This window comes from Macaca thibetana, chromosome 5 (assembly GCF_024542745.1).
Source record: "Macaca thibetana thibetana isolate TM-01 chromosome 5, ASM2454274v1, whole genome shotgun sequence".
Classification (NCBI taxonomy): domain Eukaryota; kingdom Metazoa; phylum Chordata; class Mammalia; order Primates; family Cercopithecidae; genus Macaca; species Macaca thibetana.
This window is the reverse complement of record NC_065582.1, coordinates 16646555-16934912: the sequence shown is the minus strand read 5'-3', so window position 1 is coordinate 16934912 and position 288358 is coordinate 16646555. Positions and strand designations below refer to the sequence as shown.

Here is a 288358-nt window from a genome sequence, read left to right as displayed (position 1 = left end):
GACAGGTTTGTTCTCGGCACAACTTCAGTGACCCAACCATTATAATTCCTTCTGATCTGAAGTATTACATAGAGGAGAAGTGGAGGAAAGCAGATAATATGTCAGGAGTTTTATTCCAGGGCTGGGATTGGTAAACACTGGACAGGTGAGTTGGAATGTCAGTCCATCAGATCCTAGTGAGAGTTAAATGGGAACTTCAAGCTCAGCTGGATTTGGGTTTAGGGACCAACCAAGGTCCCTAAACCAAGGTTCCTGTCAAAAGACAGGAAATAGTGGAAGGTAATGACAAAATTCAAAGTGCTTTTGTGAAGCCTGTGTTGTGATAAGATCAGCTGGGGTCTTAAGATGAGATGCCCGTAGCATATACAGGTGGGGATAACCAGGGTGGTAATGAACAAGAGAGGCTGGCTAAGCAGAAGTCTTTATCCTGCTTTGTTGCTGTTACTATTCCTCTAATTAATTTTTCCCCTCTAGCTTTTCCACTTACATATATTCCTTCAGTAAACAATTACAAAGCAAGGAGGATGTATGGGACAGTGAACCAGGAGACATGCAAATTAGATAAGACAGTGTTCCTATCTTAGGAATAACCCTATTACAGGAGATGATGGTCTAGGCCTATATTTTCTAAACTACATGAAGAGTCATTACTGTCCCCATAAGATCGAAAATGTTTTCTGACATTTTATTTCTGTAGTCAAAGAAGTTTGGGAAATGCTGTATAATATATCACTCTTAGATGATCACTATGTATATTAGCACAGGAAAGGTACTGATATACCCTACAATACAGAAATTGTTTAACTCCTTATTTCGTCAGTGTATTTGACCATAGAACTCCGTTTTTTCTCATAATAATTGACAATATCCTAAATGAAGGGAATTCTTGGAACATGCTTATAATGGGGAGGGCTTAAAGTGTTTGTCTAGTAAGTCCAACATCTGGACTTCCACAAAGACAGTTTCTATCAACTGCTTTTTAATCCTGTTTGTGAGCTACACTGCCTTGCAAATAGGAATCACCACAAAGACAAAGCTTTGAGTCAGGTCAAATAAAGACAGGCCCTGAGAATAGAACTTTTCCATGAGCTTCCAGACAAGCCAAGTAATGACAATTCTCTGGGGATGGGACTTTGGTGTAGCTCCAAACTGTTCTATCCCATCCAGTGGGTGCTAAGCTTCTGGTTTTCACAGCTACTATTGTTATGAATCTGTTGGTTTTCAAGGCTATGACAGACCTTAGGGAGGATTACAGAATTAGGGCAAGTTAAAATGCTACAGGACTTGCTATTTTTTCTGAGATTCTGCAATTTTTCTTGATTATATACTCCATGAATTGTTGTAAGCCTTTAGTTAATTTCTAGAGCTCTGATAAAGTTGATTTTGACTTTTTTATTTTTAATTTTTTTTTTTGCCAGTGTTCTCATTGCTTTTATGATGAGCAGATTTCGGGAGTTCCTACTCCATCCTTCCCTCCATGCATTTTGTTATGTCTCTTTGTCTGTATTTTTGTTATTTCCCATGCTAGGAATGCCCACATTCTCTGTCTATTCTGCTTGGAAAATTACCAATCATGCATCAAATGTCTCATTTTCAGTGTAGCCTTCACCAATTGCCTTTGATTCTTTCCTTCCCATGTAGAACTAATTGTGCTTCATATGACTTTGTTCATATATTTTCTAGTACTAATCATATTGCTATGCTTAGTCATTTCAGGGCTCTACATTTGGTATAAATTTGTGTACTGCACACCCCAGAGCATACTGTCCACAGTAATGTTGAATGTGTCCCCTGTAGTTATATAAAGAACTATCTGAGTGGTCATACCTGGGTATGCTGTGACTATTCCACCAGTTAACATGAAATACTTCAGACAGAAACAAGTTCTGATTCAAATGTGCTTGCCCAAGACTTTTTTCCAGACCAGAACTTCTCCACAGCACATACTCAATTATTTTTTAAATGAATAAATGGAATATATTCTTCTTACTTTTGTTATAGGTCATAGACACATGGCAGGAACTTTCTCAGAAAGACTTTCAATGTAGAATGTGAACAAGAAATCAAAATAACTGAACCTATAGAGATCTCTAACTGCCATATATTAGGAATAAAATTCTGATTATTTCCACTGTGAGGGAGGATGATTACCAAATTCATGAATCAACCTTATTTTATTGTGGAATTTCTACTTAATTCACGCTTTAGGCTTTGATTATACATGTTTCCATATGTCTCACTAAGGAACAGGTTGCAACAAAACAGAAGTTGCTTAGAGACAGCTGAAGCAAAGAGGAATTTTTGTTAAAAATCAGAGATATTTCATAGAAACCAAGTACAGAACTTGAATGGGGCCTCTTAAGAGACTGGAAGTCAGAACTTCAGAATTCATAGCCAAGGTCCCTCCTCCCATCTCTCTTAGGCTAGTCTTGTGGATTAGCATCTCTTCCTCTCTTCACACATCTGCACTCTACTTTATTCTTTTTCTTCTCCCCCAAAATCTGCATGCACAAGGTTACCACAGCCCAGGCTTCAAATACTTTCTCTTTTAAGGCATCTCACAGAAACTAACTAGAATTTCTGAGTCGTTGCTTCAAATTCCCCCTAGAGTGAATCTGTTGGACAAACTTAGATCAAGTGTGAACAGCTGGGATCAATGGCTGTTCTCAGGTCACAAGATTACATTGCTTCCTTGCTACCAACTTAGCCAGATCTATGGGAGCTTGCTCTCTAGAAGGAAGTAGGCAATGAGGACGGGGCTGTTGGTGATAGGGAGTTTAACTGGATAGCCATCTATATTACTGTGCTCAAACTACTGTAACAGAATATCAGAGACTGGGTGGCTTAAACAACAAGTTTATTTTCTCACAGTTCTGGAGACTCAAAGTCCAAGATCAAGGTGCCAGCATGGTTGGTTTCTGATGACAGGTCTCTTCCTGACTTGTAGATGGCTGTCTTCTTGCTGTATCCTCACATGGCCTTTCCTCTGTGTCCACTCCAAAAGAGAGAGCGATTTCTGATGTCTCCTCCTCTTCTTATAGGGACACCAGTCTTATCAAATTAGGGCCCTACCCTTATAACCTCATTTAACCTTAATGGCTTCTTTAAAGACTCAGTCTCCAAATGTATTGACATTGGAGGTTAGAGCTTCAACATATGAATTTAGGGGTGTGGGAGGCACAATTCAGTCCATAACAGCATACTCAAAAGTATCCACAATACCATACAAAATGATGCTTGAGTGTAACTTCTGAGCACAATGGATGCTGCTTTTACTTACTTATTAACGGTCACTTATGTTCTGGAGTTGTTTAAGATGGTAAAGAATAATTCATGACTTAGTTTTTCTTTTTCATTACAGATATTCTCTCTCACACACACACACACAGAGTATATACGGTTGAAGGGGTGGCCTGCCCTTCCACACCTGTGGGCATTTCTCGTTAAGTGGAACGAGAGACTTGAGAAAAGAAATGAGACACAGAGGTAAAGTATAAAGAAAGAAAAAGTGGGCCCAGGGGACTGGCGCTCAGCATACAGAGGACCCACGTCCGCACGGGTCTCTGAGTTCCCTCAGTATTTATTGATCATTATCTTTACCATTTTAGAAAAAGGGAAGTGGCAGGATAATAGGATCTTCGTAGGGAGAAGGTCAGCAGTAAGACATACCAATAAAGATCTCTGTGACATGACTAAGTTTAAGGAAAAGTGCTGTGCCTTGATATGCATATGCAAACATCTCCATAAACCTTTTTAGTGCATAAAGAGCAGCATTGCCGCTAGCAGGTCCCACCTTCAGCCCTAAGGCGGTTTTCTCCTTTCTCAGTAAACAGAACATACAATCGGATTTTACACCGAGATGTTCCATTGCCCAGGGACGGGCAGGAGACAGGTGCTTTTCTCTATCTCGACTGTCAAGAGGCCTTCTTTCCTCTTATACTAGTCCTCCTCAGCACAGACTCTTCACGGGTGTCAGGCTGGGGGACAATCAGGTCTTTCCCTTCCCACGAGGCCATATTTCAGACTATCACATGTGGAGAAACCTTGGACAATACCTAGCTTTTCTAGGCAGAGGTCCCTGCGACCTTTGGCAGTGTACGTGTCCCTGGGTACTTGAGATTAAGAGAATGGTGATGACTTTTCACAAGCATACTGCCTTCAGGCCCTTGTTTAACAAAGCACACCCTGTACAGCCCAAAATCCGTTAAACCTTGAGTCACCACAGCACGTCTCTTGCAAGGACAAGGTTGGGGGTAGGGTCACAGATTAACAGCATCTCAAATACAGAACAAAATGGAGTCTCTTATGTCTTCTTCTTTCTATATAGACACAGTAACAGTCTGATCTCTCTTTCTTTTCCCCACATACGGTCATGTATAATCAAATTTTGACTAGTTTGGAAGTTAGTGAAGCTGTAGAGTAGGTATTCAGATTACCTAGGAATCACAAGTATTGTTGTAACTGTTCTAATAATCAAGTGTTCTGCCGAAGCAGTACAATTCAGATGATACAGGGCATGCCATGCCTTTATATGTAGACATACAAACTTTAAACTTAGTAGGAAAAAGTTGTCTATTAGAGTCATGTAACTATCTCCATCCTATCTCATTTTGTAAGGGAGAGGACTGCAGGGCAAGGAAGCATGAAACCGGAACTCAAAGCAACAGAAGTGAGTAGATGTGGTAGCAAAGCTAAGGGAACTCTACAATATGCACAAATCAAATTAAATACATCATCTTTATCCTACTACTCAGACGACTGTAACGATTTAATGAAGACTGGAAGAATTCCCCTTTCAACAAATGCTGCTCAACTCTGTCACTGAAATTCATTCACTCAAAGCCAATGACTTGTTATTCAAATACTACTTGGGTTCCACTCTGAAAGCAAAAATCCTAATATCTCAGGAGCTTAGGTATATTGTTCTACTGCAAGCAAATACTTCTGAATATTTTGGTTTTCAGAGAGCTAGTAATATGAAAATATTTTCAAACATTGAGCAAATCAAAGACTGCCCAAAGAATGCTACCCTAACTCTGCCATGCCCAGTATAGCTACCAATGAGAGGAAAGGAAACCAACATTGACTGAGCACGTACTATGTAGTAGCACATTATCTTATCTATCCAGAATGTTTTTATTTCTTGTAAAACTACTAGTAATCAGACACCTCCTTCAAATATAGAAGATAAGAAATAAATGAAAATCTACCATATTTGTAAATAAATTAATATTTATAATTTTGTTATATAGCTATAAAGTATATGCAGTGTAACATAGTGTTTAGGGATAAGAACCCTAGAGTAGGAATGTCAAGTGTTAAACTCGACCTCTTATTAGCTATGTGACCCTAAGCAAATTACTTAAGCTCTCTGTGCTTCAGTTCCCTCATTATTGAAACAGATATAATAATAACGCCTACTTCATTGGGTTGTTGGAAGGATTAAGTGAATTTATAAATGTAAATTCTTAGAGAAATGCCTGGCACATAATTAGTACTATGTTAGTTTTTGCTATAATTACAACTTCTATTATTTCCATGTTAACTACTGTGGTAGGCTCACTCTAAAATGGTCTCCAATGATCCCCACTTCCTGGCATTCATACTCTTATATAATCCCTTCCCTTGAAATATAGGTGAAATTTTTGAGTGGCTTCTAACCAACAGAATACAGCAGAGGTGATGAGAGAGGTCACTACCATAATTAGGCGAAACAAAACTAAGACATCTGCCTTAGACTCTCTTGACTTGCATATTTTGATGAAGCAAGCATCCAGATTAGAAAGGTGGCCTGTGTAGGCTGGCTGCAGTGACTCATGCCTATAATCCCAGCACTTTCAGAAGCCGAGGCAGTTGGATCACCTGAGACTGGGAGTTTAAGACCAGCCTGATCAACACGGAAAAACTCCATCTCTACTAAAAATACAAAATTAGCCGGCTGTGATAGTGCATGCCTGTAGTACATACCTGTAATCCAAGCTACTCAGGAAGCTGAGGTAGAAAAATTGCTTGAACCTGGGAGGCAGAGGTTGTGGTAAGCCGAGATCGTACCATTGTACTCCAGCTTGGGCAACAAGAGTAAAACTCTGTCTCAAAAAAGAAAAAAAAAAAAAAAAAAAAAGTGGCCAGTGTGGAAAAAAATTGAGGGCATTTCTAGCCAAGAACCATCTGGGAACTGAAGTTGCAGTCCAACAACTTTCAAGGCATTGAATTCTTCCAACAACTATGTGAGCTTGAAAGTGAATACTTCCCTAGCTGAGCCTTCAGATGAGACTGCCTCCCTGGCCTACATCTTGACTGCAGCCTATGAAAGATCCTGAAGCAAATGACCCATTTAAGACATACTGTGACTCCCGATTCATAAAAATCGTGATATAATAAATGTGTGTTTGGTATGGTTTGAAATGTGTTCCCCAAAAGTTCATGTGTTAGAACTTAATCCCCAGTGCAACAGCGTTGGGAGACAGGGCCTAATATGAAGTGGTTGGGTCATGAGGGTGGTGCCGTCATGAATGGATTAATATAGGTATCTTGGGAACAGGTTAGTTACTGCAAGTCTGGGTTGTTTTAAAGTGAGTCTGGCCTCTCGTGTCTTTCTCTGTCTCATGCTCTCACTTCCATTTTCCACATGGGATGACTCTTGCCAGATGATGGCATTATACTCTTGGACTTCCCAGACTCCAGATCTGTTTTCTTTTCTTTTCATTTCTTTTCTTTATAATTTATCCAGTCTGTGGTATTCTCTTACAGCAGTGTTGTTTTAAGATGCTAAGTTTTGTGGTACTTTGGTTTCAGCACTAGATACCTAATATCCCTACATAGTGCTTAACACAAAGTGATTGCTCAGATGAATATTAATTTTCTCTCCATCCTCAATTGTATTTATTTTTTAATGTGATTTTTGCCTAAAGGCAATTCTTTGAAGCATTGTTTATTATAACACACATGGGTTTGGCTCACACTTGCCTTATGTCTCCTTTGGTCATCATTATTCTGTTGCTTTGATTCAGTTTCTTCAACAATACTAAACACTCCTTATGAAGTCCCTATATGCAGTAAGCAGAGTATGTAGCAAGCACCTTATCCATATTATCACATCTAATCTTCATAAAATCCCTATAAGGTAACACTTATATCCTTCATTTCACAGGTGAAGACACTGCTGTTCTGAGAGATTGAACCTCTTTTCCAGGGCCACAGCTAGGTGCTCTAAACTCTCAAAATACAACAGAAAGCCACTTCCAATCATGCTCAAAGCTTTTCCCAAGATAAACACTATCTTTATACAAATAGTATATAAAGACTTCCAAGCTATTATTTCTCTTCTTTCTCCATTTCTTTCCCCCAGAAAATTCTAATACATCAAATACCATTCAATCTGTCCTTCTCTGTGTATTGATACTGCAATCTAAGCAATGCCCATACTGAAGGGCAGTGAGATCAAGTTGGCATCCTATATGAGGAGATACCTTCATACCCAGCTGTATCTGAAAAAACTTTGACAGCAACTACAATAGACCAGAGTCAGGCCAAATGCTATTGTTACCATATGCAAATAAGCCTCTAAAACATTTTTCCCCCTAAGTTAAAGGCTTAGGTAGAAAAGGGGCTGAGATTTATGCCCACAAATATCAGGTTCAAAATTATGGTTCCCAGACACTCATAACTTACCCTCAAGCATACAGGTAGTATTTTTAGTTGTTAGGTTGTAGCAGCAATGTTGCAGCCTAAAATATATATGTGATACGTTCGGATTACAGCTACTACGAGACTGGTTTATTTAGATTTCCTTTACTCTAAGGTTGTTTATATTTATACATAAGCTGATTCACTTGAATGTGATTTTTGCGCTTAAAGAAATGTGTGCATTTCAAATTCAAGAGGTAATAATTGCTTGCAAATTTAAATTAAAGTACTTAGAGCTTAAAATAGCCAGTGTTTGAGCTCAGTACTCGATGACAAGTAGTGGGAACAAGGTAATCTCAAAGCACATTCAAATATTTAAGTTTAGGAGATGCAGGAAGAAGAAGGGCTGTCTTGCTTATAACGTAGGAGAGAAATCTCACGGATAAAATAAACTAGGCTAATAAATGTGTTTCTTCTTGTTGTATTTTATGTCCTAAGGAGCCTATACATGCATATAAGGAATTCTTGTAAATGCATTCATGCATTTAAAGTCATTCCCAAAAACATACTATAAAGCAGATATGAACATTTAATCTTGAAAACTAGTACATAATCATGTGCCTGGGCCTGAAAATGAATTCTGAAGAAGAAAGGAGAAACAGGATATGAGACTAAGGGAGGCAATATATATTTAGCTTCCCTCATCTGTTTGGATTCCTTAGGTACTAGTGGCTACTTTGGGAAAATCGTGAGTGGATTGGCTTCGGGAGATGATTACATTATCTGAGTCAGTCTCAGACAATGCTGTAGAAATGTACCTGACACACAGCACTTTTAAAAAACTATTGTAGAATTTTCTGAAATAATGTTTATATATCTAAATAATTCTTTGTCTGTAAAGCCACGTATTTATATATATGAAGATATTAAATGTTCTTACACACACTGATTTTTTTTTCTTCATTCGAAATTTGAATGATGTGAAAGCACTGAGTTCCAGAAGACAACAGGGGCTATGAGGAGTGAAATATTTGGAATAATTTTAAATGGGTAAGAAGCGTGGAGGAGGATATTTAGAACTTGAAAGTAACATTGTATTTGGTTTTCCTCTGAGCTTTGACTACTCATTATAAAAATCTTGGATTTTTAAAAATAAAATTTGTTTAAAAGGATTCAAACTCATAAGACTGAATCAATATGGAAAACCAATCACATATGCAGAGTTGTCTTTCCAAACATCCATTAAGTAACAGATATGGTTTTTTAAAGTGACTCTCAAAGTGTGGTTCCCCAGGCCAACAGCATCAGCATTATCTGGAAACACAAAAATGTAAATTTCTTCAGCCTCTCCCCACATCTGCTGAAACATTGTGGGTAGGCTTTAACAAGACCTCCAGGTGATCCTGATGCAGGCTAAAGTTTGAGATTACCTGATTTAAAAAAATAAATTCAGAGAAGCCAGAAATCTAGAGTACCATCATCAGAAAACGTCTTTTGTGTCATTTCTGGAAATAGAAAGCAAACCAAATCCAATTCTCCAAGTAACTATACAAGAAAAAATTCGGCCCGGGCGCGGTGGCTCAAGCCTGTAATCCCAGCACTTTGGGAGGCCGAGACGGGCGGATCACGAGGCCAGGAGATCGAGAGACGATCCCGGCTAACACGGTGAAACCCCGTCTCTACTAAAAAATACAAAAAAACTAGCCGGGCGAGGTGGCGGGCGCCTGTAGTCCCAGCTACTCGGGAGGCTGAGGCAGGAGAATGGCATAAACCCGGGAGGCGGAGCTTACAGTGAGCTGAGATCCGGCCACTGCACTCCAGCCTGGGTGACAGAGCAAAACTCCGTCTCAAAAAAAAAAAAAAAAAAAAAGAAAAAAAAAAGAAAAAATTCGACAAATCTTATTATGTGTAAGAGAAAACATCATTAATGTAATTGCAGTTCATGCAAAGGATTATCTTACCAAGAAAAGTGGTCAGGTGTGTTGGGGAATTTAGTGGCCAGTGGACAGGGTGGGAGGTGTTTAAGAAGCTCTTGGTGATTAATTAGGCAGCTGTGTTGAATGGCTGGCTACTCTCCTCATTTTCTGTGCCCCTTTTCTACCCCAGTAATGGTTGCAATATAGCTGCTAAAGCTCCAGACCACAAAGTAAAAAGTAGAAGACATAAAAATGACTGTATCAACAAACTCAGCTAGAATTATGAATGTGACTATAAATTCCAACACCTAGGACAGAGACAGGCAAGGTTGTGAACCTACAGAGGATCTACCACATAAGCATAATTATTGTATTCAGAGATTTAAGAACATATTGCACTGGTGAAAACTTTTAAATGTAATTGACAAACTAAAAACTCAATTGATGGACTGAACTGCAGAATGGACATAGCTGAGGAGTAGATTAGTGAGTTAGAAAATCAAACTAAGCATTGTTAGAAAATTTCCCAGAGCCAACGTCTTCATGAATTTCTAGTAGGATTTGATATACATCTATGGAGGAATTTCAGAACACCAAAGATAAAGTTTAAAAATCCAAAGAGCTTCCAAAAACACAAAGCAGGTTACCTATTTATATTAGCTGAGAATAAGCCCTGTCTGTGGTCTGTCCCTCCACTCCGCAAGCACTGAGAAGGCAATGCTAATCTCTGAATTTAGGATCATTACAGTTGATTAAAGATTTTCGTCTTCAGGCGGAGAGCTGTAATAATATGTTAGTGGACTATGTCTTAGCATATTAGTCTGCTCTGGCTGCTGCAATACACAGTTTTAAAGGCTGGAAGTCCAAGATCAGGGTGACTTCCATTTACGTTCCCCAGTGAGGACTCTTTCAGCTTGCAGACAGCCACCTTCTTGCTGTGTCCTTACATGGTGAAGAGAAAGCAAGCTCTGGTCTCTCTTCCTCTTCTTCTAAGGACACAGATCCCATCATGGGATCCCATCCTCACGACCTTATCTAAACCTAATTACCTCCCAAAGGCCTCACCTCCAAAGGCCATCACCTCGGGTATTGGAGCTCCAACATATGAATTTTGGGAAGACACAATTTAGTCCAGAGAACATAGGTATTATTTGAGCATTGCATAAAATATAAAATAATGAGTAGGTGGGCTTTTGACTGATCTCTATTATTTCATATTTCTCTTATTGCAGTAAGACAAATAAAATTATGATATGAGCCAGGCAGCTGTAGTGTAGGCAGACCTTAAAGCAAATAAAATTACAAAAACAGGTGAAAAATAAAGTGATATAAAAAGAATGTAACAGACTAATTTTGGCAAAAAGAAAGGAAGTATTGCAATATTAATATTAGACAAAACAATTTAAAGAAAAAAGCATTTATTAGTTTTTAAAAGGCACATTTTACATTTATAAAAGATATAAGCCACAAAATAGTGTAACAGTAGTAAACTTTTATGCATCTGTGAGCACAGCTGAGAAACTATGAAGCAAAAGCTAAAAGAAAAACCAATAAGAAATTGAAACTTTTATAACTATGTGAGAATGTGATACATCTCTTGTAGAAATAGGAAGACCAAATAGATCCAAAAAGGTAGTAAGTGTGTTCTAATTTATATTAGTTCTCTCTTTCTCCCTCCCCTCACCCTTCTTCTTTCTCACAATATAAATAAAAGGTAATACTTTGGAAAGACCAATAAAATAAAGTTTTGACAAGAAAACAAGAGAAAACACACACACACAAAACCACAAACAGCATTAAAAATTAGAATGGAGTATGCCTCAGTTAAAGACAAAAATGTTTTTTAACTATAAGAGAACGTAAAACAATTTTTGCTCCAGTAAATCTAAAAACCTAGATAATATATATTATTTCCAAGGGAAAAAACTGATTCAAAAACTGGTAAAAGCAAAACAAAACAAAACAAAACAAAAAAACCAGGCTGGGCTTTCCCAGCACTTAGGGCGAGGCAGACAGATCACCTGAGGTCAGGAGTTCAAGACCAGCTTGGTCAACATGGTGAAACCTGTCTTTACTAAAAATACGAAAATTAGCTGGCCTTGGTGATGGGCACCTGTAATCCCCTACTCGGGAGGTTGAGGCAGGGAAATTTGCTTAAACCCGGGAGGCAGAGGTTGCAGTGAGCCAAGATCGCACCACTGCACTCCAGCCTAGGCGACAGAGCAAGACTCCGTCTCAAAAAAATAAAAATGAAAATAAAAGCTTAATGTATCAATAACTACAAAATAATTTTTACAGACAAAACAAATGACACCCCTAAAAGTACACCAGGATGTTTTAAGGCAAGCCTACCAAATAAAGAACAGTTCATTTTGTGCCATATAAATAAATCCAGAACATAAAGAATATTTTAAACTTGGCATATAATTTTGATACCAAAACTGAAAACATAATACAAATAAAAAGGTAGGTCTATATCACTTGTAAACATATATATAAATCATAAATATGGTGTTAGCATATAAAATCCATCATTCTATGCCTAAGTGGGGTTTATGCAAGGGATAGAAAGATTCGCTATACAAAAGGAGAATTTGAGAAAAATAATCATTAAACTTGGAACCAGAGGACCTGTATTCTAGTTCTAAATCATGCAGATCACTTGCCCTGTCTGAGGGGTGATAGTGTTTATTTTTAAAAATCTCTTCAAATTTTAAAAACAAATTATTAAAAATAATATTTCAGAGAATGGGGAGAACTTTTTCACAAGGCTCTTGTCAAGGATTATTAAGTTAAATGCCTTAAACACGCATTTCTGTAAACATGAAAGTGTTTCCTGAGTCATAGTTATATGGCCACGCCTAACCATTTAATGAAACACCAGCTCTCTGACGTGAAAGAATAATGAGGATTAAATACTACTTACATTATGCTGATTACTCAAAAGGTAGTTATAGAATGTAAATAACTAGGGTGGACCCGTAAATTAATAAGAGCCACACAAGCACATTTAATTGTCAAGAGTGAATCTACAAAAAAGTCAAAACTGACTCAAAAACTGGTAAAAACAAAACAAAACAAAACAAACAAACCAGGCTGGGCTTTCCCAGCACTTGCGCTGAGGCAGGCGGATCACCTGAGGTCAGGTGTCAAACAACTTAGGTCAAACATTATTTTCTAGGCACAGACAGAATTAACTTTAGATTATTCCTCTGTAGTTAACCTATATGAGACATTAATAATGAAGTGTTGTTATGCAACTTTATGAAGCATCATGACATAATGCAATATCCATGGATAGAATATTATACAACCAATAAAGTTTATGAAAGATAAAAATATAACTTTGGAGAGAATATCTCTAAAATAATGTTCATTTTAAAAAGCATAACATAAAAATTTTTAATATAGTCTGATATTAGTGTATATTAGTGTATTTCAAATAAACACATTTTTTATATATACATGAAATGCATAATATATATAAGCTTTAGGTCCTCAATGTCTACAGGCATTTGGATTCACTCTATCCTTCGAAGTCAATGTAATGCCTTCTTCAATTTTTCTAAACTTTCCAGCCTTTCCTTGCTTATCCATTTCTGCACATAGTTCCATTTCTGGCCCCAGCTTCTTTAATGTGGACACTCCCAATCCCATTAATCCTGAGAGGACCACTAATATAACTATTGGTGTGAAGACCTTTACTAAAAATTGGGGATTACAGAGGGAAATTCCTATAACACATACGGAAACTACCTAACACTAGCTAGAATAAGGGGAGATTTCCTGACTGAGTGTTAAATCTACTGTAAAGTTACAAAATTAAAGCACTGTGGTACTGCATTCAGAATAAATGGATTGAATAAATGCTATATCCAAAATTATATCCAATATATTAAAAAATTTAGAATATAATTTTTTAAGTGTTCCAAAACAGTAGGAAAAGAACAGACCCTTCAGTAGTCAACAAGAAAACTGGAAAACTACTTTTCTAAATTAAGTTAGATTTCCCATCTGATGTTGCACTCCAAAATGAACTTAAGATGGGTTAAAGATTTATATATATAAAATGAAAACATTCAAATTAGACATTAATAAAAGTGAACATTGGGAAAATAACCTTGCAGTAGAGGAAAGAATTTCTGAAACATAAGAGAAAAACCAGAAGTTTTAGAAAGGAACTAGCAAGTATCCTTCCAAAAAGTGGTCCAAAGGAAATACCTAGGTAAGAAGACAAAGGTATAATTAAAATGGTGCTTGAGGGAGTGTTGTTTATACAATCTAAATGTCTGAACTAATTTAAACATCTACCAAGAGAATTCAGCGAAATAAATTATAATACTTCTATGTAATAAGATATTATGCTGCAATTGAAAATAATATATGTTTATATTTATCGATACAAAAAGATGTCCAAAAAACTTAATCAGTGGTATGGAGAAGAAGTTACAAAACAATATGTAGTGTTTGCTTTTTGTTTTAAAACAGCCTGGCTTCCTGCTACTTCCTAAGCTGGAGTGAAGTAGCAATAATCATTGCTCACTATAGCTTTGAACTGCTGGACTCAAGCAACCACCTTAAGTAGCCGGGGTGGGACTACAGGAATGAGCTGCCACAACCAGCTAATTTATTTATTTATTTTTGTTTTATTTATTTATTTTTGAGACAGAGTGTCACTCTGTTGCCCAGGCTGGAGTGCAGTTGTGTGATCTTAGCACAGTGCAATAACCATCTCCCCGGTTCCAGCAATTCTCCTGCCTCAGCCTCCTGAATAACTGGGACTACAGGCACACACCATCATGCCCAGCTAATTTTTGTATTTTTAGTAGAGATGGGATTTTGCCATATTGGTTAGGCTGGTCTTGAACTCCTGACCTTGGGCTATCTACCCACCTCGGCTTCCCAAAGTGCTGGGATTTCCTGACCCTAATTTATTTGTTTTTATTTTTTGTAGAGGCAGGGTCTTGCTATGTTGCCCAGCTGGCCTCTAACTCCTGATGTCAAGCAATCCTCTTGCCCAGGCCTCCCAAAGTGTTGGGATTATAGGTATGAGTAACCACACCATGGCCTTTTTTTTTTTTTTTTTTTTTTTTAAATGTTCAACCATGTAAGCAAAATCGCATCTCCTCCTTCATCACAAAGCTTCCTACGGCTTCCTAATCCCTACAGAACAGTCAGGCTCTTTAGCATGACATTCAAAGTTTGCTACATTGAGCATTCCTTTTCCTCGTGCAAAAGAATAAACTCATTCACACAAATCTATTATCCTGTCCCCAAGAAGTGTGTGCTGTCACATGTTCCTGGTGCTCATGCTGTTCTCTCCACCTGGAAGAAGAAATCTTCCATGTTCCTTCTCAAGGTTCTCCTCACGCTTCAAGTCCACTCCAAAGTCACCTTTTGCTTGAAGCCACTGCTAAACCCGCCCCCACTCCTTCCCTACGTTCTCACAGCACCATAGTTATACCTCTTTCATACATCAAAATTTCTGGCAAAAAATATTGCACGCACAGTACTGAGTTTATCCTCATAGTGAAAGCTCCAATAAGTGTTGCTTAAATATAGCACATAGAAGCTTTTAATATTTTAAAAGTTCTCAAACAAAAGGAAAAAAAAGTAAATCTATGATTTTCTAGCATTTTTATGATTTTTACTAATCAAAGAATAATATAAATAGAAAATAGTGGGGATTTGGGCCAAGATGGCCGACTAGAAGCAGCTGCGGTATGTGGCTCTCACATAGAAAAGGAAAAGGGTGAGTGAATACAGCACCTTCAACTGAAACATCCAGGTACTCACATTGGGACTAATAAAGGAAACAACTTGACCCAAAGGCAAGACAGGACAATGGCCCACTAGGGAGTGACACGGAGCCCAGGGGAACCTCCCCCATCAAGGGAAGCAGTGAGTGAATGTGTGACTTCAGGAAACCACACTTCTCTCATGGATCTTTGCAACTCTCAGGTCAGGAGAGCCCCTCATGAACCCACTCCACCAGGGCCTTCAGTCTGACACAGAGAGCTGCAGTGGAGTCTTGGCAGAGCAGCTGCTCAGACATGTGCAGAGACCCAGGAGCTTACATACTCTAGCTCTGGGCTTCCTGGCAAAGTGACTGCAACTCCAGCATGGCGGGAGGTTGGACCTCCATACACACCCCTAGGAAGGGGGCTGAATCCAGGAAGCTAAGTAGCAATGGTCTGCCAGCCCCACATCCAGGGCGCCTTACAGGATAAGACCCACTGGCTTGGAATTCCAGCCAATCACTGGCAACAGTGTTGTCCCTATCTGGGACGGAGTTTCTGGGGGAGGAGCAGGCCACCATCTTTGTTGTTTAGACAACTCAGTTGTTCCAGCGTTCAGGCTTTGGAGAGTCCAAGCTGGCCCCGGGTAGAAGGGATCCCCCAACACAGCACAGCTGCTCTGCCAAAATGTGGCCAGACTGCTTCCTTAATTGTTCCTAAAACAGTCATTTCCTCCTCACTGGGTGGGACCTCCCAACTGGGGCCTCCAGCCACCCCCACCAGTGTTCCATAGCTGACAGAGATTTGAATTCTCCTTGGGATGGAATTCCCGGGGAAGGAGCAGGCCACCATCTTTGCTGTTTAGGTGAACTTAGAGTTTCTAGCCTGTGGGCTTTGGAGAGCTCAGTTCAACTGGAGCCAGAAGCAGTACCCCAACACAGCACAGTTGTTCCACAAAAGTGTGGCCACACTGCTTCTTTAAGTGGGTCCTCAGTCCTGTTCCTCCTCACTGGGCAGGACCTCCCAAATGGGGCCTCCAGCCACCCCTACCAATGTTCTCTGGTTGCTAGAGATTTGAAAATTTCCTGGGACAAAGCTTCCAGAGAGAGGGGGGAGCTGCCATATTTACTATTTGGGCAACTTAGCCATTCCAGTCTCCAGGCTTTGGAAAGCCCAAGCCAATCACGGCTGGAAGCAGTACCCCAGCACAGCACGGCTGCTCTATGAAAGCAGCCAGACTGCCTCTTTAAGCATGTCTCTAATCCCATTGTTCCCAGCTGGGTGATACCTCCCAACCGGGGTCTCCAGCCACTTCCTACAGGTGTGTTTGGGCCGGCAATAGGTCTGTACCTCCCTGGGAAAGAGTTTCCAGAGGAAGGAGCAGGCTACTATCTTTGCTGTTTTGCAGCCTTCACTGGTGATACCTATAGGTACTAAAAACTCTGAGGTGACTAGGTACTGGAGTGAATCCTCAGCAAACTGCAACAGCCCTACAGTAAAGTGGCTAGACTATTAAAAAAAAAAAAAAATCAGAACGTCAAAAGGTCAGCAATCTCAAAGATTGAAGGTAGATAAGTCCACAAAAGTGAGATAGAATCAGCACAAGAACACTGAAAATTCAAAAAGCCAGAGAGCCTTCTTTCCTCCAAATGACTGCAAGGGTTCAGAGCTGGGTTCATAAGTGGGCTGAGGTTGAGATGGCTAAAATGACAGAAGTAGAATTCAGAATATGGATTAAAAACAAACTTCACTGAGCTAAAGAATCACATTGCAACCCAATGCAAGGAAGCTAAAAATCACGATAAAACATTGCAGGAGTTGACAGATAAAACAGCCAGTATAGAGAAGAATGTAATCAACCTGATAGAGCTGAAAAACATGATATAAGAATTTCATAGTGCAATCACGAGCACTAACAGCAGAATAGACCAAGCAGAGGAAAGAATCTCAGAGCCTGAAGACTGCCTTTCTGAAATAAGAAAGGCAGACAAGAATAGAGAAAAAAGAATGAAAAGGAATGAACAAAGCATCCAAGAAATATGGGATTATGTAAAAAAACTAAATCTATGACAGATTGGTGTACTTGAAAGAGATGGGGAGAATGAAACCAATTTGGAAAACATATTTCAGGATATTATCTATGAGAACTTAAACTAGCTAGACAAGCCAACATTCAAATTCAGGAAATGCAGAGAAGCTCAGTGAGATACTCCACAAGAAGATCACCTCGAAGACACATAATCATCAGGTTCTCCAAGGTCAAAAGAAAGAAAAAATATTAAGGACAGCTACGGAGAAAGGCCAGGTCATCTACAAAGAAAGGCCCATTAGATTAACAGTGCACCCCTCAACAGAAACTCTACAAGCCAGAAGAAACTGGAGGCCAATATTCAACACTCTTAAAGAAAAGAATTTCCAGCCAAGAATTTCATATCCAGCCAAACTAAGCTTCATAAGTGAAGGAGAAATAAAATTCTTTTCAGACAAGCAAATACTGAGGGAATTCATTACCACCAGATCTGCCTTACAAGAAATCCTGAAGGAAGGACTAAATATGGAAAGGAAAGACCATCACCAGCCCCCACAAGAATACCACGAAGTACAAAGGCCAGTGACACTAGAAAGCAACCACATAAAAACTCTGCAAAATAACCATCTAACTTCATAATGAGAAGATCAAATCCACACACAGTAATACAAACCTTAAATGTAAATGGGCTAAATACCCCAATTAAAAGGCACAGACAGCTGGGCATGGTGGCTCATGCCTGTAATCCCAACACTTTGGGAGGCCAAGGCAGGTAGATCACCTGAGGTCAGGAGTTCACGGCCAGCCTGGTCAACATGGCAAAAGCCCATCACTACTAAAAATACAAAAATTCTGTGGACACCTGCAATCCCAGCTACTTGGCAGGCTGAGGCAGTAGAATTGCTTGAGCCTGGGAGGCAGAGGCTGTGGTTAGCAAGATCACACCACTGCACTCCAGCATCACACCACTGCACTCCAGCAAGACTTTGTCTCAAAAGAAGGAAAAAAAAAAAAAAAGGCACAGAGTGGCAAGCTGGATAAAGAACCAAGACCCAATGTCATGCGGTCCTCAAGAGGCCCATCTCACATGCAATGACACACATAGGCTCAAAATATAAGGATGGAGGAAAATCTACCAAGCAAATGGAAAACAGAAAAAAGCAGGGGTTACAATCCTAGTTTCTGAGAAAACAGACTTTAAACCAACAAAGGTTAAAACAAAAAGACAAAGAAGAGCGTTACATAATGATAAAGGATTCAATTCACCAAGAGGAGCTAACTATTCTAAATACATATGTGCTCAATATAGGATCACCCAGATTCATAAAGCAAGTTCTTAGAGACCAACAAAGAGACTTAGACTCCCACACAATAATAGTGGGAGACTTTAAACTACACTGACAATATAAGATCATTGAGACAGAAAATCAACAAAGATACTCAGGAGCTGAACTCAGCCCTAGATCAAATGGACTTGATAGATATCTACAGATCTCTCTACCCCAAAACAACAGTATATATATTCTTCTCAGTGCCACATGACACTTAATCTAAAATTGATCACATAATTGGAGGTAAAACATTCCTGCACAATTGCAAAAGAATTGAAATCATAACAGTCTGTTGAACCACAGAACAATCAAATTAGAACTCAAGACTAAGAAATTCTCTCAAAACCATGCAATTAAGTGGAAATTGAATAAGCCACTCCTGAAGGACTTTTGGGTAAGTAATGAAATTAAGGCAGAAATCTAAAAGTTCTTTGAACTAATAAGAACAAAGATATAACGTACCAGAATCTTGGGGACACAGCTATTGCGGTGTTAAGAGGGAAATGTATAGCACTAAATGCCCACATAAAACATTAGAAAGATCTCAAGTTAACAACCTAACATCACAACTAAAAGAACTAGGGAACCAAAAGCAAACAAATCCTAAGGCTAGCAGAAGACAAGAAATAATGTAAATCAGAGCTAAGTTGAAGGAGATAGAGACACAAAAAACCATTCAAAAGATCAAGAAATCCAGGAGCTGGTTTCTTGAAAAAATTAGTAAAATAGATAAGACTACTAGCTAGACTAATAAAGAAGAAAAGAGAGAAAATTCAAATAAACACAATCAGAAATTATAAGGGGATACTACCACTCAACCCACAGAAATACAAACAACCATCAGAGAATATTATAAATACCTCTATGCACAGAAACTAGAAAATCTGGAAGAAATGGATAAAATCCTGGACACAGACACCCCTCAAGACTGAACTAGGAAGAAATTAAATCCCTGAACAGACCAATAAGAAGTTCTGAAATCGAGGCAGTAATAAATAGCTTACTAACCAAAAAAAAAAAAAAAAAGCTTGGGACCAGATGAATTCACAGTTGAATTCTACCAGCTATACAAAAAAGAACTGTTACCATTCCTACTGAACTTTTTCCAAAAAATTGAAATAAAACTAACTCATCCTATGAGGCCAGTGTCATCCTGATACCAAAACCTGGCAGAGATACAACACAAAAAGAAAACTTCAGGCCAATATCCTTGAAGAACATCAAAGCAAAAATCCTCAACAAAATACTGGCAAACCAAATCTGGCAGCACATCAAAAAGCTTATTCACCACAATCAAATAGGTTTCACCCCTGGGATGCAAGGTTGGTTCAACATACACTACTCAATAATCAATAAATGTAATTCATCATATAAACAGACCTAAAGACAAAAACCACATGATTATTTCAATAGATGCAGAAAAGGCTTTAGATAAAATTCAACATTGCTTCATGTTAAAAACTCTCAATAAAGTAGATATTGAAGAAACATACTTCAAAATAGTAAGAGCTGCATATGACAAACCCACAGCCAACATCATACTGAATGGCCAAAAACTGGAAGCGTTCCCCTTGAAAACTGGCACAAGACAAGGATGTCCTCTCTCACCACTATTCAGCATTTTATTGAAAGTTCTGGTCAAGGCAATCAGGCAAGAGACCAAAATAAAGGACATTCAAATAAGGAGAGAAGAAAAACTGTCCCTGTTTGCAGATGACATAATTTTATATATAGAAAACCCCAGTCTCAGCCCAAAAGCATCTTAAACTGATAAGCAACTTCAGCAAAGTCTCAAGATACAAAATTAATGTGCAAAAATTGCTAGCAATTCTATACATCAACAACAGTCAAACTGACAACCAAATCATAAACAAATCCCCATTCACAATTGCCGCAAAAAGAATAAAATACAGCTAACAAGGGAGGTGAAAGATCTCTACAAGGAGAACTACAATCCATTGCTCAAATAAATCAGAAATGACACAAACAAATGGAAAAACGTTCCATGTTCATAGATAGGAAGAATCAGTATCATTAAAATGGCCATACTACTCAAAGCAATTTGTAGATTCAATGCTGATACAGTTTGGCTGTGTCCCCACCTAAATCTCATCTTGAATTGTAGCTCCCATAATTCCCACGTGTCATGGGAGGGACACAGTGGGAGGTAATTGAATCATGGGGGTGGGACTTTCCCATGCTGTTTTTTTTTTTTTTTTTTTTTTTTTTTTTTCCGAGACGGAGTCTCCCTCTGTCGCCCAGGCTGGAGTGCAGTGGCCGGACCTCAACTCACTGCTGCAAGCTCCGCCTTCCGGGTTTACGCCATTCTCCTGACTCAGCCTCCCGAGTAGCTGGGACTACAGGCACCTGCCACCTCGCCCGGCTAGTTTTTTGTATTTTCTAGTAGAGACGGGGTTTCACCGTGTTAGCCAGGATAGTCTCGATCTCCTGACCTCGTGATCCGCCCGTCTCGGCCTCCCAAAGTGCATGCTGTTCTTGTGATAGTGAAAAGTTTCACAAGATCTGATAGTTTTATTAAGGGGAGTTCCCCCACACAAGCTCTCTTGCCTGCTGCCACGTAACACGTGCCTTTACTTCTCCTTTGCCTTCCACCATGATTGTAGTGCTGTACTCCCCGGTCATGCTGAACTGTGAGTCCATTAAACCTCTTTCCTTTATAAATTACCTAGTCTCAGGTATGTCTTTATTAGCAGCATGAGAATAGACTAATGCAAATGGTATCCCTATTAAACTACCATTGACATTCTTCACAGAACTAGAAAATACTATTTTAAAATTCATATGGAACCAAAAAGAGCCTGAAAAACCAAGGTAATCCTAAGAGAAAAGAACAAAGTTGGAGGCATTACACTACCTGACTTCAAACTATACTATAGGGCTACAGCAACCAAAACAGGTACAAGAACAGACACATAGACCAATGCAACAGAATAGAGGAACTAGAAATAAGGCCGTGCACCCACAACCATCTGATCTTTGACAAAACCAACAGAAACAAGGAAGAGGGAAAGGATTCCCTATTCAATAAATCGTGTGGGGATTACTGGCTAGCCATATGCAGAAGATTAAAACTGGACGCCTCTTTATGCCATATACAAAAATTAACTCAAGATGGATTAAAAACTTAAAAGTAAAACCCAAAATTATGAAAATCCTGGAAGACAACCTAGGCATACCATTCAGGACATAGTCACAGGCAAAGATTTCATGAATGTGCAAAAAGCAATTGCAACAAAAGCAAAAATTGACAAACAGGATCTAATTAAACAAAAGAGCTTCCACATAGCAAAAGAAACTATCAACAGAGTAGACAACAGAATAGAAGAAAATATTTGCAAACTATGCATCTGACAAAGGTCTAATATTCAGCATCTATAAGAAACTTAAATTTACAATTAAAAAAAAACCCATTAACGAGTACGTAAAGGACACGAACAGACACTTCTCAAAAGAAGACATACATGCAGCCAACAATCATATGGAAAAAAGCTCAACATCCCTGATCATTAGAGAAATTCCAATCAAAACCATGATGAGATACCATCTCAAACCAGTCAGAAAGGCTATTATTAAAAAGTCAAAAACAATAGATGCTGGCAAGTTTGCAGAGGAAAAGGAATGCTTTTACACTGTTGGTGGGAGCATAAATTAGTTCAACCATTGTGGAAGACAGTGTGGCAATTCCTCAAAGACCTAAAGACAGAAATACCATTCAGCCCAGCAATACCCAAGGGAATATAAATCATTCTATTATGAAGACACATGCATGTGTATGTTCATTGCAGCACTACTCACAATAGCAAAGACATGGAATCAACCTAAATGTCCATCAATGATAGACTGGATAAAGAAAATGTGATACATATACACCATGGAATACTATGCAGCCACAAAAAAGAATATTGTGTCCCTTGCAGGGACATGGATGCAGCTGGAGGCCATCATCCTTAGCAAACTAGTACAGGGACAGAAAACCAAATACCACACGTTCTCACTTACAAGTGGGAGATAAATGATGAGGACACATGGACACATAGAGGGGAACAACACATACAGGCCTATTGGAGAGTGGAGGGTGGGAGGAGGGAGAAGATCAGGAAAAATAACTAATGAGTACCAGGCTTAATACCTGGGCAATGAAATAATCTGCACAACAAACCCCCATGACAACATTTACCTATGTAACAAACCTGCACATGGACCCCTGAACTTAAAAGTTTAAAAAAAAATAGTCAGCAAAGTACCTAATAATTCTACCCCCAAGACAATCTCTAATAAAAATTTAATAGATATACTGATATGGTTTGGCTCCATGTCCCCATTCAAATCTCATGTTGAATTGTAATCCCCAGTGTTGGAGGTGGGGCCTGGGGAGATGACTGGATCACGGGGTTGGTTTCTAATGGTTTAGTACCATCCCCCTAGCGCTGCTTGTTTAAAAATGTGTAGCACCTCCTCCCCCAACCCCACCCCTTGCCAGTCTGTGAAGATGTGCCTGCTTCCCCTTCACCTTCTGCCACGATTGTAAGTTTCCTTAGGCCTCCTCAGAAGCAGAAGCCTGTACAATCCATAGAACCATGAGCTCATTAAACCTCTTTTCTTTATAAATTACCCAGTATGTCATTACAGTAGTGTGAGAACGAACTAATACACAATTTGTTTTATGTATGTATGATTTTGCTTCAAAAATGGCATCATATCATTAAATTTTTTTTCAGATTAGCAGATTCCTCTCCTTAACCTTCTGGTTAAAAAAATATTGAGTATCAGTTTTCTTCAAGATTCTTCCTGCTTCTTTCACAGATTAGACCAGGCATTTATTTGCTTTTCATTTCATTCAACTCCACCCATAAATCCTCAATTTTTCAGGTCCTTTCATTACAAGGAGGCAATAATTCATGGTCACTTGGCTTGTCTGTCCAGACTTGTGTGTCTGTCTGACTCATGACTTTCACCCAGTCTTAGTTGGGCTGACTTTGAGCCTTCTCATTACTCGGCTTATATGGTCCTAATTACATGTTACTGGGGTACACACAGAAATCACTAATTAGTTTTTGACTTTAAACAGATCACTTACCTCTCTGGGGTAAGTGATTCATGCGATTGTTTTCCAATTGACTTTTGAGTATCTTTTGCACACCTGATACTAACTGTCGAGAATTCTACAATTAATATGACCCAGCCCTACCTTCCAGGAATAATAGGGAAAAGCAGACAGGCAAATAACCACAGATAGGTAAAAGTCCATGGAAATGAAGAGAAAAAGACAGCCTTGAAAGAGTATGACCACAGGTTTGCCAAATCCCTTTTAAACTCTAAAAATATATAGCTCCAATGGAAAGAAAGTAACTTTTCATGATCTGAGGTACTGTATTTAGATTTCCTCCTCAAAAACACTGAAAAATAGGGATGGAACTTGGAAATATGTAATGTGGGTTGACTCGTATATTCCCCAAAATACAGGTCTCCCAAGGTGGTCTGGGATTGCCACCAACATTCGGACAGTAGAGGTGGGGATGTCCCTGTCAGTGTCTGCCACATACGAGAGTTTCATGAACATTTGGCGAATTAACTAGTAAATGCTTAGCAGACATAATAAACCAGAGTAGAGGAAACTGTATAGCCTTTTCTTTTGTTGGTATGGATTTGGCAAAGGCTAAGATATAGGAAATGTGACTCTGGGGACAAGAGTGGAGCATGAATTCCTTGGGACATGAACTTGGGCTGTTATTCATCCTGCTGTGTTTCCAAAGCTGATTTTCCAGCAGAACAATAACAACAACAACAATAATAATAATGACAACAACTTAGCAAGCTTGGAGATAGTTACCAGAAGTCACAGAGTTACAGATTAATGCTTTGGCCTACAACAAAGTGAAACATTTTTCAAACATAGAATATGTCTTTACCATTAAGCAGGCCTACCACAATTCAATGTAGACATTTAAATTTTGGCAAATCATTTACGATGTCTGTAAGTTGCAGACATGTGTAGGAAGGAGCGTTCAGTCTGTCCAGTGACATTCTGGGCTTCCAGGTGTGGCAATCAGGCAGGAAGTATGCTGGGAGGGTCACAGCAGAAGGCAGCTGCCTGGAGAGCAGATTCAAAGCACAGCTGTTTGGCTCAGAGAACAGCAGATAGGAAGAACACTGCTGCCTGCCACAGAAATCAGCTGGCATATCTGCTATTCTTGCAAATTGGTCTATATTAAATATGTAATTCAGAAACTAAAATTAAAAGTAAAACGAAGCCACAATTTCTGGAGCAATCTTCAAACATTACAGTCATAGCAGCACTTCTTTTAATGCAGCCAGCTATCTTTTGAGGCTAAAAAGGAATTTCCTTTAAGCAGAAAAGTCTGAAGAGAGTTCTTCAAAGATCCTTGAGGGGAACTCATTTGATCGCAGGAAAGGAAAGTTCAAGATGCCTCAGAGACTACCTGTATGGAAAAATACTTTACACTGTCAAGGTGAGAGGAGATCATCTTAGATGATACATGAGAATGCAGTATCTAGGTAGAAATCCTGCTCAAAACTAAAAGAAGAAGAGTATATAAAGATATAACCTTGTAAAAGAAGGACTCAAGAATGTGTGTGTGTGTAATACATGATATATATGATATATATGATATATACTATGGTCTTTTGTTCGTGCTGCCAGGCCCCCCAGGCAGAGTAGAAAAGAATCTGAACCTGATGATTTTAGGCACAATAATGAAGACGAGATGTTTCTGCAGGTGTTAACCAGAGTTCTGCTAATAAAATAATTTTTTTTCTTTTGATTAGTCCATGTTGTCTCTGAGATAATAATTAGTATGTGCCCAGGGCTATCATTAGTTAGTAAGGCACCAGCAGACCCATAGCCCTTCCAGGTGGGAAGACAGAACCAGAGCTGAGGGTCCCGTGCCTCCCTCTTTCCATAGGTCCACCAGACTGGCAGAGCCTACTTGAGCCTGCAGGATTCGGGAAAGAACTGAAGACATGCACATTCCTCTCCTCAAGTGATCCACCTGCCTCAGCCTCCCAAAGTGCTGGGATTATAGGCATGAGCCACCACGCCAGGCTCACAGTCAACTTGAGTTTGGCCATGAGCCAGATGAGGCATGGGTGTGAACTGAGGTGGAACCAGGTCAGGAATGGGGAACACCCAAGGGACTGCATCAGTTAGGACTTTGGCAGGAAATAAGTGGCATGCTCATAACAGGAAAATTCAAAGAAATTTTAATAAAAATCCTGTTTGCCAAGGTGTCCACAGGGTGTAGAGAACCCACAAGGGGTTAGTGCAATCTCTGGGGCTGGTACAGCAGGTGTTACCACCTGAGGCCTGAAGTGGAGTAAGGGAGGGAGCGGTTACCAGAACCCAACAACAGGGAGGGCTGCCTGGGAAGGGCACATGACAGGAACTTGACATTATGGGGGCAGGACTCAGCCAGCAGGCCGTGACACGCAGAGGCAGCTATGTGTTAGTAAATGATATACAGTAGGTGCTCAATAAGTGCCTGTATTAATGTTCCTATTATCATTATTACTGCTTTTTTTTTTTTTTTTTTTTTTTTTTTTTGAGACAGAGTCTAGTTCTGTTGCCCAGGCTGGAGTGCAGTGGCGCGATCTCGGCTCACTGCAAGCTCCGCCTCCCGGGTTCACGCCATTCTCCTGCCTCAGCCTCCCGAGTAGCTGGGACTACAGGCGCCCGCCACCGCGCCCGGCTAGTTTTTTGTATTTTTAGTAGAGACGGGGTTTCACCGTAGTCTCGATCTCCTGACCTTGTGATCCGCCCGCCTCGGCCTCCCAAAGTGCTGGGATTACGGGCGTGAGCCACCGCGCCTGGCTATTACTGCTTTTTGATACATATTATATATTCCATGACAGCTGATATTTTCCCATTGAAGAAGCTGAAGTGTCAAGGGAATAAGGGAAAAGTAAAGGAGGGAGGCTTCTTCATTACATTCTCTCCAGCAGCAAGAGAAGAGAGTCTCTGGAGGTGCTAAGAAACAGTTGCTACTGTGGCAGCCAAGAAACCCAGAATGCCAGCGACAGCAGAGGGATATCTGCAGGAGAGATGGTAAGGCCAAACTTCTGAATTGTTTCATGTTGTTTAAAACATCCGCCCCTAGGAAAGGCTTGGGAGGCTCACAAATTCCTGTTATAGTTAAAAGAGGAAATAGACCAGAAAGGTGAAATTGAGTTTATGTAAAACAATGTATGTATTACACAGAGAAATGAAAACTCTTCAGCAGTTCATTGGCGATCTTAGCACACGTCTCAGAAAGCAGAGAAAACTGGTTACCTCCAACAATTGCAAAAAGCCATGGTCTGCATAAACTTTGTCCTGTATAATCGGCCACAGCATAACAGCACTTGCAGAAATTGATGCTGTTCAAGTGTCCCCTATATTTGGGAAGCCAGAATTTTCTCCTCTCTATCCCCCATAAGTATAATCCTTTATAATAAAAATTTGTATTTTGACAACCTGACATAGCTATGTTTAAAATCAAAAATTAGTAATGGCAAGTTAATAGAATTCTGTGGATCCACGAGTCACTAAGTTCGGCATCAAACAAGAGCACAAAAGCAGAGAATGCAGAATACAGTTTCTGCCAGGGGAGTAGGAATGAGTTCAGGGCAAACAAGGGACTAACACTACGAACAGGTAAGATAGAATCCCTTGGCTTAACATTTCAGTCTTGGATTATCTTGCCTGTTTTTATTCAAGAAACTTAAATAGATATTGATAGGTTGTGGAATCCTTTTTTTCTGTCAGTTAGTTTTAGATTTAAAAAAAAAGTTTTATTGAAATATAACTCACACATCATATAATTTTCCCATCTAAAGTGTACAATTAAGTGGATATTAGTATATTCACAGATACATGTAACAATAACCACAGTCAACTTCATTATTTTTATTTATTTATTTATTTATTTATTTGTGTTTTATTTTTTAGACAGAGTCTTGTTCTGTGGCCCAGGCTGGAGTGCAATGGCATGCTCTTGGCTCACTGCAACCTCCACCTCCTGGATTCATGCAATTCTCCTGCCTCAGCTTCTTGAGTAGCTGGGAGTACAGGTGTGCACCACCCTGCCTGGCTAATTTTTTTGTGTTTTTCTTAGAGACAGTGTTTCACTAAGTTGTCAAGACTGATCTTGAACTCCTGACCTCAAGTGATCTGCCTGCCTCGGCCTCCCAAAGTGCTGGGATTGCAGGCGTGAGCCACCATGCCAGGCCCACAGTCAACTTTAGAACATTTGTATCACCTCAGATACAGATACAAAGAAACCCTGTACTCTTTAGATGTTGCCCATCTGTCCCCCATCTTCCCCCACCACCTCCCGTCTGAAGCAACCACTAACCTGTTTTCTGTCTCTATGGGTTTATCTATTCAGGCCATTTCATATAAATGAAATGATATAATGTGAGATCTTTTGTGACTATCTCCTTTTACTTAGCATGATGTTTTCAAGGTTAATCTATGTTGTAACCTGTTATCACTGCTTCATTCCTTTTTATGGCAGAATAACATTCCACTGTGTAAATATACCACATGTTGTTTTACTACTCATCAGTTGATGAAAATTGAGTTGTTTCTATCTATTCTAGGATGAGTTAATGCTGCCATAAACATGCATGCATGCATTTTTGTATGTATATATGTTTTCATTTCTCTTGGATAGAGAGGGGTGGAATTGATGGGTCTTGTAGTAACTCCATGCTTAACTATTTCAGGAGCTCCCAGACTGTTTTCCAAAGTAGCTGCACCATTCTCCATTCCCATGACTCCATTTTTCTTACTTCCCTTAGGACTGTTACAAAGTTAGTCAACCTAATATCCAAGTGAAAGCACAAAATACTGGGGTGGTCTAAACACAGTCACAACCATAAATAATTCTCAGAATAGTTCTGTTTTCACTTTCCTATCCATACCCAAAAGTATACTGATCTTCGACAGCGAGTCACAGCAAATCTTGAGAAGATTCATGTAAGAACTCTGTAGTCCTTTGCAGTAGCCCTGTGAAATGCAATCACCTTATGTATTTTATCCTCAAGAAGGAAGTGAGATAGGAAGGAAAGGCATGACTGTCTCCATGAAGCAGATGGAAAAACAAAAACACAGGCAAATTAACCTCACTTGCCTTAAGACACATCTAAGTGGTGATGTCAGAGAGAGTATCACATATTTCAATCTCTTCCCTCAAGGAAGTTATAATTGAGTAGGAATAATAAGGTCTTACTAAGATCATACATGATAACAGTACAAGCTGCATGTGCTATGAGTCAAATGAATGACAAGCCAAAATGTAATAAGAGCATGGTAAAATGTGAGAGCAGCGGGATAAGCGTGTACTGGGGAGGTTGAAGGAAGATAAAAGGAAGATCTCCTGAAGGAGAAGAAAAGGTGGCACCAGAGCTGAGCTTTAGAGGATGCATAGGAGTTGGAGAGTTTGACTCAGAATAAGTTGAGAGAAGACACTCCTGGCCTACAGAGCAACAAAATCAATGATTTGGAAAATGCAGGCAGAGCCAAGGAACAATGGGTAGTCCAATCTGAGTGAAAAATATTCCCTTAAATTTAGCGGAGTAGTAACAGGTTGTGAGTTTGGTTATAGATGCCAGATTAAAGAATCTGGTCATGGCCGGGCACGGTGGCTCATGCCTGTAATTCTAGCACTTTGGGAGGTGGAAGCAGGCAGATCACCTGAGGTCAGGAGTTCAAGACCAGCCTGGCCAACATGGTGAAACCCCATCTCTACTAAAAATAGAAAGACTAGCTGTGTGTGGTGGCTCATGACTGTAATCCCAGCTGCTTGGGAGGCTGAAGCAGGAGAATAAATTGAACCCAGGAGGCAGAGGTTGCAGTAAGCCGAGATCACAACACTACTCCAACCTGGTGACAGAGTGAGACTCTGTCTCATTAAAAAAAAAAAAAAAAAAAAAAAAAAAGAATCTGGTCTTTATTCAGTAGGCAGTAAAGAAAAATTAGCAGAAATTTTAGTGAAGGATTTTCATAATCAGTGTGGGGTTTTAATGATAGTATTTTGGCTATGTTGTATATAAAAAAAAAGGTTAAAAGGATAGGTCATGAAAGTGGAAACAGTAGATATAAGCCTATCAAAGTAGGTCAGATACGGTGGCTCACACCTGTCATCCCAGCACTTGGGAGGCCGAGATGGGTGAATCACTTGAGGCCAGGAGTTTGAGACCAGCCTGGCTAACATGGCAAAAACCTATCTCTACTAAAAACACAAAAATTAGCTGGGCATGGTAGTACATGCCTGTAATCCCCACTACTCAGGAGATTGAGGCAGGATAATCACTTGAGCCCGGAAGGAAGAGGTTGCAGTGAGCCGAGATTGTGCCACTGAAATTCCTATGCATCTTCTAAAGTCCAGCTCTCATGCCACCTTTTCTTTTCCTGCCATGAACAGAGATCCCTTTGAGACAGAGGGCACTCTGTCTCAAAAATAAAATAATACAATAAAATAAAATGTAAAAGACTGGCAAAGTAGCCCATGTGTAAAATAACAAACGTCTAAATCAGAGATTCTAAGCCAGGAGATTATTTTGCCCCCAGAAGACATTTCGGATATCTGGAGACATTTTAGGCTGTCATGCTAGGGAGAGTGCTTCTGGCATCCATGAAGTAGAGACATCCTACAAAACACAGGAGAATACCTTACCAAAAAGAGTCACCTGACCCACAATGTAAATAGTGCCCAGGTTGAGAAAACCTGGTCTAAATCAAGGTGGTGGCAAGTGAAAATAAAAGCAAATGACAGATACGAGAATTACTTCCAAGGAGAAAGTGATAGGATTTGATGATTGATTGGGTCTGGGGGCAAAACTTGGGGAGTAGACAGTTTATAACTTGCGTGGTTGACAAAATTACGACAGTGAAAACAATTTTTTTTTTGAGATAGGGCCTTGTTCTGTCACCTAGACTGGAGTGCAGTAGCACCAACCCAGCTCACTTCAGCCTCAAATTTCCAGGCTCAAGCAATCCTCCCGCCTCAGCAGATCGACAGGCATGCACCACCATGCCCAGCTATTTATTTATTTATTTATTTATTTATTTATTTATTTATTATTTTTTAAGAGATGGGGTTTCACTTTGTTGCCTAGGCTGACCTCAAACTCCAGGGTCAAGTGATCCTCCTACCTTGGCCTCCCAAATTGCTGGGATTACAGGCATGAGCCAGTGTGCCTGGCCAAAAACCAAAAATTTTAAAAAAGAAATTGGTAGTAGGAAGAAGGAAGAGTGTGGTGAATATGTATTTTTGAATCATCTCAGTATGCCAGTTTTTGGAAACAACCTTCTTCCCAATGTAATGTGATTTGGGTGAGGAAGGTAACACCCCCAACCCCACCCGAAATGGTACTTTCCTTACCTAAGTCTGGCCAAAGAGAATCCACTATAAACTTGACCTTAGGGAATGGTTCTCTAGGTGGGCCTGCGATCCAGGCATCCCAATCAGAGTTCTTGCAGGAATTCTACGCATATCACACATGAAGCTAGCCTGTCTGAGAGCAAAATTAAACAAAGGCAGGCAGAGCACAGTGAGTGAACAAGAGAGAGAGAATGAATTTAAATGATACCGTTTAAGCTCCTGGATTCCGCTATGCCTGAAATACAAGATTTAGATTTAGATTTCCCAGTTAGATTAAGCCAATATGTTTCCTACTTTGCTTATGCTAGTTTGAGTTGGATTTCTATCACTTTTAAATGAAAAAGTCTCAGCTAATAACAAAAGGATGAGATTAGTTTTAGATATGTTTGTAGATGGAAAATATATTGAATAGGTGTAAGTTGGGGAGTGGCTACAATTTAGGAGATTAGATTAAATTAGAAAATATATTTTGGAAATCATTTCTTTATACGTTACATTTGGATGCCAGAATAGTTGCAATCCTTTGAAACAGGCCAAGGATAGACAGAAATACTTTGTATTTTATAATTTTTAATAAAATACAAGGGATTATAAATTATTATTTAAGAAGTCTAAATTATTTATTTGTGATCATTCAGAAATAGTAATCCCAGGAAAGATGTTGGAAACAAGTTACTTACGAGCTATTAAACTATTTGTAGTTTCCACCACATGTAGAATAGCTTTCAATTTGTTCAATTCTGCTCTATCAATGTGTTAATCATTTGCCCATTTACTCTTAGATTTCTTTTTTCTGCTTCCCCTGTTCTGCTCTGTATCACAGAGGGTTGATTTCTGCAAAACACATTACCCGTGCTTCTTTGCTAACTGGCTTCTGTTTAGTTTGGTTAGTAAGTATCACAGGCAGGAGTCTGGAATGTAGGTGGGGAGAAGCCAGTATATGCTTGTCTGAATTTGCTTTGGCCAGTACTTCTGATATTGCTTGTGTCTCCTCCACGGTCCCAGCTTCCTTGGGGAAGCCTTGCCCTTGGTGGCCCCAGCACCCACTGAGCAGCCCCAGCTCCTAAACTGTGGTGAAACTACCTCCTCTAGAAAGGTGATGGTAACTTCCTACTTTTGCAAAGACCTGCCTTCACCATCTGCTGTTTGCCTTTTTAGCACTTCCCACCTCTTTGTTAAGTTCCCCATGTTAAATTCTCTCAGTGAAACCACTTGGTCTGGGTTCTTTTTTCCTGACTGGACTCTGACTGATTCATTTCCCTGGTAGTCTCCAATTCAAACCACTAGAAGTGGAATGATGAACAGGAGAACCAAAGGAGCACAATGACCATTTTTGCCCCTTCAATTAAATTATACAAGATGTATAAAACCGTGTTGCTAGTGGTAGACATAAACATAGAAAATTTAGTTCATAAGGAGCATATCATGTAAAGCCACATATAAACAAAATAAAAATATAAAATAGTATAGCTGTAAGTTTTAGAGTTCAGAGGAAGGAGAGGTTGGTGTTAATAGCAGGTAATGGAGGAGATAAGACCAGAACCGAACTCTAAAGGATGGAAAACCAAGTGGTGAAAAAGAACAGCCAGCAAGATGTTGGGGAGAAGGGTGGGGCACAAGCAAGGAAGCAGGATCGGGCCCAGTGTGTTCATGGATGGAAGACTGGACTGAAGTGAAGGCATGGCGAGGAGGCTGTGTAAATTGTTTCAAATAATCAAGGAAAAGTCACACCACAGAGGTTCTTCAATAGCAGGAAGAAAACCATGAGGTCTCTATTCAGAAAAGCTGAATGGAGAGACTATGTCCTTAGACGATGAGGGCTGTAGCCCCTTCTTCATCTGGTTATGCAACACAGAACAAGGAGTCTGAAAGCCAGATTTTATTCCCATTAACCACTTTGTAAACTTAAAATCCTTAGGGTCTTGGTTGCCTAATTGCAGAGGAGTTCATAATAAGTAAGAGTCACCTAAAAAACGTTCTTCATAGTTGCTAAGTACTTTAAAGATACTTACTACACACCTAATCTTATACTCTAAGAGTAGGAGGTTAGTTTTATTTTTGCCAATGCCCAATGTACTCCTTCATAATAAAGATGACTCTAGGTTGCATAAGAGGAACCAGAAAGAAGGGTATTTTTCCTAGTACCTAGTTCTAGAACATGCTGAATTGAGTGTAACTCTGACATCAAAAAACTAGAGTAGATAAAATGAAGTAATACTTTTCACGTAGTATATTAATTGCTATTAAAAAGTGAAAGCATACGTAACCCCTAGAAAGGGCACGTCATTTGAAATTTGATGAATTTTTTGAGAATGAAAATGAAAAGCAACATTAATGCAAAGGTTAAAAACAACATGAGAATTTCTAAGTGGGTTAGCTTGACAAGTGGCTGATGAAATAAAATTCTACATCCCACTTTATACTAAAGTGAATTTGTTTTGTCAGGTGTATTATAATTCACATTAGAAAAGCTAGTAATCATTTTACTGTTACTTCCACCTTTATTGTGGGAAGAACTTGGAGAAGCAATAGCTTAGCTCTTATCCAGTGCCAGGAATGAATTGCAGTCGGAACAAACAAAAGACTTAATTACAACCTTTAAGTGAAAGCAGGAATAGCACACATGTAACTGACATCTTATCCAAGACAGATTTTTTAAAAAGAATAAGAAAGAGAATAAAAGAAGTGATGCTAACTGGAACTTTAGCATTTGGAAGAAGAAATCAAACTTAACTTCCACCATTGTATAAATTAATATTGGTAAAAATTAGGTTCATTTTGAGTCTTTGAAAGGATTTTCCACTGACTTTGAGTCTGTTTTGTTAACTTCCCCCAAAATGGTGAGAATTTCAGTACTGATAATAAAAAGAATTACAGTAGATATGGTCTACATAATGCTATGAAATGAAGACATATGTGACTTGAGCATAGTTTGCAAAACATGTAACTTCATGTATGGCTTAAGCTGGGGATAAGAGACCTTTAATAGAATGTATGTAAAAATAAACCTCTTAACAGAAGGCGAATCAAAACTTACCAGGGTCCCATAACCATGGCATTCAATAAAATGAGCAGGCTGGGAAATGAAGAAAAATTAATCCAAAGGGCGTTTTCAGTTCTGAATAATGACATGGCAAAGCAAGAGCTTAATTGTTGCTCTTCCACAAGATGATGATGATGCTGAGCAGTCTCCTGAGTTTAACAAGATTTTCAGTGAACCCTTAATTGTTAAGTCATTATAACAACTACTGATGTGTCATCCCTACTATAATTGCTTTAGGCTCTTTCCAGCACCTGTTTTGCATTTAGTGTTAGCATTAAGAGACTTAACACACATGTAAAACGAGACTTTTACTCTATCAGCTGCATGTATACATTTGTCACAAAGCTTTTTTAAAAAACACACAGCCGGGCATGGTGGTTCATGCCTGTAATCCCAGCATTTTGGGAGGCAGAGGCGGGTGGATCAACAGAAGTCAGGAGTTAGAGACCAGCCTGGCTAACATGACGAAACCCTGTCTCTACTAAAAATACAAAACTTAGTCAGGTGTGGTGGTGCATGTCTGTAATTCCAGCTACTCGGGAGACTGAGGCAGGAGAATCACTTGAACCCAGGAGGTGGAGGTTGCATTGAGCCGAGATTGGGCCATTGCACCCCAGCCTGGGTGACAGAGTGAGACTCTGCCTCAAACAAAACAAACACACACACACACACACACACACACACACACAACCACAATGGAATAACCTGCATCTTTTAGTGCCATGCAAATGAGATTGCCTCTTTGAGCTCTGAAGGTCAAAAATTATAAAAGGAAACACAACAACAAAATTCATGTAATCAATCCAAGAGCAATTTTATAAAAACCTTGAAAAAAGAGAAAAGCAATAATTTTCACATGGCCAATATTCTGAGGAAAGAGGATTTATTTACCTTGGTAGCCACCACATCCTCCACACCTCCTAAAATGCCTGTGCCCCAACATCATTTACGTGGCCACAGCTGCTTTCGGCTCAACCTCCTGGCCCATGAAAAAGCTGAGAAGTCATGGAAAATGGAGTCACTGGAAACAGAAGTGGGCCACGACCCTGCCCAGTCTGCTCTTCTCATCGCACCCTTCTGTAACCAGCGAGCAGGCAATTTGTAAAAAGAAAGCCCTTGAAAATCACCTGTTTACATTTCAGTTCTTTCTCTAAAAATGACATTGGTCCTTATCTGAATAGATTGAGACTGAATTTATGCAGATAATTTACATGAATATTTCAATCTCCACTGATGGAAGTAGAGATTTATGGGATCTAACCTCAGAGTCTCATTTGTCAAAACAAAAACAGCCATTATTGGGAGCCTCAAGAGTAATTTATTCCCATCACAGTATTAAAAATATATGTATCAGGATGCAGCTGTGAAATCAAGGTACCTTCAGGTCCCTCTCTTGTCAGTCTCTGGAAGGATAAGAAAATATCCCCACTCTGATCACTGAGTCAGTGTGGAACCACAGTCCCCCAGGTGGGTTCTGTGGGACAGCACTTCTGTGAGAATAACTTAAGTTATACTTTAGCAGGAGTGGCCTGTGGGACCTGCAGCGTTCAGTCAATGGCACGCTGGTCAGCACCTTCATGTTGATGCCCCAGGATGGGGATATAACTCATCCTCCACAGGGGAAAAGTTTTGAAATACTTCTGATATCAAAACTACCCAGTAGCAGGCTGGCCTCCTCAGCCCCAGAGCTGGTTATCTTGTTTTAGAGTTGATGTTTCCATTCTTTCTTTAACATGAAAGCACAGTGGATAGATGGAAGTTTTGAAAACCTGTACCAGAAAGATTTATCAACTAGTCCATTTTATCATCACTTGAGAAGAGTTCAGAAAGTATGCCTTCCAACATGAACAATCTAGAAAAGAAGGGAGTTAAACTGCTCTCTAGAGGTATTACACTAAAGAAAAACATAAAGACCTATAGTGGCTATTCAGGACCTACTATTTTTGGTTTTGGTGACAAAAAATAATTGGAATAATATCAGTAGCTAAAATAGTGGTTATGCAGGGACTGCAAAATGAAACCACAACACAGATACAATCTGAAAGTAAATGAGTTGTGACTCTTAAAAAAATTAAAAATTCTCATACCAAAAAAATGCAATGCTAAGAGAGTTCTCAAATATTTTTTTCTATTCCTACTGTAGTAGATAAAAGGTCATGTATATTTTACAGAAAGAGAAATCCAATTCACAGGACACCCAGAGAGTAAGAGAGTTGTCAAAGATTACATAGCAAGGTCATTCTTGATTTTCTGACTCTAAACACATTGCTCTGACTGCATTACTGCACTGTCATTTCAGAGGTCGTTTTACATGAGAGCATGTTTTCTTTCATTGCCAAAGAAAAAGAAGTAAAAGATTTCACTAGATATTGGAGCAGGTTTAGGTATTAGAGGAAAAACAAAATCACTTGTTTGTTGCAGTTGACTTAATGCCTTAAAGCCTCATTTTCTTAATGCTACAAGCCAATAAAATGTTTTACTTTGCGCTTTCTTGGAAGCCAGTTGAAAGTCGGCAGATGGTTTCACAATGGCCTATCAAGGCACTTTCTCTGATCTCCAACTTTGTGATGGATGTGGTATAGTTTTAAAACCAAAAATTTTATGGCAAACTGTGAGGTTAGAAGAAAGAAACAGGTGTTGAGTGATACAGAGATACATAGGATCAAGTTACTTGAAACACCATTTTCTTTCTTTCTTTTTTTTCCTTGAAAGCCAAGGAAGGGGTTTACTCCTTACAGCGAGGATATTTTGAAGATGAAAATGCAAAGTTGGAGATTTAGGACTAAAGTTGTCTCTTCATCATAGAAAAAGCATGAGTTTTATGGCTTTTGGAGAAGATTAAGGGAGAGATGGGTCTTTGAGAAAGGCCTGTTAAGGACATGAATTGTTAGGATGGTATAGTGCAAATGTGGCAAATTTCTTTACTCTCTGTGAATGGCATGGAAGGAGATATACAATTGTATTTGTGGAATTAAGGGCATTCTAAAGATTTATGACTTTTTACATTCATTTTAAGGCACTCTAAAGATTTAGAACTGAAAATGATTGTAAAATATGAGTCAGGCAATGTCTGCTTTTTGCAGCTACTGCAGGGTTTGATTTGCAAATGCATTGGATTTGGAGAAATGGCACTTTGTAATTTATCCACTGGCATAATAGATGATCCAACATTCATTTAGTCTCTTTCCCCATGCTGCTAACAAAATGCATTATGATTTAGTAAAATTACCTGGTATTTGGGAAGGGAAAGGGCCTGGGGAGATCAGAGGTGAGAAGGGGTTATATTACAGAATGATGTCTTCTAGGAACTAATCTTGCCCTAGGGCGATACAAAATGAGCAACTGGTGAAGGCAGTTACAGAATAGCTCATATTTGTTTTTTTCAGCTGAGTCCAGTAATACTTGATGGTTAGCATTATCAGCACATACACACAACTATATTGCATTTCCCTTGGCTTTGCTTTCATCTTATTTAATATTCCTTCATAACTTTTCACTTAAAACACAGCATAGAGATGTAGGAAGAAAATCATATGGGTACATAAATAATTGATATGCACCTGAAGGCATAAAAATCATGCTAGACAAAAACAAGTAGTAAGAAAGGTGAACAAGAAGTTAAATTTAAATGTTGTTAGAGGGGGAAAAAACACCCCAGTGTAAATCTAACTGAAGGAGTCTGAAATTTAATAAAAAGTGTCATGGCTCTCTCAATGAGAATGTATGTAACCTTAATCTTTGGCCCACATCAGGGCAATTCAACTAATTCATCAGGGATTGTCTTGAGTTTGAATAAGTTTAGTGTCTAGAAGATTGTTAATGTTAAGATACAGAACTATCAGTTCAATATAAAGAGATTTCCAACTCTATTTACAGAGTGTTCTTCTTTACCTTCTAAGATAATTTTCTGAACCGTGCCCATGCTTCTTAGAAGCATGTCAATCCACTTGCAAACTTCAGTGGCAGTAGCATTATGTCTACAGACTTTAGAATTAGAGGTTCCAGCACTGAATAAAATATAGTGACTACTTTTTACAGATAATATGTGTATTTAAAACATAAAACATATTTTCAGGGAAAACAATTTTAATAGCCTTAGGTTTGATGAGGCTTTACAAAGCATTTAACCATGTCGTATATACTACAGAGGGATATTTAATAGATTAACATTCATTAGTTTATTTTCTCAAAGTATTGAAGCAAGTACATCAACAGAAAAACAATGCATAGTAACCTAAAATCTCAAAGAAATGTAAGTGCACAGGTATAAAAGACAGCAAAGCTACCTTTTTTATGTATTAGTGTTATACTTCCTTAGGTATATATTTCCTTTAATTCTATATACTGATAAACTAATGATACTAATAATGGTTGACACTTATTTAATACTATGTCAGGCACTATGCGGAGTATTTTACAAGATCTATCCCATTTAATCCTCCCAACAACCCTATCAGTTACCACCAATGTATAGATGAGAGAATGTAGTACAGATGAGGGAATCTGGATAAGAAACTTGTGCAATGTCATAAAGCTGGTAAGTAATGGAGTTGGATTCCAGCAGTCTGAATCCTGAATATGAACTCAAAATCACTATGCAATTTTCCAGGCTCATTAAAGGAAAAATTTTCACTAGTTCTATTGCTAGTGAAATTAGGTATGTATTGGGTTTGTCTTAGATCCTTACCAATGGATCTACTGAACTGAAAGGACTTTGGTTTTTAAATGGTTTCACCCATCAAGAAGTTGTCTCAAAATATGCATATTAAAGATATCGAAATTATAATTTTCTCTCAATCATGTTATCTTTTTTATCAACAAGAATCTATTGATCACAAAATATGTACCTGGCTTTAAAAAAATAGTAGGAAGGATAGGACAGGAAATAAATTATATATTTTATCTAGGTAGATATCTTTCAGCAAATTTTATCGATATTTATGTGCTCACTTGCATTTGACAAATAATTAATGCCACTAATGACAGAATTATCTGCAATGCAGATCCACTAGATTTTCTCTCTGACTTCATTCTTCTTTATGATGAAAGATACTTGCAGCCAAGGAAAAGGGAGGTCATTTGCAAGTGATTGAAAGGTCACAGTTTTCTTCTTTGTAATGGTTAAGATTTTCTCTCTCTCTCAAGAGACGGTGACTCACTCTGCTGCCCAGGCTGGAGTGCAGTAGTATGATCCTAGCTCACCGTAGCCTGACACTCCTGGGCTCAAGTGATCCTCCCACCTCTGCCTGCCAAGTAGCTGAGACAACAGGCATGGACCACTATGCCTGGCTATTTTTTTTTTTTAGAGATGGGATCTCACTATATTGTCCAGGCTGATCTTGATCCTGGACTCAAGCAATCCTCCTGCCTCAACCTCCCAAAGTGCTGGGATTACAGGTGTGAGCCACCATGCCTGGCCTAGGTTTCTCTCATAATTATCCTTGGTTTGGGGAAGAAAGAATCAAGGAAACAGTCACTGCAAGTCCAAAATCATTTCAGACTCCTCACAGGACTGGAGGTTGAATGGGGCACCAACTGCTTGGCTGGAAGGAAGTAAAGAGGAGAAAGGGAGAGATGGGCCAAAGGCAGAAAAGACAACGGTGGAGGCAGCAGCAGTGATGTTACCTGGCTCTATGAATTCTCTTTACTGATCAGTAGCCAATCCTTTATTTAACTTTCTTGTGCTCTGTCCAGGACAAAAGTGTTCTTTCTAGAAAACCCTTGATTTATAAGAGGAGAGGTATTCTAAAACAAAAATTGAAAGTGTGTCTATGAAAGAGATTGTGGGAAGATGAAAAGGGCATTTCCTCCCCCCAAAAGTAGGAAACACAGGACGAAATCTGAAAATAAATATAATATTTTTCTTACACACACAACAGAATCACATTAAAATTGCCTTAAACCATTGTCTACAGTAGGGTAGTCTAATAATTCTAAGATTTCTTGTTAATTGATGTCCATTCACTTTGAGAAGGATTGAGGAAAGTAATAGAGCCTCTTTGTTTTACTGCAACCCTGCTGATGATAGAGGTTTGGGACTGTATTTTGATTTTTGAGAATCAATGCATTTCTGACCAGGTCTTGGAAGCTCCAAAATAATAGGGCAGACTTCAAAGAAAGGCACTTGTAAACTCTTTGGAGAACTATTGAGCCTTTTATTTTGGACGTCAGTTCTTTATCTACATGCAATTAGTCTAAAATACAAATCCTTCTCGAGAAAGTTCATGTAAAAGTAACAGTATTTCTAACAGATTTGTCTCATGCTTTTTACTTACTATAACATCATACTGGAAGTTGGAAGTAAGGTCAGGGGTCATCCAAATAGAAGTTTCTTCTAAAACTCCCTAAGAAGTAGTCATGTGGTAGAGAATTGTACCTTCATAAGATAGTCGTTTCTTCCTTGTTCTGAAATAGAGTCTGTCCCCCCTTCATTATTCCACTCATAGGTACGAGATCAACATCTGGGAGCGTCAGAAATTTCTAATCTCTCTGCCACCTAGCAGTCCTTTTACATTTGAAGACAGGTGTACATATAGAAGCCCTTTCTGTCTTGCTATTTTGCAGAGAAAATAACATGGGACTTGGGGTCAGTCCTAGATTCAAAACCCAGCTCACCATAAAGCACTTACACAAACCTAGATACAATATTAAATGTCTTTAAGTCTCTGTTTCCTTAATGACAAAGCAGAGAAAATAACACCATCCCATTTTATTGATAAATGGATTGATGGGTTAACATATGCAAAGTGCCTTACATTAGAGGTGCTGGATTAACTGTGACCTGTATAATGACTAATTCTGTGGCTTCTGTTTTCCTCCTCCCATCCCAGTTGGTTTTCTCCTGACACAATAGACTGCAGCTTCTCAAACTGGGTGTTACAAGTGTGCCAACATATTATTTTCTGTGAGTGTCATGGCATTGGGGTGTGCCTGAGAGAAAGCATCATAATCATTTTATGTTCTTTCCTGAGTATTATGATTTTTTAGAATAAAAAGTCTCTCTCCTTTATCATATAAATATTCTCTCATTATCAACATTTAAAAAGCAACTAAAAGAAATTTGTTAGTTCTTGACAGCATCTTAGTTCCCCAGCCTTAAGATGAGCAAAGCCTATTTTACCCATTTGTATCTTACAAATATTACCATTTTCTGGGTTCACCAGGATGGAAAAAAAAGTTAGGGAAACACTGCACTAAAATGTATTAATGTCAGTCTTTCCTGCTGTGTGGTACTATGTTTAACTAAGTGTTATACTCCAAAAAACTAAGAGTAGAATGAATTATGTTCTTCATTTATCCTGGATCTGACACCTCTATTATTGCAGCCTAAAATGGCATTTGGGTTTTAGGAGAGCCACATCAGACCATTAACTCACATTGACCTTGCAGTTAATGAGTGCTTCTAGCAGAAATGCAGATTCATTCATTTAAAAAAATTTGTATTTTTGAGGTACTTACAAAAATGTGCACTATTCTAAGCAGTAAAGATGTAGTTTCTGACAATATCAACAAGATTCCTTCCTTCATAAAAATAAAAATGCAATTTTAAATAAAGTCAAAGGAATCTACAGTATCATTTGAATGTCCTTTTAAAAAGGAATAAAAAGACTCCCAAGTTGCTGCCTTGGCTAATTTCTGATTAGGAGAATAAATACCAGAGCCCAAATGGGATAGGAATAAATTGCTTTAAAAAAATAAACTAGGCTGGGTGCGGTGGCTCACCCCTATAATCCCAGCACTTTTGGAGGCTGAGGTGGGTGGATCACCTGAGGTCAGGAGTTGAAGACCAGCCTGGCCAACATGGTGAAACCCTGTCTCTACCAAAAATACAAAAAATTAGCTGGGTATGGTGGCGGGCGCCTGTAATCCCAGCTACTCGGGAGGCTGAGGCAGGACAATTGCTTGAACCGGGGAGGTGGAGGTTGCAGTGAGCCAAGATCGTGCCACTGCACTGTAGCCTGGGCAACAGGAGTGAAACTCTGTCTCTAAATAAATAGATAAATAAACAAACAAACTAATATTTTTCCTGTTCATTTAGTATAAATAAACGCAGACGGATGCACAATAGGCTGCCTGACATTCTTTCAGCTAGTGTGTATTGTAATATGCAACATCTGTCCTACTTGAGCAGGCACAATTTTGTAGCATTCAAATTAAATGACACAATTTGGGATATCTTTCTCATAGCAACTACTAGTGGTTCTTTTGATAAAGCAAAGCAGAATTGTGACAGAGAACATGTCTTTTCTTTCACTCTTGATTACGATGTCTAAAAATCAGATAGATGCTTGCATACTCTTGCACATGGCATTGTGACAGGACAGACTAGGTTGTGACACAGTGACAAACCCCAAAATCTCAGCAGCTCAAAACACAAATTGTAACTATTTCTTGCTATGCTGTATTTCTTTTGCAAGTTGGAAGCAGGACTCTGCCTTTGGTAATTGTTCAGGGATCTTGGCTGGCCAAGCAACTGCCATCTTAAATGTTATTCATCATAAAGCCAGAGGGGAAAACGGATGCAGTGAAGGAGACGTTGTCTCTTAAAGCTTTCACTGTCTCTAGCCAGAGAAATTAATTGCCACACCTAATTCCAAGTGCACAGCAAAGTATAATCCTACCGTGTGTTGAGAAAGAGAGACAGTCTGGGATTTGTAAACCACCATATGATGACCACAGGAGCACTAATTATATTCTTCCCTCCCAAATTACTATCAGAATTAGAATACTAATTGTATTCTTCCCTCCCAAAATAATACTACTTTAGGGTCTTCTGAATCTTACTTTGACAATTATTCTAATATGACCATTGGTGCAATTTTAATAGTGCATTAAATTTAGGAAGTTCTTATACTATCTGTCAGCTGCCATCATAAATCTGGAGTGTATGTATTCTCTAATTAGATATTTCACTTTCTTAATGTCAAAGAGGTAAATCATTTTATCCTTTTGTAATAGAGTAATATTGATGTAAAGTACTGACTTAGGTCTCTGAGAGGTATAAATAAATCTGGAATGATGTGGGGGCATTTATGATTTTTTAATAAATTAGGATTTAGGAATTTATCAATTGTGGGTGGTTTTGGTTGGCCTGAATGGTGACACTGGCAGAATATTTTCGTAAACTGTTTCGCTTTAGTTTGGATATGGTACTGTTGGAGTCCTTATAAAGTGAACCACTGTCTGGAACTCAGTTTGAAAGAAGTATCTGGCTAATAGTCTATTCGGGCACGTCTTTCTTTTATAAAAATTCTGCTGCAAATAAAATCGTATTTTTTAAATACTGTTCACCTCTAAAGAGTGTGATTTTGAGCTTCCTTTCCTGAATTCCTACAGGCTTTGTGGCTAGTGCCTGTTTTGTTTGTTGATGCTCTATTGCTTGCACATTGGATAGAAGTGAATATTTTTTTCTTATTCTTTGTTTAACACAGAAGGCTGCACTGTGCACTCTCCTCTGTTACTTGAACGCATCTCAAACAGTCTTTCAGAACTCCCACATGAGGATGACAATGAAAGTAGTCAGTAATTGTTGATGAAAGCTTTGTAACTTCTGCATCATGTAACAATATTGAATTGTTAAGAACAAAAGTTGGTCCCTTAACCTCCTTTGTATTCTGAGAGGGTTTACAGGAAATTCAGGTATGGTCAAAGTTATGTTATTCTTCCAACTTAGCAAATGCAATATAAGACAGAACTTGACAAAAATTAACAAGATAATCTGACAAACTGAGTATGTATATGACCAGTAAATATTCTCTGTTACTGATAGGTTTGGTGTTATGTCCCTGAGATATTCTAGAACTGAACTTGTTGAAGAAGATTTACCCATCTTTGCATTTATTACTGCAGTAAAGTCTCCATAAATTATCTGTTGTTTATTATAAAATGTTTACTTTTTTGGAAGGCTTGAGTTATAAACACTTATTTGTTGGGAGCATAAACTGAATTTAATGATTTGTTCAGATTATTTATTTATTACCTAGCCCATCCATTTTGATACAACTTACAAAAATACTACAGTGCAAAAAAAGAGAACAATAATTGAGAAAATTCAGGATATAAGGAAAACATGAATGAGATAAATGAAGCTATGACAGTCATTAACACTGAGAATCAAAAATTGATGTTGGAGCCACATCTCTGATGCTTTGCATTATTAAGTTTGCATCAAAACTTCAAAAATCATGAAGCTTATTAAATCACATTGCTCTCTTCCTTTAATTTCAACAAGAATTAAGAATTCTTGTTAATAATATATTTAAGAGCAAACATGTTTTTGTTCTTGATAAATAATGTAAAATAATTATTATATCTTTATTATCGTCTTTTAAATATTTTAAATATGAGTAATATGTTATCAAGGTAGTACCTGTGTATAAATACCTCTGGAGGCTACTGATAGCAGAGAGCACAGCTGTAGGGAAAGCCTGACCATTAACTTTTGTTCTAAATAGTGAGGGAAGGGGCATGAATAGATTTATATTTTGGTGACTGTGAGGAAGATGAATCCAAGGGGTAAGACCAGTTAGACAGTGATGATAATACTCCAGATTAGAAATGATAAGAACATGGGGTAAAGAACAAATACAAAAGGAGAGTAGGGGCAAGTTCAAGAAATATTTAGGGAGGAAATCAATGATTTAATAGATATAACAATTGTCTTCGTTTTGCAAATTGTATCCAGGCCAACTTCCCAATGTATAGACTCCATACACGTTTCTAAAATATTTTGTCATGAGATATATCACACATGCAAAGGGTTGAGAATATATATATGCACAACTTAAGGAATAACAATAACATGAACAACCTTGCTTCTCTACCATTCAACTTAAGAAAGGGAATATTATGAGAAATGTAGAAGCCCCTCACCAATCAGAGCTGGCTTTCTTCTTCTAGGGCTAGCCATTATGTTGAAACTTGTATTAAGCATTCTTTTGCTGTTCCTCAGGGTTTTACAATTTGTATTATATATAAAAAAGTTATCTCTAAACAACATATCGCTTAATTTTGTCTGCTTTCATGCCATTTGCCTGCTTTTGTATATCTATTGATATACAAAATTGATATACAAATACAACCGTGTTTTGATATGCCAATTAATGATACACCAGCACAACTATATTTTGTGTATTACTGTGATACATTTCTTTTGTTTTGCCTTAGGTTTGTGAGCCATCTGTGTTGACATACGTGATTGTAGTGGAATAATTTTTGTTACTTAATACCTTCCAGTGTATGATTATACAACAGATTATATATCTATCCTCCTGTTGATGATTGCTTCTAACTTTCTGATATTAAGCATAACACCGTATCTACCAGTTAAGACTGGTTGTAACAAAATAAAGAAGAATGCCGCCGGATGCTGTGGTGTGTGCCTGTAGTCCCAGCTACTTGGGAGGCTGAGGCAGGAAGATCTCTTGAGCCCAGGAGTTCTGGGCTGCAGTGCGCTATGCCAATCAGGTGTTCACACTAAGTTCAGCATCAATATGGTGACCTCCAGGGAGTGGAGGACCACCAGGTTGCCTAAGGGGTAGTGAACCCGCCCAGGTTGGAAACAGGGCACGTCAAAACTTCCATGCTGATCAACATTGGGATCACGCCTGTGAATAGCCACAGCACTCCAGCCTGGGTGATATGGTTTGGTCCAAAATGAGCTGTGTCCCCACACAAATCTCATTTTAAATTGTGGTTCCCATAATCCCCATGTGTCACGGAGGGACCCCATGGGAGGTAACTGAATCACAGTGGAGGTTACCTTCATGCTGTTCTTGTGATAGTGAGTTCTCATCAGATCTGATGGTTTTATAAGAAGCTTTCTCCTTATTTGCTCAGCACTTCTCCTTGCTGCTGCAATGTGAAGAAGGCTGTGTTTGCTTCCCCTTCTGTCGTGATTGTAAGTTTCCTGAGGCCTCCCCAGCCATGCTGAACTCTGAGTCAATTAAACCTCTTTCCTTTAAAATTACCCAGTCTCGGGTATGTCTTTATTAGCAGCGTGAGAACAGACTAATTCACTGGACAACAGAGTGAGATCTTGTCTCTAAAAAAAAATTCTTGAGAAGCCGAGGCAGGCAGATCACTTGAGGTCAAGCCTTCTAGATCAGCCAGGAAACATGGCAAAATCCTGTCCCTACTAAAAATACAAAAATTAGCCAGGTGTGTAGGCACAGGCTTGTAATTCTAGCTACTCAGGAGGCTGAGACATGAGAATCACTTGAACCTGGGAGGTGAAGGTTGTAGTGAGCTGAGACCATGCCACTGCACTCCAGCCTGGGTGACAGAGCAACTCTCTGTCTTAAGAAAAAAAAAAAAAAAAAAAAAAAAAAAAGCCCTATTAACATTCTTCAACATGTCTCCTATTCAATTTGTGCAAGATACAGTACACCTAAATGTAAAATTATTGTGTCATGGGTTATGCATATATATTACTTTACTAGGCAATACAAAATTTCTCTACAAAGGGAATGTACTAGCTTCCACTTCTATCAGTAATGAAAATTCCCCTTACTTCACATCCTCAATAACATTTAGTATTATAAGAATTTTCTAGGCCGGGCGCGGTGGCTCATGTCTGTAATCTCAGCACTTTGGGAGGCCGAGGCGGGCGGATTGCCTGAGGTCGGGAGTTCAAGACCAGCCTGGCCAACATGGTGAAACCCCGTCTCTACTAAAAATACAAAAATTAGTTGGGCATGGTGGCAGGCGCCTGTAATCCCAATTACTTGGGAGGCCGAAGCAGGAGAATTGCTTGAACCCGGGAGGCAGAGGGTGCAGTGAGCCAAAGTCGCGCCACTGCACTCTAGCCTGGGTGATAGAGCGAGACTCTGTCTCAAAAAAAAAAAAGAGTTTTCCGTGTTTTTTTTGTTGATGTAATTGTTATATCATTGTCTTTTCTTTGCATCTCACTGATTACTGATGTGGCTCAGTGTTTTTCCTATGTTTATGGCCATTTGTATTACTTCTTTTCCAAAACGTCTATTCATATCTTTTGTCCATTTTTTTTTACTGGGTTACATGTATTTCTGAGAATTCTTTCTATTCCAGGTATTAATCCATTGCCAGTTACATGTGTTACAAATGTCTATTTCTAGTTTATCTTTTCACGTTCATTAAGCTGTATTTTGATGAGAACTTCATAATGTAATCAAATGTTCTAATATTTTTATTTTCATCCATTTCACACAAGAAATAACCCAAATCAACTCCTTCAGTTTTACTTGATGATATTTCTATTTGTTCTTTCACATATAAATATGAATGTATGTATAATATGGAAAACAGCCTTTACATGTTAAGAGGGAAAAAAATGAAATACTATCTGTACCCTTCACAATAACCATGTTATTATACTGACCTCTCATTACATAATTTACCAGAAAAATTATGCCAAAGGTAGCATAAGTCTTTCCAACATTAATGCAAAGTCATCACCACTGATTTTGATTTTGAGATGGGGTCTCAGGTAAAGTAATAACTGTATTAAAACTAATCTTTTTCAAATGTATTCCAAGATCTCAATTTTCTCCCTCAAATATTACCATAAAAATTGCCGTTTTAGCCCACGCAATCCTTTCTATCAAATTCCTCACAACCAGGCTTTGGATAGGGGGAATATCTAAGCCCTGCTGTGGCTGTTTCCACCTGCTCTTGCACACCATTCCTCCTTCTTCCATGCCCACATTTATATCTCTAAGAACCTATCTCATGGATCAATACTGAACCTCTGTTAGCTCAACTCTCCCAGTCATTCTAGTTGAGGAAAAAAGAGTGGGAAAGTAAAATTACCACTGTGGCCAAGATTAAGACAACTTAAACTAGAAGCTGAATTCCAACCAACCTCTGTGAAGCATGAAAAACACTGAGAAACACAGGCTGCTAGGAATTACTGCCTGGACTCTACCTGGAGATTTCAGTCTTTCCAGTTCCCTTATGCCTAGTAAAGCATCATTAATTCGGGGCTTCACTAATTCAAAAATTTTTAGAGTTCACACAGTTACTATGTTGAAGTTTAATTTTACACTAAGAATAATGACAGACTGCAAACAATACTAGTAGTATTAGGAGAATATTCACCAAAAAAAAAAAAAAAAACTTATCGTCATAATACATATAAAGAGGATAGTCACAAAAAATGTACCTTCATAATATATAAGGGGAATAGTCACAAAAAAAGATCTTCAAATACTGCAAAAGAACTTGTTTGTTTACAATATTATGCTTAAAATATATGTTACAGTCCCTCTCAGGAAATTCTACTAAGCAATCATTATGTTATTACACATTGCTAGAAAGAAATGATAGTTTTCAGACTAATTTGAAGTAGCTTTTCTCCCAAAGATTTCAAAAATGTTTTTTAATAAACACAAATAAATTGCAACACTGTTTAGTGCATTTAATAAAATGGGAAATAGTACTGTGATTATACTTTAGTTTCAAGAGATAATTGTTAATATATATGTATATATTTTAGATAGGGTCTCACTCTGTTGCTCAGGCTGGGTTGAAATGGTATGATTTTGACTCACTGCACCCTAGCCTTCCAGGCTCAACTGATCCTCCCACCTCAGCCTCCCAAGTAGCTGGAACAACAGGCACACAAAACCATGCCTGGTTAATTTTTGTATTTTTTGTAGAGACAGGGTTTTGTCATGTTGCCCAGGTTGGCCTCAAACTCCTGCGTTACAGCAATCCAACCGTCTTGGCCTCCCAAACTAATTATTAATTTTAAAATGTCCTGTTGGTAACCACTTTTAACATATTTTCCCGTAGGAAATTATTCTGAGAAAAATAATTAACATAGAAACAGAAATGTCAAAATTTGTCTAATTATCTAATTTACTCATTACAGATCCATACTGGTTTTATTTATTTTATTTATATGCTATGTGTTTTAATTATCTATTATATAATAAATTACCCCCAAACTTGGCAGCTTAAAACAACAAACATGTATTATCTTACATGGTTTCTGAGAGTTAGTTCTCTGGGGGTGGCTAAGCTGGGTGGTGCTGGCTTGGCTGTCATTCCAGCTGTTGTCTCATCTGAAGGCTGAGGGATGGTCCACTTCCAGGCTTGCTCCATGGTTGTTGGCAAGCCTCAGTTACTTGCCTGAGTCCTCAGGCTGGAGTCCTCAGTTCCTTACCAAATGAGACTCCAGAGGCTGTTTGAGTGTCCTCTCATATGACAGTTTGCTTCCCCACAGCAAACGATCCAAGAGAGAAAGAGTGTGACTACCTACGATGGAAGCCATGGTCTTGATGACCTAACAACATACCATGTGACATATCATCACTTCTGCTCAGTTCTACTGCTCGCATAGACCAACCCTGGCACAAAGTGGGAAGGGACTACACAAGCATGTGTATACCAAAATGCGGGCTGTGAATACCAGGAGGCGGAGATCACTGAGATCCATTTTGGGGCTTTGCTAACACACTATGATTTTTTGAAAAGAAGAATACAAAAAAAAGGGAAGAAAACACAATGTGGGGGAAGGAAATGTTCACTCAGAAGGTCCAGAAACACATTCAAATATATATATAAATATTGTAAACAAAAGAATGGTCTCTATATATTTGAGTATGTTTCTGGACCTGATTTTTATGTTTTTATCTTTATTTTTATTTTTGGAAATGGAGTCTCGCTCTGTTGCCCAGACTGGAGTGCAGTGGTGCGATCTTGGCTCACTGCAAGCTCCGCCTCCGGGTTCAAGCAATTCTCCTGCCTCAGCCTCCCAAGCAGCTGGGATCACAGGCGCACGCCACCACGCCTGGCTAATTTTTTGTATTTTAGTAGAGACGGGCTTTCACCGTGTTGCCCAGGCTGGTCTTAAACTCCTGAGCTCAGGCAATCTACCCACCTCAGCCTCCCAAAATGCTAGGATTACAGGCGTAAGCCACCGTGTCCAGGCTTTATTTTTATTTTTTAAGACAGGGTCTCACTCTATCACACAGGCTGTAGTGCAACGGTACAGTCACAAATCGCTATAGCCTTGACCTCCCATACTCAAGTAATCCTCCCACCTCAGCCTCCTGAGTAGCTGGGACTACAGACATGTGCCACCTCACCTGGTGAATTTTTTTTTTTTTTTTTTTGAGACAGTTCCCCTCTGTCACCTGGGCTGGAGTACAATGGCACGATCTCGGCTCACTGCAACCTCCGCCTCCCGGGTTCAAGCAATTCTCTTCCCTCAGCCTGCCAAGTACCTGGGACTACAGGCGTGCACCATCACGCCCAGCTAATATTTGTATTTTTAGTAGAGACGGGGTTTTACCATGTTGGCCAGGCTGGTCTTGAACTCCTGACCTCGTGATTCACCCACCTTGGCCTTACAGGCGTGAGCCACTGCACCTAGCCGCCTGGTGAATTTTTTTAACCTTTTGTAGAGACAAGGTCTCTCTATGTTGCCCAGGCTGGCCTCGAGCAATCCATGTGCTCAGGTGATCAAGTGATCTCACTATGTTGCCCAACTCCTGGTCTCAAATGATCTGCCTTGGCCTCAAAGTGCTGGGATTACAGGTATGAGCCACCATGCCCAACTCACTTCTGGGCTGTTTCAGTCCATTGATCTGGCTATTACAGCATCACCATTACACTGGTTTTGATTATTATATTATTAAAACGTAATATCTGGTCGAAGAAAAAGAGAAGAAAATTTTAATTTTTAACAATAACAAAAGTATAACTTTTTTAAAAAAGCCCTTTATAACAGCTTTTTTGTTTGTTTTTTTGAGATGGGGTCTTGCTCTGTTACCCAGGCTGGAGTGCAATAGTGTGATCTCGGCTCACTGCAACCTCCACCTCCCAGGTTCAAGCGATTCTCCTGCCTCAGCCTCCTGAGTAACTGGGACTACAGGCATGCGCCACCATGCCCGGCTAATTTTTGTACTTTTAGTAGAGATGGGGTTTCACCATGTTGCCAGGCTGTTCTCGAGCTCCTGACCTCAAGTGATCCGCCTGCCTCGGCCTCCCAAAGTGCTGGGGTTACGGGCGTGAGCCACTACACCTGGCCTTTATAACAGTTTTCTGCTCAAATAATCAATTCAGTTCTCCTCTTTTTGCCAAATTCATTAATTTCAAAAAAGTGGTTATTAACAATTTCTGAAAAAAAATCATTTTTTGAAACTTGGAAAGGGAATGCAGGATAATAACACTCAGAAATCAAGGGGAAAATGTTGTGAATGGAATAAATGAACTATTGGATCCCAGGGGCAAGTCAAGAAATATGTCAGGGGAAATGTGATAAAGATATACAGAACTTGCTTGAAGAAAAAAATGGATGGTAGCGAGGTACTCAACCACATTGGATCCCTGACATATTGGTTTGGTAACTTTTTGTTTATGTCTGGCACTTCTATCATGTGGTATTACTATTACCATATTCTCTTCCACCGGGAGTTATATGGAATTAGTGGCAAACTATAAAGCAAAGATATCTGCTTTCTCATTCTCCTACCCACCATCTTCCTTTACCAACTGTATTATTCATCCTGTATTAACTGCAATGACAAAAACTAAACCATCTGGATATAATGCAAAATAGGTTAATTTCTTGCTCAAGTCACAGTCCAATGCAAGTGTAGTGGGAGGAAGAGAGGTAAAACTATTCTGCACATGCCCTCAGCGTGCCTTTCCCATCCCCCTAGACCTCAGCCTTTCCCTGAATTCTGTGCATAGGATGGGCAGATAAGACAGAACTTGGCCAGGCACTCATGCCTGTAATCCCAGCACTTTGGGAGACCAAGGCAGGTGGATCACCTGAGGTCAGGACCAGCCTGGCCAACATGGTGAAACCTCATCTCTACTAAAAATATAAAAACTAGCTGGGCGTGGTGGTGGGTGGCTGTAATCCCAGCTACTTGGGAGGCTGAGGCAGGAGAATTGCGTGAACCCAGGAGACGGAGGTTGCAGTGAGCCCACACGGTGTCACTGCACTGCAGCCTCGGTGACAGAGTGAGACTCCATCTCAAAAAAAAAAAAAAAAAAAAAAAAAAAAAAAAGACAATTTTGTGGACTATGCAAGATGAGTTTTAGGGACCAGGCCTGCAAGTGTTGCACATCATTTCCATTGGTTAGAACTCAGTGACAGGATCCCATCAAGGGCATTTGGGAAATGTACTAAAGCTGTGTGACCAGAAAAAAAAAAAAAAAAAAAGGATGGGAGTTTGGTGAACACGTAGTATCTCTACAGATTGCCCCATTAGTCTACCTGGAGGGTGAGTGTGGGCTCTGATGAGAATGTTAAATCCTAATAACTAGTCCTTCAATGTATACTTTTCTTGTATTTTACGCTTTGAAACAGTTATCCTTCAAATTTATAGAAATAAGAAGAGACTTCACTGAATCTTAAAGCTACCTACTGAGCTGAGCTTAGTGGTAGACAATAGGCTCAGAATGAAGGGAAAGGACTAGTTTGGAGCTTCTGTGAGTTAGTGAGTGAGGTTGTGCTGCTATTAAAATCACTTGTGCTCAAATTCTGGGTGCTCAATAAATGCAAGTTCATGGCAACTCTAAATGGTAAAGTTCTTCTTTTGATGTTCTGATCCAAAAGTATGAGAATGCATATTTCAAATGATGTAGAGTTTTTTAAATTGTCTACTTGCACTAGGCAGGTGTGAATTCTTATTCATAGCACCTTCTCTCTATGCAATTGACATTTTTAAAACCTATCAAGTAAAACAATCTTCTCTTTAAAATTTACATATGTAATTCTATGAATTCAACAAACTGTCACTTGAGACTATTTGAAGAAAAGAGAAATGTAATGAAAAATTCTGATTTCTAATGCTGAGATTTAAAAATTAAAGAAGTGAAATAAGTCTCAAGCCTCAAAACCAACAGATTAGAACTGCTATTTTACCTAACCCTTGATTGATTTGCTTTTGTTATTAAGCATTAAATGACTCATGAAATCAGACATCACTTATTTCTTTGCAATCATTTATCTAATTGACCTATTTCTAGGCAAGAGACATAATTCTAGTCACTTGGTAGGCTTTATATGGGCAATTGGTGGCTGAAATTTTATTTCTTGCTGAATTAAGGAATTGCAATACATTATTTCCTCTTGATAACATATCTAATTTAGGATCTCCTCAATCATTAGGTTATGTAGTAAGATTTCATTTAGATTGCATTAACTATTAACCTTCTGTTTTCCCAACCTTGGTTAAAAATAATTCTGATTTGTTGTACAATTCTACCTATATTTCACTTTTCCTTCTCTCTGTGCTCCCAAATAGCTGCTTCCCAAATTTTCCTTATTTTATTATACATCTTCCATAAAAAAGCTTCAGAGGTAGCTATGTTAATCCTCCCTTCCTTCCTTCCTTCTTTCTTCCTTTCCTTTCCTTTCTTTCCTTCCTTCCTTCCTTCCTTCCTTCCTTCCTTCCTTCCTTCCTTCCTTTTCCTTCCTTCCTTCCTTCCTTCCATCTTTTTTTTTTAAACAGAAAAATTCACCACAGTGAATCATGGCAGTAATCTTCCTTGATAAGTTCATGATGTGAGCCATTGTAGCATCAAATTAAAGATACCTAGCAAAGCAGTGTTTTTAGGCAATTATAATCGATGGGGGTATTTGAAAATACTCATAAAGTATGACCTTCAATTTTTTGTTAAAAGTATTAGTGAGAAGAATGGTCAAGAAAAAGAAATACCTTCTGTAACTATTAATTACTCCATCAGATTCTCCAGGCTGCAAGTGCCCTAAGGGCAGGATTCTGTAACCTCACAGTCTGATACAACTAGTCATTCACTACTTACTGCATACATGTATCAATAACATCTTATGTGAATGGTAACAGTTATGACACATTTGCATATTTCAAATAAAAGCAGAAACCTTTCCATGCTGAGATATGAAAAATTGTGTACAGCATTTACGAAGCAAGCTATACAAATGCTTTTAATACTATGAATGAAGTCTGTTTTATTTAAAAAGCAATGGACATTCTTAGAAAGTTTTTTGGGATCTAGTCTATTGGTTGATTTTCTTTAACCTGTGCTGACAGAAAACTGCCTTATCACACTGAAAATGTCTCCTTTTGATTAAAACAGTTTTATTTTTGGAATGCAGTTTGTTTCCTTTTCTGATTACCAAAAGACTAATTATGCAAAGAAGAAATGGTTCATGACTCTTATAAATTTATTAGACAAATAAATGTTCTATTTAGAACATTTCAGAAGAAAACAGAAATGTGCTGGATTTCAACCATTTTATTTAAAACTGTGTCAATAAAAATGCAGGAAATGGGCTGGGCATGGTGGCTCATGCCTGAAATCCCAGCACTTTGGGAGGCTGAGGCAGGTGGATCACCTGAGGTCAGGAGTTCGAGACCAGGCTAGCCAACATGGCGAAACCCCGTCTCTACTAAAAATAAAAATTAGCTGGGCATGGTGGCGGGCGCCTGTAATCCCAGTGACTCAGGAGGCTGAGGCAGGAGAATCGCTTGAACCCAGGAAGCAGAGGGTGCAGTGAGCCAAGATTGCACCATTGCACTCCAGCCTGGGCAACAAGAGCAGAACTCTGTCTCAAAAAAAAAAAAAAAAAAAAAAAAAAAAAAGCAGGAAATGCATTATTCTCATTTTTTGCAGTATGATGGAATGGAATAAATTCAACAGGTTTACAAAGTTGCCCACATTACTTTAACATCTTCTAACATTTTTATAGCACATCCTACCATAATATATTTATTGTTATAGTTCCCACTTGTTTGCAAGCTTCTCAGAGGCAAGGAACAATGTCCTCAATTTGTATCACTGGTACAATGCCTGGCACATAATATGCACTTATATTTTTGAGCAAAAATTTATTTGGTATCTGTACTATAAAACTGAAATTAGTTCTAAGTCTTTTAAAAATAACATTAACAACCAAAAAATCTCTTATTGTTGGATATAACCCTGAGATCAACTTGGTTGTTTATTAAAACATTAAGCAGTGTGCATAATACCTGTTTGTAGACAGGCCTAGTTGCTTATTTTGCTGTGTCCTACTTCCGATGAGATTACTATAAAGAGGCCTATAACTTCATTTATGATCACCACAACTCTAAGCGTGTAATGGGCGAGCACTCAATAAATATTAACTTATATATTGAATGTTCAATAGTGCTTAGCACAATGTGTACATGCCCTTGAATATACCAGATATTCAGTAAACATACATTAAATAAATTGAAGAATAGCATCCAGTAAGAGAGCACTGGCTTCTCTTTCCCCAGTCTACTTTTAGGAAAACAGATATATGTGCATTCTTAACAGTATCAGATAAGATGAGGCAAGGGACTCTAAACTGAACTCTGTATATTCTGTTGTGTTAAGCTAATCCTGGTGCTCTCTGTAGCTCTCCACACAGTCACTTGATAGTCTGTTTTCCTCCCTTGCCCATTGTCTTTAGGATTGCCTCGAAAACCCTGGGTTTAGCTATTGCCTACTCTGGAATATTCACTCCAGCCATCCGGGTTTCTTCCTATCACTGTAACTCATCTCTGGCATTTTGGACATTCTCCTTTCCACTCCACCCCCTTGCCTGGGTAATATCTATGCATCTGCCAGTGTCCTCTTGAATGGCTCTTGTTCCAGGAAGCCTTTCTGGATCCACTAGAGTAGATTAGACATCACTAGGTGCCTCCAGCATCCAGTGCTGGATCATAAATATATCTTATCATAGCATTCATCATATAAATTAATGTCTGCCTTCTCTGTGGACCTATAAACTTTGTGGAAAGCGGAGAATTCTTCTATCTTGTCTACCATCACATCTCTAGCGCTCATTTTCAATTTATAGTTAACGAAATCCAACAAACTAACCACGTCTTCAACTTGAAATAGGAAGCTCAGTAGAGTAAAGGGAACTCTAGACTGAGAGTCTGCAGAAATGGGTTTAAATCCTATTACTACTATGGTGTGGCTATCTGTTTTGACTCTAGTCCCTTTCTTCCCCTACAAAACAAGTTAAATAGCATAATTTAGTTTGCTCATTCATATCATAGTTTGTGAAGCTAAGAAATACAAACACTATTGTAAATCGAAGAGGGACACTTTGGTACCCTAGAGAAAAACTGCTGTCCACACAATGGGGCTAAAAAGGCCAACAATTGAACAACAGCCTTTTCCATGGAGCCTGTCCTTGGCTGTGCAGTTGGAACTGCTTGCAGCGTAGTTGGCTGGGTCTGCCTCTTTGCTTCGCTCGGATGCATCAACCTGGTGATTCCTCCAGCCTATTCACCGAAGGGGGCCGAGGGGCACATCATCTGTTGTCTCCCTGGCAGTTTATGCAAGACAGAATCATTTATATAATTTTATTTATGAACTCTAGCCATTACACCTTGGCGTCAAAACAATGGAAATGTACATTTGTAGGTCTCAATGATTCCCATTTAAAGTTTAACGAGCTCAGTCAAAACAGGCTAAATTCACGATCTTTTATTTGTAACTTATATCCAATGTCACAAAAGACGAGGCTGTGTAGGGTAAGACACATATGAAACCAGCTCTTTAGATAATATGTGAAGACACTGTTGGAGAGGGAGAATGGCATGCCAGGACATGTGATCACTGCAGCTCGGTAAGGTAGAGGTCGGGGCTCCAGCATGTGCGATGTGGAGCGAACTGAACATTTATTATAGGCCTAAAGCCAGAGTGTCCCATTCCTCTATTTTCTTGTTCTTTCTCTTTATCTTGTAGATGTGCGAATATTTCTTTTTCATAAAAGGGGAAAAATCAATTCATAGTTCCTCACTAATAGGACAATACAGAAGATGGATATTTTTTCTTAGGTATCCTTTCTAATTATTCATTTTCTTGTTCAATAATTCAAATACACCCATAAATTGAATCACATGATGGAATGACTAGGTACAACAGAAAGTCAGTCACAGCTCATTCGTAATAATAATAAATAGCTCAGCCCATGTGTTCATAGCCATCAGTACACAGGGAAGGGCTTATTCCAAGTCTGTACTCCACAAGAATGCTAATGTTAGTTTATCAGTTGTTGTTTTATAAGATCCTGCATGGACTTTGCAGGTGCGGTTTGTGCTGAAGGTTTTAATTTGTTTTAAAAACACAGGAAAAATAAAATTATACAGGTTTTCCACCTTAACCTACCTAGTGTAACTTATTAATTCATTTGGTTTAATAACTACTTGGGTATGAATTGCAATTATTAGATTACTGACTTCACCGAGTATTGCCTTGCTCCCAACCATTTCTTAATACTTAGCGTTAAGAAAATGAGACACTTAATCATAATAACCACAAAGTCAGAAATAACCTAGAAACAACATCCATATTTTCAGACATCCCATAAATCCCAAACAGGTCTCTATTGTAAGGATTTCCCCCAATCAATTCTACAAGTTCCTTTGTACTTTTTAAGTGTCTCAAAACCTAAAGCCTATTCTTTATCATCTAAAACAAACAAACAAACAAAAAACCCTTCATTCAAAGTGTAAAATTAATGATTAACCTTTTTTTATTTTGGTTGCTTATCTTCTCTGAGAAGAGGATTATGATCTCAAGAAATGGTAGTTACCTTTCTATTTTACTCACCTGAGCAAGGTACACATCAAAGCGATCTACTTTTAAAATGTTCCCTAATTAACCAACTTACTAAGTTTTGCCATAGAAACATTTTATGTCAGATCAGTGAACTTCCACTAAAAATGGGGTGGTGGGAGAGAGACAGAGTATTCATTGTTAAAAACAAAAAAAGCCAAAAAAACCTAAAACACTGGCATGCTTAAGAAAAAATCAGCCCATACAGCACCTGTTAAAGCGTTTACTTTTTGGTACCTATATATACATACATATACAAACATAAATGATGAAACTAGATCATAAATCATAAAAACTAGATGCCAGCTGGGCAAAACATATGATGTTCATGGTCCCCAAACACACAGAAGCTTGAACCTAAAACATTAAATAGGGAAGTACAATGTAAGTCAGTTATAAATCCTAAAATGTGGTAAACCTGGGGGTAAAAAGATGATTAAGTAGGTTGGGTGTGGCGGCTCACACCTGTAATCCCAGCACTTTGGGAGGCTGAGGCAGGTTGATCACTGGGGAGGTCAGGAGTTCAAAACCAGCCTGACCAACATGGTGAAACCCCGTCTCTACTAAAAATACAAAAATTAGCTGGGTGTGGTGGTGGGTGCATATAATTCCAGCTACTTGGGAGGCTAAGGCAGGAGTATTGCTTGAACTCAGGAGGCGGAGGTTGCAGTGAGCCAAGATCACACCACTGCACTCCAGCCTGGGTGACACAGCGAGACTCCATCTCAAAAAAAAAAAAAAAAAAAAGAAAAGAAAAGATGATTAAGTAGATAAAACAAAAACATTTAAAATTTTGATAATTACACATTTATATTTTAATCTGTGTAGAAAAAATAAACTGCTGTGATTTTACTGGTATTGCTGTTTAATACAATGCTAAATTTAGGTTTATAAAAAGTAAGAAATTTGAATGAAAAATATGAAAGCAATAGGATATTGCTAGTTTAGGTAGGACTGAAAATAGTATACATAGTACCAATATGAATAAAGTTCAGGAATCACAGGTAACTCACTAGTATTAATGCCACACTTACGGTATAAGTGTTATAAAACTGAAATCAAGGTAATTATATAGAGAAGAAAGTACGGTAATTTGGTTCATCAGTTATCACATTTTATTTGGTGTCACTAGGGAAATAACTTTCCTAACACTTTGTTCTTAGGCTATTTACACTTAATTATTCCATTCAATGGTACAATGATTCAATCAGTGAATATTTATTAAGCATCTACCAGGTGGACAAGGTCCTCTAATGGGTAATTTTAGGGAATACAGAAATATTTTTAAAAACACACCATTGTCTTTAAAAATTTTTTTGGTAATGCTCATTTTGAAAAGTAATAATTTCACTGTCAATAATGTAGGTACAGAAAAACATTAAGAATATTCCCAGCAATCCTACTGTTCAGATATAGATCAAAATGTTAATCGGTTATTTTTTAACAGTTGTTTGAAAAATGAAAATATGTAGATTTCTTTTATTAACAGAGTTAGAACCAGAGTGTGTTTAGCTTTGTATCATGTTTTCTTCTCCACTTAATGGTCTATTGTTTCCTTTACTAAATATTTTTTAAAACATAAAGGAACAGATACACTGTTTAATGATTCATCTACCAATAGGCATGTGGCTGAGTGCTGGTGCATAAAACTTGGGCAGAGGGACATTTCCTGCCTCTAGGCCTGACTCTTTAAAACATCTCCCAGGCTAGGCATGGGGGCTCACGCCTGTAATTCCCAGCACTTTGGGAGGCCGAGGGGGTGGATTGGCTGAGTCCTGGAGTTCAAAACCAGCCTGGGCAATATGGTGAAACCCAGTCTCTACTAAAATACAAAAAATTAGCCAGTCATGGCGGTGTGCGCCTGTAGTTCCAGCTACTTGGGAGGCTGAGGCAGGAGAATTGCTTGAACCCGGGAGGCGGAGGTTGAGCCAAGATTGCGCCATTGCACTCAGCCTGGGCGACAGAGAGAAACTCTGCCTCAAAATAACAACAACAACAACAACAACAACAACAACAACAACACTTCCTAGTGATCCTGCATGTGCTCTTTTTCACCTTCCACTGCCAGGTAGCAGAAAAGCATCAGTGGAGAACTTTGACATCCCAGGAGATAGCTGATCTATCAAATGGAGAGAGTCCCTTCGCACCCCTCAGCAAACCCACAGAGAGAAATGGGCTGTGCTGTGATGAATTTTTATTGCATTAAGCCCCTGAAATTTCGGAGTCATCACAGCAATTATTCATTTATGTTCTTCTTGTAAGTCTTAAAATCTTCCAAACCTCCGTTCCCTTGTTTTGCAGTACTTTTTTTATGGGCCTGATTTTGATTTTTTTTTTCTTTTAATCTCAGATGAAGACGTCTATCTAGTGGTCTCCTCATTGAGTGAATATACTTGATTTCACTTACTACCACTTCTGAAATCCAAGGTAGGAGAGTAGGTTGCCATGTACATCACCTAAGACAATTTTTTATGAAAGATTTATCTAATGTGATCCTACAGAATGTTCTCTTTCTCTGCCATCCATCTAGTTTTCTAACATTCTGCATCAAAAAGTCCATGAAAAGCTATAAGCTTCTTGATGTTCTCCAATCAGGGCACTGACGCTGTACTTTATAGTGCTTTGAGAGGATACTTCCCAGGATGCAATGAATGACTACATCTATGGGTGAACCACTAAAGGCTTTTGCTCCAAGAGTGATATGATTGAACTTATATTTTAGAAAAGTAACTCTGGTAGTGCTAGAAGTTATGGTTTTAAGAAACAGGATCCTAGAAGGTGGGGAAATGATAAAGGACACGGCAAGGGACCCTGAATCACAGCAGTGAGAAGAGATGCAAAAGTAAATACCAATGATAGAATGGTCTTGACTTGATAACAACTAAATCTGGGAGGAAAAAGTGGAGGAAGCTATGGAAGATGTCTCAGAAATGTCTTGTTCAAGTGTCAATGGCTAAATCAGAAGCCTACAAAGAACAGGTGACTCGGTGGGGAAATAAATAAATTCCATTCTGGAAATGCCGACTTTGAAGTGCTAATGGAACATCCATTGAGAAATGTCCTGCAGGTCTAATGCTCAGAAAACAACCTGTGCCAAAAAAGTTTAGGTGTGGGGATTATTAACATAAGTTGAAGCCTTGTGAATGGGTTAGTCCAGGAAGAGATTAAAAACTGAGGAAAAGAAAAAGAACTGGAACGGACTAAATTCTAAATGACGCCTTGTTTCTAGAGATAGTAGAATTAGAGAAAGAGATAGAAAGAATAGATAGAAAGAGAAAGAACCTGGAGTCCAGAAACCAAGAGATGAGATAATTTCAATAATAATTCCAATATGCAATTTAACCCATTCAGAAACTAAAAAAAAATTTTTAATTATATTTTTTATTTCTGGAAATTAGTTCTTTTCTCAATTTTACTCATATTTTCAGGCCTCTTTTTTCACTTCTTGAAATGTATTAAACATACTTATTTTACGTTCTATATCTGAAAACTGCACCTGCTAATTTTTTATGCATCGTATTTTGCAGTTTGTGGTTTTTGCTGGCTCTCCCTTATGGCGTCTTGAGTGTTCAGTGATTGTCAACTGTGAGTAACTCACTGTTTTAGAGACCACATGAACAAAACATTTTTCAAAGCATGAGGTGAAGGGGTTCTTGCAAAAAGGATTTCTATTTGCTTTTCAGATGCCTGTGCCATTATTGGCCTGAAACCACTTTAAACTTATTGTACATTTTAAAATAAATAAGAGTATAATTGAAATGTTTATAACACAAAGAAATGATAAATGCTTGAGGTAATGGATACCCCATTTACCCTGATGTGATTATTACAACATCGTACTCGAGTATCAAAATATCTCATGTATGCGCTCTCTCTCTCTCTCTCTCTATATATATATATGGTGTATATATATGTGGTATATATATGTGGTGTATATATATACTATGTACCTGTGTAAATCGAAAATTAAAAATAAAAGAATAGGCTGGGTACAGTGGCTCACGCCTGTAATCCCAACACTTTGGGAGGCTGAGGCAGGGGAACACCTGAGCTCATGAGTTCAAGACCAGTTTGGGCAACATGGCAAAACCTCATATCTACAAAAAACACAAAAATTAGCCAGGTGTGGTGGTGTGTGCCTGCAGTCCCAGCTACTTGGGAGGCTGAGGCAGGAGGGTTACTTGAGACAGGGAGGTCTAGACTGCAGTGAGCTGTAATTGCACCATTGCACTCCAGCCTGGGTAACAGAGTGAGAACCTCTCAAAAAAAAAAAATAAATAAATTAATTAATAAATAAATAAAATAAAATAAAATAATAGAATAAGAAACAACAATCCCTCCCCAAAAAATCATTGATTTAAAGTTTTTCTAGCCATCCAGATAGTGTGAATTCCTCATAAGGGCCAATTTATGATTATGAATTTCTTAGATGATGGTGTGAATACATGTAGAGGGAGGTTTCTGTTCAAAAGGTGAGGGAATGAGTTAATTTTAGTTCTCTCTCACCTTGGGGTACAGCCCTTTGAGAATCCTGGTTTTGGCAGACCTATCTGGTTTTCCATTTTGGGGAGGGCTCTCAATTTGTTTTTTGTTCCCAAACTCACAAACTGAGAATATATATGATACTCAGGTTCCTCAGTTCTGGCCAAAGGCCTTAAGGTAGGAGCCAGCTTCAGTGCTCAGCTTACCTGCCTTATCAGTCTTTGACCTTAGCATTCTTTATTTTCTTGTTACGAATGGATGCATTTCATTTTTTTTTTTTTTTTTCTGAGACAGAGTCTCACTTGGCCACCCAGGCCGGAGTGCAGTGGCGCGATCTCGGCTCACTGCAACCTCCACCTCCTGGATTCAAGCAATTCTCCTGCTTCAGCCTCCCAAGTAGCTGGGATTACAGGCGTGCACCACCGCCCCTGGCTTATTTTTGTATTCTTAGTAGAGATGGGTTTCACCACGTTGGCCAGGCTGGTCTTGAACTCCTGACCTCGTGATCTGCCTGCCTCGGCCTCCCAAAGTGTTGGGATTACAGGTGTGAGCCGCCACATCCAGCCTACTTAATCATCTTTTAACCCCCAGGTAAAAAGCCTATATTTTCAAATGCAACAACCTGTATTTAGAAATTAAATCTCCTATGCAACAGTGGTAGTTTAGGGGCCAGGACAACTGATCTGACAAAAACAACCAAAAATGCCAGGTAAAATATTTTTAAAATATTTTTAAGGCTGGGCGCAATGGCTCACGCCTATAATCCCAGCACTTTGGGAGGCCGAGGCAGGTGGATCACGAGGTCAGGAGTTTGAGACCAGCCTGGCCAACGTGGTGAAACCCAGTCTCTACTAAAAATACAAAATTAGCCGGCTGTGGTGGTGCATGCCTGTGACCCAGCTACTTGGGAGGCTGAGGCAGGAGAATCGCTTGAACCTGGGAGGCAGAAGTTGCAGTGAGCTGAGATCGCGCCATCGTACTCCAGCCTGGGTGACAAGGGCGAAACTTCATCCCAAAATATATATATATACATATATATATACACACACATATATATACACATATATATATAAAAAAAATTATTTGATACATGAAAATCTAAACAAAGATGTTTAACAAAATGCCAAGTAATTGCTTGCATAGTTTATTTAAATAATGTGTGATGCCGGAGCATTCTGAGTTTGCTTTTGCTTTATTTTTTTAGGTTATTAATTTAACTACTTATAGAGAACCAAAACAGCAAGCCTAATTAGTTGGAACTATAATAGCTTAAGAATAATTAGCATGCATCCCCATTCTGACAAGTAGTCTACCCACCTCTACTGTTACAAACCTACTCTATGCTACCACAATAGCCTCCTAACTGGTCCTTGCTTTTGTCTTTTTCTTTTCTAAACCAAACCCGGAAGCCAGAGGCTGTGATCCTATTTAGATGTAAGTTAGATGATGCCACCTCTGCACCAAACTCTCCGATGTCTTCCCCTGTCACTCTAAATAAGTGCCACTGTCTTTACTATGATCTAATGCTCTCCCTTCGCTTTCTCAGCTACAGTTGTCCTTATGTCCTTGCTTTTCCTCAAACAAGCAGGAACATTCTTGCTTAAGGGCCTCACATTTGCTGCTCCTTGTGCTTGGAGCCATCTCCCTTCAGGTACATATTTGGCTGTGCCCTCATCTCCAGGTCTCGTTCAAATATTATCTTCTCAGACTATGTAAAATGGAAACCTCCCCTCACCCCTCTCCAGCATTCCACATTCCATTTACCTGACTTATTTCTCTCCATTGCATTTATCTTCTAACATGCTATCTAAATGAATGAGTTAACCTTTGTATACTCTTAGAACAAGGCTTGGCACATGGTGATATAGCAGTTTATTCAATAACGACATGTAACAATATACATATTTGGCTTATTGTCTGACTCTATGGGGACAAGGATTTTGGCTTTTACTTTATTGCTATATCTCCAGCATCTAGAACAATGACTAGCACATGACACATGCTCAAAAAGTGTTGAATAGAAATATCTAAAAATACACAAGATTATAGAAAATAATTCCATTTGTTAAAAATCATTTTATATGGTTTGAAACAAGAAGTTATCCCATAAAACCAAGTCCTCAAAGATCACTCTCCAAAAAGAAATGTAATTAAAATTCAAATTTCATAGCTCTTTGCAGTATGCCAAAAGGTACATTTACCTAAATGGCAGTATTTTGAGCTCCCCCGAAGATCAACACTCTTAGCTCACAACTCTCTGTTGTGGCTCTCCAAATAGGTTTTTAATACAGAGTCACACGTTCAAATAAAAGAGAAAATGTACTTGTCATTGTTCAGTTGTTACAAACTAAAGAAAGGGTGAAATTTCTGGACATTAGCAAGATGTCATAGTTGGGAAGTAAAAGTTTTGAAATTAACAGATCTGTAGTCCCTGTCCAGCCTCTTAATTCCTGGAACATTTGGGAAAACCTCTCGCATCATAATCTCTCTGTAGTCTGAACCTCAGTTTCTTTACTTGTGTGTAACTGTTTATCTTGTCTCAAATGCCTAAAAAGGCTTGTAGGCATAGTCCATTACTAATTTTCAATTTTATAAAAATTAATCAAAAAACAGAAGATGGTCAAGCACAGGAATGTCCCCTTCTCCTTGACTTTTTTTCCTGTCCACACATCTTCACACATCTCCAGGGATTCTGCTTATCCAGCTATGCCCAATGTAGTTTAGCCAAACCTCTCATTTTACATATGGCAGCATGGGTTATCTGGCCTTTTCACTGACATAGATTCTTTCTATTTCATTCCTGTTGTGTCAAAGTTATGCTCTAAGAGATAATCAGTATTAACAAGAGAGAGGCTAGTTTGTCTTACAGGTTCCCACAATAAAGAATGTCAGGTTCTAGGCATAGTTAGATAAGCAGGATCTCTGGAAGGATGTGATAACAAATTGATAACTGTCTGAAACTAGTCTGCTTGCTGATGCGGAGGTTTATGTGCACAAACTGTAAGAGGACTTACAGTAATACCTTGACAAATACCAGTTTTGAAGACTTCAGGTCATTTAACTAACCACACTGCTGAGAACCTGAGTCTTTCTTCAGTGCATTTCATACCTTAATTTTAAGAAATTTGAACATTTGAAAGGAAATTAGAAATTTGAGTCTAGCCAAATCTCTTAACTTGCATACAGCAGGGCAAGTTCTGTAGCCCTTTCACTGACAGAGTTCCTTTCCATTCCACCCATTATTTACAAGTTATGCTCTAAGAGATTCTCAATAGTAACAGAGAGAGGCCAGTTTGTCTTGTAGGTACTGGGTTCCCACATAAAAGATGTGAGGTTCTGGGCAATGCATTTTCCCTTCAGTAAGTCGACAGGCAGTTTCAAATAGCTATCAGTTTATTATCTAGGAATTACAGTACTCATTTTGGTCAGGTAAAATGTAGAATACTGTACCCTTCTTTCCCAACACCCAAAATAAAGGCAAAACCATCTACCTATAAAATGCTTCTGCAAATCACTTAGATATCAGCTTTCAAGAGCTATTAAAGAATGCTTCTTAAATCAGAAGAAGACTGCTGAATTACAGAAGTCCAAAAAGAGTACCAAATTATGAAGAGGTGGTGTTCCACACTGTGAAATCTGAGGGCTTTTAAATTCATATTTTTGCTTATGCAACTCCTTTTTCCCCACGCTTAACAGTGAACACAGGAAATATATTTTCACTCATTCAGTCTCTTAATACTGAGCATCTCTTCTTTGCCAAGCATGGTCAACATCTAGAGACACAATGCCAAATTTGAATATGGTCCTTGCCCTTAAGGAACTTGGTCTAGGCTGGGCACGGTGGCTCACACCTGTAATCCCAGGACTTTGGGAGACCGAGGCAGGCGGATCATGAGGTCAAGAGATTGAGACCATCCTGGCCAACATGGTGAAACCCCATCTCTACCAAAAATACAAAAATCAGCTGGGCGTGGTGGCTCACGCCTGTAGTCCCAGGTACTCGGGAGGCTGAGGCAGGAGAACTGCTTGAACCTGGGAGGTAGAGGTTGCAGTGAGCTGAGATGGCACCATTGCACTCCAGCCTGGCAACAGAGCAAGACTCCATCTCAAAAAAAAAAAAAAAAAAAAAAAAAAAAGAAAGAAACTTGGTCTAATGAAGGTGACAACTGAATAAACAATTATAGAGTTCTATATGCTCTGAGGGAGAACTTAACAGGGTGCTTTGAAAGCATGAAGCAGGGTCTTCTAACCTAGCAGTGGGGTGAGAGGCTGAAGACAATTAGAGGTTTCTGAAAGAACTGATGTATAAATTGAAATCTGAAGGATTATCAGGGAGTTCATGGGAGAGGGGTTGGTGTAAGAACTACAGAGGAGAGCGTTCTAAGCAAGAGAATAACACACACAAAGGTCTAAAAGTGAGAGTGAAGTTGGCCTATTTCAGAAATGGAGAGAAAATCAACATGGCTACAGTTTAAGTTGCAAAAGAGGGGATAACTGACCAGCCATGGGGCTGCAGAGGTAAGCAGAGTCAAGCTCACAAAGGCTTTGTAATAAATGGAGGAGTCTGGGCTTAAATCTAAGAGCAATGGGAAGTTCTTGAAGAGGTTTTAAACAAGAGTGGTAAGAGACAAAGTCCGTTTCAATCACCTCTTAAATAAATGGTTAGATCAGAAGAGCACTTCTGAATTATGGGAGTCCAAAAACAGTACCAAATTATGAAGAGGTAGTGTTCTACGATGTGAAATCCGAGGGCTTTTAAATAAGTAGTTTTGCTTTCAAAACACTGTAGGAGACCCTTAACCTCGTCAAATGGAAGCCCTTGACAACAGTCCTTTATTCCAGATGAGCACAACTCAGGAATTATCCATCTCAAGCTTATGATAGAAATAGTACCCCATGTCAGAAAAAAAGTACAAAAGCAGGATTTTACTTCATAGTATTCCACATGAAAGCACAAATTTAAGTCTCAATCACACATCAACATCATAGGAAAATCTCAGAATTTCAGTATTGGAAAGAATGTTAAAGATCATTTGGTCCAACACCTTCATTTTACAGATGAACGCAGTATACAGAGTATTTCTTATACAAGACTGTGGATTCTTTCTTGGGCTCTCTCTCCCTCAGATCTTTCATGAAGGGGGTAAGTCAGCTTGCCTTGTCATGAGTAGCCTATGGAGAAGCCTAGGTGACAAGGAACTGAAGCCTCCCACCGCCTGCCAGTGAGGAACTGAGGCCTGCTTGCTGGCCATGTGGATGAACTTGACAGCAAATTCTCCAGGCCCAGATGGTTATGATGGTAGTCCCAGATGACAGTCTGGCAAGAACCTCATGAGAGACCCTGAGCCAGACCACCTTGTTAAGCCACTCTTAGATTCCTGACTTCAGAAACTGTGTGAAATAAATGTTTGTTGTTTGTAAGTGCTAAACTGGAGTAATTTGTTAAGCAGTAAGAGGTAACTAATGAACAGTACACAAAATTAAAAAATTTTTAACAAACACTATGTTCTCCTTGATATCTAAATAGTAATTATTTTCTAAACAATAAAATGTATCTTCCTTTAAAGATACTACCAATGGTGCTCTTCTTCTTTGAAAAGAGGTGATTAAATGGCTTATAGAATGGTGATAGGATATTTAGTAATTTAGAGGTCATTGACACTAATTTAACCTGAGTTCTTGGCAACCAGACATAATTAATATTTAAATTTGTTTGCAAATAATTCCCTACGGGTACATGTTCCCATTTTAATGCAGCTGTTATTTTTTAAATCTCTGTACATACAAAAATATGAACTTAAATTAAAACTACCCTTTCTTCTTGGTTCTGAGTAGCCTTAGTAGGATGCTGAGTAAGGGGGAAACAACAGCCTATCAGTTGATGACGATAACCATGTATAAAATAATCACTTTTCTAATTTAATAAAACCTCCAAAGTTTTATCCTTGGAAGATAAACCTCCCAGTGAGGAGGAGTAGCAATTGAAGTAAACTTGGTCCCTCTTCTAAGTTTCATCTGCCTTTTATATTTTCAATCCCATTATTCATTCAACATTCCATCAAGAAATACTCACTGAGCCCTTTCCACATACCAGACACGAATAACAATAACGAACTAGATAGACAAGGCTCCACCTTCATGTACATTTTTATCTGGGTGTAGGAAAAAGAAATTAAGCCATTACAATATAGTGGTAATCATTAGGGAAGAAGTAGAGGGTGCAGTGGAAGCACCTAGCAGGATACCTACCCTAGTACATTGGTGGGAAGAGATATAGGGGTGTGGAGTGGGAAATATGAGAGAGTCTAGAAAAAGCTTTTTGTAACTGACATCTAAGCGTAATGTTAAGACGTCAGAAGGTATTTCAGGCAAAAAGAACTCCCTGTACAAAGGCCTGAAGGTAAGTGAGTTACATTTAGAATCTTAGAAGTTCAGCTTGGCTGCAGCATAGCATTGGGGTAGTGTAGCCCCAAAATGGGTACAATTCCTTCTGGTGGGCTTCCCTGTAACCGAGTTGACATGGTGGAGAAATTAAAAAATAACAAAGCTTTAGGCTCTGACCTCTTGCACATTACACTGCCTGAAAACATTTATGTTCCAGACCCAGAAGGCCAGTCAGTCTGGCAAGAATTCTGAGGTTGGAAAAACCTGCTTTGAATCCCAGCTTGAGAGCAGTAATATCCACATCAGGTTGTGTAGAGGTTAGGTGAAATAATAAATGTGAAGCATCTTACACTCACTAGGTGCTCAAATAATTCTCTCCCTTCAGTTACCTTGCTTCTGAGCCCCCAGCTGGACTCTGAGCTGAGGGCACCATGTCACCATCCACCACACATGACCCCATGACTTGGCAGAGGACGATGCTTCTCTTGGCCATCTCTATGTCCATCTCATTCAGTTGTAGTCTCTATCCTCTTCCTTAGTGACTATTATCCCAGGAACTGCAGCATTCATAAAACAAGAATTATAGCCACACACACCTGAGGCTTGTTCCATTACACTAATTGTACTTTATATTTGTATATGTACTTGACCTCAATTATTCCTTTTGAGAACATTGTGAGGTTGAGTATTGTAATCACTATTTGGCAGATAAAAGCCCTAGGTTCAGAGTGGCATGTGATTTATCTTGACCTAAGCTTTGAATGTAGCTCCTCATTTTCTAAACAAGTTCTGTCAACCCTACAAAGGCTGCCTCCCAGCAAATACTGCAATGGGCATATGTTTTAAGGTATATTGCACTTTTTTTAAACTTTTAAGTTCAGGGGTACATGTGCAGGTTTGGTACATAGGTAAACTTGTGTTATGGGGGTTTGTACAGATTATTTCATCACCCAGGTATTAAGCCTAGTACTCACATTAGTTATTTTTCCTGATCCTCTCCCTCCTCCCAACCTCCACCCTTCAATAGGCCCCAGTGTGTGTTGTTCCCCTCTATGTGTCCATGTGTTCTCATCATTTAGCTCCCACTTGTAAGTGAGAACATGCAGTATTTCGTTTTCTGTTCCTGTGTTAATTTACTTGCAGTTTCTTTTAAAAGTTATTAGGACTCAGAGAAACATAAACTTTTACAACTATATATCTATTCATCAATATACAACTGTATAACTATATACTCTTTCACACATATTTTAAGTTCTCTATGTGTAAAACTAAAGGTAGGGGGTGGTAGTGGTGGCAGGATGTTCTCAGAATGCTAGGACCTTCAAAGGACTAACCATTCTCAATACTTTGATGATAGGTATCACTTTCCATTTGCATACTTGCCCAGCTATGGTCATAACAGTAAAAATAAAGCTTCCTGCCTTCTTAAGAATACAAAACTGTCTCCCCTGTGAAAATAACACAAGTGAAAGATTTAATTATTCACATGGACTTCAGCTGCTGATTTCAAATGGAATTATTCTCTTATGATCACAAGATGCCTTGTAAGTTACCTGTTTCAAGCCCAGTCTCTGCCTAGGGAACTGTCTCCTATAAAAAGGAGTCCAGGTGGGCCACAGTGGCTCTGCTTGTAATACCAGCATCTTGGGAGGCCAAAAAGGGAGGATCGCTGGAGGCCGGGAGTTTGAGACGAGCCTTGACAACAGGACCAGACAACAGACCCTGTGTCTACAAAAAATTAAAAAAAAAATTAGCTGGGCATGATGACTCACACTTGTAGTCCTAGCTACTGGGAGGTTGAGGTGGGAAGATCACTTGAGCCCAGGAGTTCCAGACTGCAGTGAGCTATGGATGTGCCACTGCACTCCAGTCTGGGTGATAGAGCAAGACCCCGACTCAAAAATTAAATAAAAAAGAAAAGGAGTCCACCTCACTTCTGAACAGTTCAAGTTGAGTCCATAAATGAGCCTATTCCTGCTTTCCAAAGTTATCTATATAAGACTTTTCCCAAGCTCCCCACCTTGCTTCCTTTCAGTGTTTCTCCAAAGGTGGTACCCAGATTACCTGGGTCAAAAATCACCAGGGTACTGATTAACAGGAGATTCCTGGGTCCCAACGCTGACCTGAATCATCACCAAGAAATGGTTCATTCGCTTTTCATATCACATTACCCAGCAGATTCATACTTCATGAATTACACACTCTAGATCTGTCACACACAAAAAAGTGGTCTTAGGCAAAATCTCTCATCTTTTACTCAAAACAACTGGTTTTAACCTAAGGGGCTGATACAAATGCTAAGTCAAGCAGTGATTTGTGTTTTAAACTTGACAGTCCCTCTACCAGGTACTCTATATAGTGGACTTTTCCACAATACGATGTACAATCATTCAGCCAACCAATAATACACCTAACTACAGTCCATTCTGCATTTCTGGAACCATGCTGTTCATGAGGATATCACTTCAGATATTGTGTGGAAATTCTTAAATTGTGGCATCTACAGAACCCCCCCGATATACTAGCCATTGTAAGCCAAGCCAAAAAGCACATGAAGGTAGTTTGGTACAATTCTTTATCTATCTTGATGACTGAAATAACTGGGTTTTGTTTTAAAGCAAAAAACTTGCAGATATGAGACAGTATGAGAAAAAAGAATCAGCTTTCACCATCTTAAAACTTAGGATAGCCTGGGTGCAGTGGCTCACACCTGTAATCCTAGCACTTTGGGAGGCCGAGACAGGCGGAATGCCTGAGCTCAGGAGTTCGAGACCAGCCTGGGCAACACCGTGAAACCTCATCTCTACTAAAATACAAAAAAAAAAATTAGCCGGGCATGGCGGTGTGCACCTGTAGTCCCAGCTACTCGGGAGGCTGAGGCAGGAGAACTGCTTGAACCCAGGAGGTGGAGGTTGCAGTGAGCCGAGATCGTGCCACTGCACTCTACTCCGGCCTGGGCAACAGAGCGAGAGACTCTATCTCCCCCAAAACAAACAAACAAACAAACAAACAAACAAAAAATCAAAAAAACAAAAAAACTTACGATAAAATCTTAAAACGTTTTGTTCGATTTAAATTAGCAGTTTAGGGTATAGTACACTGATAATGTAATTACATACACTCTGATATAAAGGTATAGACATCTTTATTGGGAGATATGGGCAGAAAAATTATTTCCTCAGGGTGGGGCATTTGGCCAAACATTTGCCAATATCCTTTCCTGTGTAATTTAGGTAACACAGGCAGAAAAGGCGTTTGAAAAGCAGAAATCAAGTGGCAAAAATCAGGTCTGAGGGAGGCAATGAGGGTGGAGCTGAAATGCATGGTCCTTGGATTTGAAACTTACCAGCCCGTGAACAAGGTTGGTATTGCTTTTGGCGTAAGACGACAGCCTTTCTTTTCATTAGCTCAAGAGAAAGAAATACCAGCTTTCCAAGTGAGCTCCTCCAATTCAGTGATATTTGCACATCTCACCTGGGCCTTTCGGTTACAAATTCACCACCTTAAGGAGCCGTGTGAAAAAGCAAGAACAATCAATAAAAAAGGAAAAAAAAAAAAAAAGCCTTCAGCTATAAATCAGCCACGTGGAGCTGCTGCAGCAGCAGCGGTAGTCCTACTTCCTGGTTGGCTTCCTGAAAGCCTCTCGTCAGGGCGCTCAGGGAAGTGGGTCTAAGGGAGAGGTGCAGAGAAGAGCGACCCCAGGTCCAACGGAGGGGGCGGTGGGCCAGGGGATCCCGGGGGGCACAGGCGTTAAGGACGGAGTTATGGTCCATAATTACAATAAAAGTTTGGAATCTGAAAGCTTTAAGGAGCTGAGCTGTAGGGCAAAGGCTAAGGACCAGACCTGGGGAAAGTGCAAGTTACTTGCAAGGTAGCAGGGGACTGTGAAGGGGGCTCGCGCGGAGAGCAGGGGACTGCGGATCTGGAAGGGGGCAGGTAGACAGGAAGGCAGCCTGGAAGAGCGAGGCACACGGGTCAGCCGGAGCTCTGCGGTGGCCGCCGGAGGGGAGGGGGCCGCGGGGAGGGGCGAAGGAAAGAGCCCGGGGAAAGGTATAGCCGAGGGGAGTTCCGGATCTGGAGCTGGAAAGGGCAGGCAGCGGAGAGGGCGGCAGCGGTAGCGGTAGGGGTGGGGGAAAGAGGAGGAGGAGGAGGAGAGCCGGAGGAGGGGGAAGGAGGGAGGGGAGAGCGGTGGCGGCGGCTGCGCCGGGCTGTGAGTCTCTCGCCGCCGGAGGAAGATGAGGCTGAAGATTGGGTTCATCTTACGCAGTTTGCTGGTGGTGGGAAGCTTCCTGGGGCTAGTGGTCCTCTGGTCTTCCCTGACCCCGCGGCCGGACGACCCAAGCCCGCTGAGCAGGATGAGGGTGAGTGACCCGCCCGGCCCCCTCCGGCGGCAGCGACCGGCAACTTGTTTTGTTTGCCCGCGTGTGGAGGGAGCAGGGGGCGGCGGGGTCGCGGCACGGCGTGGGCACCGCAGCTCCGCAGGTGGTGCTGGAGCAGCGCGGGCCGAAGGGGTGCCGAGCCCCGCGCACCCCGACCCCCTGTCCGCCGCCGGCCCGCCCCCTCGCCGCCCCTTCCTCCGCTCTTCCCCGCCCCGGGCTCCGCCGCCGACACCCGCGCTGCGGCGGTAGCGGCTCGGGCGGCCGCTCTCCATGCCGGGACTGCGGGCGGAGCTGGGGAAGAGCCGGGTCCCGGGGGCCGCGGCCGCCGGGCGTCCCACTCTTGGGAGCCGGGACCACAGCACTCACGGCCGGTGTATGCGGGGTTGGTCCAGGCTGCGGCCTGTGGCGCGTGCAGGCCTGAAGGAGGCGAGATGCCGCTGTCGCCACCGCTGGTCCGATGGACCAGGCCCCTCGGTCCAGCCTCCCCTCCCGCCGCCACCGCTCGTTTGGGGGTGTTCGCAGCCCCGGGCTCCCCCGGCCCGCCCGCCGGGGAGTGGGAGGGCGATGGCGCCCCGCCTCCGGCTCTTACGGAGAGCGCGCCTCCCCCTCAACTCCGGCGGCGGGGAGCTGGGGTGCGATGCGCGGCCGAGGCCTCGTCCGGACCGCTGGTCCCCCTCGTGTCCCCAGGCAAGGGAGGGGCGGTTGGCCGGAGATGCCGGAGGGGCGTCCCCGCCCCGCCGGCCGCCCCCCGCCCTCAGCACCTGGGGAAGCCCCAGCTCTGGCAGCGCTCGGGCGCTGTCCGGGGGACAAGGAGCAGTTCCTCTTTCCCGGCTGCGGCAGGGCTGCTCGGGCCGGAAAACTAACTTGTGTCGGCGCCCGGCCACCCCGCCGCTCAGGCGGACGCCGAGGGGAGCCGCGGCGCGGAGCTCGCGGCAGCTCCGCTGGGACGCATTTGTCTGCCGCCCAGGGCGCGAGTGTTAGCGCTGACATTCCTTGGATTTGGAGGGTTTAGTCAGGCGCCTCGGAACATTAGTTACCCGGAGCCGCGCAGCGCGGGGAAGGGATCGAGGCCACTGCGGCTTCCCTGACCGGCAGCGGGCGGCGCGCACCGGCCTCGCCCGGAACCCTGACCTGCTTCCCCCCGGATGAACCGTTGCACCCCCTGCTTCCTCCTCCCTGAGTCTGGGACAGCCTACTGGGCCGGCTGCCAGTGGGGGTAGGAGAGGGTATGAGGGGCTCACGACCGCCGAGGCGGCGGGGCTGCCGGGGGAGTCGAGTCACTCACTCTGTTGTAAAGTGCTTTTTGTAAATGTGACCAGCATCGCTTCTATGTCATGTTTATTAACTTTCCTTCTGGAAAGTTAGCATCAAGAAGTTGGGCGAAAAGGCTTGTGGTGTCCTTTCAAGAGTAAGAATCCTAGGAGGAGATCCCATTATCAGCTCTTTGCCTATATCATGAGATTAGATGTAATCTGTAAATTTTAGTATTTGAAGTCTCTACAGCAGTGGAATCCCTTTGTAATATCTGGGATAGATTCCCATCTAAGTCATCTAAATTGATGATAATAAAAAGTATCAGTTTTCCTTTTCAGTACGTTTGCGGTTTTAAGCTTCTCAGCTCATGGAGTGATGGTGATCTTTTTTATGATTTTGCTCTCAATATGACTTACTGACAAAGGATAACTGAATACTGCAGTTGAAGATATTTGTTTTAAGTCATCAGATGGCTTTTTACATGTAGCTAGAAATGTTTAACCCCCTATTTTCTGGTAGAGAAACTGACAAAACTAGCTAGGTTCAGAATGTCCCGCCCTTCTGATAGTCTTTTAAAGAGGTGGCGGAACATCAGCATCACTTGCCAACTCGTGGAATATTTTATTAGTGCAAATAAAGGATGGGCCATAATGCCCATTTCAATACTATATGGTGATGATAAAGAAGGTGATGATATCTTGATTTTTTTGTTTGTTTCAGTGTACTTGATAAAGTTTCTCAGTGGATCCAGTGTAATTTCTATCATTCGTCAAAGACAAAAGGTAGATTTTAAAGACTTAACATAGTTAACATTAAGAAGAATGCTTAGGTATCAGAAGAGCAAGAAAGACCCTTTTATTGGCTTCCCAGGTAAATAGTAATACAAGCAATTTAAAGTGTAACTTATAAATAAGAGCATAAATAAGGGATTATTACCTTCCTTTAATAAAGACTAACCCAGGAACTTTTAAGATACAGTGCTAGAAGGACAAATCCTGTAGGGAGGATTGTGACTCCTGAATTTCTCCTCCCCCTTGTGGTTCTTTTCCTTCGATGATTATTGCAAATATTCCACCCATTGTGAGATCTCTGCTTCTCTTTAATGCTGATCTACACATGGACTTTTTTGGATCCCTTTAAATGGCCTGAACGATCCAGTTTACCAGGTGTGGGTTCTGCCTCTACTCCAGCAAGCTTGTACTTGTGGCTCCATTCACCCTCTGCCAGTTTTTGTCTTGAACTATGAATATTTAAGACACCAAATTCTGTTACAGCCTTGACGACTCGAGATGGTCCTTCCTCATCTGCACTATTTCCTTGTTTTAGGTCTGTCCACCTGTGGAGTCAAGACAAAAGAAACATGTTTCTTACTTCCTTCCCATCTCTGGGCCGCTTGTCCTTTCTCTGAGGTGAATGATGTGAAAAATGACCTTACCTTTCCGATCATATTCTGTTGTGTGATTTTAAATATTGATTTATTCGAACATTTTTGGAGTGCCTATTATGTACCAGGCATGGTACTAGTTGTTAAGGAAATACTCCTTGTCCTGAATCTCATGGATCTTGTAAAAACCACACAGCAATCAAACCTCCATAAATATATAAATAAAAATTGTGCTACTGCTTTCATAGTGAAACCATAGGGGGCAAGAAAATGGAGGAATTTGGTCATAAAAGCCTTACTTGAAGAAATGACTGTTAGCCGTAGCAAATCCATACAGGTCTGAAGTAACTCGATTCTTACCTCCTTGTGGGAAAGAATTTATTGGAGGGGCATAAGGCAGCGTGAGAGACCGAGGCAAATTTTTGAGCAGGAGCGAGAGTATTACAAAGCTTTAGAGCAGGAACGGAAGGAAGTACACTTTGAAGAGGGCCATGTGGGCGACCTGAGAAATCCAAGTACCTCCTCTCACCTTGGACTTGGGGGTCTTATACATTGGCATGATTCCAGGGTTTGCGTTTCTTCTCCCGTGATTCTTCCCTTGGGGTGGTCTGTCTGCATGGCAGTGGCCTGCCAGCAGCGGGGAGGGGCTGCATGCAGTGTGTTTACTGAAGTTGTACTCATGCTCACCTGAGGCATTTTTCCCTTACCATTTGGGCCTTCCTAGAGGAAGGGCAAGTACGAGTTAAAAGCCGCCATTTTGCCTCTTAGTGCACATGCTGAAGCCCACTGGCCCAACTCCTGAGATCTTAGCGGGAACCTGCTGATAACCAGCGTTAGGTGTTTTCTGTCTATTGGGAGACTGCCTTTCCATGGTGTTGGCTGCGACCAATTATTATTTCAGAGAGACAGTTTAACAACTGCCTGACCATCACCCTTTGGCCACCTGACATTCCTGGTGGTGAGGGGCCTTTCCTGCCCTGCTCATGTCTGCCTAGCTGCCTACTCTGACTTTTGAGGCAAAATCTGAACATTTCAAGAAAAGTAGTTAATCTGGAAGTGGGTGGCAGCATTCTTGAGAAGGAGCAATTGTGCAAAGGTCTAAGGCAGGAGGTAGCATGGGTGAAATAGTGAGAAACTAGGAGATGAATGTTGTTGGAACATGGAGCATGAGAAGTGGAATGATGCCACTCAGGAAAGCATGGGTCTCGTAGTCCACGCTAAGGAGATCTTAAGTGCAGTGAGAAGCCATTGAAGGATTTTAAGTAGGGGAGAGTGGATTTGTGTTTTGAAAAGAGCACTCAGGCTGCCTACAGAAAGTATGTATTTGTCTATAGAACAGGTAGCAGGAGTCCTGGTGGGGGTGGTCATTATTCAGGTGGGACATAATCCTTGCTTAGATTGGCAGGGTGGTGGTAGAGATAGAAAAAAATAAATTGATTCAAGAGCTCCTAAAGATGCAAAGGCATCAGGATTTGGCGATTGGATATGGTAGCGAAGGTGTCAGGAGGCCTAGGATGATAGATTATTTGTTCCATTATGGAAAGTTCTCAAGGCGAAATGTATACTTTCTTGTGTTGTATTATGATTATGGGAAGCCTTTTTTTTTAAGTCTTTGTCCTCTGGATATTTTAAGGACAGCATTTATTAAGATTATCTGTTTAGACTTGCAAATCACAGAAAGCTCCTTTAATTAAATAAATTATAATACGTCTCAGACTAACACGATTTATCCCAGGTTTTAGTCCTGAGTGACTGTCTACAGTTGACTCATAAGCCTCTGAAAATAAAGGTTTTTAAAGGAAATGTTGACAGATCCATTAAAACAGTAGTCCCCTACCTTTTTAGCACCAGGGACCGGTTTTGTTGAAGACAATTATTCCACAGACTGGGGGGATTGGGTTGGGTGGGGGATGGTTTGGTGATGAAACGGTGCCACCTCAGATCATTAGGCATTAGATTCCCATAAGGAGTGCGCAACCTGGATCTCTTGCATGCAGTTCACAATAGGGTTTATGCTCCTGTGAGAATCTAATACCACCACTGATCCGACAGGAGGCAGAGCTCAGGCGGTAATGCTCACTTGCCAGACTGCTACTCACCTCCTGCTGTGCGGCCTGGTTCCTAACAGGCCATGGATAGGTACCTGTTCATGACCCGGGGTTGGGAACCCCTGCATTAAAACATTCAGTGCTGGTGAGAAGCTGTGTGTAAACTAATGACTCTCTGGATATGCAAATGCAACTTTAGTCAAGTCATTAATGCCACTTAGGTTCAGGGTGTACATAGTAGGACTAATTCAGGAACTACTAGGCCAAGAGGTTTATGTGATAGGCAAGCTAACAGGTTTGAAAGGAATATAGCTTAAATGAGGACTAGTGGCTGAATTGATTACCCTGGCAGTCAAGTTCCACCTTACCAAAGCCATTTTATCTCAGTGATGATCAGTTGTAACTTGAAAAATTCTGCCCTTGAACATGAGATTGTATTTCAAATGGAAGCTCTGTTTATACTATTAGGGATGGAGCTATCACTTAGTGAAAGTGTAGTGTCTTAAATGGTCACTGTTCTCTCAGTTTCCCAGGCTACACACCTTAGGATTGGTTTTTGTTTTCTTTGCTGTTTTCAATCACCCATTCACCTTCTCTCCCCACACATAATGATTAAAAATCTCACATCACCAAGTCTGAGAAATCTGGGGTTTATAGACTTCCTGAAGTTAATGTGAACTTTTGCATACATCTGCATTTTTTTCTAGGTTGATAATCAGAAGCTTTCGTGTTTCCTAAAGTGTCCTCTAAACCAAACAAGGCTTCCAACCACTGACCATGTGCCCTTTGAAGGCAGGGTTCATGTTTCCTGTTCATTGAGTATTTCCTCAATATTTGATATGTGCCTTCTATAAAATTAGCACCAGGAAAGATGCTAAAAGAAACTAAAGTAAGGTACATCCATTTATGTCTCCCACATAGGTCTGAACATTTCGGAAATGTTTGGTGAATTCCTAAGAATTGCTGTATTTATCACTTCTGTGGAAATGTTTCCCATCCAGTGGTCTATGTGAGGTCAGGCATCAGCCCTGTTACCATCTGCTTGCCCCTGCCCCCTTCCCCGTCCTCCCCTCCCTAAGACCTCATGAGGAATACTGAGAACACCCGAAGTGGGAGTTCCTGCTCTCACAATCTAGTTGGGGGTGGGGAGAGCTATTCCTTAATCCAGTAGCAATGTAAAGAAATAATATAAGAACTGTCACAAGGATATATTTCGTCAGCAGTCAAACCAGTAGGTGGAGAAGCCTTAAAATGGCCTTTTGGGGAGTGCACAATTATTAGTAAAGAGAGAATGAAAACTGTTGAACAGCAGTCTATTTTGTGACTTAGGCTGGTTGCATGGAATGGGAGATAACGTGTGAGATATGATTTGGGTTTCTGTATAAACTGTGTTAGATCAGACGATAGTAAATTGGAGAAAGAGGAAGAGAGAAAAATAATTCATCATGAATGAAAAGCAAAATTCTGAGCTTGAGCCATCTGTAAACAGAATATGTGGAATTTCTAACTTGAGTTATTAAAAAAGTTGGTCAGCAAGATTTGAGTAGCTATTGAATGCAGGAAAATGATTGTGATTATTCAGCTTCAAACTAGATAATTGTCTTTGTTCATATTTTGAATTTCAATTCTCATTCCTGAAGAATGAATGTACAATCTGAAAAGTAGCTAAATTAAGGATTTCAGTAATAACAGCAACAATAATAGTTTACATATATTGAATCCTTACTTTGGGCCTAATAAATATTCTACATGTATTTGGTCGTTTATTTGTAACAACCACCCTCTATTGCAAGTCTGAGGGAATCCCCGCTTTATAGATGAGGCTGTCGTAGTATAGAGAGGTGAACTCTTTGTCCAAGGTTATTCACTTAATTAATTGTAGAGCCAGGATTCAATCTTAGGTGTTCTAACTTCAGAGCTGTGCTTTCTGATGTTGCACTACAGTTTTTAACAACACAGACAAGTACACATATGGACTTCATTGAAAAGTGGATATATAGATGCTAGCAGGGTAATTTCAGATAAACACTGAAGACAATGTAGATGGTCCCTGACTTACCATGATTCAGCTTATAGTTTTTGACTTTTCAATGGGTTTATCGGTGTGTAACTCTGTCATAAGTCTGAGCACATCTGGACTTAAGATGTCTTATGATTCTTCAAGTTTACAATGGGTTTGTTGCAGGGTGTAACCCCGGTAAGTCGAGGAGCATCTGTACTTGGTAATATGAAAGAGAATGGGAGGCGGTGGTTCATGCTTGTAATCCCAGCACTTTGGGAGGCCTAGGCAGGCGAATCACTTGAGGTCAGGAGTTTGAGACCAGCCTGGCCAACATGGTGAAACCCTGTCTCTACTAAAAATACAAAAATTAGCCAGACATGGTAGCATGCGCCTGTAATCTCAGCTACTCAGGAGGCTGAGGCAGGAGAATTGCTTGAAGCCAGGAGGCAGGCGTTGCAGTAAGTGGAGCTTGCGCCACTGCATTCCCGCGTGGGCAACAGAGCAAGACTCCATCTCAAAAAAAAAAAAAAAAAGTTAAAAAAAAAATAATAATAATAAAAAAAGAGAGAATGGGGTGGAGGGGACCACTCAGGGAACATCAGGGAAGGCGATGGCCAGAGCAGAGACTTCAGGAGTAAGTGTAAGACTATCATGCAAATCTGGGGGAAGAGCGTTCCAGGCAGAGGGAACAGAAGTGCAAAATTCCTGAGGATGGAATGAGACTGGAGTGTTTGAAGCCAGTATAGCTGGAGTTTGTTGAATTTGGAGGGAGTACAGTGCTGGATGAGCTTGAAGATGTAGTCAGGACTCAGATGATGGGCTTGTGTGGCTCCTGTGGTCTGTTATTAGGGTGATTATTTGTTTTAGTTTACATTTGCTGCCCATTAGCCATTATTATCCTTTCACTCTCAGAAATATCCTGGGTTGGATGGTAAATTATATGGGTGTCTTGCTTAAAATGTATGTTCCTAGATAAATAAAATGAATAATAGTCCTTTTTGGCCACAGTTTGCGGGCCAGATGCACAAGTAAACAATTGCGGTGAGTAAGACAAAAACTGTATTAGTTAAGTCCACTGGGTGCTGTGGGATCACAGAGAAAGGAGCATCTAGCGTATGGGGCTGGATGCTGTCAGAGAGCTTGTCTTATAAAAAGACATGCTGGAGAGACGAGGACAGAGGAGACTGTGTGCAACAGCATAAATGACTGTGACCAATCCTGGGGACAACATGGCTGGAAAATTGGGTTGGAGAGGGGTGGAATAGAAGAGAGGACCCTAGAAAGATAAATAGAATCTGAGCCATGAAAGACTTGGAATGGTCAGAGCTGGGCTATAAGGAATAATCTGGAAACAGTGAAAGCTAGATTTCAGTGAGGAAAGAATTATGTCTGAAGGATATAATGAAGCCTAAACTAAGGAGAAGGACCTAGAAACTGAATACAGAGGAAGAGATTATGGAAGTATAATAGAATTGCCCAGTGGGAGGAGGAATCATTCTTGATGGTAAAGGAAAGGATGTTGATGCCTTTAGAAGGAATACAGCTGTCCAAAGCACTGGCTCTCAAACTTCTGTAGGCTTCAGAATCACCTAGAGGGTGTGAGAAAACGGATAACTTGGCCCCATGCCCAGAATTTCTGAGTGAGTAGATTTAGGATAGAGCAGATAATTTGCATTTCTAACTAGTTCTCCAGGGATGCTGATGCTGCTGCTGCTTGTCTAGGGATCATGCTTTTGAGGAGTGCCAGTCTAGAGGTTATATAGATTTGGTGGCTGCAAAATGAAAAATTTGGTTTGGTTTGGCATATAGTATTTTATAGACTACAGGTCAGTTGAGCGAAGGTGTCTAACCAGGTACATGGAGCGCAGCATGGAATCAGAAGTGGATGCATTTCATTGGCCAGAGGGTGGTGTCTGAAGCTCAGGGAGCAGATTGGTAAGTTAAAGGAGCCTGTGTGGATGGAGGAGAAAAATGTGTGTATTAAGAAAGAAACATGGAAAATGCCTTCTTTTAGGCTCTAGGGGGTTGGTGGGGAGAGATGAAAGAAGACATAGACAGAAGTAAAATGACTTAGACAATATTGCCTAACCGAGAGCAAAAATAATTTCTTTAAGGGCAGGGCCATCAACAAATTCGAATGTTACAATATTTGAGAACTGACTAGAATGAAAGCTGAAACAAGTGGCTGTGGAAGCGTTACCTGCCTGCTAAGCTAACCAGTAGTACTTTGGTCTAGAGAGGGCCCACAGCATCATCATCATTGGCATCTCAGTAAATATTGTGGCCCAGGAAAACTGGTTCAGATGATAAAGAAGTTCAGGTCATGAAGAGTCATCTTCACTATGGGAAAAATACAAATAGAGAAAAAATTTTATTAGAGAGCTGTAACTATCGAAGAGGAACTTAACCCATTTTTGGTTATATCTGGACTACTGTAACTTTATGTGCCTTTCCACCTCTCCCTACCCACAACTCTGTGTGTGTGTGTGCAGACACCTATGTATATATATTTTAGTTGTGATCCTATATAATACTATATAAGCTAGATACTGCAACACTTATTAGTCATTTTTTTACTCAAGTCTAAAATCCAGTGATTTGAAAAGCTGTGACTAGAAAAACAATTTAATATTTAAAATTGGAAAATATATTTTATTCTGAGAACATTAGACAATTTTTAGTTTTTAGTACATTAACTTGACTGAAGTGTATTAAAAAAACAGAACAACAAAACTGTGCTATTCTTAGCATAGAGAAAACGTATGCTCAGCATTTCAATATTCTTAGTTTTTAAAAATGAGGTTTATCATTAAATTCTAGTTCAGCCCTGTGATCCTGAAAGCAACACTGAGACAACTTGAACTGCAGTCACCCAGAGTCTACATCTTTTTGGAGAGGGAAGAGCTAACTTTCAGTTGCTTCATTTGCTAAGAATCCTGAATATTTCCAGATGAGAAATGTTCTCATTTCTGCACCATTATAAATTCCCTTCTGGGCTCCCCAGCCTTTGTAGCATTTTCAAGCATTACTCCCAAGAAGCATTTAAACATGTCGACAGGGAGACCTGATTCACTTCACTGCATACAAGAACTGGTACGCTGAAACTTGAGGAAAAAATTAACTTTACATTATCTAATTAGGTTTACAGAATTGGTGCAGAGCAGCCTGGTTTCCCAAATCTAGAAGGTACAATTAGCTGCAGTATTATATCAATACCAACTAGTTTGTGAATAGGCTTCTAAGCAATAGGAATCTGCTACTACCAAGAATATTTTAAACTGGATGAGTTAAAATTAAGTCACATACTATTGGGAACCATTCTGTAACAGAATAGTGTAGATGACCTAGTCTTTTTTTTAATTTTAATTTTTACCAATTCCCTGGGTTTAGGAATACATCTGAGCCTCAAGAGGTATGCTGCCGTCTTCGGTAGTAAACTTAACATGCTTAATGATTATCTGGCTTAATTGTAATTTTAGCATTTGTAGTTACCTTTATGAAATTATTTTTTATGCATAGCTGTTTACTGTGAAAACTATGTATTCACTGGTAAAGCTATGCTTCCTATGAAAGCTGTGTATTCACTGGTGTCTTATAAAAAGAAATGGTATTATTTATTATGTAAGTATTACTGCCTATTAAATAGGCAGTAACTGAGAAACTGCCAAAACTTTTTTGGAGGGAGTTCACTCTTATTAGAAGTTGGGTATGTCAGCATTTTTATTTATTAAACTGTTTGTATTAATAATTCTTCTTTAACTTTTGGTTTTCCTTTTAATAGAAACACCAGCCAGGTGTGGTGGCTCATGCCTATAATCCTAGCATTTTGGCTGCCTGAACCTGGAGGATTGCTTGTGGCTAGAAGCCTGGGCAATATAGCAAGATCTTGTCGCTTAAAAAACAAACCAACCAAACCTGATAAGATACTCTTTAATGTGAGCAAGGTTTGCAAGTAGCTTTTACAACTGTGCAAATGCCTAACTCCTTTTACAAGAACTCTTGATTTAAAACCAACCAGTTGATTCTAGTTATTAGAGTGAAACAATAGTTTCAATTCCTAATGTAGTATGAAGAGACCCCTTTGAACTGTTCCACAGAATTTTAAGAATTAACACTTGTAGAGAAGTGATATCATGACACCATCAATGTAGTATCTTTATGATTCTGTGAGAATTTTTTTTTTTAAAATATATTCCTTAGAAAGCCTAAGTAGAAAGCAAAACAAAAAAGGAACAGTAACGTACAGTTGTACATTGCAAAAAAGAAGTCCTTAAGTCATGATGCATGAAGTTCTCTATAAGTCCTTGTCAGTACTTACTGCTGTACTTCACATTTTTTATTCTGTAGATTTGAAGTAAATATTTTATATACTGTTTATTAACATTTATTATTGCAAAAATAGTTCCTTTACAACCCTAGCATAAAATAAAACTATCAGTATACTTAAGTGAGTCATGCAAGTGTCATTTTGCCAGAATATATCAAAGATATCTGAGTAATGAAAATTAGAAATGGAAAATGTGAAAATAGCATCATTATTAGAAGATTCTAATTCTGTTTAGATTTATAGTTTATGGTCATTTATGTAAACATTTTAAAAATGTCAGGAACAGTCTAATTAGGTTAAGTCAATTAAGTTTTTTTTTTTTTTTTTTGCTTGATTGTTTAATGCTGTTATGAAAAACACATATTTGTGAAGGAAATTATTTGCCTAGAAAAATTTACCATGCAATATATTTCTCCATACTGCAGTTCCTTTTTTTTTTTTGAGATGGAGTTTCACTCTTGTCACTCAGGCTGGAGTGCAATGGCGCGATCTTGACTCACTGCAACTTCTGCCCCCCAGGTTCAAGTGACTCTCCTGCCTCAGCCTCTCTAATAGCTGGGATTACAGGTGCCCACTACCATGCCCTGCTAATTTTTGTATTTTTAGTAGAGATGGGGTTTCACCATGTTGGCCAGGCTGGTCTTGAACTTCTGACCTCAGGTGATCCGCCTGCCTTGGCCTCCCAAAGTGCTGAGATTACAGGTGTGAGCCACTGCACCTGGCCAGTTCTTTGTTAATAAAAGCCCATGTACCTGGAAGTCAAAGGTATACTTTGCATTGCCATTTCAAAACTTGTCTGAGGCATTTTCTAAAATGTTTGTCTCATTGGATATAGGTTTTAATTATGCTTGCTTGAGAAGACTTAAATCTTTACCCTTCTCCTGGTAGTTTTCTTCTGGCAGTTTAGTATTTTGGCATGCAATTTTTATTAGACAATTTGATCATTGTGTTTCTTATTGCCTAACCCAACAGGTTTAATCTTTTAATCTCTAATACAGCAAGGTGTGCTGTGTAAATCTTAGTGTTACCTTTACAATCTGTTTGCAGTTTTACATCATCTTTTGAAAGAAAGTGTCTAAACACCCCTGTTCAAAAATCTGCTAGTTCTTGCCAGGATGATTTAATATGAATTTTAAAAATCCATTAGATTTTTGGCAAATAAGCTCTCAATTATGGTACGGAAAAAATGACTACAAAGTGCTTTTTAGAGTAATGGAATATGACTGAAATTTTATTACTTTACACATGCAGATTTTTCTACTATGGTAGATATTCTTAAACTAAAAGATCACTGTCAAGATTAGAAATTTTTATCACTTAAAATATATAATTATATTTGAACAATTAGCAAAAGATTGGGGAATGGGGATATACAGGCCGGCAGTTTCGTTAACTGTTGCTCCCTGTGTGAAGACCTCAGAGGAAATTCTAGGTCCAGTGTTCGTCAGAGAGGCTGGAGGAGAATGTTTCCATTTTAGTGATCAATGAAAATAAATTTGCTTACAGTCCAGGGAGATCATGGTAGTAGAGGAAAAAAAAAAAACTTCAGTAAATAATTTTCTAAAATTCTCTATTCTAAACATATACTAAGAGAGAATGGTTTTTAAATACCTCAGTATTTTAAAGAAATACATTTTCTGTATGAAATTAAGATTACTCTATTCCTCTTCTTGTAGCTAACATTTAGACTCTAAATCATGGCACATGTAACACTTCTATTTTAAAATAAATGTAGGGTACGTGAAAGCACAGTTGTTAACTTTGAAAATTTTGAAGCGTGGAATCAACCTGCAAACATAATAGAGCTGAAAATACCATGACTTTTCCTAGGTCATGCTGTTTGCTTAACCTGAGAAAGGAACTGCTGGTATCATCCAAGTATTGGTCAAAATATGTATGTACTGTATGGTCATTCTCAGATTATTTTTCCCAGTATCCTATTTGAAAATCCGAGGAAGGTTTTAATGAATGTGGCTTCATCTTACTTTCCATTAATTATGACTGCAGGAAGAGTACAGCCACTCTTGTTTGATCAGCCTATACACTGTGACTAAATGGAAAGCGAATCACAGCCAGAGAGTCTAATAGTTTCACAGTGGTAAAATCATGTTTTGTAAGAAGCAGTTATCATCCTTGAGCACCGCTCTGTTAACTGGTAACAGTAAGGTAAAAGTAAATGTTACAGTCTTATATGTTGGCAAAAATCACTTCCTAAAGATAAATGAATGGCTTGAAACATTTATTCTTATTTGCATCTACTTCTTTAGCTTAAGTGACAGGTACTTATGTTTAAAAGTAACATATTTTGTTTGTAATGTTTTATGATTTCTAAGGGCTGATAAATGCAGAAAGAATAACTAAAAGGAAGTTGTAAGTGTCAGTTAAGGAATAGATGCTTTTTTAAATATAGAAAATTAGAAAACTTAAGGTAACAGCAAAAGTAATGTACATTTGTTCAGTATTTTTGTTTTCTGGTGAATTTAGATACATTTCCTATTATTCCTTTAATTATTTTTAAAAATAACTACAATCTATTTTTTTCTCCCTTGGTACAGTGGATTCCTTTCTCTGATTATGAGGCCTGGAATTTGAGTGATTCATTGGTCAGTTTCTTTTGGATTCCAGTGGGTGCTAAATGTAAGAATGATTCTTTTAAGGTTAAAAAATGTCAGTTGTATATTTTATTGACTGCAGGTAGCTAGAAAAAGTAAACTTGCCATGTGGGTACACAGCGTGTTGTCTCTGAATGATGAGGCTAGCAGGTTACTATAATACACACACACACACACACACACACACACACACACACACACACAGCGTGTTGTCTCTGAATGATGAGGCTAGCAGGTTACTATAACACACACACACACACAGCGTGTTGTCTCTGAATGATGAGGCTAGCAGGTTACTATAATACACACACACACACACACAGCGTGTTGTCTCTGAATGATGAGGCTAGCAGGTTACTATAATACACACACACACACACACAGCGTGTTGTCTCTGAATGATGAGGCTAGCAGGTTACTATAACACACACACACACACACACACACACAGCGTGTTGTCTCTGAATGATGAGGCTAGCAGGTTACTATAATACACACACACACACACACACACACACACACACAGCGTGTTGCCCTTAAATGATGAGGCTAGCAGGTTACTCATAATACACACACACACACACACACACACACACACACACATACACAGAGCATGTTGCCTCTGAATGATGAGGGTAGCAGGTTACTCATAATACACACACATATACGCACACACACAGCATGTTACCCCTGAATGATGAGGCTAGCGGGTTACTCATAATACTCATAAACTCACACTGCTTTTTCTCTATTTACCTGATTCTTTTACATTAAAGATAACCAAACCTTTGAATGGTGAGGCTAGCAGGTTACTCATAATACATACACACACACACACACACACACACACACACATACACATACACACACTGGTTTTTCTCTATGTACCTGATACTTTTAAATTAAAGATAACCAAACCTTTGAATGGTGAGGCTAGCAGGTTACTCATAATTCTCACACACACACACACACACACACACACACATACACACACACTGCTTTTTCTCTATGTACCTGATACTTTTTAATTAAGGATAACTGAACCTTTAACTCTTGAGCCAGTGATAATGAGAAAATAAAATTTCATTTCTCCCACTATTCCTCTCACATGCTGCACTTTTTTTTTTTTTAAGCTGCATTAAGAGGCTGTTATATCCTTTGAAATACCACAGGTCTTGAGAGGGATGAATGATGAAAGTTAAAGACTAGTGATTGAGCAGGAATGGGAGAAAGATTAGGGATTTGATTTTCTGGCACAAGGCTCCTTTCTGTCACAGGACTGCAAATTTTCCTGGGTTGATGTGGGCTTAATTTAAAATTGCCTTATATATGCAGTGATGAAAATCAAATCAAATTTAAATTACTAAATGGAACATCCTCCTGATAATGTAAAAAAACTGTTTTAGAAGAGGGTTTTCGGTACTTTGAAATATTAATGTTAATATTCTGAAAGCTGAACAATGATGTTTCAATCTGCTTCACTCCATCCCCATTACTTGTTGTCAGCTGTCTATGAGCATTGGGCCACTTGCCACAGTTTTACATGATAACCATATTAAGTGGTAAAGAAGATCAGAAAATATACAGTGCCTTCTTCAGTCAGGTTCCTGATTTCTAGTACTTTCCATTTAGATACATATTGATTTACCTAATTTCTTAAATCCATGGACCAGTACTGATATTCCTGTTTGTCATTATTTAGGATTTTACATGGTTAAAAAATACATTGGTAACAGATGACTGACACCCAAAAAAGTAAAAAAGCAAAACAGAAATCACCATGCTTTAACAGATTTGTCATGAAGCAAAATGCATGAGAAATTTGGTCTGTTTCAGTTTGCTTGTTATAAGTCAGAAATCACCTTTGCCTTGCCTAGAGAAGACTCAGATTCGTTGAATTCTCTTCGCCACTCTATGAAAGTGTGTAGCAGCATAGATAGCACATACTAAGTATATGTACAGGTTTAACTTACTACTGGGAGTGAAGAAGATCAATGATTCTCAAAAAAAAAAAAAAAAAAAAAGTGAAAAAATTCGTTTTGGGGAAAAGAAGCTAGTATAATTTAGGGTTTTGATTACTATCATACTTGACTGAGAGAAATCCCTTATTCTTAAAATAATACAGGTACTGCATTTCTGATTTTATACTACTGCTTAAATGCTTCCTGTCCCAGGCAGTATACTGAATTAAAATGTAGTAGATATTTAGCACAAGCAAAAAGGACTTATAGTTTAGGAATACTAAATTCAGAACTTTGTATTGCAACTAGTTACCAGGAAGTAGTGGGGGTTAAACCTGTGCTACTGGGAAAGTTTTTTTTTTTTTTTTTTTTAATTTCCTTGTATACATTTTAGAGTCTACTATTTGTATGAACTGTGTGCTAGTCAAGAAAGAGATAACTAAACATTATTTCGGTTCAAGAGATTTAGCAATCTCATGGTTTTGGGATAAGCTGCTATCCTAGTGATGTTTTCTTGTCACTGTCTCATTGAGATTTTGAAAAACCCAAACACATCCTTAATCAATTCAAAAGATTCCTAGGGAAATTACATTCAACTTGATTATGGTATTCCTTAGGAGAGCTTGGGCGTAGGGCAAGGAGAATGAGCTTTTAAGGTGTAGGAAGAAGATAAGTGTGTTCCACATAAAAGGAGGAGGGGCCTGCTGTATAGTACAAGGTCATGGCTTACGCCAATCATTTGTCTTGGGGTTAGGGAGTAGGAAGGGTGAATGGGTCTAAACCACATACAGACTTTTTTTTTTTTAAATTGAGTCGATAACCATGAATATTAATCCCTATGAATACTGACTTTTCTAGAGAAATTATATTGATATGCAATTTTCCTTACTGTGTAACATGTAGCTCCCCAAGGACAAGGTGGCAGCTGGCAGATTAAAAATGAAAACTGACATCATTATATAGTAAAAGTACACATGGACTCTGACATGGATTAAAATGCTGGTACAATCACTGTTAATAGTTTTAGTGAGCTTGACCGAGTGATTTATTTACTGAGAACTTCCTTTTTCTCATCTGTAAAGTAGACATAAAATCAACTTCATGGCAATGTTCCTGTGTTTCCAGTTTATCAGAGCTTCTATGACAGCGTTTAACTTGCACTTTTATACATACTGTTTTTCCTTCCTTCTGTTCCTTCTTCTTGGATGAGCACAATTTGTACATAGTTTCAAGAGTGCTTTAAAAATGAAAATACTTAAGTTCTGCAAACTTATTATGAATTCATTATTTTGAATTATAAGTGAAGGAGGGCTGAATATTGTCTTTTCTCCTGGACTTTTAGACTTTTGCCTTCAAAGTTATATCCTTCAATGAACCAGTGTTCTCAAATAGGGAGAGAGGCAAATATTATTGTTTACTTACTTTTGTTTTTTGTTTTTTTGAGATGGAGTCTTGCTCTGTCACCAGGCTGAAGTGCTATGGTGCAATCTTGGCTCACTGCAACCTCCAACTCCCTGGTTCAAGTGATTCTCCTGCCTTACCCTCCCGAGTAGCTGGGATTGCAGGTGCGTGCCACCACGCCCAGCTAATTTTTTAATATTTTTAGTAGAGACGGGGTTTCGCCCTGTTGGGCCAGGATGGTCTCAATCTCCTGACCTTGTGATCCACCTGCCTCGGCCTCCCAAAGTGCTGGGATTACAGGTGTGAGCCACCGCGCTGGGCCTACTTACTTTTAAAATACATTTACATTAAGAAAAAAAGAATGTATGTTCATTGTAGAAAATATTAAAAAGTTAAAGCAAGTAAGAAACAAAATTATCTACAACCCATCCTATCCAAAGATAATTATCATTAGCTATTTGGTGTATTTCTTGCCTAAATGTATGTACTATGCATAGACATAGTCCACAGTCTGTGGATTGCTTTTTAATCCACAAACTCTGTGGATTGCTTTTTAAATTTCACTGTAGAAATATTTTAATTGTTTTTAGGATATGTATAGATTTGTAATTTTTTTTTTTAACCATCTGGTCATTTTAGTATTGAGATGGTTTAAGGAAAGAGGACATTAGAAAAAAAAAGAAAAAAAAAACCTGTGTGCTGGGAATTAGAGATCTGAAATTGTCATATACACCACATTTGCAAAATTTTTTCACCTGCCCTTGAAAAAAGCCAAGGCATGATTTTGAATTTTGTAAGATGGTTTATTAAGATTGCTTAAACTTTTAGTCCTTTCTGGAAAGACCAGCAATTAAATGAAGAAAAACAGAAGCCATCACTGGAAGAACAAGTGTTTTATGGATGTTACTTATTTCACGATCTCTTCCCTATTCTTTACCCCAACATAGTTGACAACTTAAAGTTGTGGACTGTAAAGCACTCTAAAGCTTTTAAACTTCTGCCTAGTGAGTTAGTATTAAGCAATTTAAGTCCCTGCCATGGGGTTAAATATGAGGTTTAATAAAAATATTGGTTTCTTGAATTTTGTTTATTAGTCTTACTCCTATAGTGTGTGTGTCGTGAAGTATAATTTCGCTTTTCTTTCTCCTGATGCAACTCAGCCACTCCAGGATTTTCTCATTTTCCTTCATATTAGGAATATTTAAAAATTAAAACAATACCCTTTCTTTTAGTCATTGCATAGTTGGACTACACTTATTACACTATGAGGTGATAGGGCTCTTCTTTTCCATGTGTTTGCATCTTAAATACATACAGACACTATGCATTTATTTATACTTATATACTAATACAATAGGTCAGCACAGTCACTCCCCACCCATGTGGGGAGCCCAATTCTAGTCTGAAAATGGAGCATCAAATACTAATAAGTAACCTATACTGAACTCTTGGGTATGTTTACATCCTTAATTTAATCTGATATTTTGCAGTTGGGGAAATTTGTGGCTTAGAGAAATTAAATACCTTGCCCAAGGTCACTTAGTCTTGTAGGTAACAACTAGAATTCAAATCTAGGCTGACTGCAGAGCCTATCTTTTCAGGTGGGATTCAGTACCACCAAGTAGCACTTCCTGAACTGTGTTCTATAACCCAAGGTGTATTAGCAGGCATTACTTTTAAAAGGGGTTTTGGGCCAGTAAGGTTGATAAGTGTTGCATATTGTATCATCCCCTCAGAGATTTCCCAGCATACATTGGTATGTTAAAAGCTCTGAAAAGTACTATAGAAAGGAAACTTCAGCATTTTAGCACATCTTTCACAAACTGACCTGGTCACTGATCCAGTTTTTAAAGAACATCTAGTTTTCTTTAAAGAACTTTAGTGTCCTGAGAGAAGAGAAAGTACTGTGGACAGATGGACCTGTCTTCAGGGGAGGAATCTGGCTGCCTTGGCTTGCTGAATTCTGCCTTGAGGCCTTCCTTACGTGTTCATGTGCAGCATGCCATCATCCAGCTGTGTAAATCTTAGCATCCTTCAAGATCAGTTCAGGATTACCTGTTCTCTGAAGCTTTTCCTGACCACTTGAGTCCATACCGATATATCTGACCTCATTATGTACAAGGTTCCTCATTATGTACCTGATTATGACTGATGGTAATGCTCTTTTAGCATGTGGCTGTTTCCTAAACTCTTCAACAGCCTACTTTATACTATAGAGTTCCTAAACTCTTCAACACCCTACTTTATACTATACCCCTGTCTGCTGTGGCCTTACTGCCCTGGGGGGAGAGGTTAAAGTGTTCCAGTGGTTTTTGTTTGGTTTACAAGTACTCCTTGTCTCCCTGGTGGTGAATCCTGGTGAGACCTGCACTTCATTCTTAATCCTCAAACTTGAGGGGCTCATGTGATCACCTTATACTCATATCAGCACTTAAGCTCCCCATATTGTTTTCCATTTGAATACATCTCACTGATCTTGCAGTTATTTATCAAAAAAGATTTCTGTTTACAGTGTATTTCACAATTACAGAAAAATTCTACTGATAGTTAAAATAGGTTTCCTAGAACAACCCCAGCTTGGCAGTTACCTCCATCTTGCTACATTGCCACAGAGCCTGATGAATCTGCTAAGTATTTATATTTGGGAATTTCTTTTATGCAGGGAACCCCAAAGTAAGTGGTTCCTTGACTCCAGTTGTGAGTCAAATGGTTTTAAGTATAACCCATATTAGATTTCTATTCATACAGAAATAGATGTCCAGTGTATGAATTATGTTTCAGTTATTGGAAACTCATCATATCATGGAAATATCAAAATATGTCCCCCAAATCAAATATACTTCCAAGAACATTTTGCAAGCACCAGAGCCATATTGTGTCTATTAGTTGGATAAATTTTTCTACATAGGCAAGATTGAATGAAGTGCTTTAAAATATTAGTCTAGTAAAGTGTGCACCGAAAGCACCACCTTTTCTTTTGGCAACTCCCTGCAGTAATCATGGATATTCTTCCCTTGCTCCAAGGGACTTCTGTGTACAAAATTAACATTATCTATCTTGAACATTTTTATTCTCTATTCAGTGTTCACGAATGCCTCTGGAAGTCTTTGAATGGTACCTGCTGGGAAACATTATTTCTACCACTATCCCAACCTTATGGAAACACATGAAAACTGAGCAATAGATTCAACTCTCAGTTGGTTCTGTTGACTGTGTGTGAACTTTACGGGATAGTACATATTTGGAGTTTATGTTAATTAAAATATAGGTTTGGCTACTATAACAGCCGTCCAAAATGTTAGTTTTTTTTTTTCTCTTACATAAATACCCAAACTGATAATGGTAATACTTCATAGTCTTTTATGGTATTGTTAGGGATCCATGCCCCTTCTCTCTTGTTACTCTGTCATTCCTGGAGAGTTGCTTTCATCTACATGGTCTGAGATTTTACTACCGTGTCCACATTGCAGCAGTAGGAAGGAAGGAATCAGAAGGGATTTGCTTCTTCACCTGTATATATCACTTTCAGTATCTTTATTCTAGGTGGCCATGTGCATAGCTAAAAATGGTTTTAGCTGGTGGTAACTAATGAGATAGAAAGGGAGGAACCGTAGTCTTTCCTACAAGGTAATAGCATATAATTTTTTAAATGATAAAGTTGTATAAGCAAGGATCAAAAGTCACTTGTAGCTAACTTTAATTCGTTGCACCTTCTCCTTGCCTAGCACAGTGAGCATGGTCTTGGTATCTAGTGTAAATCTGATCTTATCCAAACATAAATTTCTTACTTTTTGTATTACTTGGTTAACTGTTGATTTCAAGTCTCTTTTCAAACTTGTCTCCCAAGTTCACACGAATAGGGCCAGGCTTTAAGTTTTTTAAATTCATTCATTATTACCAAGCAGTGCTTTTTAACATTAGTGTTCAGTAAGTTTGTTGAACATTGGGTTATGATGACTATTGAAATTCTACATTTATTGCTTTGCTTGGTTGTTAACAGATTCAACGTCTCTTGTCTTTTTTCTGCCAACTGGAATAATCCCTACTCCACGTATCTGAGCTGTATCCTGTATCAGAAATGCAGAGGAGGCATGGAATTGGCAAAGATTTGTTACCAAAAATCACTATCAGACCCCATTGCTGTTGGCAGTCAGGGAACCATGGAAAAGATTATGGGTCATGGAAGGTTATAAGCAAAAGTCTGTGGATTTGCATAGCAGCATTGGTAGGTCTTACAGTGGGCAAGTTATATTGGAGCACTGAAGAAAACAAAATGGAAATATTAAGGAAACACACAGATAGTGACTCCAAGAAGAATTAGCACAGATAGGACTAGGGCAATAAAAGGAAGAGGTTGGGATTATCAAAATTTGGAAGCTCAGAAAAGCACCTGGCAAGTTGGGGTTCAGATCTCTGGGGGTGGGATGGGGAAGTTCTTGGCTGGCTGACTGCCTGTTGTATCTCTTGAAAATAATGGGGCTAATTTGGGGAGTAGGAGTAGGGTTGAATAAATGAATAAATGCTGGGACTACTCCAATTACTATGGTGAGTAAGCAAAAGGATGTAAGTCTCTTCCGCCAGCCTTACTGCTTCTGTGTAGTGTCCCCTGTTTGGTAAAGCCTTATGGGAAGGCTGTTGGCAAGAAATTTTTACAAAGCTCTAGAGCCAGATTCACAAAGCAAAATATAGAAAGGTGGGTTTGGAACTGAAAGATAATAATCACTGGCACAGTAGCAGGTTTAAAGTCTTCCTTTGGAAAGTTCAGCTGGAAGATACTGTGCCAAACAGTACTGTGACAGAAATTAGGTGGATCTGGGCCAGATGGTATGAACAAGATTGAGTAGAAGAGTGGTCTACTCAGTCTTGAGGAGTGTCTTGCACATATACCAAAGTCACTTTTACGTGAGAAAGCATGCTTTCTATCCTTTCATCCTCATAGGTAAGGATGCAGCCTGGAGTTTCCTTTCTTTCCTTGGAAATCTGTTATGAATATATTATTCAAAAGTTTCCATGACCGTTTCTTGAGTTTGTTTTTAGTGTCTGTGACTCATAGAAAAACTACTTAGTGGGTTTTTTTAGGTATCTTTTGTTATACTGGACTTTGAGGAAACAAAGATGACTAAGATATAATCTCTGTTCTCAGGTAAGTCACACCCTGGTTTGTGGTAGAAGGTGAATATGAAGACACTAACATTGTATGTTAAATATTAAAATAAAATGGATCATATCTGGGAAGGGGAAAAAGGCAAGTCTGTGGAGAATTAACTTTGTGCTTGTCTTTCAAAGTAGGACTTTGCCAGGCTGAGGGAGAAGTGTGTGGAGTAGTGTGTAGTGGGTGAGGGCAGCAAGTAGAAACCACAAATTTAAAGGGCATGGAGAAATCATTATTAAGATGACATGTGCTGTATATTTACCAGTTACTGTATAAAGAAGCGTTATTCCTTTGCCCTGAAACCTTTCTTTTTTTGACTTCAAGGGGTCCTCTTTGTTTCAGAATTTTGTATTTGATATATACCCTCCCCCTGTCCATTATGATTTTTCTGTACTTCAGCCATATTGCTGAGATATTCAACTTTATAAGTAACAAATTCCTTTAAAAAAATACCTTTATCTTCAAACTGAAAGCCGTCTCATCCATGTTTTTATATAAGTTGCCCTTTGCAGAACAATTTCTAGTTTCTGTATGTGGGTCCTCCCTACTTCTGAAAGGTAGTCTGGAGAGCCATCAGAATCACCAAACAATGAAAGATGCCCCAGCTGCCATGCCACCGGAAGGCGGCATGTCTCCTTTATATGTACACTCGAGTTCTTGAATTATCATCGTTGCCTTGAAAGGCTATAGAAATAAATTGTTGGGAAACAATCAGAATGCACCTGCCTGAGCCTTTCTCCCTCAGTCTTCCTATTTGTGTTCAGTGGTTAATATTATCCTCTCCATGTATAAAATTTGAATTCAGCAGGACCTTGTAAGACACATGTGTTTCATTTTAAGGTACATCCCATTCTCAGTTCTCTGTCCCCATCCATGGGTGGGAAGGTTCAACCCTGTTCCATGGACATAGCTGATGGGACAGGAGTATTCAAGCTAGGTCAACTATATTATTTGTCCGGGGATTTTTGAATCACGTGGTGTTGTCCACTAGAGATGGCGCAGAGTTGGTCGGTAGGCAGGGTCAGCTCCTTATGCATCAGTCACATACCAGGCAAAGTTATGGGAGAGGAAAACCTAAAAGGTTTGCCAAGGAAGCCGGTCTGTAGAGAAAGGAGTGAAGTAGATTTTCACTTTCTTTCCAGAAAAAGTGATAAAGATGATATGGAGAGGGACAAACAGGCAAAAAGACTCTGCCTCTGCCTCTGTCTGAGGACCTTCTAATACTACCATGAGACCTGCCTGTTCTTCCTGCTGATTCGGTTGTGATACAGGCGTGAAGCCTTATAACAAATACTATTTTATTTAAGCTAGCTTAAATTGGTTTCTGTAACTTGTACATAAGTCATTCTAGAGTAACATATACTCCGTACAGAAATAATCTCCTGCTTTACCCTAAAGGAATTTACTGTTATGGAAAATTCACATGGAAGCCAGAAAGGGAGATTTTTGAGCAGGACCCTCACATCACATACATGAAGTTGCTGCCTAGCCCTGTGTCTTGTCTGTCTTTTCTCTCCCCTCAACCCAACTTTTTTTTTTTTAAAGGGATCGCATTCACAGAAGACAAAGCATGTTTTTGTATAACCATAAAATTACTTTTCTGTAGTTTTTTAAAGTGATACTTAGCTTTTTGTTGATATTTTTGACAATAAAAGAATCATCAACTGTGATATATAGTATGAAATTTGAAGAAATTTCTGTGTAAATAAGGGATAAAGCAGAAGGCAACAAATGAGAAAAAGGCATTTACCAACCTCCCAAATAATGAGTGGTGTGTTTGCTGTGATTACAATCCCAAAACTAGTTTTTTTTGGGTGGTTAAGGTTTTCATTTTTAATTTCCTTTCTAAAGAATGTGAAATTAATGAATTTGAAATCTGTTATTAGGGAGGCATCCGTGTGGCTTATAAAATAGATTATTGTACCAAAAACTATTGTTTTTTTTTAAAAAAGGAGGCTAAATATATTCGGTTGTTGACAATACTAATAATTTATTGCTTTACTTACTATGTAGTTGCTGTAAATTTTGTTCATATGCTATGTAGTTATAGTGAAAGCAATTAGACTTTAGTTTTCAAACTTTCCTATTTGTAAATGGATTTAAAGTCTTTTTGATAGTCTAGGAACCAATTAAATATTTCTTTAATGGCTCAACTAATTGCTTTGTAACTATTACTTTTTAAAAGTGTTTGCTTAGGGTACAGAGAGTTAAAAGCATTAAGAGATAATAGTAGGCTAAGGAGACTAATGATGTAAACTAATTGGGGTTCTTATTGTCAGATTTAATATAACATGTTAACAGACAGCATTTATACAGAGGCATTCTTTGTACATGTCTTAGGTTGTTTAAAGGGGAATTTAAATTTAAAGTAGGCAATTTACTTATCATCTCAGAAATTCTGTCTTATTGCCCTAGGGCTAGTATACACCATATTGCATTTTAAAAAATGTTTGAAAAGCTGTTGGAAGCTTTTTGTCAACACGTCCACATTTGCAGTAATATTCTGTGGCTTTGAATGTAAATTTAGGAATTTATCATGTTCACAAATAAAGGAGAGATGAAGTTTACTAATAATAAAATGAAACTGATAATCAGTTTTGAATCTAAGCAGTTGTTTCAGAGGCGATTTCATATGAGTCTCTGATTAGGATTTTGCCTTATAGGAGATAAATTTAATCTGGTTTTCAGCCATAGTAGCATTCAGACTGAATCCTGAAAATGTCCTCTCCACTTTTTGCTGCTGTTGAAGAGATCAGTGAAGGGTTTTGTAAACCTGAAAACTCTGGCTTAGATTTTCTTAGCTAAATTTCTACTTAGAATCAGTGAGTGAGTGACAGATGTTACTTTTCAGTGCTAGTTTAATAATAACTTGTTCATAAAATTTGGTTTCACACACACGTAAAGTCTTTATAAAGCCATTTGTTTCCTTTAATTTCAAGACCCAAAATATTAATTGGAATTAATATTGAGTGTTTTGCTCCTGATGAAGTGTCCTTAAACAAGTCTGTCATATGTTTGAACTTTTATGTCTACTTCCTCATCTTCATCTGTAAGTATTTGTGACTATTTCTCATGTTGCTAAATTTAGTTATTTCTGAAAAAGTACCAAAATGACCTGTAAACACAAGAAGAACAGTCTTCCAAAGCCTGAAGGGGGCTCTGAGTGACTGACTCTGTGTCTAGGCTACTTTAAAGTGCAATTCACGTTTGAAACAGTTCTTGGAGTCTAATGCCCTTCCATTCAGAAGACCTGTAAATGCTTGAGTTGTTTCTCCATCTTCTCTAAAGAAAACTTGACTGTGTAATTTCTCTAGGATCTTAGGGTCGTCCTGCAAAGGAACAAAGGTGACATTAAAAAACACTGTACTTCCTAGTTGCCAGTAATACCTGAGTGTAACCCCAAAACATATTTCTTCTCTAGGAACACTAGATCCTGAAGGTAATCTCTCAAAGTAAGAGCAGAGTTGTCCTTACCTGGCTAATCTCCTTGGACAATCTGTAATTACTGTCAAGAACTTCTGTTCTTTTCCATGCTTACAGTGAATCAGATAAGATGATGACTTCTATGAGACAGGTAAAGGAATTTACACTTGGTTTACTCAGATGCATAGTCTCTTAGTGAAGACACTAGATCTAGCATGTGGGATTTAATAGTGAGGAAAGAGAGTGCACACACATATCACTATGTGGTTTCTATTAACAATTTAAAACCTAAAACTAAAACATGCCTCTTATTAATATTATACAGTCAAAAGAATAACTGCCTTCAAGTTAACATGGACATGACTAATAACTTCAGCTGCTTACTTTACTTGCTTTCAGATGTGGATGAGATCCTTACTCTCAAATTCCCTAAATTAATAGGGGGAAAAAAATCTAACAATTGGACAATACAAAATTACATAACAATTTTCTAGTTCGTATTTTAATAGAGAAGAGAATTTTAAGTTGGAATTTTTTTTTCTTTTTTGAGACACACTCTCTCTGTCACCTAGGCTGGAGTGCAGTGGCGCAATCTTGGCTCGCTGCAACCTCCACCTCCTGGGTTCAAGCCATTCTCTTGCCTCAGCCTCCCAAGTAGCTGGGATTACAGGCGCCCACCACCATACCCGGCTAATTTTTGTATTTTTAGTAGAGTCGGGGTTTTGCTATGTTGGCCAGGCTGGTCTCAAACTCCTGACCTCTGGTGATCTACCCGCCTCAACCTCCCAAAGTGCTGGGATTACAGGCGTGAGCCACCACGCCCGGCCCAGAATGTATTTTAAGCTGTTTAAAATGGAAGCATTTTATATATTCTAAAAGACCTTCTAAAAAGAACTTGGAATTTGGAGCAGGGATAAGGCACTGTTATTTGGTAACGTGAAGGTTTTTTTTCTTCAACTTTTAAGTTCCAGGGTACATGTGAAGGATGCGTAGGTTTGTTATATAGGTACACGTGTGCCATGGTGGTTTGCTGCACAGATCAACCCATCACCTAGGTATTAAGCCCAGCATTCATTAGCTATTCTTCCTGATGCTTTCCCTGCCCCTACAGACAGGTCCCATTGTGTGTTGTTACCACTGTGTGTCCATGTGTTCTCATCATTCAGCTCCCACTTATAAGTGACAACATGCAGTGTTTGGTTTTCTGGGTAACATGAAGATTATTGTCATGAAAACAGGTTTGATGACTATAGTGCAATAGTGTAATAAGGGCCTAACGTCAGAGACAGTTGCACATTTGGATTTTTCTTTGCGTCCTAAATGTTATCTTTATTCCTGTTGCTTAAGGAGCCAGTTTAATGCATATAAAATTTGGGTTCTTTGCCCAGACACCCAGAGGTACATTTGATAGGTACATGTTTCAGAGAAGGTGAAAATTTTAGACTCTCTCTCTCTTTTTTTTTTTTTTGACAGGTAAACAGAAGGAACTATCATTTGGGATTGTCAGGATGTGGGTAGTAGATATCTAATTCCATGAATGCCTTCTCTGTGCAAGTTCTGGAAAGTAACCTCAGAGTTCCAGACTCATCACTGAGATTATTTTTCTTTCTTAAGCAAAATAGTGATGCTCTGCAGGATTTCTACAACTGAAGTTTTTTAAAAGATAAATTTATATTGCATTAAGAGGGTAGTATTTAGAGCTATGTTCTCTTAAAAAGAGTAAAGAAATTTCATGTATATGAAGGAAAAGAAAGCATGGGGATAAGTTTTATACACCCTAGAGTGGACTTTTATGATAAAAAGTAATTTACTTGTTAATCAACTTAATTCAGCAATGGGAAAAAGATCTTTCTCTTCTTTCTGAAATCCTACACAGTAAAGGGATGAAAATGGTTATACTACTGGTAATCAGAGATGTTCCTGTTTTGTTTTGATGCATAGATTCCATAGTACCTAGTGTTGTTGGATATTAAGAAAAGCTCTAATCGCTGTTCTTGTTTGAATTGCACAGGGAGCAATGTAAACACATGCAGTGGAGGTGGAGATGTGCTGTCGTCTACTTCTGCTCTAACTTAAGCAGCCACATCTCACTCAGGGTCATCCCAAAGCCCAGACCCAGGGATGTCCAGGCTGTGGTTGGAGAGAAGTGGGGGGATAAAGATGTGGGGTTCAGTAATGGGAGGAGGATGGGCTTTGGGACCAGAAGGTTGTGAATTTGAGTTCTGGTCCATCCTCTTGGCAGCTGGGTGGATTAGGGTGGTGAATTAGCTGAGTGAATTACTTCACAGATCACAGCCTCACTTTCCTGGTTTGTAAAATGCAGATTGTGCCCCTCTTCTAGGGCTGCCATGAGGGCAGGTAGGGAGGCCAGGAATTAAAACCTGTAAACCATGCATTACTCTGCATTTAAACCCCTGCAAGGGTGATGCAGCTAGCTTTACTTGATTTTACCTGGATCCCCTCCCCTCCCCTCCCCTCCCCTGCCCTCCGCAGTCTCACTCTGTCGCCCAGGCTGGAGTGCAGTGGCGCGATCTTGGCTCACTGCAAGCTCTGCCTCCTGGGTTCACGCCATTCTCCCGCCTCAGCCTCGCGAGTAGCTGGGACTACAGGCGCCCGCCACTACGCCCGGTTATTTATTTATTTATTTTTTTGTAGTTTTAGTAGAGACACGGTTTCACCGTGTAGGCCAGGATGGTCTCGATCTTCTGACCTCGTGATCTGCCCGCCTCGGCCTCCCAAAGTGCTGAGATTACAGGCGTGAGCCACTGCCCCCGGCCTGGATTGTTTCTTTAGTGAAGAAAAGACTGGGGAGAAGGGCACTTCTTAAATAAAGCAATGTCAACAGCCTCTCATATAGTTAATACATCTCTATGTGGCCCTTCCCAGAGTGTCCTTCTGTGAGGAGATCCATTACAAATACAAAAAATTCCTGTGGCCAGATAAGTTCTATGACCAGATAAGTTTGGCAAAAGCTGTTTGTTATACCTGCCTCTTAAAGATTCACAAGCCTGAAAAGTCCTGAAGGAATTTATTTAGCTTTCTCTAACCCAGAGTTTCACAAACTTATATGAAAACAAAATATTTATTTAGTATGATAACCTATTGGCATCAATTCATGTGTTATTTCAGTAAATGTTTGAGGACTTGCTGTGTGCCACAGACACCATCACGGGCTGTTTCAGGGAGGGCTAGGGGAGGGAGAGAGAGATGAGTAAAAAGATTGAAATAATGGTTCCAGATCATGAGGGATACACTGAATATAATAAATCAGTGTAGGTATTCTGGGTGAGACGTGAGACCTATTTTAGATCAGATGGTCATAAAAGGCCTCTTGAAGAGGTGATGTTTGAGCTGGAATCTGAATAATTCAAGTTAACTGGCCTTGCAAAAATCTTGGAGGGCAGAACCTTCTATGCAGAGATAAAAGCAAGGGAATTAGTGTTCTTGACAGCACACTTTGAGGAAAGCTGTTCCAATAAGAGCAAAGAGCATATATATAAAGTATTTCAGTCAAATTTTTGTGTACAGAATATGTAGTAAATCTTTATGGAGCATTATGTGCTAGATGCTGTGTGCCAGACACAGAGATGACAGTTACATTTAAAGGGTAGAGTAGTTCGGAGAAGAAAGACATCTAGGGGACTGAGTGATAAGTTGCATGGTAAAGTTAGCATGTTGTAGTGGCGAGGTTAGAGCTAGACTGCCCAAGTTCATGTCCGAGATCTACCACTTACTTTATAACCTTGGGCAAGCCACTGACCTCTGCATGTGAATATTAGGGACATTCCTAGTGCCTCTGTCAGCGGATTGTTAGTATATGCAGAGTTGTTAGGACAGTGCCTGGAACATAAGGACCACATGCTAAAATTGAAGATGATGATGTTAGAGGTATTCCTGTCATAAACATCATCATTGTTACAGTTGTCATCACTGTAATCTTTTAGTGCCATGGTCCAGCTCAGATGCCTGAGTCTTCATGCCCTCCTACTGGGCCACAGGTTTACCCATCAGTGTCTTACACATGATCACCCACACCACGTAGGCACTATTCTTACCCAGCAAAGAGATTAAAACTTGCTTCATCTGTTTTCTACCCAATTTAACTTTGTTAACCACCCTCTTAAAAAGAAGTTTCTTGAGGATTTATCTCTGGTTGTCTTTTAGTTTGGGCGGGGGTGGTGGTTGGTGGGTGGTGATAGTTGGTAACGGGGTTGAGGTAGGATGGAACAAATCAGAATCTGCAATGAACCACTTGCTGGATAATTAGGGTAGATGAGAACCACAGTACTGTAATAAAAATAGATTATCATAACGATGACCCTAAGGTGCTAAAAGATGCACCATGTTCCTTCTGAGTCAACAAAAGTTAAAGTCTTCCTGGAATAGTTTTAGTACATTATTGATTTCTAATTCTTAGAAAATTGGCAATCCATGTATAGAATAAGAAAGTCTCCATTGCTGCAAGTATTCATAACCTGAAGAACCCATTCCCTAACCATTTTAGATAAATAAAAGATTTTTATAAAGCTAAAGCAATTATTAAAATTCTGTTTGTGCATGGAAGAAGCCATTTAGCTAACCAATTATATATCTAACTTCTGTAACAGCACTTTGGAATTAATCTAATTGCATCCTATTGAAAGTCAGTCACCTTTTGCAACATGACAATTTTATGCCAAGAGAATGAAAATGTCAGGTCTTTCCATTACAGAGAGTCACATTTTCCCTTGACTGTTTAAGGCAGAAAGAAAGCGACTCAGATTAATCTGTTTAGAACTATTTTCAGTTATCTGTATATGTCATACACGCTGTCATGTTCTAAGACCACTTTGTTCTTGGATACTGCTTTCCAAAATCTATAGGATTCTACTCTTAAAAAAAAAAAAGAATATCTTGCTTGACATATCATTTTATTCTGGGGGAGCCTAATTAGCACACTAATATCAGAGAGCTGACAACCTCCTCCATGTTATTTTAGGATTCCATGTGCAAGACCATATTATTCTAGTTATTTGAATGGCACATATTCTCCACAGCTTGCTAACAGCAGTTTTGTCTTTTAAAATTTATGTGTTTCCAGTGTTTAGGGTATGCTAAGGAGTAGGAGGAGAATGTGTAATCATAAAGAATGTTGCAGCAAATATATTTTGCAAGATACAGCCATTTCCATTTTTTGTAGTACAAAGATCCTATAATCCTGAAATTTTATATTGTAGATTGTGTTATGTGCTGCTTTTTATTTCAGTGAGACGAAAGTAATATTCTGAATGAGAAAAGGATTAGAGTAGCATTTCTCAAATACCAGTTTTGAACCTAAGTTTAAAATAGAGAGATTTATCACTGAAAAGATTAAGAGAAAAGAAAGAAAGAACATTTATGGAATAGCTACTGTGTGCTAGGGATTACACTAGGTATTTTCATAGAGGTATTTAATTCTTACAATAAACCTTCAAGATCTGTGAGATTTATCCATCACAAATAAATTTGTTCAGATTAAGTATGTGGTCTAGCGATTTTGTAAATTACTGTTTTTTACTTTGCATTTAACATTCATGTAATTCCAAGCCAGTATTTTGAACCTACTTTTAACAATTACATAAGACCTTGTAGAATGAATTTTGTATTTATCTTTTTTCTCCTGATTTTCTGGCCTTCATTTTTCTGTGAAATATTTTTAAAATAGTGTTTTACTGTATGTCTTTAGATAAGCCACCTTATGTCATTATCTATATAAGGTGTGGTTATTAAATGAATTTAATAAATCAACTAGTCACACAGGTAAGAAATGGTAGGTCCAAATATATAAACCTAAATATGATAAATATCCAAGCATTTGCAGTTCTCATTGCACCTTGCTGCCTTATGCCTTGCTTCCTTATGGAGGTAAAAATAAAGAAAAAAAATTTAAGTGCTTTGAAAGGGTTCACAGCTATTTGTATAACTAGAATATAATCTATTTTGAGCAAAGAGAATTGGGTTATATGCTATTTCTAGACTGAGCCAAACCAGTAAGTCATTTTCAGTTTACAGGATTCAATTCAACATTGTATTAACATTAATGAAAATGCCAACTCCCATTCAGAGCAGATGAGCAACAGGTGATATCAGAGAGGACATCTTAGAAAAAGCACCTTTTTTTCTAGTCACTGCTGATTGTGTCCTATACTCTACTGTGTTAATTAGCTTGGAGCGCCTCAATAATGCTTTGGCCAGATTGCCCAGAACCCTGCAAACATCTTTTCATCATCCCTCATGTTGTGGGCTTTCCTTAATAGGAAGGCAGATAACTTCAGACCTTTATGTCTCTTAGATTTTAAAGTTTTGAAAAAGTGACAGTCTTTTTGTCAATAGATGCCTGGGTCTTATACTTCTGAAAAGAGGAAAATCTATCCAAAAGAAAACACAATAGATTCTGATTTTATGAACTGTTCATTAGGAAGTCTGGTTTTGCTTAAGACAACTGTACTGGTCTAGAAGTTCATAGTATTTATTGATTTTTCTTCTTTCTGATGATCATTATTGCTATTTTGTAGCAATATTGATATTGTATAAGTTGTTTTCATTTTGCTAAAGGGAAATGCTTCTGTATTCTTAAAAACTGAGAATCAAACAGTATTTAAAGTAATTTTTCTGGTTTATCCCCAGTGCCTGCCATATGGCATAGCTCTAAAGAAGTTTACTCAGGTATCAAGGGTGAATGAAAATTCTCTGAAAGAGATGTACAAATTATTGCGGGTCCAACTCTTTACCATACATTATGAAAGGCAGAGAAACTACGACCACCTAAACTTGTAGGACACTGTAGGGAGAAGAGCCTATGAAGTTGATTTTTAATGTAGGTCTGCAGTGGCCATGGAGCTGAGAAATCATTGAAAAGGGGAGGAGGAGGAAGGATCTGTCTTCCTAACTTTGGTAATACTATTGTCTTTTCTTAGATAACCCTCTTGGATAACCCTCTTCACTCCTTTCTACCTCCTCAATCCTTATCTAGCTGTCAGTCTAGTTCAAATCCTGCCTCCTCTAGGAAGCCTTATCTGCTCACTCCAACTCAAACTGATTTCTGTACCTGGTCGTTGACAGCATTTGTTTGACCATACCACCTGACCCTTAAGACTGCCTGGTGTTTTCTAATAAAAGCTATCATTTTTCTGAATATAGACTATTTGCTTGCTTTTATTTCTCAGCAGCTCCATGAGATACATACTATCATTGTCCCAAATTTATATTGTCTTTCTCTCCCTTCACATGTATTAATATTTGCTTTATGTATTTAGGTGTACTAATGTTAAGTGCATATATATTTACAATTTTTCTGTTGATGAACTGTCTCCTATACCACTATATAATGACCTTCTTTGTCTCATTTTACAGTACTTAACTTACAGTATATTTTATCTGATACAAATATAGCTACCCTGAAAGTATAGCTCTCTTTTGATTTCCATTTGCATGGAATTTTTTTTTTTTTATTTCTTTACTTTCTGTCTATGTGTCCTTACAGGTGAAGCGAACTTTTTGTGGGCAGCAATAGTTAGGTCTTGTTTTTATTTTTTGGAGATGGAGTCTTGCTCTGTCGCCCAGGCTGGAGTGCAGTGGTGTGATCTGGGCTTACTACAAGCTCCTCCTTCCGGGTTTACGCCATTCTCCCGCCTCAGCCTCCCTAGTAGCTGGGACTACAGGCACCCACCACCCTGCCTGGCTAATTTTTTGTATTTTCAGTAGAGACGGAGTTTCACTGTGTTAGCCAGAATGGCCTCGATCTCCTGACCTTGTGATCCGCCCGCCTCGGCCTCCCAAAGTGCTGGGATTACAGGCATGAGCCACCGTGCCCGGCCAGGTCTTGTTTTTTTATCCATTCAACCACTGTATATTTTTTGAGTGGAGAATTTAATCCATTTACATTCAAGGTAATTATTGATAGGTAAGGACTTATTATTGCCATTATGTTCGCTACTTCCTGGTTGCTTTATAAATCCTTCATTCTGTTCTCTCTTGCTGTCTTTTTTATGATTAGGCGATTTTCTCTGCTGCTATGCCTTGATTCCTTATTATTTAAATTTTGAATATCTGCCATAGATTTTCTTTGTGGTTACCATTAGGTTTATATACAACATCATCTAGTTATAACAGGCTATTTTAAGTTGATAACAACTCAGATTGCGTTTAAAAACTACAGTTTTACTCCACTTTCTCCCACATTTTATGCTTTTGATGCCACAATTTATATTTTTATATTGTGTATCAACAAATTACATTGTAGCTATTATTATGTATATAGTTTATACTTTAACCTTCATACTAAAGTATAAGTGATTTATACACCACTATCACAGTATTATTCTGAATTTGACTGTGTACTTTTACCAGTAAGTTTATGCTTTCATATGTTTTCATATTACTAGTTAGCATCCTTTTCTTTCAGCTTGAAGAACACCCTTTACTGTTTTTTATAAGACAAGACTAGTGGTGCTTTTTTTTTTTTTTTTTTTTTTTTTTTTTTTTTTTTTTTTTTTTGAGACGGAGTCTCGCTCTGTCGCCCGGGCTGGAGTGCAGTGGCGCGATCTCGGCTCACTGCAAGCTCCGCCTCCCGGGCTTACGCCATTCTCCTGCCTCAGCCTCCCGAGTAGCTGGGACCACAGGCGCCGCCACCTCGCCCGGCTAGTTTTTTGTATTTTTTTTTTAGTAGAGACGGGGTTTCACCGTGTTCGCCAGGATGGTCTCGATCTCCTGACCACGTGATCCGCTCGTCTCGGCCTCCCAAAGTGCTGGGATTACAGGCTTGAGCCACCGCGCCCGGCCGACTAGTGGTGATTAACTCCCTCAGCTTTTGTTTGTCTGGGCAAGTCTTTTATCTCTCCTTAATTCTGAAGGACAGCTTAGCCAGCTACAGTATTCTTGGTTGGTGACTTTTTTCTCCTTCAGCACTTTGAATGTGTCATCTCACGCTCTCCTAGCCTGTAAGGTTTCTGCTGAGAAGTCTACTGCCAGTCTTTCTGGAACTCCCTTATATGTTATTTGCTTCTTTTCTCCTGCTTTCATGATCCTCTTTTTGTCTTTGATTTTTGACAGTTTGATTATAGTATGTCTTGGTGTAGTCTTGTTTAGATTGAATCTGAGTGTAGACTGTTGGCCTTCCTGTACCTGGATATTTATATCTTTTCCCAGATTTGGAAAGTTTTCTGCTTTTACTTCTTTAAATAAGCTCTCTGGGCCTTTGACTCTCTTCTTCAATTCAGTTCAAATATTTGCTGTTTTGATGCTGTCCCATAAATCCCAGAAACTTCCTTTGTTCCTTTTCTTTCTTTTTTCTCCTCTGTATATTTTCAAATAACCTGCCTTTAATGTTACAGATTTTTACTTCTGCTTTGAGCAGTTCTGCTGCCAATGCTCTCTATTGCGTTCTTCATTTAACTTATTGTATATTTCAGCTTCAGAATATTTGTTTGATTTTTAAAAGATACTTTCATTTTTTCTGTTAAGTTTCTCATTTTGATCATTTATTGTTTTCTTGACTTTACTGAATTATTTCTCTGCATTTAAGTTTCCTTAAAACAATTATTTTGAATTCTTTGTCAGACCGTTCATATATCTCCACTTTGGCAGGGGGCAGCTCCTGGGAGATTATTGTGTTCTTTTGGTGGTATTATGTCTCCTTGGTTTTTCATGTTTTTTGTTGCTTTATGTTAATAATCTGTGCACTTGAAGAAGTAAAGACTTATTCCAGTCTTTGCATACTGGGATTTTCTGGGGAAGCCTTTCACCAGTCAGCTCATCAAAAGATTCTGAGCAGGTCATCTGGTGTGGTCCTCTGGCAGACTTACTACTGGAGCCCTTGGACTTTGTGCCTGGATCAGCAGCTGGGTGGGCCTGGTACCTGGGTCTCTGGGTCTGTGGGGTTGGGCCTGGAGCCTTGGATCCCCATTGTATCTGTATGAGTAGGTCTGGAGCCCCTGTACTCAGGTTGATCTGAAGCCTGGGGCCACAGGGGCTGACTTGGTCCTGGGGTAGGTCTTCAGTGTGAGTCTGCAGAGGCTGACCACGTACTGGGATGGCCTGGTACCTGAGTCTGCAGGGTTGGTCCTGGAGCCTTGGTACATGGGGGCCAGCTTGGCAGCAGGGTCTGCTGGGCTAGGCCTGGACCTTGGGTCTGATGGAGCGTGGGGCAGCAAGGATTTTGTTCTTTGCTCTTGCTGTCTTTTTTTATGATTAGGTGGCTTTGTCTAGTGGTGTGCTTTGATTTTTTACTGCAGGGACCAGATTGGCACTGGGAAATCTTGAAGCCTGTGTCCTGAGGTGCCAGCCTGGTGACTCAGACCCAGTCCCATTGGACAGGTTAGCCAGCTGAATGACAGACCCAGCCCATTGTCATTGGTCTGGGTCTGAAGTCTGGGGCTGTGGTCTGAAGTCTGGGGCTCTGTAGGGCAACCTGGCTCTGGGATGGTCTGAAACCCGGGGTGGAACCTGGGGTCATAGAGGCTGGCCTGGTGCTGGGTGGGTACAGAGCCTATACCTGCAGAGGCAGACCTCATGACTAGGGCTTCAGGGCCAGCTTGGTAGCTTGGGTGGGCTTGAAGTCTGGGGCTAATGGGACTGTTGGGGTTGGCCTGGTGGTGGGGCAGGTCCAGAGACTGAGCCTGCCAGGCTGGCCTAGAGCCTGGGGCTGCGGGATCCTGCCTGGTTCTGGGAAAGACTTGGATGCTCAGTCCACAGGTAGGTACCATCCTGGAACCTGGAATCTGGAACCTCAGGGGCTGGCCTGGCACTGGGTGGGCCTGGAACCTGTATCTGCAGCCCAGAAGCAGGGTCTGCAGGTGCAAGCCTGATGACAGGCTGCAGGGGACAGCCTCATGCTGGCTTTTATTGAGGCAAGTTTCATTTTGCCAGCAGGTCCAAAGCAAAGTCTAGTGCTTATTTCTGTCTCCTTCCCCCATGCTGAGGATACCTCGCTTTAAGCTGTGGCGCCTGGGGTTGGGAGGGGGTGATGCAAGTGATGTGAAACTATCCTTCCTACCTTCTTCAGTGCTACATCCAGGTGCTATAATCTCTCACTTGGTTTCCTTCGTTCTTGTGAAAGGTGTTTTTCTATGTGGATGGTAGTTCAAATTGATATGTCTCTTGGGTGGAGGTGATGTGTACTGGAAAGTCCTGTTCCTCCATTTCTTGGTATCTATCTCATATTGTCCCAGATTTACAGATGAAGAAATTGAAGTTCAGCAAACTTGAATCTCTTGCCAAGGACACAAAACTATTTAGTAGAGCCAAGGTTCAAACTTCAGTCTTTGTGAATTCAGAGGTTACTTGCTTCCACTGTGCAGATGTGGAATCTCAAACTAGTCTTTAGATTCTGTGAGATTTTTCTTTCTCTGTTAAGTTCTAAGAAATGGGAAGTAGAAAAGAACAGTGATGGATGAGGGAGAACTGTCCTTGAGTCTGCACCCTCCACAGGAGTTTTGTTGCTGGGGAAGGTTGGGGAGGGGCTGTGGAGAGAGGGTCCTTAGTGCCCAGCTGAAAGTATTTCTCCCATTGGAGTGGTTCCAGATTCACCAAACTGCTGTGAAACTTGCAACCAAGGTGTGACACTACCCCTGACTGCAACTGTCTACCATTGCCAGGCCTTTGGAAACTGCTGCTTTTGCCACCAGGGCCTTTGTGCAAAAGGGCACTTTGCTTTTTGTCCCTGTGGCCGTCATCAGCTTCCCTTTGATAGCTCCTATCTATAACTGTTGGGGTTTACCATCCAAGAAGCAGACTCTCTATCAGCTGTCTTCACCTATGTTGTCTCATATGTTGCTATGTGTCTGAGGTGTGATAATTTGTCATAGTTTCTTAACTTGTTTTTCATAGCTGTCTAATTTGTATTGTTTTGAGTACCAGGACTATGCAGTGGGCTCTAGAACTTTCTCCAAAGGGCATCTGTTGCCTTTTAACTGGGGCCGTTCTAGTGTGTGCTACCCAAGAATGCCCCTTTATATGCTTGTCAAAAATCTTAATTCAAAAATATATTTTTTGTGAAAAATAAAAAAAAGAATAAAATAATTACCACCCAAAGACAACTTGCTGAATTTGGTATATATTATTCCAACATTTTCTACATTTATGTATATATATTTACATAAAGAAAACATACTTTTTAAATAAAATGGCTTGTTTTGTACCTGTAGCTTAGTGTACTGACTTTCTCTTGAAACTATCTTTCATACCATTAAATATTTTCGTATCGTTTAGTAGTAAAATTGTTCAGCTAATCCTCTATTAAGTTGTTTCTCACCTCTCTGCTGTTGTAAACAGTTCTGTGGTAAGAGTTGATGTAGCTAATTATTTGTGCACATTCTTAAATATTATACTTTCCTCCCCTTTCTGGTTTATTTTTTAAGTAATATGTGTAAATGAGGGAAGTGACTAAGTTGCTCTCCCTACTGATCCACAGTGTCATGATTTCTTTAGGGTACATTTCTAGCATTTTAATTGTTGGATCAAAAAGTATGCAAAATTTTAAGTCATTTGCATTTTAGAAAGGTTATGTAAGTTTACTCTTTTGCCAATAATGGAAAACCTTTGTGAACAATGGATATTTTCATTTCAGATTTTGTCAGCTTCAGAGGTGAAAAATGAATCTCATTGTTTTTGACTTATATTTTTAAATTGCTAGTGAAGTTGAACGTATTTTTTTATTTACAAATTGGTCATGTGGATATTTCTTCTTTTGTAAATTGCCTGTTTGTTTTTTCCTATTTTTTACCATGGATGTGTTTATGTGTTCCTATTGATTTGTAAGAGTTCTCTAGGGGAGGGGACTTGGATTTAAGAATATTAACAATTTGGGTGTCATAAATATTAGTTACTCCCCCCAGTTGTTTTTGTTTTTATTTTATTTGTGATATTTTAAAATATTATTTAAGGTTACAGAAGATGTAAAAGCTAAAAATGAAAAGTATAATCGTGCTGTTTTCATATTTTCTACCTAACAGCATTAGAAAATGTAAAATTCTTTATCTTTTTGTTTTAGCAATAGAAAATTTCTATGCACTTCTTGATAGAAAAGATGTGAATTTGACTTACCCTTTCCCATTTGCCTCTTATCCTATTAATATTTGAGATTTTAAAAATTCTTGTTATTTACCCTTATGACTTGAAGTAACTCACCTAATTCTGTTTTGTATTCCATTATCATTCAGTGGCATCTCTTGACTCACTGCTTTATAAAATGAGAACATTAGCACCGTTATCCCTTCTTACCCCCTCCTCTGCACCCGCAGACTGAGCCCAGACTATTTCTAGGAGTTTCTCCTTCCTCCACAGTCTGCACAGGACAGGCTTTCATCTCCACTGCAGCTCTTTCAGCTGGTTCATCTCCCAGCTGGCTCATCTGCTTCCTGTCGTTCTAGCCCGTCTCTTCCCTGTTACAGGTTTTCCTCATTGTACCTCCGTCTTTTTATTTAAATGGTTCTCTAAAGATGAAAGGCAAATGTGCCTAGCCTGCCATCTTGAGCTGAACATTGTAGTGCTTTGGATGTATAGAAATTTTAAAATATTTATGTGATGAAACCTGCAAGTGATTCCTTTTGGTTTCTACCTTTGGTGCCATGTTTAGAAAGTCCTTCTCTAATTTAAGATTGTTTTCTGCGGTACTTTTGTGAATTACTTCTTACTTTGAAATCTTTGTTCATTTCTAGAATTAATTTTGGTGGGTAGAATGTTTTGGAGATTTATCTTTTGTTCAAATGTTTAGCCAACTACTCAGTATCATTTATTAAATAATACAAAGTTTTGAAGTACTGAATTCTTACATATATTTGTGCCTGTTGCTGAGCTTTGCTTCTTTAACCTGTCTCTGAGGCACACTGGTGCCAAACTTTTAATTATTGCCATTTCAGAATTTTAATATCTGGAAGGCAGAAGTTCACCACCATCCTCCCACATCATCGTTCTTTATCAAAATATTCTTAGCTGATGTTGTATTCTCTCTTCCCTGCTGCAAAAGGAGAAGTTTGCCGTGGTGTACACGTTTGAATGAGGCTGCCTTGGTCAGCCCACGTCTTAGCTCTTCTTCAGTATTTCTTTCCAGCTAGGCAGAGAGAGTAAAACGCCTGTGTAATAACAGTTCCCTGTTCCACCCAGGTTTTGTCTTCACTTGCTTTCAGGTCTAGGACTGGAAAATGCAGTACATGCCAATAATTCTAGTCTTCTCTGATCTGTGAACATATTCCTTCACTGACATTTGTGTAGTTACTTGGAGCCAAAAGGAAAATGGTCACTTAGCCAGATTTCACTCTCAATATTTCACGTCTCCTTCCGCTACCTGATACCTGCTAGTACCTCCCAGTCACCCAATCTGATCTCCCAATCTCTGGCATCTGACCCAGCCTCCATCACTGCCTCCCTCAGGAATGTGTAGATGGCCTTCAGGCCATTTCGTTAGGCTCCCTGTTTCCCACCCTTCCTGTCAGTCTGTGGTTGACCTGCCTGCCTGCCTGCCTTCCTGGGTGCCAGCACAGACAGTTTGTGACCTCAGGTGCCTTTGTGCTCAGGCAGAATTAGGCACCTAGCAATTTAAGAAATACTTATGGCTGGGTGCGGTGGCTGACGCCTCTAATCCCAACACTTTGGGAGGCCAAGGCAGGTGGATCACGAGGTCAGGAGTTCCAGACCAGCCTTACTAACATGGTGAAACCCGGTCTCTACTAAAAATACAAAAATTAGCTGGGCGTGGAGGTGCATGTCTGTAATCCCAGCTACTTAGGAGGCTGAGGCAGGAGAATCGCTTGAACCCGGGAGTCAGAGGTTGCAGTGAGCCTGAGATCGCGCCACTGCACTCCAGCCTGGGCAACAGAGTGACACTGTCTCAAAAAAAGAAAAGAAAAAGAAATACTTATTTAGTTATGCTTACCTCGAAACATTGCAACTTCAGCATAACCGGCTCCAGCCAGAAGAATGAGTACTTGTTTCCTGGAGGGAAGGATGCCAAGAAACCTATGCTTCGGAGTCTCTGTGGGCACGGAGCCTGTGTTTGAGGCAGATGGAATTTCAGCCGTCGGAAACTCACCGTCATTGACTCTTTCCTAAACATACTTAGAGCTAAATGAAAAATAGTCACCTTTGCACCTTTGCACAAATCTCTTATCAAAAGCCAGGGAGAACAGAAAATCCCATTTACTACTTTTTTATTTTCCTTTTTTTTTTTTGGAGACAGGGTCTTGCTCGGTTGCTCGGGCTGAAGTACGATGGCGCCATCTTGGCTCACTGCGCTGCCACCTCCCGAGTTCTAGCGATCCGCCTTCCTTGGCCTCCCAAGCAGCTGGGACTACAGGCTAAATTTTTTGTATTTTTGTAGACACGAGGTTTCACCATGTTGCCCAGGCTGGTCTCGAACTCTGGGCTCAAGCGATCCGCCCACCTCGGCCTCCCAGAGTACTAGGATTGCAGGGATGAGCCACCATGCCCAGCCTACTTTTTCCTTTTACATTTGCTGATTTTTGTCCCATCCTTCTTTTTGATCCTGCAACAAAAAATTAAAATGTTAAATATTAAATATCTTTTGTAGAAGATACTTTATTAAAATTCTATTTCAGTGCTATCCAGTAGAAAAATAAATGCAAGTAACATTTATAATTGTAAATTTTCTAGTAGCCATATTAAAAATAGCTTTAAAAACCCAGGTGAAATTAATTTTAACATTTAAGCTAGTATATTCAAAAGAATGTATCAGCATGTAATCAATATTAAAATATATTGAGACGCCTTACATTCTTTTTTTTTTCATTTGATATCTGGTGTGTATTTTATACTTCTGGTACATCTCAATTTGGGCCAGCCACATCTCAAGTACTCAATAGCTACATATGAAATCACTTTACCTCCAAATTTTGAGTGATTTCACTAGTGTCTTTATATTGGAAATAACCACATCTAGAAGTTCTTAACTGGGGATGCATGTTCAGAATCACCTGGAAGCTTTTTCTAAGTATGCATTCCTGCCTGTACCCTCACTAGATCTGCTAAGGTAAAAATCTCTGCTCCGTGTGAGCCTGGGCATTTGTGTCTTGAGAAAGGTACATAGGTGATATTGACAAGTACATTTAATTAAAAACCACTAAGATGGTCCAGCTTCTCCGTTCTACCTATGACTAAACACGTCCTGTGTGATCAAACAGCGTTCCCACAGAGAGTAATGATACAGACCTCAGTCTTCCATTCGCAAATCTGGTGTCCTTTTTGCCTCATCATTTCTAACGTATAGGATAAGAATGTAGACTAATATACACAGATTTGTTCAATAACAAGAGTCAGCAGCAAAAGGGATTTTCAAGTTACTCTTTAATTGTCAGGAAATTAAATGTAAAATATCCTACCTGCACGTGTGTGCATGAGCACTTGCACATGCACACACACACATTATCAAATAGTCTTGTTAATTGACGTTTCATTGTGATGGGCATGACTGTGTAGATTTTATATGTATTTCCATTTTCTTGATACCTTTTAGACTCACCTCATAGAGTATATGTTTCTGAAACTGCTTTTAAAAATCTGTATCAAAATAGATACCAAGGGCTATTATAATTATTTTAGCATATCTCTGGACATCATGACGAAATACAAAAGTTCTTCAGCCTGTCAGTTTTCAAAGTGTCAACTCTGGATTTTTCAGGTTAAAATTTCATATCTTTAATAACAAGGCTGCCAGATATCAGCAGGCAGTGTGGTTGACTACTCTGTAATTTTATGGGAATTCTTTATAGGTGAGTCACAATGGCTTTCTTCTCTTTCACATAGTGCTGACAAGGACAGCACACGTGCTACACTGAAAGATAGTAAGTCTCAGAAAGGTCATCCAAAGGTAATTCGAGGATTATTTTTGATGAGTTGGAGATATGGAGAAAAATGTTTGCTCTTTAACACTTAATTTTGTATGAAGTGACCAAACTTAGATTATCCAGTTTTATTTCATGCAAGTGAATTTAACCATTAAATATGTTCATAGTTCTTTAATCCGTATCCTTATTAAAAATCAACTTAAGTCTACAAAAGTCACAAGTAATTAACAAGGCCTGTTAAATAAAATAATGGTATCCATAATAGCCTACAAATAACGACTAGAATTTTAAAAAAGCATTTTGAAGGTCCAAAATGTTTAAACAGGTTATTTAACAGTGATCAGGATGGTTATATTACACCCACTTGAAGGAGGCTTCTATTTAGATTATCTAGACTGTCTTTGTACAAATGGAAAATTCAGAGAGATCCAAAAAGATGAAGGGATTAACTCCACTCACATAGAGATTCCCTTCCAGTCTAGTTTGCCACTGTCTTCTGACTCACTTCAGTTGGCTTTTTTTTTTTTTTTAAATCAGCTATGATGACTTTCTTTTGCTAGAATGTAATAGCATGTTAAGGTGTAGTGATTTGCTCATAATAAAATGATTTAAAATATTTTGACATGTCTATTGGACATACCAATACAGCAGAACAAAGACAATAGCAGCATGACTTCAGTGCTTCTGAGTCCCCTGTGTGTTTCCTTCCGCGTGTCTACCACAGGGCATTAAAGAGCATGATCATTTCTTCAAAAATAGGTTCCTTCGAGCTGAGTACAAGATCCAAATTTTAAAAATACCTTTTGTGGAAAATACTAAAACTTGGAACCACAACTTTGTTTCTCTCTTTTAACATAATTGCTCACTTCATGAAAAAAAAAAATTCCCTTTGGACAAGTGGGTGTAATTGTATATGTAACGCACTGGGAAGTATGAGTTACTATTGATTAATTTGTATTAAATATCTGAGAAAAATGTATGTATTTTATTTGTAATTTTAAGTTGACGAGATGATAAATAGAAAACCCCTTATTTGGAGTTCCCTGATGTATTCTTAAGTGTTCAAGACCCTTAAAACAAAAAATAATGATTTCTTGTTTTACATTCTCCTCCTTTCTAGTGTTTTTTTTTTTTTCTTCTTATGTAGAACAGTGATTTTATTGTAGAATTAAAACTGATAAACCTGATCTCTCAGCTCTGTGCTATTTTGTTTACCCCATGAGGAGCTGCTCCACATAAACTTGAGAGTTTGTTAGAAGGTACCTTGTTCAGCACATTATCAGGTTTAAGCAATTGCCATTCAAAAGAGTGAAGAAGTCACTCCGGCAAGAAAAAAAAGAGTTGTTATTTCTATGCCAGTGTTTGTAGAACAATTGCCTGGTTAGGCAATTAGATAGTAGGGTTTAATACAATTGAGCTGTGATGTATAATATGAGTAGTTATACACTGTTTTATAAGAGTCTCAGATTGATATTTTTGTTATACTTTGCAGTCAAATAAAGGAGGCTGTTTGCACATATCCTGAAAACTGTGATTTGATAACTATACAGTGATTATTTCTTAGCAATTTTTGAAGGTCTGCTAACCAAAACACTATAATAAAATTCACTGTTATGAAATTAAAGATTAAATTACAAAAGTACAACTGTTTAGATAAATATTTAAGCACTGACAGGCATACAGCACCTCAGTTCTGTTTGTTTGCTGGCCATTATGTTTTTACCAGCTTTAGTTTTAAAAATTCCATCTTTATCCTTGATTAAATTACATGAACATCCTTTCCTATTACTCCAAAGGATTCCTCATAATTTTTTTTTATGGCACCTTTGATTTTATACTGAGGGCTTTTAGATAGACTTAAATAGATTCTTCTACTGTATGTTTCTGAAATGTTGGCCCTTGTACTTTACTAACCTACGTTTCACTTTATAAAGTTAATGTAAGGGTTTTTCAATGGCTTCTGGCAAACCTAAACAATCTCTGGTTTGCAAAAAGATCAAGATGCCTCTGGAAATAACACACAACCCAATGTTGTTATTATTTTTTGTAAGACCTAAGTAGAGAAGTGATCATTATACTGTGTATTCTTTAATCTTGATGTTTTTAAAGAAGTTTAAGTGTTGTGTCCTTTAAGCAATTAAGTTCAGTTCAAAAGACAGAATAAATACAAAGCTCTTAAAAAAAAAATACCTTTAAGAGACCACATTGTGGTAAGTATTTCAGCCTCTGGATTTTGATAAACTAGAAGCTTTCTTTTGAGGAGTCATTAACTTGCGATTTGGCCCAGATCACTCTGTAAGGTCATGGTAGCTTCAGGCCCCTTATCTCTAACTAGCCTGCCCACTGGGGCAGAAAGTGTGTTCTGAGAGAAAGAGCAAGATCTCTGTGATTAAATTGAGTCCACAGGGGACTGAGAGCCCTAAGAAAACTCCAGATTTTAAGAAATCTGCACAGAGAAAAGGGACTGACAGATCCAGATGAGCCATGGGAACAGTGAGGTGCTTGGTGCATGTATATACTCTATAAGTTCTCAATAGAGCTGTTTCAACCACTAGTCCAAATTCAGCTTCTCAAGCCTGGTAGAATCAAATTTCTGGCACTTGGCAGCAGAGAGTTTACAGAATGTCTTGATGGAATCAAGTAGTAACCTGTCTTCCTTGCCTTCCTTTTGCTTCCAAATTTACGAATTGGATTTTTTTTTTTTTTTTTTTTAAATGCTCCTTCCAGCCCTAGTAGTGACAGCATTTTCCAAAATGTTACTCGAAACCTCTCAAATAGCAGAGGCAGTACCAACACATCCTGGCATCTAGCCTATGGTCGTGCTTCAGGAATACACTGACTGCCTCAGTGATGGCCACATGCCAGTTCTTATAGTCAAGTTGTGGCTTGGACACATGGACCCATTCCCTTCTGTAATCCTATCATGATCCCCTACTTTCTTTCTTCCCTGCCAGAATCTAAGCTCCTAGAAGGTAAGCACAATGACTTTTAGCTCTTGTATTCCCATACCCATGTTGGCTAGAAACGTGGTGGATACACAAAGAAAGTTAGTGGAAAGAACTAATCCAACTATTCAAGAGGTTCTGAATACCCACTGGCCCCACCACCCTCTGCTCCTTTTTTTTTTTTTTTTTTTTTTTTTTTTTGAGATGGAGTCTCGTTCTCTCGCCCAGGTTGGAGTGCAGTGGTATGATCTCAGCTCACTGCAACCTCCGTCTCCTGGATTCAAGTGATTCTCCTGCCTCTGCCTTCCAAGTAGCTGTGATTACAGGCATGTGGCACCATGCCTGGCTAATTTTTGTGTTTTTAGTAGAGACGGGGTTTCACCGTGTTGCCCAAGCTGGTCTTGAACTCCTGACCTCAGGTGATCCGCCCGCCTTGGCCTCCCAAAGTGCTGGGATTACAGGCGTCAGCCACCAAGCCCAGCCTGCTCTTCTTTTAATGCACCCAAGTCCTGGGGAACCCAACTGAGGGTCACAGCGGTGAGCTGGGGGAAGGCCCATTGTTGACCCTAAGACCTGGCCTGACTTGAGAAGTTTTAGGATGTGGAATTTCATCAGGCTCAAGAAATCCTTTCAAGGAGCATTCTGACAACAGAACCATATAAAATCCACGATTCTTTTTGTCAATTATTTTGAAACTGTTATAGTAATTAAGATTGAGCTAGAAAATATGAACTACATTTTTACAAACACTCAGACCTTCAAAACTGGCTTTAAAAGGCCGGATGCAGTGGTTCACGCCCGTAATCCCAGCACCTTGGGAGGCCAAGGCGGCAGATTGCTTGAGCCCAGGAGTTGGAGACCAGCCTGGGCAACATGGCAAAACCCCTTCTCTCTAAAAAAAAAAAAAAAAAAAAAAATATCTGCCGGGTATGGCAGCGTAGGCCTGTGGTCCCAGCTACTTGGGAGGCTGAGGCAGGAGGATGGCTTGAGCCCGGAAAGTGGATGTTGCAGTGAGCTGAGATCACGCCCCTGCACTCCAGCCCGGGTGACATTTTTGTGCATTTTTAAACAATTTTCTACAAAAGAAAACCAAAATTACCTTGCACAGTTTTCTTATTTAAATTGAACTTAATATTTCTAGTTTTTAAGATTCAACTCTTGGAATCTTCTACATTTCTTTGCCTAAGTAATAGGGGGTGGTTTATGTTTTTTGCCATTCATAATTTTTCTTAAACCTTTATACCCACATTTAGCCATGTGCACTTTAAGGCACACAGTGAAGATGAAATTTAATACACATCAAACTTCTGTGCAGACTTGGTGAGAAACAGATATTTTGCAGCCTGCTTTCACTCTGTGAGTCATTAAGGAGTGGGTTGATAAACTTGCATTTCAACTTTGCTTATAGAAGTTTGTGCCTATTGTAAGATACTCCCTCTAAAGCCAAAAGATAAAAAAATGCTAAGGGTACTGACAAGTGTTTATAAAATACAGTCATAAAGACATCAGGCTCCAGAGAGTTCTCTGATTAAATTTCATAATAACTATAATTTCTCTGACTGAATCACTTTGTTAAATTTTGTCTTGGCTTCTGGAGACAGGGTAGGGAGACAGATTAAATTTCAATACCTTATGCTATTCATTGGGCTTGGGAGAGTTTCTTCAGCTAAATGGTAATAAAGATAGATTAGTGATTCTGGTTTATCCTCTAATCTTAGCATAGACAGTTTCTGTAGATTAGAAGTCATTTCATTTGTGAACAAAATACGGCTTCTGATATAAAAAGAAAAATGAATCTTATTAAATTTCCTAAGGCTTAGAAAAGATTGCTGGAATTTAGGAGTTGGGTAAATGGTTTTTCTTTAACTACTACTCTAATTGAATAAATGTGAGAAGATTTTCTGAAAAGCTAAAAAGCTCTTAAAGTAAATTTGAGAGGATTTTTTAAATTATGGAGAACAAGATAGTATCGCCCTTACCTCAAATTCTCCCTCAATATTTTGTTTCCTTTGCTTTGGAAACAGCATCCAAGCAAGGCCACTGAGAAGGGTGTGTGGGGGTGGGTGTTTTATGGACAGTTGTTTGAAGGAAATTATGCACATGTACCTAAAAAGAGCAACTCAAGCAAGTGTCCTAGCCACTTAGATTTCCTGTTTCTTTAAGGTAAGCATTGCTCTTCACATTGTGTTGACTGTATAATGATTGATAGTGTCCAGTACAAATAATAATAGTAAAATAGAATTTCTGCTTAGAGTTTGTGATAAATATCAAAATATCTTAGTGATAAGCACATGTATTCTTTTACATTTTGTCAGTTGCCCAGTGCTTCCATTCATTCATCACTTGTTTATTTTATTCAACCAGCATTTATTGATCCTCTGCTGGTTCTGGGTTTCCTGATCCATACTGTGCTAGATGCTTGGTATGCAAAGATAAATGAGTCATGGTCTCTCCCCCAAAGCAGCCACCAACTACCAAATTCTTGGTCATTTTAGTTGTTTTCTTTTTTCTTTAAATTTTTTTCCAATAGGTTTTTGAGAACAGGTGGTGTTTGTTTATATGAATAAGTTCTTTAGTGGTGATTTCCAAAATTTTGGTTCACCCATTGTCTGAGCAATGTCACTGTACCCAATGTGTAGTCTTTTATCCCTCTCCTCCCTCCCAGTCTTTCCCCTGAGTCCTCAAAGTCCATTATATCATTATTATGGCGCTGTGTCCTCTTAGCTTAGCTCTCACTTATGAGTGAGAACATACGATGTTTGGCTTTCCATTCCTGAGTTACGTCACTTACTTACCCTTCAATTGCATCCAGGTTGCTGCAAATGCCATTATTTCATTCCTTTTTATGGCTGAGTAGTATTCCCTGGTGTGTATACACACACCACGTTTTCTTTATCCACTCGTTGATTGATGGGCATTTGGGCTGGTTCCATGTTTTCACAATTGCGAATTGTGCTGCTATAAACACGTGTGCAGGTATCTTTTTCTATAATGAATTCTTTTCCTCTGAGTACATACCCAGGCATAGAATTGCTAGATCAAATGGTCGATCTACTTTTAGTTCTTTAAGGAATCTCCACACTGTTTTCCATAGTGGTTGTACTAGTTTACATTCCCACCAACAGTGTAAAAGTGTTCCCTTTTCACCACATCCATGTCAATATCTATTATTTTTTGGTTTTTTGATTATGGTAATTCTTGTAAGAATAAGGTGGTATCACATTGTGCTTTTGATTTACATTTCCCTCATAATTAGTGATATTGAGCATTTTTTCATATTTTTTTTGGCCATTTGTATATCTTCTTTTGAGAATTGTCTGTTTGTGTCCTTAGCCTACTTTTTAATGGGATTGTTTGTTTTTTTCTTGCTGATTTGTGTGAGTTCCTTGTAGATTCTGGATATTAGTCCTTTGTTGGATGTATAGATTGTGAAGATTTTCTCCCACTCTGGGTTGTCTGTTTACTCTGATAATTATTTCTTTTGCTATGCAGAAGCTTTTTAGTTCCATTAAGTCCTGTGTATTTATCTTTGTTTTTGTTGCATTTGCTTTTGGGTCCTTAGTCATGAAGTCTTTGCCTAACAAAGCTATTGTCTAGAAAGTTTTCCCAGGGTTATCTTCTAGAATTTTTATGGTTTCGGGTCTTAGATTGAAGTCTTTGATGTATCTTGAGCTGATTTTTGTTTAAGGTGAGAGATGAGAAACCAGCTTCATTCTTCTACATGTGACTTGCCAGTTAGCACCATTTGTTGAATACGGCGCCCTTTCCCCACTTTATGTTTTTGTTTGCTTTGTTGAAGATCAGTTGACTATAAGTATTTGGCTTTATTTCTGGGTTTTCTATTCTGTTCTATTGTTCTGTATGCCTATTTTTATACCAGTACCATGCTGTTTTGGTGACTGTGATCTCATGGTATAGTTTGAAGTTGGGAAATGTAATACCTCCAGATTTGTTCTTTTGCTTAGTCTTGAATTGGCTATGTGGGCTCTTTTTTGGTTTCATTTCTTTTCATAAATATTCTTTCAGGAGATGTACTAGGTGCTGGAGTTACAGCAGAAGAAAGACAGGAATAGTTTCTTCCCTTATGGAGTTATTCTCTAGCCTAGAAATAAAAGTCAACGTGAATAAAATGGAGAAGCAATCAATGCTGAGCTAAATTTTTCAAATAGAGTAGAGCTATTAATCATATTAGGTCAGAGATGTAATTCTTTGGTGAGAGACTAATTAATAAATGAAATAAAATTAGAAGTTTTTTTGAGACTAATTGAAATTATGGAACAACCAATAGAATAAAACTACATTCTAAAATTGTAGTTTCTAGAGTCAGACTTAGAACATTCCTTAATTAGCTTAGCATTTGATTTATAGAGAACTTTAATATTTCAATAGTATTATCTATCAAATATTTAATGAACTATTTTAACTTTCTTTGAGAAAGTTAAAAAGCAGATTATTTCCAGTTTTAACATTTGGCTCTGACTCAAATTTTGGTTAAGTTTTGCTGTCACATCTAGACTTTGTTACATAAGCAAATATTTAAATTAATTACAGTTACTTCAGTGGGATATATAATTCAGATTTATTCCACTTCACCCATTCTTTAATTACTGCTGTTCAGAGATTGTTCTTGTGAGAGATACACTATTTTAGCATGACTCCAAACAGGGACCAGAAACCTTAATAACAAAGTAAACATTTTAAAAGCATACAAAATACAAGTCCGAATTAGATTCAAAAGACATAAAATTAAGCTATTGGATGCTGTAGTTTCTCAGCACTGGTGTGACTGTCTGTCCCTGCTTCATGATAGAACCGGGAACCATAACAGTTCACTGAGTCATGCTAGGCCATGGTATCAGTGCGTGCTTGGCAGACCCTCAGTAAACCTTTGTGTGAGTGGGGGCATTTGTTTCATGGTGATGATCTCTACATTAATAATCTATACCCCATATTTATGCTTGGTATTGGTTTGTTTTAAAATATGATTTTTAATTTTATTTTCATATTATTATTATTTTTTGAGTTGGTGTCTCTCTCTGACCCCCAGGCTGGAGTGCAATGGCGTGATCTCAGCTCACTGCAACCTCTACCTCTTGGGTTCTAGCGATTCTCCTGCCTCAGTCTCCTAAGTAGCTAGGATTACAGGCACCCACCACCATGCCCAGCTAATTTTTGTATTTTCAGTAGAGACAGGGTTTCGCCGTGTTGGCCAGGCTGGTCTCGAGCTCCAAAGTCAGCTATTCTTTAAAAATTATGCTTTTGAAACAATGAAGATTTAGCCATTCTAAACACTTCTTTAGAAACTTTATGCCTGCCCTTCCTTAATCTATTATATTTAGATCGAACTTTTGTATAAAATGCTCTCCCACACATGATCTCATTTGATCTTCTTGACAGCTCTATGACGATATTGGACACTTACTATTATTTTATCAATGAGTTAACTGCTATTTATCTGTGATTATATAGCTAATTAATGGAAGACATTAGCCGTAAACTGGGATTTGTGACTCCCACTTTACAGCTGAGCTCAATCCTTTCTATCATTGATCTGCAGTGATGTTTTAAATAAAATGACTACTAAGGTTAGGGTATCAGACTGCTAGTTTCTGCCAATGGATCATTTTTGCCAATAATAGGATAATTTTTTTTCACAGTAAAAATCATCCTTAAAAAAAAAAAATCCATCCTAGCCTCAGCAGTTCTCTACATCAATTCTAGGAAACACTTGTACTTAGGTGGAGCTTCCTAAAGACCAGCAATCTTTTTAACAAAAGATGAGCCTTTCGAAAGCTGCTTGATAAGTGAATGCAAGAATTATAACCATTGATACGCACTGTAGTCATCAAAAAGTCAAATCACACAGTCTGTTCTGCATACGACTCCATTCATTGCCTTTTAAATGCAATAAACTTCCCCTCCCTTTTTCATACCATATCCTGCCTTTTTCTAACCTGTATTAATTATTTAATACATATGGTGAATAAATTAAGTGATAGTTTTTTTAATTAGCAAGATTTCTCAGCCTGAGTTATATCTGTATTTCACTTTGATCTAAGAGAAGCAAATCATACTAGCTCTTATATGAAAACTCTGTAATGGTAGCATAACTATTCAGTAATAATAATGTTATTAAATGAATGCATTTAATTATACATATTTTTGCATTTTGTTATACATATTTTCTTTAGGAATTCCTTCAGTCTTGGAATAAACTTAACTCCTTTCCATAAATGAGACTGCCCCCCTGCAGTCCAAAATTTGTCAAGCTGAATGATCACTAAAATCACCTAAAGAACATTTTTAATGTTATTTTTCCTTAAGCTTTTTATAACTAAAATTTTCTTCCCATATACAAAAAGCTAAAAGACTAGTACAATGAACATTCATACAAGTACCTCCTAAATTCAATAGTTGTTAATATTTTAACAAATCTGCTGTCTCTCTCTGCCTTTCTCTCCCTCTCTGTGTATATACTTAGACCTATCTGTATAAGTCTTGGCTTGATTTGAGTTTAGGTAAAGGATTATTGTTAAAAATACTCTTCATTGATGTGGGTACTTCATATTGCATTACATCAGGTGGCAAATGACATCAGGTTGTTTCATCGCTGGTAATTGTATTTAATCATTTGTTCATGGTGGTAACTGGCAGATCTCTTTTTTTGTAAATAACAAAAAAAGTTATTTTTTTGAATAACTTTTTTTGTTATTGTGCCTGGGTGGTACTCTGGTACTATGTGAATATCCTGTTGCTAACATTTCACCTAAAGGAAACCATCCTTTTGTCCCTACCAGAACCTGTTGTTCCATCAGACTCTGTTGTTACATCTACACTGATTAGCTGGCCTTCTTCTGTAAAGGTGAGCGTTTCCTTATCAACTGTGGGTGGACTACAGTTTCTTCTAAAAAGTTAGGGTAAATTTGTAATCCTTCCCCTTTACCACATTTCAAGTGGATCTCACCATATCGAATTTTTCCCATTATTTTTTCAGGGCTACTTTTCTTTCTGACACAACTAAATTTGCTCATCTTCCAATTTCCTGCCCCAGACCCCAAATCAGCCATTTCTTCAAGGAACCTCAGTTCTTTTTAGTGAAGGATGGTATTTAGAAATCAAGCTCTATAGTACCAACATGGCACATGTATACATATATGTAACAAACCTGCACGTTGTGCATATGTACCCTAGAACATAAAGTATTAAAAAAAAAAAAAAGAAGAATATATTTAAACAGAAAAAAAAAAAAAAAAAAAACAAGCTCTAAGTGTTAGGCATGCCTATAGTACCTGTATCATTGCCTCTAGACTTTTTCAGTGTACAGTGCAGGGCAATAGGTGTATTTCTCTTAATCATGAGTTCATGTTAATATTTGTAATTTAAATTTAACGTTAATTTTAAAAATTATATTTGTATGTCACATTTACAACTTGCAATATATTTGTTTATTTGATTCATATATACATATATAGTTTTAAGTTATAATAAAATTCCGAACGAACTTTAAGATTTCTTTGCAATTCTTTTTGTCCCTGGGGAGTTTTTAAAAATACAAATATCTGTGCCCACTTCCCCAAGATTTTCTGAATTAGAATCCTGGGGAGAGAGTTTTGTCAGATTGTAGATTTATATTTTTAAAATAACAAATCCATGATCTCCTGCCCTAGTCAGCCTGAGGACTGCTGCAATATGTGAAATCTGTTTTACTTTGGGTCATATCTCTCAATCCTCCCTCCTCTCTTTTTTCCTTCTTAGACATTTTTATAATTTTGTTATAATGTAATGATAAAATTACTGGCACAGGGAGAAATGTTTAAGGAAATGGGAAAAGGGTTGACTGGGAAGTAAAAAGAAAGATCAAGAATTTGCAGGAAGGTGGTATAGGGAGCTTAGAAGCTACTGGCATGAACAGTAACTTTTCATGGGCTATCATTATCCTCAATATCTTCCTTACAGTTCTTCAGAGGATTTTAAACAGTAATCTTGTTTTAAAAAACAGGACTTATTTAATAATGGCCTAGCATTTATTACATATTTAGCGTTGCCAGGCACTCAAAGTATTTTATGCAGTGCCTCATTTAATCATTGCAGGAACCTTATTGTGCTCACATATTAATATTACAATTTTGTAAATGAGGAAACTGACTTAAATATATGTACTCTGCTTAATGAGCTACTTTCTAAGGAAAACACAGGTTTTATCTTTGCCACAGGTTGAGTTACCTAGGAAGTGGACTCTGAGATTGAGATTTGGATACCTTATTTTGTTAGAGATACCTGACAGATCTGACAGAATTGATCCCTGGGGATCAATACTTTTGGAAGGGAGGAGATGCAACTACAACCACTCAGTGAGGCTGAGCTATGAAGTAGTTCTCTACCAAGTCCTGAGCCAACCCCACAGAGAGCTCTGGAACTGGGGTAGTTGTTCAGAGTCTTTCCAATTTGGAGCAGGAGGACTGGCCTTTTTACCTCTGCATTGATCCATCGCTGTATGCAGACTGTCCCTGGAAGGAGGCTTGATCTTGAATGGGCACCCTCTTCTGCTGGCACTCTCTGCAGCCAGGGTAATAAGTGTTTTAATCCTGAAAGGGCTTCTGGGGTAGAAGTGATCACTAATCACAGTGTCCACCACATCGCCAGTAAATTTGCTATAATTTCTTCAGAACAAATTTTCTTGATAAAGACTTTTTCCCTATTGGCTATTCTTTTCTTATTTTTCTCATTGAAGAATATATATTCAGAGATGTTAGCTCTTTTATGTCATTCACCATAAACTGAAAGTCTTTTTTAACCCAGTTGTATCAGCTCTTAACTCCTTGCCTTATATTACATTGGATAAACCAAAATATTTTTATGCAGATAACTTGTTTTTTTAAACATCCAGTGTTTAGCATCTCCAGTCCTCAACATTTTACTCTGCTTGTCTTTACAGCCATTCTTGAGAAGGTTCTCAAAGAGGGCAATGCAGGAGAAAGTCTTCATATTAATCCAGGCTTAGGATCTCCTCAATTTCAACCCCTTCTTTGTTAAAGCATCCTCTTTGACACTCAGCATACATCCTTCATCCCATGATTTTCTGATGAAGAAAATTACTCACTCTCAGCTTGCTGGCTGACTGTCCCAACTGTCTGTCTTCTGTGTGAACTTGGAGGCAGAAGGGTGCATGTCCTATTACCCCCTGGTGTAGAGAAACACGTCCACCTCCTTCTGCTTCCGGTGTACCTGGTCCCTTGTGTATGGGATTATGGTTCTCAGCAAAAGAAATGCCTGATTTTTCCATTTAAATTAGGTGAGGCTATGTTTAAATGTACTACTTGTTCTCTTTTTCCTTTGGGAGTATTTCTGGCCTTCATTTTTATTGGAAGACCTCGTATGTTTATTCTGTAGTTTTTAAAAAATAAATCATTTCTGAGTATATTGAAACTCAGTACCCAGCTACATAATTTTCTTTGGCTAATAATATTTTCTAAACTAGAAATGAAATGCCTTAAAGTTATGCATATGTCAAATATGCTTTAATATGTGGTTAAAAGCCAACCTAATAAGGAAAAATAACCTAAAAATTATTCCAGCCATTCCTTTTAATTGCTTCTTTCCAATTTACCATGTATATCTACCACTTTGAAGAGAAAAACTGTTAATTTAACCTTAATTTTTAATTTAATTTAAAAAATTTAAAATGTAACTCCATTTAAAGAAGTATCTTGAGGAAGATTGAACCTGGGAGCAGATAAGTAGTAGAGATCACTAAAGAGCAAAGTGTAAGGTAGAGCATTTGTTTCCTTCTTTTTTTGTTGTTTTTATTTGTGTTTTTGTTTTGAGACAGAGCCTCACTCTGTTGCTCAGGCTGGAGTGCAGTGACTCTATCTAGGGTCACCGCAAGTTCTGCCTCCTGGGTTCACACCATTCTCCTGCCTCAGCCTCCCAAGTAGCTGGGACTACAGGCACCTGCCACCACACCCGGCTAATTTTTTATATTTTTAGCAGAGACAGGGTTTCATAGTGTTAGCCAAGATGATCTCGATCTCCTGACCTCATGATCTGCCCGCTTCGGCCTCCCAAAGTGTTGGGATTGCAGGCCTGAGCCACCACTCCTGGCCTCCTTCCTTTTTATAAGGATGTGTGCCTCTTCACATAGAGTGCTGTGTAGGACTTGAACTTCTATCTCATGAATGTCTCATGTTGGGGGACGTCATGCAACATGATTCTCATTGCTTTTAAAAGATGGATAATTGAGTGATTAATAATTGATTTCCCTGCATTCTGTGTTTTTTATGCCTTTTTAAAAAAAAATCGCTTAAGCTAAGGTTTTTGTTTTTGTTTTTTAAATGCTACCTCAAGTTTGGTTGTGTTCTCAAGTGAAAAATATTGCTAGCTACGCCATGTGTGAACTTTCAGCCTAGTCATTTTGTGGCCATAAACATTGTTTCTGTGAGCCTCTTTTCAGCTGTGTTAGTCGTGTGTTTTCTGTTTGTTCTTTAAATTATGTAAAATGATCCCTTTGGCCGCCAACAAATTTTATAGCTTACTATGATAAGGCACTTCCTTATGGAAAAAATATTCAAGTTATATAAAATGTTTTCTAACAGGTCGATTTTTTTTTTCTGAATAAATCATTTTAAAAACAAATTTAACAGGAAGCTTAACAATTTTTTGAAAATTTGTACAAGCATGTGCTCAATGTAGGGAATAAGGAGAACCAAGAGATGAGAAAAATTAACACCCAAAGCTCATCACCAGAGAAAACTGCTTTAACTCTCTTTTCCTCTAGTCATTTCTATGCCTCATTATTATTTTTGCATATTCGAGGAGATGTGGTATAAACAGTATGTATATTCAATGTGTATATTTTTAAAACTAATATTATATGTAAGGATTTTCCACAAAAATTATTTTTTGAATGTTTTATAATTATATACTATTCAGTTGTGTTAAGTTCAGTTAGCATAATTTTTCTAACTGTTCTCATTAAGGGCATTCTGTTTCTAGTAGATTGACTGGTATACAGGCTGCAGTGAACATTTCTGCATAATGCCTCTTCTGTAATTAGAATTGTGTCCCTAGAATAATTCACAGGTCTGGAATTTTGTAGTCAGGAGGAATGAATGCTTTTAAAGATTTTAATACTTATAGCCAGATGGCTTTACAAAAAGACTCTACCAACATTAAATTGTTTGTACCTTCCCCCGCCCCCCCCCAGGAGGGTCTAAGATCTTTGTGATCCTAAAAAGGTTAGGAGCCACTGGTGTGTTTTTGAAAAACAGATTTTATGCTTCTTGAGGTCATCACTGCCTTTTAACTTCCTGGAAGCCTACCAGCAAGTATACCCCGAAGTAGATGTGCAAGAAATGTCTTGAAAATAATGATCTTATTGAGATCTGCATGTGACCAAAATTGAGGATGCCTTTCAGGAATACTAACATGCCTTAGGCAGTGGAAAGGGTGGCAACTCCTCCTTGGTGTCAATTTGAAAACCTTATTTTGTTTACTTCATATTGTCAGTGGCAGACAAACAGTAGATTTTTGAAGACCATTCTGTGTTTTTGCGAAATCAGAATAGCAAGCACAGTAGCTCAGTTTAATGGTCCTAGGTGCCAAAGTGACTAGCTGAAAATAAAGTGTTTCTTTTTTCTCTGTAGCAATCAAGTCACGTGAGATGAATATATCATTTCCAGTATATTACAATTTATTACATCTTAGTATTCACCTGTGCTAGGGGGCATCATAGTAAGTTATTACTACTTTTTGAAATACTAATTGGATTTCTACAAATTTACTTCTATTACAGTAGCCTTTCCTGAGCTATTTTATTGTGAATTCTAGTTAGTAGTATTTTATTGGTTTGAAAATAAAGGAAATTTTTATTGAAATAATCGTATTGAAATTACCAGTGATTCTAAGGAATATATTTATGTTTTAGCATTTAAACAATCTACAAAGATAACTATCAATTTATTTAGCTAGAATTTCCCTAGAAATTCTAGTTAAGGATTTGAAAAGCATGGATGCCTCCCTCTACCTAGAGAGAGCACAATAGTTAAGAACATGAAATCTGTAGCCAGAGACCTTGGATTTGAATCCTACCTTTACTGCCTCCTTGGAGCACAGCTTTTATCAAGTTACTTAAACTCTGTGCCTCTGATTTCTCAACTGCAAAATGGGATAATAGTGGTATCTAGCTCAAAGAGTTGTTGCAGGAATTAAAAGAGATATGTATAATGCTGGCAGAATCATGCTTGCTTCATTGTATGGGTTCTTTTGCGTTCTTCTACCTTCTCCTCATCCTATTATCATCATCTTTGTAGTAGTCATCATGATGGAAGTCAGTGTTCAATAAAATACTTTCTCTGATAAATTGATTTACTACTTTTTTTTTTTCATTTTTATCCCTTCCATTTTTCTTGGTAAGCCTTTGGAGGTTCTGTTACAACTTTGGCAATGCTTTGACTGACACATTGGCAGGCTGTCTTAAGTGTGTGCTGTAGTAACAACATGCTTCCTTTTTCATTTATTTGTAGATACCAAGATAAATGTGCTGCTTACCTTCATTTTACCAGGTAAAAGAAGGGAATCTTTTTAATAGAAAACAAAAAACCTGGATGACTTAGGGTCATCAGAAGAGTATGGCAAAATAAAACTGAGGTATTCAGTGAGACTTGCCATTGTAGTCTTCTAATAAATTATTGCTATTATTTGCCAGAGCTTCAACTTTCGTCGCAAAGAGATAGCAAATTTCAGTTGTACCACTTCAGCAGCTTATGTGTGATCAACTGAGGTTGGTTGGAATGTGTCAGATCAGCTAAATTTAAGCATATGTGATTAGCTTCTTTCAGTTAATTGGTAGAGTTGCTTCCTGTTGCTCAACTACTGCTATGTTTCCTTCTCTCAAAGTGCCAAAAAAGTTTTTCGAAATAAAACGGTTACTTGAATTATTTAGTATTGTGACATGGTTATGATAAAATTAGAATATTGCTTCTTTCATCTAAAAGGCGGTAGGTAGCAAGATGAAGAAATGGAAATAGAAAGTAATGGGAAGTTAAAGTTAACTATCATATTTTTAATGTTTTAATATAAGTATAATCTGTTTACTACATAAATCAGAAATTAAATTAGGAAAACATTCCATACTATTCTCTATCAAAGTAGTGTTTTGATATGTCACTCCTAATCCTCACTTGGGTTTCTTGGTGAACATTCTCATGTGTCCTAGAAAACAGACTGTTGGTTGTATTTCTGGATAAGTACTCTGTGAGGGGTTTTCCCCCTTTCTCTCATTGATACCTCTTACATTATGGGAGGGAAAAAATGGAACTCTGGTCTTACATATAATATAGTTAGCATGTCCTGGGAAATATAGTACATTCTTCTGTGATGGTGTAATTATCTTCTGCTGTCTTTATGGAACCAGGCATTTGATAAATTTTTGGTTAGAGTAGAATATCAGCCAAGCTATAGGAATGGGCTCAATCGTGAATAATTTAGTTTTCTTCCATAGCCACAGCACTACTTTTGGTCACAAAAAGGCAAGAGTATTCATTAGCGATAGTTTGAACATCTAAAAATTCTCAGTAATACCTCAGTCAGAACAGTGTGCTTAACATAGGATGAAAAGCACTTTAGTCCTTACTTATGGGACAGACTGACTTAATTCTTTGTATTAAATTTTTAAAAATGTTTTTCCCTTTATTTCACAAGCTGTCAGGGGAAATCATGACCTAACGCGTTGAAGGAACAAAACACTTTTGACAGGCAGATCTCATTGTGTAGTGTCAGAATTTGCTACTTTGGTGTAACTGGTTGCCAAAGATAGCCTTATAACATGATTTTAAAAAGCAGAATAAAGAGACATTAAAGTATACATTGATCGCATGTTTTAAAAGCCTCTCAAGTTAATTGTTTTTGTAAATGTCTGAGTTTCTACAAAGTAGAAGTCATTATCAAGCAGTCTTCTTGAAGTTGTTTAGCACTGTAGCCACCAGCACAGGATCAGGAGTCACAGGCCAGGGTTCAAACCTAGATCAGTGGCTTACTAATTGTGTACTTAATGATATATAATCTCCTTTCTAATCTCTGACTTCCTCAACTATAAAATGTGAGAGTAAAATTACAGGTCCTGTCTCACTAGATAGTTGTGAGGATTAGAGTATGTAACATACTTAACGGTGTCTAGTAGTTTTATTTTTTAAAATCAAAAATTGCACTGATGAGTTGCCCCCAAAATCCATCTAAAAAACATAAGACAGACCCTCCTTTAAGTATATGGAGGCCAGGAAATATGTTTCCTGTTGAATAACTGTTATTATTTTGTATATGGGAGTAGAAATAAGGAAAATAGAAATGGCACAGAATTTAGGAGAAAGGAAGACACATAATAGAAGCTCTTCCTGTGCAAAAAGAGCAAAAGACTAAGACTCTCCTCAATTAGAGCTTTTTAGTCTGGTTGGGGAAGAAAAACTAACATATAGGACAGTTAGAGAATTATAAAAATATTGAGTAGAAATTCATAAGAGGGAAAAATATCACTGGAACTAGAGCAGATGGTGGGGGCTGAGTCTTTATAAATGGAATTGGAACTGAACCTAGAAGGAAGAGAGGAGGAAAGCAGGGCAGTGCTGTAGGCTAAGGCTGATAAGTGAGCAAACCCTAGAGGCAGGACTGAAAATGATTTTTTAAAATCATCTCCTGAAGGGACATGACTGACTAATGAGTACAGGGACAGCTTGAGTGAGTACATAGTGGAGCCTGGTTAGGGAGGCTTTCAGTCTCTTTAAAAAAAAAAAAAATCCCTGACATATACTAGAAAGCAGTGGTTTTTATAAATTTTTGATTGATACCTATGAATTGTACATATTTATGGAGTGCATGGGATATTTTGACACATGCATACAGTGTGTAATGATCAAATCAGGGTAATTAGGATATCTGTTACCTTGAACTTTTTTTTTTTTTTTTAGAGACAGGGTCTTGCTCTATTGCCCGGGCTGGAGGGCAGTGGCACGATCATTGTTCACTGTGGCCTCGAACTCCTGGCCTCAAGCAATCCTCCCACCTCAGCCTTCCAAGTAACTGGGACTACAGACACACACCACCATGCCCTCCTGATTTAAAAAAAAAACATTTGTAAAGATGGGGGTCTCACTATGCTGCCAAGGCTGGTCTCAAATTCCTACCCTCAAGAGATCCTCCTCCCTCAGCCTCCCAAAGTGCTGGGATTACAGGTGTGAGCTTGTAACATTCCTTTTCTTTGTGTTGGAAATGCCTCAGATCTTTTCTTCTAGCTATTTTGAAATGTACAATAAATTGTTTTTCCCTATGGTCACCCTACTGTGGTATTGAACACTAGAACTTATTCCTTCTATCTAAGTATATGTTTGTACCCATTAACCAATCTCTCTTTACCCCTTTCCCCTTCCCAGCCACTGTTAACCATGGTTCTACTCTACCTCAGTGAGATACACTTTTTTAGCTCTCGCATATGAGTGAGAACATGTGGTATTTGTCTTTCTGTGCCTGGCTTATTTCACATAGCATAATGACCTTCACTTCCATCCATGTTGCTGCAAATGACAGGATTTTTTTCTATGGCTGAATAGTACTCCATTGTGTATACATACCACATTTTCTTTATCCGTTCATCCACTGGTGGACACTTAGGTTGGTTCTGTATCTTGGCTATTGTGAATAGTGCTTCAGTCAACATGACAGGGCAGGTATCCTTTGATATACTAATTTCCTTTCCTTTGGATAAATACCCAGTAGTGGGATGGGTGGGTCGTATGGTAGTTCTATTTTTAGGTTTTTGAGAAACCTCCATACTGTTTTCCATAATGGCTGTTGTAACTTACATTCCCACCAACAGTGTGTAAGAGTTCCCTTACTCTGCATCTTTGCCAGCATTGTTATTTTTTGTCTTTTTGGTAATAGCCATTCTGACTCAGATGAGATGATACCTCATTGCAGTTTTGATTTGCATTTCCCTGATTAGCGATGTTGAGTATTTTTTCATATATCCGCAGTGTTTAACAGAGGTAAGTCTAAATGCAATATATAGAATAGGTTAAATGGAAGATACCGTTGGATTAATTCAGACTGCAGTGGTTGAGGATTTGGAATCCAGTATCTGCGCCAATTCCATCCTTCCTATTACAGCAGAGGGGGTATCCTCCTCCCAACCATGCCAGTCACCATGACTGCTTTGGCTCCCATCCCTTCTACATTCTCAATAACTTTCTACACTTGATTATCCCTTCTCTCACATGCTTTTTAATGTCTCACCATTGCCTTTGCTTTTAAAAGTCTTCAAGCTTTTCCTATTAAAAACAAACTAAATTTTCTCATTCCACTTAATATTTCTTCCAGCTGCTTCTTCATCTCTATTCGTCCCTTAACAGGCACATTTTTCAAAAATGTTGTCTATTCTTATTTGTACCGTTTCCACATCTCCCAGCTCCACACTTCCACTCACTCCAGTTGGGCTCTTGACACCATTACCTTACCAAAACAGCTGTCAGTAAAGTTATCAGTCAGCTTCAACTTCACGTTACCAAATGCAATCCTCATCTTACTTGGCATCTTGACATACTTCACCATGCCCTCTGTCTTGAACACACTGTTTTGGTTTTTGTTTTTCTTTCAACATATTGGACTAGTCATCTGTCTCTTCTGTGGTCTCACCCTCTTCCATCAATCACGTAAGGGTTGGATTCCTCACGGCCAGGATCCAAGGTCCTTTCCTTTTCTTACTTTATAATCTCTTCATCATTCATTTTATTAGCTCTTGAGTCAATTATTATCTGCACAAAGATTTCTGCCAAATTATATTCTCCAGTCCAGACCTCTTCACTGAGCTATAAATTCTATGTTTCTGTCTCCTCTTGAATGTTTCAGAAGCACTTCAAATTCAGCATATCTAAAAGAACTCATCATCTTCAATTCTGGTCTATTTCAGTGTTTCCTCTCTCCGTGAACAGTATCCAGTTGAATAAGTTGCAAATCTTAAAGTCATTCTTCATACCTCCCTCTCCTTCATCACACATATCCAATCCATCATCACATTTGCTCATTTTACTTCCTAATTGCTGTAATTTGGATGTCTGTCTCCGCAAACCTCATGTTGAAATTTGATTCCCAATTTTGGAGGTGAGGCCTAATGGGAAGTGATTGGATCATGGAGGCAGATCCCTCGTATTGTTTTAGTGCCATCTTCACTGTAATAAGTGAGTTCTCATTCTGTTAGTTACCAAAAGCACTGATTATAAAAAACAAAACAAAACCTGGCACCTCCTCTCTGTCTCTTGCTCCCTCCCTCCCTCGCCATGTGATCTCTGCACACACCCACTCCCCTTCCCTACTGCCATGCGTGAAGGCAGCCTGAGGCCCCATCAGAAGGAGATGCTGGTACCGTGCTTCTTATACAGCCTGCAGAACTGTGAGCCAAATAAACCTCTTTTCTTTATAAATTACACAGCTTCTGGTATTTCTTTATAGCAATACAAATGGACTAAGACACTAATTTACCCTTGAATCTGTCCACTTTTCACTTTTTTTCTTCCACCACCAAGATTCTCATCCAGACTACTACTGTCTATTCCCGAATCTATCCTTGGTCACTCCGGCCTGTTTCCAGGTCTTATTACTCAGCCAGGGGATTGTTTTCAAAATGCTTCTGTCCCTTCCAAGGTGCATTAAAGCTCTTAACTTGCTTTTTACTGCTCTCAGATGAAGTCTAGATGCATTACCATGGACACCAGGCCTGGCTTGACCTAGCTACTACCTAATCTTCAGCCTCACCTTGCCCCAGGCACGCCTCACTCTGTACTCCAGCCACATCTAGTTCTTCTTGCTTAGCATGGGCTTCCTGCTACAGGCACTTTGCACAACATGTTCTCTACCTGGGATACTCTTCCCTCCTCTCTTTACCTAACTAACTTCTCTTCTTTCAGATCTTTGCTCAGTGATATACTCATTCTCAAGAAAGCCTTTTCTTTTCTTTTCTTTTTTTTTTTTTTTTTTTGAGATGGAGTCTTGCTCTGTCGCCCAGGCTGGAGTGCAGTGATGTGATCTCTGCTGACTGCATGCTCCACCTCCTGGGTTCACGCCATTCTCCTGCCTCAGCCTCCCAAGTAGCGGGGACTACAGGCGCCCGCCACCACGCCCGGCTAATTTTTGTATTTTTAGTAGAGACAGAGTTTCACTGTGTTAGCCAGGATGGTCTCCATCTTCTGACCTCATGATCCGCCTGCCTCAGCCTCTCAAAGTGCTGGGATTATAGGCGTGATCCACCGTGCCTGGTCGCAAGAAAGCCTTTTCTAACTTCCTAAATTGGATCAATTCTCCTTGAAGTTTCTTACAGCACCATGTTTATATGATTATTTATCTGTCTGGCCCACTGGACAGAAAGAGCCACAAAAGCAGGGATGTATTTGCTTACCTTTGTATCTCTGTAACCTGGTACATAGTAGGTACTCAGTACATATTTGTTAAACCATCAGTTAGGCATTTGAAAGGAATGTCTAGGGCACAGCAACAAGGGGATCACAAAAATGCTTTGTGTGCTCTAGAAGGTGGAAAGCGGTATGACAGATCCATCCTCTAGCTGAGTGGGAGAGAGCTGCGAGGAGTCTGGAGGCCTTTACCATGCTCCTGGGGCCTCCACTGTTGTCTATGAGAGAGCTGGCGAGCGGGCCCCACTGCAGCATGGCCATTACTATACTTCCCTGGCCTGTACCTTTGGACTTTGTCATTCTTGTTACTTCGACATCATGACTAGTTTTTAGCCCTGTTGACCACTCCTGTCTTGAAATTCTCTCCCACTTTGCCTTCTGTAGTATTTTATTTTTAAGTTTATTCTTATGTCTCTGACAACATCTTGGCTTCTCTTCCCACTCATTTGCTCTATCCGAGTGCTCATTCCAAAATTCAGCTTTGATCTCATGGCTCCCATGTAAGAGGATAAAGTCTGAACCTCTCGGCAGTTCTTAAGAGGCCCTCTGAGGAACTGCCAGTATCTCGAGTTTCATCTTCTGCCCTTCTGTTATAGCAAATGATTTGGCATTCTCTGAGCACTCCATGTTTTTATGATTTTTGTGCCTCTTCCTCATGCCCCACCTTACATCCCCACCGCCTATGTCCTGGGGAGCCTCTACTATTTTCAAAACACAGATCAGGTCACTGAGGCCTGCTCAGGCATTCCCTTCCTCCAGGCTGTGACTCCCTTAGAGGCAGGGCCTTTTTCTATAACATGGCACTTTTACATAGAGTGTCTGGCATATAGTAGACCTGTAATAAATATTTGGATAACTAAAAGGACAGTTCTTTTATCTTTTAATGATGCATATAAATAGTAACCTGAATGACAAATAACACTCATGATAAACCAGAGTATCACTATGAATAAGCATTCCTTCTTGAGAACAGGCCTGTTGATAGTTAAAAAGTAAAATGTCAAAAAGTTTATTACATAAATAACCTTGATCTACTCTGACTGTATTTTTCTGTCTCACATAATTACGGTACATTGTCACACCCTCCTAAAATGGATTTCTAGTCATAACATGGTAATAAAATGTTGTTCCAGGCTTTAAAATGATACATCTGCCCTGAAAGCTTTGAGGTATTTTTTTCCCTGCGGTGGTTATTTTTTCAGATTTCCGAGAGAAGGTTATCATATACCAATCATAATGTATGTGTTGTAAAGCGACACATTGCAATACTTTTTTTTATGAGCTGTTATGTAAGCCATGCTTCAGAGCAAAGCAGGGATGCAGTGGAGGAAGAGCCGTTTTATGCATTTCCAGCTGCAGAAAGTAGTAACATTTCATGTGGCAGTGCTATATTCATTCTCCAGTTTCTCCCCTAGAGGGATAATAGGACATTGCTTTTTTGCCTTTCAAAAGATATAACAAACATTCTCTCCCAACAAAAATGCCACATTTGACCTCATTCTGCTCTCACTCAGTAAAATATTTTTCTTAGTGTCATAAGAATTATTGATGATTCTGTTGGTGACTTTAATTTCCTATAAGGTTTTTAGGAAGATTTGGAAATCATTATGTGGTTTCACTGGGTTTGCCAGATGTGCAGGAGGATTAAGAATTAAACTGTTTGCCTGGCTTTGGCTGGTATTAGATTATAAAATGCACTTATATTGGAAACAAGAATCAAAGGATAGGTCTAAATAAGTACGTCCCTGGATTAAAAAAAAAAAAAAAAGTGTTAACAGTGTGGTCTCCAGGGATTGATATTGGGAATGCATTTTAAAATATTTTAAAGAGGATCAAGAAAAGAGAGAGTCTTAGCTCTTCTAAGTACTAAAGTAGGGTTGATTGGCACAAAATGAAAGTTCATTCCAAAACATTATGTGAGTGGGCAGAAGAGGAGCAGATGTGACCTCATTTTCAATCAAATCAGCTTTTAAGCAGTTCCCCTTTCTCTACCTGATGAAATGCTGTGGTTGTTCTTTTGAAGGGTCTGTTTTGCAGGGTTAATTTCTTATTTCTTATCCTACTAAGCCATTTGGTTTTTAAATGTATATTTCCTCTCTCCATGTGCATACATAATATATATGCATACATAAGTTATTCATGTGTTTAAAATTTCTCACAAATTTTATTTTAAATCTTTCTTTCGTTACTTTGCTTTCATTTTCTTTTTCTCTTCACTTTCCCAATACCTTTCTTATATTTAGACAGGTCATTTTGTAGGAATAATGTGGTAAGATATTTCTTGTAAAATATTGACTATTTTATTAAAATATTTTGTGTAATTTATGATATCTCATCTTTAGAATAAAAATGCTACTTAGGAGCTTTCTTTTTAAAATTCAGGAATTGCTTAGCTCCTAAACATGAAGAGTTAAAATCTACTAGATCCTTTTATTATTTCTAAAAAGTATTATTATCAGCCTTCTACTACCTGTGGGAGATGGGCTTTTCAGTGGCATTCGTGTGCCTTGTATTTATAGGCCTGTCTTGACACACGGGCTCTTACCACTGAAATGATGGCATAAACTTTGACAAATACAGTTTTATCACCTTTTGAAATATACTACAACACGATATATTGACTATTTAATATTGACGTTTGATTTTTTCAAGTTCAGTTCAAATCAGCTAGAGTTAATGTTAAATATTCACAATAAGAACTATTTTTTTAAACCTGTAATGCATATTTATGATTCAGTTTATGAGCCAAAGCATGAATTTTTATAAGGTCTCTGAAAGATAGAACTTACATAGATTTCATAAATATTTTCAAATTTCATGTATTACATAGACTTCTTAATTGTTTACGATGATAACTTTGATCTGCTCCGGTTAAAGTCTTAAGAATAAAAGTTTTTTTTTGTAAAACGATAATCAATTTGTTGTTTATTTTTCTGTTGCAAAAATTAACCTGTATTTTGGTCCTTTAATTACTTGCTTGTTTTTAAAATTTATTCCCACTTGAGTATTAACTCATGTTTTTCTGACCTGATTTAGCAGGAAACTGTTTGCAAGATAAATTGGCCAAGAGAACTAAGACTAACATCAGCAGATTTACTTTTTCATGTTTAAATAAAGTACTCATTTTCCATGAAGTGCCAACATGATTTATCCAAATCTGAGGAAGAGAAGAAACTAAAAAAAGGATTATTCAAATTTTAGATTTGTAGGGAAATAATGTTTTCACTTATCTCATTTGGATTCCCAAAATGCTAGCTTAAACCAAGCCAGCAGTGGCATAAGATAATAGACCCAAAATCAGTTTATATTCCAGCAGGGTAATAGATGAGCCACACCTCGATGTTCTCCATTTACTCATCCATGAACAAACCATGCACTGAGTACCTGCTGTCTACTAGGTACTCGGGACACACAGATAAATAATACACACTATCTGTCCTCAAAGAGCCCTCAGTCTGATTGGAGAGAAACATACAAACAGATACTAAGGCAATACAGAAGTGCAATGTTAGAAATATTCACAGGTACGAAAGCAGAAAGTGCATCTGTGTAAACAAAACAAAACCAACCAAACAAACAACACAGGACCCAGGACCATGGGAGGAGCGCAGAGTTTCCCAGGAGTTGGTTCCTGAGTTTAAATGTGCTGGTTTGAACTACTGTGTGCTTAATGGTAAATTCACATTTACAAAATAGAACATTAGACGTTATAATGTTAACACAAAGAAGGGTTTTGTATGAAACCTCCTTTTTTCCAGTAATAATTTTAACTTATATGTTGAAAATTGAAAGTTTTTATTTTGTAATTTACCCCGATGCCTTTAAAATATGCAGTACATTGTTATGGTTCTTTAAAAGTAAATTTAGCATAACTTTAGTAAATTTGATCATGTACTTTAGTTTGGATGAACTAAATTTTGTTCAAAATTGTACTATATACTTCTGAGTAAATATAATGGATTTGTTCCCCATATTTACTAATATCACTGCCAAAACCACTTTTAAACTATACCTATCACTGGAATAATCTAGAGTTCCACAAGATCAAACTTAAGACTTAGAAGGTTTTTTATTTCTGAAGTTTTTCTTCTTAATATAGCCTCTTATCTCTGAAACACTTTAAATAAATTTATATCATCTAAAGAAAGTTATGCTTCTCCATTAAGATTGGGTTCTGGTAAAATAAAGATAATATTTCTTGTCAGTTGAAGAGCAATTTTCCTAAAGCCTGAGTGAAGAGGTGCCTCCCCACCAAAAAGTATGTTCACTCACAATGTCCAGTGCTCTGAGATTAAACGTCAAATACTTATTCATGTATCTACTTGAAATAGAGATGACGATGGAAATTGGACACTGGCTAATTTTTAAATTTTTTTTTTGTGATGGAGTTTTGCTCTTGTTGCCCAGGCTGGAGTGCAATGGCGCGATCTCAGCTCACCACAACCTCCACCTCCCGAGTTCAAGAGCTTCTCCTGCCTAGGCCTCCCGAGTAGCTGGGATTACAGGCATGCGCCACCATGCCCGGCTAATTTTGTATTTTTAGTAGAGAGAGGGTTTCTCCATGTTGGTCAGGCTGATCTTGAACTCCTGACCTCAGGTGATCCGCCCGCCTTGGCCTCCCAAAGTGCTGAGATTATAGACATGAGCCACCACGCCCGCGCAACACTAAGACTGGGCATATCATCAGTGCATAATTATCGTCCAAAGACAGAACATATGGGACTAATGTGTCAATATTTTTTGTATACTAAATTGAAATAAGTCTGGTGGGAACAAACCTGTTTAACCCTTGGTTGGCTTCTTCAGTGATTTTAAATGCTTAGAACGGTTCAAAGTTTTTCACATTGAGATCCAGCTCCCCATCTTTCACCTGGAGGAAGAAGCTCTGTGGGGGGTTAGAAACAGGGGGATGGCTGTGCATACTTTGTCTTCTGTTTAAAAAGGGAATTCCATCTCCAGAAGGCAGGGAATTGCACTGGATGCTTGGAGCAGGCATCAGAATGTGTAAATGGTTTTGGATAATATTCATATGAGGTTATCTTCAATAACTCAAAGAGATGACAAAAAATAGTTGATTAGTCACCCCCTGTAATCCTAGCACTTTGGGAGGCCGAGGTAGGAGGATCGCTTGAGCCCAGTACTTCAAGACCAGCCTGGGCAACAAACTGGGACCCAATCTCTATTTAAAAAAAAAATGAAAAGAAATAGTTGGTATTTTTCTGATGAGCATGTAGTGTTTTTGGTACATTTAATTTTCCTGTTAAGTCAAGCAAATCATGAAATTATCCTAATGATGTGGGAGAAATTGCATTAAAACTGGGGGAAAAGAGCACAAGACTTAAAACTTACCTCGTCTAGATGTTGTGTAGTTGATCACAATTACTGTACAGAATGCACAGAGATCTTTAGAAAATTATTGTGTTGATATAGATGGGGACTTCTCTTAAGAATTCCAAATGGTATGCATAAAAATCCTAAGATTAGTTAACAAGTTGCAAAATTGTGAGATTTATTGGGAGGCTCTTATATAATGGAAATCTTCCTTTTATTCAGATGACTAGGTGTTCAAAAAGGTGATATAGGCAACTTTTTAAGAAGATACCTTTGTTTTTTTGTTTGTTTGTTTTTTATTTTTTATTTTATTTTATTTTTAAAATTACTATTATACTTTAAGTTCTAGGGTACATGTGCATAACGTGCAGGTTTGTTACATATGTATACTTGTGCCATGTTGGTGTGCTGCACTCATCAACTCGTCGGCACCCATCAACTCGTCATTTACATCAGGTATAACTCCCAATGCAATCCCTCCCCCCCCCTCCTCCCCATGATAGGCCCCGGTGTGTGATGTTCCCCTTCCCGAGTCCAAGTGATATCATTGTTCAGTTCCCACCTATGAGTGATAACATGCGGTGTTTGGTTTTCTGTTCTTGTGATAGTTTGCTGAGAATGATGGTTTCCAGCTGCATCCATGTCCCTACAATGGACACAAACTCATCCTTTTTTATGGCTGCATAGTATTCCATGGTGTATATGTGCCACATTTTCTTAATCTAGTCTGTCACTGATGGACATTTGGGTTGATTCCAAGTCTTTGCTATTGTGAATAGTGCCACAATAAACGTATGTGTGCATGATACCTTTGTTTTTGAAACAGGGTCACAGCTGTGGTCCCCAGGCTGGAGTGCAGTGGCACAATCATGGATCCCTGTAGCCTAGGAAGATACTTATTTATTTCAGTATTCTTCACTATAATACAGGATAGATCTGTATTATTATATACTGTATTATATATTTTGCTTATTTGGTTAAAGGAGGTGGCATCTAATTGGCTCAAAATGCCCACTTAGAAACCTGATAAAATCTTTCCAGTAGGTGGCTAAAACTGCATCACAGACTTACCCACTTGTAACTGCAGTTGCCATAGTATATCAGAAGTCTTGAGATAAAAATAAAAGATATAACTATTAACTATTACTTAATAGGCTGCACTCCATTGTCAAGAGTACCAGTGTTTCAATCCGTAAAGTAAGTTTGGGACGAACTGGTTTACTGTATAGTACTCAGCCTGGTTACCCTGCTTAAGTTTAATATACAGTATTAGAGTTGCTGACCTGGATTTCTTTTAGTGGAGCATCATGATGTCAACTCTATTATTTTCTCTATTTTGTTGCCTTTTGGTTTATATCTTGGCCTGATACTTAAAGAAAGGAAAAAAAAATAAAAATAAAGACAAGGAATAGGAATTCCTCTAAGCGAGTCTATTTCTTTGAGCAGATAATTTTTACCAGAATGTCATACTTTAAGCCACACCCACAGCTTATGTAGAATTTTTATATTTCCATAAAGTTACCTGAAAGCATACTTTATCCATTTTCAGTTCTGCCTCTGTAGTTGCTAACAGAGGCATTGCCATTGGAAAGTGGCCTTCCATCTCCTTTTAGTTTAGGGATATTAAAATATACTTGGAAATGGGTCCTTTCCTGTATGGATGACATTCTAGATATTCAAGGACTGGTAAGGTCTCTGTTTAATCTTGGGCTTATCCATTTTAAGCCCTGATTAAGCACAGACAAATTCCTTGACCATGCCCAGCAGGGCTACAGCTCCCAATGCAGTCATCGCTCAGTGCTCTGAAAGGAGCAAGACATGGAGGTCTTCAGTCAGCAGGAAATGTCTAGTCCATCCGGCTGTAACTAAGCAGGGACAAAGAAGGGTACTGAGGCTGGTGCACCCCACATTCCCACCCACATCCTGCCACATGTTGGTGAGAGTCTGGGGAGCCCCAGCCTACTAGCACACCTTGTTCCCTCTGAATTTCTAGAGCTTATTTATTTTTACCACCTCCCTCTCTGCTTTCTGTGCCCATTCCTTCTGCTCCTTTTAGGTAAGTGCAGCCAGAGAAAGGATGCTGATAGGATTTTTCTGATGAAAGGTGTTTTTGATCAAGAGAGTTAAAAATCACAGATTGAAGTTTGGCTTGTTATGCCTTTAAATTCTGTGGCTCATGAAGAATGATAACCAAATAGTGTGCATGTCATTCAAGCAGTGGCCCTTTCCTAAAGCTAAGTCATTTCTCAAGAGATCGTGTGACTGCATAAGCTCATCATTAAAAGCTTAGTTTTCTAGGCTTCACCTACGATTTCAAATTCAAGCAAGCCTAAGTTACTGTCATTTGCTCTAAAGACCATTTTTCTAAATCCCTTTGGATTTATATTATCTCTACCAAGGCATGGCCATCTTGGAAAAATATTACGTATAAGCAGGATTTGGAGGTAAGAAGGGGCACTTTGTAAGTTGTAAGGTGGATGGTGACTGCCCCGACCTTACTTCTGGTAATCCATATTACCATCCAGTGATAAGTGATTATATTTTTCAGTCCATTTCCACCTTTATGAACATACTGATCTTGGAAAATTATCTACTCATCCTCTTTTCCATTTCTGTTTAACAGTGATTCATTGGTTTGGACTGTAGAGCGCATCAGCTGGTGTTTACGAAGGTATTATAGTATCAGTGAGTCACAGAGGCATCTACTGATTCTCATTCACTCTTAGACAGAAGGAGTATGTAGCTTTCCTCCTCAGGGGAGTAAAGTATTACACCACTTTATAGCCATTGTTCGAATCATATAATTAAGATTTGATGTGATTATTCTTAGTTGACTTGGGGTTAGACAGACAATTCTTGTATTTGGTTTTGCCTTCAGATTTAATGACATGCAGTCTTTGAGAAGTGAGCAAATTCAATTTTTCTGGTCCTATTATATAGCATTATTAAAAGTACAATGCTGTGGAGGGAATATAGAGTTATGTTCTTGGTGAATTCATAAGGTATTGCCAGTACGGGTCTATCTGATCTAAGCCCTGCTCTCCTATTTTGTATTTTCCATTCTTTATCTCCACTTTTCTTTTCAGAGTCTGTCTTACCTCCAAAGCAGAACTTTTAGGATTCATTTGTTTATTCAGTGAGTATTTATTGAGGAATTATGTGCCAGGATAAGCACTGGAGATGCAGTGGTGTGTACGATGGACATAGCCTGTGCACTCACAGAACTTACAGTCTAGTGCAGGGATTGGGGGGCCAAATCCAGCCCAATACCTGTGTCTGTAAATTCAGGGTTACTGGAACACAGCCGTACCCATTCATTTACATATTGTCTATGGCTGCTCCCACACTACAGAGGCAGACTTGAATAATTACCACAGAGACCCTGTGGTCTGCAAAGCCAAACATGTTTACTACTTAACCCTTTGAAGAAAAAGTTAGCTGACTCCTCTCTCATGGATAGTGATGGAGACATTTCATAAATGCAATCTAGAGCTCCAAAGCCTTGCCAACCCCCTTGAGGAGTGTATATTCTCCAGAGGGCAGTGGGCTACTGCTGGAATATTGTAAGCAGGGAAAGAAACATGTTGATATATGAATTTTAGAAAAGTCCCTGTGGCTGCTGTGTAGGAAGTACATGTGTCAGGGTGAGAAGCACTAGGTCATAGTGGTTAAGAGTATGGACTCTTGAGCCAGACTATTTGGATTGAAATTTTGACTCTACTACATACTGATTCTAATCTTGGGTAACTTTCCTGTCAGATGTCCTGTCTATAAAATAGACGTGGCAATCATAGTACCTAACTCATGGGATTGATTAAGTTAATATATGTGAAGCACTTTAGGACACAGTGTTTACCATCATCACTATTATTCCTATTGTAATCTTGTTCAGAGGTGAGGGTGCCCGAATTAAGGCAGCAGCAGTGAGGATGATAGAAAGAAGTGGCCAGATGGAGGCTCTACGCAGGTGATAGAATTGACAGGAATTTATGATTAATTGGATGTCAGAAGGGTAGATAAAAGAGAATAAGAAGTTGAGGATGATTGCAGGTTTTGGATTTCATCAATTGAGTGAATGGTGGTTTCAGTCCCTGAAGTAAGGAGACAGGCTTGTGATGTGAGGTGAATGATAGGTTCAGTTTTTGATATGTTAAATTTAGCTACTAGAGCTACTAGAGAGAGATGAATAGAAATGTTCAGGAAGCAGTTGCCTATGAGGTTTAGAGTTCAGAAAGGTGATACGGGCTGGGGAAATGGTTGTAGCCGTGATCACTATAAAACTGGTCACTGAGCTTGGAAGAGAATGAAATAACCCAACATGAGGATGGAGTGACAAATAGACTAATAACAGAACCCTGAAGAACACCGACAGTTTAAGATTAGACAAAGAACCATTAAGTCAAAAAAAAAAAAAAAAAAACTTTTGGAGGAAAATAAACATGAATTTTTAATCCATTAAAATTTCCCTCATTGAAATAGTTGAATTTGAAAAATATTTAAATTTGCAATTTTGGTATTAGCATAGGCCAACCTAGACTATAGCATGTATTTCACAATTTGATTTCATGTTATCATATTCTGTATTCTTCTAATATTCAATTTCCTCTGTATGGAACATTAGGTAACTTAGTGGATGCTATGGCTTCTGGATGCTGACATCATATGAGCTGTTCAAACTACTTTTCTGTATTTAGTAACATTTCCTTACCTCCCTGTTTACCAATTCTCTTGAGCCTGTGATAGGAAAAACTAAAGTGGAGGAGAATGTCTTTCTCTTTTTTGTGTTATACTTGTTTCAGCATCAACAACTTGGAACCAGTTTGTTACAACATTTTATAATGATATCGCTATATTAATTTACAGAAGTAAGTATAATTTTGGAAGGAGCCAGGAGATAAATTGGAGAAACAAACACTTTTTCCATCATCAGAATCACCCCTTACCTCTCTCTTACAGTTATGCTTGCCTTATACTTTACTTAGTTAATTCCCAAGAGAATCTTCAGTCCTTCTTGAATATGATTTCCAGCAAAACAGCCTTCTACTCACTTACTCTGACCCTTAGTAGGGCTCACAGGTTAGGCTCAAGCTAAGTCCCTGAGATGTGCCAATCAGAAGGCTGATCCAGAGGCTTTCTCAACCCTGTACCACACATACCTGAACAAAGGCATCACATTTATACAATCAGGCTGTGTTGCCTTTTCTATTTAGGGGAGAACTTGTGAAAAACTTTGAAATGGTCCCAAAAGATGACTGTCTAACTCAGCTTTCCAGCTTATCCCACCCTTTCCTATTTTACAATCCTGGAAATTACAGAAAACTGAGAGTGATGCAAAAGACCCTTGTCCATTGAAATGCAAATTGTTCTGGTGGAATGCAGTTGATTATTGCCCTATGCAGAGTGACCAATTTAACCAGATTTGCATCCATTTGTAAATTCTTTGCAATATCCTTGATATTTGTGTTTGTCCTTTGGATTTCTTTTTGAACCAGTTGTAATATCTTACAGGTTCCTTTTTTAATGAGTTAGTTAAAATCTATGTCCCGTTTCCAAAAAAAATTATCTTGTTATATATACACATGTATGTTTATACATGCATATCACATCTCTAGAAAAATTCACAAGAAGTTGGTAGCTGTAATCACCTCTGCAGAAGGAAAGGCAGAAAAGCTTGATTTTCACTACATGCCCTTTTGGATGTTTTGAATTTTGCATTGCATGCCTATTTTTGAACTTTTGAGAATCAAGTCTTTGCCATCCCTTAACTACTAACTTCACATCTGAAATAACTGACTTTCTATAAAGATTTTTGCCTCTAGATAAACTACTAATAGAGAGCACCTACACATCAACATCATACTTAGAGACTTTCTTTTGTATTTTTTAAGGCAAACTAGTAAACTTTACTTTTCAAGGTAGCTCTAAACCTGTAGAAAGATTTTGGTCGGGTGGTGCTAATTCTATGACTGTAGGGGAATCTATCTGTAGCTAATTCTATCTGTAGGGGAATCACACAGTGTTAGTGTGGAGGAAAGTGGCAGACCCATCAGCCTATTTTGCAGTTGTTCTGTGTGCACCTTGCCTCTTCCCCAGCTGCGTCCTCTATAATCCCCTTGTCTAATTATAATGAGCAGCCCTCCCATTAAGCCAGTGATTCTCCGGCTTAGATGTATATTAAAATCACCAGGAGTGCTTTTAAAAATCGAAATGCTTAGACCAATTAAATCATAATGTCTGAGGGTAAGACACAGACATTGGCATTTTTCAAAGCCATCAAGGTGATGCCAATGTTGAGAAACAGTGTCTTGTGCAAAGAATGGTGCTGGCAGAAGCAAAAGCACTGATCATATCTGACTGGAAGATCTGCATAGGTGATGAAGACGGTCCAAACAGAAAAGAGAGGCACCCTTTACTGTGAATGAATATCCTTGTACAAAGAACCTGTTTTGACCCATGCTGCTTCTGGAATGGGGCAAACTAGGTATGGGGGAGTAGTTTAAAAGCCCAAGCTGACTTAGTTACAGGTATTAGCTTTTTTTATACTTCTGAATTCAGATAAACTCTCAGTGAGTAAAAAATACCAAATTGGGACTCTGCATATCCCCGCCTTGTTCCTCTGCCATTTGGGGCACTGAGCCAGCCTGCTGACAGTGACATCCATCTAATACCACTGCCACCATATGGTTGTGCTACCGACAAAAGGTTATATTTATCACACACAGGCCAACTGGGAAAACCACATACTGTACAAACATGACCTATTAAGCATCTGTTTTAATCAAAGATTCTAGAACTTCTTTGCTCTAACCCTTAAAAACATGCTTTATTAAGGGGCCTTTGATAGAGAGGTAGATTTGTAAAGGGAGAAGTAAAAATGCATCCTTTCATTAATTTTGAAACAGTAAGGTGAGGAGATAGCCTATTTCTTGGTATTTCCTCTCTACTCTGAAAGCTATCTTCTAATGGGAAGTCCTGATTAATGTCCTGCTTGTATTCCAAACTGTTTTATTGTTGCCTCAGCCTTTTTTTAAACCTGAAAATTGGTCTCATGAACTCAACTGTGGTGGTTTGCCTTCATATACTCATTGTATATCCCCTCCCTTTTGTATAGGAAGACAGAGATGTCAATGACCCCATGCCCAACCGAGGCGGCAATGGACTAGCTCCTGGGGAGGACAGATTCAAACCTGTGGTACCATGGCCTCATGTTGAAGGAGTAGAAGTGGACTTAGAGTCTATTAGAAGAAAAAACAAGGCCAAAAATGAACAAGAGCACCATGCTGGAGGAGATTCCCAGAAAGATATCATGCAGAGGCAGTATCTCACATTTAAGCCTCAGACATTCACCTACCGTGATCCTGTGCTTCGCCCAGGGATCCTCGGTAACTTTGAACCCAAAGAACCTGAGCCTCCTGGAGTGGTTGGTGGCCCTGGAGAGAAAGCCAAGCCATTGGTTTTGGGACCAGAATTCAAACATGCAATTCAAGCCAGCATTAAAGAGTTTGGATTTAACATGGTGGCAAGTGACATGATCTCACTGGACCGCAGCGTCAATGACTTACGCCAAGAAGAGTAAGCACACATCCTCTTCTTTCTAACAATGGGGCAGCTGTTGTTTTCATAGGTTGTTAGGTTTAGTTAGATTGTTAGAATGGAGAAATTATTGATGCCTTTATTTCAAGGAAATAAGAGGATCTTTGAACAGCAAAATGGTCAGAAGGAGGCGGTCCCTACATTTACGCCATTGTATTGAAGGCGGGCTGTATAAAATTCCGGGGCCCTCTACATCAGTGCTATTCAAACCGTGGTCCCCAGACTGGCACTGGTCTATGAATTTTTTGTTACCAGTCCACAAGTGAGAAAATGAGCTTGCACCAGGATGTAAGTCAACTACACTATTAAATATGTTGTTTAGTTTAACTGACAATTTTTTAATAGCAAAACTTCCTTGATTTGTTGATTTTCATTCTGGAGCAAGTGCCTTATCTTGTTGTGGAACAATAGCAAACAGTAACAGTGTTCTGGGCATCTCGCATAATGAACTAGATTTATGTTTCCTTGAATTTTTTTCCTCAGTACTGAAACTGGGAATTGAAACACTTGACTCTCAGCAAAAGGAACAGTCAGATAGATAAAACTCTGACCTAAGCTTTCCAATTCTTTTCACGGAGTATGATTTTTAAATGAAAGATTTTCAGCTCTTAACTTTTGATGGATAGTGATTACTGAATGAACTCAAAACTTTTCTCTTTCAGTTTATTCAATAACTCGTTCTACTACTATAGGATCTACATAGCTTTCATGAATGTAGTTGGAAATTTAATTCACTGCTACTAGAAAACACGCAGAATGTATTCCTGATGACATACTGTTAGCATCATCTTAATTTTCAAAAGGTTAATACAGCAGGTGCTCATACCCCCATACCTATTCACATACACGTATCATGTACACACACACTCACACACATATACATACACCTGCTCACCAGCATTCTTTATGACCACTAAGTAAAATCCTGTGTCCGAAACAAAGCCATTCAATGGACTTTGAGTATTCCTGTACCTTTATTGGTAAAAGTGAGAAGAGATTAGTGAAATGTGCAAAGAAAATAGGAGTGGAAGTGCAGCAGGGTGATGGTGAGAGATACAACCTCTTATACAGAGAAGAGTCAGAGCATCTCCATGGGCTGTGAAGGCAGAATCTTGCAGTAATTTATTCCCAGTAGAGACTTGCCTAGTCATAGATAGCATTGTCAGATTTAGCAAACAAAAATACAAGATGCCCAATTAAATTTGAATTTCAGATAAACGGTGAAAAAATTTAGTATATGTTCCAAATATTGCATGGGACATACTTAAAAATTTTTTTTAATTGGATTTCCCAGAAATCCAATTTTAACGGGGTGTTCTGTGTTTTATCTGGCGGTCTTAGGAGATAAAGATGGCTGTTAAAGAGTTAGAGCTGCCATATGAGGCCCCTTTAGGACCCCTAACAGGATGTAGAGCCCCTCATCTAGAGTGCGTCTCAGTTATCTTCAGTGTAGCACTCAGATCCCTCATCTCGGTTACACAGGTGCTTTGCAAAATGACTGGTGGCATTCTCATCACTGTAGTGGGGGAGAAGGGAAGGTCTGCTGCAGGCCGGGACTTAGTATAAGGTACTGAATTCTCACAACCAAACTGTGAGAGAGCTCTTACCTGAGTGTGTGAAGTCTGAGGCTCACACAGAGTTGTGACTTCTTTGCATTTACCCAGAAGAATGGCAAAATGCCGAGTCACCCCTAGTTGGTTTGGTGTGAAAGCCCCTTCATTTCCGTCACTGCACACCTGAGGTGTATATCTCTCTCTGAGTAGTGTACCTCAGTGCAGATGTTACAGTCAGAGGGTTAGCTTAGCAATTTGGAAACAGATTTTAGCACTTGAACTGTTTATTTAAAAATATGTCACTTAAAACACCAATATAAATATAGCTAACTTTTCAATATAAGTAATACATTAAGAAAATTAAACAATGTACAAGGCTTAAAGCAGAGCACGGGATTTAGAGACATCCTCTGCGCCTCCCTCCCTTAACCCCTCACATCCAGTCCATCAGCAAGGCCCCTTGGTTCTACCACCAAAATGTAGCCCAGATCACTTCTGAGGTCCGCTTCTTTCCTCTCATCTGCCTCCACCTGAGGCCATGCAACCATCGTCTCTCCTGGAATCCTGCAGAAGTCTCCTTACTGGTCTTTCCATTTCTACTCTTGCTTCTTACTATCTATTATTGAGACACAAATCAGTGTGGTCTTTTAGAAACCCAAATCTAAAACCATTCTGTGCCTTCCCATTGCACTTAAAACCCAAACTCCTAACGTGCAGCAGCCCCCATGCTGTGGCCCTTACCCACCTTGCAGACCTCTTCTTGCTACTATACTTCTTGCCCACGTAGTCCAGCTGTGCTGGCCTGTCTCAGGTCCTCTGCATATGCTTTTCCGTCCTCCACGAATGCTTGCCTTTCTTCCCACGACTGGCTGGCTTCTTCCCAGCCTTTAGGCTCACTTGCACTTCTCTAACCATGCTGTCTAATTTGCTAAGGCCCTACTTTATTCTCTATTACTTCTATTACTTCTCTTTAGCCATTTTGTTCATGGTATTTATCAAATTTTATAATTAGATATTGGCTTATTAAATTGTTTATTGGCTGTCTTTCTCATTAGATAAGTTCCTAAGAGCAAGAACCATGCCTATTTGTAAGCCTAGTAGCTGACAAGTAGGAACTCAGTAGTAGTACCCAGTTGGTAAATATCTGTCGAGAATGAATGAATGTATGAATGAAATCAGCCAGGGTTCAAACCTTAATGCCATCACTGGATGTGAGATCTCTGACCAGTTACTTACCCTCTCTAACCCTCAGTTACCTAAACCTTAAGACAGATCTAACAATACCAGTCTCTCAGGATTAGCGTTAGAGTTAAATGACATAATTGACTACAAAAAGTCTTTTATTAGCCTGTTGGTTAGAAACCTAAGTATTATTAGCTGTTTTTACTGCTATGGTATTTTCTTCATTACCTTGTTGTCAACATTCAGATGTTTTCAGTTACTATGTAGCTTTGATAGGCTCTGTTGCTTTTTGGAAAATATGAATGTCACACATTGCCTTATCTACATCCTCTTGCTTCCACTAGTACCTTCCATGATGCTAAAGCCTTCATCTCCTTTAAAAATTTCAGACACACTGATTTCCATGGGAACCTCGCATCTCTGAGTCCTCCTTTCACCCCGCGGTTTCCTTCCCGTCTCCTTTCTTTCCTTCTTCCATGCCTTGCATAGCCAGTTGTGTCCCATGTTCTTTCCTCTGGCACAACGGGAGCGGTGCCTAGAAACAGGACATTGCATGTTTTTGTGTATTATTTCTGTAAATATTGTGTCTCCAATAAAATTAAAAGGCCCAAATCTATTTTAGTAAATGCTCCTAAGCCTCTCTTTGAAATCCTATACTAGTGATAAAAGTCATTTTTAATATTTCAAAATGCCCAAATATAATAAATCCCAGAAACTTTTTTAAACTGAATCCAAATTATTTTTTAAACTGGATTCTGTCTCACACTTAAAAAAAAAAATGAGACAGACTTCATTCCTTTTTGAACACTTATAATTCAGTGCAGAGTATAACATAATTTTCTAAGTAAAATTATTTATACTTTAGAATGTGGACAATCTTTGGAATTTTTCTCTAAAATGAAAACCAACCATGAATAAAAATCGCCTAAGTGTTGCATATTACCTAATATGCATATTAGCACTTGTCTGCTTTTACTGGCAACATATTGAAAACATATCGTACATCCATATTGTGCACATGAGGATGCACCCTTCCTCATCCTCATCCCTCATAGGGAATGTGCTTGGAGCGCCTCAGAAGCTGGCTTGCTTGTGGCTGGCTTTTTGCCGCTTCAGAACACAGGCCCTAACAGCCTTGTTCTCCTGCCTCTGTCTGTCATAGAAATGAGGCACCTGCATAGCTTAGAGACCAGGCTCGGGCTGTTTGTCCAGCTGTAACATCTGACACTGTGGTTAGCTTGTTCGTTCTTGTGGCTGTTCTGTAGTCTTTGTAGATGAATGTTCTCTTCCCTAGAAGCAGGAGGGAAGTGTCCAGCTGCTGGCATGACTCACACTTCTGTATGTGATAGCTTTGAATTACATTCACTGACTGAGTAATTTATTGGCTGTTGATTGCTTGTTAAAAGGGTAACAGTCTTTTCAGTGAACTGGAGGCCTACTTCTTTTTTAAAGACTTGAGCCAAGAATGACTTCACCTGCCTTCACACTTTTTTTCTATAAAATACAAATACGATTTTCTTCACAGTTCAACAGATATTGAGTATCTCTAATATGTAATGCACTGTCCCTGCCTTCAAGGGGCTCAGCAGCTACCACTAGGGAGAAAGGAAAGAATGCCATAATGTAAGGCAGAATGTAGAACCATTAGAATGTAGAACCATTAGAATGTAGAACCATTTAATGTAGAATGTAGAACCATTTAATAATGTGGTTCAGAGGAGTGAGAGGTCAAGTTACAGGGCAGTCGGAAAAGGATACTTTGCCAGGCATGGTGGCTCATGCCTGTAATCCCAGCACTTTGGGAGGCCGAGGTGGGCTGATCGCATGAGTCCAGGAGTTCAAGACCAGCCTGGGCAACATGGTAAAACCCCGTCTCTACCAAAAATACAAAAAAACCAGCTGGGCGTGGTGGTGCATCTCTGTGGCCCCATCTACTTGGGAGGCTGACGTGAGAGGATTCCTTGAGCCTAGGAGGCAGAGGTTGCAGTGAGCCGAGATCACGCCACTGCACTCCAGCCTGAGTGATAGAGTAAGAGCCCATCTCAAAAAAAAAAAAAAAAAAAAAAAGAAAAGAAAATGATAGTTGAGGGGAATACTAGGGAAGACCCTGAAGGATGCGTAGGGTGTCTTTAGGAAGGGGGCACATGAACGTGTAGTAGAAGACATGAACACATAGTTCATGGATCCGGTTTCCTTGGATCTGGAGCTATGTGGAGAGAAATACAGCTGGGAAGATAGTAGGGCATTGGAAGACTACATGCCATTCACAGAGCCTACATTGAATCTGGTATTTGGGAAGACCTATTGAAGGTTTATAAAGAGAACTTTGGGGATTTCAAACTAGTAGAGGTGTTAGAGTAGATTAGGGGGTGGAGACTTGTTAGAGGGTTAGTGGCATTCGAGTGGGATCTCCAGTGGAGGTTATAGAACCGAGGATATTCAATGTAAGAGAACAAAAGAGTTAGAAGCAGTAGGCTTTGGGAGGTGATGGAGTGGACGGGGAAATCAAAGATAAATCCAAGGCTTTGAAGCTCAGTAACACAAAGAGGAGTGGTGCCATTAACAGAAAGAGGCTGGTTAGGATAGAACAAGCCACTCTGGGCCGGGCGCGGTGGCTCAAGCCTGTAATCCCAGCACTTTGGGAGGCCGAGGCGGGTGGATCACGAGGTCAGGAGATCGAGACTATCCTGGCTAACATGGTGAAACCCCGTCTCTACTAAAAATACAAAAAACTAGCTGGGCGTGGTGGCGGGCGCCTGTAGTCTCAGCTACTTGGGAGGCTGAGGTGGGAGAATGGCGTGAACCCGGGAGGCGGAGCTTGCAGTGAGCCGAGATCACGCCACTGCACTCCAGCCTGGGAGACACAGCGAGACTCCGTCTCAAAAAAAAAAAAAAAAAAAAAAAAAAAAAAAGAACAAGCCACTCTGCCCAAAACTCATTTACCTGAACTGGTCTGCCCCCTGGTTTAGATGAATTCATGCAGAGCCAGTGAGGATGAGGAGCCTGTTTATGGGAAGAAGTAGAAAGTTCTATTTGTAGATAGGTTAGATTTTCTTCTGATAAAGTTTGGGATTTTACTTCTTTTTACTGTGAACTGCTGACGCAAACACTTGGAAATTATTCTTACCCTTTTTTTCTGCCCAACAAAGCAGACAATCAGAGGTATTTTGATTCAAACAAGTGAATTAAATGTTTTGACTTATTGAATGAGTTCATTAGCTTCTAATATTTAACCTTTTCTCCCACCTACACACCTTTTGCATTTCTGTTTTGTAGAAAGCTATCTTAGTTGCAATTATAAAGTGAGATGATAGATGTAAAAGTGCTTTGAAAATTCTAAGAGCTATGCACATGTTAGTAAGATTGTTAGTATCTTTCTTAAGCTTGTCTATGGGAAATATTTTTTTAAAATACATTTTACATTTACACTCATGCCTTATATGCCAGATAATTCTCCTCTTACCTGAGTCCAAAATACATATTGATTCTTATATTGTAATTTAACCTAACATGAATTGTGTTTGTGAGGTTTTCTTATTCTCTATCCATGTTAAAGGTTCTCTTTAATATCTACCAAGCTATTTAGAACATATTGCTATAATTTATAAAATGGTTGCTATTTTTAAAACATTGATTTAGTTGGAATACTATAGCTTTCCTTTTAATTTGTTTTTACTTATCTTGATCCATAAATTTCAGCTAGAGCTAAAACCTTAAAGCTACTCATAAAACGTTAAGACAAATATTTAGAATATATAGAAATCATATATACACATACATATATGAATCATGTTTATGCAGAGGTATTTGTACTTTGCCCTAGTTTCTGTTTTTGGAATATGTGGTGGCTCTATCTGACCATCCAAACTAATTGATGACAATTTTTCACACACAATCCTTTTTTTACATAGATTGCCCAAAATATATTGCATTTTTCAGACTACAGTTTGGCAACTTTAGGTCTAATGTTAAGAAAGCACATTTGAAAGTGGTTTCAGATGACCCAGGTTGCTTACTGGCCTGAAAATTTTGACTCTTGGAAACTAGAGTACTTTGTGAATTCAGGGGTTTTCCAGATTTACTTTAAAATAAGCCCTTGTGTTCTGATGCCTATTTTTCATCTTCACACACATATAAACACAAAAACATATATACATTGCGTGTTAGAATTTTCTCAAGTTGATTTTTGTTTAAGGTTCTGGCTAACAACAGACGTATTTAGACAAACTGAAATTATTTTAAAAAGCAGGAGTTAACTTACATTACTCCCATTTCCACAGCAGTTTAGGGAGGTACCGTATTTATTTCAGTGAGGCTACAAAAACTGGAAATTGAGGTAATTTGTTTCTCTAAACCTCCGTTAGCAGAGTAGCAGCAGTCTTGAATCCCTTTCTCCCTGAACTGCCTTCTTACCCTTGATAGGTTCTAGATGGCTCCCTTCCCTTGGTGGAAACGTCCTTCTGCTCCTAGACCTCCTTTGGTTGATGAGAGCCTTCCCACTCTCTGATTACTGTCCAGGTTGCTCTATTGACAGAGGATTTATCTTCATTTCCCTCCTTCATCCCTCTATCTCTGCCACCAATGTTACAAATCACAAAGTACCCCTGATAAAAAGTTATAAACTCACATTGCATTTATTGTATTTTCACAGCCCTCTACCCCCAGCTATGAATTTAGAATAAGTTTCCTGGAGACTAGTTTGAAAAATATTTGTGGTGGCACCACTAGATATCCCATAACATCCCACCCCAGTGACAGACAATTTCAGGAAAACCTTGACTCTTTTTTTCTCTTCAGAATAAGTCGTTTGCCCGTGGGAAACACTAACACAGAGATTAAGGGATGTTTTTTGTACCCTTTCCTCCTAGACTATCTCAGTGTTTGAGCTAACAGTCTTTTCAAAGTATTTAGTCATTGTTCTCTGCCAAAAGGTTATCAGTTCCTTCCAAAAGACAGCCTGTGCCAATAGGCCCAGACGTGCTAGAGCGCAGTGTGGATGGCGGAACACACGCCCCTTTACCGCAGTGGGTCAGCATGGTCACCTGTGGTAATTTAGCTCCGACTATTCCAGAACCATTAGATACAGGCTGTCTAATGGTTGTATCAATATGTGTTTCTTTGATGCATATTGACTCCTGTGCGTTTGGTAAATAGGGAAATTATATCAATTCAGTGTGTAAGTCTTTGTGGTTCATAGATTTCCTCTCGCATAGTAATGTTTGGAAGTGATCAGGAATAAGGTTTCTCACAGCTAAAGAGATAGCCATAAAAAATTATTTATGAAGACCTTAAGGGGACAAAAATTGTCTTCTGCAGAAGTGTTTTCCTTTAGTGAAAGAAATGGGAAGTTTACTGGCTTTAAGACCCACTCACTCTACTTGCCGCTATATTTAGCTGTCTGAAGAAGCTGCACGTGCATCCAAAGAAACTGAGAAGGAAACTGATTGATGAAGAAGGCTATCCTTGGATTATACTTTTAATTTTGGTGAAATTGCTCTGTATTAAAAATGAATGTCTCCAAAGACCTACAAAAAGGAAAACACAAGCCTATGGGTGTTAAGTTTGCAAAAGATGAACTGTGATACGAAATGCAAAAATTCGTGGCAATTTTAACTGTGCTGATTGGTTTTGGTTTCCTTAGGGCTCTGGTCCCAAAGGTCCTTAAGTTTTGTGTGGTCTGCTCCTATCCCTATTTTTTTTTTCAGTCTTATTGTCCCTCCCTCCCTCCCTCCCTCCCTCCCTCCCTCCCTTCCTTCCTTCCCTCCCTCCCTCCCTCCTTCCTTCTTTCCTTTCTCTATTTTTTTAAGTCTTATTGCTCTTTCTCTTCCTTCTTTCTTTTCTTTTCTTTTCTCTTTTCTTTTCTTTTCTTTTCTTTTCTTTCTTTCTTTCTCTCTCTCTTTCTCTCTTTCTTTCGCATAATCTTGCAAAACAGAGAGTTTACTAGGACTACATATACAAGGCAGAAATGCCTGTAATTGCACCTAAAAGGCAGGCATAGTCAGACTGCTGGGCTTAGGGCTATGCTATGAGTGCTTTGCATAATATAGCCATAATATAAAAGGAAGAATGGGAGATATTTTCTATATTTGAGATTAATAATTTACATGACACTGTCTAGCTGTTAATCCAAGCATAAACCAACATTTATATAGAAGGAATATCCCCTACCTCTCCATTTATTCTAGAAGCAGAGCAACCATTCTAAAAAAATAGACCACTCTCAACAGACAGCAAGGAGTTACATATGGCCACAATGGGGAGAAACTTGGCCCAGTTTAGAGCCAGGACTCACTTTTGCCATAGTTGGCTATAAAACTCCAGATAACTTCACCCTTTTTACATTTACACATATAGATCTTTACCTCTGGAATATCCGGTAAAAGGACCTGTGCTGGAGAGAAGGCAATCTTTAAAAGTAGTTGAACCAGGTTAGAGGCAATTAGGGGAGGCTTCCTTCCTCTCATTCAGAGTTTAAAATTGACTTCAACTCCTTAATCTATAGGAATCATTAAGACAAGTCATTGGAGAGAGCTGTAAAGCAGGATCATAAACACCAGTTTTTTTTCTTCAGAAAGGATTGTAGAAGTAGTAATATGAATAATGGTTGAATAATTGTTATATAACTTCTTGAATGCAGTTATAAATATGTTAATTATCTTTGTTCATTTTAAGCTGAATATGTAAAAGGTGCACTTGGTGTATCATAAATAGATTTAGTCTTTCATCATTTTTGCAAGATATAAGTTGAAAGTGCTAAGAAGGAAAAATGGCTTAACACCAAAGCCAAGCTAATTACATGAGTTAACATTATATAAATAATATAGTTTAATTACATTCAGTAAACTTTTAGTCTGTCACTGGGAAATGACCTGTAGCTTTGCTTCCCTCTTCACTGAATCCTAGGGGAGATTCCAGTCTTCAAAATGTAGCTATTGTGTAGGAGGAAAATCACATTTTTAATAGCCTGGTGACTTATTTTAGAATGAACACTGCCATTTTAATCAAATGGAAAATATCCGTGCATTCTCCAGAATAGAAAGGCCCAGTGAGCAAACCAAAACCATGATAAGGGCTCTAGAGAACAATTTGAGAATCTAAACTCCGCATTCCTAAGACCCTGGAGATTCACAACTGGCACTTTAAAGGAAAGCATTGTAGTCTTCAGTAGAAGGATGTACTTCATCTTTTGTGAGGTAGGAGCTCCCTCCAGAGTCCACACATGGTAAGCTGCAGGCCTGCTGGAGTAGGTCCCCATCCAAGGAAGATATTTAAGGCTGATTTCTTCTCCCAGTGAGATTGAGTTGGGGAAGGGGCATTAAAGGAGGACAGAGAAACTCTCTTGAAAGCTTCTATTGAAGTCTGTGTAAACACAACTACTTAAGAAAGCAGGCTTGGGTATTCTTATTTAAATCAAATACAAAGAAGAATCTATCCTATCTTCTGGGCAGACAATAATGTTACCTAGACTAGAGTTTGGTTGGTTCTTGACCTCACATCTTCTGTCATTGTGGTACTAGTCTCTGGCTCCAGGGTCATATGCCAGATGTTGAGGCTGATGAGAGGAAGTGTTGGAATTAACAGTGTGCTAAGGGGGTGCACCAACAGACGTAGAGTGGCCCAGAAAAGCAGGATTCACCCCTAGTGTACTTATTTACACTTGTTTATATGGTTTTCAGGAATACTTCTCAGTCACTTCAAATGAGGTCTAAACTGTGTCTTCCACTTCCACATAATTATCTCTGTTGGTGTGACTGCTGCTTTTCTTATCTCTCTGTTGCAGCAGCTGATGGAGATGGGGTTGGGAGAGGAGGACTCAGTCAGTGACAGTAAGGATCAGCAGCATCACTGTCCCTGTGTTACATCTATATGTCCAGCAGTATGCTGGGTTTTTAAATATACTATCTTCTATGCTTATAACCATACCGAGATAGTATATTTTCAATTTCACTATATTTTTGGGTGATGAAAGTGAGGCTCAAAGAAGTAGAACACTTGCAGGTCATATAACTCGAAGATGGATATCCTGGGACTCAAATTCTGGCATATACACCCATTGCCTTGTTAGGGATGCTAACAGCCAAGAGGTTGTGTTCCAGTTTGCTACAGGACATTGATTTTTTTTAGAGGGAGAGTTAGAAAAAGGTAAAAGGCAAAGGTTTATTATCATTATTGCAGGATTTTTTCCTGCCTCCTAAGACAGGGTTTCACAATCTCGGCACTTGATATTTGAGCCAGATAATTCTTTGTTGACAATTCTTTGTCCTGTACATTGTAGGATGTTTAGCAGCATCTGTGGCATCTACCCACTAGATGTCAGGAACACGTACACCCGCTTCCACCTCCCTAGTTGTGACAACCAGTTCTCCAGATGTTGCCACATGCCCCCTGGAGGGCAAAATCACCCCTGATTAAAAATCACTGCTGTAAAGGGTTGATCGAGGTAACGTTGTGGGAGGAGGGAGTGACACAATGAAAATCACAGAGATGCGTTTATAGGATTAAAGGGAAGAATTGGAACAGATTGATGGAATGGGACAAATAGATAGGAGGACTTTGTCCTAAGTAAGATGAAGATAGTTATTAGATTAGTGGAGGGTTACATGAAGGTTCACAGGCTCCATCGTGGCAGATCTGAATATTGTTGCTGGTAGTACAGTAATCATTTACAGATGCATTTATAACTCTTTCTCTCTTCCCCCTCCTCCCGCTTTTCTTTTTTCTTTTTTTTTTTTTAAATAACAAATACCAGGAGTGGAGTGGAGGGAGCCACCCTTTTTGTACTATACAAGAGAAAAGATCCAATCCTGCTATTTCTCTAGTTCTACCTTTCGGCCAGTTGGTAGCCACTGAGGGCATCTCAGAATTTGGTGTATATTTGTCCAAACTTTATTCTAAGTTATTAAACTAATTCTCCTCTTGAATTATCCCCCTTATTTCTTATTTCCATTTCTTGGTTTTGTGTTTTGTTTTGTTTTGTTTTTGAAAGAGTGTGTATCCCTCTGTCGCCCAGGCTGGAATGCAGTGGCATGATCTGAGCTCATTGCAACCTCTGCCTCCTGGGTTCAAGCGATTTTACCACCTCATCCTCTCCAGTAGCTGGGATCCCAGGCGCCCACCACCACGCCCAGCTAATTCTTGTATTTTTAGCAGAGACGGGGTTTTGCCATGTTCACCAGGCTGGTCTCAAACTCTTGACCTCAGGTGATCCGCCCACCTCAGCCTCCCAAAGTGCCTGGGATTACAGGCATGAACCACCATGCCCAGCCCATTTCTTGTATTTTTAATTAGAAGAATTGCTAATACCTGTGGGGGGAAATTACTTGAAGTAACAAGAAAAATATCAATAATGCTTATTTTATTAACCTTTGAAGATAATTTTACAATATACTTACCAGGACTATTATAAGAAATTCACTTATAAATATTGTAGTTACATGCCATCAAGTGCCAGAATGAATTACACAAAGGCAAAGCACGTAACAATACTACGAGTCCTTGCTCAGTGTCTTCTGTAGGTTCAGGGAGAGGACGTACAATGAAGCTAATTTTACCATAGGCAAATTGATATTGTTGACTGAAGGAAAAAAAACTGAAGTTTTTAAACAATTAAAGTCAGTTATATTTGGAAGTCTTACTGAGGACTATAGACTGAGGCTTATAACCCAGAAGCAATTCTGTCAGGCTGTTTTAAGGCAGTATTTTAGTTTATAGTTTACATGTAGGTGGTGAAGATTTAATATGTGTAAAATTATATCTACGTTTCAGTGTAAGAGTATATCTGGTGATAGATTATAGAAGTATAATCATTAATTTTGTCAAATGTTATTTTATGTATAGGAAAAGGCAAGGACTAGGATCATTTAAGAAATGTAGTGACTGAGGCAAGCGTTGTGGTGGGACCATGTGTTTTATTTTTTTTGTCTTTAAAGTATTTTTTACAGAGCTGTATGTCATCACAGAATCCAGAGCTTTGTGAAATTATGTTGGCAAGTAGAAATGAGCATGCCTTTTTATGTTTGTTATTCTGCCTTACAACATAAACAAGAGTCAAGTTCCTGTGGCATATTTCTGGTCACAAAAGTATCACCAAACTTCTAAGTAAGGACCAAAATACTTGTAATATTAAATATTAAAATAAATGTGAAGTATACATACGTTTGAGAAAGATTAATAAAAACAAGTAAGATGATGATTTACTCAATTTTTGGTGAACCCATGAGTGATGGTGGTCATAGTGGTGGTGAATTTAATCAACAAGTAAACATTTACAAAGCAAAAATTGTCAGGAGTACCTTGCACCAATATGCAGTTCAAAAACAAGCAATAACAAATGTGGGGAGCTTGCTGAGTGCCTCTGTCCCACATCACTTATTGTCCTGCATCTGTATAATTGTTGTCTACATTACACATTTTTATTTTATAGTAATTTGTATTTATTCATATAATTTGCTATCCACTCATTCCAGTTTAGGGTGGTGTGTAGCCAGAGCCAATTTTGGCAGCTGAAAACACAATATGGGCACCCTCCCTGGCCAGGACGCCATCCCGTCACAGGTGTACTCACACACACCCATACTCATTCACCCTGGGCTGTGTAGACACAGCATTTCACGTAGTGGGCACAGCTCGGGGATGTATATCCAGAGAAAACCCATGCAGACAAGGGAAGGGTATGCAGACTCTACCCAGGCAGTCGCATCAGGTTTTGTTTTGTTTTTTTTTTTTCTCATCAGCATTAAAACAAAACAAGGTCGAATGAGGCAATGTTATTCAAGGACCTGCGCTACACTTATTTAATATGTTGGCTTGTCAGAGCTTACAGACCACCTTTTAATGTGCTTAAAAAATAGATAGTTGCGGCCAGATGTGGCAGCTCGCATCTGTAATCCCAGCACTTTGGGAGGCCGAGGCGGTTGGATCACCTGAGTCCAGGAGTTCAAGACCAGCCTGGCCAACATGGTGAAACCCCATCTCTACTAAAAATAAAAAAATTAGCCACGTGTGGGGACGTGCACCTGTAATCCCAGCTTCTCAGGAGGCTGAGGGAGCAGAATTGCTTGAACCCGGAAGGTGGAGGCTGCAGTGAGCTGAGACCATGCCACTGCACTTCAGACTGGGTGACACAGCCAGACTCAGCCTCAAAAAAAAAAAAAAAAAAAAAAAAAAAAAATTAGATACCTGCAAATTAGTAGGCTTTTATTTATGTGGGTTAAGTATCAAAATTTATGACATTGAAATTAAAACAAAATTTTAATCGTTAATTCATTTAAGAACAAATTCATTACATATTACATATTTTATGGAAAATAAATTTTTTTTAAGTTAAAAAAAAGAATGTCATTGTCCTAGATTTTTACCATCTTCTGTAATGTCTGGCTTATAGAAGATACCTGAATTCCAACACCTACCTCTGCATTTCAGTCTATGCCCCTGGGTTGTTTTAGTTGAAATATATGAAGAAAATCTGGCCTCACTCAGATATGTAATTGCAAAAGGGGGGAGCATTTTAATAGCTTTTTTCAGGTAATTGTGGATACTCCTTTTTGATACTGTACTAAAACTCAACAAGTGGTAGTTTTTTTAAAAACTAGTTGCAGTAGAGAATTTGAAGGCATAAAAATCAACCTTTAGTACTGTTTCTAGTCTGTCTTGCACTTTAACAGGACATTTTACCATTGTATGATTCTGTAACGTCAGGAGTTGGTCATTCGGAAAATAATGATTTCCCAAGTAATGCAGATCTTTTAAATACTGACGATTTCATTATATAATAATAAGAATAATACATTTGTTAACATCATCATCGGTCTCATTGGAAAAGCCTTAACTTCTGAGAGACTGTCATATTTCCGAATTTCTTAGTTTTGCCTGAAAGCTCAGGTTTTGTCATTGGCAACAAGTGATGTCGGTTGTTTTTGTTGAAGTGACAGGCTCCCTTCATTCATGTTCAAAAAACTGCAGATAACCAGTCTCAGTGACCATAGTTTGTCCTTTGATTCTTTCAAGTGAAAATGGCATTCTATTAAAAAAAAAAAAATCATAGAAACTTATTCAGCATACAGATCAGTCTCAGGTGCTTTTCTTTGACACAACCATCATAGTTGAGTATCTAATAGAAGTCTTTTAAGCATACTTCCCATTTCGTCCCACAGAATATTAAAAAGGTATATTCTAAAGGGATTTAATAAAATTAATAAATCATCAAGGAAGACTTACTGCTTCATCAAGGTCGTTCAGTGTAAGTGGTATGTGTTTTATATTTAGTGTATGCACTGAAGAATACCATAAATATGGGTACCATTTGGTGCCATTGCCTTGATTTATGCTAAGGCACCAGCAGTTTTACCCACTTTGCTTTGGTACCATCAGAGTAAATATCCACACGTGAAAAAATGATAACATCTTTATATGACCAGCAAAACAATTTTGACCTCACTAAACTTCAGAAAGGGCCTTGGGGACCCCACAAATCTGTGGATCATACTTTGAAAAAGCCGCTGCTATAGATTTTAGAATGCAGAAGGTGAATAATAAGTTTCCTCAGAAAAAGTTTGTCATCACCAGTCTTCCAGTTTGATTATTGACAAATACAACATTATTTTATAAAGTAAAATTCAATCTCTTGTACTTGATTTATTGGTAATTTCAGAGATTCTGTGCTTCGTGGTGATTTCGATAATTAAGATGCTCACTTACTCAAAATTGTATTGAGCTCCGTTTTAATTAACTGATACAGAAGAAAAACTTGATTTTATATTGCAAAAGTGCAGTCACATCTGCAAAAGCATAGATGGCCGGATAGTATGAAATGCTATCTCTACACTAATTACTTAGGATTGATGGATAAAATAATAGCAAATTGACCAGCTTTAATATTCATGGGACTAAAATGGTTTTAAATGGTGTAAGGCAACCAGCCTCCAAACTGGAGGGAGTAATTTACCATCATCATATTGATTAAAATTAAAGGAACTCGTGGGAACAAAACCCAGGAGTTCAAGGTTCACCGATTTGTTAGTCGGGTATTTCATTATAATATCCGTATTTTGTAATGATTGTTTTTGGAATGCCAAGAATTCACTGAACAGGGTTCCCAAAAGTTTTCCGTATGTTCTAAAGTCTAGAGATAGTGCTAAGATAAATATAAACACATCATAAAATAAGATGAATGGTATTTACATGATGAAGACCTGTGGTCAGACATTAGTCTGATTACCTAAGTTCCAAACTGCTAGCTCATTGGTTTGGAACATCCGCAAAGCTATTCCATGCAAAGCCTTCCCCCTTTAGCAAGTTACTTTTATCATAAGTAGTGTTTATATAGACAAAATAATTGTTTTAAAGTTATTCTTGGCCAGGCGCGGTGGCTCAAGCCTGTAATCCCAGCACTCTAGGAGGCCGAGACGGGCGGATCACGAGGTCAGGAGATCGAGACCATCCTGGCTAACACGGTGAAACCCCGTCTCTACTAAAAAATACAAAAAACTAGCCAGGCGTGGTGGCGGCGCCTGTAGTCCCAGCTACGTGGGAGGCTGAGGCAGGAGAATGGCGTGAACCCGGGAGGCGGAGCTTGAAGTGAGCTGAGATCTTGCCACTGAACTCCAGCCTGGGCGACAGAGGGAGACTCCATCCCAAAAAAAAAAAAAAAGTTATTCTTAGGACCAAATTTTCAGTAGGAAAATAATATACCAACCTGAGCGCGTATTTCGATTTTTCCAACCCATGCACCCTTCCATTTTCAAAAGAAAAATATCTGCTATATGATAACCTGAGTAGTCAGAAGGAACTTACTGTTTGTATTCTAATGATTGTAAAACTTTAAGCAGATATACAATGGAATCAGAAGAATTCACCCAAAGCCAGAGTAACTAAGATATGAGTGGTTATGATACCAGGCAAAATGTTATAAGGCAAAGCCAACCCTGCAAGATGATAAATTGTCTTATTTTTCCCATCAGTGTCCATTATAAGATACAATGCGTGAGTCTACACACAGTGGTGTTGATTCTTGCATCTCTGTCCTAATACAGTGTGAGTTCTCTGAGCACACACTGGGGTCAGATGGGTATTGCTCTTCCATATTCCCCTCTGAGTCTCAATTTTCTTATCTGAAAAAGAGGGAGTTGTCAATGTTTCTAACTTGTTTTAACCACAAGAAGCCCCAGAATCCTTTTTCAAGTTACTTCCTAGACAACTCTATACTTTTGTTCTTGGCACCTTCTTGAAATTCCTGGGCTCCTCCAACAAGTTTGGAAACCTGAGACCTAGATGTCTTCCTAGGTCTCTCTCATTTTAAAATTAAGTTTTTCTGTGTTTCTACATTCTCCCCTGGGTGTTCCACACTTGTTTCTCTAGGTAAAAAAGCTTAATAGAACCATCCAGCAAGCAGCTGGTATGCAGCTGTTGTCACTCGAGCCTGAGCTTTGTGGCATACTTTCTGTTGTGGTATTGCCTCTTCCTGCATCCTGGAGGGTAGAGTGGCTTGACAGCCCCCGGGCCACGGCCAGGTGTGACAGCTCTTTTTGGAAAGTAACGATAGATGTGGCATCTATTGACTTGGCTACCTAGTGTTGGTGCAGAAGCAAATGCTGCTTTGATCCCAGCACTTTAGCAACTTGTGCTGTTTGGCAAAACTTGTGCTTCATGTACAAGCCACTCAACACTTTGCCCATCCTGGCAAGGAGAGCATCAGACTGGGAGCCAGGATACCAGGCTTGCCCTTCTTCAGTTTCCCCAGGAGCAGGCAAGGGACCAGGTGGATTAGCTAGAGGACAGTCAGCCATTTTATATTGCCAAGCTCAACCCTGCTAGCATTTCCAGGATATAATCCTGTTATGAGAATGTCTCCTTCTATTAGCCTTTGTTTGTGCCAGCTCCAGGGGCAGAGGAAACCCGTTTTGCCTGACATACCAGAAGTGACCTTTCCAGAGCCAGCTACTGTTTGGTGAATTGTTGTCATAGTCTTTCCCCATACCTCTATAGACACATGCATGATTTTTAGAACACAGAAAACTTATTTTTTGTTCTAAAAGCTTATCATCCCCTATATTTCCTTATCCTTTAGCCTCACCAGCCTTCTCTACATGACCTCAGGTTTGTGACATGGTCGGCTCACCACCTAGCACATGGTAGGCAGCAGGTGCCTGCTAACTGTTTATACTAGCAGTGATGGTGGTGTAAGCATCTCTCTCTCTCTCTCTCTCTCTCTCTCTCTGCCTCTGTCTCTCTGCCCCCCAGCCCCCCTCTGTCCCCCAATCTCCCCCACCCTGTCTCTCTCCCTTCTTTCTTCTCTGAAGCAATATGGGATTGTCTTTAATTCCTTCCACATTGCTTTTCAGAGTTTTTACTTTTCACCTCCTTTTTCTGAGTCTAGAGCTTTGCTTTCATCTCACTCCTCAAATGGCCCAGATAAACTGCTTATCAGAATGGATGGGAGCCCAGTGCTTAAGTTTGCACTTTGAGAGTCACGTGGTAGCTTTTAAAGGGAATGGCTTGGACACTTCAAGAACCTTGCTCATAATATATTAAATGTGTCATAGAATTTTAGAACTGGCCAATCTCAGTGGCTCATGCCTGTAATCCCAGCACTTTGGGAGGCTGAGGCAGAGGGATCACTTGAGGCCAGGAGTTTGAGACCAGCCTGGCCAACATGGCAAAACCCCATCTCTACTAGAAACACAAAAAAATTAGCTGGGCCTAGTGGTGTGTGGCCATAATCCCAGCTACTTAGGAGGCTGAGGCATAAGAACTGTTACAACCCAAGAGGCGGAGGTTGCAGTGAGCTGAGATCACACCACTGCACACCAGCTTGGGCGACAGAGCAAGACTCTGTCTCAAAAAATAAGAACAAAAAGAAAAGGAAAGAGTTTTAAAACTATGAGAGGTCCCTCACTTTGTGTATAAGAAATCCCAAGTGTAAACAGTATGTGATCATCCAGGATGAAATTAAGTGACTGACAGGAATGAATCCAGGTCTTCTAGGACCGACCTTTTACTATACGAGACAAAAGAGCAGGAAAGTGTGTTGATCAGAGCAGTAGTTTTAATTGTTGTATTTTTGATACATTTGTGAAACATTTTATAGTAATAAAAATTTTTACTTAGGAGCAAAAGAAGTATGTTATCAATCCCAAGGTAATTCTCTTTAAATGTGGACATATAAAATTCCAACTGTATGTAGAAGGGCCTCTGCTTACATCTAAGTTGTAAGAAGTCATACTATTAATAAAACAGACATAAAAATAATGAAATCCTGCCATTTTCAGCAACATGGATGAGCCTGGAGGACATTATGTTAAAAATCAGCCGGGCACCGAAAGACAAGTATTGCATGTTCTCACTCATGTGGGAGCTAAAAAATTTGATTTCATGGAGGTAGAGAGTATAATGATGGCTACCTGAGGCTGGGAAGGGTGTGTGTGTGTGTGTGTGTGTGTGTGTGCGCGCGCGCGTGTGTGTGTAGGGCTGGGGTGTGGGATAAAGGGGTTGGCTAATAGCTATAAGCATACAGTTAGCTGGAAGGAATAAGTTCTAATGGTCGAAAGGACAGCAGGGTGATTATCGTTAACAACAATGTATTGTGTATTTCAAAAGGGCTAGAAAAGAATATTTGGGATGTTCCCAGCACAAAGAAATGATAAATGTTTGAGGTGGTGCATATCTTAAATACCCTGCTTTGATCATTACCCATTATATGCATGTATCCATATATCACATGTACCCCATAAATAGGTACTATTATCATATATTAATTTTTTAAAAGCCACCTTGGTGTGGCCTAAGAGTAGAGGATCATTGTTGATGGTGTGGGCAAAATTTACCATTGTACCATGCCTGTCACTTAGATCACCCTCCAGCCTGGCCCCTGAAATGCATACCTGAATGCTAGGGAGATACTCTGAAAGAGCGTTCCATTAAAATGCCTGTCAAACTCAAGGATGGCAAATTTCTATACTTGAGGGTTTGTGGACACTCGTAGGCAGATTACCAGCCAGTGGCTTCTGCAGCGACAGGAAACCATGCCTGGGCACAGAACAGCGAACGTCATCAGCAATGGCCATTCCTTAGAATGGGCACAGCAGGGGGACCAGCTTCCCAGGAGCAGGGGCCCCTTTACAGCAGAGTCTTCACCTCAGCAAGCAGAGCTCACGGAAAATGAGGGGTGCTGCATGGTACCCAAGAGTGCCAAGTTCATAAATACATGAGGTTCACTTTGGGAATCCCATACAGAGCTGAAAGAGTTATGAGCATAATATTGAGCATTTAGGGAGCTTTGGTTTCCTCTTCTAGCAATTGTGGATAATAATACTTGACTTGTAAAGTTATTGTGGGGAACAAGTGTGCTAAAGGACATAAAAGGCATATCACACATGAGCCTCACTGGTTGGAGGTCACGGTTGTTGGAGGCCACCTTCATCCCTTGTGTGGCATAGAGAAGCCTCAGAAGCTCTTTTTTTCTATATAGTCCTCTCATCATGCCAGGTGTGTGGTATTCAGCCTTATCTTTAGAATACGGTACCCTCATCATTGTATTTCATCCTGCCATCCTACTACAAAAGAGGAGGCGTCCTAAAGGAAGTGAGTAAATATAAAGAAGTTCTTAACGTCAACCTAAGATAAGGAAATGCTTGCTTGTAAGTGGTGGGTGATTGAATCTATAATTTGCGTCAAGAGAAGTGAAAAAAAAATGTTAGGTTGGTGCAAAAGTGATCACGGCTTTTGCGATTTTTTAATGACAAAAACCGCAATTACTTTTGCACAAACCTAACCTTGTTTTAGGCATGTATCTATTTAAAGACACTTTATTTTACCTATAATGTTGATGGGTTTACATTGAACTCAGGGCCAATAGCACTGTTAACTCGCGCCCAAACAAAGCTTATCTCACGTGGATTTTCTGCACAGGACACAGCACAGCATCTTTGTGCTTAGGAATACCAGGTAGCACACTGACATTATTTCCGGGAGGCTGTTTTAAACAGCAAAATTACCAACTAAAAGTACAAAAATGAGAACATCTGTAGCACCAAACAAACTGCAAATAGGACACTTGTTCTCTTTATGAGCAGAAACAAGAAACAGAGCATCCTCGTGTGCATGCCCATCAGGCATCTCCAATGGCAATCCACATTTGTGGACATAGAATCCACAAATAATAAGGATCCATTGAATTTTTGTATATTTAGTATGGGGCTCAGGGTAATCACAGAAATATTTACTATATAGTTAATGGGCAAAATGCCCAGTACCCCACTATAAAAAACCCAAATCTCAGTAACAGTGAAGATGTTTATCAGAGGGGCATGGCTCCTCTGATGTTTGTCAGATAAGAATGGCTTATTATAGGGGCACTCAGACAACAGAGGCACAGAACAAAACAAAGTATTTTTTACCTGTTAATTTATTTCAAAAATGAAATCTGATAATGGCTTTTAGAAATGTCAAGACCAAAAAGCATCAAATGTTGTTTTTCATTTAAGGAACAGAAATAAATTGGCCTAGTTATTATTATATGTTCCCCCCATAATTCATCTTTCTTTGCTCCTTCCCACCCCTCCCCACTTTATCTTCCACCTCCTTTTATAGCTGGAATAATGCCAAAGTGTACCCAACAGAAGCTGCTGCAGTTGGTGACATGAGCTATGGAACACAGGAGGTCTTCTGCGCTGACTGGAATATTTATTAGATTTAGCGCTGAAATAGTCTCTGCTGATAACCAGACCTAATCTGAATTTCAAAGGTCCTTATGACCATGTAAATGTGATAGTATCATATCCTCAGGCCCCAAGTGCATCACCTTTCCTAAATGGTTGGATGCTGTATTGAATCTGTTTAATGTCCTGGTAACCAGCTTTGACTTTTATCAGGAATACTTATTAATTTTAGATTTAATCTTCCCTCCTCCTCCTCAACAGAAGCAATTTAAATTCTTTCCAAGTAGCCATTGCACCTGTTTCTTACTTCAATCTTGGTCTCAAAGAAACATACAAAAAAGTCCAGTTGTAATCATAGAGGAAAAGAAATGAATAGTTTTTGAGGATCAAAAGTTGCAGTCATGATGCTAGGATGTTTCATATCCTGTAAAACTAGAGACACCCCACCTCGTCAGCTGATTGTGGGAGAAGTCATTTACAAAGGTCCTGTGAAGAAAGAACTAGATGATATCAATGTATGCATATTTCTAGAACCTGAAAAATATAAGAAGATAATCAAGTGTACTTGGATCCATAGCCACTAGTTTTAACCGTTCTGCAGAAGTATAGAGCAACTGTTACTGGCAATATGTGAAGATATGGATGATTTCATGGGGAAATCTTTGAAATTAAAGTGATATAATTTGGAGGTGCAGGGGAAACGTTTTTCCCTTTAAACTGTGGCAATAACCTTATAATTGCATGTGCTCTCTGGAATAAAGATATAGCAGATTGACATCAGCTTCAGAAAATGAGACATTAGGTACCTGAGGGATTCAGTCAGATTGCTCCTATGCAATTGAGTTTTGAAGATTGAAAAAAGAATGCCTGTTTTTGTGACAAGTGTTTTGGGGAGTATTTTAGGGGAAAATTGATGTTCTGTATTCCAATACCTTAGGTAATGAGGAAGCTGCAGAAACAGCCTCCTTTCTTTTATGAAGGCTTTAGTATTCAAGATCACCATAGAGGTCAGTGCTGTGAAGCTAATCTCGGAGCCTATCTCAATTGCTTCAGAGTTTTAGGATTTCTGAGGTTTTTCATGGATTTTTTTTCATCAAAAGATGTAATTTTTCCTCCACATGAAATTTTTTAAAGTGATGATAATTAAACATATTTACTCAGTAATATTTGGAACATTATATGGAATTCAGAAGCTCTGGCTTTCCTCTTTGGATTTATAAACCACCAAAAGTTAGCAACTGGCCCTTGTAAAAGATTTCTTCCAGCAGAGCTCTTATATCTTTGTTTGTGTTTTCCTTTCCTGCTTAAGCACATTTATCTTTGCTTTTAGCTGCTGCAGCCCCCGCAACCAAAACCGCAGTCTTCTTGGCAGCTGCATTCTGTGCAGGCTCCTGCTCTGTCAGTATGACAGCTATCTAGAAAGGACTATATATTAGATGGAATAACCAGCTAATATCAGAAGGGAAAAAACTGGCAGCAGTGAAGCACAAAGTTCCCCTAAGTATAATTTGCAAATCTTTCAATTAACCTATTGAATCAAAATGAGAATGGGTGTAAATAGTAATGATTTTTAAAATATGCCCTTGCTTTTTAGAATAGATGCATTTTCAGCAAAGTCATCTGCAAAGTGAATACCAAAGTTTGGTCTAATTCTGTTAGTAAGGTGACATTGTTGTTCTAGGGAAAGCTTTAATGTGCTATTTTTTATGAGAATGAAGGTATCAGGCTAGATCTTTTGCCCAGGGGTTTGCTGATTATGAAGCTGCCAGAGTAATGTCCTGTTCACTTGTAGTTGTCTTAAGTAGCAATTTTAAATATTTTGAAAAAAGGAAAGAAGTATTTATGTTTAGTAGAATATTTAAAAGAAGAAAGTAAAAGCAATCACCTGTAATCCTACCACCCAAGTAATACATAGATTTACGTTAAACTATTTATTTATTTATTTAGACAGAGTCTTGCTCTGTTGCCCAGACTGGAGTGCAGTGGAGTGATCTTGGCTCACTGAAACCTCCTCTGCCTCCTGGGTTCAAGTGATTCTCCTGCCTCAGACTCCCGAGTAGCTGGGATTTCAGGTGTGCACCATCAGGCGCAGCTAATTTTTGTATTTTTAGTAGAGATGGGTTTTCACCATGTTGGCCAGGCTGATCTCGAACTCCTGACCCCCAGGTGATCCACCCACCTCAGCCTCCCAAAATGCTAGGACTACAGGTGTGAGCCACCGTGCCTGGCCCCAAGTAGTATATTTTTAAAAGATGGGCCAGGCACGGTGGCTCATGCCCAGAATCCCAGCACTGTGGGAGGCCAAGGTGGGCAGATCACGAGGTCAGGAGATCGAGACCATCCTGGCTAACAAGGTGAAACCCTGTCTTTGCTAAAAATACAAAAATCAGCTGGACTTGGTGACAGGCACCTGTAGTCCCAGCTACTCGGTAGGCTGAGGCAGGAGAATCGCTTGAACCTGGGAGGCGGAGCTTGCAGTGAGCCGAGATTGTACCACTGCACTCCAGCCTGGGCAACAGAGCGAGACTCTATCTCAAAAATAAATAAATAAATAAAAATTAAAAAAAAAATAAAAGATGAGGTTAGATGTTATATATTATTTCTAAACTTTTGTTAAAATTTTTTTACACATTTTTATGTATCTTTAAATATTTTTTGCGCAACACCATTTTGCTAGCTATATGATCCACTGCATGGATGACCACAATTTATTTCATCTATATTGGGACATTTGGATTATTTTCAGGTTTTCACTATTGTAAACAATGCTGTGAGGAACCCACTTATGGCTCAATATTTGTGCCCATCATTGATTATTTCAAGAGGACAAATTCCTAGTGGAATCACTCAATCAAAGGATTAATAACTGGTTCCTTTTACTTGGTAGTGTTTTGTCAACTCTGGAGTCTCTCCTCTGCTCTCCACCATCCCTGTCCCTCACTGCTTCCACTTCATACAGAATATATTTGTTTTGCCCTTTTCCATTTTTCTTTTTTTTTTTTTCTCCTTTGGTAATGGTCTCCCCCTGTGTATGGACTATCTGTAGATCGTTAGAAATTGAGGGACTCTCAGGAGAGAATGCAACAAACTGATACTATTTCAAGATGACAGTTGACCATAGCTTACATGCAGTGTTCACATGAGTCAAGTCATTGGGTTCCCTGCCAGATTTTAAGTGAACTAAAATGTTTTCTAAAATTTTGGTTTGAGATTTTCTGGCATCTGCCTCTTTCAGAGTGAGAATTAACATACCCTCACAGTTCTTATAATTCCATCCCATCTTTGAGCCATAAGCCATTTGATAACTAACTTCAACTCACTCTTCGTGACTCACTTGCCTCAGAAAGATTTGATTTTCTGGAAAATTACAATGAAGCAGAGAGGTAAAAAGAGAAGTAAAGATAACTCAATTGATTCCAGAAATGAGATAGACTACTGCAATAATTTTTTGAAATAGTATTACCAAATTTTCTCCTCTACAACATTTTAAAACATCTCATATGTATCAATTATATGCTAAATGAACTACTTGGTTTCCTAATATCTTTAACAAAATAAATTACTAAGTGTAGCCAACATATATTCTTATTAACCCCAGAAAATGTCTGTTCTGTGAGTTAACAAATGTTAACTGTTGTATATTACATATTCTTTTCCATATTTGTTTTACAGTGGAGAGGGTCTTCAAAAAATGATCTAATACATCTCCTCATTTTGCTATAGGGACATTACTATCAATGTTTATGACTTCTGTAAGTATTACAACTTTTCTTGCAACCAATCCTGTAATATCTAACAATTCTCTTTTGAGAAATTATTTACTAACTCCAGCCTAAAGTTATCATGCTGCTACTGTAAGACTATACCTCTTCAGTCATTAACAGTGTTGAAATTTGCTTTTGGAAATGTAAGTCCTCCATATGGTTGATGTCATTTCCTCATTGTAATTAGAGTACATTGAGAAGGCATATAATCACTCACTGAGTGATGAAACATGGATTGGGAGAGATGACTCAATAAACATTTTAAGGAATGTTTGTAAAGTGTGATTTTCAAATCTGTGTTGAACTTAAATTCCCAACTTGTTCTCTGCACAACTGTTTTTACTGACTTGCACCTTGGTACAATGCCATTGGTCTCCATTGAAGTCTTCGTGAAAAACAGCCCCGTGAAGCTCATTACTGCATTTACCATAAGGAGGCCGTTGTTGTTTAAACAACAACGACAAAAAGTCCCTTCTGATCTTCACACCATGAATATTGTACTTCTTCTGAACAACTGGCTTGTTAAACACAGACCTGACTAGGTTTTCTTGCTAGAAAATGCAAGCCAAAATTGTGATTTACCCATAAGAAGTATTTGGTATACCCAGCCCACCATGCTACTCACTTGGGGTGGTGCATTAACAGTGTTCTCATTGTCAGTGGTACCCCAGAATCGTGCACACAGGAGCCCTTGACCCTCTGGTATATACTTCTAAAACCTCATTCTTGATTCGTCCTTCTTTTTCCTCTCATTCTTTCTTCATCCATCTTTTTCCCTCCTTCTATTTTTAACTTTTGTAATCGTTTTTTATTCTGTGTGTCTTTGTAAGCTGCTTAAAGTCCTTGTGGAATAAGGTGTAGCATAAATTAATAACTAAGTCAAAGATGCAGACCTTTATTTGTTCAGACTGTTATGTTATCTATACATCCATGCATGGCGCCCAATGTTGATCCTTACTCCTGTTGTTTCCGCTCAAATATATTGGTGTTTGATAAGCTGGAACTTCTATAACACAGAATATGGCATGTAAGCTCATATTTGAAATGAGAGTCCAATATAGTTATAAACATATGGCTCACACTGTGAAATGTTCTTTTTTTCCTTTCCCTGGGAGTTTTGAAGAAATGTACGAGAACATATGTCCAGTCCTAGGAATCCCTGCCAGATTTTTTTTTCTCTAAATTGTGGTTTGAGATTTCAAATCATTAACTGGATACATCTGTCTGAGTATGTTTTCCTTTTCAAAAAAAGAAAATTTGAAAATAGCTACCCAAAAGACATAGTTCAGTATTCTTAATTTTCCATAACGTATTTAGTATCTTCAACCTTTAAAATTAAGCTGACATTCTCTGAGCTGTGTACAGTCATTTTGTTGGTGGCCATGTATTCCCTGGGTATTGGGTGAAAATAAGGAATTTATTTTCCTGTATGTTGTTTAAGCATATATTTGTGTGTAATTCTTAGTAAACCTGTAGGTTTAAGGAAACAGCCTTCAAGTTAGAGTCAAAGGATCCATTTTTAAATCCTGCTGCTGTCACTAACTGTGTGACTTTGAGCAAATCATATAACCTAACAGAGCCTCAGTTTCTTTATGTATGAAATGAATAATAATAATAGTAATGCTTGCCCTTCCTATTTCACAGGGTTACTGTGAAACTCACATGAGATAACATGTATTAAAGTGCTTTGAAAACTGTAAGAGCTATTAGAACTGCATTGCCTCAGTCTGGGATAAAAGGAGATCACAATAACTAATAGCAAAATCACCATTTATTTGGCCCAAACACTATCTACTCTGCTAGAATTTTAGCTCCCTCAAATTCACAACTAGTTCTGGGAGTCAGCCGGGGATGTTCAACATATGCTTGGGAATGGATCCTGTTGGATTCTTCATGAATGCTCTTGTTCCTTCTCTGTGGCTCACTGCTGTGGTCTCTCCTCTGCTGCTCTTGTAGCCAGTGCTCAGTGACTCCATGGTCATAGCCCCTGATGCCTCTAATGTCCTCACCAAAAGGAAATACAGTCATCCCCGTGCAGCCACTCTTAACACCTGTCAACTGTGAAGTTCTCACCTACATCTTCTTTCATAGTATCTCAACATGGGGAACATAACTTTCTCATTTGTTTGTGTTCATTAGGGCACAAGTGAGGAGGAGCATCGGGGATGGCTGAGACTGAAGTGTTCTCTAAAACTGTATTCGAATGTTTCTGTACCAGAGTTTGTACACATTATTTAAGGTTATAGTAGAGACTGCAAGCTGAATGGTCCAATGATGATGTGACCTTTAGGAAGCCTCTGGCTTCCTTTGTGAATTCTAACCATACTGTTACTGTGTTTAAAGATCATTGGCAGCCGAGCTCTGGGTGGGGAACTGAAATAAGAAAGGTGTTGTCATAATAACGCCTGGACAGCTGCATCCCACAGACTGTGGGAGTGCCAGGAAACTGGCTACCTCAGAGCAGAGTAGAGAAAATGGAAATAAATGCAAATATAAGCTTTTCAGTGAGCTGTGGGTCAGAGAATGCCACAAGTGGTCTGGCAGATCATGGTGCAGCTCTTTGTTTCATGAGCTACATGCAGCAGTGGTTTTTATGACCTCTTTTTGTAGCTTTCCAGCCCCAGGATTCAGCCATGGTAAGGTGGAAAGTTTCTGGTACTAGCTCTGTTCTGCTAACAATGGTCCACTTTCCTCAAAACCCATTGATTATTTAGACATGAAATAAATCTATGCATCTCAACTCTTTGCCTCAGAAAATGAAATCCGTCCCAGGAAAAGTTCAGATGCAGTAACCTGCTTGGAACTAGGAATGCTTGTCTTAAAACCCTGCACACATGGCAAACACTGTTTTATTTAGATTGAGCTGACTGGGGGAGTGGACCTGATAGGGATATGGGCATGATGAGCTAAAGCCACCAACTGGCACTACCTTCAAGAACGGGTCCTACCTTCCAACTATGGCACCATACAGTACACTCCAAAGCAAGGATTGTAGTTAACAGCTATACTTTCTTAATTACCTAGTTTCATCCTGAAAGGTAGACCATCCGTTAATTCCATGTGCATTGATTTTGACTTTCAACTTTAAATAGAGCAGAAAGTAAACATTTTTTTATTCCCCTCTTCATTAATATTTAATTCATTAATGAGGAAAATGGGTAGCGTTTTGTGATATAGTACTCCTGTGACAAAGGAGTAGTCCCAGGAAAATTTTTGGAATCAAATCAACAAGTATGTATTGAGTTTTGACATAATACATGAAAATGCTGTTTTAGCTAAGAGCACAACTTCTGATGATTAGTTTTACTGACATTTTAATCTTGCAGATGATAAGGTAGAATGATGGGGTAGAATTATAGGCTTAATTTTGACCTTCATGGGGATTGATTGATAATAACATTGGAAAAAGGTAACTAGGTTATCTTAGAGTCTCTATTAGCCAAGGAAAAGAAGAGAAGGTCTTCAAGGAGTCGAGGCATCATTTGACAAAATGATTAAATGAAAAGCTATAACCTCAGTTGTATTGTGTCTAGTTAAAATAAAGAATATATAGTATTATCAAGAAAGGAATAGTCTACATGGGGGTTAGAATAAGAGAACCTAAGAAAAGATGTGATTATTGTACCACTAGCTATCCATCAGAGAGGGAGTTGGAGTCAGTCATTATAAATTTAGTCTGTTTAGCACACCCTACTGTGGAGGAGGAAGCAGGGAGCTTCAAAACTGTAAGGCATCAGCCATTAAAACAGATTCTGTGTTTGTCAAGCAACCTTCTCATTGTAACCAGAGTTTGCAGGCAGAGTTTCCAGTGATGATTAGGTTGCATGAAAATTTGTTTTATTTTCTCTGATTTCAAACAATATTTTATATATCAGCTTTTTGTTTGGTAAACATATGTAATTCTCTTAAGTTTAATCCATTTTGCATATTTATAAGAAGTTTTAGGACCTACCAAGTAGTACCATCTCTGTCTCTAGCTTACATTCCTGTAACTTCAACAATGACCATAGAGGAAGATCTCCAATAATCTCTTAATTTAAAGAGAAGATAGATAGATTGATTGATTGATTAAAACTTAGTGAAAAGCTCTCAGTTTAACTCTCAGTTCATTAATACATAATAAACTAAAGTTTACAAAAATATCAAGTGTAGCATGTTAGACATGGATTATTTGCCCATAAACAAATCTGTTCAACTAGTTTAACCTTAAAACAGACAAAAAAATGTGGAGCAGGGTGGTGCGAGCTACTAGTTGAAAGGATATATGAGTATCTCATAGAACCCAAGGCCAGGAAGTACACGATTGCTGTGGGAGACTCGGAAGTACAAATATGAACTCTCATCTCTACTTCTTTCTCTCTGCTTCTCCGTGAAAATAGCTGCCCAGTCCTTGCCTGACAATGCAAGAGCCTAGTAGAAACCAACAAGAGTTTCAGAAGCTCAGAGTTTGCAGAGAAGGACTCTGACTTGCACTTCTCAAACAGGTGTGCACTCTGAGTCCATTTTGATGGTCTAGGGATGACATCACATGGTTGCTTTTTCTTGGGAGCTACTGTTTAAGGAGATTCTTAGAGAAGGGGACTTCAGTAGGGCCAAGTGATGGAGCAGCTTTCAGAAAAACAGGAGACGTTCTAGATATGTATTCCAAGTGTTGTCTGCAACGATTAAAAAATTGCTTTAAAATTTTGTTCAGAGTAAAATAATGAAAAAGCAAAGAGTAGGCAGATTATTAGTGCATGTTATACGATTTTAACCTATAAGAAAAAAGAAAGATGTGCAATACTTTTTTGTTTCCTTCTTAGTTATCTGCAGGAGTGATTTCCATGTTGAAAGTATTATAACTGACATCTTAAGAGTGCACTAGATTTGTTAAAGCCTTTAAAACCTCTTACAGCATGAGTATCAATATAGGAACTTGCCAGATGAGTTTGAGAGGAAGTACTGTCAGTAATCCGCAGGTACTTGAGAGAAGAGGAGAAATTTTAGGAAATTGGAGGTGGGAAAATAGTACCTTATGTTTTTCAAAGGGGAGAGAGAAAATTTGTTCCTGGAAACTTGTCACTGATACACAGTACTTAAAGGAGATCATTTGAACATATTTAAAAAGTAGCCATCACTAGGTACCGGCATGGGGCTATGAAAAAGAGTTAGACCAAAGTTATAGCTATACCTAAAAGAAGATATGTGTTTACCTTAGCAGACCAGAAGACTGTGTGATAGATACCTCATGCAGCGTGAGTTAGCAAGATATTTGAGTAGAGTCTTCAGATCCCCATGGAGAAGAGAAATAAATATAGCCTGAATGACAGTGCAATTAGGTGAAATTGATGAGTGATATCAACCTCTCAGGGAAAACACATAGCTTTAAAACAATATTTGACCTCATAATTCTCCATATAAACAGTAGATAAAGTGGAATCATATTAGTCCAATTTTCAAGATAGAAAACTGGGAGGGATGGTTAGGCACAACAAATGACAAAATCCAAAGAGGGCAGAACCTGCTGGAACATACACCTAAACCAACAATATGAAATGCAATAAATGTAAACATGGTATTTTGTACTAAGTTCAACTGCTAAAATACAAAATGGGAAACATTGGACTTAATAGTAATTCGGGGAGAAAAATTCTAGGGAATTGTGAGATAGCAATATGATATAGTTGCAAAAATACAGTGCCAATATAGTTTTAGATTATACTTGTAAAGTATCCTAAGAGTTGTAGCATTGATCTCGTATGTTGTACAGTTCACATCTGAATTATTATAGCAATCTTTTTTGGGAAAGACGTTGACAAAATGGGGCATTTCCAGAGAGGGATAATGAGGAATTTTAATCTATAAATTTCTTTCGAAGCTTAGATTTTTTATTTTTCTATGTGTAATGCACTGTATGGAATAAAATCTACCATACTGTGTTCCCAAGGAGTGTACTTTGTGTCATTCCAACCAGTGTCCATAGAAACTGAACACTTGGGTAAAATTCACTCCCCTCAGTCTATTGATTTTGAGCAGTTGGGTTTAACAGTAACCTAATAGGCCATTCTTGCATTGCTATAAAGGAATAATAGAGACTGGGTAATTTATAAAGAAAAGAGGTTTAATTGGCTCATGGTTCCGCAGGCTGTACAAGCATGGCACTGGCATATGCTTGGCTTTGGGGGAGGCCTCAGGAAGCTTACAATCATGGCAGAAGGCAAAGGGGGAGCAGGTCTCACATGGTGAGACTGAGAGCAAGAGAGAGTGGAGGGTGAGCTACACATTTTTAAACAACCAGATTTCACCAGAAGTCACTCACTGTTGTGAGGAGAGCACCAAGTGGATGGTGCTGAACATGAGAAGGCCGCCCCCACGATCCAATCACCGCCTAACAGGCCCCACCTCCAACACTGCAGACTACATTTTAATATGAGATTCTGGGGAGCAAACATCCAACCTATATCAAGTGATAAACTCTCCTTCCACTGAAAATGTATATTGATTTCTGAATGCTAAATTAAACTTTGTATTCTACATTAGTAACATATTCAAGTGTCAGCACTGTTTATTATAAATTGTGAGCATTTTTCCACTTTTATGATGAAAATGAGCAAAAGAGGTTTTAGATGAAAGCAGGAGAGGTCCTCAATTTATTTTAAAATAAAAATGGAGGCTGGGCGTGGTGGTAAACACCTGTAATCCCAGCACTTTGGGAGGCTGAGGCGGATGGATCACCTGAGGTCAGGAGTTTGAGACCAGCCTGGCCAACATGGTGAAACCTCGTCTCTACTAAAAATACAATAAAGTTAGCCAGGCGTGGTGGCGCGTGCCTCTAGTCCCAGCTACTTGGGAGGCTGAGGCACAAGAATCACTTGAACCCAGGTGGCAGAGGTTGTAGTGAGGCAGGCTCGTGCCACTGCACTCCAGCTGGGTGACAAAGCGAGACTTCGTCTCAATAAAAAGGAAAAAAAAAAAAAAAAGTATAGTTAAAAAATCAGTGTTTCTCAAACTGAGGATTTGTTTCCTATGCCTAAAGAATCTTCTTGGTTATACTTACTTCAGAATTAAGGGAAGAGAATCAAAAATGACTCTTTTTCTTGAGACTCCTAGTGAATGGTCTAAAAGTAAGAAACAACCTTTAAAAGGAGCAAGAGATGAGTAACTTCCACACACCAAATACACAAAAGCATGCACACACACACATTATTGTAGATTAATGATAACGTATATTGAGTGCAGGGACTCGCAGCCTCAAAATGTTACGTTTTCCATAGTCTGCTGAATTAGATATTGTCTGTTGATGAAATCTAAATATAACAAGGCTTTATATTAAACTACAGATGTTGAAAACATAGCTGATACAGAGAAAATGCAAGTGAGTTTTTCATAGACATTTCATTTTTATTTTTAAAATCCATTTTTTAAGTTATTGGAAAATCACTATGGAAGTTCGTTATTCTCATATTTTCTATGATGTCAAGCACCTGACCCACATAGCTACCCTGGAAATATTTTGTAAAATTACTCTAAGAATAACTCTAATCATTGCAAGCCTGTAATCTGAATGTGAGTGTATGTGATCAGAGCAGTTCTACAATGTAGGTGAACCAGTACTGTCCTTGATGTTAGAGGATTTTAAAGCTCTCTTGGGAAATGAGCTACCCAAGAGGAGAAATTAGTCAAAAATATATATCAAGGCCCATCCATTTAAATGTTGACCTTCCTTCTTATTAGAACTATTACAAATTCTACACCAGTAAACTGAGAGGATGATGCAGAATAGGGGGTTTTACCTCAATACAATGGCATTTCTTTCTTACTAAATCTTAGTATCAAGGCTTTGTGTATTATAAATACTACTTCTGTGTGCTCTACCCAGTGGCTTCATCTCACAATGACAAACCAGAAAAGAGCTAAACTTTAAGATGTTGCCTTCAGGCTGACGGTGGCAAATGAAAGCTTGTAATTTAAGGTAGCTCAATTTGTGTTGGGCTGAAGCTTTCATTTGGGATAAGTGTCCAATCCAGTTGGCCCAAAATTCAGACTCCCTCTCTGGGCTGTTTCTGTGCTCCAGAGGGTCTCTTTTCCTCTCTTCCTTTTCTCTGTAGCACCCAGGTGACAGAAGGATTGTGCACCCTTGAGGAACATGTTGTAGGTGGTTCTGGCCTGCTAACCTCTGTCTCTGCTGCCTCCTCCTGGTTCTGGGTAAGGTGTTCCTGTCTTCCCAGGTACACTGGCACCCTTTCATCTGCTGCTGAAGGAACCCCTGCTGCAGTAACTTCTGTTCAGTTCTCTTGCTGCCTTTGGGACCAGTAGTCCTTTCCACGCCAGCCCCACTCTGGGGACTCATCTGCATTTTGGCTCTCACTGGTACTGTGGATCCTCTGAAGCCCGCTTCTCTACAAGACCCTGTCCTGTCTTAAGCCTTCCCTCCCACAGAGTTGCCACATGTCATCCTATTCCTTGTTACTGTGACCCCTGGCAGACCACTGGCTCTCAACTCTTCGCTACCATCCATGTTCCCCACTGGAAGCGTGTGGAAACTTCTGGGCTCCCTGGCTCCACCCTACAGCCAAGGGAGACTGCACAGCAGATGTGGAAAGGGAAATTGTCTCTAGTTGTCCTGCATAAGTACACTTCAGCATGGTATCTCTTTTACATGGCAACCACCTTTTATTGGATAATCTCCAAAGCTGGGAAATGGAGGCTGCGCACAAAACCGTTCCTTCATCTGCTTTTGTTACCTTCTATCCCCTTGTTCCCTCCAAGTTTTCCACCTCTCCCTAGTAGAAGAGCGTCTACCTCCCTTTTCTGTGGAAGAGGAACATGTCCTCCTCCACAGAATATGGAGCCATGTAGACTTAACTTGTCCTGTTGCAGTTTTGCCATTGCACCTTAAAGTAGCAGTTTCTCATTGTCTGAACAAGTACCCACGGTTCTTTATCCTGCATCCGAAAAAATTAAGGAGCATGGACACAAGCGTGGGGGTGGAGTGAAAGTTTAATAAGCGAAAGAAAACACTTCGCAGCGGAGAGGGGAGTTCGAGTGGATTGCTGAGTTACAGCTGACTCCAAAAGCTTTTATAAGAAACTCTTCTCATCTCTGTAGCTGTTTGAGTAACTTCTCATATCAGTAAAGCTGTCTGTGCAACTCCCCTTATCTTATGCAGCTGTGGGTATGTCTCTAGGCAAGCACGAAGCGCCACTTCTCTTTTTTGTATAACTGGGTTTGTTTTAGGTAAGCCCCCATCCTCCCTGTGCGAGTTTCCGTGGAGCCCACCACGTATATGCCTGAAAAGGAGAGGAAACTTTTTCCTGGGAGCTTGCTAATTATACAAAGAACAAAGGACTTCTGTGCTGGATGCTGTCAGCTTCTCTGTGTGCACGTGCAGCCTGAGTTTTCGTCCCAGGTTGTTTTGTTTTTGCCCATTGCTGTGACTTTTCAGGCAGGCCACTTCTACACTCTTAAGTTTGCCCCAACTGATTTTTCTTTTCCCTCACCCTCATTCCCCACTTCAGAAGTGGGAACTCTAACTGCTGTTAGGGAGGTTGGGCATTGATCTTTCTGGCTCGCTCTTGTTGGAGAGGGGCATTGTGTGAGGAACAGCAGCTAGGATTCCTCCTGAGGCTGGTTTAAGGGTCCTCAGAAAAAAGGTGCGTTTATGTGTGGTTCCATTTGCATTACCATTTGGAGTTTGATAGCCTCTCGATGAAAAAAACCAATTTTGGTTATTAGAGAACATGTATTAAAATGAGACAAGGAAGGAGGTAAGGACGGCTTAAAAATCGTGAGGCTGCTGACATGCCCTGATAACTGGTGGCTATAGTTACATCTGTTAAGATTTGGGTATATGGGGCTTGGCTTTGGTTAGCTTGCTTGCTTTTACCTTCCCAAAAAGGAAACCTCCAGGTTATGGGGGCACTTTATTTACTTTTATTACTTGGCAGACTTTGTAGGATAATTGCCCAGAACTAGAATATTGTTCCAGATTTTGACATTACCCATCCCTTTCTGTCTCCTCTGAGCTGCAGCCAGAGGTCGCTGGTTGGTTTACAGGAATAAGCAGGGTTAGTCTAAAATGTAGGCAAGAACTTAAAAATAACTAATGAGACTAGAAATTAATGACAACTGTATGATAAGTTTGAAACATAATTTCCCTCTCTCCAGTCCTCCTTTTTGTTAAAAACAAATCATGATAGGACTGAGTTGTTTGCAAAATAGACTTTAGTTTTAAACTTGGTCTGATTATTGACATAAGTGCAGCAAGAATCCTTATTTTTACATAGGCCTTTTAGATTGGCTTTGATGGAACTTTGTTGCACAAGGAATCTTAGATAGGACTTTCTAAAGCTGATCCAGGCGTGGTGGCTCATGCCTCTGATCCCAGCACTTTAGGAGCCCAAGACAGGCAGATCACCTGAGGTCAGGAGTTCAAGACCAGTCAGACCAACATGGCAAAACCCCGTGTCTATGGAAAATACAAGAATTAGCTGGGCGTGGTGGCAGGCACCCATAATCCCAGCTACTTGGGAGGCTGAGGCAGGAGAATCCCTTGAGCCTGGAGGTGGAGGTTGTGAGCCACGATCATGCCACTGCACCACTTGGCCTGGGCAACAGAGCGAAACTCTGTCTCGAAAAAAAAAAAGTGACATCCTTTACTCATCACAGGTTAGGAACCCTGTACAGGGGCTGTGTAGACAAGGTATGAGACCAGTTTCCCAGGGGGCTTTTATTGGCTCTGCAAGTCAAGCTTGACTCTTTAAAGGGAAACACACTCTTCCAGTCAAAGCCTTAGTAAAACAACCAGTTTTTCCAATTGTGTACTGTTGCAAAATAAAGTGGATTCTTACTGCACTGATGCAAACGACTATATTGTTATAAGTCAAGAATAACCAGTTTCTGAATTCTAGAGAAACCAGGCAGAGAGAAACAAGCATGTTCCAAATTTTGTTCACAGGAGTATACCTTACTTAGTTGTTAAAAGTTGTAGCTAACTTGAAAGAAAGTTTTCTTGACTCTGAAAAACAAAACAAGAATTAGCAGTGTTCAAAGCAAAAATCAAAAAGTTTCTTTTACTTTTCTATTAGTTTAGTCCATTCCATTAACTCTTGTTCTGCTTAATATTTGTAAACATTTCAGCTTTTCTTGAGTCATATACATTTTTTCTATTATCAGAAACCTACATTCGAGAGTACCTATTAAAGTTCCACAGTGATTATAAACCATTTTTTGAAGAAGATTAAAATAAGACAACAATTGTCTGTAAATGACAGAATGTCTAGGGTGGTTACAGTCAAGAACATGATTGACAAAGTTGGTTATTTCCGTGGCATACAATAACCCAACATAACAACCTTAATTGTGATTGATAGCTCATATTCAGACATTAGAGCCTTAGCTATCCCATACAATTTTGGACATATTTTAATATTATGTCCAAAACATAACATAACCTGAAGAGTATTAGACATCATTTTGGCAATCCCATGTACCTAACATGTTAAATGATCCTGTTTACCTCTCTTCTGCATGCTCCAGGAGCCCTCTGTAGGGCCCAAAAGCAAGGGGTCAGGAAAGACAACCTTGAGACTGAAGTTTAATTTTGGGAAACCTGTGAAATATGTTAGAGGTTTAAAACACTGGATATTATGAAACAAAATTTTACCATAAGTCATTTGTTTTGCCAAAACAATGACTCAAAACTTTGAAAAAACCAAAACTTTTCATTAGCCCTTACTACTACATGAATAGAAAGCCAAATTTCACCCTTGCATTAGTCTACTATTAATGTTAACCCCAATTTTTAATGAAACTATATATATTTATAGACAATCCTATTCAATCTTAACCAGTTTGATCATGAGGTGAGATTTTTACATATTTTTTTATGGTTATTTTATAACCCTTTACAAGTTTTACTAAAGAGTAGGTCAGCATCGCCCAGCGCGGTGGCCCAAGCCTGTAATCCCAGCACTTTGGGAGGGTGAGACGGGCAGATCACAAGGTCAGGAGATCAAGACCATCCTGGCTAACACGGTGAAACCACATCTCTACTAAAAATAGAAAAAAATTAGCCGGGTGTGGTAGTGGGCACCTGTAGTCCCAGCTACTCCGGAGGCTGAGGCAGGAGAATGGCATGAACCCAGGAGGCGGAGCTTGCAGTGAGCCAAGATCATGCCACTGCACTCCAGCCTGGGAGACAGAGTGAGACTCCGTCTCAAAAAAAAAAAAAAAAAAGAGTAGGTCAGCATCATAAGACAACCTTGTTGTGCTTTTATTTCAAAGTTTAATTTACAGAAAAAAAAAATACCCTTTTGAATTTAGTCATATGTTCACACACACAGTTTCCTTTGCAAGATTAATGTTTACAGTCTTTTCACAATTTGCTTAAACCTTCTGCTTTATTTTATCTAATTTAAGACAATCCTAGGCAAAATGGACATTTCCATGCCTTCTTATAATCTTTTAACTAAAAACACATTTTGCTGTTTTTACAAACCTTGCATGCAAATCCGTGTTCAGTAGTCTCAGTTACATGTCATAATGGTAACTCTTAGCAATTTTTAACTTTAATGTAAAGCCTGGTAAGTTGTTTTAATTATGTGCTAGGTGCAGATAAAGTCTGATTCCTTTTAGCATAGTTAGCATGGTCACTTCCATGTGTTCCCAGGCCATACTAATTGGGAAGCAGGCAAGTGGACAGTTTTTAAAAGGCCAAAGAAGCAGTTTGCAACCTTAAAACATTTAGCAAACCTAGCATCTGACCTGCATAATAAATTAGACCACATTTTTACACCTTGAAGACATTTGTATTTTACCAGTAATTCCTAAGTCTGTTTTTATTTTAAATATTAAAGTCACGTGAACTGAAATGTACCACAGCTTTTACTTTTACTGCAAAATATTTTATTTAAGTGCTAATTTTTCTTAGGCCAATTAATTAGAGCTCTTTTTATAGACTTCACATATATATCACATATATGACTGCACAGACAGTCACAAGAAGATCCAGCAGCTCAGGATGGAGCCCTTTTAAGAACAGGGCTAGGAATATAGTTTTCAGGGCCTAATAAGCATAGCCAGAAGACAAAGACAGATTTTGAAAGGGACTTATCCACCTCTAATTCCAGGGGTTCCATGAGGAGAACAGAGATTTCTCCAAAATGGGATTTGTGGCACCTTATCTGTTTTCCCAAGGAATCCCAGGCCACCAGAAGTCATTCTAGGGTCTTTCATGCATGCACCAAGAATGACAAGACACAGTGGAAAAAAGTAATTCAGTCAACTGGAAAAAAAAAAAAAAAAAAAAAAAAAAACTTTTTCCAGAAAAACATATCTATGAAGAGAAAAACATAAAGGCCTTTTACATATACCCATAGCTCAGATATCCACTTTGAAGTAAGCTGAGCATTCTTTAAGAAAATCTTTTTCATTAATTAAAACTTTACAGAGAATGTAAACAGTGATCCTCATCATTCCTTTTACTGGTTTGCACCACTATCTTTTCCCAATCATGTTCAGGTTCTCCAGTTCCCTTTGGGAGAAAGTGGCTCAGCTCAAGCAAGGGCAGGTTTTCCTCTGGACCACAGATCCCTCCAGTGCCAAAGCTTGATATTTGAGGAGGTGATTGTCTGTTAGCCAGGGACTTTCCTTAGAGGACAGCACTCCTGCTATATTGTATGGGGTGTAAACAGTTGTTTCCCATGGTTAACCCAGTGGCCTCTGGCACCAACAAAGCCACCATTGTAACTGCTTAGAGGCAGGCTGACCAGCCTTTAGCCACCAAGTTAAGTTCCTCACTTAGGTAACCCACTGGCTGTTGAGCTGGACCTCGAGCTTCAGCCAGAATTCCCAGGGCCATTTCCTTCTTTTCTGATACATAGAGACTGAATGCTTTTCCTTTGGGAAGACTGGGGGTTGATGCTTTAAGTAAGGCTTGTGTTAGCTGGTTAAAGGCTTTTTGAACCTTAGGTTCCCAGGTTAGTGAGAGAGTTTTAACTGCTTGAGTTTCTTTATGAGGTGGTATAAAGGGCGAGCTATTTCACAGTAATCAGGTACACACAGTCTGCAAAATCCACTAATGCCTAAGAATCCCCTCAACTGGTAAAGGAAGTGGGTATCCTTTCCTCGCCTGATGCTCTGGTCCCTTCTGATAAGACTAGACCTAGGTACTTTACTGAAGTCTGACAGAGCCGAGCTTTAGATTTTGAGACCCTATATCCCTTTTCAGCTAAGAAATTGAGGAGAGCCTCAGTGCCTCCCTGAGACTTCCTTGGTTGGGGGACAGAGGAGAGTGTTATTTATGTACTGCAGAGTTTCAACTCGAGGGTGAGAAAAATTAGAAAGATCTTTGGACACGGCCTGTTTCAGCGACTTCTTTCTCATATTAAGGGCTCTCTGAGTAATAAACTTGTTCTTTAATGAATAAAAAGGTTTAAGGATTTTTATTTAGCTTTTGATCTATTGTGGAAAGCTTGGAGGAGTTAATAGGTTTAGCTCTAATGCCCTGCAAGTTCTCCAATATACACATTTGAAAGATTTTCCTTCCCCATTTTCTGATGCTATCATCATGGTCTCATTTAGAGTCCTCCAAGGGCACTGCTATTTTCCCCTCTGGCTTCTCCATCCCTGGAACATCCAGGAGACTTTAAATACTTGGATTAAATCTTGGAAGGCCTCTGTACAAGAGTGAAGTTGGGGCTTGCCCAGAGTGAACTTTAGGGTCTGAGGGCTAAAGGAGATCCAGGCTGCACTCAAGGGTAGTGCAGGCTTGAAGATGGGGTGTTACCCATGTAGAAGAGACAAGAGAAGAGGCATCCCTCAGTCTCCTTCTCTTCAGAGTGACCCATGATGGAGGGAAAGGCTGGAGGGGCATTCCCCTTCACCCGCTTCCTCCTGTCCTCTGGGTCCCAGTGACTGTCATAGGTACCACCGCATAGTTGCAAGTATGACCTTCACTTATGGTCCTGGAGAAGCTAGTTGGCATAACTAGTCATGCTCATCTGCTTGTGGCCCTGGCCCTTCACCCTTGCTGGTTTCCTAGACCTACTTCGCCGGTAAGGTTCCCAGTGTACCCTAAGGGTCCAGGAGAGATTGTATTTGGGCAAGACACTTTAATGGAATGGAGGAAGTCTTTTAATATTATCTCTGGCTTCCCTTGCTATGGCCCTAGTGAAACACTGAAATCCCAGAGAATGGGACCAATTGACTTCCAAACATAAAATCCCCTTTTTGTTTAAATGTCAATGTAGTTGGATGTAGAAAAGGTGCCTCAAAAAGGAACATAGGAATTGAATGGCTGTCCTCTTGATTGTTAAAGATGGAGCTTTAATATTTACAGATGGGGCATGGAGCCTGGTCCCTAATAGAGGGACATAGGAGGGAGGGGAATCTGGGAACTAGAAGTTTTCGACAAACAGCAGAATCCGGGAACTAGAGGTTTTCGACAAACAGCCAACAAGACTCCCCATGGAGAAAAAAATCCCATCCCACTAGGTGGCACTGTAGGATCTGAGATGTTATGTAAAAACTGACTCTTATCTTTCCAGGCAGAAGTTAGAAAGAAAGGTTTGGGAGTTAATAGGCTGTCCCCATAGTATGCCTCCCAGCAGAAGAAAATTAACTTGGCTTCTTAGGAACTGTTTAAATTCATTGGACAGTGCTGAGCTTTTACATGGAGGGAAGAAACAACCCAAAAGGAGAAGGAAACAATCCAAATGGAGAGGGAAGAGGATTTTTACTTGGGGTGAAATATCCCCTTATATAGTGCCATCAGTGTCTATCACTGAGGACAAAAAGCCCTTACTAGGTGAAAATTTAGACTGATCTTGAATTCCTCGTCTCCAGGAAATCACAAACACAACAACTCTTTGTCTTGGTAACTCCAAGTTACCAAGTTACTCTTGTAACTCCAAGAGTTGTTGTGTTTGTCAGTTGGTGTCTTAGTAATCAGGAATGTAACTCACCAACTGACTCTACCCAGCAAGATTATATCCCTAGGCTGCAAAAACATCTGTAACATTGCATACAAAGAAGGAATAAGAGGCATGATAGCCATGAAAAGAAAGAAGGAAAAATGCAGTAGGAAAAGACTGGAAGTCCTTGTGCCCATGCCCTGATAGCTGTCAGGGACTGGAGATAATACTGAGAGGTAGCCCCAGCGAAAAACCTTCATTTGCCCTAGAACGTCCTTCCAATCTCATGCAATGTCTGGGCCCTTCGTGAAAGGAAACTGGTTTGGAATAGAGAAGAAGCCTCAGAAATGAAAGTAAAAGGTTAAAGGTCTGCTCTTCCTCACTCTTCTGATGGTCCCTTCTTCCTGCACCTAAATATGTTGTAGTTTTGCCATGCACCTTAATGTAGCAGTTTCTTGTTCTCTAAACTAGTACCTGGGTTCTTTGTCCTGCATCCAAGAAAATTGAGCATGGACACAAGGGTGGGGGTGGAGCAAAAGTTTAATAAGCGAAAGAAGAAATGCTCCACAGCAGAGAGGGGAGTCCGAGTAGTTTGCCGAGTTACAGCTAAATCCAAAAGCTTTTATAAGAAACTCTTCTCATTTCTGTAGCAGTTTGAGCAACTTCTCTTATCAGTAAAGCTGTCTGTGCAACTCCCCTTATCTTATGCAGCTGTGGGTATGCCTCTAGGCAAGCACAAAGCGCTGCTTCTCTTGTTTGTTTAACTGTGGGTTTGTTTTAGGTAAGCCCCCATCCTCCTTGTGCCAGTTTCCATGGAGCCCACCATGTATATGCCTGAAAAGGGGAGGAATCTTTTTCCTGAGAGCTCACTGATTAACAAAGGGCTTCTGTACTAGACCATGTCTGCTTATCTGTGTGCAGGTGTAGCCTGAGTTTTTTTCCCAGTTTGTTTTAATTGTACCTGTTGCTGTGACTTTTCAGGCAGACTGTTTCTGCAGTCTGAGTTTGCCCTAACTGATTATTCCTTTCCTTCTCCCTCAGCTCTAGAGGGTGTCTCAAAGTAGAAAGATTATGGGGTGGAGAGTAGACATTACTGAGAACAAAATATAAGAGACATTTCAAAAATATTATCCCCAAAGCAATTCAGGAAAGAATTATGGAGCAGTTGTTATTTGTTATATGCTGGAAATATGGTAGTGAGCAAAATAGCTGAGGCTCCTGTCCTTAATGAGCTTACAGTCTTGAAAATTTTGTAGGAAAGATTTCTATGCAAGGGCATAGAGGTATATACAAAAGGATGATTATTGAAACATTATTATGAAATCAGCAGAAATGCCCATCAATAAGGAAATAATTCAGTAGACTGGAACAGCCATACTATGGAACAGCTGTACTATGGAATATTCAATAATGTATTGAAACATTATTATAATGTTTTCATTCTTATTAAAAGAATTATGTAAGTCTTATACATGCTCACATGGGAGAAAAGTCTATACATACTCATCTGAACATGTGTTCTGTATACATACCAGACATGTCTACATGAGTAGACAAAAATCTTAAAAAATATATTAAGCCAATTATTAACAATGATTTCGTCTAGGAGATGAGATTTGACATCTACTAGGGGACGTCTCTCTTCCTCAGAAAAAGGAAGTGGAAGCTCTTTTAGGGAGAGGTGGAAAATCTGGAGGGAACAACAAAACCTGCTGAAGAGAGGCAGGGAGGGAACTTTCACCTTCATGTCATAAACTTGCATGTTGTTTGAATTTTGTACAACAAACTATGCATTACTTTGTAATTCTTAAGACAAATAATATAAGAAAAAGACATACCAATAGAGTTACTCTGGCACACAACCTGGTTTACGTTTTTTGAATTATTATTTCTAAACTACACATTGGTGAAAGGAGATGGAAAAATATACAACACAAACACAAAATTATGCTCTATTCCAGCTGTGTTGTCCCCTGTCCTCTGTAAGAACGCAAGGCCTGGAGATGTTCCCCAAATTGAGGTCCCTAGGACAGCAAAGGGGTCCCTCACCACCTTCTGCACCTTCACCCCACCCTTTTCCTCCCTCTTCAGCCCCTTTATGTTTCTAACTCTGTCCTGTCTCCCATTCAAAGTTTCTATCTTGCCCTTTTCCCCAAGTTGCTATCTTCTGCCTTAGAAGCAAGTCCCAAATTTCCTTTCATGTTTTACATATTTTCACCAATTCTGGTATCTGTTGTAAATCAAAATTGCTGTCTTTCTCACCCCGTTCTGCTGTTTTAAGCCCAGTAGTTAGACTCAGAGGAAGAAAAACGTTGCCTGAGTCCCTATCTGGGTTATAGTTTGTTTGGGGGTTTATTATCCCTACCCATCTAAAATTAGGCATACCTTGCTCTGCCTGCTTTAGTTTCTCTCCAGAAACATTACATCTTCCTACAAGATCTGTTTTCCCTACTACTGTGTTTTTGAACTTATTCTTAAAGAGTGTTTGGTCCCTCCCAACTTTGGGTTACACTGCAAAGTACTCTTTCAGGATCAAAATGAGTCTTTTTACCAGACCCCATTTGGGGTTTCTTTTATTTAGGAAGAGTCTTCTGGAAACTGTACCCCTGCTACAGTTGTTTCAAATAGTTGTGTAGAACAACTAAGCCCTTCAGCTAATCTAAAAGCTCTAAATAATATTAGCACTTTGTTCATTCCACAGTAAATTTCTGAATGCTTGCTATATGCCTCAGGTCAACCTGTTTAATTTTTTTCTGAATATTTTAGTCAAACATAGTAATATAATGTGTTTAGCTTTCAAATACAGTAATATAATGGTTTATTTATAGCAAGTGAAATAAATCTCTTGTGCCAAAAGCTCATTTCAAAAAGGAAAATAAACTAAGATCCAGGTCATGGGGGAAAAAAAAAAAAAGCCAACCACCTGATAGCTGAAATACTCTCTTAAGCATCCTCAGCATAAATTCACAAATTAGTTCTTTTTATTACAGAATAAGTGCTGGTTATGCAGTAGCTTTATCTAGGAGTAACTTTATCTCATAATAGCTTCTTTCTTTTATCTTGTGTTTCCGTTAAATATTGAAGGCTATATTTCATTCACTTACCGTAGTTAAGTCGATAATATGTAGTCCAACCAGAAAATATAGTCAGCTTGGAGCCAAGCATTGTAGATTACCTGTAAATAAATATGATGAAATTTTCTCTTTACAGATGCAAGTATTGGCATTATGATGAAAACTTGCTCACTTCAAGCGTTGTCATTGTCTTCCATAATGAAGGATGGTCAACCCTCATGAGAACAGTCCACAGTGTAATTAAAAGGACTCCAAGGAAATATTTAGCAGAAATTGTGTTAATTGATGATTTCAGTAATAAAGGTAATGGCTGTAAAACTCACATTTTGTCCATAAAATAAGTTAAGCATGAATAATTGCAAAAATATGATTTTGAAATAATTAGCTTTAAAAAATTAATTGCATCTATTGATAGCATCTATTATCAACAAGCTGACACTGTGCCGAGCATTGCTGTGAGTTATTTTGTTTAATACTAACAGTAATCCTTGCAGTAGATATTATGTCCGTTTTACATGCTCAGAGATGTACAAGTAGTACACAAAACTTTGGTTGTACACAAAAATTTAGTAAAAGTATACCACTGGTTGTAATGTTAGAAGTGAAGATAAACATAGGTAGCATGAAAATATCATTCAGAATGGCTTTATAAAAAAGCTTCCTCCAAAATGTAATTGAGAATTCTTGCAGTCTGGATAAACCTTTGCTGGTTTTGCAAGGCCATGATTACAGTCGTGAAACTGTACACATATGTTAGCATGAATACATAGAAATATGACCTATTTTTCCCTTCGTGTCTGTGCAGCTGATCCTTTTATTAACTAGTCATTTTTAAGTATACTAGAGAATGTATAGCTTTAAAATTTGTAGTCGTATCAAATGCATTTAGAGGCTTTAAGATACATTAAAACTTTTTTCAGTTCTCATGTTAATGTCAAATCTAAAAGCTTTTAGGCACAACGTTTTGTGTATGTCCATTATGTTGCAAATTTCTATGACAGTAATGTTTTCATTAAAATACTATTTCTATCTTAAGACAAATGATATTGTTGATACAATAATAATTTACATGTACAAAAATCTAAATCTATAAAATAACTTTTCAAAATCCCCCAATTTTACTAATTTTAAGAACCTCTGTATTATTAATACCAGTAAAAGTTTATCATATCCTAAAAAAAAAAATGAAAATACACCAAAAGGTATTTAGCATCCTAAAATAACTGCTTTGCCAAAGAAAAGAACACAATTTCAGACCTCAGAGTATTGTGTATTTTTTTACTCTTGTCTTTTTTTTTTATCTTTACTTCTTTTACAAATCTCTAATGAAGACAATCGTGTAGGGTCCCTTGAGTTTAGAGTAGGCAGAGAAGTTTGGGCTACCCTTGAACAAAAGTACAGCTTTAATTAGTTTTTTCTATTTCAAAACAACCTTAAAATCAACCTTAAAATCTCAGTCCTATCCTTAGTAAAATTACATACTGTTTGGTTAATCAAACTTGAGTGATAATTTGGTATGTACTTTCCCTAATATATTCAGAAAGTAAAACTTTTAAGATAACGATTTTTCTTTTGAAGACAAAATGCATATAAAAGGAGCTAACTCATAATAACACTTGGGTTTCTGGGCATTATAGTATTCTCTATAAAGGTTTGGAGCTTTTAACAATAGAGCAAATTACTCCACACACGTGTGCATCAGCTAACTGTGGCTGAGTTGGTCCAAAATAAAAGCAAACCCACACTCTCAGTGGCTTGCACAGTGAAGGGTTAGCTTTTGCTCAAATTACACGGTCCCTGCGGGTCAGCGCTAGCTCTGCTCCCCATCCTCAGTGCAGGACCCAGGCGTGCAGAACAGCCTCAGTTCGGACACTGCCTGCAGAGGGGCAGTGGGAAAGAAGACACACACAAGCGGCCTCTTCACGCTTCTATGTGCGTGACTGATGTCATTTCCACCCACCTCTCATTGGCCACGGCAAGTCACACATGTCCCAGCCTGCAGTCAGAACCAAGAATCTAAACTCGAAGCATAGGCCATCAATTCATTTCTGCCCATAAAAACTGAAGATGTGTTTAAGTTGCATATGCAAAAAATCCTCCTAATGGAATTCAAAAAGGCTTTAAAAAAATAATTTAGGACTGCACTGAACTTTAAAAAGAAGATGATAAAGACTTTTTTGTTTTAAAGTTAACTTGAAGGGAAAATTACTCAGGTTTTCTGAGGGGAAAAACATGATTAAGCACGAGAATCTTATTTATAATACTTATTAAAACTGGGTACCAAAATAGAAAGTTCTTTTTCTCAATTCCAGATACCCACATGTGAGTATCTTACTAAAAATATATGCCCTAAAATGAGTAAAATATTAAGTATACAGTCTGATTTGCCCATTTAACCACTAACTCGTCTCTAAATACAGCAGTTTTCCTGTGATTGCATATACATGGGCCAAATTTTTAAGCAATTTTAAAACAATTTGTGTGTCCTCAAGAAGCATCTTTTAACTGATCTGCAGCTCATTCTGACTGTGGTGAGCTAATTTCATGCACTCATAGTGGTACGAACAAAAGAAGTTCTCTTATAATGGGAAGCCAAAGATAGAAACTTTGCCAGATGTGTCTAGTTTTTATAACACAAAACTTCCTCTACTAAATTACAAACACATATTATACATATATGTATGTATAATTAGAATTATCTTTATAATGTATAATTATACATTTGATGCTTAAGATAAAGAGAAAATGAGATTTTTTGATTATTTGCCAACTTGGTGGGAACCATATTCATCATATGAAGGTTGCAGCTTTCAACACTGATTTTGGTTGGGGAAAGATGGCCCAGAAACAAATGTTAAACAACCTATACCCTGTGTGGATTCCAGTGAAATTGTACAGTATTATTAGTAGGCAGTGCATCTTCAGAAACCTTAACCATTGCTTCTGCCAACAGCCAACAAAATGTTGTTCCTGAAAGCGTTCAGATTTGACATTAACATGTGAACAGGAACAAAAATTTTAATATCTCTTAAAACCTTAACTGTCAATTGGAATAATCACTGTTTAGAGGGACGCTGGATAATTCTCAGACTAACCAGTTCTCTGTAGGCATATTAAACTCAAAATTAACTTAAATAATATACTTCACCTTCCTTCTTAATAGATAAAACATTCAATCTGGTCCATGTAAAATTAGTGTCTACCCAATGCACCTGTTTCTTATTCTTGTTTCCTGAGAAAAATAATAATTAATTGGTTTCTATTTATTAGTCTAATTTATAATATCAATTGATTTTTCTTAATAGAGCACTTAAAAGAAAAACTGGATGAATATATTAAGCTGTGGAATGGCCTAGTGAAGGTATTTCGAAATGAAAGAAGGGAAGGTTTAATTCAAGCACGAAGTATTGGTGCTCAGAAGGCTAAACTTGGACAGGTAGGAAGCATTTGATATCTACAATGTCAACATTTTGGGTTTGGTGACTAAATCATATACATTTTTAATCATTCTTCAGTTTTTTTAAATTGAAATGAGAATGCTGGCTTAAACAGATAACTTGTGTGTCAGAATTGACTATAATGCTAATTTTTATTAGCATCTAATTTTAAATTGTGTGTAATATATGATGTAACATATACGAGGAGTATTCTTTCACCTGCCTCTTTTTTTTAAGGTTTTGATATACCTTGATGCCCACTGTGAGGTGGCAGTTAACTGGTATGCACCACTTGTAGCTCCCATATCTAAGGACAGGTAACATTACCTTGCTTTTTTTCTTTCCTGGTTGAAAGTAAACCTTGTCCTGGAAGGGCAAATAATATTTTCATCCTTTGATTCCTGTTCTATTCAGTGTGTCAAGTGTGCATTAGTGTTATCCCTCATCTAGTTGTTTCCTTGGGTGAAGCTAGACTGATACTGTGGACTGATTTAAATGTAGGCAGTCTGGCATTTGGGAAAAACCCAGGGTTCCTCACTCAAGAATCATTTTGTGGTTGGGTTATTAAGACTCCTCTATCTCCAGGCACTTTCCCTAAGAGTAATAGGAATTGCTCCCTCTAAACTGGGGTAAGAGTTCTAAACACTTGAGGAACCATGCTTTGAAATTATACCTATTGATTTTTGTGACTTTTAAATTAGTACTTTCAATAGTAAAGACCAAGTGTTACTTGTGTCAAGGATTTGGGTTCCTATAGAAACATTAAAGTTTAGAAATACACAACTATTCCATGGAATTGTGGCAATCACCATTAAATTTCCAGAAATGTCTAAAACGATACAAGGCACCGTCAGTTTTCTAGCTTCAAAGCCTTCCTTGCTTCTAGTCCATAATTTGGAAAATAAAACATGTCCGTGTGGCAAATGGTAAATGGCATGAATCAAAGGCAGAACTTTGGAGGATTTCATCATGAGAGGATTTAATGTGAAGGCCGATCACGAACATTTTTCACATGCTGTCTGGTTTAATCCTCACAGCAACCCTGCAGGATAGAGATTACTAGCCCCATTTGACTGAAGAGGATACCGAGGCTTAGAGAAATTAAGTAATTTTCCCCAAATCAGATAGCTAATAAACTGTCAGACCAAGACCTCCCTGGGACACTTTACGCTGCACCATGTATTTAGGAATGTGAAAATCATAAGAAGTGAGGAAAGTTAACTGACCAAGTGTCAGATAACTCTCTCTAGGTGAATTCCAGCAGGCTTCTGGGTAGTAAGGAAGTGCTTTTCCAGATTCCAGTGGCAGATTCCACGAATCTGACAATGACCCTCCAGTGTGAGTTCACAGAAGGAAGCACCTGTTCTAGACCCTACTTCCTCCATATTAAAGTTCTAAGCCCTGTAGGTTTTCCCTTTTACTTGGTTTTTAAACTTCTTAAAAGCACCTTGACCTGGATATAAGCAGCTGTCATTTTTGTTTTAGGAAAATAGATTTTAAAATCCTCTGACGAGATGAACATTGCAACAAGCAGGGTACCAGATCATCTTTGTAATGTCACTTTGACATCGAATTGGTTATAGAGTACTAGCATTTTCGTGAAGCCCAAATATAAGAGATTTTTTGTTCCAAATTCTCAGACTACTTGTTAAGTTCTTCAGCAAGTTTTGAGGGATTTTTTTTGCTTTTTTTTTTTTTAAAGCAACAATACTTTTTTTTTTTTTTTTTTTTTTTGCAATAAAAGCTGTTTTCTTGCAGTTAGAGGAGTGAGGAAGATCAAGCAAAAGTACAGAAACAAATTTTCATAATAACTATTTCCAAGAAATAGAAAGCAATAAAGGGTCGAGAGAACCGCTAAGAATGTGGCAAGTACTATTGGTGACCCCACACACACATACATGCATGCACACGCGCACATGAGCTTTTTCATGGGTGATAGGGAAAATAACAGGCAAGAAAATCTTATAAATAATATAAAATTACCAAAATAAAGTTGCCTTTAGTACCAAAGTGAAAAGGAGAAAAACTCTATTAAACTCAATGATATAGTTCTTTGTCCCTGACATTTGTCTGTAAGCCTAGGGAGAAGGCTCCTCTCTCCTGCCCTTACAAAAACAGGCTTTTTGGCTTTTATGGGACATTCATTTACTGTATTTCCCATTAGATACTAAAGCCCCCCAGTGCACAAACAAATCAACAACAAAAAGAGATAATGTAGTTAGGCATGCTGAACTAGTCTTGGGTTCTTAAATGCTTTTTCATTTTCTGTAAATGTTTCAGAACTACATGTACTGTGCCTCTAATAGATTACATAGATGGGAATGATTATTCCATTGAACCACAGCAAGGTGGGGATGAAGATGGTTTTGCCAGAGGGGCCTGGGACTGGAGTTTACTATGGAAACGTATTCCTCTAAGCCACAAGGAAAAGGCCAAAAGAAAACATAAAACTGAACCTTATCGGTAAAGACTATTACTTTATTTTCTTATGTTGAATGTTTATCTAAGTTGTTTTTTTTTTTCTTCCCCATGAACTCGTATAAATGTGTGGGTCCATACGTACGCTTCCATTTGATCTTTGCTGCCATCATCAACACAATACAGAACCATTTGCACTGTGCCGCTTATAGATGTCATAAATGGCAACACATATGAAATTATACCCCAAGGGGGCGGTGATGAAGATGGGTATGCCCGAGGAGCATGGGATTGGAGTATGCTCTGGAAACGGGTGCCTCTGACCCCTCAAGAGAAGAGACTGAGAAAGACAAAAACTGAACCATATCGGTAATCACTAAATCACTTACATATTTTTCTTTTCTCCAGTTGCTGCTAACCTATTAACCTCTTGCCAAGCTAAAGATTTGTTTTTAAAACTGTAGATGCTGTCTCAGATTCTGAAAGAGTATCTTTCCTTATACTGTTTCAGAGCTTTCACTCTACTCCACTTGCTCCGCTGTAATTGCTTTTACCCTAAATTCGATGTCCACTACTGAGACATATACACTTTCATTGGGGAAAGAAAAATAATGTAATATGGCATATGTTCCAAGTACAAGTGAAAAAAAAAAAAAAGAAATCTTAGTTATCCTGGATTAGACATCAGATTTTATTCTTTTGATGACAGTGTCATTCTATACATTTAAAATACATAAATTACTTTAATCCAACCAAGACTTTTATTTCCACATTCATGCCGTGGGTATAATGTTAACAATGAAGGGCACTAGCAAGAGATTTTTGGGTTTTTCTCCCCTTTTTCTGTTATGTTAACTCTCAAATACTAATTTTGTACTAAAATCTGATGAATCACAATACATGACTTTAAAAAACATTACATAGAATCCTTTATTGCTTCATTCTCAGAAAAGTGATTTATTAAAAGAAAATTCTATTCAAAAATCAGCTTTTGACCTTCTTGTGGTTCTTTCAGTAGAACAACTTATGCTACTCTCTTCTTTTGATCTTGTAATTAGAACATTTTACTGTCTTTGTAAAAAATGACCCCAAATGAAATGTTTGCTCAAATGTTAGTATAGCCTTCTCCTGAATGTGTCTAATCTCATTTTTCTGATCCTATGGTTCTGCTTTTGGTCTCTCTCTCCCTGTTACACTGCTGATAATGTTAGAATTCTGTTTTGGGATGGTGCTTCCAATGTCATGGAAATGCTGGTGGGATTTGGGCATGTCATGATATCAAGATACTGAATGGCAAACATAAAGAAGTTATAGCACTTAATTAATTATAGTAACTTAATTGGACATTTACCAAATTTTTTTGGTAAATTTCTTATTCAGAATAGTCCAGGAAATTACTGCTTACCTGCTTAACTTAACACATAACTGTGGGAGAAAAAAAATAAAGAGTGCTGAGCAATTTTATATTTCTGCTAATTCCATAGGCCAGTAAAGAAAATTTTTTAAGTGAGCTAGAAAAATTAAAGGGAGGTTATCTGTTAATTAACTCACTGGTGTCCATGTTAAGATGCATTTTCAAGTATATACTGAGAGGAATGGGAATCTATTTAAAGATAAAAACACAGCTGCCAGGCAAGGTGGCTCACGCCTGTAATCCCAGCACTTTGGGAGGCCGAGGCGGGAGGATCACCAGAGGTCAGGAGTTTGAGACCAGCCTTGCTAACGTGGTGAAACCCCGTTTCTACTAAATATGCAAAATTAGCTGGGCATGGTGGTGTGCACCTGTAATCCCAGCTACTTGGGAGGCTGAGGCAGGAGAATCGCTTGAACCTGGGAGGCAGAGGTTACAGTGAGCCAGGATCACACCACTGCACTCCAGCCTGGGCAACAGAGTAAGACTCGGTCTAAAAAAAAAAGACACAGCTATAATGGAATAATCTTAAATGACAGTTAAATAAAAGTGACATGAAAATATCACCTAAAATGTAATAGTGTTATTACTGAGTTAGACAGCATACTTTAAGAAAAGGCATAAGAGAACAACTTTTTCCTGATGCTATTTTCTTTTAGTATTGAAAGTATTTCTTGATTCATTATCCACTCAACAAACATTTATTGAGTGCTTACCGTATGCCAAGCACTATTTTTGGGGATACATTTTTAAAGATATGTTTCCTCATTGAATGTAAAATACAGTGAGTCAGACAGAAATTAAACAGATAACTACATAAATAACCCTAAAATTAGCCTGGTGTGGTGGCACGTGCCTGTAGTCCCAGCAACTCAGGAGACTGAGGCAGAGGGATTGCTTGAGCCCAAGAGTTCAAGGCTGCAGCGAACAATGATTGTGCCACTGTACTACAGCCTGGGCAACAGAGTGAGACCCTGTCTCACAAAACAAACAAAACTCTGGAACAGCAGCTGTGATAAGTAGTATGAAGAAAAATCACAGAGTACATGAGTTTATGGAAAGATGAACCTAATCCAGCTTGGGAAATCAGGAAAGGCCCTTCTGACAAAGTGTCATTTAGGCTGAGACCTGAAGGATGAGGGCCCAATTCTGTGGAGAGGGAACATTTCAGGATCGTGAATAACATGAATGAAGGCCTTGAGACAGAAAGGAGGCCTGCACATTCCAGGTAGGAGCAGAGCAGTGAAGGACTCAACGGGAAGAGAGACCGTGGTGAGCCCAGAGAGCCGGGAGAGGCTGGTATCACGCAGGCGCATGCGGAGGAGTCTGCTCTGGCTACTGTGTGATTAGCCTTGAGTAGGGGGCAGAAGAGAATAAAGGACACAAGCTCGGGACATATTGGAAAGTCCAAGCAGTGTTGGCCTGGTCTAGGCTGGTGGCAGTGAAGTTGGAAATAAGTCAGCAGATTCAAGATATATTTTCAAGGCTGGGTGCGGTGGCTCGTGCCTATAATCCTAGCACTTAGGGAGGCCTAGGCAGGTGGAACTTTTGATCCCAGGAGTTCTAGACCAGTCTGAGCAACATGGCCAAACCTTGTCTCTACAAAATACATAAAAAGGTAGCTGGATGTGTTGGTGCGCACTTGTATTCCCAGCTACTCAGGAGGCTGAGGTGGGAGGACTGCTTGAGCCTAGAAGATCAAGACTGCAGTGAGCCACAATCATGCCACTGCACTACAGGCTGGGCAATAGAGTGAGACCATATCTCAAAAAAAAAAAAAGATTTTTGTTTTCAAGGTAGAATCAATGGAACCTTGAAATATGTTCCAATGAACCTATTTGAATAGATTGAATATTATGTATGATGATGAAGTTTACCCTAATAATAATGAATACCCTAAAATTTAAGAAACATGATGAATTAGTAATTAATTGTTTGGGGAGGGGAGCAGGGAGTAAAATAAATTCTGCTGTCATTTCTCCCAATGGTGGGAGTGACTTGTCCCTAAGAAGCTACCAAATCTTTTTTCTCTTGGACCTAAAAAGTGTCCAATTTAAGGTCCATTCAAGAAGCCCCACAGATCCACAGATCACCTTTTTGCATTCCTACCTCCTGGCACAGGAAATACCTATGTCTAATTCTCCTGTGTCATTTCTGTGCTACATTTGCAAACTCTGAATGAACTGTGGCTGTTCTACGATGATTTACACCCTTATTTGGCGAGTCCCTGAGCTATAAAATTTAAAAATGACAGACTACTTCCATGGTGTATGGTTTTGTTCATCCAAGAATGACTCATAAATCAGTGCAGAAGCAGTTAGCAGACCACGGCTGTATGGCTCAGTGTTTTTAAGAGTGAAAGAGAAAATTCTGTATTAACTAAAACTAAGGCTTAATTTTTAAATCGACAAAGGAACCAAGGCGCCCTCTAATGGTGAAATGAAACAATGCTCTATTTTGTAATGAACTATAGTTTCAGTTAGAAATTGTGGTAAATTCGTTAGGGAATTATGAACAGATTTTTTTCTTTTTTTTTTTGTAAAGGCTTTATAATTTCTTCATGTTTGGCCATCAGTTTTGTCTTTTCTATGCATTTTTAGGCTGTATTCTACAAGGCTTCTTGCCTATTGGTGAAGGGTTATTGGGGGTTTGTCTATGATGGTTATTGCAGTGTTTCTTTTTCTTAGGTCCCCAGCCATGGCTGGGGGATTATTTGCCATTGAACGAGAGTTCTTCTTTGAATTGGGTCTCTATGATCCAGGTCTCCAGATTTGGGGTGGTGAAAATTTTGAGATCTCATACAAGGTAACATTTTATTTCAACAGATGGAATTTTCCAAGTAGTTACTAACTTCTGTGGCTTTCAGATAAAGCTGGTTTCTTGTAGGGGGATAAAACCATAATGATATAATGCATTTCTCCAAATTATATAAAGAATGATTTAACGAAAATGGATGCCTTTGAGGGAAAAATAAGGCGAAATGCAAGCTCCAAACTTACCATATATATACAGGGCTCAGCTCAAAATTGTGGCTAGCAACCTTTAGAAATGAAAACACCCCACACCCCAACTTTCTATATACTGGAGCTTTTTATTATAGAAGCCCTTGGAAGAATCTGCGTGCATTAGGGCCACAGTTGACCACCCACTGATATAGTCACCCTTTATCACTAGGACATATTTCAAGACAGAAGCAGAGCCCTGCAATGGCTGCATCCTCAGGCTGACTTTGGAGCTGTCTTCCTGCAGCGCCTCCCCTGTTGTTGAAGCAGTCTTGGAGCAATACTACCTTCCATGCTCCAGCCCCCACCTCAACCCCCATTCCTACCCCCATTTTCCAAAAGAAAGAGAGAGAGAACTATATCACAGTTTGAGTTCAACAGGTTTTCATTACCTCTTGTCTTAAATGTCCTGTGCTTAGCACTGTGAGGGATAGAAGAGGAGTAAACCAGTCCTTGCTCTCAAGGAACTTGATAAGAAGGTATTAGAATTATACTTAAATTCATAATGCAGGAAGGCAGAATGGCATTCAGTTGGTGTGTTTAAAAAACAGTGTCAGGCAGGCACGTTGGCTCACGCCTGTAATCCCAGCACTTTGGGAGGCCGACGTGGGCGGATCAGGAGGTCAAGAGATCGAGACCATCCTAGCCACACAAAAAATTAGCCAGGCATGGTGGTGCGCACCTGTAGTCCCAGCTACTTGGGAGGCTGAAGCAGGGGAATTGCTTGATCCGGCAGGCGGAGATTGCAGTAAGCCGAGATTGCACCACTGCACTCTAGCCTGGGTGACAGAGCAAGAGAGGAGAGGGGAGGGGAGGGGAGGAGAGGGGAGGGGAGGGGAGGGGAGGGGAGGGGAGCAGCGTTATGCTAGATGTAGAATTTGAGGCAGAAGTAGAAAGATGGGTATGATGTTAGTAAGTACAGATAAGGGGCGGGAGGGAGACATCTAAGCAAGTAGCATGGGAAAAGTACAAAGAAGGGAACACAAGGAACGTATTCAGAGAACAGCAAGGAGCACACTTGGGCAGAATCAGGCAACATGAATAAGGAAGACATCTAAAAGATAAAATGGGAACGTGTATTAGGGCCATATTGAAGAGAGCCTTTAAAGCTGAGTTAAGAGATTTTTATTTAATTTGATAAGCAGTGGAGAGCGATCAAAGATATTAAGCAAGGGAATAACATGACCCAAAGCTGCCCTTCAGCTGTAATAATCTCTTGCTATAAATAAGGATAGTTGAGTAGAGAGAAGCTGAAGGTGAAGAAGCCAGTTAGGAGGTTATTATAATAATCACCCAAGTAGGAAATATATTAGCAATGGAAATGATGAATGAGTTAGGAATAAAGAATCCACATGACTTTGCAAGATTATATTGGGAGAAGGTTGCTAGGGGCTATGGGTATACAGTAAGAGGCCCCTTTGTAGCAGTTTATTATTAATACTATATTCCCTGTTGCCTTCTTGGTTGTTAGATGAACTTTTAAGAGCAAATTATTTTAGGAACTTGTTTAGTTTAAGAATTCTGTGTGGACATTGTATATAATTTAGATTTTAGATGTACACTTACAAGATAAATTTTCAGTTATGGTTTATGTTTGTATTTGAAACAACTTTCACAACGTGTTTTTCCTTCATAGATATGGCAGTGTGGTGGCAAATTATTATTTGTTCCTTGTTCTCGTGTTGGACATATTTATCGTCTTGAGGGCTGGCAAGGAAATCCTCCGCCCATTTATGTTGGGTCTTCTCCAACTCTGAAGGTGAGTTTTTTGGATAAAAGGGGAAGAAAGAGAAATAACATTTATGTACCACATGCTATAGTAATTACTTAATAATTGTCAGCTTATTGAGTGGGGTAAATCTCTTCAGCAGTCATGTTGATTCTCACGTTGAACTTAGCTAGACTTATTCATGAAATATCTTATTGTTCTTTAAGATTATTCAGCTGAAGCAGGAGGATTCCTTGAGCCCAGGAGTTCAAGGCTGCAGTGAACTATGATTGCACCACTGCACTCCACCCTGGATGACAGAATGAGACCCCATCTCAAAAAAAAAAAAAAAAAAAAAAAAAGATTGCACCCTATTTTTTTAATTGACAAGTAAATATTGTGTGTATCTTGTACAATATGATGTTTTAATATGTGTATACATTGTGGGATGGCTAAATCTAGCTATTTAGACATGTATTATGTCACTTGTTTTTGTGGTGAGAACACTTAAAATTTGTTTTCAGCAATTTTCATATATGTAATATATTATAAATTGTAGTCACCGTGTTGTATAATAGATCACTTGAAACTATTCTTCCTAACAGAAATTTTGTGTCCTTTGACCAAAATCAGCCCACTCCCCCCAATCCTCACTTTCTGGTAACCACCATTTTACTCTCTGTTTACTTGTTCACACTCCATATGTAAGTAATATCATGCTGTGTTTGTCTTTATGTGCCTGGCTTATTTCATTTAACATAATATTCATGTTGTTGCAAGTGACAGGATTTTTTTATTTTTTAAGGATTTTTTAAGGGTGCATAGTATTAATACTATCGTGTATATATACCATATTTTCTTTACCCGTTCATCTGTTGATGGACACTTAGCTTGATTCCATCTCTTGGCTATCGTGAATACTGCTGCAATGAACAGGAGTGTAGATACCTCTTCAATATACAGATTTTATGTCCTTTGGATATGTACCTAGTAATGAGATTGCTAGATTAGATGATAGTTCTATTTTTAATATTCTGAGGAACCTCTGTACTGTTTTTCCATAGTGGCTGCACTATTTTGCATTCCCACCAATAGGTGGGAGGGCTATCTTGTGGTTTAATTTGCATTTCTCTGATAATTAATGATGTTGAGCATTTCTTCATATACCTGTTGGCTATTTGTATGTCTTCTTTTGAGAAATGTCTGTTTGGGTCCTTTGCCCAATTTAATCAGATTGTTTCCTTACTATTGATTTGTTTGAGTTCCTTGTATATTACAGATATTAGCCCCTTACCAGATGTATGGTTCACAGATGTAGTCTCCCATTCCATAGATTGACTCTTTACTTTGTTAATTGTTTCCTTTGCTTACAGAAGCTACTTAGTTTGATAAAATTCCATTTGTCCATTTTTATTTTTGTCGCCTGTTCTTTTGGGGTTGTTACATCCAAAACCAATGTCATGGAGTTTTTCTCTTTTCTTTTAGAAGTTTTACAGTTTTAGGTCTGCATGTAAGTTTTTAATCCATTTTGAGTTGATTTTTACATATGGTGTGAGATGAAGGTCTAGTTTCATTCTTTTGCATATGGATATCTAGTTTTCGAAGCACCATTTATTGAAGAGACTGTGTTTTCCCTAATGTGTTCTCAGCATCTACCTTGAAAATCAATTGACCATAAATGCATGGATTATTTCTGGCCTCTCTGTTCTGTTCTTTTGGTCTATGTGTCTGTTTTTATGTGAGTACCATACTGTTTTGATTACTATAGCTTTGTAGTAGATTTTGAAATAAGGTATTGTGATGCCTCCAGCTTTGTTCTTTTTGCTCAAGATTGCTTTAGCTATTCAAGGTCCTTTGTGGATCCAGATGAATTTTAGGATGGAATTTTTTATTTCTGGGAAAAATGTCGTTGGAATTTAGATAGAGATTATATTGAATCTGTAGATTGCTTTTATAATATGGATATTTTAATAATATTAGTTCTTTGAATCCATGATCACAGGGTGTCTTTCCATTTAATTTGTGTATTCTTCAATTTATTTCATCAGTGTTTTATAGTTTTCAGCACATAGATTTTTCACCTCCTAAATATTCTTTTGTTTTGCTTAGCTATTGTAAATGGGATTGTTTTCTTAGTTTGTTTTACAGATAGACCACTGTTAGCATATAGAAACACTACTGATTTTTCTATGTTGATTTTCCTGCAACTTTATTAGATTTGTTTATTAGTTCTAACAGCTTTTGGTAGAGTCTCTTTAGGGTTTTTTTTTTTTATTTGACAGTTTATTATTTAATTGATAAATTGTTTTTACATTTGGGACCTGAACGTTTAAGGCACTGAAATTATATCTTAAATGGGAACGTTATTTCATGAAAAACTCTAAGATATATGTAGAAAACAAAATATTAAATTATTAGCTGTATATTAGGTAAAAAGATAAACATTTACCTTAAATAGCGTTAAGGTTTTGAATATGTAAGATTATGTCATCTGCAGAGACAGTTTACTTCTTTTCTGATTTGGATGTCTTTTCTTTCTTTCTTTGGCCTAATTGCCCCGGCTAAAACTTCCAGTAGTATGTTGAATAGAAGTGGGGAGAGCGGGCATCCTTGTCTTGTTCTTAATTGTAGAGGAAGAGCTTTCAACTTTTCATCATTGAGTATAATGTTAGCTATGAACTTGTCGTATATGGCCTTTATTGTGTTGAGGTACAATCCTCATGTACCTAATTTGTTGAAGCTTTTTACATTGAATTTTGTCAAATGCCTTTTTCGAGATGATTATATGGTTTTTGTCCTTCATTCTGTTAATGTGGAGTATCACATTTACTGATTTGTGTATGTTGAATCATCCTTGCATCCCAGGGATAAATCCCACTTGATCATTATAAATGATCTTTTAATTATTTCTCTGTGTTTGATTTAACTGAGCTTCTGTAAAACAATTATTCAGAATTATTTATCCAGGTCTGCTACTGGTATTCTCGTGGTATTATGTCCTCTTCATTTTTCATGTTTCTTGTTGACTTACATTAATGCCTGTGCATTTTGTGGACCAGTCACCTCTTGCAGACTTTATAGGCTGGTTTCAATGTGGAAAGACTTTCCTCTGTAGGGGAAAGAGGGTGTGAGGGTTCTTGCTGTGTGGGATATAGCAGTTCTGGGACTACTAAGGATACCAGCTATGTATTCCCTGTGCAGATGAGCCCACCAAGGGCAGTGTTGGCAAAGATTCCAGTGCTCCTCAGTGACTAATGCTGTAGATACCTACAGTGGCAGTGAGGCATGTTGGGGTCTTTGGGTATGGCTGCCAAGGTCATCCTGATTTTTCTCTCATTGCAGAAGTTGAATGCATCTTGGCACTGGTTCTGACTCATAGGCTTACTTGCACCAGCAGTGGCACTTGTAGAGTGGCTGTGGAGCTGAGGACTGAAGCACAAGCAGGAGTGGAAAGACTATGGCTGCAGAATCTGGGGCAGTTTAAAAACCCAGGGCTTAGAGCAAAGATACTTTGCTACTGTATTGATAACAGAATGTGAGGTACCAGATGCTTGTGAAGTAGCTTTTAGAGCCAAGAAAAGGAGCAGAAACATGCATAGAGTTAGAGCAGCTCCTGAGTTGGGGTGGGTTCTAGCTCTCCGTTGCAGCTGATCCAGGACCTGGAGATGGGGCATGCACAATAAAAGCGTGGCTCTGGGGCCTGGAGCATGAACTAGCTCACTATAGCAATGGTTCCAATGTCAGAGGTAGGCCCAGTGCAGCCACAGAGCCCGGGGCTGCAGTGTGGACACTAGCAGAGCAGCTGTGGCTTCAGGATCAGGGCTCACTGGGGCATGGGAGAGCTGGCAGAGCTTTTCCCAAAGTAATTCAAAAGTAGCTGCTTCTTGGATGGTGGTGAGTGTTCAGATGCATCTCCCTCTCTGGGGTTCCCCAGCAAAAGGGTTGTTGTTTACCTTAGTGGCCAGTGATGCCAGTGTCCTCTACAGAGCAGACCTCTGGAAACTGTGGTAGTTCCTGCCGCATGAACAATACCAATAGCATCTGCCTTTCTTCTTTTCTCCTAGCTATCTCCTTGTGCTTCAGGTATGTAGACCTCACAGGTGATCCTGTCCTATGTAGATATTCTTAGTTTCTTTTGCTCCGTTGTGTTGCTGCAGATTCTTCAATGGGCCCTGGAGATCTCTGGGCTCTTTGGGTTTGTGAATAGCTGTCTGTATTTGTTTTTTAGTTGGGGTTGAATAAAGGCTGGTGTCTCCTACTTTGCCATCTTGGTGACCTCACCTCCAATTATATCCCATTCTGATTAAGATTCCTATATTGAATGTTCTCTACGAATACATTTCAAATAAATTCTAAAAAGTCTGACACTGTGTAGAGAAATAGTTGAAGGGAAAAATACTAGCTTCTGTTATTGACACATGAGTAAAATATGTTTTTTTTTTTTTAATTTAGATAATCATGTTAGGAGTTTGCATAGTAAGCAAAATCAAATTTTTGAACAATGCTTACAAGAGATTAATATCTCTTGTCCCTCAAAGATTGAAAAGTTAATGTGAATATCCTTTGTCCTATTGCATTCTGCCTCCAAATTCTCCATCTCTATCATATAAAATAGAGGAAAATTGGCCGGGCGCAGTGGCTCACGCCTGTAATCCCAGCACTTTGGGAGGCTGAGGTGGGCGGATCACGAGGTCAGCAGTTCGAGACCAGCCTGACCAACATGGTGAAACCCTGTCTCTACTAAAAATACAAAATTTAGCTGGGTGTGGTGGTGGGTGCCTGTAATCCCAGCTACTTGGGAGGCTGAGGCAGGAGAATCACTTGAACTTGGGAGGCAGAGGTTGCAGTGAGCCAAGATCTCGCTGCTGCACTCCAGCCTGGGCAACAGAGGGAGACTCCATCTCAAAAAAAAAAAAAAAAAAAAAGAGAAAAATTCCACTGACTCTTTTCATTGTGACATCCAAATTGTCCTACTGCGATAAATATTTTGCTATGATTATTTAATAAAAATTTATCTCCTATGCCGTAAATGTAGAACTAGGATTGATAATCTATATTTTACCAAAACTCATGAACCTGCAGAAAAACAAAACATTGGTTTTTAAAACATTTTGGAAATGTTAAAAACTGTTTTTTGAATAAATAAAATGTATTTAACTTAAACTGAACAGGACTGTTTTAGTGGGATGAGCATCCTCCCAGGCTTCTTTCCCAGTCACACATTTATTAGGAAATAAATCATAGTTCTAGTTCCTTCTATTGATTCTCACCATTCCATGCAGTGTAAGTTCTCTCTCGGCTTCCTAAAATGAGATATATCATAGTCACCGTATTCCAAGAGAACGACAGTTTCTAGCTGGGGAGGACAGATTTAGAAGTAGTGTGGTGGTGAATGATGATCTGGTGATTATCCAGCCATGTTCGGGTCTCCCCGTTCTTTGACATTTCATCCCAGACTAGTGACACTTAGGGGTGGCATTTATTTATGAAACAAACCAAGGAAGCTTCATGCAGAAATCCAGATGTCCCACTGCTTGGAGGACAAAGACCTCTATCCCTGGCAAAACAACTTTGAAATTTATTTGGTTGGGCTGCTTTCATAAATTCTAAGAGGCATGCAACCCTGATGCCCCTCATTTTCTGGAACGCTTAACCAAGTCAAGTTTATTGTTGACTGTAGACACAACTTGGGACAGTTCATAAAAGGGGAATAGGTAATAAGCAGACAGCTAAGCTTTCAGAACCAGAACATCCTTCTCATGGGCCAAATGAAGCCCCAGCTACAACAGGGGATGAGATTTAAATGTCTGTGATAAAACAAAAATAGCACCAAACTAACACCAGGCATGACTGACATTGCAGGAAACTCCCCTTGGAGTTGGACTCACAATCACGAAGAATTGATGAAAAGCCAAATTGACTCAAAAAAGTCTATTCTGAAAGAGAGACGAAAAAAGCTGACAGGTGGATATTTATCCACTCTAAAAATTAACTCTATATACCATACAAACTACCCAATAAGGGTGAATTTAGCATACACTTAGTGAGTACCCAGCATGTGCCAGGCACTTTCTTTTCTCCAGTTTTGACAGCGTCTACTTGAGCCATCAAGGGGCCAGTGGCCAGGTCTGTTTCTCCAGCTCATTTGTCTCCTCTGAGTCTCAAACCTTCTAGAATTATCCTCTTTGATGTACTTTAGATCTTCCACCAACAGAAGTCAAAACTGACCTTTAACTTTTCTTCGAAAGTGATTCCTTCCACTGTATTCTCTATTTGCCTGTGAATGAATCTTAGGGGGCATGTAGAGTTGTTCTCTGTCCGTCCCCCTTACCAAGCCCTGGTGATTCTGCCTCACACGTAGCTCTTCAATCCCTCCCTTTCTATACTTAGTGCAGCTCCTCAGATCTCTCCCATGAATAGTAAATAGCCTCCTACTTGGCTCTTTGCCATCAGGTTCAACCCCCTTCAGCCCACCCTCCACTCACCACCGGTGTCATTCACCTGAAAATTAAATCTGATGTCACTTACCTGCTTAAAACTTTTTTATGGTTGTCATCTCAAGGGTAAAATTCAAAGTTCTCTTAAAAAGAATCATAATATTAATAATAACTAACATTTATTAAGTGCTTACAGTGTACCAGGCATAAATCTAAATCCTTTATATAGATTAACTTCTTATTTTCACAACACACTATGAGGTAAGGACTATATCTTCATCTAATTTTTTTTTTTTTTTTTGAGACGGATTTTCACTCTTGTTGCCCAGGCTGGAGTGCAATGGTAGGGTCTCAGCTCGCTGCAACCTCTGCCTCCCGGATTCAAACAATTCTCCTGCCTCAGCCTTCCAAGTAGCTGGGATTATAGGCACGCACCACCACACCTGGCTAATTTTTGTAGTTTTCGTAGAGACAGGGTTTCACCATGTTGGCCAGGCTGGTCTCGAACTCCGCCCGCCTTGGCTTCCGCCCGCCTCGGCCTCCCGAAGTGCTGGGATGACAGGGGTGAGCCACCACGCCTGGCCTATATCCTCGTCTTAAAGTGAAGTTTTCTCTCAGTGAATGCTGCATTCCAGTTTTTGTAAACTACTTGCTATACTGCAATACACCATGATTTATCATACTGCATTTGCTTTTCTCTTTGCCCTGGATACCATTCCCACTTAATTAACCACTCCTTCAAGACGGGGCAACACAGTGCCACTCTGGCCCTGTCCATCCCAGAAAACTAATTGCTCCTTCTTTTTGTTGCCATAATCTTACACGTGTATACATAACTCTTCAGGTTTGTTCATGTCTAGAGTACATGTACTGTGTCTAATTTCATATGGATTTGCAAAGATTCAGAATGTTTAGTGGTATATTAGTCTGTTCTCACACTGCTATAAAGATATACCTGAGACTAGGTAATTTATAAAGAAAAGAGGTTTAATTGACACACAGTTCTGCAGGCTGTACAGGAAGCTTGGCAGCTTCTGCTTCTAAGAAAGCTCAGGAAGCTTCCAATTATAGTGGAAGGCAAAGGGGGAACGAGGCATCTCACATGGTGGGAGCAGGAGCAAGAGAGAGAAGCGGGAAGATGCTACACTTTTCACCAACCAGTTGTCACGAGAACTCACAATCACAAGGACGGTATGGGCGTGGGTGTGGAGGGTGGGCTGGTGCTAAGTCATTCATGAAGGATCCACCCCCATGAACAAGTCACCATCCACCAGGCCCCATCTCCAACATTGGGGATTATAATTGGTCATGAAATTTGGTAGGAACACAGATCCAAACCATGTCAAGTGGCAATATTGTATGTTCTTTTATCTTGCTGCTTATAACAGCCTTTTTTAAACCCATGGACTTTTGCAACAACAATGCATTTAGGGGCATGTTCACCCTTCGATAGTTATCTTGTTGCCTAGAAAACATTTAATCTGAACACTAGGTATTTCTTTTTTGAATATAAAACATGGGTCAGCCACTATGGCTGACAGGCCTAATCCAACCCGTTTTAGTAAACCAAGTTGTATCAGAAGATAGCCACACTCATTTGTTTGTGTATTGTCCATGGTTCTCACTACAATAGCAGAGTCGAATAGTTGCCACAGAGACTGTATAGCCCAAAAAGCCCAAGATACTTACTATCTGGTCCTTTACAGAGAATATTTGCTGATGCATGATGTAGAAGATCAAGGGATTGAGTATTGTTTTAGTTCATTTAGTGTTGCTACAACAGAACACCCGAAGCTGGGTAATTTATCAAGAAAAGAGGTTTATTTGTTCACGATTCCGGTGGTTGGAAAATTCAGGCTTGGGCAGCTGCATCTGGTGAGGGTCTCATGCTACTTCAACTCATGATGGGAAGCAGAAGGGGGATGCACATGTGCAAAGAGATCGTCACATGGCGAGACAGGAAGCAAGAGAGAGACCAAGGAAGCCAGACTCTTTAACAAACTACTCTTGTGGAAACGAATACACTTCTGTGAGAGCAAGAACTCACCCCCTCACCTCCATAGGAGGCCATTAATGTATTAACAACCCAAACTCCTCCCAGTAGGCCCTGCCTCCTAGCATTGCCACATTGGGCATCAAATTCTGACATGAATTTTGGCAAAGACAAACCACATGCAAATCACTGCAAGTGTGTACCAATTTGGTCACATATATTCATGCAAGCATTCATTCATCAATTAAAGCCTTAAAAGCTAGGTATTTATCAGTTATCACAATGTCAACATATTTTATTGCTCTATCGCTGCTTTTTCTTAAAGTGAACCAACTGGGGTCAGGTGCAGTGGCTCATGCCTGTATTATCAGCACTTTGGGAGACCAAGGCAGGCAGATCGCTTGAGATCAAGAGTTCAAGACCAGTCTGGCCAACATGGTGAAACCCCATCCCTACTAAAAGTACAGAAATTAGCCAGGTGTGGTGGCGGGCACCTGTAATACCAGCTGCTCAGGAGGCTGAGGCAGGAGAATCGCTTGAACCCTGGAGGCGGAGGTTGCAGTGAGCCGAGATTGCGCCACTGCACTCCATCCTTGGTGACAGAGTGAGACTCCATCTCAAAAAAATGTATTTTTTAAATTTAAAAAATTAACCAACTGGGGAAAATACCCAATCCATTTGGGGTTATAGTGACATGGTTCTATTACAGTTATAACAGGATCAATAAAATCACCTGCAAAAATGTGTTTTATTAAACAGAGCTTTTGTTTCTCATGATGGTTTCTGAAATGAGAATTTTTTTCCCTACATTTACCAACAGAATGATTCTAATAGAGATTGTAGGCCAGGCACAGTGGCTCATACTTGTAATTCCAACATTTTGGGAGGCTGAAGTGGGAGGATCTCTTGAGGCCAGGAGTTTGAGACCAGCCCAGGCAACAGAATGAGACTCCATCTAAACAAAAAAATAACAAAAATTAGCCAGGTATGGTGGCATGTACCTGTAGTCCTAGCTACTCAGGAAGCTGAGATGAGAGGATCACTTGAACCCAGGAAGGTGAAGCTGCAACGAGCCAAGATTGCACCACTGCACCCTAGCCTGAATGACAGAGCAAGACCCCATCACAAAAAAAAAAAAAAAAGATTATTATAGGGAAAGAAGTATCAGTGTCCAGCCAGGCTCTCATAAACTCTGTGATTCAATTTCTTCTCCCGTTAGCAGATTAGAATACATTATCTCAGCATATATGATCTTCCAGCTCAGGGATATCAGGTTTTGTACAACACTTTTTACTTAAATATACATGACATTTTAATCCTTGGCAGATGACATATTAGAGTCATTAACTTGCATTTGTTGTTTAATTAAATGCCAGGTCCTATTGAAATGAATTTGCTATATGTAAGCCATATTTCATGTGTCTAATATAGGCTGTTTATGATATGACATTTGTATTTTTATAAATATATATATATTTTTTTAATCTTTTTTTACAGAATTATGTTAGAGTTGTGGAGGTTTGGTGGGATGAATATAAAGACTACTTCTATGCTAGTCGTCCTGAATCACAGGCATTACCATATGGGGATATATCGGAGCTGAAAAAATTTCGAGAAGATCACAACTGCAAAAGTTTTAAGTGGTTCATGGAAGAAATAGCTTATGATATCACCTCACACTACCCTTTGCCACCCAAAAATGTTGACTGGGGAGAAGTAAGTAGTCACATCTCAAAGTGTATGTGTTTGTAGACTGAGTTTGGGAGAAGGCAGAGAGAGGTGGAAATATGTGAGTAAGAGAGAAGTATTCTTGGGAAAAAGTTGGGGTAAAAACTGTCTGATAGCATTTACCACCTTTCCACTAAACAGCTACAGCTGCTAGACCCGCTAGCCACCATACTGTCTCCTGGCAGCCTTTGCACATTGGCCCCCTAGCCTGCAACACGTCGACTCTTCACTCCAGCTCCTGGTGCCTCCATGCCCCTTACTCCAACTCCCTTCCTTAACTAATTTCAGTTTATCCTACTGCTCTCAACTTAGAGATCACCAATACTGAAAAGCCCTTCTTACTATTCCCCACTTCATCAAAAAGATGCAGTTCTGTGCTCTTTCCAGGGGTTCTCACAACACCCAAAATCAACCATCTCCCAACCAGTCCGAGTACTTCAGGACCTTGATCACCACTGTGTCCAGGTGGACTGACGCAGGGAACCATATACAATAGACACTCCAACAATGCTTTTCAAATGAATTAAAAATAATTAAAATCAGACAAAAGCATTTTGGCAATCAGACATTGTCATTTCTTTGTTTATTCAAACTTGTCTTCAGACTCACTTCTGATTGCACCCCTCAGCCCCACTGTATTCCTCACAGGTACGCTAAACCTTCCATGAACGTTCAAGTCTACATCCTCTGCTTAATTATGTTCAGCAAATATTGTTTGAGGGCCTACTATGTGCCAGTCACTCTTGTAGATAGAAAACAAGAGAAGCAAAGTCCTTTTTCTCAGGGAACTGGAATGCTACCTGGGGAGAGAGACCAAAAAAGTCTGAGAAAACAAAAATGATAATGACAGATGGTGATAAATGATAATGACACGTAATACTGTCAAGAGGACTTAAGGACAGGATAAGGAAAGCCTCTCAGAGGAGGTGACATTCGTTCTGAGATCCGAATGATAAAGAGTCAGCCAATCAGAGAGTGGAGATGAAGAGAAGCAGACCAACTGCGGAAGCATAGTTCATCTGGAGGCGAATCCCTTATGGGTTGGTGTGTGAAGGGATAAGGGCCAGAATGACATCGAGGTGGTGGTGGTTGTTTTTTTTTTTTCTTTTTTTGAGTAGCTGATTAGGTGACTGCTGAGATTGGAAGACAGTAGGGGAGTGAATGGAGCGGGCAAGGCTTCTGTTGGTGTTCTGGGCATGTGAAGTACCTGCTAGGCGCCCGGGTGGAGCCATTAAGGCCTACTGATCATAGATTGTAGGTTGCACGATGCCAAAGTCCAGAAAAGAGGCCACTTTGGAGATGTGCATTTGGGGCCATCAGCAGGTAGGTCATTTCATGGGACTGAATGAGGTCACTGAGGGAGAAAATACAGATAGACAAGAGAAGACTAGACCCATCCCTCAGAAAGTTCAGGAATAGAAGGAAAAACCAACAGAGGACACTCATGTTGCTCTCTCTGTACTTCTTGCTTTAATATACTTTTTCCCTATACTCTTATTTTACCTGTCGTATTACAGCAGATTATGTTTAACTCCCAACTAGACCATAAACCCTTCAACACACAAATCTCTCTGAGGGCCCAGACAAGTTTATCCAACTGCATGCTTAACTGGCACTTGATTGTCTGACAGGCATGTCACACTCGACATAGCCAAAATTGAACTTCCCATCTCCTCCCCGCAACTCATCTTTGCTGATTTCAAAACTTTGGAGTCTTCCATGAATCCTGTGTTGTTTGTCTCGCACTTCATATCTAGTTCCAGAATCTGTCCCTTCTTGCCTGGTGTAAGCCACCATCATCTCTCACTGACACTAACTTGTTGGCTCTCCTACAGCCTATTTCAAATACAGCAGTCAGAGTGACTGTTTTGAAACGAAGGCAAGTCATGTCCCTCCTCTGCTACAAACCCTGCACCTTCACCTCAAAGTGAAGACAGAGTCCTTTCTGGTGGTCTCCAAGATCCACAACATCTGTCCCCGTTCCTCTCTCGCCTGACCTGCTACTGCTCTCCCCACTCCACTCCAGCCCCACGTCCTCACTGGTCCTCAGACTCCCTCCAGGCATGTGCCTGCCCGTGCTGTTCCCTCTCCCTGGAATGCTTCCCTGCAGATACCCGCATGCATGGCCAGCTCTCACATCTCCTTCAAGTCTGCTGACCTACCACTTCTCAGTGAGGTCCCTCTTGTTACTTCCCAACGCCCTAGCGCCCACCCTAACTTCCTCTTCTTGTCCTTTTTTTCACCACACTTACCACCTTTCGCCACAACAGACAAATTGTCTACTATGTTTTTTAACTTATATTCTGTCTTTTTTCCCTTACATTCCCAGAGTGAATGGAGGCAGGGGCCCACATTCACTGCGGCATGCCCATTACTGAGGTAGGGGGTCTTCATTTTGTTCACTAGTGTTTCAGAGCCTACAACATGCCTGGCACACATCAGGTACTCAATATTTGGTGAGTGAATAAATACATGAATGAATGAATGGAATTTTCTGTCCTTCTTTTACTAGCTCACTCCCAAGTATATCTTCAGTTTAACCTGACATCTGCACTTTATACTTCATTGCTCGGCAGTTCCTTAACATTCCAGGGTAAACCCCTACCTGTTTTAAAGGCGTCTCTTGGGGCAGTCTTTGGAGCTCCTCCAGGCAGGGTGAGCAGCTCTTCCTCTGCACATTCATGCCTCTGTCCTGACTGGCCACTACCCCTCTGTCTGTCTATAGGCGGTGAGGACCATGACTTGCTCCTCTTCGTATCCTCAAAACCTCTTGTCATCATAGGTGCACAGTCAGTATTTGCTGACTGAATGCAAGAATAAAACATTTTATCCAAATACTGTAGTGATTTATAATTCAGAGAAATACATGGTTTTTCCAAAAATAGTTATTTTCATACAAAATGTACATTCCAAAGATGGAAACCTGTGTTTGCTTTTCATCTATGTTGATAGAGAAAAGCCTCACTGCCCAAGCCTGTGCCATGCATGACCTGTGCACCCTAGGCCCCTCGAGGCAGCTACCAAAAGTGCTGCACAGCCATTTGGGAGAGGTCTCTTCCAAATCCAGTCTCTCTCGATATCTAGGGCCAGTGTCTGTTACCACTGTGGTTAGGTAGCTTTCCTCTATTTGCTTCTCATTCACATGAATTACTGTGATTCTGAAATTGTATTTAATGGTAACTGGTTTTTTTCTCTATGGTATTTTATGGAAATTTATAGTCCTTTGCTCTTAGAGAAAGAACCCGTTCCAGTGTTGACTTCACGACCATAAATGATTTCAAAACTATGTAAAGATTGACAATACAGTAATAACCTGTCACTATGCATACCCAGATTTTCCCTATAAACTGTAATATTTACCTTGAAATGTTAAATTCTGATGCCAGAGTTCATTAGAAACTAAACTGTTGCCTGCTTTTTGCATCTTTGTTCATTTTCTTAGATCAGAGGCTTTGAAACTGCTTACTGCATTGATAGCATGGGAAAAACAAATGGAGGCTTTGTTGAACTAGGACCCTGCCACAGGATGGGAGGGAATCAGGTAAACCACCTTACTTTTGTGTTTAAATTGTTCCGCATTGAGGGCCATCAGGTTTATTGATCACAGAATGATCTTTGTACTTTGGTTTTCGATTTGGTAATTTTGTTTGTTTTGATAAAGTAAAACATTCTGTAAAAAAATTGACAGTGTTAAAACATTCACTTAGATGATGGGAATAATGGCAGTATTGGTTTTCATGTAAGCCGTCAGGATCTAGAATTAATGTCTAATACAAGAGATTAAAATATATTCCTGTGGGAGTATATGTCACTACCATAACTATGTAAGCCTAGCTCCCTAACAATTTTTTGCAAATATTGTTCACTAATCCTCATCTTTTTGCCAATAGAGTGTTACTGCCAGTAATGTGTATTTCACTCATATATTCTCTTACTTATGTGGGTATGTTTTTGCCTTTTCATTTTCTCACATTGTTGGTACTTAATAAATTTGTGTTAGTGACCCATTTGGTATCTTAGAGAGTACAGAACTTAATGATTTCAGTGTTAATAAGGCTCGTTATTAACATCAAAATAAATATAATTTGTCTGTGGACTTACAGTTCTAAACAGAAAAATTATGGAAAAATAAGTTAGTCATTCAATTTAATGATAGGAGTTAAGTTTCTTTCTTTTCAAATGTACATCAGCAGGGAAGATGCCTCTGTTACTTATTTCTATCTTTTCCTTTTACAGCTTTTCAGAATCAACGAAGCAAATCAACTCATGCAGTATGACCAGTGTTTGACCAAGGGGGCTGATGGATCAAAAGTTATGATTACACATTGTAATCTAAATGAATTTAAGGAATGGCAGTACTTCAAGGTATTCTGCATTTGAACTTCTGAAATATTATATGCTATTTCATTTTCAATAACATCTAGCATGTGGAATTTCAATAAATAAATCTGAAAACCTGCATTCAAATTCACTTGCATTTTCCTCTCATTTAGTCACTTGCATAGGTTTTCCTGAGCACTGGATGACTCATTGTTCTATAATGAGGCATCACTTTTGTTCTCTCGTACAATATTGTCATGTAATGAGGCCACGATGATGTCTATGACGAGCACTGCTAATTTTAGTAATACAAGCAAGTCAGTGTTCTATGAGGCAGTCATCACCATTGCTCACATCAAAATCTGATTTTTGAAATTTAAGTGAATCATTCATTAAAGTAAAATATGTTTATACTATTAAAAAATTTGGTTAATATTTGATATTGTCCAGCAGGTGGAGATAGAGACAAAGAAAACTTAAAATCTAGGCTTTCGTTTTTATCATTGTTGTGTGCTAAATACAGTGGGATAAATGTAGCTAGTTGCTTGCTTTAATGGTCAAATTTAGTTATTCACGTGACACTGCTGGGGCAGCTTTGTGTTTCAGCTGTGAGTATTTAAAGCTCTGTGGCAAGTTGAGGATTACAACATATTAGTAGATTTATGTATAGTTTTTCAAATTCTAGATTTGGCTAACATAAATCAATTTATTATGAAACAAAAAGTGGGGAAAGCTGCCTCACACTAAAAAATCTGTCAACCCTCCATTTTATTTACTCACCCAGTATTTGTTATCATATCCCATCTGTCATGCAAGCAAGCACTTGTTTGCTATGTAATAATGATAGGACTTAGCTTAACATTCCCTGTTATTGTCATTTACAGGAAGTGATAAGCATGTATCACCTGATGATTTTGTTTCTTACAAGTTAGGAAGGAGAAGAATAGCATAAACCTTAAAGACTGGAGCATTTATTTTCACAAAGAAAAATGAAATATAATAGCAATAAATAGTAGGGGTCAATGAGAACAATATTAGCAAAATAGTAAAAGAAGGCTAACACTCCAGAAACTACATCAAGAAGGAATTGACCAAAAAATGACACATAACATGTTTTAGGTATTTTAAAGGACACAGCACTGAATATACATTTGTGTGTTAGATATTACTAAATATTCACTTGGGGACCAATGATGTGTTAGACTGTAGGGGAGTTCAAAAATGTAGCTAAAGCACACTATTATATAATGGCAGAGAAGAAAGAAATGCAAAAATAGAGATAAGCAAAATGCCATAGGACAGAAAAGAGTGATTCATGGGAGGAATTACTGCTGAGGAGTTTCATAGAGGAAGTGTCATTGCACAAGTCCTGAAGTGTAAAAAGGCTTTCCATGGAAAGTAAATAAGAAAGACTGGATGAGCAAAGACGTGGCATGAAAACATGTAGAAAATTCAAAGAATTGCATTTCATTTGGTATTCCTAAATTGTGCTTGGAGGAAAGAGTACCGAACTTCATATTTTAAGTTTTGGAGAGGGACTGACCTTCTTTGAGAAAGGTAGTGATGGGAAACAATGGCTACTTTTAGGAAAATAATCTGGAAATGTAAGGTATGGACTGATGAAGCAACAAGATCAGCTTGAGCAGCAGTTCTCAAACTTTGTCTTCTGGATTCCCTTTACACTCTTAAAAATTATTGAACTCCCCCACCCCCAAATTGCTTTTGTTTATATAGGTTATCACTAACAATATTTCCAGAATTGGAAATTGTCTGAGAAATTTGTAAAATTTTTATATATTAATTCATCTAAAAGTAACAATAATATACCTACTAAACACTAATTTAAATGACATTTTTAGTGAAAAATAACTGTTTACCCACAAAAAATAGTGAGAAGAATGAAATTCTGTATTTTTGCAAATCCCTTTAATGTATGGTTTAATAGAAGAAGACAGCTGGATTCGGATTCTCATACTCCTGCTTCATTCGGTCTGATCCGATATGTTGCTTTCATTCAATATATGAGGAAAACCCAGCCCCACACAAGCATACAGTTCATAAAGAGAGGGAGTAATTTAATAGCCTTTCATATAATTGTGGCTATTTTTTTATTGCACACCACAACTTAATAAGTAGTAGTTTCTTAAAACTTATTTGCAATGTAGACTGGTATCCTTGAGCATTGTACCTCATTATATGGAAGTACTTGATACGTACTTCCCACTTCATCTCATAGAATTTTTTTTTTAAGTATATCAGGGGTCAAGATTGAATAAAATTAATGTTTTACTGCTTCATCAGTGACATCCTTAAGTGAAACCGGCATTTACTTTTTAACTGTGTGTGGCAATGAACAATACAACTACAGGTACTAGCATAGTTTGATTCATGCTAAGGCACCATCAGTTTTACTCACCATTGCTTTCGCACCATCAGTATAAATGTCGCTAAAGTGAAAAGGCAATGGAGTCTTTGTATTATTATGAAAATAGTTTTGGCCTTACAGACCCAATCCTGGATAGTCTGAGGACCAGACTTTGAGAAGCTCTGAGCTATATTGAAGAAACCTACAACATATGGTGAGGGCCAAACCAGGGCATCTGCAGTGGTGATGGGAAGGAATATAAACCAGAGACATTGCACACATCCATCCTTAGTGACTGGTGTAATGTGAATGAATGAGGGAAAGTGCAGTATTTCCTAAGGACTAGAAAGCTGGGATTGTCATTAGCCAGGATAGAAATAAGAGACATAGATTTGGAGGGGCAGATAATGAATTTAGGTTTGTACACATTGAATGTGAGATACCAGCAGTATATTGTGACTTAACAATGAAAGATCTTAGGACTTGCAAAACTGACAATCAAGAGAAATCCAAAGTCTGAGGTGTGGTTGATAAGCTTGTCCGTTTGCTTAAACTGTTTCCTTATGAAAGCCAAGTGATGATTTCTGATGTCAGTGCTATCAAGAGTCCAAATTTGAAACTTTTTTCTTACTGTGTTTTCCAGAACCTGCACAGATTTACTCATATTCCTTCAGGAAAGTGCTTAGATCGCTCAGAGGTCCTGCATCAAGTATTCATCTCCAATTGTGACTCCAGTAAAACGACTCAAAAATGGGAAATGAATAACATCCATAGTGTTTAGAGAGAATAAAAGAAACCAATAACCTACCTACTGACAAGTAAATTTATACAGGACTGAAAACCGCCTGAAACCTGCTGCAACTATTGTTATTAACTCTGTACAGCTCCAAACCTGGAACCTCCTGATCAGTTTGAAGGACATTGATAAACTGTGATTTTACAATAACATTATCATCTGCAGTTACTGTTTACAAGACTGCTTTTACCTTAAACTTTGTAGATGTTTACATCTTTTTGTTTTGTTTTAAGATGATGTTGGTAATTTGTGCCTTTAGCTCTGTTTTATTAGACAGAGTTAAAGCATGTTGTCTTCTTTGGGATTACACTCAGGGGTCTGAAAGGCAGTTTGATTTTTACTTTTAACACACTTGAAAAAAGGTTGGAGTAGCCAGACTTTCATATATAACTTGGTGATTATCAACCTGTTGTGTCTTTATTTAATTTTACATCTTTTTGAAGCACTGCCACAGGTTATTAGCCAAGGTGGCCTTCCTTCACAGTCATGCTGCTTTTTTGAAAGGTGAATTTCAACACATTTAGTGCCTCTTTCATTTCTCAGTATATATTTCAAGAGCTTGTGATGAAATTTATAGAATGGTAATGATGGACTTGTCACCTGTATGGGGAATACTTTTACTACTCAGAAATGAATTTATGTGCTGCCATTTGCTATAAAGTTGAATGTTGTATGGCTTGAAAAAGAAATGACAATATGGAACATCCCAAGGCTATCCCATAGGGTTGGAAGTTGTGTAGTATTCACTCCCTTACCTACTGGCATTCCCAGTGCCCTCTGTCCATACCTACTTCTAGGATTGCAAAGGAGTCTTCCAACTAGAGAAAAATTGTCCACTGACATTTGGGATTTACTTTTCTCTGTCACCCTCCCTTTTCTCTAATACCTGTCACTATAGAGAACTATTATCAGTTGTTATTGTTATCCCTTGAAAGGGAGGGTGACAACAACAACAAAACACCGCTATAAACACGTCAAAGGTTCATTCTGACTGAGGTAAGACTTTCCAAGCCCTTGTTAGATTAGGCCTTACAAAACTTGTGTGCATTATAACCTAAGCTGTGCAACCTGTGAAGCCAAGAGTGAATTGATGTTTCATTTATATTTTCATCCAAATGACATTATCTGCATGTTTTTAAAATTTAAAAACAAAGGACTATTTACAAATACAGTTTATTAACAAATGTGAACTACTTTCTGTTAGATTAGGTGTTCCCTAGTGTTTCTTAATTTCTTTTTAGGAAGTGTATTTTTATTAATGTTTTTCCAGTGAACAGAAGATTTATTTGGATTTAAATATTTACTAAGACAGTCCCTTTTACGAAAACCAAATATTGCAAATGGTCAATTCGATTTTAATTTCTCAAAAGACACTCTGTTGTTACCCAAAAGATTAAAATGCCTACATTGAGTGCTTTTAAAAAAAACACAAAAAAAAAACTGTGATGATGTGAGCAGAATGGCAAGTAAGTTAAGCATTTTTGATCCTGTAATCATAGTATCATTACAATGAAAGGAATTCACAAACTACTGCCAGAGGAAGTTTGTTTTTTAATTTAAGAGGGAAATATAACCTATGAATTTGTTTCTTCCAAGCTTAGCTCTTAAATTTGGAGAGTCAAAGTTAAACATCCTCAACAGTTTTATTTATAATTTTGAATTGTCAATTTGTATTTTGCTACTGATCTGTGATCAGCCATTTTAACTTTCATCTCTAGGGATGTTTAACATTTATAATTGCAAAATAAATCAACTATAAAAAAAACTTTAAGAGAGAATTGGTACTTTAATTACTTGTGTGTTTGCAAATAGGCTCCATTTTCCATGTTGAGTAGATTATAACCTTATTAACTATGCATAGGCCTAAGAAAGGTGGCAATGAACTGTGCATGTAAATTTTAAATGGGTACTTTGTGCAATTCGTTAAAAGAAGATACTCTATGAATACGATTCTATATATTGAAATCAGAAAACTTACCAAACAAAAACATCAGAAGCTGCTGCCATAATGACTATTTTCTACTGTAGGCTGCTTTGGAAATAATTCCCATTTCCTTGCTTTGTAAGTTGATAATATCACTATGCATTTCTACACATTTTATAAATTTGATTTATGCAGATTTTGATACACTGTATGTTTCTGTAGAAATTGTATAAATATTCAAAATTTTATTAGGGTAAATTTGAGAAACTTATGTATATCTTAATTCTGGGTTGCTTGTTTTTTAGGTGACAAAAAATAAAATATTGTATTTTAATTCATGGGTTTTTTTTGTTGCTTGTAATCATTTCAAATCTAAACACTGCACATTTGAAAGAATTACTTGATTTTACTATTTACAAGACACACTTAATACCTAAAGTATTATAGACCACAGTTATTAGTTGAGTAAGTGCTTCAGTGTTGCTTAGCATTCTGTTACACATGCTTAGAATACTCAAAGCTTATGTATCTGTCGGAAGGAAACAAAGGTTTACTTTTACCTGTTAGCCTATGTATACCAATTTTTTAAGTGTATACTTTTTTAATTACAAAAATTACCCCAGCAACATATATCCTTCTTGGCAGCATATGCTACTATAGAATTGCCTGTTAGAAGCAAAAATGCCTTTAAATCAAATTTGTTTACAACCTGACAGATCAGGTTAAGTGGAGAAAAATGAAGAGAAGGGAAGCCCATCACAATGAAATTAGAAATAGTCCACAGGACCTTGTGGTACAAAACACATTTCAAGAGAAGATACGGTTTGCTAACAGATTCAAGTAAGTGGCTGTGTTGATTTGGGAAACTTTCTCTCAACTGACCTGTCTATTGTCATATCTCTCAATTCTTAGCTGCTGTAGAGGTAGACTAAGAAATTTTAAAAAGTGACATAGCACCAGACTAGAATAAATGGGAGTTCCTTTATTTCTTAAGTTTCTCATAGGGATCTTGGAATATATTTCATTTCTGGACATAAAGTAATTGGGAAAAAAATCCCTATATAATTAAATGGAAAACATGACAAGTACTTCACCAGAGAGTCAGATATCTAACAGGTCAATAGTTTAGGTATGTGAAAATTATTCCATGTGAAAGCACTTTTTAAAACGTGTTGAGCATTATGAAACTGTGTTTTCAATCCTTGGATAGAACTAAGTGCATCTTGAAGAATATCTAAGATATTGTATCCTTTAGATACCATGTCACACCAGTTAGAATGGCAATCATTAAAAAGTCAGGAAACAACAGGTGCTGGAGAGGATGTGGAGAAATAGGAACACTTTTACACTGTTGGTGGGATTGTAAACTAGTTCAACCATTATGGAAAACAGTATGGCGATTCCTCAAGGATCTAGAACTAGATGTACCATATGACCCAGCCATCCCATTACTGGGTGTATACCCAAAGGATTATAAATTATGCTGCTATAAAGACACATGTACACATATGTTTATTGCAGCACTATTCACAATAGCAAAGACTTGGAATCAACCCAAATGTCCATCAGTGACAGATTGGATTAAGAAAATGTGGCACATATACACCATGGAATACTATGCAGCCATAAAAAAGGATGAGTTTGAGTCCTTTGTAGGGACTTGGATGCAGCTGGAATCCATCATTCTTAGCAAACTATCACAAGAACAGAAAACCAAACACCGCATGTTCTCACTCATAGGTGGGAACTGAACAATGAGATCACTCGGACTCAGGAAGGGGAACATCACACACTGGGGCCTATCATGGGGAGGGGGGAGGGGGGAGGGATTGCATTGGGAGTTATACCTGATGTAAATGACGAGTTGATGGGTGCAGCACAGCAACATGGCACAAGTATACATATGTAACAAACCTGCACGTTATGCACATGTACCCTACAACTTAAAGTATAATAATAATAAATAAATTATAAAAAAATAAATAAATAAAGTTACAGTAGATTAAAAAAATAAATAAATAAATAAATAAATTACCTTTAAATGAAATTTCTCTTGGGCTTTTGGTTTGAGCAAATAAAACAGCTGTATTAAGAATTACCCAAAACAAAACTAAAACTTCGAGTAGAAAATACGGATGAATAGACTTCCACTTCCGGCTATAATTGGAAGTAGACTTACCTTGCTACCCTAAACAACAGTTAATACTGGACAAAATATATGAAGCAACTGTTTTCAGGAATTGGATACTAGTCAAAGCAGACTGGTATCTAAAAGAAAGGAAATACACAAGGTGAACCCCAGGTTCACCACGTCTGTCTCCTTGGGAGGACATTCCCAAACATGGTGCAAGGAATGCAGCTCAGAATGGTGATACTGCTGAACTGAGGAGGCAGAGTGGAGGTTTCCGGCTGCTGAAACAGCTAGAATCTACAATCCAGGTTATTGGAGGGGAAGTACCCTTGAGTGTCAGGAGAGCTCTACAGGAATTTTCATATCAGTGCCATTTGCAATAGCAAAAACCCTGGCAGCAACCGAAATGCCCATCAACAGGAGACAGGATGAATTATGATATAATCACAATGGAGTATTACAGAGATGAATATGAATAAACTGTTATAAACAAGTTTTAGGTGTACAGGATTGAATGAAAAAGGCACTTCCCAAAACACTTTATTCATCACTGTTTACCAATATCAAAAGTGACTAAAAGTAAACATACAGTATGTTATACATTTATACATGATAGGTTAAATAACTTGTCCAAGTTCACAAATTTAGTACTGGGGTCAAGGACATAATCAAGTCCAGTACTCAATATCCCTCTAACTCTGTGGGATGAGTATTTATTTGGTGCCAGGAAAAACTCTCCTAAAGAATGTATGTTTTCCACATAACTTACTTAATTTTTCTCTCTACCTAGACTATCAAGAACCTCAGGGCTGGGAACAGCGGCTCACACCTGTAATCGCAGCACTTTGGGAGGCCAAGGGAGAGGATTGCTTGAGCCCAGGAGTTTAAGACCCGCCTGGGCAACCTAGCCATGTGTGGTGGCACACATCTGTGGTCCCAGCTGCTTGAAAGACAGGCAGAAGGATCACTTGAGTTCGGAAGCTGAAGGCTGCAGTCAGCTAGAAATGAATCTAATACTCCATCATGGTATCTGTATTAACCCATGTATATTGGCATGTATACTTTTAGCTAATATTTATCGAGCATTTGCTATTTCTTGCCACCAGGATAAGTGTCTTAAATGTATTACCTCATTTAATCACCAAAAACATTCAAATTCTACAGACGAGGAAACCGAAAGGTTACATGAGTTGTCTGATGTTACAAAACCAGTAAGAAAAACAGAGCCCTATTCAAGCTCGTGATTCACTACCTTGCTTTTAATTTCTTTCATAACCTTGTTTTTTTCTCTTTGTATATTTTGTTCTTGTTTTTCTTTGTATAAGCCATTAATCTTTCTTTTGGAAAAAACGTGGAGAATCAAAGAATTACACAAATATGAATGGATTATGGTATTTTACTATCTCTTACCTGCCCGAGGACAATGTCCAAGTTAATTGTCCCGCCTTTCTAATGAAAGACTAGATGATATAAAGGCCATTTCCAGTTCCAAAATTTAGTGCTACATAAGCTGAAAAGTTATTTTTCTTTCCTTTTAATGCGACAATCTATTGCACTCCTGAGTCACTATTCTGTAGATGTGGCAACACCCAGGATGAGGATCACTAGAAGTCTGCACTGTTAACTCTTGAAGAATAAAGGCCCAGGAGCACAATGAAGTTCCATTGAAACATTTTTATTTACCTTTGCTGCAGGATAAGTTGAGTTTCCAATCAGGGCAAGGAGGGTTTCTGACCTATAAAAACAATGGTTAGCTGTAAAGTATATATAAACTTTTATTAACCTTGGACCTGACTCAAGTAAAAATTATTAAACTTTTATTTACCTATACTATTTAATTTATAGAAGTGGCAAACTAGTGACCTTTGGGCAGAATCTGACCTATAGACGTTTTGACCCCAAAATTGGAATTCATTGCCAATACTGTATTTAAAATTCAGAATTCAACAGAGTTCTAGTTCTACTTGAAAATTTGAGAGATCTGGGAATCCTATATTCACATTTCCATCTAGCAATGGGACTGAGCTAAATGGTGGCTATCCCCTTTAACCTGGTTATTTGTACATTTACAAACATGCATAGAACACTGTTTCTTGCATTACAGACAAAGCAGTATACAAAAGTGAAAGTTTTACTGCTCTCACAGAGCTTACTTTCGAAATGTTCTTCACTTCACCACATCCAGTCCTTTTCCCTGGCTAGTCTCTATAGGTCTTGGCATGTCCTAATGTCAATACTCTGCCTTTCTCTAAAACTGTCAGTCTCCAACAGGAATCTCATGAAGAACTAATCCAAACATGGTGAGGTATGAAATTTCATTTTTAAAGGACTAGATCTTACACAGTGGCATAGCAGCTCCTTTAGCTTTCTTGATTTTATTCCCCAAGAAATAAAATCATTACTGCTTGGTAAAGCATTTTTAGTGATATATTTAGTAATAAAAATCCAGGTTTAAGATAATGCTATTTTTCTACTATTGTAAGACAATCTTATGATTTACAGTAAGTGAAACTGGTAAAAAATTAAAAAAAAAAAAGCATACTTTCCTCTATTGATCAAGTTTGCAGTGAGTGCTTTGATATATAAGAGAATTTAGGAAATTCTAACCCAGTGCCCTGCTTTTATAGATTAAAAGACCAAAAGTAGTGGTTGACATTGGGAAGGAAACGTGAGCCCCTACTTCAGTCCTTGCACCAAAATTAATTCCAGAAGGATCAAAGGTTTAATCAAAAATTTAAAAAAAGAAAACAAAGGATAATTGTTTTTATAGTCTTGTAGATTTATGATCTTTGAGTGGGAAGGACCTCACTGGAAAAGTTTTCAGTGAAAGAATTGCTAAATTTGCCTACATAAAGAAATCTCTGCATGAAAAAAGCATCATAAACTCAAAAAGGTCATTTTCCTTAATATATGGTATTACCAAAAGCTATTAATAAAAAGACCAATGAGAAAAGACCACAGGAAATAATACAAATGGTTTTTTCTTCTTTTTTTTTTTTTGAAACAGAGTCTTGCTCTTGTCACCCAGGCTGGAGTGTAGTGGCGTGATCTCTACTCACTGCAACCTCCACCTCCCGGGTTCAAGTGATTTTCCTGCCTCAGCCTCCTGAGCAGCTGGTATTACAGGTGCCCGCCACCACACCCGGATAATGTTTTTGTATTTTAGTAGAGACAGGGTTTCACCATTTTGGCCAGGCTGGTTTCGAACTCCTGACCTCAAGTGATCCGCCTGCCTCAGCCTCCTAAAGTGCTGGGATTATAGGCATGAGCCACGGCGCTAGGCTCCACAAATGGCGCTTAAACATAAAAAAAGAGAAACAACTAAATTCATAATAGAAAACATTTTATCTATATCAGAATAACAAAGACTAAGATGTTTGAGAACTATTATGTTGCTGAGATGAGGAAACAGGCACTCTAAAACATTTCATTGCTTAGCATAGTACAACTTCTATTGACAAGCAGTTTTGTTTAGCAGGCTCCGTTAACAAAGCACCAGAGCAGTTTCTGGCATATATTAAGTACAGGTTTTAGCTAGTATAATTAGCACATTTTTAAATGTGCATGTCTTTTGGCCCAGCTACTTCACTCGTAGGTCTTTTTTCACATGTGACATCACATGGTTTTGTTTTTTCAGACCAAGTTTTGGTTTGTTGCCCAGGCTGGAGTGCAGTGGCACAATCACAGCTTATAGCCTGGACATCCCAGGCTCAAGTGATCCACCTCAGCCTCCCAAATAGCTGGGACCACAGGCATGCACCACCATGCCCAACTAATTTTTGTATTTTTGGTAGAGACAAGGTCTATGTTGCCTAGACTAGTCTCAAACTCCAGGGCTCAAGTGATCTTCCCACCTCAGACTCCCAAAGTGCTGGGATTATAGGCGTGAGCCACCATACCCAGCAACGGTGTTCTTAAAAAATATTTATATAAAACAAAAACAAAACAAAAACCATAATTATCCTATTATCCTTAAGGAACTGGTTAAATTATGATCTATTCAATGGGATACTATACAGATAGCTATTTAAAGGAAAATGGCAGCTCTGTTACTGTCATACTGAAAACAATCTCCAAAATGGTGAGATGAAGAATATACTTGTATATAGGAAGCTTCTATGTAACACTGTAACATATACACACACATATTTTTTACACCTATGTCTTCCTTAAAGGATTATTGCATTGTTGGCGTTGCTTCCTGGGACAGGGTAGCAGAATCAAGAAAGGGTATAAACTATTACATATCCTTTTACATTCTGAATTATTAAGATATGTTTTTAAAAAGAAAAAAGATTTCAGAAACACACCTCCAAGTTGTGGCTGGTGTGAGATCTAATTCTTGCCCTCGTTTCAGCGCTTTCCAATGTGTTCACTCCTTGAAGTCACCTGGTCTTGATTATTGAGAATTTTGAGATTGAATTTCGATCCACACTTACAAGAATATCAAACATGAGCCAGGAAGGACCCATCTCAAATCCTGAATTCATTCTGGAGGTACTCTTGATTAAAACAATAGTTGTTCTTAGCTTAGAAACTTAAATATATTTTATGGAAAAGAGAATGAAAGAAGTCACAGGCTCCAAGAAAGGTGACAAAGAACCCAACAAGTGTGCCTCTTGGATCTAATTAATATATTTAGAAATTCTTAAGGAAACAAACTATTACTCTATTTCGGTTTTAGAAACTCTTATCTGATATCCTTTATGCAATAGTTACTACTTTAAAATAACACTTCGACCATAAAAAACTGTTTAAGTACATAAAGTTCATAGTGCTAGCATTTGGTAGAGCTAGGGAACTAGGTCCCAGACACAGGTATGTATCTAAAATAGATTACCCCAAATGTTTTAGCATATTAAGTCACCTAACACGGGGAAACACTGAAAATTAGTTTTCATCTTATGGTAAGTGAAAGCCCCAAGTCTGAATGTAAGATTTCTTATTTTTAGGTAGGCCTATTTATCAATTCTTTCATGGCTTTGGGAGGCCTCTCCCACTCAGAATATAATAGAGGGCAATCACAAAGATGACTGAAGATTTTACTTAAGTCCATTTGTTCTAATATCTCACTATTTAACAGAGGACTATCCTTATCAAATATGACATAAGACAACCAAAGCTCTCATGGTTGGGTAACAGAAATCTTGACTTCTATCTTAAAGTTTGGTAGGTAACCAAGACTGTCAAATTTAACTCTAAAATTGTCAACAAATAGCTTACTTCTATAAGCACGTAGCAAACCTGGTCAACCTTCGCTAATAATCTCTACTGAAAGTTATCTTGATTCAAATACAGCAACTGCTTCCTTAAACAAGCATTTTTAAAATAACTGCCTTCCCCATAAATAATACAATTCCTAGGTAAGTTTAAATTAGTCATGGAATATAACATCTCAAACAGTTTTAGTTACCCATAATTCTAAAGCTTAAGACCAAAATGAAGATACACAGTAGTCCTCCCTTACCATTGTTTCACTTTCCCACACTACAGTATTTTCAGAGACCACATTCACATAACTTATTAGTTATAAATGTTCTCATTATTGCTGTTAATCTCTTACTGTGCCTAATTTATAAATTAATCAGTTATGTATAGGAAAAAACAAGGCTTCAGTACTCTTGGCACCTTCAGGCATCCACTGTGGGTCTTACACCCCACAGATAAGGAGGGACTACTGTAATTCGAAACCTAATCTGGTATTCTATCTTGAAATAGCTCAACTTAATAGCAGAAAACTTAATCTTGTTACTGAATTTTTTTTGTTTGTCCTTTTAGATATGAATTCACATTCTAGCTTTCTTCTTCACATTAAAGAGAATTTCTCACCCAAAATAAACTGTTGTTAAACAATATACTGGGCCAGGCGCAGTGGCTCACACCTGTTAATCCCAGCACTTTAGGAGGCTGAGGTGGGCGGATCATTTGAAGTCAGTTCAAGACCAGCCTCACCAACATGAGGCCACTAAAAATACAAAAAAGTTAGCTGGGCTTGGTGGCACATGCCTGTACCCCCAGCTACTAGGGAGGTTGAGACAGAAAAATCACTTGAACCTGGGACGCAGAGGTTGCAGTGAGCTGGGATTGTGCCACTGCATTCCAGCCTGGGTGACAGAGTGAGATTCCATCTCAAAAAAAAAAAAAAAAAATTCCTGAGGAACAAGTTAGCTAATGAACAAACAGAAATGTCAAGTATAAAACTTAATCGTTCTGTAAAACTGCATAAACTCTTACAAAGTTCACTGAATTCCACATATAACTTTTAAAGAACATTTTGCAAATATGAGCATGTTTGGTTTTCTTTTAATCCTCAAACATTTTACTAGGTCAACTGTGTCTAAGAACTATTAGGCAGAAAGACTGAAAAAAAATCAACACACCTCTGGTCTTCAAATGGCTTTTTTAAAGTGAAAATTAACTTAGCATATTAAGACAAAGACAATAGAAATAATATACATAATTTTATTACAAAATTTTTTTTAAAAAAACAAAATGCAACATCCTAAAAAACCCAAAATTTGCTATTGATACTAATTCCTACAAGTTTGCTGTGCTACCATACACAAAAAATTAAAAAAACCATTAAATATTTAGGAACATTCAACATCAGAAGCTGTAAAATCTAACTATGTAGTAGCCCGTCAAAAAGCTACAACCTGCAATTTTTTAAAAGTATTTTCTCTACAGAGAATCTTATCAGCTATACAAAAATCTGTACAGTTTTTATACTGAAGCTAATATTGAGCTGCACTTGAATTCACATTCTTAGCAAAACAATTGCCTGAGCACACACACACATTCCACACGCATCATTAAAGGATAGCCATTTATTCTTCATCTTCATCCTCTTCCTCCTCATCTTCATCTTCTTCCTCCTCCTCCTCCTCCTCCTCATCTTCTGGTTCATTCTTCTTCTTTGAGCCTGTTGGCCTGCCAGGGCCCTTCTTTCCTGCTTCACTTTTGCCCTTGGCACGATATGCAGCAATATCCTGAAATATTGTTAAAAAAAAAAAAATAAAGTAAGCATCCGGTGTCATTACTCAACTGTGAAAACCACTTACTTGTAAACAATCGAAGATGATTGACCAATAACCCTGATAACTGTCCAAAAGGTAGCCAGTCTAAGTGTTAAGAGCACTTATCCTTCGAGGCTTTAACAAGTTAATGGTGTAAAATGACAAGGGTTGCAATACAGCAGTATCAGTACTTTCACTAACAATACTCTTTTACCTCACACACAGTGCCATAGTCCCTGCTGTACCTTCATATTTTATATATATATACATAAAACAATTTATTTGACCCTCTGCTTTAAAAAAAAAAAAAGACTACACAGTAACTACAAGTCTGTCTGCAGGAATATACTAGTGCTACAAACACTGGTTTCATTCAAAAGGAAGGTTTGATTACTTTGTGTTTAAGTGTACAATTTTCATTAGGCCTTTTCAAAACATAGCTGACAACCGTTAATTAATACAAGATTAACTAAATTTCCCAAGTTTTCTACAGTTATTCCCTATACCTAGTCTTAATCACAGCTTTAAAAAAGTAAGATGACAATGTACCTTTTCATATTTCTCCTTTAGCTTAGCTGCTTTCTGTTCATATGGTTGTTTATCTTTGGCTGACTGCTCGGACCACATTTCACCCAATTTCTTTGCAGTATCCCCAATGGATAGGCCCGGGTGTTCACTTTTGATCTTTGGGCGATGTTCAGAGCAAAACAGGAAAAAGGCAGATCTGAAAGGAAGCAACAGAGCTTAATAAACTGAAGGAAAAATCCAAGGGGCAATTTGGTTTATTTTAAACTTACGGCGGCCTTTTAGGAGCATTGGGATCCTTTTTCTTCCCTTTCTTATCACCTTTGGGAGGAACGTAATTTTTCATCTCCCTATCATAGCGAGCTTTGTCACTTTTTGCCATATCTTCAAACTTCGACTTCTCCTTTGCAGACATGGTCTGTGGACATAAAAATAAGCGCCAAGAATACGGCAAAATTGTTACCTATAAACACCCAAAGACGAGAAGATCATCTTTAAGGAGCACATTTTCCTTAACTGCATTTTGCTTTCGAAGTCTTATGTAAGTAAAAACCTAAAATCGTCTGCCTCAAACTCTTAAGATATTCAGGTGAGTCATCGGGGGTGGCAAAGTTGAAGCTCTCGAGTTGCATACTACCTACCTGCCTAAGGCCCTCCTGGCCGAAAACCACACCTGCACCCCCTCTCCCGCCTCACCTTCCATCTCTCCGAACACTTCTTGGAGAATTCCGCGAAATTGACGGAAGAGTCCGGGTGTTTCTTCTTGTGCTCTTCCCGGCAGGTCTGCACGAAGAAGGCGTACGAGGACATTTTGCCCCGCGGCTTGTTGGGGTCTCCTTTACCCATGGTGACAGATCGGCGTCCACCTGACGGGGCGGAGGGGGGAGAGGGGAAGCCGGCGGGTCGGTGCGGAGCCCGCAGCTGCCAGGGCGGGCGCTGGCGGGGCTCCGCTTCCCGCCCAAATCCGCTCCCGCCCTGCCCGCGCCCCCCTCCTCCCGAGGGCGTCCTCCCGAGGGCGGCCGCCCGCGCCCCCGCCCCGGCGCACACCCTCCTCCTCCTCCTCCTCCCAGCCCGAGCGGCCGCGGCTGACGACTCCTCACGCTCGCCCAGCAAGTGGCTCCCGGGGCCCGAGACGCCGCCTCCCGCCCTTCAACTAGTCCGGCGACTCCGCAAGCGCCCTCAAGACGCCTTTCCTGACAGAAATGTCCCCCGGCTTTCACGTCGCGAGCCTCACTCAATCGCTAATCACCTCGTGACCGACATTGAAAACTCCCAGAACCGGGCCCGGGCGGGGGCAGTTTCCGCCTCTTCCGACTGCCCGCCGGCCCTCTACAGCCCCGGCCCTCGCCGGCCCGCACCCCAAATGCCGCTCGCCGGGTCAGACACCGAGAGCCACAGCGCCGAGACCGAGTAGAGGCTCTGAGGGAATGGGGAAAGGCAGGTCCACGAACCCGAGGGTATTGGAGGGTATTCTTGCCTGGTGCGAGCTTTTCCTCAGAGTCCTGCAGAGCGGCCGACCCCAACAGAGACGCTTCCCTCAGCAGGCTCCGGCGTGAACTGGTTTATCTCTAACGCAATCCTCAGCCTCTTGTTTTGCAGAGTTCTCCGCGCCACGGCAACTTGACGAGCTAGGCCACAGGCCACATCCCCACTTCTCTGATTGGTTCTGACGATTATTCAAACCCAGATAGTCCCCGCCTCCTTGCCACGGCGGCTAACGATTGGTCAGGGTCTTACCAGACCCGCCCTCCACGCCCCAGCCTAGCAGGTTCGGTGGGTCGCCCAGGTCGTTAACTCCCAGACCCGTTAGAACCGGTCAGGAGAGGAATGTACTGCTCGATCCTGATTGGCGGCGGGAAGAGGGTTTGAAAAATGGCGGGCCTCACGCTGACTGGCTGGGACTGTAAACGGTGGGAGTGGTTGGCTCGGGAGAGAAAGCCCCGCCAGATTTAAAAAAACCTAGTCGGGAGACAGGGGGTTGGTCTCCTGGCTTGGCGACGGCGGCGGCTCGGTTTGCTGGCGCTAAGGTAACAGCAGAGGTCCGCTTTGCCCTTCCTCCGACCACCATTTAGGTCCTGTCTGTCTCCCGCCTCGGCTCAGCCCTGCAGTGTTGGCTCCTGGGAGCTGTAGTCGCTCTGCTCTGTGGCCCTGCAGAGTCTCCCCTGAGCCGCCCAGAGAATAATAAATGGGGAGAGCCTGGAGTTTGCCCTGCAAAACCGATTGCCCAGCTCCTCCCGCTGTTGCTGAGGTTGGCGTAGAACTCGGGGAAGTCAAGGCAGGGAACCTCGGAAAGGGCGCGGGGGGCCGGGAGGGAGCCGTTCCCGCGTCCCGTGGGGTGTTACAAAACGTTCTGAAAGTAGGTGCTTCCCGCCGAGGGAGTTTCCCTCAGAAGGCCCCTCCTTCTTTCCCTCTTTGTCTCGGGTGACAAATACTGGGAGGTAAACAAGGGCACCCTCCGGGTCCCGAAGGGGCGGAGGCGGCGCCTTGTCCCCCCGGCCCCGCCCCCTCCTGCAGGGTCCGGAATTCCAATCCCCAAGCGCCTGGGCCCCCACGCCGCACACCGCAGCGCTGCGCCGGGAGCTCGGAGTCCGGCGGCTTCCCTGTCTTTGGCTGGCCTGGCCTTCGCCTGGGCATTCACTGCCTTATCCTACTAGTGTGATAGTTTTTAAAAATTGAGACTCGCATAAAAGCAATGCATGCTCCCTTCTCCACCCCCAGTTACGTAGATCATCCAAACGGCATATCGCCACATTTTACAGGCTCCTCCAAGCGCGGGTTAAGAACCTCCGTGTTAGTATAGGGAGAGCGCGCCAAAGCTACCTTACCTTACTGCTTACCAGCGTCACAAGCTGCTTTTCCCAAGGTAGAGGACTTTAATTGACATCCTGGTGTACTATTTCTGTGGTATTTAGTTTTGAGGGGTTCCCCCCACTTTTGACATATAGGTTGCATGACTCAATAAATTTAAATATTTTGTCTTAATTTTTCCGTAAGTTCATTGGCACTTGTTAGACTATGCTCTTTGGCTTATATATGGTTATCATAATAGTACTTGAAAACCAGCAGTTGTTTATCTATGTTTACTAATAAAAATGAGATCTTAAAAAAATGTATTTTCCTAGGAAATGGATAATGGTTGTCCAACATTGTGAGTATACTTAATGCCAGTGAATTATACACTTAGGAATGGGTAAAATGGTAACTTTTATGTTGTGTATGTTTTACCACAAAAAAAATAAAGTGGCGGTTTTTCAAACAGGAAAAAAATGTATTTTCTTGTATTTAAGTGTCCCAGAATTTTGTTAAGCATAATCCTTAGCTGATAACATTCTCTTTTCTGCCTTAAGTTGCAATACCTACAAAATCAGTTACAAAAACACCCAAAAATCCAAATTAACCAAGTAATTCATACTACTTTATTCTAATATCAGTTAGTGAGACACTAATGCATTACACTTTTAAAATGTATTTTTAAGTTTTATGTTTAGAATTTTTTAAATTATGGCATAAAGTAAGCTGTGTTTATATAAAAACTGGGCCTTTATTCAAGAACTGTATATTGAATATGCCAAGCATTGAGCTTGGCAGTCGAGATACAAAGATGAAAAGTCATAGCCTGTGCCCTCAAAAATTTAGTGTAGAGAGACAAAAATAGGAAACAGTACAACATTAGTTAAAATTGTTCATTAATGAGAGCATAAGACAGTCACCTAAAGACTGTGTAGGGAAATAGGAAAACCCTTCTGTGAAAGTAGCATTTGAGTAGAGGTGGATTGGAGAATTTCAAGCAGAGGGAAACAAAAAACAGAAAGGCCTTTGAGAGAGCCTGGCTTGTTTGGGGATCAATTAGTAGTAGTTCAGTATTACAGGAACTTAATGATGATGGTACTCAACCTGCAGCTTATAAAGGAATTTAGTCCTTATCTCCCCAGTGGAAAACTGGGGAAAATGAAATAATTAGGTTTCCACATTAGATAGCGGTGTTGATAGCGTGGTATAAATGAGGTAAGGTTAGAAATCAATTCACTGGGTTCATTCTTTTCTATGAGTCCGAAACTGTAGTCAAAGGGACAATGGTAATAGATGTGAGTCACTTATTTACATGAATAATCTCTCACTACAAGCTAATCAACTTTTTAATGTTCACTAAAGTTTTATTTCACTTGAGGAATTTTGCATTATTTGTATAATTTAATAGGATGGCTTCACAACCTGCTTTTTTTTAATGTTACTGTAATGCAAATAGTGAATTTATTCACATCCAAAATCAGAGCCACCAACTGAAGTTTACATTCTATTCTAGCACTTCTGTTTTCTAAGAATCATGATTCTTAGATCTCTTTTCTTTCTATTGCATCACTTAAACTAGCAACTGATTGGATTTGGGGTACTATTTTTCATAAAGGTTTTTTTTTTTTGGAGTGCAGTGGCTCAACCTCGGCTCACTGCAACCTCTGCCTCCCAGGTTCAAGCGATTCTCCTACCTCAGCCTCCTGAGTAGCTGGGATCACAGGCGCGTGCCACCATGCCCAGCTAATTTTTGTATTTTTAGTAGAGACAGGGTTTCACCATGTTGGCCAGGCTGGTCTCAAACTCCTGACCTCAGGATCCACCTGCCTCAGCCTCCCAAAGTGCTGGGATTACAGGTGTGAGCCACCGCACCTGACCCAGAAAGATGTTTTAATCACTTCCCAGTAGTTGATGCCTAGGAGAGGCAAAGGGCCACAAGGGTAAGCTAAGAGTAGATGCTCAGCTCACCTAAGGATTATAGGTTGAATTGTGTTCCCCCCACCAACTTTCTATGCTGAAGTCCTAACTAACACCCTGTATCTCGGAAAATGATCTTACTTGGAAATATAGTCACTGCAGAAATAATTAGTTAAGATGAGCTCACACTGCAATAGGGTGAGCCCCTAATCCAGTATGACTGATGTCCTTATCAAAAGGGGAAATTTGGACAGAGACAGCCATAGAAGTAAGATGATGTGAAAAAGACACAGGAAGAAGATGGCTATCAACAAGCCAAGGAGAGAGGCATGGAACTGATCCTTTCCTTACAGCCCACAAGGAAGCAGGGAAGGAACCACCCCTGCTAATATCAATTACCATTCTCTCCTCCATAACAGCAGAGAAAAGGAAAACATTTCTATATTTAACCTACTTTTACCATCGCTGCCAAGACTTCACTCTTATAACACACTTCCTGACTTAAAAGTACCATTAAGAGGCACAGTAAAGTAATAAAAGAAATAAGGCTTAGCTGAGATCACATACAGTTTTTGGTTACAGAACAAGCCCATTTTTTGTGTGAAAAATATATACAGAATCTGGTAGCACAAAAAATCTAGTCCTAAATTTAATTCTCAAAAGATGAATTAAATACACACACTCAAAACATAAGGCCAGTTCACTATACTATGAATTATTTGCCACACTATTATGACTTTATCAGAAAACTAAAATGTCCATTAAAGAGTTAATACTAAACGTGTTTCTCATTGTTTTAATCCTGTTGCAGTCCTAAATGCCAAGTAAGATTGTATTTCTCAAAAAGTTTTAAAGCCACTTTTTCAAGAACATATCAATTGTATATATTCTAAAAAGTCCACAAATTTATTTCTATTAAAATGATACACATTTCTAAAACATGTATCAAGGTGAAACATGTATCAAAATAATATAGAGGAAAATAGTTGTGTTTTTCATTTTTTTTTAAATGCGTAAATTAGAACCCAGCCAGGGCTTGTGGTTTTGAATGGTTCATTTAGCATTTCTAGGCCTTTTCAGATGGAGTTTCACTCTTGTTGCCCAGGCTGGAATGCAATGGCATGATCTTGGCTCACTGCAATCTCTGCCTCCCAGGTTCAAGCGATTCTCCTGCCTCAGCCTCGAAAGTAGCTGGGATTACAGGCATGCGCCACCATATCCAGGTAATTTTGTATTTTTAGTAGAGACGGGTTGGTCAGGTTAGTCTCGAACCCCTGACCTCAGGTGATCCACCTGCCTAGGCCTCCCAACCTGCTGGGATTATAGGCATGAGCCACCGTGCCTGGTCTTTTCTAGGCCTTAGATTGATAGACAATAAATTGAAGTTTATGGGATAATCTCCAAGGTAGAATTCAGCTCTTAAATCATATGATTCTATAATTCTGTGAATATGTGATCACAGTGTGGGAAAATAATACATTTTAACTTATGCAGTTGGGCAGTCAGGAAATTATAATTTCATTTTAAAGAATAAGTAACTTGGGTCATATGAAATCCCTTGACTATAAGAGTGCCAATGAAGTCAGGCGCAGTAGTTCACGCCTGTTAATACCAGCACTGGGAGGCCGAGGCAAGTGGATCACCTGAGGTTAGAGTTCGAGACCAGCCTGGCCAATATGGAGAAACCCCATCTCCACTAAAAATAAAGAAATTAGCCACGCGTAGTGGCGTGCGCCTGTAATCTCAGCTACTTGGGAGGCTGAGGCAGGAGAATTGCTTGAGCCAGGGAGGCGGAGGTTGCAGTGAGCCAAGATCACACCATGGCACTCCAGCCTGGGTGACAGAGCAAGACTCTGAGCTCAGGAGTTTGAGACCAATCTGGGCAACATGGCGAAACCCTATCTCTACCAAAAATACAAAAATTAGCCAGGCATGTTGGCATGTGCTGGTGGTCCTGGCTACTCAGGAGGCAGAGGTGGGAGGATAGCTGGAGCCCAGGAAGTTGAGATTGTAGTGAACCGTGATCACACCACCGCACTCCAGCCTAGGCGACAGAGCAAAACCGTGTCCCAAAAGATATAAATAAGTTTTAAAATCAAAACAGCATTAGGATAAAGTTGATAGCCCAAATATAATAATGTAGACTAAACTTTACATTACACAGTATTGCTCAGTCATCCTATTCTTTAATTAAAATGACCTTACCAGCATTTTTCCCTGCCAGATGATATCAGTATATTACTTTACTTGCCAAACTTTGTCTGAGTTCAGCATCTCATGAATTGTAAAATATAAACATTAGGCAATAAACTATGAGTTAGTGAAGCTGTTTCCAAAGTAGTCCTCTAACACCTCTAAATCGCTATTCTGTTGATAAACTGGAATTTATCTAGAGCAGTTGTAATAATCTGACAGGAATGATCTGTGTTAATGCCAGTTATTGAAATTCCTAGCATTTATTTAGTTTTCCTAAAAATTTGACTTTTCATAATCTGTGGTCATCAAACAGAGGTAACAATGTGCTAGCAGTCCTCACTCTCAGCACCTCCTCTGCCTCGGCGTCCACTCTGGGGGCGATTGAGGAGCCCTTCAGCCCATCACTGCACTGCGGGAGCCCCGGCCGACGCCTGGAGCCGGCTCCCTCTGCTTGCGGGGAGGTGTAGAGGGAGAGGAATCCGGGCTTACCACAGCGCTCACAGGCCAGTGCAAGTTCCGGTGGGTGCGGGCTCGGGGAGCCCCACACTCAGAGCTGCCGGAGGGCACCACAGGCCCAAGGCAGTGAGGGGCTTAGCACCCAGGCCGGCAGCTGCGGAGGTTCTGCTGGGTCCCCCAGCACTGGCGGCCCACATGCACCAAGTTCAAATTCTCCCAGGGCCTCGGCAGCCTACCCCCGCAGCAGGGCTCAGGACCTGCAGCCCGCCGGTCAGAGCCCCACCTCTGTGGTGCGCTCCCACGCAGCCCGAGCCTCCCCGATGGGCGCCGCCCCCTGCTCCCTGGCACCCGGTCCCATCTGCCCAAGGGCTGAGGAGTGAGGGCACGCTGGGCAGCTCTGCCTGCAGCCCCAGTGTGGGCTCCACTAGGTGAAGCCAGGTGGGCTCCTGGGTCTAGTGGGGACTTGGAGAACTTTTATGTCTAGCTGGAGGACTGTAGATGCACCAATCAGCACTCTGTGTCTAGCTCAGGGTTTGTAAATGCACCAATGGGTGCTCTGTATCTAGCTAATCTAGTGGGGACTTGGAGAACTTTTCTGTCTAGCACTCCGTGTCTAGCTAAAGGATTGTAAATGCACCAATCAGCGCTCTGTGTCTAGCTCAAGGTTTGTAAACGCACCAATCAGTACTCTGTATCTAGCTGATCTAGTGGGAACTTGGAAAACTTTTCTGTCTAGCACCCTGTGTCTAGCTAAAGGATTGTAAATGCACCAATCAACACTCTGTGTCTAGCTCAGGGATTGTAAACGCACCAATCACCACCCTGTCAAAATGGACCAATCAGCTCTCTGTAAAATGGACCAATCAGCAGGATGTGGGTGGGGCCAGATAAGGGAATAAAAGCAGGTTGTGAGGGAGCCAGAGACAACTGGCTACGTCCTCTTCCAGGCTTTGGAAGCTTTGTTCTTTTGCTCTTTGCAATAAATCTTGCTGCTGCTCGCTTTTTAGGGTTCATGGTGCCTTTATGCGCTGCAACTCTCACCGGGAAGGTCTGCAGCTTCACTCCTGAGGCTAGCGAGACCACGAACCCCCCGGGAGGAATGAATACTTGCAGACGGGAGGAACGAACAACTACAGATGCCCCGCCATAAGAGGTATAACACCGCGAAGGTCTGTGGTTTCACTCCTGAAGCCTGCGAGACCATGAACCTACCAGAAGCAAGAAACTGCGAACACATCTGAACATCTGAAGGAACAGACTCCGGACACACTATCTTCTAGAACTGTAACGCTCACTGCGAGGGTCTGCGGCTTCACTCTTAAAGTCAACGAGACCAAGAACCCACCAATTCCGGACAAAACCAGATTGGAAAATACTGATAGAAAGTGAATATACACTTATTTTTTTAAGCCCTTCTGCAAAGCAATAAAAAGTTTTGATAACTATTAACTCATAGCCAACCTTAAGTATACTTTATAAAAAGTTAGTTGCATATAAAATAATTGCTTTCTAGAGTTTTATAATGTAAAAACCCAAAAACTGTTACTCTGCACCCAGTTTCTCAAAGACAAATCTTACGTTGTTGCTTAATATTTTCAAATTGTTTTAAAAGCTGTGAGAGGGGAAGGATCAGCCTACTGAAGTATTATGAAACACGCACATCCACTAATGGGTAGATCGCCAATTCAGAAGCCTAACTGTATACTCACCCCAGAAATTCAATTTACTGAAATAACACTGTTTTTGAAGAAGTGAAGCACAGGTTAGGAAGGAATGAAAACCTCTCATTCTGATGCTAACATTTTCAATGCAAAACAATTAGTCAAATATATTTTGTTTTCCTATTTAAACAACTATTTTTGTGAGTTATGGTAAACTGGCCAGGTGCAGTAGTTCACACGTGTAATCTCAGCATTTTGGGAGGCCAAGACAGGCAGATTGCTTGAGCTAAAGAGTTCCAGACCGGCTTGGGCAACATAGTGAGACTTCCTTTCTACTAAAGAAAAATTACCCAGGCTTGGTGGTGCATGCCTGCAGTCTGTGCTACTGAGGCTGACGGCAAGAGGCTCGCTTGAGCACAGGAGACAGGGGCTACAGTGAGCTATGACTGAGCCACTGCACTCCAGCCTGGGATAGAGAGTGAGACTCTGTCTCAAAAATAATAATTAGAAGAAGCAGCAGCTAAATGTCCACAAGAAAGTTACTTAGTTCTAAAATCCTCTACTACAATTAGAAAAAAAATGACAAGTTGCAAAAATCATGTTGAAAATACTTTGGAGATCTGTTGAAGCAATCAAAAAATAACTCAAATTAAAATTCCAGACCGGAAAGAGCCCTTCCTAGGTATGCTGATGAGTTTTGAAAACATTTTGTAGATTTTAGGCATGGAACTGAAGTCAGTCTAACTTGGCCTAGGTAAAAGGATTTTGACTAAATGAAAGAGACTCCAGCAAGCATCTGTCAGTTGTATTGGTGGGCGTTAGCACAATCAATTGGAAACTAAAGGACTCTGAAATATCCATAATGGCCTATTTTCCACAGATTAGCTGAATGCCAAGGTGGTATGGGAGACGAGAGAGTTGTGCCAGAAGCTTCTAAAAGACAAAGCTAAATGTCCCAGGGTTTCACAGTGTTTAGTGGACAAAAGTCCAGCTGGAGGGAGGGGTCTGCCACAAACTTATCATTGTCTTTTCCTGAAGACATTTGACATTTTTTGAACTTGTTTAGGCAGGAGTGTAGAGACACAAGTTCAAACCCTCCAAAGAACAGAAATGAATTTTTCATAGTCTTTAAGGGCTAAGGAGACACAGACTGTCAATCCCTTAATCAAAAGACTGTGTGATAGTGTCTTAATGTATGAGCAACAGAAATAAGCCACAGATGGAAGGGTCTTACTAAAACTTTGCAGCCTAGCCTGGACACAGCTCAATCTCTAATTGGATTGAGATAATCCTTTAACTTTCTCCCTGTTAGCAATAGGTAGAATATTGCAAAAGTCAAACCATCTCTAGTAGAAGATATCATCTGGACCACATCATAATATATAAATAAAGTATTGAAAACTAAAGACAGAAAATCTTAAAAGGAACCAGAGGAAAAAGGAAAAATAATTCAAAACAGCAACAGTAAGTCTAAATGCTGATTCTTCAACAGAACTAGGGAAACCAGAATCCCATAGAATGACATCTTTAGATCGCTGAAGGAAAAAAAAAAAAAATTGCTAACCTCAAGTTCCATATCCAGGGAAACAGCTTTCAAGAATTACAGCAAAATAAAGATGTTTCTGGACAAAGAGAAGTTGAGAGAATTCACTGCGAGGAATCCTACTTAAGGAAAATAATCTCAAATCCTTAGGAGGAGGAAAAGAGCATAATCAAGGGTAATTACGTAAATTTTAAAAGAGTATTACCTTCTTAAAACAGCAATAATAATGTCTTGTGGATTTTTATAAACTGGACAAGTAGAATCTATGACAACGATGGCATAAAGTGTAGGAAGAATAAGTAGATTTAAATTGTTACAAGGGTCTGACCCCATAAGAGTCTCTGTGGTGTTTTTTTGTTTTTTGTTTTTTGTTTCCCTTTGAGACAGTCTCGCTCTGTCGCCAGGCTGGAGTGCAGTGGTGCAATCTTAGCTTTCTGTAATCTCTGCCTCCCAGGTTCAAGCGATTCTCCTACCTCAGCCTCCCAAGTAGCTGGGACTACAGGCGCGTGCCACCATGCCCAGCTAATTTTTGTATTTTTAGTAGAGACGGAGTTTCACCATGTTGGCCGGGATGGTCTCGATCTCTTGACCTCATGATCCACCCACCTCAGTCTCCCAAAGTGCTGGGATTACAGGCATGAGCCACCACACCCAGCCTTGTTTTGTTCTTGAATTGTAATAGAATTGTTCATTTGGCCCATATTCAGATGAATATCTGTCACTTTCATATACTAGCAAATCATCCTTTTGTAAATTTTTGAGACTGAGTCTCACTTTGTTGCCCAGGCTGGAGTGCAGTGGCACCATCTCAGCTCACTGCAGCCTCCGCCTCCCAGGTTCAAGTGATTCTCCTGTCTCAGCCTCCCAAGTAGCTGGGATTACAGGCATGCGCCACAATGCCCAGCTGATTTTTGTATTTTTAGTAGAGTGGGGTTTCACCATGTTGGCCAGGCTGGTCTCGAACTCCTAACCTCAAATGATTCCTCTGCTTCGGTCTCCCAAAGTGCTAGGATTACAGGCGTGAGCCACTGTGCCCGGCTGAAAATAACTTTGTATCTGCTTTTGTGTAGGTGTTTTCTGCTAAAGTAAATTTGTGATATATTAATACTATATTGACCTTATATCAATTCAATGATTGATAACGACTTAAAACTGCAAATTCTTGTGTAAATACTCATATAAAGGTGGCATATTTACAACTTTGTCCTCTAAATCGTGTTGTTACTGGGCTTAGTATTTTGACTGTATTTAAAAATATATTCACAAACTATGAAATTTTCAGATACACTTTTCAAAATATACATCTAATTTTAAAGCCTGGAATTCTAATCAGACTGAAAAAAATGCACTTATGCATAATTGAGGATTATGCATCCTTCACCCTGCTCGGGCCACTCCTGGAGTCAGGGTAGTAGAGCACAGCACTGCAGAGGCCAGAGCTAGAGTAAAAGAAAAAATGCCTTCCATCCTCTTGGCTTTGAATCTCCCATTAACAGAACTGAACTGGAAACAAACTGGCAAGTGAATCTGGGAAACGATTTTTAGGATTCCAGTACTCTGTAATATAGAGAGAGTAAAAGAATGAGAATGGAACTGACAGACAACAGACAAATAACCAGCACAGTCAAACAACTGGCAAGTGGTAGAGTTTAGATCTCAAACAGTCTAGCTCCTGAGTCCATTCACTTAACTGCTACAGTATGCAGTGACACTATGATATGCTATAGCAACATTATTTCATACATTTTTAAATTAATGGCTGATGACGAATGCGGGTTGGCAGGAAAGAAATTGTAGGAATTGGATTCATTAAATATTCCAGAAATATTAAGTTTCTACTTTGTGCCGGACACTACTCCAAAACCAAAATGAAAGGAAGATGAAGGAAGAGAGTTCCTTTCTCACTGTTTCAGACTGGACAAAATTCCCTGTGAATGATTCCAACTGGCTTGATTTGAATCGTGTGCCCCCCTCATTAAGCTAGGCACTTTCGGGGCAGGTATTAGGGGAAATAACCTAGTGGAAATGCTCACTAGAAACCTGAGACAAGGATTTTGTTGCAAATAGTTTATCTAAGAGGTGCAGGAAACACCAGTAGGAGGTGGGGAACCGAGACAAAGAAGGGAAAATAGTCAATAAAGGGTGCGGTATCAAGCCAGCTACCACTTGTAATGATTGCAGCATAATCCCATGAGAAAACTCTGGGAAAACACAGGCCTCAAAGTTATCCCATCTGAAGGCCAAGCGAGCTGGGGTATCTACATAACAAATCTTTCCAGTCACTGGGTGAAGGCTGCTAGAGTGGGAGTTTGTTAATTCCCAGGCATTTCCAAATTGCCCTGATCACACAAGGGCAGAGCTGCCTTCCACAGCTTTGGAGAAAGCCCTCAGCCAAGAAATGAACCTTGAAGTGGTAATGGCCAGAGAGACAAGAGCAGGGTCTGTCTCAACTTCTTCACCAGGTAAAAATTTTATCTGCCTAATGCATGGAGTTATAAATTTCAAAAGAAAGAACACCTATGAAAGAGTGTTATAAAATATAAAATATAATACCAAAAATTCTTGTTTAGGAGTTTCTTGAAGGCAGGAAGTAATATCATGTTTTTACATCTCTCATAAGGCCTAGTACAGTGCTATGCATATGCATAGGCTCAAATATTTACTGGATGAATTTTTCAATGTAATGATTATTAAATATTCATTAAATATTATTTTCTAGGTTAATAGGTGTTTTTAAACTTATAGTTCATATCAATAACTCATTACTGTTAACTTCTGAAAAACTTCATCTGTTTGAAAACTATAAAGTAGCATGATCTTGTTCTATTCCTTTGTCTAAAATTCTTAAATCTAGTTTGTTGTTCAGAACTCTGTTAATTACCCAAAACCCATTTTCTCCTTTTTTCTTACTTTAAAAAATACCTTGATTATAAACAAGTTATTGATAAATTATTGCAGATTCAAACCAATCATGAGAAAGCTATTCTCAGTAGCATTCGAGAAGGGTAAGAAAATCGTAGACATCAACCCGTACATTAATTGAACTACTGAACCAATACCAGTAACCATCTTCTCTCAGTCTTCTTATATGTCAGAAAAATAAACTCATAATAATACAGTTAGGTAGGTATTCTATTATATGCAGCCATTGACTAATAACTTTTTTAATAGCATTTTTTTCTTCTTTTGCATAGCAACCCCAAGACAAGTCATTTATTTCTGGACTAGATTATTTCATTACAGTAACTCATCAGAAAACTGAGATAAGCAGTAAGTATTTGGTCACTCAAGTTTTAACTATTTTGGATTCCCCCCTAACTAAAGAAAGACCACGGTTTTTCCCTACAGCTCTCTACCTGTGCTGGCTCCATATTTTGACACTTATATCTAAAGAAGCTCAAGAGGGCTCTATCACCAAGAAAGCTGTAGTGAGATGATAGCCTTTCAGATACAAGTTAAAGCCACATGTCCAGTTATGCATGTGATCTTCTGCAGAGCCACTTTGCTTATTTAAAAAAAAAAAAAAAAATCTTCCGTTCTGTCACCAGGATATATTTTGAAACCATCCACTTATCTCCATCTCTACTATCATCACACAAGCTCAAGCCACAATAATTTCTTATCCAGACTATAGCAATAGACTCTGAACTGGTCTACCTGATTCCAGAGACTTTTGGCTTTAACATTGCATCCTCCACAGAATAGCCAGAGTGTTCTCAAAACATGAAACAGGTTAATCCACTTTCCAGCATAAAATCTTTGAATGGCCTCCAATTCCAAATAAAATGTAATACATTATCATTGCATACAATGCCCTGCATAGCCTGCCCTCTTCCTATCTCTTTGACTGCATCCCCTACCACTTTCACTCTCACTCCCTATACTATAGCTATATAGAACTATTTTTTAGTTTGTCAAACACCAAAATATTTTTTGCCTCAAGACTTTGGCACATACTATTGCTTCTGTGTTTAATGCTCTTATCTTCTCTCTCATCGTGGCTGGCTCTTTCACTTCAGGTTTAAGCTTAAATATAAAGTTACTACCCAACTTCCTCTTATATCACTGGTTATAACATTCATCACTATCTGTAATTATATATATATATATTTGTTAGCCTATTAGTTTAGTATCTGTATCCTTGCCTAGACCTCCAGAGGGTAGAGACATGCTCCTTTTCTTCTCCCTTAACAAAGCATTTGGTACATAAGTCCCTATAAGTTTGAATCAGAATGAATGAATGAATGAATGAAGGACAGTAATTTTATTTGAAAGCAATCTTCACATTCCAAGCTGGCCTTTTTTTTTTCTGTCTTTCCATGTAAAAGAGTGATGTATGATTGCAGCTTTCATCACTCTGGTGACCCAGATACTCAGATATTTTTATGATCCCCTCAAAATTAATTCGAAATAGATTTTTACTGCATTCCTAGGATGACAGAAACCGGGAAAAATATCTAAGGAATTTTCCCTGACACCAAAATAAGTCAAGAGTGTGGGGGCGGAGGATGAGGATTGGTAGGGATGCCAATCATGTGCTAGACTCAAGCATGGTAATTTGAGTGGTAAGTAAACCTGGGAAGCAAATTAGCCATGAAAACAAATACCCAAAGCAGAAGTTTGAATTGTAATCCTTACCTATAGGCCCACAAAAAGGATACTACATTAAGTAGTAGTATCTGGATACTAACAAACTGGATACTACATTAAGCTGGGACTCTTTCAATAAACTAAAATGGTAGCATGTTAGTAGCATACCTTGTCTCTTGGCAGAAACAGGTGGAAATCCTTACTGGGGGAAAGCATCTTACTTTAGAAATATTACAGACTGATGGAATAAATATAAGTACAAAATTAGAGATGACCAGGTACATGAAGAAGCAAGCCACCATTGAACATCCAAGTAATTCAGATATTTACAATTGTTAGATTCAGAATACAAACATTTTTAATAAGAAAAAGGATGAAAAAGATGAGGAAGCAGCAGGTATCTATCAGGAATGACAAAAAAGTTCTGAAAACAACCAAATGGATCTTTGAGAAAGAAAAAAACAGTTGTTGAAATCTTAATGAATGAGCTACACAGATTAGATAAAGCTAAAAATAACATATTTTGCTGAAAAAATTAGTTAGACTGAATCACAGAAGAATGAGATGAAAAATATTTTAAAAACAAAACTGAGAAACATTGGAAATAGAATAATGTTTGTCAATATTGCAATATGTTTGATTAGTCCCAGAAAAAGAATAGAGAAAAGCACAAAGTGGCACTATTTTAATATTCTTGATGCATTTTTTTCATTGTGAATGATATGAATTCAAATTTAGGAGCATAAAGTAACCCAAGTAGCTTAATAAAAAGAAATCCATGACAGACAACTTCAAGGTGAACTTGAAGATATATATGCAGATATATATGCAGTCAAAATATATACACACACATGTATACATATATATACACATATATATACACATATATATATACACACACACATATATATACACTTTTTTTTTTTCTTGAGACAAAGTCTCGCTCTGTCACCCAGACTGTAGTGCAGTGGCACCATCTTGGCTCACTGCAACCTCTTCCTCCTGAGTTCAAGTGATTCTTGTGCCTCAGCCTCCCGAGTAGCTGGGATTACATGCGTGCACCACTACGCCCAACTAATTCTTATATATTTAGTAGAGACAGTGTTTCACCATGTTGGCTAGGCTGGTCTCAAACTCCTGACCTCAGGTGATCTGCCTGCTTAGGCCTCCCAAAGTGGTGGGATTGCAGGTGTGAGCCACCATGCCCAGCCCGAAAAATAATTTTAAAAGACGCAAGAGAGAAAAGAAAGCTCACCTACAAAGGAAAACAGTTACACTGATGGCAGACTTCTCAGCAGCAACAATGGAAGCTGGAAAACAGTAGAAAAATACCTATAATATAAAGTGCTGAGAGAAAATAACTGCCATTCTTGAACTGCAAGAATATGAGCAGGCCAGGTGTGGTGGCTCAGGTCTGTAATCCCAGCAATCTGGGAGGCTGAGGCAGGATTGCTTGAGGCCAGGGGTTCAAGACCAGCCTGGGAAATATAATGGGGCACTCATCTTTACAAAAAATACAAATGTCGGCTGGGCATGATGGAAGGCACCTGTAGTCCCAGCTACTCATGACAGTGAGGCAGAAGGGTCATTTGAACCCAGGAGATTGAGGCTGCAATGAGCTACGATCTCATCCCACTGCACTCCATCCTGAGCAATAGAGCAAGACCTTGTCTCAGAAAAGCTATATGGGCAAATAAAAATCTTAAGGAAAATTGAGAGACTATCAACATACTAGCCCTAAAGGGACTACTAAATTATGTACTTCAGGAAGAAGGAAAATAATCCTAGAAAGACTGTATGAATAAAAGGAAGAGTGAGCATTATTTTTTTAAAAAAGTAAACAGAGCTTCTTGTATAAGAAAAGGAAGGTAGATAAGTAAAAAACAGTCAGAAGCACAGAGAAATGGGAAAGTGCAAACTACAAAAAAGACCATCAGAAATAAATGCAACGGTGTGACTTCTAACATTCATGTAACTCGAGACATAGAAAATAAAGAGAGAAAATAGAGGAAAGGGATATTTGAAGATATAATAGCCAAGATTTATCTACAACTGATAAAAGTTATAGTAATAAAGAAGTGTATAAACTAAACCTAAGCCTCACACCTTATACAAAAATTAACTCAAAATAGAAAATAGTCTTAAATGTAAAATATAAAACTATGAGACTTTTAGACAAAACATAGGAGAAAATCTTTGGGATCCAAGCGTGAAGAAAGAGTTCTTAGACTTAACATACTGCAACAGCATGATCTATAAAAGGAAAAACTGAACTTTATCTAAACTAATAAATTTTCCTCTGTGAAAAGCATTAGGAGTAGTAAAAGGCAAATTACAGACTAGAAGAAAATGCTTGCAAACCACACATCTGACAAGGAACTGATATCTGTAATATATAAAGAACTCTCAAAACTCAATAAAAATCCAATTAGAAAATAAACAGAAGACATGAATAAAAACTTACCATAGATGGTTTACAGATGGCAAATAAGCAAATGAGATATTCAACATCATTAGCAATTAGGGAAATGCAAATTAAAACACCATGCCATATCACCACACACCTATCAGATTGGATAAAATAAAAATAGTGACAACACCAAATACTGGCAAGGATGCAGAGAAGCTGGATCACTTACGCATTGCTACTGGGAATGTAGAATGATACAGCCATTGTGGAAAACAGTTTGCAATTTCTTAAAAACCTAAGCATGAAACTGCCCCACAGCCCAGCAATTGTACTCTTGGATATTTACCTCAGAAAAATGAAGGACTTTCTCCAAAAGTAAATAGGGAGAAAAAAAGAAAGAAAAATACAGACTTACATTTTCAAAAAAACCTGTACATTAATGTTTATAGCAGCTTTATTCATAATATCCCCAAACTGGAAACAACCCAGATGTCCTTCACTGGGTGAATGGCTAAACAAACTTCCAAATCCATACCATACTACTCAGCAATAAAAAGGAACAAATTACTGATACATGCAACAGCCTGGATGAATCTCCAGGGAGTTACATTCAGTGGGGGAAAAAAAAAAATATTCCAGGCCAGGTGCGGTGACTCACGCCTATAACCCAACACTCTGGGAGGCTGAGGTGGGTGAATCATGAGGTCAGGAGATCAAGACCATCGTGGTCAACATGGTGAAACCCCATCTCTACTAAAAACACAAAAATTAGCTGGGTGTGGTGGTGCGCACCTGTAGTCCCAGCTACTCCGGAGGCTGGGGCAGGAGAATCACTTCAACCCGGGAGGTGGAGGTTGTGGTGAGCTGAGATCGCAACACTGCACTGGAGCCTGGCAACAGAGCGACACTCCGTCTCAAAAAAGAAAAAAAAAAATTTCAAAGTTTATGTACTATATAAGCCCATGCTTTTTTGTATATTTTGTCTTGAAATGACAAAATTATAGAAATAAAGAACAGTTTAGTGGTTGCCAGGTGTTCAGGAGGCAGTGGGGACGGGAGGGCAGTGGGTGAGGCTATAAAAGGGAAATTTGAGGGATCCTTGTGGTGATGGAAATGTTCTGTATCTTGACTGTATCAATGTCAATTGCTGGTTATGATACTGTACTACAGTTTTGCAAAATATTTCCATTGGAGAAAACGGGGTAAAGACAACACAGTGTCTCTCTGTAATGTTTCTTACAACTGTATGACAATGTGCAATTATCTCAAGAGTAAAAGTTTAATTTTAAAAACTATAATAACAAGCTACTGGAGGGGGACATTGAAAGATGAAAATAATTTGTAAAAAAAAAAAAAAAAGTGGGAAATAAGAAAATGAAATAGGACAAAGAGAACAAATAAAAATGTAATGTGGTAGTTTTAAATTCAAATATATTGAGTAAGTATACCAAGACCAAGATTGTCAGACTGGTTACAAAATCAAAAACCCAATCATATGCTGTTTAAAGAGATATGCCATAAAAATGGCACAGAGGTGAAAGAGAAAGGATGGAAAAGTTTATCATAAAAGCACTAACCAGAGAGAGCTGATATCACTTCTCTAATAGCAGACAAAGTCAAATTTGTTTCGATAATACTACTAAAAACAAAAAGAATATTTCATAAAAGACTCAGCAAATCAAGATAACTAGAAATCCTACCACCTATTGGGAGGCTGAAATGGGAGGATTGCTTGAGCCTAGGAGTTTTTAACCGGCTTGAGCAACATAGTAAGATCCCCTCCTCAAAAATGTGCAAACAAAAAAACAGAAATATCATGGACAATCCAATTGAAAATTCAGATGAAATAGACAAATTTCTTGAAAACACATTCTGTATTAGTTCGTTCTCGCATTGCTATAAAGAAATACCTAAGACTGGGATATTTATAAAGAAAAGAAGTTTAATTGGCTCATGGTTCTGCAGGCTGTACAGGAAGCATAGTGGCTTCTACTTCTGGGGAGGCCTCAGGAAGCTTCCAATCATAGTGGAAGGAAAAGCAGGAACAGTTGTCATATGTGGCAGGAACAGAAGCAAGAGAGAGAGAGGGAAGGGGGAAGTGTTACACACTTTTAAACAACCAGATATTATGAGAAATCACTATCATGAGAACAGCAAGGGGATGGTGCTAAACCATTAATGAGAAACTGCCCTCATGATCCAGTCACCTTCCACCAGGCCCCACCTCCAACAATGGGGATTACAATTCAGCATGAGATTTGGGCAGAGACACAGATCCAAACCATATCAACATCTTAATGAAACTGACAGATGAAGAAATAGAAAACCTGAATGTTCCTCTATCTATTAACAAATTGAGCCTGTATGTAACCTTCCCACAAAGAAAATTCTCAGCATGTTTTGCTTCACTTATAAGTTCTATTAAACAGGCTGAGCATGGTGGCTCACATCTGTAAATCCCAGCACTTTGGGAGGCCAAGGCGGGTGGCTCACTTGAGGTCAGGAGCTGGAGACCAGCCTGGCCAACATGGCAAAACCCCATCTCTACTGTTAATAAAAATACAAAAAGTAGCCAGGCATGCTTGTGTATGCCTATAATCCCACCAACTCTGGAAGCTGGGGTAGAAGGATTGCTTGAACCAAGAGGTGGGGGTTGCAGTAAGCCGAGATCGTGCCACTGCTCTCCAACCTGGGAGACAGAGCAAGATTTTGTCTGGAAAAAAAAAAAAAAAATTCTATCACATATTTGGAAAGTTCACAAACTCTTCAATACAAAATAGGAAATACAAAACAGGAAATATTTGAACTTGTTTTATGAAGTAAGCAAAATCTTGATAACTAGGGTTGCCCAGTTAAATTTGAACTTTAGATAAATAATGAATAATTTTTAATATAAAATATTTCACAAGATATAGTAAAAATTATTCATTGTTTATCTTTAAATTCAAATTTAACTGGGTTTCCCATATTTTTATTTGCTAAATCTAACAACTGTGTTGGCAACAATACTTGACAAATACTTTACAAGGAAAGTAAATTACAGGCAGGTCTCTGTTATGAAGATAAATACAACAATCCTGAACAAATTATTGATAAAATAAATCCATCAAGTTTCAAAAAGGATGACATTATGTCCCATCTGGCATTCTTCCAGAAATGCAAGATTAACATTCAAAAATTAATAAAAAGGCCAGCCATGGTGGTTCACATCTGTAATCCCAGCACTTTGAGAGGCCAAGATAGGTGGATCATTTGAGATCAGAAGTTTGAAACCAACCTGGCCAACATGGTAAAACCATGTCTCTAGTAAAAATACAAAAATTAGCCTGGCATGGTGGCATGTGCCTGTAGTCCCGGCTACTTGGGAAACTGAGGCAGGAGAATCGCTTGAACCAGGGAGGCAGAGGTTGTAGTGAGCTTAGATCACGCCACTGCACTCCAGCCTGGGTGACAGAGGGAGAATCCATCTCAAAAAAAAGAAAATAGAAAATAAACATCAATGTTATTTTCTGTATTAATGGAATGAAAAAAAATCATCCAGTCATCCCAAGATGCAGAAACATTTGATAAAGTTAAACCCCAATTTATAATTTTTAAAACTTTTAGCAAAGTAGTAAAAGGGATCATCAATAATTTGATAAAAGATATATGTAAAAGCCCTACAGCAAACATTATATATCAAGTGAAATGTAGAAGTAAGTTTTTCCTGAGATTGGGATTGGGACAAGGAGATTCACCATCACGTTTCTATTCAAATGTGTATTGATGTATTGATGGTTCTCTCCAGTGTAATAAAGCCCTCCTTTCCCCCCAAAAGTATAAAGACCAGAAAGAAAAAAAAATGTAATATGTAAAGTAATGGTATACGTAAGATATAAAGTAAAATAAAAAACGTTGTTTAAAAACTCCAAATTGCTGGGTAGATTGGATGCAATCCTAATATAATTTTCAGCAGGTTTTTAAGGAATGTGGGTGATTCTAAAATTTGTGTATAAATGCATTGGGCCAAGAAAAGACCATAATCTTGAAGAGCAACTAAGTTGGAAGACCAGACATCAAGATATTGGATATCAAGATTATCAGAAAATGGCAATAGTTAAGCTGTGTGATATTGGTGAGACAACAGGCATACAGACCGAGGGAACAGAAAAGACACACAGAAAGTCGCTTGATTTATGACAAAAGTCTTAGTACAGTATAGTTGGGAAAGGATGATATTTGTAAATAAATGGTGCTAGGTTAATTGGAAATCCACACAGAAAAATTTAAATTGAATGGCTACTTCACATCATATACAAATAACAGTTTTAGGTAGATGATAGTCCTAAATGTAAAAGACAAACACTGAAGCTTCTAGAGGATAATAGAGGAGAATATCTTCAGTATCTTTCCAGGAGATAAAATTTTCTTAAACAGGACACAGAATGCACTAACCAAAAGGAAAAATATGATGAATTAGACTTTATTAAAACTAAGACCTTGTGATCATCAAAGGACATGATTATGGATGTGCAGAGGCCAACCCCAGGGTGGGTGAAGATATTTGCAATACATCTATCCAGTGAAGATCTCATACCCAGAAAATATGAGGACTTCCTACAAATCAATAAGAAAAATACATCATTTGTATAAAATGGTCAAAAACACTTGAGCAGGCATTTTACAAAAAGGATAAACAAATGGCCAATAAACATAAAAATGTTTAATAACAATAATCAAAGAAATATAAATTAAAACCATAATGAGATACCACTACACACCACTAGGATGGATAAAACTTTAAAAACTAATATAAAGTTTTGGCATGGATATTGAGCATCTAACTCTCATACACTGCTGGTCAAAGTCTAAATTGTTACAACCACTTTGGAAAATAATTTTCATCCACTAAAGCTGGTCATAGACACATTTATGTCCCGGCAATTCTACCCCTAGGTCTACGCTCACAGAAATGCTCATGTATATAAAAATAATTCAGTAAACATACTGGAGTGTTTATAGCAGCAATTTTTGTAACAGCTCACAAGGGAGTTGGAGTGAATGATCAAGTAGAGTTCGGGAAAAGAAATTGGATATATCTAGTCCAGCCATTTTCTTCCCCTTTTCTCTTAGGAGCAAGCTGCCTTCAGGAATCACACATTCTGTTATCTTCATCCAGGTGTTATTTTTCAAATTTCAGTGTGAGTATGGCCTTTGGTTGAAAGATTTCTCTCTCTAATCCTGGGGCTTAGTATTAGGAAGTTCACTTGTCTGCTGAATAAGTCAATTCTCTAATATTTATTTCATCAGTAATAGAGGGGATGTTTATTCTCTATATGTGATGTCTTTGGTCTTATTTCTCAATTGCTTCATATTATTTAATGAGCTTCTGTATGGTCATAACATCTGGTGCATTAGCCAAAATCCTCAAGAAATAAGACAACAAAAAGGAGGTGGATGGGAGATCGAACATGCAGAGGGACTGAGACTTTTAGAGTCAGCTGTATAGGTAGCTTTAAATTTTGATGGTGCTTTTGTGAGCACAAACCATGTGAATCCTTGACCTTGGTCTTTGAGGCTTCTATTCTGCAATCAGACAGATTTTTTACAGTTATACAGTTTGCTGTGCTATCTGTAAGCATCTTTAAATCTTAGGTCTTATGAATTCATTCACTTTGGGGGACTACTGAAATTTGTAATAATAGACAAATAGCTGTTTTTAGAGGACCCTGCTAGCCCTAAGCAAACATGCATGAATCTCAGCAAACAGCCTCTTAAAAGCAAATGAGGCTGGGCATGGTGGCACACACCTGTAGTCCCAGCACTTTGGGAGGCTGAGGTGGGAGGATAGCTTGAGCCCAGGGGTTTGAGGCCAGCCTGGGCAACATAGTAAGACCCCATCACTATAAAACATGTTTTTAAAAAATTAGCCAGGCATGGTGGTTTTCTCCCGTAGTCCCAGTTACTTGGGAGGCTGAGGTGGGAGAATCATTTGAGCCTAGGAGGCTGCAGTGAGCTGTGGTCATGCCACTGCACTCTAGCCTGGGCAACAGGGCGAGACCTTGTCTAAAAAAAAAAAATGCCGGAAAACAGATGGGCCTTACCGGCTGCCCTAAGTAAGCTAAACCCCTGCTTCATAGATCAGACTAGGCTCCACAAACCTACAAAGGCTTCAGAGACCTTAGTAAATAGAAGGCAAGGAGGACCTTAGCAGACACAATCCTCAGAGAGCAGATAGCAGCACCTTAGCTCTCTCATATGTAGCCCCTACAAAACCACCAGATTTCTATAGCATATGCAAGCCCTAATTTTAAAAAGATATGATCATAGGGAAAAAACACATGAGAGGCACATCAATTATTTGCTGCTTATACTACATTTTTCAGCTAGGTCTACAGGGCAAGACTCATCCTATACCCAAGTTTCATGTATGTTACAAAGCACTAACATTTTAGCTTTAAATTGTTACTGCTAGGCCTAGTTGGACAGTGTGGATAAGCCAAATCCTATCCATTTGTATATTGTTTTTGTCTACCTATAGGACCAAAGGAGGAAACTATGTAAGTACTGTACAAACATCTTGGATTCATGCGGATTGCTCACAAGCTCTTGAGGGTCACTCACTATCAGATTGATTTTAATTTGTTAATCTTATATGTTCTGACCATGGCTTTATCTGTCATGTTATACTCAAATAGTAGCTTCATTCATAGAAGGGTAATGTATTTTTATTATCAAATAATGGGGATTCTTATTATAAAGGCTACACCTTCTTTTGGGGTTGGAGTAGAGAAACAGCTTGATTAAATTACTGCAAATCCAAGGGTTAAAAAAGCAATTTAAAAGATTGTGCTTTGAAAATGGGCTTTAGGAATCAATTGTGTTCAAGAAATCAAGAATAGAGACCCTGGTCACAGCAAGACCCCATTTCCCCCGCCCCCTGCTACCCCCCGCAAAAAAAAAAAAAAAATATATATATATATATATATATGTGTGTGTGTGTGTGTGTGTGTGTATATATATACATTTGTGTGTGTATATATGTGTGTGTGTGTGTGTGTATATATATGTATATATATATGCCAGGTGTGTTGGTGCACACCTGTAGTCTCAGCTACTCAGGAAGCTGAGGAGAGAGGATTGCTTGAGCCCAGGAGTTCAAGGCTGCAGTGAGCTATCATCACCACTGTACTCCAGCTTAGGTGACATAGCATGACCTTGTCTCTAGGCTGGGCAGGGAGGCTCACACCTGTAATCCCAGCACTTTGGGAGGCTGAGGTGGGTAGATCACAAGGTCATGAGTTCGAGACCAGCCTGACCAATATGGTGAAACCCCATCTCTACTAAAAATACAAAAATTAGCTGGGCGTGGTGGTGAGCACCTGTAGTCTCAGCTACTCGGGAGGCTGAGGCAGGAGAATCGCTTGAACCCGGGAGGCAGAGGTTGCAGTGAGCTGAGATCGCGCCACTGCTCTCCAGCCTGGACAGAGCGAGACTCTGTAACCAAAAAAAAAAAAAAAAAAAAAAAAAGACCACATCTCTAAAAAAATAAAAGAAAATAAAAAAGAAATAATAGAGAAGCTAGCGTGACTTGGAAAGTGTGCTTCAGTCTTTTTTTCAGAACAGGAATAACAATAAAAACAAAATAAAGGTTGTAGGCTGGTTGCACTTGAGGAAGAAAGAGGTTTTCTTAAGAGAACATCTGACCTTTTGGGAAGAGAGCTTTTAGAAGGAAAGACAAAGATGTGAAATGGAAATTAGATCTTAAAGTCCAAGATGGACACACATAAAAGAGAAATGGAGATGCACCTGTGTCTAAATGTCCTTAAAGAATGCACTAGAACATGGGAAAATGTCTTTATGGTTATTACATCAGAAAAATGACTGAGGCCCAAATAAATCTAATAGAAGAAGACAGACAAGATTTCAAGGGGCAGATTAGAACAGCTCCTCAAACGGAATTAGGGTCTAGGAAACCACTGAGAGTTTCTCAGGGCATAGATTGACTTTGTAAGGGCAGTTAGGGGAGCTGCCTCTTAAAAGATCAGGGCTCGATTGCAGGGGATTTAACTTACACTTTAATTTTTCCTTAGGAATTTGATAATGGGAGGTGGTTTGTATTTAAATGTGATACATCTGTGTATTGTTAGTATTTTGTTATTGAAATGATTTTATATGTTTCATTCTCAGAATAGCTTTATGTTTTAATTTGAAGTCATTAGAGTCTCTGCTTACTATGGTGTACAACATGACTAGATATAATTTGAAGTAGGAAATAGAATAATTTTCAGCCCTGAGCATCGAGTGTCCTTGAAATTGATCCAAGTAATGTCTTGTTTTAATCCATTTCAGAGCCTTCTGGGGAACAGAGCTACACCGTATACTTTGTTCACAAAAGAGTGGAGATTAGGATTGAGGAGTGGGCTGACCTCTGAAAGTGGGAGCAAAATTATCCTGGTCAACTGCTGAGCTCCCAAAGCGGATAACCACATCCCGGAAGGACTCTAGGCTTAGTATTTAAGCATAGTGGGCTTATAGAAGAAAATCTTCAGAATGGCAAGTAGAGGTGGGGAAATTCTTCTTTATCTTACTCAGTTTCCCTACTCACTTCTGCCCTAAAGAAGCAGGATTATTGATTGGTGAATTTGGAAAGAAAACTGGCATTCCTCTTCCAGTCCCCTCCTCTCTCCTTGGGGAGTTAGCCTGCTCTCCCATACTGCACATGTTCTGCTTCCTTTTGTGCCACAGCACAAAAGAGAAGTGGCCTGTGGCTTTCCAGCTCTCCCTATGATTTAGTAGGTAGTCTGCCTCTTTTTAAGGTTCATTATTATTGTATAAAGAGGGGAGCTGCATTCCCTAACATCAGCTTTATCAGTAATAAAGGAGATGTGATGGTTCTCCACCTGCTGTACTCTTTGCTCTTACATAAAAATTCGTTTGAAACTCAGATGAAGAGTGCTAATACTATTTATATGTTTCCCTCAAATTTCTAAGAGGGTGCTTTCAGAAAAAAAGGTGATCCCAGAGTAGGGTTTGAAGGACAAATAGAGTGTGTTTAGTGTAAGTGAAAAACATGATTGCGGAAGGAGGAAAGAGCATGTGCAAAAGCACAGATACTTTAAAGAGTGTTGTGTGATCTGGATGGCTCAGTGATGCATAAATAAAATGCAAGGTGAGGAGTGGTAGCAAAGAGGCTAGAGACTATAGAGCTAGGCCAAGGTCAATTTATAAAGGGCTCAGACTTTATTCTGTAGATGATGGTAAGCAATGCAGGAAGGGAGAGGATGGAAGAAGAGTCTTAAGCATGGGAAGTAATTCGAGGTAAAAAAGTGAAAATAGGTATAGACTAGCATTCTACGCAGCTTGACTATTAAGGGAATCCAAGGGCTTATGTAAATATCTAGAGTGCCTCTTAGAGTTAAGGGAGGGTAATGCCTTATACACGGGGTTTGTTTTAACATGGGAGAAACCTGAGCAATGTAGGTTGCAGGAAGAGACTGAAGATATAGGAGAGTGGGAGGATAATTAATGGAACAAAAAGCCTAGAGAGATAAGAGGTAATGAAATCCAGAATACAAATAAAAGGATTCTTCCCTCTTCCACTGAAGAGGCAAAGATTTGTGAGAATGCAGATCATTTTGTTGGTAGAAGAAATTGTGGACTGTTAGCTTCAATTTTCTTTGTTTAATAGCAGGTTGGTCTTTGGTGAAAATGAGGGGATAGTTGGTGGAATGGGAGGTCAGAGAAAGTATTGAGGATTCAAAACTAGCTAGGGATAGGGAGAAGGACCTGCATGAAGCACTGTGGAGGAAGGGGCAGTCAACTAAGATTGGATTGAACTGGGGCTAAGTTTCACCAGGCAGGTGGTAAGGAAGGGCAGTGGGATTTAATGGAAGGGAAGACATCGAGAGTGGCTGAAGTGACTAAACATAAGATATGAAAAGAAAAATAATTAAAGAAAATTAATTTCTCATTATATCCTTATCCTAAAGTCACTGTTGCAGGGCGTAAGGGTGACATTTCTTTTAGTCAGACTGAATTGTAAATTTTAGGTACCAGTGGCAAAAATAGACATAATTATTTTGTCTTTTTACTTATTGGAACAATGTCTTTAATACACATTCATTCTTAAAAAAAAAACCACACACAGGGAAAACAGGTCTTTTCATGGATCAAATGTATCTTCCATATTAAAGATAACATAGCATTAAAATAAATGTAGCAGGGATTACTGGTTTTACAACAAAAAATATCAGAAACACAAATAGTAGTCCACATATCTATTCAATGGGGTCTGTTGTGTACAAACGCAAAATATACCTTATAAACAGGCAATACTTATAAATTCTAATTACATATTTCGTAGCAAAACTTCAGAAATTTCCTTCAAAGTTTGGGGAGCAATCCACAAGAGATCACCTTCACTTCTGTCCCCAACTTAAGAGTTCAGGGTTTCCAGTGAGAGGTGAAGCTGGCTGGGCTTCTAGGTCGGGTGGGGACTTCGAGAACTTTTATGTCTAGCTAAAGGATTGTAAACGCACCAGTCAGTGCTCTGTGTCTAGTTAAAGGTTTATAAACACACCAGTCAGCACCCTGTAAAAAACGCACCAATCAGTGCTCTGTGTCTAGCTAAAGGTTTGCAAATGCACCAATCAGCGGGACATGGGCGGGACCAAATAAGGGAATAAAAGCTGGCCACTCGAGTCAGCAGTGGCAACCTGCTCGGGTCCCCTTCCACACTGTGGAAGCTTTGTTCTTTCACTCTTCACAATAAATCTTGCTGCTGCTCACTCTTTGGGTCCACACCACCTTTATGAGCTTTAACACTCACTGCAAAGGTCTGCGGCTTCACTCCTGAAGTCAGCTAGACCACGAATCCACCGGAAGGAAGAAATTCCAGACACATCTGAACATATGAAGGAACAAACTCTGGACACACCATCTTTAAGAACAGTAACACTCACCAAGAGGGTCCGCAGCTTCATTCTTGAAGTCAGCGAGACCAAGAACCCACCAGAAGGAATAAATTCTGGACACACCAGGACCACCCTTAAGTCTGGTAATTTACTTGAAGGACCCAGAGAACTCACTAATAACTATTATATTCACAGTTATGGTTTATTACAACAAAAGCATACTGGCCAGACACGGTGGCTCACATCTGTAATTCCAGCACTTTGGGAGGCTGAGGCAGGAGGATTGCTTGAGGCCAGCAGTTCAAGACCAGCCTGGGTAACACAGACTCCATCTTTTTAAAATTTGTGTGTGTGTGTGTGTGTGTGTGTGTGTGTGTGTGTAAAAGGGGGGGGGAAGGATGCTGATTCCAAGGGAATTGGTGCATAGAGCAGAGTCCAGGAAATTTCAGTCTCCGACCCCTCTGGAGGTAGACTGGCTATCTCATGGCCCAAAGCCCACATCATAAATCACATTCTTAACCCATCCAGTGTAGCTAAAGGCTCCCAGATACACAGATCCCACTCTTCCTAGAGATCACCTCCTAGGATACGAGGACAAAGGCCAGACTTCTTTTTGAGTAAGGTTAATTCTTTGCTACACACTTCAAAAATACCAAAATAATCAATTCTCTGAATATATTCTTATAAAAGTAGGTATTAATATCCTATTGTCTGACTCCCTGCTGAGTCAAATATATTACTTTTCATGATTTTACTTCATACCTGTGATTGCTTCATTAAGTTTTTCAAATTCATGTTGGAATGTTGAGTTATAAATTTCATTTGTTTTATGACAACCATTTTCTGGTAAATTTTCATCTTCTGCAGGAAAATTGTGCTACTCTGTTTCACAGTTTTCTTATTATAATTTTGAATAGATGTTCTGCATATGACTTTCAGAATCTTTGAATTTAAATTAGTGAAATTTTCCTGGACTATTAACAGGAAGTGAAAAGAAAAATCAGGATAGCTTTATAAAATTCATCTCTTGAGGGCTCCCTCTTCTGTTGCTATAGCAGACGACTCTTTTCTTAAACTCTGTGAACACCTACTCTGCCTCTCAGAACTGAACCTGGTTCTAAAGAGCTTCTACACACAGTCTTGGGCTTCCTGATTTATTCACAGGCTGCAGGGACACAGATCTTGCCTTCTAAGATGATGGTAAGGCTTTTAGAAGTTATTTTACTGGTGCTTTCTAAGATCTGCTATCTCTGATTGGGCACCTTCTGTCCTCTCTCCCTTCCCAATGTTTGGAGCGTATTCAGTCTCAGCCTTATTTGATTTTAGGGTACAGCCACCACTAAACTCCTTCCCCACTTCAGTACTTTCCCATAATATTGTCTTGATTTCCCATGTGGGCTTGCTGTCCTCAGTTGCCTATTGTAGCACTCACATTTAATTTTGGAGTTTGGGAGTTTTCTTAGCTATTTGCTGAAAGTTCAGTTTTTATGCATTTATTTTCATTTTCTTGGTTGCTTTGGATAGATTTCAGAAGAAATGAAAACTTTCAAAACTAAGCAGACCTCATATTCTTTTAGAATGCTAATGTAATTCATTTCTGTTCCATGTTTTCAAAAAATATGAAGAAGTTCTAGGGAAGTACTCTGATTATTGGCTTCAGATAATGAAGATGAATGTTAGAGTTGTCAGTAGCCCACTTAGAGTCAGTTATGTAGATGTTCACATCTGCAATGACACCAAGGCTATAACTAGAAGGTAATATCCCAAAGCAGTTTTTATAGAAAATCATTTGCAGCATACAGTGTAGATTTTTTTAAATTAAAATGAAAGCACCTCAGTGAGGTGCTTTCAACATTTTATTCTGGTATACTAAAAAGAAGACTGTTAGTCAAAATGTTTCTCCTGAACCCAAGCAACAGGAACACTACAGAAATGTTTTAGAAGATATCATTCCAATCCACGTGGATTATGGGTGAGGGAATATTATAATAATTCTCATTTTAGTTCTGGAAATTTTAATCTATGTTCAATTTCTTTTTGAAGATTACTAACATTCTATTTTGCTAGTCAGTTGCAGATAATTTTGTACCCAGAGCAAGTTCCAGCATTACCTGGGAACTGCATCTCCATCTTTTCTATGCCTTACTCTCTGATGAGAACAAAATCAAAGTAGAAGCCACAGAGATATGCTGAGCAATATGTTAGACTATGAATAGTATCAGAATGCAGATGTTGTTTTACTATATACTGTACTAGTTATAACCAAGTGACTTAAAATAGGAAGAGGAAGAGCTGAGCATGTGGCAGTCACTTGGATGTAGGGTTGGAGTCCAGTATACCTTGATGGTGGTAACCCCAGTGAAACACCTCCTCCACTGGGATAGGACCCCGGGAAGTGTAGGCCAAAAGTGGGGAGAGGGACTAGAATTATCTGGTTGGCTCAGAAATCCTCAAGCATTGATTCAGGACTATTGGCACCCTTTAGCACCCAATGGAAGGAAAAGAAGCTCCTCTCTGTAGGAACATTACATCATCTAGTGCTTCAAATTGTTTATATTAAATCAGTTTTTCCAATAAAATGAACTGCAAACAATCAAAATTAATGGATGCAGGAAGAGTAAGCACGAGTCAGGCACCAGGAGAAACAACAGACAAACAGACTTAATAACAAAGTCTAAAAACCACTATGCTTACTATGTTCATGAAAGAAAAAGTCAAGCATATAAATGTTGTCAAGGAACTAGAAATCATAAAAAGTGACATTCAAAATTTTAAAAAGAACCAAACAGGAATTATAAAACTAAAAAATGTAATAACTAAAAGTACAAAGACTACGGGTGAATTTTAGAGCAGGTTAGGGACACCTAAAGAGATAATGAGTGATTGGAAGATAAGTTAAAAAGAAAACCAATAAATTTTAAAGGATTTAAATCATACACAGTTCTAAAGTGACAATTTATATGTGTTAGAAATCAATAAGAAAAGGATAATCACATTATTTGCATATGTTTGGAAACTGAGAAACTTACTTCTAGGCTGGGCGCCGTGGCTCACGCCTGTAATGCCAACACTTTGGGAGGCTGGCAGATGGCTTGAGTCCAGGAGTTGGAGACCAGCCTGAACAACATGCAGAAGCCTTGTCTCTACAAAAAATACAAAAAAAAAAAAAAAAAAAAAAAAATTAGCTGGGCATGGTAGTCTGCACCTGTAGTCCCAGCTATTTAGGAGGCTGGGGTGGGAGAATCACCTGAGCCTGGGGAGGTTGACGTTGTCATGAGTAATGATAGCACCACTGCACTCCTACCTGGGCAACAGAGTGAGACTCCATCTGGGAAAAAAAAAAAAAAGAAAGAAACCTACTTCTAAATCTATGCATCAAAAAAATCATGGGGAAATTAGATGATGTTTTAAATTCAATGGTAATAATACATATCAAGACTTGTGTGAAGAAGTTAAAACAGTATTGATGGAGAAATGTGTGGCTTTTAATGTACATATTTGTAAAGAAGTTAGTAAAAGAACAGCAAAATAGAAAGTAGAAAGAAATAATAAAGAAAATAGAATAATTTAAATAGATAAAAATACAATAAAAACTATGTATAAAACTCAGGTCCTCTGAAAAGTCTAATAAAATTGATAGAACACTGGTGAGACTGATTAACAAAAGAGAGGAGTCACTAATAATTGATTCCAAGAATGAATAGAGGGACACTGGTTCAGATCTTGCACACCTTAAAAACATGAGGTTGTTATGAACATGTAAATGGTATGAAAATTTAGATGAAAAACAAAAATATCTATATTAGATGTGATACATAATAGCGAAACATGGAAAGTCTTTCTTCTGAAACTGGAAATGAGATATTTTTGCCTGCTAACACCTCTTTTTAAGTCCTGACCCTGTAGTAGCACAAGAAAAAAAAAAGGAATAAAAAATGAAGGAAAACTCGCTATTTGAAAATGTATGATTGAGTGCATTGACAACCCAAACACATATACATTTATATTTTTATGGATAAGAAATTTTAGCAGGGTTGCTGTATATAAAAATTAGTTTGGAAAAATTAGCTTATTACATATATATTTAAGCAACAAAAAAGGAAAATGAAATATTAAAAAGATACTATTTACAATAGTGTCAGAAATATCAAATATATATATAAGGAGATCTAATAAAAGATCAGTGAAATTTCTGCAAAGCAACAAATAAAATTCTGTTAAGAAACATTACAGAAGACCCAAAGGAATTGAAAATCATGACTGGAAGGCTCAGTGTTGAAGAGGTCTCTTGTCTCTCAGGTTAATGTATGGATTTGATGCAATATCATCCAAAATCCCAAAAGACCTTGTTGTTGTTGTTGTTGTCTTATTGTTCATTTGGTTGGTTTTTCTTTCTTCTGGAACTTAAGCTGATTCTCAAATGTATAAGGAAATACAAAGGGTCAAGAATAACCAAGTCTGTGTTTTGACGAAACAAAAATAAGGTAGAAGATCTATACTTCTAGGATATCAAAATTTTTCTAAAACACTTTTATGAGTGTGGAATTGGCAAAGAACAATGGAAAGACTAGGGTTCAGAAACAGACCTACATATATACAACTTGATTTATGACAAAGGTGACACTGTAGAAAAGTGGAATATGGATAGATTTTCCAGTGAATGGTACTTGGTCAAATGGGTAGCATATACAAAATAAAATTGAACCTCAACCACTGTGCACAAAAATCAATCATAATCTTAAATGGGAAAGGCAATACAATGAAGCTATTACAAGATAATGTAGAAAAATATCTTCATGATTTGGGGATAAGGAACTTAAGTCACAAAAATCATCAGGCAGAAAAGAAAAGATAGATACATACATTTTTTTTCCTCATTAAAAGACTTTAAACAAAAGTTGCCACTGCAGGGTCAAAAGGCAAATTATGAAGTAGGCAAAGATGTTTGCAATATGTAAAATTGTGAAAAGGCTGTCATTCAGAAAACATGAATAACTACTACAAATCAACAGAAAAAGACACAGTCCCAATAGAAAAATACACAAGAGACCTAACTAGGAACTTCCAAACAGGAAATCCAAAAGATCAATTAATATATAATCTCATTAGTAACTAAGAATGTTCAAATTAAAATCACAATGAGATACCATACATACCTATTTGATCTTTTTTAGAAAGTACAATATCAAATGGTAGGCAAAGATACAGAACTCTCATATATTGCTTATGGAAGTATAAAAGTTTGGAAGTATCTAGTAAAGTTGAAGCTATACCTACCTTAAAACTCAGCAATTCTGTTTACATATGTAAGCAAGGAGCTGGAAGTTCTCCATCTTAACAACATATATCTTACTGACCTGCAGTCACATATGTATCAGGATACATGTACAAGAATAAGAATGTTCATGGCAACATTATTTTAATAGCCCTAAACTGGAAACAACCCATATGTCTATCAACAATAGAATGGATAAATTGTAGTTTATACCATAATGAAGAGAAAGAATTAAACTACATACAAGTAGACCTTTGAAAAACAGAGTGAATGAACCCAAAGAAAACAGAATATAAAGTATATGAGTCCACTTATATAAAGTTCAAAAACAGCAAAACAAAACAAAACAAAAGTTGAAGAACTATGTGGCAAAACTATAATGAAAAATGAGGTAAAAAAATACCATAAAAGTCAAGATAGCTGCTCCTGCTAGCTGGGAGATGGGGTTTATGATGAAGAAGGGGCAGGTGGTGACTTTCTGGCATGTTGTTAATCAGGGCCAACTACATAATTTGTGGGGTCCAGAACAAACATCTTTTTTCTCTCCCTCTCCTTCTCCTCCGATGGTGTTTTCTTATTTGCTATTTAATGTGGCACTCCCTTGGGCACAGGTGGAAAACTGACCCTCACAGGAGCTAGGGGCCTGACCCCTGATTCAGAGGAAATGGGGAGGATCCTGTGCCTCAACCAGACACTTCCTGCACTGTACCTCCTGCTCAGCCTCTGCCAGAGCAGAGGGTGGGGTGGCATGGAGTGGAGAGAATGAGTAGCCAGAACTCATTCTGGGGAGGAAGGGAGGTGGCAGGAGGCCCATGATGCCTGAATCAATGCATTGTCCCATTGATACTTATAAAATGCAAATTCAAAGATAAAATTATTGAAAATTACATGAGGGTGATTGCAGGGCATTAAATGTCAAGCAGGATGGAGGAGTACAAGAATGGAGTGTGTTGGCTTCTGAGCTTGGCGCCCTGTGCCACTGCAAGTCCCTGAAGCTGGCCCTTTCAGCAATGTTCTGTTTCCTGACCTGGATAGCAGCTATACGAATGTGCATTTTACCATAACTGCTTGTCTCAGTTCATTTGTGCCACTATATCAAAATAGTTGAGACGGAGTAATTTATAAAAACCAGAAATTTATTTTCTCAAGGTTCTGGAGGCTAAGAAGTTCAAGATCAAGGTTTGATCTTGGTGTTTGGTAGAGGCTGCTCTGTGCTTCCAAGATGGTGGCTCTTGCTGCATCCTCACATGGTGGAAGAGATGGAAGGGGTAAACTCGCCCCCTCTATCCCTTTCTTAAGGCGCTAATCACATTCATGAGGGTGGAACCCTTGTGGCCTCACCACCTCCTAAAAGCCGCACCTCTTAGTACTGTTGCATTGGGGATTGAGTTTCACAGTGAATTTGGGAGGGGACACACACAAACATTGAAACCACAGCACTGCTTAAACTGGATATTTATGCTTCATACAATTTTCTGTATGACAGCTGAGTTTAAAACTAGGTAAAGGAAAGGTGGTGTAAAACAGAATGAACTTTTGCTGTAAAATATAGAATTATTCACATATAGAGGTGTATATACTAGTAAATGCATATTTTTTTCTAGAAGGAAACACAAGAATCTGTTAACATTGGTTGCTTTAAGGGACAGGGATTTGAGGAGATGAGGTAAAACAGGCTTTTGTTTTTCATATGAACCTTTTTATATTATTTGAATTCTCTATTGTGTTCATGTTGGGATTATTGGCCAATTCATATGTTTTTGTAAATTAAATAAAATTATTTAGTTGCTTATTTTAAAATAAAGCCAGAAAAATGCAATCATGTTAAAAGCTATAGAGAGGCAGGAATATATACTTTTTTAAGAATCATATTTTGAACCATTTTAGAAAGCAGAGTATTTTTGTTGATATGAACAACCCCCCTATAATTAAGGTTTCATAGATCTATATTTTTCACCTACTCTACTCTGAGGTAGATTTACCATGAAGCTAAAGGATTCAAACTTCAGAGTCCCTCACTTGGACAGATCCTTATAAAGGCCTGTACCTAATTTTGCATTCATAATTTTATATGCTTCTTTAAAAAGACCTTTCAGATTGTATAATCTTGAAGCCCCCCTAAAATCTGATTCCAACCTTGACGGTGAGGTACACTCAAATCAAAGAGTTCTTACACCTGCCTTAAATATGAAGATTTATAGAAATAAGTAACAAAACATGGTTGTAAAAATGTATCTAAACAAATAGATTCACTGAAGATATACTTTAAATCTGGCAGTGAGAATTAACATGTCCCCTACTCCAGGAATCTTTTCAACTTGCCAAAAATGAATCATTTCCTCCTATGTCCTATGCCTGTACTTTCTCTGTCATGTTATTGAGGTTTGTATTATGTGCTTATTAAACTACCTGTCTGCTGTACTGGACAAGGAGCTCCCAAATAACTGGGACCCTCTCAATTACTTTTGTGTCTCCAGGGCCTAGAATAAGATTCTAGCATGCAACAAGTGACTGTTTAATAATATCTTTTTACAACCACTGTATTGTGTGTAAAGGAGGCATAGCTACCGTTCTTTACTTGAGTAAGCGTCATATGAAACTGATAAGTATACATATACATACATGCACGCTTAAGGAGATACACAAAGTACTTATCAGTCAGCATCTTTCTTTTTCCTACTGAATTTACATGATTCGGTCACATTTTGCAGAAGATATAAGCTTTTTTAAGCAGAAGAACCAAACAATATCATGAATTATTTAAAAAATACATAAATGTACAAAGAAAAATATGAAAATTCAGCATCCTACTGTCATGTTTCAGATATTTTTAATAAATAAAAACTTTAAAATTCAGAAGAAACCATCTTTAAGCCATTCCCAGCGTGAAAATTGATCATACAATCTGGATCATTCTTGTCATACCCAATTAAATCAGAATCCAGGGACCAGGGGAAAAAGCAACCAGGGCACACAGCTCTAGCATTAAGAATTAAGTTTTTTACAACCCAGCTGCTGAAACAGCCTGCAGTAACTCTAAGATCAGTTTTACTGAGTAGTTGCTGAAACAATCAGCTATGACTAAGACTGGTTTTACCTACCACTGTCACTCGCCAGAGGCTGCCAGCTTCCCAAAACTTTACTATAGTGCCAATGAACCTTCCTTCAAAACAGTAGTAACATTTCTCTTTCTAATAAAACTCTCGACCTTCTCTTTGTTCTTCTGACATACTAAAGACCACTCAGTCTATATGTATGTCCTGAACTGCATTTCTTGCTTCCCCAAAAAACCATTAAATTTAGAAATTCATCTCTTTATATTTTATGTTTACTTTGACACCATATACAAATTCCTAGGCCTCCTTCGTTGGAGATGAGCATCACCCTGAAGTTGGGATGTAGCCATCCCATCCATATATTCTCATTTTTACCACTTAAGAAAATATATCCATAAATATATAATATATATCCATAAATATATAATTATTCTGTGTTGTAATACTTTTTTTTTTTTTTTTTTTTGAGACAGAGTCTCACTCTGTTGCTCAGGCTGGAGCGCAGTAGTGCAATCTCAGGTCACCGCAACCTCCACCTCCCGGGTTCAAGCAATTCTCCCTCAGCCTCCCGAGTAGCTGGGACCCCAGGCTTGCTTCACCACACCTGGCTAATTTTTGTGTTTTTAATAGAGACGGAGTTTCACCATTTTGGCCAGGCTGGTCTCGAACTCCTGACTTCATATGATCCACCCTTGGCCTCCCAAAGTGCTAGGATTGTAGGCATAAGCCACCACGCCCTGCTGTGTTGTAATACTTTAAGCCAGTGTTATCTAATGCAACAGGTACAATTTATTGTAATATTTTGTTTAACCTGTTACATCCAAAATATTTAAACATATATAAAAATTTTTAATGTGCGATTCAATATTCTTTTTGAAAATTTCTTGTACTAAGTCCAGAAGTAAAAAAAAAATCCAGCTGATATATACTTACAGCACATCTCAATTCACATGCTAAAGTTAGAGTTCATAAAATTTAAGTTGGAAAAACAGATTCATATATCTGAGTTGTTGCAAACATACTTAAAAGTATTCCAACAATTAAATCGAGTATCGTTTTTGTTTTTAGTTTAATTGAAATTCAATTAACGATTCAGTTTTTCCGTCTCAACCACACTTCAAGTGCTGAGTAGCCACATATGGCTAGAGCACAGCCTACCGGACAGCGCACCTTAAGGAGGTAGACAAAGTACTTATCAGTCGGCATCTTTCTTTTTCCTACTGAATTTATGTAATATTTAAATTGTTTTTCTTTGTCATATCCTAGAACCCAAACGCACAGACGCAATGGATACCTTTGATTTTCTGCGTCGATGGCATTTTGCATTTTAAAAGATCATCTGGGTGGGGTGGTGCGCCCCTGTAACGGGAGGCTGAGGCGGGAGACTCGCTTGAACCGGAGAGGTGGAGGTTGCAGGATCGTGCCACTGCACTACACAGCACTCCATCCTGGGCGACAGAGCGAAACTCTGTCTCAAAAGAAAAAACAATTATTTATCACTAAATTTATTTACTAAAAGAACTTGCAAAACAAAACCCTACTGCCTAAAATATATTTTAAAACGTATTTGTGTTTAAGCAGCGTATATCTTCTGATAAATAATGACGCGTGGTAACTAGTAAAGGCGCAGCTTTCGTGTTAGCCACGCCCATCCCTCGCCCCGCCCTCCACGAGCACCTCCCCCTGCATGCACGCACGGACATACACGCGTACGCGGGCACACACACGTACACACGCGCGCGCCCGCGAACACATACATATAACCAAGAGCGCACAAACGCGGGCAGCATGCAGGGACGCACGAGCCTGCCAGGTCTCAGGAAATGCGCTTTCTACTCCCCGCGCCGGTAGAGCTAATGCAGGGAAGTTTCTGGGAACAGTCGAGCAGCGTTTGTATTGGTGAGGTTCCAAGTCTCCTTTAAAATGATACGACTCCGCCCTTCTCCAAAACCGTTTGAGGAGAAATGGAAAAGGTTGGGCGTGGAGGTGAAAAGGAGCCCTGTTGTCAGCTGGTCCGTACTCCACCTCAGGAGGCGGCCAACTCCGTGCGTCCAAGAATAAAAACATTTCCCTTGTAGGAACATGCAAGGGTTTAGAAACGCCCCCCCGCCCCCCGCGAGGCGTTTGTGAGGGGGACCTGTCACAGTTGAGAAGTCAGGATGGGCGTTTTCCTCCCAGGAGGTGCCCTACTAATTTGCTGCCTCGATAGTTGGTCAAGCCGGGATGTTAGCTGCGGAACCTCCAGGACCGAACAGCGCCAATTCTCCTGAGTTCTCCTTGGTTTGGGTTTCCCACAAAAGCGCGGTCACACCAAAAGCTGTGTTTCCACAAATGCGAAACGGCCTCGAAACTTTTTTTTCCGCACACGCTCACTTCCCACACCACTCCCATCCCTTTATGTTTCGCCTCAGGAATCGAGTAACTTCTCTGAAACCCAATTCTACGAAATCCCAGCAGCTAAACACAGCCCGACTTCCCTAGAGACAGAGAGAGAGAAAACACTGTAAACCCCAATCACACGCTCCTGTTTTCCCGGTACTGAAAAAAAAAAAAAAAGTGGGTCCGTGGCCGCGCTATGCATGCTAGGATTAGTAGTTCCTCCATCCCGCAGGGCGAAGGGTCAGGGCGGAGCTCAGGTTGACTCCGTAGCAGACAACTACAATTCCCATGGGGCCGCGCGTTTGAAAGAAAGGGGCGGGACGGGAGGGGGCGCGTCGCGCTTGCGCAGTCCCCGGGGCCGGAGGGAGGCGGAGGCGTAGCGGTCCAACTGCTGAAGTCCCCATGTGACAGTGAGCGGGGTCCCGGCTCCAGAAGACGCTAGAGTCTGCGTCCGGGCCCTCAGCACTGTCCACTGTTCCGGGGCCAGCAGAGACCAGCAGGCCCGGGACGGTTGGTGTTTGACCGTGCCGCTAACTTGGTGTACAGAGTGAATTGCCGCTGCCGGAGCGGAGAGAGGCGGAGCGGCCAGGAGAGAGGGGATTTCTGTCAGCGCCGGCGCTCGGGAGCTCGGAGACATGAACGGCTTCACGCCTGACGAGATGAGCCGCGGCGGAGATGCGGCCGCTGCAGTGGCCGCCGTAGTCGCTGCCGCGGCCGCCGCCGCCTCCGCGGGGAACGGGACTGGCGCGGGCGCCGGGGCTGAGGTGCCGGGCGCGGGGACGGTCTCAGTGGCTGGGCCCCCGGGGGCGGCCGGGCCGGGCCCAGGGCAACTGTGCTGCCTGCGGGAGGATGGTGAGCGCTGCGGCCGGGCGGCAGGCAACGCCAGCTTCAGCAAGAGGATCCAGAAGAGCATCTCCCAGAAGAAGGTGAAGATCGAGCTGGATAAGAGCGTAAGTAACCGCGGGATCGCCCTGCCCTCCTGTCCCCTGGTGGGGCCCCAGGAGTCGGGCAAAGGCACGGATTGTCGGCGGGGTCTCCCAGACCTGGCTGCAGTGCGGTCTCGTGGAGTCTGTGTTTGGAAGCAAATAACAAAGTCGCTGCAACTCCGACCGCCACCCCAACACACACACAACACGCACGCTGTCGTTCCCCTTTTCTTTCCCACCCTGCCCCCAGCCTCCCGCTGCCTGCGACTCTCCCGCGCACTGTCTTCCCTCTTCCTTCTCCTCTGCGACCAGGACACGAAACAAAGGGGACCGCCGGACCGAGGGCCCAGAGTAGTTTTCTTGCAGCCCGGCAGCTCTTCTGGAATGGAGGCGCCTTTGTTTCGCTGCCCAAGCTGGTGTTTGGCCCCAGGCGGTGCTAACTCCCCTGGTCTAGGGGAAAGTGGAGGACCTTCGCGATCAAGGAAGATCCTGTTCCTTTCTGTGTTCCGTCTCCTCCGGAGCGGAGTGAGAGGGAAGCCGAGCTCACCCGCCGCCTGGCAGTGAGCCGGGGCCGTAAACGGCGTTTGCGCTGTCAGCTCCGAGGGCAGCTGCTCCGATGGTGGGGAGCACGTAGCCTCTGCGGTTTTGCCATCCCCTTGGCAGCCATCAGGATTTCTTTTTTCCTCCTTCTGCGCGTCTTTTCGTTTGACCATCTAACAGCCGTTGCTACTTTTGGGAGATCTGGCTAGCGGTAAATGAATAACATGGTATCAAGAACCTACCACAAGTCCTGCGTATTTTTATCTTGCGCTTGGCTTAGAAGTAAATGTAAAAGCCTGTTAGCTCAGTCCGTATTTGTTTCAAATGTTAGTCTACAGTTCGCAGGAGTGTGTGTAATTAAAGTTTTTGAAAAGTTTATTTGTGATACTTTTTTGCCCGTTTAAACAGTTTTCGGTGATATCCGTGAGAAACTTTTCAGGTGAACTTGCATAATTTCAGATTGCTTTGGGAAAATGTGTTATAAATAAATACATTGATTTAATTTAATATTCAGAAAAGTTGATAACTGAAATTTAAATATAGTTATGAAGTCGATAGCTCATTTGTAAAAACGGATGGTTTTGTATCTGGAATATAATTTGGGCATTCAGTTGGAAAGACTGGAAAGCATACATTATGTTACAAAAATATGCTCTTCTTTAAGTAGAGAAAGTACTGTCAAGTAGCAAAAGTGGGCAGCATCATCTTTCCCCTTATCAGTTAAAAATTCAACATGAACTAATTCATGTCATCCTCACTGCTATTTATTTATTTATTTATGTGAGACAAAGTCTCACTCTGTTGCCCAGGCTGGAGTGCAGTGGCGCGATCTCAGCTCACTGCAACCTCCACCCACCAGGTTCAAGTGATTCTCCTGCGGTAGCCTCCTGAGTAGCTAGGATTACAGACTAGTGCCACCACGCCCGCCCAATTTTTTGTATTTTTAGTAGAGACGGGATTTCACCATTTTGGCCAGGCTTGTGTGGAACTCCTGAGCTCAAGAGGTGCTGGGATTACAGGCGTGAGCCACCGCGCCCGGCCCCTCACTGCAATTTGATGACAAAACCCAGAGGGTTGGAATTTCTCATTCTCCTCTCCCTCCCTCCCTTCACCCCTTCCCCAAATGGAACCAACCCCTCCTTCCCCATCCACCATCCTTTTAACAGTATTCCAGACTTCTTATGTTTTAACAGGGTTTAGGATTTAAATGTATAAATATTTCATTGTGTTAACAATGGCCCATCTTGACTGTCTTTATTTTTACTATCTGTGGCATATGTGTTTTACTAATACATAGACACATTTTACTGTAATCATTAGCAGTGTGTGAAACTTTTCTGTTTCAGGCAAGGCATCTTTACATATGTGATTATCATAAAAACTTAATTCAGAGTGTTCGAAACAGAAGAAAGAGAAAAGGGAGTGATGATGATGGAGGTGATTCACCTGTTCAAGATATTGATACCCCAGAGGTAAATGGAAGTTTTTTATGCTTAATATAAATCCTAAGTAGTGCATTCTGAAACCTTTATAAAAAGATATGAACAATCTTTTAAGTGTTTAAAACATTTGAGAAATCTGAAAATGAAAGCAAAATTAAATATAGCCAGTTGTCATGCATTTACACAGTTTGAATTGTTACATTTTAAATTGACAATTTTTGCGGCTCTGTTGTCACATAACTTACTCTTTTTTGACCTCAGTTTATATTATTAATCCCCAAAAGATTAAACTGTTTAATAATTTATAGGTTTGATTATGTAAATTTTTTAAATAATTTTTTTGATTTTGGAAGTAAATTTTTATTGTGCTGAAGTTAAAATGTTTGTTATTATACATATCGATGATAAATTTTCCACTAATTGTATGAACTAATTTATGCATGTTAATTTTTTCTAGGTTGATTTATACCAATTACAAGTAAATACACTTAGGAGATACAAAAGACACTTCAAGCTACCAACCAGACCAGGACTTAATAAAGCACAGCTTGTTGAGGTATATATGATTTTTAAACTATTTGAACTATGCACAACCGAGAGGCTGTTAAATGCTAATGAAAGTATTAATGTAGTATATGTAACAGTACATTTTAGTTAGAAAGAACAATGTTAAAAAATCTATTGTGGAAGAATCTAGTTGTCTAGAAATGTTTGTCAGCCACTTAGGAAATTCCTTTTTGTAATGACTACTCAGCAGATTGTGTACAGCACCTTCTGATACTGGCTTTCAAAATGTGTTGTTTGTTTTTTGAGACAAAGTCTCGCTCTGTCACCCAGGCTGGAGTGCAGTGGCACGATCTCGGCTCATGGCAACCTCTACCTCCCAGGTTCAAGCAATTCTCCAGCCTCAGCCTCCCAAGTAGCTGGGACTTCAGGTGTGCACCACCACACCAGGCTGATTTTTGTGTAATATCTTTAGTAGAGATGGGGTTTCACCATGTTGGCCAGACTTGTCTCAAATTCCTGACTTCAAGTGATCCGCCCACCTCAGCCTACCAGAGTGCTGGGATCAGCAGTGTGAGCCACCGTGCCTGGCCCTCAAAATGTTGAATGAGAGTTTTTTTTAATCCTCACTTTAGAAATCTATTAGTTTTAAAACTCCATTTAACCAGTAAATGTTTGAGCATCTAATTGAGGCATAATAAATTTAATTAGCAAGCTTTAATGTCCTTATTAAAATTTATATTTTAAAGTGGTGGAGTAGGCCTACAAATCAGCCCCTAAACAGTATTTTTATAATTTGCTGACTTAACTATTTCAAAATTGGTCCTTGTTGATGTTAGTTTTATTAGAGACATCTATGTTTTCTTCACATCTAGAAGAGGCAAAAGCTTTTCTTTTACCCAATCTTTTACTTGTAGTTTGCTTTGACAGAGGACTTCTAGTTAGTCAGTGAGTTGTGAAAGTTAATGGAGTATGCATATGTTCTCAGGATATAATAGAACCAAGAAGTCTGTGCATCTTATTAAGATGCTTATAGATTGATATATTTATATTTTAATCATATTTACAATTTTTGCTTGCAGCTACTCAGGAGGATTGATTAATCCTAGGAGTTTGAGTCACCATGGGCAACATAGCAACACTCCATCTCTAAAAAAGAAAATTTAGCCTACTAGACAAAATAGAAGTGTAGATATATAAATCGGTTTTCTCATATTCTTTTCATGGATTTAGTAGTTACCCAACATTTTCTAAAATGTACATATTGAATAAAATGAAATATGAATAGAAGTTACATTTATCTGATGGAACGCTTTTTAACATTGTTAAAATCTAATACATTAACTATTTAGCTAAAATTTCTTATCCTTGGTTAGGCAACACGGATCTAATTAATTTTTCTTTAATTTTGATTTAAAAGATCAAGTTCTTTTGGGGTTGTACAATACATTATGTAACGTAAATATAGATCTTGCCCACCATGATGAAATATTTCAGTAGGTACTAATGGAGTGAAGGCACCCCTGTTTTGGAACAAATGAGAACCAAAGAACTAATTATTTTAAATGTTACATTTAGGTATAAATTAAACCTGAAATTTTTGATAAACTGACCTTCTAAGAACAGTTATATTATTTCTAGAGCTATTTTCTTTTTTATACATAAGAGATAGCCATGAGTGTTATATTTTACTTAATCAGAAATGCAGTTATTAACAGGTTAAGGAATGTGGAAATGTGCAGATGTAGTACATATATTTTAAGACAGGGGTCCCCAACCCCAGGGCCATGGACTGGTACTGGTTGATGGCCTGTTAGGAACAGGTCCACAGAGCAGGAGGTGAGCACCAGCTAGCAAGAATTACTGCCTGAGCTCCGCCTCCTGTCAGATCAGCCGTAGCATTAGATTCTCACAGGAGTCCAAAACCACGTGTGAAGTGCACATGTGAGGGATCTAGGTTGTACGCTTGTTATAAGAATCTAATGCCTGATGATCTGAGGTGGAACAATTTCATACCAAAACCAACTCCCCCACCCCCAATCTGTGCAAAAATTGCCTTCCGTGAAATCGATCTCTGGTGCCAAAAAGGTTGGGGACCACTGTTTTAAGGGATTCCAGGGTTGTATGACTAAGTCTTAAGTCTCGTAATTGTTGTGTGGATGAACTTTTTTCTTAAGAAATTCTATTTTCTGGAATCTAAATATGCTTGTCAGCACCTCAGGTAAGTCTATTAATCTTCTATTCGTAATTGTAGTATGCATATTACATTAGCACAATGAAAAGGCAAGGAAGCAGGTAAACATCCTTCATTGAACATCCCTCTTTCTCCTCTCATTTCCATTCACAATTTTTATTCAGAAAAATTTTCAAGGAACCTTAACCAAAGAATGCTACCAAGATATGAATGAATGAATGTAATTTGCAGCAAATAATTTATATGTTATTGTTGATTACTACCAAAAGTTTTCAACTTCATACTTCTTTTTCTATCAGTAGAGTCTAAACCATTGCAGGTTTAATGATGCATGTGGTCTCTTACATCTGTTTTATCTCATTTAAAGTTTAAAAGTAAAAACATGTATTCCCTACTCTAGATTCCAATTATAAAATTTATTATTTTTATCTTATTTATCTTTTTTGAGACAGAGTCTTGCTCTGTCACCCAGGCTGGAGTCCAGTGGCGTGATCTCAGCTCACTGCAACCTCCACCTTCTGGGTTCAAGCAATCCTCCCATCTCAGCCTTCTGAATAGCTAGGATTACAGGTGTACACCACCACGCCTACTTAATTTTTGTATTTTTTTTTGGTAGAGATGGGGTTTTGTCATGTTGCTCAGGCTGGTCTTGAACTCCTGGGCTCAAGTGATCCCCCTACCTCCGCCTCCCAAAGTGCTGGGATTACAGGTGTGAGCCACCACTCCTGGCCCAATTATAAAATTTAAAATAAATAAAAGGAAAATGTATTTTCTAATCAATGTATAGTAAATTGAGTGAGCCAAAAGGTCCTTTGAAATCACATTATCTCTTGTTCATAACATTTTATTCTTAAATGCTTTTTGTCCTGTTGGTATTTTCTTAAATATAATTTTTAAAGGAAATAGCTCTTATCACATAGATTTTTTCTTTGGATGAAACCGTATTTTTTACCTAGTTTATGAAACCTGTTATATCTAAAATTTAATTTCCTTAATTTTTTTTTTTTTCTTTATAGATAGTTGGTTGCCACTTTAGGTCTATTCCAGTGAATGAAAAAGACACCTTAACATATTTCATCTACTCAGTGAAGAATGACAAGAACAAATCAGATGTCAAGGTTGATAGTGGTGTTCACTAGGAGACGTGGAATTGAGACTAATAACTTGGATGATAACACTTTACTGTTTTTTCACATGTAGAAATGTTCTTTGTGTATTTTTTCTACAGAGGATTTTCTCTGATTTTATTTTCTTTGTTTCTGACTCTAATAATTAGTTGGAAACTCATGTAAAATGAGCTTTCCTAAATTAAAAACTATTTTAAATAAAGGTTATTACTATTATAGTTGCTTCAGTGTATTTATTTTGTGAAACTTGATTTTTCTTTTAAACTGACTTAGAGATCAGTATTGATATTTTAATGTAAAGTCCTTCATTTTATAACCCCCTTTTTTTTTTTTTTTTGTAAACTTCCAAGAAATTAACAGGGTAAGGAGAAGTAACAAATGTAGCACATTTGCATTCTCTGGGACAATCTGACTTGGAATTGAAGATATTTTAAATAGCATTATTTTTTTAAGTGCTTTATAATGCTAGCAAATTTGAAAAATAAGCTTCTATTGGAATACAACTTCTTTTTTATTTCCTTTTTTTTTTTTTTTGTTATTATTACTTGATGAAGTACTAGGAAGAACAAATGGTTTAATTTATATACCCACCTCGTTCCAAAGACAACTTAATGTGCCAGTGAAGATAAACACAATGCTGAAAGTCGAAATAAGAACATGAAATGAAATAGCTGTTTTTGAAAATTTTGTCTTTGGGAAAAGATATTTATGTGGCATGAATACAGAAAGTACCTCTGCTATGCCCCTTAATTTTTAGTGATGTCCTGTACTGTTTACATTGCAAATGGTAACTAGTAAGTTGGAGAGGTCTAGATATCTAACAAGATCTTCATTTAAATTTTGGTTATATATGACTGACTTGATTTATCCATCTCCGTTTTATGTTTCATTCCTGGTCAGTTTTCTATCAAACATTCTAAACCTCTGCTTTTCCTGAGATTATATTGTTTAGCTAAATCCTTATAATTACAAATCAAATTTATAGTTTGTAACGCTTCAGCAAACTGTTGTGAGATAAAGCTGCGGATTTTAGGCTGGAAATGGATGAGACCATTAATGTAGTTCATGATTTCTCAAAGTTGACATTTGGACTCAATAATTCCTTTTTGTGGGAGGCCGTTGAGTCTATTGGAGGATTAGCAACATCCCTAAGTCCACTCAGTAGGTGCCAGTAGCTCCTCCAAGGTGTGACAACCAAAAATTCCTCTAGACACTGCCAAACATACTTTGATGGTCAAAATCACAGCTAGTTGAGAACCACTGATGTAACTAAAGTACTGCATCTAAAGTACTAGTTCATTAGTAGGTGACTGCATATTTTCAAGTGTTCTTAATGTATTGACTGCTAGAAAATATAATGAACAATAAAGCAACTGGTCTTTGGTTTTGCTATGACCATTGAAAGATTTGCTTGCTACTTTATTAGCAAGCACAGGCTGTAATAATTGCTGTCATAGAAACTTCTCATTTCTGGAATTCTGGAAATCTGTGAGAAGACTTCTTATAAAAACATTTTGAGGCCGGGTACACTGGCTCACACCTGTAATCCCAGCACTTTAGGAGGTCAAGATAGGCAGATCACTTGAGCCCAGGCATTCAAGGCAAAATGGTGAACCCTATCTCTACAAAAAAATACAAAACTTAGCTAGGCCTGGTGACGTGCATCTGTAGTCCCAGCTACTTGGGAGGCTGAGGTGGGAGAATCACTTGAGCCTGGGAGATTGGGGCTGCAGTGTGCTATGATTGCAGCACTGCACTCCAGCATGGGCATTGGAGTGAGACCGACTCAAAAAAAAAAAAAAAAAAAAAAAAAAAATGAAACCCATATTCTGTTCTTGTGAAAAACAAAAGCTTGAAATTATTTGCTGACATAAAAGTATGAACATAACCTTTGGCAATGTTAATTTCATATAATTATTTGTGTAATAAAATGTAGTTTTATAAAATATGAATGAAGAGTTCTGGATGGTAGTTATTCAATGAAATCAAATCCTTGTTAATTTAAAATACAAAAAATCGGATCTTGTAAGTTGAGAAGTAACTCAAGGAGCTGCAATGTAAAAGTCAGTTTTATATGAAAATTTCAGTTACCATTAGATTTTTTAAATGATGAATTCATTAAAAATTATTTTTACTTATCCATATCTGAACAAAAAATAAATGGAAACTCATTTCTATAAGGGTATAGGTTACTTTTGATGTTAGAGCATTAAGAGAAGAATCTAAATTTAAATGCCACGAGAAGTAGGAGGAAAAAGTATACTGAATGGATAGCAGGGGCTCAAAAAATAAGTTAGTTATTTGGTTACTAACTTCAAAAGAATAATTTTGGGAAAGGCCTAAACATGCCTGAAATTCATGTCTTTACAACAAATTCTATATTTTTCTACATGAAGTCTTTTTAAATTAAGAAACAAAATATACAATTAATCATTTTAAAGTGTACAATACGGTGGTATTTAATGTATTTGCAATATTGTATAACCAGCAGCTCTAATTTCAAAACTTGTCACCCGACAAAAACAGCCATACATAGTCACTCCCCCTTCTTCCCTCTCCCTATTCCCTGGTAACCTCCATTCTGCTTTTTATCTCTATGAATTTGCCTATTCTGGATGTATTATAAGGGAATCATACAATGAAGTACTGCAAGTTGGATGAACCTTGAAAACATGCCAAAAAGCATAATGCTAAAAAAGCATGTTTTCAAGTTTCATCCAAGTTACAGTACTTCCTTTTTCAGGCTGAATAATATTCCATTGTACCTATTGAACACAGTTTATTTATCCATTTATTTGTTGATGAACATTCGGTTTCTATGTTTGGCTATTATGAATAATGCTGCTGTAAACATTGATGTACGAGTTTTTCTGTGGACATATGTTTTCATTTCTACCACCAATGTATAAAGACTCCTATCTCTTCAATTCACTAACACTTGTATTTCATTAAAAAAAAAAAAAAAATTAAAGCCATCCTACTGGGTGTGAAGTGGTATCTCATTGTGGATTTTATTTATATTTCCTTAATGATCAATTTTATTGAATATCTTTTCATGTGCTCTTGGCCACTTATATATCTTCTTTGGAGAAGTGTTTATTCAAGTCCTTTTTATTCTTTTTTTTTTAGTTGGGTTGTTTGATTTTGTTGTTGAAATGTAGGACTGTTTATTTATTGTGAGTATTAAACCATTCTAAGATACATGATTTGCAAATATTTTCTCTCATTCTGTACGTTGCCTTTTCACAGTTCTGATAATGTCCTTTGATGCACAAAAGTTTTAAATAATTACATAGTCCAATTTATCTATTTTTTCCTTTCTTGCTCACATTTTTGGTGTCAAAAGAATCCATTGCCAAAACCAACATCATAAACATTAACGTCTATGTTTTCTTCTAGGAGTTCTACAGTTTTAACTCCTAAATTTAAATTGTTGAACTGTTGTGAATCAATTTTTACATGTGAATGAGGTAGGAGTCCAACTTCATTCTTTTGCACGTGGTTAGCCACTTGTCCCGGTATGATTTGTTGAAGAAACTATTTTTTCCCAACTGAATAGTCTTGACAATCTTGTTGAAAATCAGTTGGCCATAGATGTTTATTTCTGCACTCTCAATTCTATTCCATGGTCTATGTATTTATTCTTATGCCAGTACTATGCTCTTTTGACTACTGTAGCCTTGTAATAAGTTTTGAAATCAGTAAGTGGGAGTCCTACTTTGTTTTTCTTTTTTAGTATTGTTTTGGCTATTCAGGGCCCCTTGCAGTTCCATATGAACTTGAGGATTGGTTTTTCCATTTTTTGCCCAAAAGGCTATTAGAATTTTTATGGGGATTGCATTGACTCTATGGACCATTTTCAGATTGCCAGCTTAACAGTATTAAGCATTCCAATCCATTATTATGGGATATCTTTCCATTTATTTAGGTCTTCTTTAATTTCTGCAGTGTTTTATAGTTTCCAGGGTACAAGTCTTTCACCTCTTGGTTAAATTTATGTTTAGGTATTTTCTTCTTTTTGGCACTATTATAAATATAATTGTTTTCTTAAATTCTTTTTTGAGTCATTCATTAGAGGTGTGTGCTGATGCTGCCACTGTGCTGAATTAATCAGCTCTAGTAATTTTTATGTGTGTGGGTGGATTCCATGGGATTTTTCTATATATAGAATGATGTTATCTGCAAACAAAAATGATTTTACTTCTTCCTTCCCAATCTGGATGCCTTTTATTTCTTTTCCTTGCCAAATTGCCCTGGCTACGATTTCTAGTACAATGTTAAACTGTAGTGGTGGAAGCAGGAATTGTTGTCTTGTTCCTTTTCTTAGGAGGAAAACATTTAGTCTTTGACCATTCAGTATGATGTTAGCTGTGAGTTTTCATAAATGTTCTTTGTCATGTTAAGGAAGCCCTCTTCTATTGCTAATTTGCTAAATTTTTTTTATCATGAAAGGGTGTTGAATTTAGTCAAATACTTTTAGTATTGAGATAATTTTTTTTTCCTTAGTAGTATTGAGAAGATTTTTTTTTTTTCCTTAGTGTATATTACATTGACCTTCTTATGTTGAACCACCCTCACATTTCTGGGATAAATCCCACTTGGTCATAGTGCATAATTCTTTTAATATGCTGTGGGATTTGGCTTGTTAGTATTTTGTTGAGGGTGTTTGCATCTATACTCATAAGGGATATTGCTCTATAGTTTTCTTATGGTATCTTTATCTGACTTTGGTATCAGGTTAATACTGGCCTCATAGAAAGTATTAGGAAGTATTCTTTCCTCTTCTATTTTTGGAGATTTTTGAGTAAGAATGATATTAATTCATCTTTAAATGTTTGACAGAACTTATGGGTGAACCTATCTGGTCTAGGCTATTTCTTCGATGGAAGAGGTTTGACAGATTTAATCTTTTTACTTATATAGGTCTTTTCATTATATATAGGTCTTTTCATTATATATAGGTCTGTTGAGACTTTGTGTTCTTTTAAGTTATTTTTGGTAAGTCATAGAATTTGTCTACTTCACCTAGATTATCTAATTTGTTGTCATACAAATTGTTCCTATACTTCTCTTATAATACTTTTAATTTCTGTAAGGTCAGCAGTAATATTCCTACCTTTATTTCTGATTCTACTTATTTATGTCTTCCTTCTTTTTTCTTAGTAGTCTAGGTAAGGATTTATCAATTTTGTTGGTATTTTCTTTGATTATATGGATTATTTTTTTTTCTCTTCTCTATTTCATTTTTCTCTTTTCGGATCTTCATTATCTTCTGCTGGCTTTGGATTTAGTTTGCTCTTCTTTGTCTATTTTCTTAATGTGTAAAGTTAAGTTGATTTGATATTTTTCTTTTTTAATGCAGCCATTTACAGCTGTAAATTTTTCTCTGAATACAGCTTTTCCTGCATCTTGTAAGTTTTGGAATGTTTGTTTTTGTTTTCAGTCATCTTAAATTACTATCTAATTTCTCTAGTGATATATTCTTTAAACCACTAAAGAAAATTCACAAATACCTGGAACTAAGCAATATACCTGTGAAGCAATATACTTTTTGTGAACAAGTATATTGCTTAGTTCCAGGTATTTGTGCATTTTCTAGTTTTCTTTCTGTATTGATTACTAGCCTCATTTTATTGTGGTTCTAAAAGATAGTTTGTATCACCTTAGTCTTTTTAAGCTTATAGATAATTGTTTTATGGAAGAACATATATTCTATCCTGAAGAAAGTCCCACGTGTACTTGAGAAGACGGTATTCTACTATTGTTGAGTGGAATGTTCTGTATATTTCTATGGCGTCTAGTTGGTTTTATACTATTGTTCAAGCCTCCTAGTTCCTTATTGGTTTTCTTTCTACTTATCTATCAATTGTGGAAAGTGAGGCATTAAGGTCTCCAACTATCATTGTAGAACTGTATATTTCTCCCTTCAGTTTTCTAAAGGTTTGTTTTATATATTTTTTGGCTGCCATATGGTGTATATATGTTTATAATTGTTATATCTTTTTGATAAACTGAAACTTTTAACAATATAAAATGTCCATCTTTGCTCTTGTAACATATTTTTACTTAACATCTAATTTGTCTGTTATTATAGCCATTCCAGTTCCTTTTTGGTTATAATTTCCACATATTTACATAATGTTTTAATAGCAAAATTCAGATTATGATATCTAAGCAAGTGATGGTGGTTCAAGAATAAATTTTTGTCATGTTATTGTTTATTCATTTAGTGGAGTTTTTTTTTTTTGTTTTTTTTTTTTTTTTTTTGAGATGGAGTCTTGCTCTGTCACCCAGGCTGGAGTGCAGTGGCTGGATCTCAGCTCACTGCAAGCTCCGCCTCCCGGGTTTACACCATTCTAGTGGAGTTATTTTTTAAATGTCAAGCAAAGTTTTGCTTATAAGCTAAAACAGTGGATGCAGGAAAGCTAATATTCAGAGGAAAATTTGCTGTTTTTATACTTATATTTATATTTTTATGGGTGAATACTGCTTACTATAGAATTTATTCCTTTGAAATTATTAATTCCTTGCATTTCTTTCTAGATAAGAGCTGATGCTTGCTGTACAATTGAGTTTATTGTGTGTATCTTGTCCTAGTTGCATTAATAGTCTACACAATCATAGAAGTCTCAAATAATAGTCATATTAATTTCTACCAGATTATTACATATATGAATATACATTTTATATGTAGTATATATGTATTTATGTATATATACTTTAATGATATTAAATGTAGATATCAAGTCAGTTTTTTAAGCATTAAACCCAATGGACTTATTTGACTTGTAAACCTCTGAAAATGCAGATCACATAAACTCTTGAAAATTTACTATGGCTTTTAAAGTTCTTAGAGTATATCAGGTAAGTATCTTCTACACATTTTTCTCTAGATATACCACCATACAAAGATGAGCATTTTATGGTGATACCATTGCATAGAAGTAAATTTAGTATCAATTTACTTTAATTTTCTAATATCAGTTTCTCTTCAAATTTTTGAGAGAAAAGTTTAGGCTTAGACTATCAATCCAAGATTGATTTAGAAATACATGAATTCGATTTTTTTCCTTTTGGGAAAATTATTTTGAAGCCTGTCGTGCTTTACTTATAGAGAGTTTTATATTTTACAAACACCTGCTATAATATTTTACAAAAAAATGATTATGGAAATAACTTATGTATACCTTTTGATAATTATAAGTATGTTAAAGTCACAAAATGATCTGTGAATGTTCCTCCCTTGTCCTTTTTTTTCCCCAATAGATGTTGCTCATTGTTTTGGTTTTTCCATCTTCCTTCCAATTCTGTAATAATCCTTTAGGATCAGTACCTAATCCCAGCAAGCCAAAATGTTCAACAAGTCTCTATGAATTACAATGAAGAAAAGATGAATTTTAATCAAAAAGAGGTAAGCTATTTGTATGTATTACCATCAACTTTGTGCTCAGTAACGTGGGATTCACAGTAAGAACAATGATTTAGAAAGTCAAAGATAAAAATACAGAAATACTTGTTCAGTAAGCTTTTAGCATATATG

The 288358-nt window shown here is 38.9% G+C and overlaps 3 protein-coding genes and 1 long non-coding RNA gene across 10 annotated transcripts; 2 read left to right on the top strand and 2 right to left on the bottom strand.

Moving 5' to 3' along the window:
* Nucleotides 1-68260: 68260 nt before the first annotated feature.
* On the bottom strand, nt 68261-72116 carry LOC126955656 (uncharacterized). Of its 3 annotated transcripts, none has more exons than XR_007726020.1 (4): nt 71862-72116; nt 70580-70724; nt 69850-70243; nt 68261-69072 (listed from the first exon to the last, which is right to left on the bottom strand). It is a non-coding gene; the product is annotated as an uncharacterized LOC126955656 (long non-coding RNA). The 3 variants fall into 3 exon arrangements; XR_007726021.1 differs by having other exon boundaries at nt 68261-69963; nt 70069-70243; XR_007726019.1 differs by having other exon boundaries at nt 68261-70243.
* An 11-nt stretch (nt 72117-72127) lies between these two features.
* GALNT7 (polypeptide N-acetylgalactosaminyltransferase 7) lies at nt 72128-225583 on the top strand. 3 transcript variants are annotated; one of them, XM_050792466.1, is made up of 12 exons: nt 72128-72876; nt 149106-149566; nt 193843-194009; nt 197012-197142; nt 197381-197460; nt 199748-199930; nt 203660-203777; nt 205611-205733; nt 215610-215828; nt 219283-219381; nt 220077-220205; nt 223169-225583. In XM_050792466.1, exons 1-12 carry the CDS (start codon nt 72751-72753, stop codon nt 223304-223306), a joined length of 1974 nt encoding a protein of 657 aa, XP_050648423.1. In that variant the 5' UTR covers nt 72128-72750; the 3' UTR covers nt 223307-225583. The 3 variants fall into 3 exon arrangements, with proteins under 3 accessions (XP_050648423.1, XP_050648424.1, XP_050648425.1); XM_050792467.1 differs by lacking the exon at nt 199748-199930 and adding an exon at nt 199424-199606; XM_050792468.1 differs by lacking the exon at nt 72128-72876 and adding an exon at nt 73950-75557.
* An 8241-nt stretch (nt 225584-233824) lies between these two features.
* HMGB2 (high mobility group box 2) lies at nt 233825-236529 on the bottom strand. Of its 2 annotated transcripts, none has more exons than XM_050792487.1 (5): nt 236369-236529; nt 235614-235783; nt 235190-235335; nt 234942-235116; nt 233825-234365 (listed from the first exon to the last, which is right to left on the bottom strand). In XM_050792487.1, the coding sequence occupies exons 2-5, from the start codon at nt 235761-235763 to the stop codon at nt 234204-234206; spliced, it is 633 nt and encodes a 210-aa protein (XP_050648444.1). In that variant the 5' UTR covers nt 235764-235783; nt 236369-236529; the 3' UTR covers nt 233825-234203. The 2 variants fall into 2 exon arrangements, with proteins under 2 accessions (XP_050648444.1, XP_050648445.1); XM_050792488.1 differs by having other exon boundaries at nt 236395-236529.
* A 37838-nt stretch (nt 236530-274367) lies between these two features.
* On the top strand, nt 274368-281034 carry SAP30 (Sin3A associated protein 30). 2 transcript variants are annotated; one of them, XM_050792484.1, is made up of 4 exons: nt 274368-275035; nt 276898-277023; nt 277451-277549; nt 280708-281034. In XM_050792484.1, the coding sequence occupies exons 1-4, from the start codon at nt 274721-274723 to the stop codon at nt 280828-280830; spliced, it is 663 nt and encodes a 220-aa protein (XP_050648441.1). In that variant the 5' UTR covers nt 274368-274720; the 3' UTR covers nt 280831-281034. The 2 variants fall into 2 exon arrangements, with proteins under 2 accessions (XP_050648441.1, XP_050648442.1); XM_050792485.1 differs by lacking the exon at nt 280708-281034 and adding an exon at nt 278580-280696.
* The last annotated feature ends 7324 nt before the right edge of the window (nt 281035-288358 follow it).

Bases quoted from the DNA above. Each gene is read 5' to 3' on its own strand.
- GALNT7 (XM_050792466.1), top strand. From the start codon at position 72,751: ATGAGGCTGAAGATTGGGTTCATCTTACGCAGTTTGCTGGTGGTGGGA. The intron at 149,567-193,842 runs GTAAGCACACAT...TTCTCTTTACAG, and splicing joins AATGACTTACGCCAAGAAGA to ATGCAAGTATTGGCATTATG. The intron at 219,382-220,076 runs GTAAACCACCTT...TTCCTTTTACAG, and splicing joins ACAGGATGGGAGGGAATCAG to CTTTTCAGAATCAACGAAGC.
- HMGB2 (XM_050792487.1), bottom strand. From the start codon at position 235,763: ATGGGTAAAGGAGACCCCAACAAGCCGCGGGGCAAAATGTCCTCGTAC. The intron at 235,117-235,189 runs GTAAGTTTAAAA...GCTTCCTTTCAG, and splicing joins AATGCTCCTAAAAGGCCGCC to ATCTGCCTTTTTCCTGTTTT. The intron at 234,366-234,941 runs GTACATTGTCAT...ACAATATTTCAG, and splicing joins TAAAGGAGAAATATGAAAAG to GATATTGCTGCATATCGTGC.
- SAP30 (XM_050792484.1), top strand. From the start codon at position 274,721: ATGAACGGCTTCACGCCTGACGAGATGAGCCGCGGCGGAGATGCGGCC. The intron at 275,036-276,897 runs GTAAGTAACCGC...TTTCTGTTTCAG, and splicing joins AGATCGAGCTGGATAAGAGC to GCAAGGCATCTTTACATATG. The intron at 277,024-277,450 runs GTAAATGGAAGT...AATTTTTTCTAG, and splicing joins AAGATATTGATACCCCAGAG to GTTGATTTATACCAATTACA.